Source organism: Lepidochelys kempii, chromosome 9 (assembly GCF_965140285.1).
Source record: "Lepidochelys kempii isolate rLepKem1 chromosome 9, rLepKem1.hap1, whole genome shotgun sequence".
Classification (NCBI taxonomy): Eukaryota; Metazoa; Chordata; order Testudines; family Cheloniidae; genus Lepidochelys; species Lepidochelys kempii.
In genome coordinates, this window is record NC_136388.1 from 98,965,879 (window position 1) to 99,241,981 (window position 276,103).

Genomic DNA, 276,103 nt, shown 5'->3' on the forward strand with positions numbered 1-276,103 from the left:
ACGTGGCAGTGGGGCTCACTGCCACCCACCCCATCCCCCCCGGCCCCTGCTGCCTCCCCCATCCAGGGTTTAATTTGTCCTGGGCTTGCTGAGAAAAGTGATATTAACAAACGTGCAAGTATGATTTCTCATCACAGCCTCCCAACTAGCTAGTAAGTCTGCTGTGAAAAGTGATATTAAACATACAAATATCACTTTTCACAGCATTGTTTTTGTTATTGAGTCTGCAAAAAACCAACCCTACATAAATAAATTACAGTAACTCGTCACTTAAAGTTGTCCTGGTCAATGTTGTTACGTTGCTGATCAATTGGAGAACGTGCTCGTTTAAAGTTGCGCAATGCTCCCTTGTTTGGCAGCCGCCTGCTTTGTCCACTGCTTGCAGGAAGAGCAGCCCGTTGGAGCTAGCTGGAGGGGGCTTGGAACCAGGGTGGGCCAGCAGCCCCCCTATCAGCTCCCCTAAGTTCCCTGTGCGGCAGCCCCCCAGCAGGCTATCAATTGCTGGCAGTTCAGTTAACATCCTTTTGCTTAAAGTAGCATTTTTCAGGAACATAACTACAATGTTAAATGAGGAGTTACTGTACAATGACTTGGACACGTGTGTGTGCCGATGTATTTGTTTTTTCTAAAGTTAATTAAGTATTTTAGAGACGTGTCAGTGTGACCACCAGCAGGAGTTGGTGGCTGCACTCTAAGGCCACCAAATTTGTAGTGAGAACCCCTGGCCTAGAGCAGCTGTGTCCTACAAAACTCTGGGAGGGGAGCCTTACAGAGTGTCCTGCTCCTGGGCTGTGTCTCAGAGTTGCCTACATTTTATAATAGAGACTGGGAGTGGCTAAGTCATTATGCAAGGTAACCTATTTCCCCTCGTTTTTTCCTACTCCCTCCCCCCCACTGTTCCTCAGATGTTCTTGTTAAACCCTGGATTTGTGCTGGAAATGGCCCACCTTGATTATCATACACGTTGTAAGGAGAGTGATCACTTTAGATAAGCTATTACCAGCAGGAGAGTGGGGTAGGGGGAGAGAAAACCTTTTGAAGTGATAAACACCCATTTTTTCATGGTCTGTGTGTATAAAACATCCTCACTGCATTTTCCACTTTATGCATCCGATGAAGTGAGCTGTAGCTCACGAAAGCTCATGCTCAAATAAATTGGTTCGTCTCTAAGGTGCCACAAGTCCTCCTGTTCTTTTTGTGAAGACAGAATAACACGGCTGCTACTCTGAAACTTATCTACAATGTTTTTTATGCAGCAGATGTAGCTACGCGGGGGCAACCTCCTCCGCGTAGACTGTGACGCAGGAATCTTAGTGCCAACTAGCAAGGGGCACAGAGAAAGGGCACAGGAATCTTCTGACTCAGCTATTTACATTTTAGCTCCCCCAAAGAGTGTCACATGAAGTCTTGAATTAGCACCTGTGCTGCTCTGATCATCAATAGTGTTGTGAAATTTCTGTACAGATACGGTGTAAGGAATGAATGTCGGCATATACTGATACTTCTTCAAGTCTGGGTCTAGGTCACTAGCAAAGGTGAAAAGCAGGTTTCCTGTCTGTCAAGAGATGTGCCTCTGTTTACATGTAAACTGAGTATTGTCCCATTCACAGTGGGTCTCCCATGCCCAGTCTGAACTGAAGACAAATGAAGGGTTGTGGGACTTCAGAAAGAAACTAACAGGAAAGACGAAAAGTGTGTGGGTGCGCACGCACGCTCAAGTGTCCCCTGGCACCCTTCCCTGAGGCAGTAATAGGACCGCAGTTTTGCTTCATGAAAGCAAGGTTCTCAGCCAGGCTTGGCTGAAAACATTGGAGAGATCTTTGGGTGAGAGACTTCTTCACGCCAAAGGTTAACCTGCTAGTTATTTTTAGTCTCGAGAAAATGAGTTATGATTTTGTTTTACATGTGGCCGTTTGTTTCCAATATCGTTATTCGCTATCAGTTGCATCTCTGTTGTTTAAGAATAAACTTATTCTGGTTTTCACTATAAATGTATCTCAGTGCTGTGGTGCTACGCCAAATGCTGGTCTGGAGGTGACTCTTACAAGCGGGTGCATCCTGCTCCTTTGGGAACAGCAGGGCTGGTCGTTCTGAGTGCGATCAGTAGAAAAGGAGGGCTGGACACTGCAGGGAATGCTCCGAGGGCTAGGGGGGTGCCCGTCCAGGGAGAGTGAGGCCTGCGGGGGCCTGGAAGGCAGGGCTAGTGCAGCCTGGCGCTGGTAGTTTGAGAGCTGATCCTCAGCAGGCACAGGCAAGGCTCCTTCATGCTGAGGGCAGGTAGTGGTAAGGGAGTGTCACCTACTTGTGCTGCACTGGTGTAAAACATGACTTTCTCGCAGGCAGCTTGAACGTGAGGTGAGATGGATCAGTGCCAGGCCAGAGCACCGGTGCTTTGTGTTGGTGCAGGGTGCAACAAACCTCAGTGTACACAAGGGCTTAGCTAAGTTAAACACTCTCTGTGTTCCACACCTTTCAGGGCTGCTCTGGACAGCTGGTGACAGCATCTGCCTCCTGCAGCCTTTCTGAGAGATCCCTGCACACCCAGAGTATCATGGCTTCAGGCTGGATCTAACTCTTAAAATATTCCAAATGAGGTCACAGGAGAGGAGAGAATAGGGCAAAAATCACAAAAAGGACCATACTTGTGCTTTCTCTGAGCTCTTTCCACAAACCCAAGCAGCCTGAGGTGACTCTCAATAGATGCATGGCATTGAAAATATCTGATGCTTAAAATGGTCACCATTTAATGTGAATTTTTTCTGACAGCTTTCCTGGCACTAGGATTTTTCACTTGATGGTTACAAATTCCTTTGAAATAACCTTTTAAACCAATCAGTCCAAGGATATTGTCTGAAAGAATCATCATGTCAACTGTGAGGGAAGTGCTGAGCAGACTATTCATGCTTAAGAGATTTTTCAAATGTAATACACAGGACTAGATACCAGTAACTGCTGTATTCTCTGCCAGGAACTCCCTCTGTGACCTTGACTAAGTTGTTTAGCCTCCTGCCTCAGTTTCCCTAACTATAATACAGGGTTAATGCTTACATACTACCTTAAAGGTGTTATAGGGATTCATAAATCATGCTCTGATCCTGCAGAGAGAACCTCAAGGCAGTTCTATGCACCCACAAGTTCCAGGGGTCCATATACGATGTTCTTATTGCTGCATAGGGGACTGAGATTGTAAAACGCTTTCACGGGAGATTATATAAGCATCTGATGTAACTAGAGTCTCAGTACTTTTCATTTTACTGATTTTTTTTCAGGTCTTAAACAAACTTCTACGTCTCTTCTGAACGTCACTCCTTAGCTCCATTGCTGGGCAAGGAAAACTGAAATCAATTTCAAACTGTTTCAGCTGGTGTGGATAATAAATCAAAATGGCAGCTTTACAAACTGTGTCCACCCCTTTAGAATTCGCATGTTCCAGCAAGAAGGAAGAAACGTGCCATTGAAATGTGCCAACGGGGTGACTGCATCAATCTGGGTAAGAGACACAACCTCCCGGTCATCAAAGAGACCCCTGATTTCCCCAGCTGCTTTTCTGAGATTGGCATTCTAGCAACTGCTGGCTGCGTCTGCAGAGCCACAATCTTCCTACCTTATTCCCAGCCTCTGCAGAGAGGTTTTCTACATTATGGCATGGGGGAGCTCCGTGGTCTTATCTTACCTAATCCATTTTGCTATCACCATACATATCTATTTAATCTATCTCTCGTCATGCATACTAATTTATCTAATCTATCTATCCACCTCAGTAGTTTCTTATCTACCGTTCATCACTGTCGTATGGAATTTTTCACTTCTAAGTCATACGTTCATATACAGCCTAGCTCAGTCGTGATCAAAAGTCATTATGGTTTAGTTTTTGGGGTTCACTTGAACTATATAGTCTGAATCCTGTTGGACATCCATACCTGCATCACCAAAAAGGAACCCTCTCCCACCAAGCTTCTCCCGCTTTGGAGAAGTTTCTCTGACGTCCTCTTCTGTATTCCATCCCCTGGGCTGCATACATCCCCGTCATCCGTTCTTTCTTCTTTCAGGCTGAGTTGGGGCCCTGCTAGCAGTAGAGAAGCATGCTGCTTGCCTGACACGCTCACAAGTGAACGATGACTAGCCTCACTCAGCTTTTGTAGAAGAAACTAAGAAAATGTGGTGCTTTGTTTGCCCTCTTATTGGGATAGTCACAGTCATGGTAAGGGCTGGCCTTCTGCATGGTTGATGCTCCTCACCCATAGCAAGATGAGCTAACAGAGCTGTATACCAGCTCTTCTCTGTAGTTTGCATTTGCATGGATTCCTCTGACAGGGGTTTGGCTTTTATTTCTTTATTTTTAGTGCTCTTCTCCAGGCTTCTGTTTATTCTGCATGCCTTAATTTATGGGGTGGTTTTCTTATTTATAATATTTTAACAGCTGGTACTAAGCTGGCATTTGTAGCCCAGAGTCCAAAGCCGGCATGCACCATGGAGACCAAACTGCCTTTTACCCAGCACAAAGGTCCTTCCAAACGGCAGGTGGTGGCATGAGGGGAAACTTGCCCCGCTACCCCCACACACCTTGTGCTCTTCTGTGAATTTGGATGGAGAATCAACATTCCCAGCTGTAATTCCTCTAGAGAAGGCCCTGGGCGGGCTTTTCAGGGCAAATGCAGCTACGCAGCAGTATCCCAGATGGCCACCTGGCCTCCTGTGCATCAGCTAGATGTGTCAGGAAGATCATACAGCCAAGAGACACAAGGCCACCCAGAACGGGGAGGAGACCTAGAGCAGCTGCCGTGAGTGGCATAGTCCCCCGCTAAAATGGTGCGGCAAATGGCCATGGAGATTCCTGCTGACTGAGTCAGCATTATTTCCCCTCTGCACGTTCTCTGAACCCCATCAGAGGGGGGCACAGCCTCTTAGAACTGCTGCTAACCCTGGGGCGGAGCACTCTGGGGAACAGGGATCCATGGGGGTTTCATCTGTTGTTTTTGCCAGCCGCCCTCACAAAGCTGGCTGTAGAGGGGAGCAGGGGGCGACCGATTGTGAAGTGGCAATGGTTGACATTAGCTGGCAGAGGATCTGTTCAATCAGCTTCCTGCCTGCTGGGTGTAAACACAACGCATGTCAGAGCCATCTGCCACCATCGTTTCGTGAGAGCTGGTGAGCACAGGAATGGAAATCTGGGAAAGTGAATACATTTTTGTACCTGCCAAAGAAGTGCATTCCTGGGTCTCCGCAGCAGTGGGTCTGCAGATTAGCTGGAAATGCGACTTCATTACAACGCTTAGTGGGGAGACGAGCCAGAGCATTTCATAAAATGGACAGACGGAGCCTGCATCCATGGCAGCAAACCAAGTTACCCTCATTCATTAATTTAAAATAAAAGATAATTTGGGACCAGCAAACTGGGTGTAACCAACGTAACCATGTAATCTTATTATTACAAACCTCACCCAGCCTTGCCCTCTCCTGCTCTGGTTCGTCATGCTCACTTGTTGCATCTTGTCTCAATTTAGACTGCAAAACTTTTTGGGAAAGGGGCTCTGCCTTCCTATGTGTTTGTACAGCACCTAGCGCAATGGGGCGTCAATCCTGAGCAAGTGTGTGTTTAAAGCAAATAATAAATAAGGGCCAGATAGTACACCCCTTTTCCAACTGGGGAGTAGTTACTTGCATGACGCTTCTGCTCACCGTGGGGCTAAAGGATTCGCAATCTAACGCTACTGCAATAGAAATTAATTAGTTCACCTCCAGACCTTCTCATCCCCAGACGCTGGGGCCTAGTGACGGAACCTACAAATCCCACACTGGTTAACCATGGATTAAGCAGGATCCTGAGCAAATTAGACCCCTGACTGGCACCTGGAAGGGTGTTAGGCCTAGTTGATGATGAAACCCAGCTGGGGAGGAGCTGGATCTTTCACAAGGTCCAAGTGTGTCTTGGTCTGGGGTATCATCCTCTAATCATATGACTGGAAGGGACCTCAAGAGGTCATCTAGTCCAGTTCCTTGCACTCATGGCAGGACCATTCGTAATCATGCTAATTAGTTGAGCAAGACTTAGAGCCTGATGTGTGTGGTGTTGGGGTTTTTTTTTTGATGTGCAGAGCATCTGCAACTAACGGAAATCACTGGGAGCTGCAGGTACTCAGAACCTCTGAAACTCAAGCCCTCCATGTCCAGGATATGTTTCATAGAGCTGGTTGAGAAGTTGGAAAGTCGGGCGTGTGGACAAATGTTGCGGGGCTTTCCTCAGGTTAAAATCAGAAAATTTCAAGCTGAAAAACACAACAATTATTCAGTTTTCAAAACTCAGACCGCAATTTTTGTGTCCCCCCCACCCTTTGACACTTCAGGAAACAAGGAAACCCCATAATAGAGAGGCTGGACGTTTTGGGAGTTTGGGGAGTGTTTTCTTCAAGAAATCAGATGGCGGGGGCAGGGGTGGGGGGGAGGACAAATTTCAGGAAAAAAAACAGTTTTGAATGAAAATTTTTGACCAGCTTTAGTGATTTGCTTCCATCCTTGACATAGGAACTTGCTTAACTCTCCAACAAACCCTTTGGTGTTTTTCAGGTGGTTTCTCATAATGCCATGCCCCTCTCTCCTGGATTTAGGAAGCAACAAATGGCAAGCTGTTTCGGACCCTGCAGACTTTCTCACCCTCATTTTCCCTCTCACTTTGGGATAAAAAGTACATAGCTCCCTGCTGAGTTCTCTTTAAAATTTCCATTGTCTCTCCAAAGAAAGGGTGGAATGGTGAGAAGGTAGTGCTATGAAAAACAGAACTTGTTCATGCTTTGCAAGGAGCAGATTCTAGAGGATTTTACTCTTATGACATTAACTTTAGGAGAATTTGTGGCCCCGTTTGTCAGCCCACACACGAGAGAGCAACTTCCCCTCAAATAAGGGTGAGATGCCTATCCACCTGCAATGTAAATTTCAATTGATTTAAAGAAAAGGAGTACTTGTGGCACCTTGGAGACTAACAAATTTATTTGAGCATAAGCTTTCGTGAGCTACAGCTCACTTCATCGGATGCATTGATTTAAAGGGAAGCCTGAGCTGAGTGAGGACTTGGGCCCTGGGCCTCCAATGAGTTCCCTTGACCCCCTGCACTGCTCATGGCAGCCTCAAGGCTTGGGTGACTCTGTGACAATTGGAGGATTTGCCCCAAATGTTTGGAGAAACTTCATCCGCACTAAAAATAAAACATGGCTTTACTGGATGGGTGGGGAGGAGTTGCTTAGGCCATTATCACTGCCAGCCAGCTGAAGAAGCTTTGTTCTTTACAATGCGAACAGTGCAGCAGGTTGAGGGCAGCCCAGCTTACCTTGTCCTTTCCAACCAGAACACCCTGCCATGCGATAACAAAAGATGGGGTCTCCTGACTCCTGTTATCCCAGTAGAAGCTGGTGGGAGCAGAATGGCTTTCTGCTGCTTTCGCTTTAATTCCTAGTTTACAGTAGTCCCTGTTACACAAAGTGCCCCACACAAGATGTGCACTCTTTGCCCATGAAAAGCTTGGAACTGAACAAGCATCTTGCTCCCTTAGGGGGTCACGGATAGGGCAAAATGGCAATGCCTTTACCGTACTCGTGGCCCAAGGCAGGGGAATGAATAGAGGACTTCATCTTCCAATGCCGACAATCTCTTAATCTTTCACAGGCATTACATTTCACCTAACAAAAGAGAACTTTTTTTTTTTTGCTGCTGTTTTTCAGCCTGTGCGTGGTTTCCAGTGTAAAAAGATGTTAGAGAGAGAAGGACAGAGAAGTAGGGATCGGGGGTGGGGAGGAAATCCATGATGTATGTGAGTTAGAGCCATACTGTTACGTACGTTGTACAAAACACTACGTTTGTTTAAAAAAATGATGCCTGTGAGCCATTGCATCTTAATGGGGCAGGAAACTCATTCCTGGTCATACTGAAATATGCAGTTTCCAACTGTACCTTGGGGTGAAGAAAGGTGTTACTTGCCTGTACGGCAATCTATTATTATGTAATACAGTAGCAATAAGGGTATATTTACACAGCTTGCGGAAACGAGCCTCCTAGCCTGGGTCAATAGGTTCAATGAGCAAAGCCTGGATGTACTAGGCATTGTACAGACTTCTAGTAAGGAACAGGCACTGCCCTGAAGTGCCTGCTATCTAGTTAAGACAAATAAAGGGTGGAGGGAGGAAGGAAGGAGCCTTACTGACATTTTACAGAAGAGACACTGAGGAGTTCAAAGACTAAGTGACTTGCCCAAGGTCACACAGAAGGACCCTGGCAGAGCTGTGAACTGGACCCAGCACCAGCCTATGGCCTTGTACACCATTGTCTGTAACAAGGGCATTGTCATAAATATCATATTGATGGAAATGCTTTGCATGTATTGTACCTTTCACCAGAGGAGCTCAAAATGTTCTATGATGCTGGGTATTATTGTAAAAGAATTGGGGGTTTTTTGGTCCTTTTAGGAATTCTCTTTATTAATAGAATATATTAGCCTTTGCTGTAACTAGAGTGTTACCCTTTGAACACCACCAGCGTGTAAATGCTTTTTTAAGTTGAGACCCTTATATGTCACATGATCTTTGCAGTAGCATGAAACATTTTAGGTTTCTTTTAGTAAATAAAAGCAAGCAGCAACTACATGGATATAAACTGCCCGTGGAGTGTCCAAGCAGTGGGTGTCAATGTTCAGAGCCCAGTTCCACCTCCCCAACAGAGGAGGGTCCCTGCTAATAAAGCCAGTTTTAATTAATCTTGAGAAAATTTTCACAAGGCAAGCATGCAACTGGGCGTGCTGAGGTTTTCCAACCTGGCAGTGCTCCTGGTCCAGCCTTCCAGCAGGGCTGAGCCAATTTAGGGTTCGAGGTAGAAAACCAGCATTTTCCACCTCAAACCTTGCAACTTGGCTTTAGGTGTTGGGGTCTGTTAGAGTGAGAGCTGGGCCTGAGCCCGGGTGCAAACCTCCCCCAGGCTTGAGAGAGTTTGGATCCAGGAGGCTGGGCCAGCTCCACCTTGCCTAGAGCCAGGCCAGAGCTGAGACCTCCTGGTCCAGATCCAAAGCTGGCGGGGCCCCCGGCCTGGTGTCCCGGCTGGATCCACGGGATGGGGCGGGGCCCCAGCTCCAGGCCCCCCCTGGGGCTCTGACCCTCCTCCAGCAATCAGGGGTTTTTGCTTTGGGGCTGCGGTTCTGGTTCTGCCCTCCCCTCAAGCCGGAGCCTGAAACTCGGCCCGGGGGAGCAGCCGCAGGGCCAGCTGCCCCAGTCCCAGGGGGCGCACACACACCCACCCACCCCCTTAGCTGCCCCCCCCGGCTACTCCGGAGTCACGCCGCGGGCAGGCTCCTCTCCCGGGGGACGGGCCAGGTAGGGAGCAGCCTTCCCCAAGCAGTGGGAGGGGACAGCCCTGGGCCGGCTCCGGCTCCGGCTCCGCCCTGCCAGGCGGGCGATCCCGGCTCCTGATTTTCCTGGGGGCCGGTCCCAGCCCTGCGCGCCCTCCCCTCTCCCCACCTCCCGCCCGGCCCCCGCTTCGCCCAGCGCCGCCGCCGCCGCACGCCGGGCCGGTCAGTGAGCCAGCGAGCGCCGGGCCCGGAGCGCGCCCCGCTGCTGCCCCCGCCCCGCTCGCCTCTTGCTCCCGGGCCGGCTCCCGCTCCACCATGCCCCGGCGGAGCGCCTGCCTGCTGCCCCCGCTCCTGTGCACGGTCGCCGCCTGCAGCCTGCCGCTGCTGCTGCTGGCCGCCGAGCTCAAGTCCAAAAACTGCTCCGAAGTCCGGCGGCTCTACGTCGCCCAGGGCTTCAGCCAGAGCGATGCGCCCAGCCACGAGATCCACGGTGAGGCGGGGGGGGGGGCGCAGGGGAGGGGTTGCATGGGGTGCGGGGGGGTTGCATGGGGTGGGGGGGGGTTTGCAGGGGAGGTTTTCGGGGGAGGGGTTGCATGGGGTGCGGGGGGGCGCAGGGGAGGTTTTCGGGGGAGGGGTTGCATGGGGTGCGGGGGGGCGCAGGGGAGGTTTGCGGGGGAGGGGTTGCATGGGGTGTGGGGGGGCGCAGGGGAGATTTTCGGGGGAGGGGTTGCTTGGGGTGCGGGGGGGCGCAGGGGAGGTTTGCGGGGGAAAGGTTGCATGGGGTGCGGGGGGGTTGCATGGGGTGCGGCGGGGGCGCAGGGGCGCAGGGGAGGTTTGCGGGGGAGGGGTTGCATGGGGTGTGGGGGGGCGCAGGGGAGATTTTCGGGGGAAAGGTTGCATGGGGTGCGGGGGGGGCGCAGGGGCGCAGGGGAGGTTTGCGGGGGAGGGGTTGCATGGGGTGCGGGGGGGCGCTGGGGGGTTGCATGGGGTGCGGGGGGGCGCAGGGGAGGTTTGCGGGGGAGGGGGTGCGGGGGGGGCGCTGGGGAGATTTTCGGGGGGGGTTGCATGGGGTGCGGGGGGGTTGCATGGGGAGGTTTTCGGGGGAGGGGTTGCATGGGGTGCGGGGGGGGCGCAGGGGAGGTTTTCGGGGGATGGGGTTCGGGGGGGGTTGCAGCGATGCGCGTCGGGGGACACCCGCAGCCGGGGTCCGGGGGGGGGGGTCCGTTCCCATGGTGGCTCCGGGCTCCTTCCCTTTGTCAGCCCGGGCTTTGCTCCTCGGCTCCGGGATTCCTCTGCCCTCGCTCAGGAGCGTTCCCAGCGAGCCGCCGAGCGGCGCGGGGAGGCTCCCGGGCAGGCTTCGCCTCCCCCCCGCAGGAGAGCCGTGCAGGAAGAAAGTTGCTTAGGAGTGTGCAGGGTCTCCCCGCCTCCCCTTCATGTTCTTAAATCGCTGAGGGGAGGGTGGGGGGTGGTGTTGTTTTTTGTCTAAGGGGCATAATCAGGCCCCAGCTCTTTGCATTCAGGAAATACTCGGCGGTGGCAAATGAGTTGGTAGCTCTAAACTGTGTGGTTATAATTCCACCCTGCAAAGGTAGGGAAACCCACGCCAGGAAAGAGAGAAAAAGCGGGGGGGGCGCTTCTCTGCCTGCAGAGTGGTTTGAAAGCTGAGTCAAAACCAGCCAGTGGAAAAAGCTTGAAGAATGTGGACAGAATTCAGGAAGGTATTTTGAAAGATTTTTCTCCTGACCTTCGGGTTAATTGCACACGCAATTACGGGCATTTGAAAAGACGGATTGCAGGAAATCTTAATCTTTGTTTGGAGATAGTCATGCAAATGAGGAAAGTCTAGTCCTGCTCAGGTTTTTGCACTTGAGGTGTTTAGAGAGAGCCCTTTTGCTGGGGGAGGGGGGGTATTTACGAAGACTTTTTTGCGCCGGGATATTTTGTGAGGAATTCCCAAATCTCTTTCACCCCCCACCCCTTACTACATGATTTAAAGCAAATTGTGAGGATGAATTTATGGATGAAATCTGTAATAATTGATGCCATGAAACCATGTCCAGTCCACACTGGGTTTGGGTTCTTGACTCCAAAGTGCTTCAGAAAATCCTTAATCTTGGTTCTGACAGCAACAGATTTAAGAAATGTTCCAGGAGTTTTGAGAACTACACTTCCTTGCAGTTAGTAAGAGCCTTTCCCAGTTTAACCGTGGTGAGGATGGAGGAGAGAAAAGAAATGAAGACTTCAGTGATTTCAGAGTCCCTGGAGTGGTTTCAGAAGGAAATAACGGAGTAGGATTTTGTGCCCACAGAATGCTAAATCCCACCATTTTTACTTAGTAGTCACAGTTTCCTCTAGTTAATGAAGTTCTTTGGGGACTTGGACTAGCAAAGAGAGCAGCTGTTTATTAGACAGCAAGATGACTTTTTCAAATGTGACTGATCAGTCCTCTTTTCCCACATTATGTCACTTTGCTCTACCTTCGCAGTTACCAAATGATTTGTACACAACCGATTAGGTGCTGTTTGCCCTTAAGCTGTCTTTCTTTTAGCAAACTCAGATAGGTGTTGGTGTTGCAACAATTTAGTAATTACTTAGTCCTGAAGGCCCTTTTCAGCCCCTCCCCCAGCAAAAGTGGAGATAGCCAAGATTCACCCTGGAAAGCAGCGAATGCATTTTTTACCCTAGATGCATTTATAAACAGTGTTGGCTTTAAGTTTGTGTCTCATTCTCACACTTCAAAGAGGCAATTCTGTTCGAGTTGCATGATGGCAACAGGGTGGATTTTGAATCCTTGACTCCTCTTCATGAGAAAAACATTAATTGTTGCTCAACTGCTGGCGGTGAATGTACCTGTGTTGTTTTGTCTAGGCAGAAGTCCTTAAAACAAATCAATATGCACAAAATGTCTCTCTGCACTCTATAGACTAAGGTTTCAGTGACCGCATATGAAGTCAGACTGTCCTTTTTTGAAAAATGACATCTCGAGAAACAGTTTTGCACATTGGTCCCCAAATACTTGCCTGTCCAAGGGACAGGAGTGTTATTAGTAGCCAGCAGTAGGAAATGGTAGTTAATGTGCTCACACCCAAAACATTTTATTCTTTTTGTTTCATCCTTCATCTCCCTCCCAGGGCTGCTGCTTTTATTTCCCCTTTTGAATGACCTACTGGACTGCATTCTCCTGAGGAACAAAGGAAGTGCTTTTTTAGCTGGAATCCTTGGGAGACCACCAAAGACTCCAGCTCATGAGCTGCAATTTCGCACTACTTTCAACAATAACAAAAATGCATGACTGAATGGCTCAAAAATGTGGAGAGTTAGAGGCATTCATTTGAGTCTAGGACACTGTCACAACACAGACAGACCCAAGTAAATACCTTTAGACGGCTAATATAGAAACAGGGGTAATCTTTACCATCTCTGTGCCCTTCAAATATGCGTATATTATCCTCTTCGCTGACACAAACTCAAATGATTTCAGTCAGTTGCACTTTTCTGTTGTCAGTGTCGTGAGATGCATTTAGCATACAGCTGTTGGAATCAAATCAGGGGTCTTTTTGCTTCTTCAAGAAATGTTTTAATGAGAAACACCCTCATGCTTTGAGTTAAACTACACTGCTACCGCCCCAGCCCCCTGTGCTTTTCAAAAGGGCTTGCACAAAATAAGGTTGTGTTGATTTAAGATCAGTACTTGGGTCAGTGTAACACTAAGTGTTTGTGCAGGCTTCCCAGAAGCCACTGTATCTTGAGGATTTGACCTCGCCTTCATTTCTATATCATAATTAAGATGATTTGATGTGCTTTGAAGGGTGTCAGGAGTACATCATGCAGACAGGACTTCCATTTGAGGTCCTAACTGGGCTGTCAGCTTGACCCTGTGCTTTTGAAACAAGACGTCAGAGAAACGGGATAATCACACGAGATTATTCAACAAAAAGAGGGTGACCTTGTTCAACTTACTCATCAAAAGTGTTAATTAGGTTATGTCCCGTCTCCCTAAAGATAAATGAAATCACGGCATCAGATCTTATTCGCAAAGCGACAATCCTTGGAAACTTAAACCATAGATGTCATCTTAATGCTAAGCCTATTTAGAGGAGGCAACCAAGAATCTTTTAAAAAATTTTTTTAATGAGTTTTCTGTGAATATTGTAGTGCCTTAAAGGGACAGTACACGTTAAAATCCAGTTAGTTTTAAAGTTAAAACTAGTTTTAGATACTACACCTGCCTAATCTTTGTATTAACCTCCCCCCTCCCCCCCGTTGCTGTTTCAACGTCCCACACAAACAGGGTATACTGAGGTCCCAACCTTGCAGTCGGAGCCACACAAACATATCTTTATATGACCCCTTGGAGCTCCATCCACTGTCATCTTCACTGGGTCTCCCTGCTGGTTAAGGATCTGTCTGCATGGATCTGATGTAGGATTGGGCCCAGGTGATAATTACATGGAAAATCGTGAATGTGACGCGGAGCGCTCTCGTATGAACACAGTGGGTAAAAATAGAGGTTGCAGTCATCTTAGAGACTACTTGTTACGTTTTCAGATAGGGGCAAGTTGTTTTAATTTTTTGTAACTCTTTAAGAGTAAGTTACTTTGGCAAGCTCCTGATATTAATTTGCTTGCTTTAGAATGTACAAGGTGCATATTTTCATCACTCATAAGTGTAGTGAAGAAAGGGAATTGAAAATGCCGTATGCAAAATCTTGGCTACATGGCAAGAACCAAGTTTCAGCAACACAGTAATTTTTATATATAAATCTTTTACCCTGTATCCCATTGGGGTATTTATGAAGACTACTCAGAGTGTTGTCTGCCAGAATGTAACAACTCACTAAAACATGTACGTGGAGGAAGGGATTTAAAAAGGTGTGCTTCGGGGGGGGCAAAATTTTGGGGCTGTGATGTTGGGGTGGTGGTTTACAAAGCACAGAAATAGAGCAGTTTAGTGCCATGCTGAATTTTTATTATTGCAATCAGTTAGGTTATTTTTACCAGTCACTTGCAAACTTCTTGCCGTAGTAGCATAGACAAAGCTTCTGAAATGTTTTCTGAAAGTTGTGGCGTGTGTGGTGTGTGTTTGTTTATTTTTTTTTGTCCTGCCATCTCTACAGTCAAAACAATGGGAGCTTAAACCAGAAGACTCTTAGGCCCTGAATCTTAAAAACACCACACCCAACAACAACCACCCAACTATGTGGCTGCACAGCCCCTGGGGGCTCAGGGACTCAGTCAGCTGCAGGACTGGGGCCTTAAAGAACTGCTGTGTTGAGTTTCTGCTGGAGTCAATTCTGCACCCAGTTTCAGGATGCCTTAGGTCAGTGATGGGCAGCCTGATGGCGGGCCATGAGTCATTTTGCTGACATTGACTGTCCGCAGGCACGGCCCCCCGCAGCTCCCAGAGACGGGAAGTGGTGCGGGCTGCAGGGACGTGCTGGCTGCTGCATCCTGGAGCTCCCGTTGACCGGGAATGGGGAACCTCAGCCACTGGGAGCTGCGGGGGGCCGTGCCTGCGGACGGTCAACGTCAGCAAAATGTCTCGTGGCCCACAATCAGATTATCCTGATGGGCTGCATGTGGCCCGCGGGCCGCAGATTGCCCACCACTGATGGGTGCCTTGGAGGAGTGAAACAGAGATTGGGTTGTGAAGTTTGTCTAGGTTTATTTTGGTGGTTTGATATTGTTCTCAGCTCATCTGGCTGAGCGCCTAATTGGCACTTTCAGCAATTGTTAAAATTAAGGATGATCAGTTAGCAGTTATTAAATTAGTATAATTCTGTCAAATAAAGCACATGAAACTCACATTCTTAATAGACGTGCATATAAAATGGTTCTCTAACTTAGTAGTGTGTCATGCCTGATGTATATATTCTCACCGTATTTATGTCCCATGGGAGAACTAGGCAAGCTTGCTTAATTGCTCTTTTTCTCCATGTCTTCTAACTAAAACAGTCAAATTCTACCAAACAATTTTTCCCCTTTTTTTAATCTGCAACATTTTATTCTACATGATATTAATATTCACTGGGTATTGCTTGTTCATATTTACCTAGGAGTTGGATCTAAACTTGGTTTAGACCAAGTTTAGAACCTAATTACAGTATCCATAAATGACAGATTATTATCTATGAACATAGTGTAATCTTTCTTGCTAATGTAAACGGTCATTTCCTTTCAGCAGGTAATATGAAGTAATACTTGTAAGAATTTTGCTGCTGACCAATTCATATTTGCTTAATGCTCGGTAAAAGCTGTAGAGTGGAATATATGGAACTTGCTTTTTATGTTAACTACCTCCTTTAGATGTAACAAAATGTGACATAAAAATATTTATGGAGGCATTCCATGATTCCCTCTGTAGATGGCTCTGCTCTGTGGAATTGTATCAATGAGATTTTTAACACCCTATTCCAGATCCCACCTGTCGCCCCAACAGTGCTGTTGCTGTCTTGAAACTTACGGTAGGAGTAATATGTAAAACATCTATTCTGTTACTGGACACCCCAGTAATTGTGGGATTAGGACTCTCCCTTTGATACTGACAGAAATGCCAGTTTATGAAACTTGTTCTTTACATTTAAAATAAAAGGTGGCTCAGAGAGAACACAGACTGTAATTCACTCGTGGCTTTACCGATGACACACATCACAAGAGTGCAGTTTGAGTATAGTGGGAATGGATGGGAAGCCCTGAGAGCGAATGCAGTCCTGTACTCAGCCTGCGGCCATGTGTTTATAATATATACCTTTCATATATTTAAAAAAAAAAACAACCTAAAATTTCCATGTCTATCCTTAGTTTTGCCTTTTCCTTTTTATAGTAATACTAATGGCCACCACTGTATTTTCCGGTTCACAGAGAAACTGGTAAAGGTGGTTCACTGTGTAATGTTCAATGTGAGAAATAAGAATGATGGATGGATGAATGTTCTGAGGCTCATGGTGATGTCAGATCTAGGTACACTCTGCACAAATCAATTCTGGCGTGTATTTTGTTGGTGCAGTCCGACAGTGATCCATTTCTGAAAATGTAAAGCCGTGGCCTGAAGGTTGTCAGGGATAGAATTCTTGTAACATGTCCCTTGGACGGGTTCTGTGTCTCGTGCTCTAGAGACCTTCTCCAGTGATTATTTCTAAACCGTCTCTGGCAGGGATGCCAACTTTCCTGTACGTGGCTCATAAAGATGCTGTTGAAGTACAAATGCCTTTTTTTTTTTTTTTTAAATTAAATTTGACCAAATGATACAGATTTTTTTTCCTTTCCTGAGGAAAGGATACTTTATGTTACGATTCTGTTCCTACAGCACGTTGCAAATCTCTTAAGTTCAGACGCTGAAAGTATCGTTCAGTATTGAATTCGTGTGGTTCTAGATGATTGCTATTGGTTAGTATGGCATCGCATTAGAGTAAGGAGGGGTTCTTGCTCCCAGAGTGAGTCACTGCTCGTGGTCGGGGTGGGGGTGATCAGGCTTGTCCCAAGAAGCGTATCAGTGGCTGTGATGGAAAATTGTTTTTTTTGTTTTTTGTTTTTTAATAAGATGTTCTCTTCTCCCTGACCCCTGTTATCAGGTGTGGATGTAAAACTCTTCTGCTCTTCACCTTTTTAATTTTAGGAAGTCATTGGTATAACATGACTAATTTCTCTGTCGTTCGCATTGAACTGTACTTTCTCCACTTCAAGTTTTTGGAGTAGTGTTTTGTTAGACTGCAGCAGTGTGTGCCTTCGCAAACTGCAATGTTAAGCATGTGGTTCACAGGGACTGCTTGCAATGGTCCAGTCTGAGTGGGAGTATCATTTTCCTTGGCAGGCACTTTGTAGAAAGTACTGTTTCTTGTGCCAGAATAAGCAGTCATTATATTCCATGCAATTTATAGTCAAATTATTATTTATTGTTAAAATTGCCTGAAATGATTAGATGTGTCCTTAGATATGTAGCTTTGGTTAAGACTGAATGACAGTGTGCATGAGGCCTCATCTACACAAACAGTGTTTTTTAATATTGTCTTGTAATTTCAAGGAGACTTTCTGTGGCTTTCATATGTCGAGAGGCTTTTTTATCCTCCACTAAAAGTGAACTAGAACAAGGCCAGGACAGTGGCTAAGCACCCGGCATATTACGGCAGAAGCAGGTTTGCAGGCAGCCTTGGGATTCCGCTTGTGTGCACCAGTGGAAGGAAGGGGTGCTTCTTGGACGGTTGAGGACAGTAGTGGTGCTTTGCATTGCAATTTCAGACTCACAGTGGCTGCACGTGAAACAGCATTGCATTTTTGGTGGCTTATTCTTTATAACTGAAGAGGGGAAATGAAGTCAACACAAGACTGTCATTGAATGAGCAGCAGCGGATGGCAATGCTGGAAATACCCTTGAGAGAAGCACCCCCTCTTTCTCACTCATAAAGGCTGTGGGGGGCACGGGTTGAACAATAGCAGAGACCTCCATCCCACACAGCAACCGGCAGGCTGGTGTTCGAGTTGTGGGAGACCCACTTCCCTCTACTGTACCAGTCATAGCAGCTAGTAGGTTTTAGGGTTCAGAATGGCAGGTGAGAGGTTCTCCTCCCTTCCTGCAGCTAGATCGGGGAAGGGGCTTCAAGGTTATCAGTTACATCAGAGCAAGAGGCTAATACAAAAGATAGGGTCCCATAGCAGAGCCCAAGGGCTCAGCCTGATAAGAATCCCAAGGCCTTTCTCCTTCCCAGCAACTTTGGCATTGCCCTAATAGACCTCTGGTTAGATATGCATCTCCACCTGTGGCTAGTAGGTGTTTGGTAAATTTTCTGGAGTACAGCTCATATAAAATGAGTTGTTGGTTTCTGTAGCACACTGGAGTTTACATGGAGGAAAAAACGGCCTTTACAGTTGATACCTTGGTCAGCAGTAGGATGGGTAGAGAAGCCAAGGTTTGAAGGGATGTGGGACTAAGCTGCCTTCTCATTCCTTGAGGGCAGAGTAACTTCGGGATGCCTGTTCCCAATACAGTGCAAGTGGAAACTAAGTACACCCTTTGCACAGTCAGGTAACTGACCATTGGAACGGATTATGGAGGGATGCGTTAAATTCTCCTTCACTTGGTGTCTTCAAATAGAGCTTGGATGGCTTTCTAAAAGAGAGAGACTAGTTCAGTTGCAAGTTGTTGGGTTAGAGGCAGGAGTCTCAGGGTGGTGTTCTCTGACTTGCGTGATGCAGGAAGTCCATCTAGATGATCACAGTGGCTCTGAACCTTAACATCGTAACAACTGTGATTTTAATACATAACTTCTCTAACGTTTGTTAACCCAGCACCTTTCACAAGCAATGACATTTGCTTGAGCAAAAGGGATGGCAGCTATGTTAATAGGCCCCACTTCCTTGGGTACAGAGAAAAGAACTCAACTAGGTACAGTTGGGTAGAGAACTTCTTTTATGAGGACTTCAATGATTTTGTTAATGTTAGTCAGTAGGGGTAATGATCTCTCAACATTTTTCACATTCTTTGTGCTTTTCTCTTGGGATTATGAAGGTAACTCCCCTCTGTTTTTTTTTTTTTTTTCTTTTTCTTACCCAAATCCCTAAAATATCCATTGTACTTTGCCAGGTTCCCTTGCGGCATTCAGCCCATTGCCTGGGAGACGACGCAGTTCGCTGTAATCGGTGCATTTAGGTCTGTATTGTGAGCAGCCTTTGCACAGCTGGGTGGGATGGGGGTTTTGTGCCTGCATGGCACCATAAGCACTAGCCACAAAAGGCCCCAAGCAGGATGGAGTATAACAAGGAGGGAGGGGTGAAATTAGGCTAAATAGCGAGTCTTCACAGTGAGATCTATGTAATTGGAGTCCCCCAAGAGAAATAGGAAAATCCCAATGCCTGAGAATCTTAAAGCTAGACTGGAAAAAGCAGAGTATGAGAGTAAATTAGGGAACTATCCTGCACTGGCTGGAGAATGGACCAGATGCCCTCAAAGGACTTCTCTATCTTTACATTTAAAAGAAGCGAGAGGGAACGCACTGTCTGAGTATTGTGTAATTGTGGAGATGGCAGCATGCTTGCATCTCTTTAAATAGATATTGTGAGCGTGTATATGATGTATTTTTTAGGGTTCCCCAATACTGATTTTACTATAAAAACAATATTTTGGTGCCTAACTTTTCAAAGTGAAACAGATTTTTCTGGACTCGAGAAGGGTGTAGGAAACGAAATACTTCAGCCTTTTTTTTTTTTTTTTTTTTTAGGTGAGCAAAATACGTCTCTTCAACCTTGGCAATGCACCTTTTTATAGAAATTTTATCTACTGTTGAATTTGCAAACCAGAAAGAATAAATCGTATTTGTGTTCATAGTAACTGACTTTGACTTTCTTGAATGTGCCCTTTATCGCTTTAGATAAGGGAATGCCTTCAGACAAAAGCAGTTGCTCCAGAATGAAACATTTTGAGGAAGTATTTCTCTTCACGTTGACCAATTGAGAAAATGAGAATTGTCTGGTTTTTTAAGCAAATGCAGATGGGTGCAAACAATGACAAAACGTGTAAAATATTTTCTAGCAGTTTGTGGGACTAAGGATTCTTTTTATAGAGAATACCCTGAAGTGTTCAGAAAGTGAAAAGTCTGTGAGACTTCCACATTGTCAACATTGCGTGTTCATTTTAATGCTGCTGGTTTTTCGTGTATTCATAGGAAATTGGCTTTGGTAATTGAATTTCTAAAGAACCACAGTAACCAATAGCTGTTTTCTTCTAAAGGTCACTGTTGGGTTAGTGAATATAGTAAGTACTGTATTTAACTCCTCATGGTGTACTGCTCCTCCAGAAATGTTGACCTAAATTTTCAAAAGCGATGAATGATTTTGAGTGCCCAACTTGACACACCTGAAAGGGACCTGATGTTGCAGAAAGCACTGAGTCACACGTTATAAAAATCTGTCTGTGCCCTCAAAAATTGATGCACCCCTACTAATGAAAATTTGGTCCATAAAGACTTTACCAATTCTTTTGAATGGAGGTGAAATCAAATGTCTGCTTGTTCCACTACGCTGACTTATCCCATCACAACACCTTTGTGCCCCGCCAGTATTGTCTTCACACAGTTCTGTAACGTCTCTGTGTGTCCGATTCTGTAGGAACAGTGGCACATCTGGTTTTCTTTAAGCCTACAAAACATGATGTGTGTATGTTTTGTGTGGAATTAGTGGTGTCCCACTGAATACACCTTAATGACCTGATGTGCACTGGAGCTGTTCTGAAGGTAGGCAGGTCCGAGGGTGGGTTATTGCTCCACTAGTGAAAGAACAAGAACAGAGTGAGTGCTAATTAAATGTGTACAGTAGAGAAGAGGAGTGCTGCTTGTCCTCCATGTAATGGGCACCCCAGATACTTTGCCTGTGGGTTATTGCACGTGGGAGAGCTCACTGTAGCAAGTATTCAAGCTTCTTCCCTTCCAGAATGGTATGGGAATAGCCGCTATTGAACATAGTGGACAAACAGCTGAGCATGGGTGAGAACTTGGATTGATGGCAGTGTTTTGCAAGGGGGATAAGAAGACAGGATTTTTTATGGAGCCAAAAATAAAAAGGCATCTAAAACAAAGGTCCAAAGACAGCTAAAGGCACCACTCTACTTTCCGTAGTTTCAAATGGCAATTATTTGTTGTGTGTGTGTTTAAATGCAATGGATTTAATGTTCTCCTAACAGTTCCACGTACCGTAGGAGTTTAAGGGATTTGCTAGCCAAGGAATCTAATTTTACGAAAGTATAAGTTGGAATCTTCACTTGGTGGTTTCAACAAATTGGTATCGAAAATTCCACATTCCGGGTCTCAATGGGAGGTTGCAAATCATGCTCAGCTGATGCTGCGGGTTCTAATAATGGCATTTTAAAAGATTACATGGATTTCAGTATGAATGTTTCACTCCTTTATACTGTCCTTTGTGGGCTTGCTTTTTTTTTTTTTTTAATGGTTGAACCTGGTTCGATTCAGCATTCTTGGAACATATAGACCACATCAGGATTTACCGGCTGGAATGAAGTTACTAGTCCTCCTAAAAACATGAGACTCTTGTTTGAATGTCTTTATAACCAATTGGCCAGAAATAGTCTTTTTACTAGGAATACTTTTTTTTTTTTTTAAAGGAGGCTTTATCCATAGAAGATTAAAGAGTAAGTAGATGCACTCTACTCAAAATGAGCATTGTTAAAAGGAGCTAAATTTGGCTATAGATTTGGCCATTTGGTAAATTAAAGATACAGCTGTTTCCTCTCCTGCAGTTATAAATGCAAACTCTTGGGCCATTCCAATACAACAAAGAAGGTGAGAAGTTATTTAGTCAGGGAGACTGGAGCAGTTGTGAACTTGTTACAAAATAATTCTGCATAAACTGCAAACACACACTAAAATGTACAGTAAAGTGGTCATGACAACAGTGCCTGTTGTCTTAGTGTGCTTGTACAGTATATATTTTGGCTACCGCAGAGATTTGCTCTCTCCCCTTCCTCCCCCCCCCCCCCAAAAAAAAGTCGGTCTGAGGTTAAGCCTAAACTTCATACAAGAAGAACACTGAATTTATTTTGAGCCAATTGTTCCAGTCTACAAACGCAGGCCATCTTTAGGGGAATTGTCACTGTGCAAGACAGCTATGGGAAGCTCATTCCAGGGAAGGGACTGTGAGATCAGAAAAAAACTCTGTAAAGGGGTTCACTCGCTGCGGGAACGTCTCATTGTGGCCAGGTCTCTCTTCCGTAACTCAGCCCTCCAGCCAGGTTGCAATATTTATGTCCTTCCCTGTTGGGGTAACAAAGTTTGACATAATAGTCTAATGCCTTTACAACAGGTCTTTCGCATCAACTCTGGGACCCATGATCTAGGCATCCTCTTGGCATGTCCTTGTGCCCTTTGGTCATGGGGCTTTATGCCACTTTCCCAGTGGCTGGTAGGGGAACCCCAGACACTCCCTCTACACTGGATTCCAGCCCAGGGATCCTGTAACCAGCTGCCAAGGTCTCCACAGTCCTACTCTGGGCTTCTTCCTACTCAGCCTTTCTCAGGATTTCTTCCCCACATCTTCTCTGGGTTGACCCTTCTTTCAGGGCTAGGATCCCAGGCCTTACTCTCCCCTCTCCACCGTCCTGGGTTTAGTGCTCATCACCTCTCTGTTCCCAGAAAGTGACTGCAGATTCCTTCCCTGTGTCCCTCTTCTGCTACAAACTTCCTCTCTGTATAATAGGTCGTTTGCAATGGTGCTGCAGCCGTGTTGGTCCCAGGATATTAGCGAGACAAGGTGGGTGAGGTGAGCTTTTGAGCTCCCCAGAGCTCAGAGGTCACCTGAAGACGATGTCTGTGTAGCTCGCAAGCTTGTCTCTTTCACCAGCAGAAGTTGGTCTAAAAAAAAAGGATATTCCCTCCCGCACGTTGTCTCTCTTTATGTTAACCAGCCTGCTGCTGCTCAGCTGGGCTTCGTGTTCAGTTAAACCTGGCACTCCCTCCAGGTGCAGCCAGGTACCACAATTGATGCCTCAGGCCCACATTAACCCCGTCAGGGCCTGTGTAGGGCACACACCCCGTCATACTTTGTCATTCATTGTCCTGACTGAGAGAAATAAAGTATTCTGTGTTCTCTCATAGGGCCCTTTCCTTGTGGGGAACCATGATGGTTGCATTGAGAGCCTTTTGAGCAAGATGTAACAAATGCGGAGATGCTAGTCTCTGCACAGTTCCCACATGGACATGAGCTTCCCCTTATAAATCCAACCTTGAGCCCCACCTGTCTTCACCTAAACCACACCAATCCATTGGAAATGTTTTAGTTTGATCACGAGTTATTGGCCTTGATGCAGGAATTGGTGGGTTAAGCGCAATGGCCTGTTCTGAGGAGGAGATGATGATCAGAATAGTCCCTTAAGATCGCAGCCTGGAGTAGGTTTGTTTTGGCAAATTTGAGGCCTGTCAGAGAAGATGTTGGGAGCTATAGTGGGTTTAATATAGATCTTCAGTTTTTGTTTTTAAGTTTTTCATCTCCTCAGTGGCTTGACCATTCACCTCAGACTGGCCTAGTCTCTTCCTTGGATTTCAGTGTGTGGTGTTTTGTTTTAGACTTAAGTGTGTTTTTGTGAACTTCATAAAGTCCATATGCCCCAATGGGTGCTCAAATAAATTGGTTAGTCTCTAAGGTGCCACAAGTACTCCTTTTCTTTTTGCGAATACAGACTAACACGGCTGTTACTCAGAAAGTCTGTGTGAGTAGTGCGGGTTTCCGGGAGCTCTTCCTGGCCCGAATGCAGACTGCCACAAAGGTGGGGACAGTAGACAAGGAGGGGAGCATGTTTGTATGTGGAAGGTAGGAATAAGGATAAAAGCAGCCAATGAGCAAAGAAAAGCAACTTAATCCAGGGGTTTGGGTAAATGGAGCCACCATTTCAGATTTCCAAGGGTTTTCCTCCTTTGGGTTTATTTTGTGGGAGATGGCTGTCCTTAATTTGTTACTTTTTTCATAGCCGTTTGCCTCAAAGAAGGTAATGATTGAATGGAGCAGGGCTGGAGCAGCCAAGGACCTGTCCTCACTAGGGTGAAAGGTGTGATTTTTAAAATGTGGTAGCTATTAGGTTTTAAAATTCTACTGTAGATTGGGCAAATTGTAGGGTTACTTGGCACCACTGGGCACCACTCCACTTCAAGTTAATCTCAACCAGCTAACACCTGTTAAACTATAGCGGGGAGGATCCGTGTTAGGAAGGGAAGAGAGAAGAAACTCATGGTGTATGAAATGGGCAGAAACCAGCATACAGGTGAGGAGTAAGCACTGTATGCCATTGATTTTTATTTATTTTTCCTTAATCTGAACTCCCCATTGATTAGAGTGTGTGGTTCTGATATAAAATTGTTGGCACCATAAGACCCTACATTTTTCTTCTTTTTTGCCCAGTGGAAAAATAAATGTTCCAGCAGCATTTCCAGTCATGATTCAGTTCTATTTACATAACAATTCTGGTTTGCTTACAGTCGCTCTCATAATGAGATCACTTTCCTTTAGTGCAATCATTTGTTGATTGAGTTCTGCATACTCCCATCTCCTCTCTCTGCTCTCGAACTTTCGTGTCTCAAGTGAAAGGATGTTACTTTTTGCTTGCTGGTCAGACAATCTGTAAGTGCTTTTGAGTCTTAACCTAACTCCCAAAAAACCCTGGCTAAAAGCTCAAAACTTTTAACTGGGGGAGAGGAAATAAGTTTGATATTGTTTTAAGCCAGTGGTTCTCGACCAGTGATATGCGAACCCCTAGGGGTACACAGAGGTCTTCCAGGGGATACATCAACTCATATAGGTTAGTGTTTCTCAACCTGGGGGTCATGAGATGGGGTGTTGCAAGAGCAGGGCCGGCATTAAGGGGTGGTAAGCAGGGTGCCCTGTGAAGCTAAATGACATGCTTCAGCCCTGGACGGCAGGGCTTGGGCTTTAGACTCCTGAAAGGGGTACAGTAGTCTGGAAAGGTAGCGAAGCACTACTTCAAGCAATTTCTGCAAGACCCAGGTATAATTGCAGAGAATAATAGTGAATTATATGGAGTTTAGTGTTAAATCCACTTCACGTAATTTTTCAGTGCAGTTCTAATCCCTTTATAATAAATTCGGTTTTAGCTCCTGTCAATCAAGAGGAAATCCACTGACAAATTTCATCAGCATGTAGGAGGACAGTCTGGTAACATTATTGCTGAGATCCACAGTTTCAGAAACACTAATCTTTGACAGTTAGCGTACATCGTGACTGCTGGACTAGCTTTTACAGCTTGGCCTTGATATAGTACTTGTGTGCTCGCCGTATCTGAAGAATTTTGAATGGTGGTGTTATGCTATGGGTTACGATTTGTAACCTGCAGCCAGAAAGTGTAAACAGAAACGGCGCTTAGTTTAGACAGAGATAGGGTAAAAATCTAAAATAGCTCATTTATTATTTTATCTAGTAACTCACTCACTTTACGGTATCTGGAGTGAGACTGTGGAAAGATAGGTTTCTTCATAACTAATGTTTAGAGGCTAAGAATGGCAACAAATGATGGTAAGTGAAAACCCTTTAAACACTGGCTTTTCCCCCCTACCCCCTGGTTTAAATCCTAAAAGGCCTTTATGATTTGAAGCTAAGAGAAGTGCAGAGTTGCAGGGGGTTGGGAAAATGAGATTTTTAACTCCAGTTTTATTTCTTTCTCTTGCAAGGTTTTCAAAATGCCAGTAAACGGGTATCAATGAGTGGGAGTCTTATCAAGGTGCTCTGTACTGTGCCGAGGGGTGGGATGAATCACTTCTGGTGTGGTGGTGGCAGCTGACATAATGTATGTTGTTGGAAAAGCAGATGCAACACTGGAAGTACTTAACTGTCAGTTTTTAAATGACTGCTGGCCTGAATCACAGCAGCCATGCATCTTCCTTCCTTTGGCATCAAATGATCTTTTATAAATATATTTGGAACAACTTGCTGCCTGTGGTAGATTAACAGCTCAACTATTAAAGGGAACGGGTTTTTTTTTTTTCTTTTGAACACTCTGTCTATCTATAATGTACCTCATCTGTTGCTTCAACTCTACTCTCTTGTCTTGTCTGCCACAGTCTCTCTCCTTTCTTATGTAAGAAACTTACTGTCTGCAGTTCTGTTAATGTTTAATAAAAAGTTAGTAACCCGGGTCCCAAGCCTGCAATGAGCTCCGCCTCGACAGAGCACAGTACGAGTTCGGGGCCTCCCAGACGTGTTCCATTTTTCTCTCTGGGTTGATTGCTTTAAGCAGAGTCCCATTTGGTTCCGAACAATCTAATAATGACAGGGTTGAATGCAGAGTTGAAATCTGAGAAGCACAGAGATCCTATGGAGTATTAGTGTGGTATCTTGTTCTGTTGCTGACTCTGGCCATCTGCCCATTCCTGAGAATGCTGATCAATTAAGGAAAGGAACTGCAAACATAAGGGACGGCAGAAATCCATTGGCGGGGAAGGAGAATTGAACAATTATATAGACTCTTTGGCCCCAAATCTGCTTTTTTGCCCCAGGGGAAATTGTGAGCCTCTACACTGGGCATCCGGAGTCACTCCGGTCCAGTGACCCTGTATCTAAACAGGGTAATGGAGAGCACTAATTGTCTCTTTGGTCACTCATAACCTGAGCCTAAAACAAGCTTATTGGTGAATATTAGAAGTGATTTGTGAAATCCTTCATGGGGTGGTGCGTGGTGAGAACCCTGCACAGGATGTGAAGCTGCCAAACAAGGAGAATATTCTTTCCTAATACAGGCCCTGATCCTGCAGGCTGTTTCCCATGGGGGAGCCCCAACGAAAGTCCTAATACTTTGTCAAAGAGTCCGACTGAATGGATACATGTAGTGACCTTGCAGGGATATAGCTAATAAAATTAGTTGAACTCATTCCTCTACTTCTTTAAAGGCTCCTTTTCCATTATAAAGCAGGTGTCATCACACACACATCCTGACTTACCAGAACAGCCAGCCTTTTCAGAGATCTGAAACTCAAGGTAGCTACCAGGAGAGCTGCCGATAATACCTGAGTGGAGGTGGGACTGCTTTTATACTTTACGTCTTATCTGTTGCCGTATCAGTTCCTATAATGCTGTATGTAAGTAGCTCAGTCTGTCTCATGTGTCTGGAAACAGAGTATCCAGTGTTCAAAGCATTTTATACATGAGAGTATGATCATTAATTTCTTGTCTTTATAGCTTTTCTGCAAGAGTGAAAACCTAACAGGAAACTGAAAAAAACAGTTCTGGCGAGTAAAGGTTAATTTCTGAAGAGCAAAATATGCACTAAAGGATAAATGAGATTTCCTCCTTGTTAGTGAATTATAGCTTTAAAATATTCACATTCTTTCCTGAAAGATTTAGGAATAATTATACAGCACTTAAAGGCCAGGCATTGTCAGATAAACTTAACAACACTATAATTTGTACTCGAGGCAGAGTTTCCTGTGAATGATAGCTTTGTTTAATTTGATAATGCCACTTCAAAATGTGTGCTGGTGAGGAGCTGTCAGGTAAATTGAACCTGTGAATTTGAGACGACATTTTGTATATACACTAAAAACTCCTGTTCGGCTAACCCTTCGCACTGGGCAGCCTTTTGTTGACTGCTCCAGGTTATCCTTTCCTGTACTTTACCACGAACCGTTAACTACCTGAGTGAAATGCATTGGGCTGGCTTCTCCCGTGTATTGTATAAGCTCCCTTGTGCTACCCTGGGATATTTTTCGACTGTGGTTTTTGAGTTTGAGGACAGGAACGCTGAATAGGCTCAGCACACATACTTTATTTCCATTACCCAAAGTAGGAGTCATGCTTAGTTACAGCCAGAGACACTTCAGCAGCTCTGGGGATAACAAGATAGCTGACGGACTGGAATGCAGATTTATCAGGGGCAAAAACGGACAAAATTCCTCATTCTGATTCTTTTTATATAGGCCCTTCATTCTCTAGCACGCAACAAGCGTTAACCCTTTGTGCTGTCCGCCAGTACTATTGGTAGGCATGTACAGCAGAGCTTAATGTGTGTTTTCTGTGATTAAGCTGTTCTGCCTCAGACAGTGGTTTGGCTCACATTTCTCTGTGTGTGTGTGTGTCCCTTCCAGAACCATTTTAAGGGTTTTTATTTTAAAGAGCAGGTCTTTGCTCCAGATGTCTGGGTGTACAGCCACACAATGTAAATTTTGCTGCATGTTGCCTTTGGACTGGTGGTTAGGGAGGCTACTGGGCAGTTTAAAATAAGAGTTTTGTGGTATGAAATCAACTTCCTTGGGATTTGATTCACGTTTGTTTTGTTTTTTTTCCTTCTGAGCAGAATGGTTTATTGATTTCAGTTACATTTTGACATAGGCTTGTTTTTTGGCCTTTCGTAATACCTGGAAACAACCGGATTTCTTTTGAATAATTGGAGCAGCTTACGCTGTCTGAGACAGAACAGTTTAATCACAGAAAACACATGTTAAGCTCTGCTATACTTTTTTTTTAATTGAGATTCTGTTCTGATATCGTGAGCAATTCACATATAGAAAAACAGATGAAACATGAGAACCCTTCTTTTAAAGTTAAATAGATAGATAAATGACATGGATCAGTGAATCAAAGGAGATAGGTCTGGTAGACTCAAATCAAGCTAAGTATAACTTACCCCCAAGCTGGGAATGTTCAGGTGTGAACTTTAGCTTCAGTGAATTTACAAAATTCTCATTGAGCAACTGCTAGTGGACATGCAAATTCTGCTATGTATTAATCCAGAACTTGAGGCGATAGAGAGGTTCTGGTCTCTCTTCTCTTCATGAGAACATAAATAGCTGTGTGTAAGTGAATGTGTTGTCTTGTGCTCATAGTTATGTTGGTGGTTATGCTTCATGACTGAACGAGGAACAAGGAGAATTGCACCTTTTTCTTTTTTTAAATTATGTCTGTTTAGGAATTGGATGATGCTTTGTGTGCTGGAAAATACTGAGGTGTGAAAACAGCGTGGAACAACATAGGGTCTCCGGTTATGTACTAGTAGCAGGAACAAGAGCTTAAATTGTTTGCTTACCTGAAGGGCATGGGTCAGTTCTTATCTGTGCTTCAAGACTTTTTTTTTTATTCTTAATGCAAATATCTATGCTTCTTGTCATCAAGTGCCAAGGCCAAGAAATCATACTCTTCCCCCTGCTGGGTAAGGGAATGGAGAAACTGATAACAATGAAATTGTTGTGAGTAGTGGATAGAAAATTCATGTTTTACCCCCCCTCCCAAAATGTACTAGTGGTCAGCATTTGGATTCACGTGAAATGAAATTGAAAGCTCTTTGCCCCCCTCCCATTTGGTTGGCTTGCCCCAGTAGCACCCTAAGATAATTTAAGAAGAAGTAACTGTTTCAGGCTTTTGACTGCAACAGCAAACGGCAAGACCAACTTCTGTCATTGAGACAAAAGAAGGAAGAGTTGTTGCAGTGACTGGCAGCAGAATTTCCATTATAAGCCTCTGGTGTCCAGGGTTTATAACTCGGCTATAAAAACCCACTGGGCTGAAACTTGGCATTGGCTTTGCTTAATAAGTGGAAAAAATTGATTTTAGCAGGTGTATAACTATTTCACAGGACCCGTATAACTGGACTATCCTACTCTCTGCTTCATTTAGGTAAACACACTCCTATTAACGATCAATATTTAGCATGGTTAGACCCAGCGCTGCCCAAATAGGGAGCTCACTCTTGTGTGGCGGTAATCTGTGTCTCCCCAAGTGCTACGTGGGTAGAGGCAGTGTAGGGAGAGTAAAGTGATTTGGAGAGACCATATTGTGTATAAACCTTTTTTTTTAATCTCTTTCCAAATGGAAATGTGTTTTAAAGTGGAAAATATGGTGGTTGCGATCAGTCATTCAAGTTGGTGAATCCTGCAGATCTCCTCCCACCCTGCGTGCAATGAGCCGGTGCTGTATGGAAACCCCACCAGTACCATGAAACTGATTAGAGTCACCCTCCTCAGTGGCGGCTGGAATGGTAGCACTGGCTACATTACAAAAACACCACTGTGTAGGAGCACAGATACTAGCATGCTGGGTGGTCCTCCTCTGCCTGTTGGCTAGGACTAGCGATAAATACAGTACTGTAAGTGCTACCAGCAAATGACCTTTTAGACAGCCTCTCCTTCACAGTGGTGTGTGAAAGGAGCAGACTCCTCTTCCCCCCCCGCCCCCCCCTCACATTTTTTGCCTCCTTCCTGAGTTTCCAACTCCAGCTGAGTATCAAGGCCTTGGAAACTGAAATTCAGGGCTGATCCTGAAACAGACTGTACGTTGAGCAGGTCACGGATGGTAGGAAGAGGAGAAGGGCTTGCGTTTTGGGGGCAGAAGTGGGGTGAGGTTCAACTCGCAGTTTAAAAAAAAACCCCAAAAAACGGAAGAAGATCAGTGACTTCCTCTTTTGGGTGTCCTGTTTCTCTGTGCGGTAAGGTGCCTTTCAGCATTGTTTGCGATCAGTTTGTATTATGGCAGTTCCCATGTGCTCAGATCAGGATGACGGACAGTTGACTAGGTGCGGTATAGATGTACAGGAAGATGTGACCCCGTCTGAAGCATTTTACTGTTAGGCCAGCTTGGAGCCCCATTGAGCCATGTCCTGGTGCGATGGGAGGCCTGGGAGTGCAGAGGCCTCTTGTGTAACTGATCTTTGAGCGTTTGTGTCCTGAAAGATGTAGAGATGAGCTCATTCTTACGGCGTTTCCTTTAAAAAAACCCAAACGGATTTTCTGTACTACAATCTTGCTGTAGGCATTTGGGTCTACTCCTTGTGGCAGCTCAATGGATCCATGTGTGATTCAGGACTAGGGCGAGATTAACTTAATAAGTGGTAAAGGTTTGATTCATAATAAACTAATATACTGTCCCAGCAGTGCCATGTAAACAGGCAGGTTAAGAATCCTAGTCCCTTTTCTTGCTGGGAGGGAAGCATTGTCCGATTATGGTTCCACCTTTTCTGGGGTAGAAATAGTCATACTGGAACTGTTCAGACTCTGGCAAAGGCTGTTTCTTGGGAATGTCTTGCTGATCCTGGCCTAAGCTCTGCTAGTGGCCATATACTTGACCTTTCAAATGCACTACCTTCAGAAAGAAAACCCCAAACTTACGGGAATGACAACTCTCCTCATTCTTTATCATGAGTTTGACCATCCATTGCATGACTTCAGCTCTGTTGGCATCTCTTTGGGTATGTCTACACAGCAAAGAAAAACCCGCCAGTTGACTCGGGCTCTTGGGGCTTGGGCTGTGGGGCTGTTTCATTGTTGTGTATTCTTCTGGGCTGAGGCTGGAACCTGAGCTCTAGGATCCTCCCGCCTTACAGGGTCCTAAAGCCTGGGCGCCCGCCCGAGCCCAGATGTCTACACAGTAGTAAAATAGCCCCGTGAGCCTGAGTTGACTGGCACTGGGCCAGCCATGGGTGTCTAGTAGCTGTGTAGACGTACGCTTTGTCTTGTGTCATGTGGATCAGTACATAATTCCCTGCTGGGGTGCTGCTCCCTTCTCTCCTTTTTCTTTTTTAGTTAAAAACTTTTTTTTGGAAGGTCATCTTAAAAATAAATAAAAAAGACAAGTCAACGTGAAAACAAAAGTGGGGCTTTAAACTAGGTTCACCAGGGAAAGGAGACCAAAACCCTGAGGTAAGTGGGGAAGTGGGATACCGGGAGAAAGCACGAGCAGGAGAGCGCAAGAGGGGAGGGCTCCTACCTCATACTGAGAAAGCGGGAGGATCAGCAAGTTATCTAAAGTGCCTATACAGAAATGCAAGAAGCCTGCAAAACAAGCAGGGAGAACTGGAAGTCCTGGCACAGTCAAGGAATTATGATGTGATTGGAATAACAGAGACTTGGTGGGATAACTCACATGACTGGAGTACTGTCATGGATGGATATAAACTGGTCAGGAAGGACAGGCAGGACAGAAAAGGTGGGGGAGTTGCATTGTATGTAAGAGAGCAGTATGACTGCTCACAGCTCCAATATGAAACTGCAGTAAAACCTGAGAGTCTCTGGATTAAATTTAGAAGTGTGAGCAACGAGGGTGATGTCGTGGTGGGAGTTTGCTATAGACCACCAGACCAGGGGGATGAGGTGGACGAGGCTTTCTTCCGGCAACTAATGGAAGTTACTAGATTGCAGGCCCTGGTTCTCATGGGAGACTTCAGTCACCCTGATATATGCTGGGAGAGCAATACAGCCGTGCACAGACAATCCAAGAAGTTTTTGGGAAGTGTAGGGGACAATTTCCTGGTGCAAGTGCTGGAGGAACCAATTAGGGGCAGAGCTTTTTTTGACCTGCTGCTCACAAACTGGGGAGAATTAGTAGGGGAAGCAAAAGTGGAGGAGAACCTGGGAGGCAGTCATCATGGGATGGTCGAGTTCAAGATCTTGACACAGGGAAGAAAGGAGAGCAGCAGAATACGGACCCTGGACTTCAGAAAAGCAGACTTTGACTCCCTCAGGGAACTGACGGGCAGGATCCCCTGGCAGAATAACGTGAGGGGGAAAGGAGTCCAGGAGAGCTGGCTGTATTTTAAAGGATCCTTATTGAGGTTACAGGACCAAACCATCCTGATGTGTAGAAAGGATAGTAAATATGGCAGGCGACCAGCTTGGCTTCACAGTGAAATCCTTGCTGATCTTAAACACAAAAAAGAAGCTTGCAAGAAATGGAAGATTGGACAAATGACCAGGGAGGAGTATAAAAATGTTGCTTGGGAATGCAGGAATGAAATCAGGAAGGCCAAATCACACCTGGAGTTGCAGCTAGCAAGAGATGTTCAGAGTAACAAGAAGGGTTTCTTCAGGTATGTTAGCAACAAGAAGAAAGTCAAAGAAAGTGTGGGCCCCTTACTGAATGAGGGAGGCAACCTAGTGGCAGAGGATGTGGAAAAAGCGAATGTACTCAATGCTTTTTTCACCTCTGTCTTCACGAACAAGGTCAGCTCCCAGACTACTGCACTGGGCAGCACAGCATGGGGAGGAGGTGACCAGCCCTCTGCGGAGAAAGAAGTGGTTCAGGACTATTTAGAAAAGCTGGACGAGCACAAGTCCATGGGGCTGGATGCGCTGCATCCGAGAGTGCTAAGAGAGTTGGTGGATGTGATTGCAGAACCATTGGCCATTATCTTTGAAAACCCATGGCGATCGGGGGAGGTCCCGGACGACTGGAAAAAGGCAAATGTAGTGCCCATCTTTAAAAAAAGGAAGAAGGAGGATCTTGGGAACTACAGGCCAGTCAGCCTCACCTCAGTCCCTAGAAAAATCATGGAGCAGGTCCTCAATGAATCAATTCTGAAGCACTTAGAATAGAGGAAAGTGATCAGGAACAGTCAGCATGGATTCACCAAGGGTAAGTCAGCAGTTCTGCAGGGGGTAGGACTAGATGACCTCCTGAGGTCCCTTCCAACCCTGATATTCCATGATTCTATGTTCTGAAGATGCCAGCCCTGTACTTACAAAAGAATAGCATGACTAATGCAAGGAATATATCCTTTAGAATTGACCTGAAAAGGGCTTAGGGTAGGAATATAGCAGTGAGGAGGGAAATCTATTGGCCTATTTTGAGGGCAGGCTAGTTGTTTACAGGCTGGCTTCCGTAGCTTCCCTAAAGGGTAATGGTGAAACCAAGGTAATGCTAGAGTTCAGCAGGGCTTATGTGCCCAAGCGTGCCTGCTGGCCGGGGGGGGGGGGGTGTGCTTTTCTCTCCCCGTTGGCCTGGGAGGGGTGCTGAGCACAGAGAGAAGATTAATTAAATAGTCTAAAAATCCAGTTTTCCCCCGATATAGCCCCATTTCTTGAAGAAATTCAAAGTACCAAGAAATGCCATTATTACTAGGTTTGCTGTGTGTATTCCAGAACATAAGAATGGCCCTACTGGGTCAGACCAAAGATCCATCTAGCCCGGTATCCTGTCTTCCGACAGTGGCCAATGTCAGGTGCTCCCGAGGGAATGAACAGAACAGGGAATCATCAAGTGATCCATCCCTGGTCACCCATTCCCAGCTTCAGGCAAACAGAGGCTAGGGACACCATCCCTGTCCACCCTGCCTAATAGCCATTGAACTTATCTAGTTCTTTTTTGAACCCTGTTATAGTCTTGGCATTCACAACATCCTCTGGCGAGAAGTTCCACAGGTTGGCTGTGCGTTGTGTGAAAAAATACTTCCTTTTGTTTGTTTTAAATGTGCTGCCTGTTAATTACATTTGGTGACCCCTAGTTGTTGTGTTATGAGAAGGAGTAAATAACACTTTCTTATTTATTTTCTCCACACCAGTCATGATTTTATAGACCTCTGACATATCCCCCTTTTCCAAAAGTCGTCTCTTTTCCAAGCTGAACAGTCCCAGTCTTATTAATTTCTCCTCATATGGCAGCCATTCCATACCCCTAATAATTTTTGTTGCCCTTTTCTGAACCTTTTCCGTTTCCAATCCATCTTTTTTGAGATGGGGCGACCACATCTGCACGCAGAATACGTCCCTGTGACTCCTCGCAAACACCACGGGCTGCAGTGCAGCAAAGGCTGTTAACCTTTGTGTTGAACATTTAGTGCTCTTTGGAAGAGGGGTGGCAAAGGCCTGGTCTACACTTAAAAAGTTTTACTAGTATAACCGTGCTGATTAGTGCTATGTTGTTTTTTTGTTTTTGTTTTTAAACTGACATAGCGGTGCTAGTAAAAGCCTTGGTGTAGATAGTTATAGCTCTTACCGTTAGAAGGCGCTTTATGCTGCTCTAGGTTATTTTGCTTCTCTGAACTGGAATAAGCATGGTGTATTGGTGGTGTACACTTACGCTCATGTAGTTTTACTGCTTTAACTATGCTGGCATACTTAAAGAGCCACCCTTTTAAGTGTAGACGAGGCCAAAGTCTAGGTTTGCAGATGTTAGGAAGCTATCGTGAAAACTGCTCCATCTCTGGGCTCGCTTTTTGAAAGCTACCTTCTTGTATTCGGCTCTCCCAAGTTGACTCTTTCCAAGGTTGCCAAGAAGATAGCGTGCTCATTCTGATTTCAGTGGAAAAGTGCAGTTCCTTGAGTAGCGAGACTTGTGCAAGGACTACAGGGTTTGTTGTTCTTCTGTGGATGGAAGGCAGATGTAATCTTTGACTCGGTTCCTCCTAGTAAGGGGAAGAGTTTTCATGCTGTCCTGGAACTGTATGGGCCCTGTGAGGGTTGGGTTTTGTTGCATGATCCACTTAGCGTGTGAACTCCATAAAGCCACCTTGGACTGTGGGGTGCCCAAAAGAAATATTTCCTCTTTTGTGTACTCGCAGAGCAGCAGCTGTGACTTTCTCTACTCTCCCCCCTGAAAATAAACCTTAGGCTTTTCATTCGGTAAGTGTGCAATGACACACATTTGGTGGGGGGTGGGGGCCTGTCAGTGGCCCTCCCAAATCAGATGAGTGGGGTGATGCAAAAATGACTTCCATTCTGGTTCTGAAGAGCACCAGTGCCTACAAGCTTTGGAGTGAGGACTGAACCTTAGACTCTCACTCTTAGACTGTCCTTCCCCTCTATAGGGCTGGTCAGTTTCAGTTTATGTGAAGGGAAGAACTATCAATAGACAGCCGAATGCTTTGCTTGAACACTGCGGTGTCTGTCCTTGGGAAAACTTTTTTAAACACATTTTGAGGCTGAGAAATGACTTCTTAATTGTTGTAAAGATGTTGAGATTTCTCTGCCACAATTTGTGTGCTAATATGACGAGGAATATTCATGGTGCATGCTAACCTAATAGACAGCTCCAGCTTGGAGCAAGAGAATGTCTAGTTGTAGAATGCCTGATAGAGCTCTTGAGCATAAGGCATAAATTGCTTAGATCAGGGGTTCTCAAACTGGGCGTTGGGACCCCTCGTGTAATCACGAGGTTACATGGGGAGTTGCGAGCTGTCAGCCTCCCCCCCCCTCCCCCAAATCCCGCTTTGCCTCCAGCATTTATAATGGTGTTAAATATATAAAAAAGTGTTTTTAATTTATAAGGGGGCGTCGCACACAGAGGCTTGCTATGTGAAAGGGGTCACCAGTACAAACGTTTGAGAACTACTGGCTTAGATCCAGCAGAGAGGTTAATTTTGCAATATTTTACTGAGTCAATTTTTTCTTTTTTCTCTTCCCTAATTTAGATTAAGCAACACGGCCTTATGTTTGCCTAGAAATACTGTAATCCTTTTAGATTAGGACCAGAGAGTATGACAGGCCTGTCCCAAAGGAAAGTTGGTTTTTCTGACATTGGTTACATTATCCTGGTAAGTACAGTAAACTACTTGTGTAAAAGTTGGATTGCTTATATAACTGATGCCCCGGCAGTGAGAGAAACAGTGCCTGCTGGGAGTAACTGGCAGGAATTTGAGCACATTTCCCAGGTAAAAAAAACTTAAAACTGTAGCTGCACTTGTAAACACCAGGCTATGACTTACAAGGAAAAGGCCTTAAGAGGACATTGTCGTTCTCTAGAAACGAACGAGCGAAACAACCGGCAAATATTCCCTTTCCCCCAGTAGGTTGTTGAGATTTAGCTATGGTGCAGTTTGTGTGCTGGTGTGCTGAGGACACTTGGTGGCAGACATGCCAAACCTGGGGGAAAAAAACCACAGAAATTAGGCTTGTTTTTGGCTTAATTGGCTTGTGAGCTGCTTGTCGGCTAGTTTTTTGGCTTGTTTGGCTTGTAGCTTATTGCTTGTACTGTAGCTTGTTGCTTCTTTTTTTTGATCAGCTCCTGGCAAAGGGGGCCAAGGGGGGTAGAAAGTCGGGGTGCACAGCGGGCCCACCACAGTCCCAGACTGCACGTCGGGGGATCTAGTCACATAGAGTGTTGTGGTTCTTAGGGATTGGTTTGTTTTGGCCTTGTTTTGAAATGGGATTAGCTTGATGGATGTTTGGCTTATTGTGAAAGTCGGGGTGCTTATTTACCACGTGAAAGTTGGCAACTGTGCTTGGTGGTGGTGCGTGTGAACTGGAGTTGGAGTTGGGTGTCTCTTGCTTAGCATGGGTGAGGACAATGTGCTGGAGTGCTTCACAGAGCTGCCGAGCATGTAGTTACAAGTGTCTTAGTCCATTCCTTACTAAATGAAGTTTAAGACAGGTTTAAATAGATGTAAGAGTGTCCATGCAAGGGCTTGCACTCCTTTGACTAAATTGGTCTTTAAAATGGCTTTAAGTGGTGCAACTCTGTGTGTAGACAAAGCTAGAATGTTTCACACAGATGTTTAAACCCCCTAATTAGGGGTAGGCCGTGTGTGTGTGTGTGTGTGTGTGTATCTTGATCCAGGTCAGAGAATATAGCGGGGAATCTGCTGCCTCCCGAGCCTATTCCTATAGATTTTATGGACGGATCTGGGCTCAAGGGAGGTCTTGAAATTACAGCTAGACCTACATTTTAGTCAGTTCTGAGTGCTGGCCTTGGTAAGGAAGTTATGCAGCAGGGGACCTCAACAGCAGATTGTAAGAGTTCAAGTGTGGTCTTGGATGCTAACTGCCCTTTAAAAAAAACCGTGAGGAACCCGGAGGTCATCGGGGCAGACGCTAACAGCAAGAAAAAGACGACACAAAACAGCAGAGGCCTATTTGTGGAGACATCTGCCGTCTGGTTCCATGCTGGACACTTGGGAAGGAGCCAGCTCGCTGAGCAGCACAGTGTGATCCTCAAAAGAAATAGGCAGTGGGCAGAGGTGAATGCTCCCTCGAGACTTGTTTGGTTAATTTGTTGCCAGCCGGAATTTAAGGCTCCTTTTAAGAAATGAGAGGAAAATAAAGACGACAGTGTGTTACTTTGGACTCCTCAAGCTACTGCTGTTCTGGGTGCTCTGTACATCTTGACGTGGTGGTATACAGGATGCTCAAATGGCTCTTAACGAATGAGACTGATCTGAGATACAATAGATATAGTCACATCTTTAGAGTCAAGCCCATGCTTTTAATGCTTTGCTGGAACAGGACCGTAATATCTCTGTGCCTTAGGTCTCCATCTGTACAATGGGAAAATTCTTCCTTTGTCTTGTCTGTTAAGACTGTCAGGGCAGGGATTGTATCTTGCTCTGCATTTGTCCAGGGTGTTACATCACAAGGCCTTGACTTCAGCTGGGGTCTCTATGCATTTTTGCAGTATTAATAAATAATTCTTATAAGATATGCTCATTGCAAGTCTACTCTGTAAAGCACTAAATTGGACTTAAGAATCAAACTGCAGTTTGTGATGCCTTCTCAGTGGTTCTTTGGTTGTTCCCTTTCTCAGTAACATGCAAAAAGCTCTGTAGTTTGCAAGGGGGTCTCACAGGTACTAGTGTGAATGAAGAAGTTGTACTGTGGTTCGTTACTCTGGCTGGGCATAGTTTTGTTTGTTGTGACCAAGGATGAAGCTGGAAATTCCTTTCCTCCCACCCCTACTTATGCATAATAACCCAATTTCAGGCCAGTGTTTCAAAGGTCCTGGCAGTAGAGCAGCTTAATTTTTGGTCCCCTCTTTCCCATGTCTCTTCTTCCACTGCTTATTTGCCTTTCCCTGTATGAAATTTCAAGTTCAGACATGTGCCTTCTCAAAGGTTTGTCATATTTACACTAACAGTCTCAGAAAGTTCAGCTTAAAAGAACACTTTTTCCTCCAGAAAAATTAGTAACCATTAACCTGCAAGCTTTGTGTATAAAGTTGCCTGCCTTTCTTTATAAACAGTGGCTTTGGGGCAAATATATGATGACCGTGGTTAGATTTAAATCTTATGCATTTCAACATTTTTTGGTGCTGATCTTTGCAAAAGGAAAACAATCCCCCTCCCCCGTCTTGCAGTAATAATTTTCATGAGTTCTTAGCTTTGAAATTGGAAAGTGATTTTAAATTATGGTGTTACGATTTGAAAAGAGGCATATGTGTTTCCTCAGAACATTACAGAACACAAATTGCTTATTGGCTCCCCCATCCCATTTCTCCCAATGGTTGTGGCAAACTGTGTTTGTAAAGGGGCAATGTAATTGTGGTTCTGAGGCTAGACGTTGAGGGAACTCATATAAAGAATTCTGCTGGTGGTTTAGATTGTTTTTCAGGAAAGCTAGGAAGTCAAAAGGTCAGTTTGCTGATTTATTCCATCATTCCTAGATGGACAGGAAGAAAATTGCATGTGATCTTCTGTTGCCTTCTGAAGTTATTAACAGTATATGGGAGACTTCCTAGCAGCTAGTTGTTTGTCACTGAATTAATATGGGCTGTGGGTCCTCCCAACGTAGCAGAGCCGGTGTATGTAATGGGGCTGCTGGTTGATCACAGAACCCATATACTCTTTTGGACTAATATCCTCATTCGAGTAGATTTGGACATTCACTGTCTTGCTAGGTTTCAGAGCAGCAGCCGTGTTAGTCTGTATCCACAAAAAGAAAAGGGGGGCTGTGGCACCTCAGAGACTAACCAGTTTATTTGAGCATAAGCTTTCGTGAGCTACAGCTCACTTCATCGGATGTAGCTGTAACTGTAGCTCACGGAAGCTCATGCTCAAATAAATTGGTTAGTCTCTGAGGTGCCACAGGTCCCCCTTTTCTTTCTACTGTCTTGCTAGTCACTTCCCACTGTGTAAGGTTTGCCAAATTTTAGGAGCAAACGTTAGCGGCTTGACATTTTTTAAGGTTGGCAAAAACAGATGCAGCAGCAAATCCCAGCGGTGTGGGAACTAGGGGAGTGGAAGGTGCTGAAGCATCTCCAGGGTTTTGTGTGGGGTCGTGGCCTCCGACCCCATGCCCAGGGTCCCGGTACTGCCGTCCCTGCTCCCGGGGCTCCTCTCCGGCCGCCGGCCCTAGTTCTGGAGCTCTGCTCCTGGTCCCGCACCCAGGGTCCCAGCTGCGGCTGGCTCATGCCCGGGGTCCCGACTGCCACAGGACCTATGCCCGGAGCTTTGCAACCAGCCCCGGACATGCTCTGCTCCTGGCCCCAGTTGTGGTCTCAGCCCTCTTACTCCTGTCCCTGTCCCCCCAGCCTCCTGGAGCCACAGCCCAGTCCTGGCCCCAGCTCTGGGGAGTAGGGGCGCAGAGAGGGGTAAGGGGAAGGGTGCAAAGTAAAAAGTTGGGGGACCACTGGCTATCAGCACCCCCTACTGTAAAAAGTGTTCCGGCCCCACTGGCAACACTTTCAGTTAGTCAGTGAGCTCTGAGCACTCTGCCTTGCACCATAGAGCCCACAAGTTCTGCTGGAAGAATTCTGGAAGAAATGGCATCATCTGTGGATGCAAAGTGATACCAAGTAATTTCTCAGGTTAATAAGTCAGCAAACCAGGTGGGCTCTGTGGAGAGTCAGTTACTGCTAATGGACTCTTATTTTAAACAAAAATAACAAATTTTTTATGTTACTTTATTCAGCCCATAAAGCCTGCGAGTACAGCATGGAAAATCAAGCATGCCACTAACTTAAGGCTTGCTGACTTAATGTGCAGGCAAACCAGGAAAGAACTTAAGGATATGAAAAGTCTCTTTGAATGGCGCCACTCATGCTCAGTTACTCCTGTGCTTAAAACTTTTGCTGAATTGGGGCATTAGGTGGTGAAGAGGATCAGATATGCATTGAAGAAGACAACAAAATACCCTCTAGAAGCTCCGATGGCAGACCCTAGAAGTGCAGGGGTTGTAATTCTGGGTCTGTCTAGGGTAAATGCTAGTGACAAAATCATAGTCTAAAGAAAGGGACCTAGGTAGAATTTTCAGAAGTGCCTGAGTCCCATTTTCAAAAACAACTTAAGTCTGAATGGCTAAGACGCTTTTGAAAATGGATTCCTATGTCACTTGTGGTAATCAGGCCTACAAATTTACTCTAATTGTGAGCTCAGTTGGAAAAACTACATGAAAGTTCAGAAGATGTTGCAGTAATCTGTAATAACAAATGTTAATAGGGAAAGGTGCTAAAAGGAGACAGACTGCATTAGTCTAACGAAAGGCCTCCAGATATAACTCAAATGCTTATGCTTGGTAAATAAGAAAATGGGGGTCTGGAAATCAGTGAACTGAAATTGATGTGTTGGAAATGAGGCCTAATTGAGTCACAAAATAACGAGGGGAAAGGCTGTTCCACCCATCACTCCCTTTTTGGGTCCTTAAAGAGAGAGACTTTGGGGTGGAAATGTGGAAGAACAGATGGAGGCTACTGGAGTGAGCTTCACAATCATGGCTCCCCATCTCCTGCAGTCTCAGGCCTTCTTTGTACTAGTCCTGGGAGCTGTCGTGACCAAATGGACACAGGGAAAGGCACCCAGACGCCATCGCCAACTCTATTAGCTCTAGCTGAATTCCAAATGCCGTCAGATGAAGTGGGATCAGGCTTCAGCATCAGTAGCTGCAGCCCATTTCAACTAACTTCTTCTCTTTTACCAAAAAGGAAAATGATCATCTTTGATACCATCTCAGAGACTGAGAGACGGGTTTTTTTCCTTCTAAAAACACGCTCCAGCCAACAAGGGATGTGGTTAAAATGAAATCCTCACTTAATATGTTAATGCTTTAACTGGTTTTCCTTTTTTTCTTTAATAAAAGGATTAATAGTGTCTTTGCCATAATGCTAAGTAGGCTCAGGTCTCTGTATGCCAAATGCCTTGTTTAACACTGTTTAATGTTGGATGTTGACTGGATGACGTTAACACCTTTGGCCCATTTATTCCGTCTAAATTAATACACCACCAGTTAGGTACTTTTGAAAACATTACCCCTAGTCTGCAACAGAAAACATCGCATTATCACCCTGGCCACAGACACCAAGTCTAAATTCAGACTAAAAAGAGGGTCTTGCTTCCTTTTGGGAGGGCTTTTGCCAATCTCAAGGTTGAAACGGCTCTTCTTTTGAGCTAAACTTAGCCTGCTACATTGGTGAAACAACTGGGGAGCTACAGCTTACGTTGTTTATCTTATTGCTATAAAAATGTCTTGTAGAAAGTTATCCACTTTCTTGTAATCCTGTGTCTGTTTCTTACCCTCCCCTGCTTTAGGACAGAACTCTTAATTAGACTGTAATTTGTTTTACAAGCAAACAACTACTCAGCGTCCTTGTAGATGGTTAACTCTCTGTTCTGGAGTTGTGTTGGATTCTTTGGAGGTCGCTACATTGCAACGAGGCAAGGCATGTAGGGAAGGGTTTTTTCAATGGGAACTTTAGTGTGGTGAGCACTTTTGAAAATTAGGTCACTTTATCTAGGTACCCAACGGGAGCAAGCCTTTTTGAAAATCTGTCCCCCAGTTGTACGTGCTGAATACTTCTGAAAATCTGGCACTTTGTATGTGCTTGTTGTTGGTATTTCTTGACTTGCAATTGATTCAAAAAAAGTACATACGTAAGGCTGCTGCACCTATGAGAAGCTTCCTCCATCACGAGCTGTAAAGGCAGCTCATGGTTAAATTTTTTTCTCCTAGACACATACAGGAGACAAATACAGGACAAATTAGTGTATACTAACAATGTTATCTGTTTCAGAGTAGCAGCCGTGTTAGCCTGTATTCGCAAAAAGAACAGGAGTACTTGTGGCACCTTAGAGACTAACAAATTTATTTGAGCATAAGCTTTCGTGAGCTTCAGCTAACTTCATTGGATGTATTATCTGTGGATGTTGGTAAAACATCAAGCGGTAACTGAACGTAAATTCAGTTATTCCTGGTTCTTGTATAAAAGACAAAATGTGAGGGGGTTTTGTGTAAATTTGTTGATACTTATAGAGACTTCTTTACTAAAACCAAGTGGAGTACAGTGTTTTGTGCAAAGGGGAAATATTTCGTTGCCGGGGGAAAAAATCCTACAACAGGATTTTTGCACACAGGAAACAAAAGGATCAGCATGCATGTCATAGCTAATAAAGTTTGCTTGGATCGTAATTGTTCTGCTTCAGTTCGCAAAGTAATTGAAACTTCCTTTTTGCTGCATTTTTTCCCCCCCCAAATGAACTATTCTTAAAAGAATATCTTTTGGTCAATGAGTTTGAGGAACTCGGTTCAAAATGCAGAGAAAGTTCCGAAATGAGTTTACCAGGCGAGTGGTCAGTCAGAGCTTTACAGGGAAAATTACTTACATATGCAAGTTGTTTCTCTAAGTTAAAAAACATTTAGACCAAAGAAGCCCTGAAAGCGAGGTTTTATAGAGACACTTGGGCATGTAAGTGAAGCTCTTGTAATCACTGGGATCTGATAACCTTTTTTTAAAAATAGGGTTCCTATAAAATAAAGAGTAGTTCAAGTTGAGGTGATAAAACCACATCTGGTAAACTTTGCATGGTGCATCCTGGTGTCCTGTGAAATCGACAAATAATTCCCTTTCTGAAGAGCGATGGTGCCAGATTCTGAATTTACTTAAATCCGATGCACCTCCACTGAGTTCAGTGTGGGTTAGCCAGTACATTATTCGATCAAGGGCATACAGAAATCAAGCACTCTGCCCACAAATTAGCATCTAATGTGCATTGAAGACTAAGATGGCTATTTCTGCTTAGTGGACAAAACCGGTCATTGTTGCGTTGGAACGTACACAAACAAGCCTGCAGTCATAGGCTATGTCTACACTACACAGCTTTTAGTGACATGGCTGTGTTGCTACAGATGTGCTGCTAAAAGTCGTGCAATGTCGCTGCTGTTTCTTGGCTCTCCTGCTGACAAAAAACGTCCACTCCCAATGAGCGGCGTTTGCATTATTGGCAGGAGAGCGCTCCTGCCGACAAAGCGCTGTTCACACTGTGCTTGTCCCCGGCAAAACTTTTGTCTGTCGGGGGTGGTGGGGGGTGTTAACAGCTCTCAAAGACAAAAGTTTTGTCATTCAGTTGCCAGTGTAGACATAGCCTTAGTTAAAAGGCTGAACACTGGGAAAGGCATTTGACTTTTGTGTTTACCACAGGCAGTCTTTAGAATTTAATCTGCTAATAGTGTGAAACTCACGCATCGTTAAGTAATTGTTTTCCTGTTAAACATGGCATCTTGGATTTAGAGGTGACAGAGTGAGGAGGGGCTAGAAAATTGAAAGCAAACATAAAAGCAGCAACAATGGCAAATCCCCAAACATGGATCAGATTTTCCAGATCGATTAGCTCAATTTTGTTTGCTTAAAATATGGTACCAAAAACCAACAGAACCACGTTGTTTGGTGTTTCCCAGTTTTGGTAATGTGTTAATTGCTTGTGTTTTGAGACCATTCTAGATAATCGGTAACCAAAAGAATTATTGTAAGAGTATTTGGTTTCTGTTTTTCGGGTTCCTCCCTGCCCCTGTCCCTCCAGCTCAAAAGAGCATGGTAAAGGATGCCCTGCAAGGACAGATTTGAATTCTCCGATTGCATGTACTGATCTCCGAAAGACTACACACTAAGTGATATTACTGCTTTTGCTGAATTTTAACAGGAATAGAGTGCTCCAAGAAAGCCATTGAGTTTTGCTGCTGTTGAAATGTTTCTTCCATGTCCTCTGTTGGACATAGACTTGAAATATGTCAATTTTTTTGCGGAGGGGCTCCATTAAGTACACCCAGGTGCTTATAACAAAATCTTTTTTTATATTGAGGTCTGAGGATGTCTTGAAGGTATTGCAAACTGAGAGATGATTTTACATGGAATTTCCCCCCTCCCAGTAAAACATCAATATTTTCCCCAAGATTGGGTGAAATACTAACCCTGTAGAGTCAATGCCAAAACCTGCCTAGATTTTAATGGGGCCAGAGTTTCACCCGTAGCTGGCAACTGTCTATCTTCCTCTAATTTATTTGGGCTTTAACATGCTGATTGTATTCTGGAATGTCTAATCCAAATATTTTGTGTAACATTCACATGTTGCAAGAACATCTCTTAAGGGAAAACATGAATTCCTCAAGGTTTTTCCTCTCCCGTTTTGGAATAAACAGTGCATACTGTGCATGTTGCTGATATTATCTAGCAAGTTATTGACATCAAAGGCCTGTGGGAGTTTCCAACTGCTCAAGCGTCCCGGTTTGGATGTTCATATTGCGTTCAAAAGTGATTGTTTATCTCCAGCCAAAGGCTTGGGTAAACTTCCAAAATAAATGAATGCATCAGTTCAACTCAGTTTTTTTAAAAAGATTTTCAAATATTATAAATATTCAAGTAGCTCAATTTGAAACATTCTGTGCTCTGGACAAAATGTTCATAGATATTTCCTAAAGCAGTAGAGGGTAATATTTGATTTGATTTTTTTCCCCCTTCATTTTTCCCATGTGTTGGGACGGGCTTTGAGTTCACGTCTGACTTTCGGATGAATTAATAATCAGCTGAAATAGATTAGTTTGTGAGAGCTGTAACTTTACAGAATGATACAGCACAGACAGGAACTAGAGGTCAGGAGCCTGGGGGGCAAAGAGAGGTCATGACCTTTCTTGGAAGAGGCAGACTTAACCGATACTGGTTTTTTAAAAGGCAGTTGATTGCATGAAGGAATGTGGTAACAGGATTTAAAGGAAACATACAGCACTAACAAGGATTAAGGCTAATTGTTTGCCCTGATTTGAGGAGAAATGTCAGGGTGTGGATAGGTATGGAATTATTCCACTTTATAAAAGGGCGAATACAGTATTGAAGTCTTTTCACATTGGATAATGTAGTTTGGGACTGATTTTTGTTATGTGGAATGTAGCATTTCATTGCCAAATAACCATACTTTAAGAAGAGTTATTTTATCTAAAAATTTGAAACTTGTTAAGCAAAATTTCCGTTTGGCAGCAAATTTTATTTAAACGATGAAGATTCTGAATCAAATTATGAGTGTGCACTGTGGGTGAGCTGTTTTTTCTCTCTCAAAAAATCCAATATTTTATTTTCCTTCAAAAAATTTAACTAGAAATCAGTTTAGGAATGTATTAGACTAATCCATCTGAGACCCACTTCCCAAATCAGGGTGGGAAAACAAAGCCCCTCTCTAAGTCAGCATCTTTGAGAAAGTAGGGGGAGAATTACAAAGACAAGTTAGGTGCCTAACTGCCCTTCGTTCCTTTTGAAAATCTCGTCCTTACAGTCTAAAGTGATTTCTGTAGACTTGCAACGCTTATACAGCAAGCTTCGCTAAAACGGAAGAGATGATCCACTGCACAAAAATCAGTGAAATAGCCTTGTTTTCTGTTGCCCCAAAGACAAAAAGATTTGAGCTATGACATCCTTCCAAGCGCTTCCAGAAAGGGCTGACCAATCACCTGCTGAAAATGGGGTCCCTTTGTAAAGAGCCTCAAATTGGGCAAAACTGAGGTTCCTAGAATCACTAGTTACTTGTAAACATTTACGCTTTATTGTGTAGAGCTTACTGTAGACAAGTCTTCAGGATGCAGGCAGAAAATGGTGCAGCTGGCAAAGGATGAATGGAACTATACCTATGAAATGAGTTTACAAGGTGGTGTTGAAGGCAATGAACCATTACGTTAGTGAATAAAACGAGATTCTGGGAATGACAGTAAAGCAAAATGTCAAGATAAATGGAATACTTCTTGTTTAAGTCACTTTGCTTGACACCACAAGACTGTAAGTTCCAGTTATACAACTAGTGAAAACTGAGTAAGACATGCTAAGATGCCACAATCCAATTTACTATTCTATTTGAGGGCTCTTTCGAGGCTTGTTTGCAGTGTTGTAGCCACTTTGGTCCCAGGATATTAGAGAGAGAAGGTGGGTGAAGTAATATCTTCTGTTGGACCAACTTCTGTTGGTGACAGAGACAAGCTTTTGAGCTTACATAGAAGTCTTCTTCCCCTGACCTGGAGAAGAGTTGTGTGTAAGCTCGAAAGCTCTTTCACCACCAGAAATTGGTCAAACAGAAGGTATTCCCTCACCCACTTTGTCTTTCAAGACTTGCCTCCTATGGAAGGGAGGGACATTAAGTGAACTGAACTGAGGGAATGTGGATTTTCATTGCATTTCTTTAGTGCAAAGAGGCAAGACGCCTTTCAAAAATGGGATGGGAGGCAGCTCAGAATTTTGTGAATGACTGTCCGAAGGCAGAGTGGAAATGGATCTTTTTCCAAATCAGGGCTCAAAAAGAACGCTGTATGACTGTCCAGTTAAAGGTCAGCACATTCCAGTAGCTGGGGCTAAGTTATCTGCAGCTATGGAAGTGGAGCAATATCCTAAGGGGACAAAGGCAGCGTCTTCTGTACTCGAGTTTCGGCCTGTGGTGCTAGGGAATCTTTGGATGACAACCAGCATGTTGAGGTTCATGTTCCTTCTGGCTGGTGGAGCCCAATGGGGAGGTGCAGGTCTGGTATAGGTGGAGATGGTCATTGTATCTGCTGGAGAGGGTTAGATGCTATGGGTCCTGATAGAGATTTGCATCCACCCTTTGCTCAAAAAATCGCCTCTTTAAATTGACAGCCTGGCCAATTAATAGTTGGTTTCTAATCTCTTGTGTTTTATTTCTTTGGAGGGGGGAGGGAGTTGCCATGGTTGTGGTTAGATAATTTCTAGGTGCCTCAGTTCTCCTTGACCCTTATCAGTCTGGTTGCAGGCCTGGTTATGTTGCAGAAACTCCCCTTATTACTTTGTTCAGTGAGCCTCTAGCAATGGACATGATTCAGTGACGAGATCTGCCTGCTGTCTTCAGTCCTGGAGATTAGAAGGTGTTGCTGACTAACCCGTGGCTATTTATGGGAGTAGTGAATCAATTCTTTCCTGGCCTCTAGATTTCACCAAAGTAGCCCAAATCTTGTCACCTTCTCTGTGTCCCGTCATGTGCTACAAGGTCTGTCTTGTTTATCTGGAGTCCTTGGAGAGTGGGTGGGAGCTTGGAGAGGCAGGGTTCGAGGTAGAGAGGGGTATTAGTCCGACGGGATGATTGGATTGTTTAGATTATCGCTGGATTTTTGTTAAGGGTGAAGCTCTGGGCTTTGCATTAATATGTATGTGCTCTTAAATATGGCAGAGCTTCTTTTCCTTATTAAACAAACCTGAATAAAATGAACAGTTTGCGCTGATCAGAAGTATTTCATCTCTCCAGTTTGTCAGGTTGGCACTTTGTTTTAAAATACCAAAACCCTACGTGCTCTAGGAATGCATTGATCTTGGTGATGAAGTGCAGTTGGATCCCAGACGTTGTGTGGCTCACTCAGAGTTGTGTGGAACGGCGTGTCGGGGAGGAGCAGCACGCTTCAGAAAGGTGCACTGTTCTCAAGCCTAAATGTTTCCTGAATTAACTGCCCATGAGGTGCAGAACAATGGACAGAGTGGAAAATATGTTTTGCTTGCCTTATGGGAAGATGTATTGAACGCTCACTTCTGAATGTGCTGAGAGTTGATCTGTGTGCCCCCTGAGGATGGCAGGATATGAGCCACAGCTGCTGGATCAGGAGAAATCAACAAAGATCTACACTCTGTGCCTTCTGGACCTAAAGATGGTTATGTAGGAACATGCTGCTAATTGTGATTATCTGCTGTCCATGGAGCTGGGCTTACAAATCTGTTCAGAGATGGAAAGGCTCAGACAGAAAACTCTTGGATGCTTAGGATTTGTAAAGTGCTTCCATACAGTGGCAAGTGCCATTCTGTCTCCTCAGTTTGCATGGTCTCCATTCCAAAATGAAAACTGTCAGGGAAGGAATGCCTGAGAGCTTGTTCCTTGGGACTAAGTTAATGTTAAGCACAGGCAATCTACCTTTCTCTCTGGGACCCTCTCGCCTCCCACACCCAAATAAATAATAAAAAGCCCCACATGGAAATTAAATGCAAAAATCTTGTTTTAATCTAATATGAAAATGTAAACACCTGAAGTCAAGGAAAAAGTAAAGATTCTCAGTAATGCTAACTTGCATGCTTTTCACCACCTGTATGTGTCCATATTTACAAGTCCATTTTAAGTCTAATAAAAACGTACGTTCAGCATGGGTGAATTAATATTCACCTTTTAAATGTCCTGATTCCTGTGTGCTTATAAGTTTTAGTATAGCTCTTTGCATGTATTTTTTTTTTCAGTGAATAAATTTCCTTAGTTTTGCAGCATGCTCCATGCTTGCCATCTATATGTGGTTTATGAAATAGAGAATTAATCTCTGTGAAAGTTAATTAACCTTTTTCATTTCTTTTGCATTCCAGTTTACAGATTAGATTTGGTTCTTGTATAAAGTCCAGATTATCTTTTATTATTATTGTTGTTGTTGTTGTTGTTGTTATTATTATTATTATTATTATTATTATTATTATTTTAAGTTAAAACAGGAAATTGTGGCTAAATTTTGTGTGCTTTGTTTCCTATTTAAGGAATTCAAAACATCTTTGGCTTTTTTTGTTCTCGTTTGGGTCATCACTCCCAATTTAAACGTTGCCATATTTTTGTGGGTTTAACACAAAGAAATGTTTGCTTCATTAAGTGAAATAGCTTGTGCCAGCTTTGCTTTTACAAATGGAAAAACTCCAGTTTAACTTGACTTCCATGCTGTACATCCAGAAAGTAGGCAGAGTAGCATATGGTGGCACTTGATTCGTATGTATTTTTCAATTCTTCAGTTCTTTTACTGACGTTTACTGGTTACTTCATTCTGAGTGCTTGAAATTAGTGGAGCTGTGTAGATTTCAACTAGAAAAATATTCACCAGAAAGAGTGCCTTTATAAAAGCAGTGACTGCAAAAGCAAACTTGTATCCATGCAAACATCTGCATGAAATCTATGGATTCTGTCAGCATGAAGCAGATCTCCAAGACTGTGGTAGGTTGGAATCAGATTTTGGCAATGGCCATGAATCTTTGACGTTCTCTTTCACTGCAGGAGTGTTTAGGTTTAGTTTAATCAATAGCTTTTAGTCTCTTCTGACACAGGCCAGTGAATTCAGTGGACTCAGTTGAATGGGAGAAGTGTTTCAGAAGAAACTCAGCCCTGTAATAGAAAACCAGGTAGCTATGCACCAAAAATTATTTGGGGAACAGAGCGTGTTTTCCTAAACTGACCAACGTGTGAATATTGAAATCTATGTTGACCCTTCAGCCTGAGCTCATGTGGGTCTCTGTAGGGTGCACCACAGCTAGGGTGTTGTTTTTTAAGAATGAAACACAGGATTCTATGACTGTGTTCCTCTACTTGGATCTCCTCTGCCCATGTCTACTCCATATTTCTCCCAGGTTCCACCACGGTGTTTTCTGTCCCTCTTACCCTTGCAGGCTTGGCCCTGCTTATTTGTTCCTCTGTTCAGTCCTGCCTTCTTCCTTTGCTCCTTTACCGCCTTTATGGTCACCGTTGTCCTCTTCCTGGAATGTCAAGATATTAGGGTGCATTAGGTCAAGAGCTGAACTGCTTGAGGAAAGAGAGGAGTAGGTCAGATGAACTGCGGGTGTGTTTACACGGCCGCTGGGATGATGCTCCCCAGTCCAGGTGAATGCACCGGCCCTAACTCCGCTAGAAATAGTGCTAAAAATAGCCCATGGCTGTGGTGGCACAAGCAATGGCTCGGGCTAGTCACAAAGGTACAATCCTCCCAAACCACCGGGTTACGTACGCAAGTGGCTAGCCTGGCTGACTGCAGCTAGACTGCCATTTTTAGCACACTAGTTCTGCTCGAGCTAGTGTGTATCGGTCTACTCCGGTGGTTCTCAACCCACAGCCCGCGGGCCACTTGCGGCCCAGTCAGCACACAGCTGCGGCCCATGTGACGGCCTGAGGGCCATACAGGCAGTATAAATATTGTGTGGATGCGGCCCACGTAATTCCGAGAGAGCCGCATATGCGGCCCACAATAGTAAATAGGTTGAGAACCACTGGTCTATTTGCACTGGAAAGTACACTCCTAGCTATTGTAGATACACCCTCTACGCCATCCTTTGACATCAATTATTCTTATTTTCAATATGAAATAAAGATCTTGGCTACTAGCCACACAATCTAGAAACAAACCAACAGCAAGGACCCAGGTACTTCAGAATCAGCCATGTTTAAAAAAAAAAAAAAAAAAAAAGTGGACAAGCTATTTCCTGTTTTTTCTGCCCACATTTGTGTGGTGTGTTTTTCTGACCTGTCACCTTATCTCAGAAAATTACAGGTGTGTTCATTGTAGATGATTCTAAAGATGACAAAAATAAGGAGACTGAAATAGTGTTCCTGGGAAATAGAGTTGGTCAACGCTTTTTTTTTTTTTTTAATTGAAAAATGGGTTTTTGATCAAAATGAAAATGCTCATGCCAAGCTTTCATTTGTAGTTCAATTTTTCTGTTTTTTTGGACAAAAAGAACATTTGTAATTAAATTTCAGGTTTTGGTTTCATTATTTTGTGGGGAATTTTGGAAAAATGAGGTATTTTTGGACCAGCTCTAGTTTCCTAACTGTCCTCAGATAGTGACTCTAATTATTCTGTGTTCTCTCTCCCCATCAACATCTACTGACTCTGCTACTTGCATGCTGTCTTGGGCTCCCTTTAAAATACTTTGGGGCAAACACTGTCTTTTTCAAACCGTAATGCCCGGTCACTGAAAGACCCTTTACAGCTCTTTACTATCTTTATCTGATTTACAGCTTGTCTACACTTTGAAAATTAATTCAGATCAAATTAAAGTGTGATAGCTATTCCTGAATAACTCCTTGTGTGGACACTCTCTTGTTATGGAATGAGCCCTTTGTTTCTGTTTAGCTTACTCCACTTTCAAAGCAAGTTAAGCCAAACAGGAACAAGGCACACTTATTCTGGAATAAGTGTGTCCATAGATGGAGACCGGTTTCAGAGGGGTAGCTGTGTTAGTTTGTATCAGCAAAAACACCGAGGAGTACTTGTGGCACCTTAGAGACGAACACATTTATTTGGGCCTAAGCTTAGCCCACGAAAGCTTAGGCCCAAATAAATGTGTCGGGACTTGTCTACACTTACATTTTATAGCGCTCTAACTTGCTGGCTCATGGGGTACGAAAAATCACCCCCCCTGAGCTCAGCAGGTCTGAGCGCTTTAAAGCGCTAGTGTGGACAGGCTCAGAGTGCTGGGCGCCATGCTCCCAGCGCTTGGAGCTAATCCCCTCATGGAGGTGGATTACCAGGAGCGCTGGGAGACCTCTCTCCCAGCGCTCGCGCGACCAGACTCGCACTTCAAAGCGCTGTGCCGGGAGAACTCCCACAGCAGCGCTTTGAAGTTTCTAGTGTAGCCATGCCCTTAGTCTCTAAGGTGCCACAAGGACTCCTTGTTGGTTTTCCATATCTGGAGTTACTCAGGAACAGCTCTTCTGGAATAGTGGTCTGTAATAACTCCATGTGTGGACAGGCCATTATATATGCTCTTGGGCATTTTGGAGACATTTTTTCATATGTTGCCAGATTTACTGACCAACAGTTTGTCTTCGATTTTCACACTAAACTTCTGCCAGCAAGGGGCTGATGGGAGAAGAACAGAAACACTCCTGCCTCCCAAAATAATCCTGGGTACGTAACTTTTGTTGTGAGCTCTGTCTGTCTCCATCCAACATAGTTTTTTATGTGAATTATCCATTCCGTAGCACATCCCAGGTTAGATTTGTATTCATAGGTACATTGTGAAAGCTCTTTGATGTCTTTCAAATTCAGCAGTGATAGGGACAGAACCTTCATTCTGTGTTTTCACTTGACAGTGCAGATTTTACTTCGTAGGTTTCAGTGGCAGTTAACAATATTCTGATCTCGCCATAACTGGGATAAGGAAGACACTTTTAGTTACACAATGCGGAAGTTGTTTTAGTATTGCAGCTACCATAACAGATGGAGAACGTTCAGGATTTCTGATCACCTAGAATTCACTCTTCTATTGTTCTATTTGTATGTTCAGGTCTTTGTGTCCTCTTTATCTCTTTTGATGTTATCAGGAATAAACGACTTTACTCTCATCTCTGGTTTACATTTGGTGTTCCACCAACTGAGTCAATATCATCTGTCTTGAAATGAAAGAGCACCTTATTGTAACATATTTATCAAGGGTGTAAGATCTTACAGTATTTTGCCCCTTTAGCAAAGGAAATGATTGTTGTACTGAGAAAATACAAAACTGACAGTATATTTTCCAGGAATGTAACTTTTAACTATGCAAGATCATTTAAAAGCTTGCAAAAGCTAATGAGAGCTCTCTGTCCCTTCTTCATTTATAGTTTCATATGAGGAGCAGAATAATAAGTATAAAAATACAATGCAAGATACAGATATATATAAACTTGAATTTGGAATCACTTATGGCTTTTGAAAATAGGTTTCTGTTTTTGCTAATACTCTAACAGTCTTTTGAGATGCAAGTTCTTACTGAGTTGCAGAATAAAGTGCATGGCATATTGAGCCTTTGATTTCAAACTGTCAAACCAAATAGCGAGTCGTAGCTATTCTCACAGGGCAATGGGAAGCTAACTCATTTTGACCCTGATGGATGGTGAGTTCTGCAAAGCCAGGGTAGTACTAGCGTGTAATTTTCTCAGTCCAAGCACTTTGGTGAAATGTGTTGGATTGCGGTCACCGTTTTACTTGAATTCTCCTTTAGCTTTGCTTAAACAGACCTTTAAGTACCGGCTTTCAGTATTTTTTTCGCACTTTTCTCCGTCATTAGTAATGTGTTAACCTAAACCTAAACACTTCCCAGAAGTCACCTACTACAGGACAGGCCTAACAAAGAAAATAACAGAACGCCACTAGCCGTCACCTTCAGCCCCCAACTAAAACCCCTCCAACGCGTCATCAAGGATCTACAACCTACCCTGAAGGATGACCCAACACTCTCACAAATCTTGGGAGACAGGCCAGTCCTTGCCTACAGACAGCCCCGCAACCTGAAGCAAATACTCACCAACAACCACATACCACACAACAGAACCACTAACCCAGGAACCTATCCTTGCAACAAAGCCCGTTGCCAACTGTGCCCACATATCTATTCAGGGGACACCATCACAGGGCCTAATAACATCAGCCACACTATCAGAGGCTCATTCACCTGCACATCCACCAATGTGATAGATGCCATCATGTGCCAGCAACGCCCCTCTGCCATGTACATTGGTCAAACTGGACAGTCTCTACGCAAAAGAATAAATGGACACAAATCAGATGTCAAGAATTATAACATTCATAAACCAGTCGGAGAACACTTCAATCTCTCTGGTCACGCAATTACAGACATGAAGGTTGCTATCTTACAACAAAAAAACTTCAAATCCAGACTCCAGCGAGAAACTGCTGAATTGGAATTCATTTGCAAATTGGATACTATTAATTTAGGCTTAAATAGAGACTGGGAGTGGCTAAGTCATTATGCAAGGTAGCCTATTTCCCCTTGTTCCCCCCCCCCCCCCGACGTTCTGGTTAAACTTGGATTTATGCTGGAAATGGCCCACCTTGATTATCATACACATTGTAAGGAGATTGGTTAGTCTCTAAGGTGCCACAAATCCTCCTTTTCTTTTTGCGAATACAGACTAACACGGCTGTTACTCTGAAACCTGTCATTGTAAGGAGAGTGATCACTTTAGATAAGCTATTACCAGCAGGAGAGTGGGGTGGGAGATGGTATTTTTTCATGCTTTGTGTGTATATAAAAAGATCTTCTACACTTTCCACAGTAGGCATCCGATGAAGTGAGCTGTAGCTTATGCTCAAATAAATTGGTTAGTCTCTAAGGTGCCACAAGTACTCCTTTTCTTTTTGCGAATACAGACTAACACGGCTGTTACTCTGAAACCTAAACACGTGTGTTTTTCCTACCCAACGCTAATTTGGTAGTGTCAGGAATGGAACCCAAATTAACCACGATATTATATGTCTTATTTCTGGTTGTATCTCTTCTGTGGAAGGCTCCCTAAGTCAGTGGTAAAATTCATTCAGCTGCAATTTTACTGAAAAGATCATCTCAAGGGGGAGGGTGCAGTGGAATATAATGGTCAGTCTGGTAGTGAACAATCAATAGTTTGGATTTGTAAGAACAAACAAAAAAAGGCACTTATCTTAATCTCTGATTGCAAAACCATTTCGATTCTCCGTTTCCTGGCTTCACAGTTGGAACTTTCCAAAATCTTTCCTTGCTTGCGGTGAAATCCTGGCCCCACTGAAGTCAATGGGACCCTTGGTCTCTGCCTGTTGCTTTTTGGTGTTTGGTGGAATACTTGCCTGACATCTTAGGTTAAGAAAAATAAATTGACAAAACCTGTAACAAACAAAATGCCCCCTGGAAGCTTTACCCCAAAACGTGAGGATGGCCAGAGACTGCATGAAATCCACTAGACCCTTTGCTATTGCTATTTTACCTGGAAGGTCTCAGAGACGGGCAGCAGGATAACACCCACCCTCATGCCCTGGAAGTGAGGAAAGGTAGAGGAGATTGTTGTTTCCAGCTGAAAGTGCAGGGGGGATGGATGTAATTTCTTTAATTTGAGTTTCCCCCAAACACAGGCATTAATACTGTTAATGAATGTAAGTTTAGGACATAAGAATGGCCATACTGGGTCAGACTGATGATTCATTTAGCTTTTGACGGTGGCCATTGCCAGATGCCTGGGAATGAGCAGAGCACGGCAGTTTATTGAATGATCCAGCCTCAGTCTCCAGTTTCAGCATCAGGCAGCTGGAGGTTTAGGGACACACAGAGCATGGGGTTGCATCCCTGACCATTTGAGCTAATAGCCATTGATGGACCTAGGCTCACCCGAACTTATCTAGTTCTCTTGTGCACACACTTACACTTTTGGCCATCACAACATCCCCTGGCAACATAGGTTACTGTGTGTTGTGTAAAGAAGTATTTCCCTATGTTAATTTAAAACCTACTGCTTGTTCATTTCATTGCGTGACCCCTGGTTCTTGTGGTATGTGAAGGGGTAAGTAACACTTTCTTATCCGCTTTCTACACAACATTCATGATTATATGGACCTCTGTCATATCCCCCCTTAGCTGTCTCTTTTCTAATCTGAACAGTCCCGGTCTTTTTTAATCTCTCCTCATATGGAACCGGTCCCTGCCCTGATAATTTTTGTTGCCCTTCTCTATACTTTTCCCAATTCTAATATATCATTTTTGCGATGAGGTGATCAGAACTGCATGCAGTATTCAAGGTGTGAGTGTACCATGGATTTATATAGTGGCATTAGGATATTTTCTGTCCCTTTCCTAATGGTTCCTAACATTGTTAGCTTTTTTGACTGTGCTGGACATTGAGCAGATGTTTTCAGAAAACTGTCCACGATGGCTCCAAGATCTCTTTCTTGAGTGGTAACAGCTAATTTGGACCGCCATCCAAATTAGGATGTTTTCCAATGTGCATTACTTTGCATTTATCAGCTTTGAATTTCATCTGCCATTTTCAAAAAAGAAAAGGAGTACTTGTGGCACCTTAGAGACTAGCAAATTTATTTGAGCATAAGCTTTCATGAGCTACAGCTCACTTCATTGGATGCCATTTTGTTGCCCAGCCACCCAGTTTTGAGAGATCTGTTTTGTAACTCTTCGCAGTCAGCTTTGGACTTAACGATCTTGAGTAATTTTGTTTCATCTGCACATTTTGCCACCTCACTACTTACCCCTTTCTCCAGATCGTTTATGAATATGTTGAACAGCACTGATCCCAGTACCGATCTTTTGGGGTACCCCACTCTTTACCTCTCTCCGTTGATGAAAACTGACCATTTATTCCTACCCTTTTGTTTCCTATCTTTTAACCAGTTACTGATCCATGAGAGGAACTTCCCTCTTCTCCCACGATTGCCTACTGTTGTAAGGGACTTTGTCAAAGGCTTTCTGAAACGACAAGTGCACTGTATCCCCTGGATCAGCTTCGTCCATATGCTTGTTGACCCCCTCAAAGAATTACAATAGATTTGGTGAGGCGTGAGTTCCCTTTACAAAAGACGTGTTTACTCTCCCCCAGTAAAATCATGTTCTTCTGTGTGTGTCAGATAATTCTATTATTTACTATAGTTTCAACCAATTTGCTTGGCACTGAAGTTAGGTTTGCTGGCCTGTAATTGCCAGGACTGCCTCTGGAGCCTTTTTTAAAAGTCAGTGTTACATTAGCTAGCCGCCAATTCACACTCCTAGCTTAGCTGGGGCTTTAAACTGTGCATCGTGCCTTGTGCGCTTTGCCTTGGGCAGCTTTCACCGTAAGTCTCGAAGTGAGACTGAGAACCCGTAGTTATAGTGAGATTTAGAATAGTTCCTGCTTTGGAACATTTGTAACCGAGAATGCAGGTGGCAGGAGAGGAAGCCAGTCCAGTGTTAATTGTTGATGCTAATGAAAGCTGAGGTGATGCAGGGGCCAAAGTTTCCTTGGTTGCTTGTGAACTGGAGAGCTGGGCTGCAGACTAGGGTAAATTCCCTGCTGGTTTGTCTCTGACCGAGGGCCTGATCTGTAGACATAACTTCACCCTGCTCAAGTGGTTTGCATTGACTTTAGTGGGCTCTGCTGGCATCGGTACAGGTACTCACATGCACGTGCATTGGCAGGGCTAAAGGGCTGTAAAATTAACTTTGCAATGGGAATTTGGCCTTCAGTGAGTGGACAGGAAGGATTTTCTCTTCATCCTAAATTGCTTTTTCCAGACAGAATTTAGGTTCCTAATGTGCATTTGGCTTAACATACTCATGCATATAAATCTCTCTTGTTCTCTAACCCTCTTGGCAGTAAATTTCTGGACCCAAAGCTGTCAACAAAACAAAATGGAAAAATAAAAGCCAGACAGACCTTGGTTGTGTAGGGTATTTTTAGTAGCTGTAGGTACACACTATGGAAATAATTAGGATTGCTTGTTGTGTTGAAGGGAGGTATGTCTTTGGAGCATTGTATACACTGCAGTTCTCCAGGACTGCAAGGTAAATTAGCAGCTGCGTTAACAGTTGCAGTAAAGCATGACTGAAAATAGTTCGCCATTGTTAAGCAAGGGTGAAAGGCCTTTGGTTTTAGCATCAAAGGGTATGGTTTAACTGCTTGGCATGTCTGCAGAAAGTCATTTCAATATTACTGGCTTTAATGTGTCTGGGGAATTGTCATGTGCCGTCTGGGTAATCGGCGAAAAGACATGAAAAGTATTTTGATTAATAACTGAAATAAAAAACAAATCAGCAGCTTACACATTAATAAAGCAAACAAACAAATACACAGAAGGATGCTAATTGAATGGGACATTATGGGCTGCACTTGTTTGTTGTTGTTTTTAAACAAAGAAGAGGGGGGGAAAGTCCCAGTAAACCAATGATTTGATGAACAACCCTAATGGTAAACTCCCTGCACAAATTGCACGGGATGCATTCGGTCTTAAAAACTACCGATTAGCTAGGAAAGGGGGAAGAGAAGAGTTAGGGAGCCCACAGTAAAATCATATAACCGTAGATCATCAGCTGGTGTGAACTGACCCTGATTGGAGCTCATTCATAGCAGCAGAGGATCTGGCTCTGAGACAGGTGAACCATGTTGTGCAATGTAGACCCATTCGCTGTGTGTTCAGCATAGCTCTCCGTTGAATGTGCTTGTGTAGTGTCTTGTGTAATGATGCATTGAAAGAGATCAGGTAGGGAAGAAATGGCAGTGAGCTGCCACTGACATGCAAGTTGTCTTTGGCCATTCGCAAGTGGCCACAAAGTGTTCTGAAGAGAGGGAAGAAAGCATGTTGGTGTTGAACTGAAATACCAGCAATGCTGTTAGCAGTGCACCTCCGCAAGGGGTGGCAGAAGAGGAATTTGATGACGTGGTGATCATTTGATGCACAAAAGGGTGACTCTTCTTTTAAAGGACAGCATGGAATTCAGCTCAGAGAAAGAGTGGAGGGGTGGGGGAGGGAACAAAGGGGATGCTCACAGAGAGGAAGAACAAGAAGGGGCTAGGAATATAATCAGAGCAGTGTGTTTCTTTGTTAGCTCGCTAATTTATCTCCCAAAGAGGGGACAATCTGATTGCCCTCTTAAGCTTGTGGGAGCCCTTCTGTCAGTGAGCTTATTAGCATATCATGCAAACGTAATTAGATCTCAGCATGTGTGGACTGCTTGGGAATTGCTTCTGCAGAGTTCCTGAGAGAAGGGAGGATTGCATCTCTTTTTGCAAAAGGAAAAGGAGTACTTGTGGCACCTTAGAGACTAACCAATTTATTTGAGCATAAGCTTTCGTGAGCTACAGCTCGCTTCATCGGATGTAGCTCATGAAAGCTTATGCTCAAATAAATTGGTTAGTCTCTAAGGTGCCACAAGTCCTCCTTTTCTTATTTGCGGATACAGACTAACACGGCTGCTACTCTGAAACCTGTCATCTCGTTTTCAAAACTGATCTAATAACAAGTCTGTTTTAGTTTTGCAAACTGACTGTTTGTGTGTACTTACTAAGCCAGTTGGCATGTGCAAATAACTGAACAAGAGCGCAGTCATCAGGAGAGCAGAGATCTGTGCCCTGATGCAGCAAGGTTTTTAAACAGAGGCCTAATTTTAATCATGGAAATTAGTCCCATTAAAGTCAATAGCTTAAGGTTCCGTACATGCATAAATAATTTGCTGACTTGGGGCCTCACAGAGCAGAAAAGCTAAGGATGAGCAGCGTAGGTATCTGCTGAGGTGTATCTTTTGGCACCTTTGTGTTTGGATTTATATGTACTATTAAAAATTAAATATTTTTTTTATAAAGAAAGGGAGAATGGTGTATCTGTGTTCAAGAAATGTACATTAGTCATTCAATGGATATAAATCAGTGGCTTGGTAAAGGTGTCCTTTAACTGCAGATGGAACAGCTTCTACTGGAAGCTTTGGGGTCAATCCGAAATGTGGCCACTCAGGAAAAGGGAAGATGCTTGGCACTTCAAAGACCCGAAATCCTTCAAGGTCGGTCCCCCAAAATTGGCATTGATAAAATTCAGGGGACACTAAAATATCTGGCTTTAGTGATGTGTCCAAAGTCTCACAGCTGATCAGTGCCAGAGCAAGCATTATAGGATCCCAGGTTTTCTTGATTCCTCTCATTCCTGTCGTTCTAGGGTGAGAGAGAGACAGAGAAGAAGGATGTTGCTTTTCTAATTTGTTTTGCCCTGTTCAGATTTGTAATATGTCAGTTATCGATGATGAGCGGAAGCCTAATATTTGGTGATAATTAGAACACAAGTTTAGTGTGAAATTGGATTAGAGTCCAGCATGACAGTCCTGTATCTTTTGATGGTTGATTTTAGAGGAAGTGATAAAACTCTTAACAGTGATACAAGCTGATACGTGTAGAGCAGTGGTTTTCAAACTGGGGTACGGGTACCCATGGGGTACCTCAACTCTCTGCAAGGGGGTCTGGGGGAAAAATCCTTTAATGACATATAGGCCAGGGTTGGCGGGGCGTGGAAAGATCCATGCTAGTGCAGGCTCTGTCAGGCAGGACAAGAGGATGCAGGGCTGGCCTTATGGGTGGACCATGTGGGCGACTGCCCAGGGCACCGTGGTCAAGAGGTAAGGAACAGGGCAGGCCCGGGGCGTGAGGACACGGAAGGGAGCTTGGGACAGTGGCGGGGGTTGAGGGGAGGCAGTGCTTAAATTTGTGTTCCGGGGTGGCTGGAGAGCAGCGGCTGCTGGCTGGGAACAGCACAGAGGTAAGGGTGGCCTGGTACCTCTTTCATTACAACTTAAGCACCGTGGGGAGGCAACAGGACCGGGAGGTGATGGCGGGCCCCGGGGGCGATGGAAGGAGCCCGTGGAAGCAGCGGGAGCCGGGGGGAGCGTCTGCCAATATCCCCCGCAGGGGAGCATAACTGTTGGTTGGTGGCTTCTGTAGCTGCAGCAATTGGGGAGCGAGGTGGGCAGGGAGCCTGATCCTGGCAGCCGAGACCACCTGCACAGAGCCCTGTCCGCTTTTCCTGCCATACGGAGGAGCCCCATCAGGTCTTCATGTCCCCCAGTAACCTCATTGCACCCCATAGTGTGGGAACCTCTGAGATAAACCCTGGCAGAGTTCTGGGGAGGGAAGGTGACCCTGTGTGACCCTCATGTGTCACCTCTGCTAATTGGGGGTATGCAGGAGACTACGTTATTTGGAAAGGGGTATGCAGCTTAAGATGTTTGAAAACCACTGTGTTAGAGGAGAGAGAGAGAGAGACAATATTACGGGTCTGACATACTGGCTGTCCTTGCCCGGTCCTGTAACAATATTGTCTCCTGAGTACTCAACTAACCTGTTACTGTGGAACAGCTGTTTCAAATGGGAATTGTGTCCAGTTGAAGAGCCTAATTAACCAGACCCTGAAAACTTAAATTGCCTGGCAGCTGTATAGCTTCTTTTGCTGAAAAGCGTGGTCTCAGTTGAGTGTGCCAAAGCTACCTTTCCACTAATCAGAAGCAAAAACCGGACTGGAAATAAAAAGCAGGATAGTCTGTATGGCAGGCTAGCATGTCAATCCAGATTTTGGTGAAGGGAGCTGTTTTTAGGATAAATGGGCCCTTTTTTGCCCTTCAGTAGCAAGTTAAATTGAAGGAACAAGTTTTCCAACACACTGCAAAAATCTGTGTCGTTTGTGGCACCATTATAGTATTACCTAAATGCAGCACTTTTGTAATTGTTTAAAACCTAAGTTTATTTGACTTTCATTTTCTGAGCTTTCTCTTGGGTGTAAGAATAGGCAATGTTCTAAACTCTGCCACTTGACTTTTTTAACTTGAGTAATATAAAAATACACGTTTTGAAGAGAGATGTTGCTAATTAGCCCTCAAGGAAGGCTTTGTTAATCATTCCAGTCCATCATGTTGACAGATATGCGAGATGCAAGCAATTCTATATGGAAAATATATATATAAAAAGTCCATGTGACAATAGCTATACTGCAAACATGTTGTAACTTTTCTTAAATTGATTTTGCAATACAATTAACCAAAGTGGTTACTGTAATGCATTTTGTTGTATTGCTTGGTACGTTTAACTTGAATGGAAGCCACTGCAGAACTGTGTGACTGCAGGGCAAGTATTATAGGATAGTAAAAATAAAATAATAATAATAAAAAGCGCAAAGAGGTTTAACTTAAAACTGCATACAACATGAACTGTTCTCTTACCTAGGTCTTGTTTGCTGAGTGTTAACTTAGAAAGGATTACTGCAGAATGTGCTTCAGCCATAGTGTATTAAATCACTACTCATCTTTATTTATTTGGGTCTAAACAGACAATGCACATATATTTGTCCATTTTTTCTAGCTATAAGTGCATTGAAAAGCTGGCATGGTTCATTAATTTTGCTTTCAAGAAGTAACCATTTTAATTTCCCACATCACAAGTGATTACTTAAATCTCCAGTACACAGCTCTGACTAGTCCACATTATGTATTCCCTCTGCCTATAGTTTTTCCAAGCTTTGTATTTTAATTATATTGCATGCAACAACAAGTTTAACACGGTTCCACGTGATACCTTTTGTTTACCAATACGTTGTTTTCAGCGTCCGATCTACAAAAGAGTTGTACACTAGTAAAAATGTGGCTTTTTAGTGCTGATTGGCGTGAGAAGTATAACTAGAAATTTTATGGACTCCCAGGAAAACCATATAGTGTTCCCACGGTTTGTATATGTGCACTTTGTCTCCACCCCCCTTGGTTTCTTTCCCCAGAAATTAATTTGTGTGAACATACATCACAGGTGAATGCCTAACAGAAACTGTATTTGAAACCCTTTGTTTCCAGAAGTAAGGCATGCCCTATGCTTTAATGGCTGATTTACTCAAAAAGCGTCAGAATGAAATTGCTCCCGAATGCTTTAGATCTGGATGCTCTTGTTAGGGCAGCAGGAAGCAAGAATGTGAAAATGTACTTGAATTTGGACCATGGAGATGCTAAACATAGGCTTTCAACATTACAACAGTGGCTCAAAATCTTTAATAATTCTCACTTCCCCTTTGACAGAATACTAATATTTGGAAAAACAGCACCGAATCTCAGAGTATTTTTCTATACCATGGGTAAGAGGCTGTATCCTCCCCTGCATTAACACTTAATTTGGGGATCTCCCAGGCTCCAGACAGACCTGATATCTGGTCATAAGCCAAGATTGCATAGTGCTGACATGGCTGAGAAATATCTTCCATAATTAGATTGCTGGTCGGTCATTTTTGAGTCTGAGTTTAGGTTGGGAGCGTGATTTGGTAATGATGAACCAGGTAATAAATCAAATCTCTATGAACCATAACAAAGTTGTTATTATTATTTAAATTTGCAAGTCTGAGACGAAAGTGATCACAGAAAAGTAGTTTCGTATTATACCTCATGCTGAAGAGAACAGTATTTCTGATTAAAGTATTCTGAAATGCAAAATAGAATAAGATAATGGAAAAGGACATTTTTAAAAGTAGCATTATAATACTCGTAATTTCATAAATGGATCCAAAACTGCTTCATTGAATGAATATTAGAACTGATCAGTATTTGCCAGTTTATTTGTAAAATGGCTTTTTTTAATGAAATTTTTTAAATGAAAAAATTGGTGCTCCTTCCCCCCCACCCCTTTAAAATTAAAAATATCTTGGAAATGTATCGAAATGTTTTGTTTACCGTAATTCACGAAGGAAAATGTTGATAGACTTTTTCAATACTGCTTCTGAATTGTTTTTAAATAATAAAAAATTAAAATAAATGAAAAATGGGACGATTTTGAACACTTTGAAATGACTCATTTAAATTGCAGAACTTCTCACAAAAATTGGTTTTCGTTTTTTAACTCGCTCTAAATGCCACAACAGCAGCGTCTGTTGCAAAACAAACAACCCCTAGCATGACTTTGTCTTATTAACACACAAAGAACAGATATTTAGAAGTTCGCAATCACATCTTGTAGTATTACGTTTGTTCTGTTCCATAACTCTATTGCTGTTTTAACCTGTTGTTCGTGACAATATATTGTATGGGTAGCCGGAGTTTAACACCTCAATACAGTGCAACGCTCAAGCTGATATTTATTTCTACAGCTCTACCAGCACTTTTCAAGACAGGTCTAATTGTGAAATGCTTCAGCAAATTAGACCTTGTTTGGAAATTAAGTATGTTCCTAAATTATGAAGGGGAATGGGGGGAAGAGCAGGGCTGGAGTCCACCATTTTTGGAAAATAATATTTACCCTGGAGGGTACCTTTGGCCCTGTCAAACCGGTGAAAGTTGTATATTGAAACAAGTAGAGGAAAGATTCCTGAATAAGGCTGGTGAAGTTTGTTTCCTGAAAACGGACTCTTAGCAACATAGCTTCCTGTACTAACAAGACCCCGGGCTTTCCATAACTCAGGCTTGGTTGGCAGTGTTGTTCAATAGATCATTTGCTGCAGAATTATGTGTTGGCCAAGGACTCCTATAATGCCAAAAAAAACAACCAACCAGTTTGTTTTTGCAGTGCAAAAGAAAAATAGATTTAGGAAAAGAGATTCCTAAGGATGATATTTATTTAAAAAGGCATTTTATAACTGTCTGAAAGGGAGACGTTAACACACTTAGGCAGGCAGGAAAGATGACCCAAATTGCCCACAGTTAGATAAATTACATATAAACATTGTCAGACGCTGGCAAAAGGAACATAAAATGAAGGAGCGTTTGTGTCAGGCAAGGAAGTGCCGGCTCCATTCTGCGTTGAGCATACGTAATTTATTTTTTAACGTTTTTTAACGCTTTAACAGATGAGCCGTTTTTCCCACCGTAAATGGCTATGACCACAGAAAACGCAGTGCTTAATCCAAGGCCCATTTTAGAGGCCATGTAGTCAGACAATCATGCAAACATGGCAGCCATGATTAACATAACTTTATGAACCTCTCTAATGATCCTTGACTTAAGGTTGCTGTCAGCCTGTGCCATGTTCCCACTTGCAGTCTGATGCTAGAAAATTGTCGTCTTTTCTTTTCCATCTGATGCCTTAAGCCAAAAATCAGGGGAGACTGACCCTAAAGCTGTGTCTACACTGCCCTGACGTTCGGACTAGTGGGGTGTGAATATGTCCACCAAAGTGCTGCGAACTATGTTAATGCAAACTAAAATTCCTTTAGTTCACCCCTGCAGCACCCAGACAGGAGAGTTACAGCACTGCTCGTCAGTGTGCAATCAGAACTCTGAAACGAAGAGAGAAGGTGACTTAATGAATTTCCTGTGACGACAGGTTGATCTGATCACCTCTACAACCTTTTATAGAGATTGCCACACTTCAGTATTCCTGGATGCCACATCCCAGGTTGCTTCAACCACATCATGTTACATGGTACATGATGTTATGGCAGCCCACTTTACATTGGTGTAAGGTGGAGTGGTAAAGCACAATATGAAGCTGGTATCTTGGTCCATGAAGCTACAGAAAAGAAGCAATTTACTAAAACCACTAAAATTTTATGAAATCTTACAAAGTGTCAGGATGTCATCTTTAACCACTAATTATACAGGGCCAAATTCTGTGTTCAGATACACTTGAGAATCTGGAGTCACTTGGCTGAAATTAACTGAGAACAACGTTTGGCTGTTAGTTGACATTTGAAGCACTCAACTTCCTGATCACATGGGAAAACATCTGGCCATCTTATTCTGTCCCTGAAGTTCTGAAGACCTTTTCAACGGCTTCCCTACTGCAAGCAATAATATTTTAAGTATTAAGTATCTTGTGCCTGTAATAATTGAAAAAAGTGTGAGCTGGCTATTTAAATTACTGGAAAAACACATGAGCCGGTCACAGGGGTGAATATCAAAGGTTGCAGTAGGCTTCAGAAACTGTTTTGCTGGAGAGAAGGGAGGTATCAATGGCCTTCTATTATTGAATTAGTTCTGAACAAACAAAATGAAACCAGAAAAAAGCTATTTAAATTTTAGAATGAGGTTAAGGGAGGTACAGGTTGCTGTATATGGCTCTGAAGACTGAGCAGACTTCTAGCTATGACTTCTGCCATGGGGTTGTCATGACCTTACCTACTAGCAAACTGTGTAAAATGAGAGGGGTGGGAAACTTAATGGGTTGGCCAAAGCATGTAATCAAACTACTCTGTATTTTAAAACCCTGGGCAGTCTTAATTCTGAGAGCTAAATCTCTTCATGGGGTTCCAATATACAAAAAAGACCTTTGTGGTCAGTGCTGCATCCATGCCTTTTTTAACAGAATGAACTGAAAGTAGCAATTGAAGAAATCAGTGTTTTGGGTGGGGGGGAGGGGGCACATCTATCTATCTATGTAGAGAGGCCATTTTGGTGTAAATTACTGTCTAAAATTAATTTCTGCTGATTAACTCAATATATGTGCTGAATAAATAGAAACTGAGGACAGGCAGGCTTTGTAGCATACTCAGCAATGGACAAAATTAGGGTCTTCTGCTGAGTTTCTCCGAAGTGTGTTTTCATGGGTAAGGACTTGATCCTGCATGCTTAATTGATTCAAAATCCCATTAGTTTTAAGTGGTATTGCCAGAATAAGGAGTTTAGGCTTGGTGCGTATGCGCGTGCATGCATTATAGCCTGTTACCTAGTAACTTTCTTGTCTCTTTTAAATATTCTTTATGTAACTTTAAATTATTTACTCTTAATTTTTCAGGTGACCATTTGAAAGTATGTCCACAAGGTTACACATGTTGTTCTCAAGAAATGGAAGAGAAGTACAGTCAGCAGAGTAAACATGACTTCAGAAATGCGGTAGTAGAACTTAGCCATCACTTACAGACAACGTTTAGTTCCCGTTATAAAAAGTTTGATGGTAAGTACTGGAGCTTGGAATTTGCTGTCACACTGATAAAACTTAAAATAATCTCCGTGTTCCTTTATATGCAGTCTACTTGCACTGTGTCTTTCACTGTTGACTTGGGAAGATCATAATTCATGACTGGCGGTGGTGAGGTTAGAACATTGCTTGTTTTGCAATCCAGTGCAATAGAAATATTTGCTGATTATGGCTGTTAGTTTCCCATAGCGATATATCTTTTGTTCCTGATTCATTTGTAGAAAATCCAGTGTGCTTTAAATGTAGACCACAGTTAGTTTTGTTTCTGTGTCTCTGCAAAATGTATAATCACAATATGCATGTCTCTCAGCATGGATCTACATGAATGCTGACACTCGCCCAGTGTGATGAGAGCTAAAAGGATTTGTATTCATTGAACTTAGTCATCAGGGCTAAGCAGAGCAGAGAGCAAAATACAGTACTCCTGCATATGGAGACCTGGGTTCAAGTATAAGGTGGGTCACAAGTGAAATGAATTCGGTCCTTATTTTATGCCCACTGATGTTTTAACCTTCAGGATAATTACGGATCTAAGAAGAATAATCACCCATCTTAACTATGTGAACTTGAGTCAATAAGGAAGCAGGGGAAGAACTGAAATTGCTGCCAAATTGACACTAAATGGCAGCTCTCATTAATAAGTGTTCCTGCGTGGGAGCTGTCATTTGTATTATAGTCCACCTGAAATGCGGTGTACTATCTCTTCAGACTGATCTATGTAGGGGCAGATAAAAGTCATAGGAAACAAAAGAGAGACGACGCTTCAGGTATAGTGTGTCAAATGGAGGAAATACCATCCAGAGCCAGAAAACTCTTGTACACCAAAGAAATCAGTGTACGCCTGTCCCAGTCCCACTTCACCAAGGCTCACCAATAGAATTCCTGGGTACGTCACCATTCTGTTGTCTTCTGTCGATCAAACAATCCACAAAAGAGGTCCAAATAGTCTCAAAGGTGTGGAATTTGCTGCTCTTTCAAAAGCTTCCATGCCAGTTAATTTACTGGATCAGTTTTGTAACATAAGAGCTTTCTACTCTGTGAATATCTTGTTTGTCTGCTCAGAACTTGGAATGGGTACAATTTTTATTTTACTTACATATCTTTACTTATTAAACACACAAGGGAGTTACTGTGTGTACTTCTAAAACACTTGCGAGGTAGGAGCACCTTGCTTTCAAAATACACCAGAACTTGGATGATTTTAAAAAGTTAAGAGGTGTTAAAATTGTCAGAAAGTCGAAGTGAAATTGCACGAACGGGCTCCAGCTAAACATTGCCCTCATATAACTTCATTTGAGATTTCCCCTGTCTTCTCCCTCTACCTGCTGCTGCACAGAGGGGGTGATAAACACATCACCAAAGTGTCTAGACTTGCAGACTTATTAAATGCAGGACCAGACACGAAATGGAATCCAGTCCATAGATAAGCCCCTAAAAGGGGACCAGATGAATAGCACCAGCTTCACCTCAGGGGACTGATGAGACTTCGTAAAACACTGTTGTAGCTGAAAACATACGTGCATATGCAATTTATCATGTAACCCGGTGCGGTCACACCTATTGTCAGGAGCGCACTTAAGTGTGTCTGCCTGTTTTTATGATGTGAGGTGCTGCAGTGCTCTTTGGAAAAAATTAATATAGTTGGAATCTTCAAAGTACGAACTTTAGTACAAGACAACGTGCTTCAACACGAGTCCTTATTTTATGCCTGCTGAAGTTTTATAATTAAGGGTCTAAGAAGAAGAATCATCCTTCTTAACTATGTGAATTTGAGCTGATAACAAAGCAGGGGAAGAACTGTTGTAGGAGACGGATCATCCTTAACTCTTTCAGTGATGGATGAAGAAACATTTGCTGTACAGTAAATTATGGGAAACTGTGCTAAAATCTAAGGCCAAGTCTCTCAAACCTGCCTAACTAAAGATGAGCCCCTAAGTCCATACTTAAGGACCTAACTGAATGGCTTGATTTTTCAAAATTTGCTGAGCAGCCAGCAGCTTGCAGCCACTTACCCGCCTGAATTATGACCTTGTAATGCTTAACTTTAGGTGCCCTTTTTAAAATATGTTGGCCTAAATAAGTAAATTCAGTGAAGTCCATTTGAAAAGGAAAATTGAATGTTTCTTGTAATTCAAACTTGGTTGGAATTCCAGTGTCCTCAGATTTGACGTAATTGGTCCAGAACCCAAAATGAAAAAATCCTGGCCCAGAGATATGTACTGTCTGTGTAGAGTAAGATTTGAAAAGCCCTTGCCGAAGTTTGGTGTTCTTGCCATGGGTCCTTGCCCTTATTTTGATTATGTAGGAATTCCTGTAGGCTCCCTCATGGAAATTGCTAGAGGTCAACTAATTCAAATGAAAATAAGGTTGATAGAAAACAAACCTTGCATCTTCCTGTGCCTAACGTAAAGTCATCCGGTTAACAGCAGTTCTATTGACAGAGAAGGCAAGTGGGTTACTGCAAAGAACCTAAATTCCCATAACAAAACTAGATCCCAGGTCACATCTGTGGAACAAGCATTTCCAGTCAGCCATGCCAAAGGCTTGTCCTGTGTACTGTCACATCAGTGGTGCTCCGGGAGTGAGACCTAGTAGTGAGCAGCAACTTTCTTGTTTTGAACGGCTATCTGTGTCCTTGACTCCAGACCCTTTTGGGTCTTTGGAAAAACCATTTTGGGTCGAGCTGCTAATCTGTTAGCCTTGACATTCAAGTTTGAAAAGAGAGACCAACGAATGTAAAGTACTGCTGTGTTTTTGACCTTTGTAACAGTTGCCATAAATAAATGTAAGTAGCAAGAAGCAGCAGTGTCCCTGATATGGAGGATGAAATGTAAGGTGGCTGTTGGAATTTTTCTGTTAAACTGCCCCCCCCCCCCCCCCCCCCGATACTGGACATGGTTGGAATGACAATCTGGTCATCAGAATTGCATTGATCTGGCACCAAGTGACACATGTCAGGGAGTGGGTTCATAAACTTTCTGTATCTTTCTTAGGCAGGAAAACAAAACAAACTTCTGATGTCCAGGATCTCTAAAAGACCAACCAGAAGTAACTTCAGCTCCTTGTAATCTACATTATAAATTGGGATCGAGCTGTGTATGTTCTGAGTTTTCAGGGGGGGAGAGCATGGAGATCTTATAACCGAATATCTTTATCTCCTATTTAAACATGCTTGTATAACATGACAGCATGACTGTCTGTTCCCCACAGGCCTTTTCTTTTGTAATATAAATCACTTTAACCACACTTCTGCATGTAATAAAACATAGAAATAAGGTACATATTTTGAAAAGTGGGAATAATTAACCACCGGAACAACTTAATCTAGTGAGGCGATGGATTCCCTGTCTCTGGAATTCTGTACAGTCAAGACTGGATGTCTTGCTAAAATATATACTGTAGCTCAGGCAAGCTTTACCAGCTTGATGCAGAAATTATTGGGTGAGATTCTGTTATGCTGGAAGTCAGACTAGATGATTAGTGGTCCCTTCTGACCTTAAAGTCTATGAATCACAGCAGCAACACTGTGATTGGAGGTTGCATAAGCATTTAACCTTGCTTTCAGTTGCTTGCAGCTTTCGTAAGTTTCCATCTTTCAGGATGAAATTTTCCATGCTTTTGTCACTTCTCAAAGATAAATATTTGAGGGGGATGAAGGCAGGACTGGAGCAAAAATGGTCCAGTCTTTTGTGAGAATGAGGATGGGGTGGGAAATATTTATATGGGATGGTGGCCTCACTTAGATTATTCTTCCTCCGCTGTTGTGTTGCTCCTTAGATGAGGCTTGTTTTACTACATACATTTCTTGGAGGAGAGACAAGCCTTTAAAAATCGTCACTGTCTGTGGCAGAAGCTATGCTGATTTTGTTGCATGATAGTTCAAATGGCAGAGTTGTCTAATTTCCCTCTGTTCTACCAAGTGTGGTATCACTAAATAATAAAATGTCATGAAACACTCTCAGAACATAAGTTATAAAGAGAGTACAATATGTCTCTTAGAATCCCAGAACGAGAGGAATGTAGAGCTGGAACGGACCTCGAGAGGTCATCTTAGTCCAGCCCCCTGCCAGACTAAGTAAACTTAGACCAGCCCTGCCAAATGTTTGTCCAACCTGTTCTTAAAAACCTCCCCCTGATGGGGATTCCACAACCTCCCTTGGAAGCCTGTTCTAGTTCTGAATCGTCCTGACAGAAAGATTTCTTGGTATATTTGTCATTTGTAAGATGCTCAGGGCAGGGACCTAGCTGAGCACAATGGGGCCCTGATCATGATTGGGTCATCTGGGTGCTGCAACAATACAAGTAAGTAATATTAATGATGCAGTGAGTTCAATAGGCAGCTAATGATTTCCCTTACAAGTGTTTTTAGTGCAGTTAAATGATTGCCTCTTGACTTTTCCTATTATATATCATGGCAAAGACTATGAAGACTCAAATCTCTGCGGATCTTCAGATGCTGTATTCAGGGCATCAGGGCAAACATGAAACGATCAGTTCACAGGCGGGATTGGCAGTAGATTGGGCAAGTCCAATGCCCAAGTGACAAAATAATTCCTATAAAACCGCCCAGTACAAGCCGGCATCTGGAAAGCTATTAAATGTTGAGAAGATCTCCTTCTGTATGCCCCCACCCCAAGTTTTCCATTAACATTTAAGATGAAACAAATATGAAGAGAGTAAAACGAAACCCTTTGGGGACTGAAACCAAACAAATTGACTCCTCCCAGTGGTCACTGTAACTCTAACTCTAACTCTGAAGTGCAAGTCCAGATCTCGGCTTGTGGCTGAGAATTCTCAGGTGCCTCACGCCCCGTTCACGTTCGAAGACTTGGCGGGGAGCGCGCCAGCTGGGAGCCAGGGGGATCCAGCAATCTAACAGTCATTACAGCTTTATTTTTCAAGTCTCTTAGCTAGATAGATTTCTTTTACTGAAGATTATTTCTTTTCTTCTTGCTAAAGGTCATTCAAGCTATTTAGTGACTTGGAGGCATATTTTTCTGTCATGAAGCCCCCCTGGAAAAATGGCAGACTGCGTTTTCTGGTGGCCGAACTGGCCATAGGGGAGGAAACCCCACTCCCGAGAGCAGAGTTTCAGTAACTGAGGAGTCGGTTGTGGATTTCTGCAGAAGAGGGGAGTTTCTCTGGTGGTGCACAATTATTTCAGCTACTTTGGTAATTTCAAGAGTCTGTCACTTACTGTGGGTATTGGTACAGAACATAGCTCATTATCCATTGGGAGATAAGAGTAGGCCATGTTGGTTGTGCATTCCCTATGAGGCCAAATAATGCTGAGGGTTATTCCTGACCCTCAGGCTACTCCAGGAAGAACAGGGGGAAATAAAGAAACAAGCCAAACAGGGGCCTTCTGATCATGCACCATTGGACATTTAGGCCATGGTTCCATGGTAGTTCTCCTTGGTAAACTGAAAACAGTGACCCAAAGGAAGGGGGAGCATACACCTCTGCTGTCAGAGATTCTCAAATTGCAAATTTTCTGTGAGAAAATCTCTGCAAAATGGAGAGTTTCAGGAGCGAACTGTTAAGCTCCTGCTTTCAGGCTGGAGACCTACAACCCATTAATCATTAGCCAGAGTTTATAGCACCTCTTCCGTGAGCAGAATCTGAACCAAGAAGTAAAAATTCCTTCTGGGGACTGAAGCCCCTAATTATTAACTCTCCGTCCACCTAAAGTAAAATGGGGTAGATTCCTTTGCCACTATTCCAACTATGTTCCAGCCTCCCTTCCTAGGAGTAATCAGAGAGCATGCATACCAATCAGGCCTCTTTCCCTTGCCAAAGTAGTTCTCCTTTTGGGACATGAATGTCGTATCAGACAATTGAACTTTGATTGACAGCTCTGGCTGCAGTATCAGAGATCCAAGGCTGAATCCTGCAAATCCATACTTGTGTGTGTGGCCCCCATAAGTGTCAGTGGGTCTAATGGCACAAGCAAGAGGTGCAGGATCTGCTAAACTAGCAGTATGCTGGCTTTAGTTCCAGTCTTCCAGTGTCTCTCAACTGGCTTTTTAACTAATGCCAATTAAGAAGGTTTCCAAAACAGTCGGCTCCTAGAAATCCTATGGCTGTCGCTGTGCATCGTTGTATGAGACACTGTTCTTAGTTAGGAGGAGATAGGGCAAAAGAAGTGGTTCCACAGGGCCCCCCCCCCCCCCGTGCAAATTGTTGTGTGCGCGGTGTTTCGCGGTGTGCGCAGGGTTTAGGATCTGTGTGCGTGTGCACACGGGCACAGCTTAGCGGGAGCAAGTATGTGGCTTGTTTTTCTTCAGACCATGAACACGTGTAGCCCTCCCTTCTATTTTGTCCTGATGAAGGCAGGTTTCCATCTTCTCTTTCAAAAAGAAGGTGGCATCTCATGCCCTAGCAACCAGTATAGAAAAAGGCCTAGATCCCTCAGACTTTCATTAACCTAGGCAGACGTCTCCTCCTGTGGAATTGTCTTTAGGACTTCAGTTTGGACCTGTGCGTATTTAGGGTGGGATTTTCAAAGGGACATAGGAGTTCAAGGACTTGGGAGACCCAGAATCACTTAGGCTGAGTGGAATTTTTCAAAAGCGTCTTTTAGCTGAGGTTCCTACATACCTGGGAGATGTAAATGTAGGAGAAAAGCACATCTTTCATGAATGAAAGAATTGCTTTCCTTCTTTGTTTTCCCTGTTTCTATGTCTAGCTTATATTTATTCTCAATACATTTCCCACTATCTTCTTCCCATCTGAGGTTATTTAAAAAGAACCAAAACGAGAACATTTGTGCTTTAGAGGCACATTGGGCTTTTCAGAATTTGTTTGGTACCAAATCATTCCCTGCGCTGAGCGAATCCTTTCTGAGAGTGAAGGGGATCTTGGTTTTGTGGTGTTAGAGACTGAGACAGTTGCTACACAGTATCCTCTCCAAGGGCAAAATGAATGTCCTGTCCACAGGGCGAAAAATATGGTTGTGAATTTCATAATTGTGCTGGGGATTTAGCCACAGCTAACTTCTGTGTAGGGCTTTGAACAATCTCACACTGTCTTTATTTTCCTCCAAGTAATAGAATTACCTGCTCTTCACATCACATAGTTTTTACCTGTTTTTGTTGTTTGAAACATGTGCACAGCAGTCTTACACACAGGGGGAAATGTGAGGTTCTTTAGTTACTAATTGATACAAGCTAGTCAATGAGTCATTGTTTGTCTGTTTAAAATTAACTTTCCTTTCCCCCCTCCCTCTCCTTTTCTCAGAAGAAACAAGGCTGGAATTTGGTAATATTTATGCACACAAGTATGTTGCTTATACGTTCTTCTGGACTCAGCATCTCTGCATGTTGGTTGAACAAATGCCATTGTGAGGGATCCCACAGAGAGTTTGTGAATTCAGTGCCTTAATAATCCATCCCTTATTAATTCCTAGAAGCCCCAGGCAGGAACCAGGACCCTATTGTGCTAGGCGCTGTGTAAATACAACTCAACGAAGGTCCCTGCCCAAATTGCTATCCCTGCCCAAATTTCTAACAATCTAAGTATAACGCAAGATGGCTAGGCTGACAGTTGGCAGGGGAGTATAAGGAAACCATATTGGTCAGCGTGACTGGCAGCATGGTGTCTGCACACCAGGTGCCTAACTGTCGTCTAATTTTTTGTAGGAGTCCTAGCAAAGGACAGTTTTGAGGAGGATTTGAAGGTGGATAATGAGTTCGCTTTGTGGATGTGTACGAGGAGTTCCTGCCAAGTGTGGAGCGTCCAGGGAGAAAGTGCAAAGGGGCTTGCTTGAAAATTTATCAACTGGGTGATGGAAGCTGGCCTCACGGGCAAATTGGAGGCCAGAGTAATGAGAGATGATTGGTAGGGTGAGGGATAGGCTGTGAAGGGTGGCGAAAGTGCAGACATGGAGCTTATGTTTGAGGTGATAGAGAGCCAGTGGAGGGAGGCAAAGAGGGTGATGGGGTCAAACGATGGGCCAGGAGAAGGATCCTTGCATCAGCATTCTGAATGGCTGAGAGTGGGATAGGATGGCATTTGTCAAGGCCGGAGAAGAGGATGTGGCAGTGATGGAGATGCAAGATGAGAGCCTGGGTGGGTGTTAGCTGTGTGACTGGATAGGAAAGGCTGTGTCCAGAGATGTTGCGTGGAAAGAATCTGAAAGATGTAGCTACAGCGTGGATGGGAGGAGCTAGAGAAGAGAGGTTGGAGTTGAAGAGGAGGCCCGGGATACTGGCCTGAGCAAGAAGCTCAGTGTTGGTGTTACCCAGAGTGATTGAGAGAGGATAGTGGGTCGTGGGAAGTGGGTGTTTCAGCTGTGTTGCCCTGGAGCTGACTGGAGAGGCAGGTTGAGATTGTCGTTTGGACAGAAGACAACAGGTCTGGAGAGGAGATGACCCCCCGCTGCAGCACTTTCGCTGGTACTCATCTCATAACTTTAAGGCCAATGTTTAATCCCGTCATACTCTCCCCACAGCAACTGCTGCGCACAATTGCTCCTCAAATCAGAACGTAACTCGGCTCTGTGCTTTCTCTTCCCTTTCCACTAAACTGTCAACGAGCTGGGTCTTGCTTGACCCTTGTCGTTGTGAACTGCTGTTCAGCTCTTCTGTGCTCGCTAGGGTTTCAGCTGGAGGCAGATGTACCCAAACACTGGACCCACCAGAAACAGGAAGTGCCAGAAATCTCATGAGGGCCTTTCCTTAGGAGGTTTCTAGCACAATTTTTGTTGCCCTGCGACCTTTCAATAATTAAGTGAACTTCTGGTTGCTTTTCTGAACTCCGCCTCCCTGTTCTTTGAGGTTTGCCCATTACAAGGGCTCTTGCTGTGATACTGGTATGATTTAAGCCTAAATTTCTTCGAACTGTGTGGAAGAGCTCTTCCCATGTCGGTAAGTGCTAACACATGTCTGAAAACAGGACAGAGAAACGGCTCTCTGCCTTGCCCTCCCTTCCCGACTTCATATTCAATAAATGTGTTAACACTATGTATTCATCACATTCTCAACACGTTTGGCAAAAGGTCATTAAACTACAGTTTTGTTTTTTCCCTGGTGGAAATTACAAATGTGGTAAATGCAATAAAGGAAGTGAATGCATATTAGAAGTAATGAGGCACTTTTTTGGGGGGGTGGGAGGAGGGAAGGTTAGAATGTGGCATAGCTCTGGATTGTTTGCTTTAGAGATGAAACCAGAGTTGTGGAGCGTTTGTGTCTTTTCTCCAAATTCCTTTTATCTGTCTGGCTCAAACTCTGCATCGTTATTTCATATTGTAGAGCCAGCTGCAGGGTGGAGCCTGATCCCCAAATGCACCTTTGAGAACAGCACAAAGACAGTGTGTGGTTAAAAAATAAAAAAACCCTTAGCAGTAAAATAGAACATAAGGGTGACTTCCGTGGGAGCAGAGTTAGGCTAAGAGAGTGCATTTGAAAATTCATGCTTCATCTTAGAGAGTGAGAGAGAGAGAGAGAAACACGCACACGCACACACACACACACACACACACACACACAAAATGGGAGCACAGGTTGTCTGTATATATTAAAAAACATGTGGCAATGCTATTCTGTACACAGAAAGTATAATCACCCATAAAAGCCAGAAAATTAAGGGTTTAGAGATGACATTACATCCTTAATTCAAGGTACTTGGTACAGCATGTTAAAAATACACCCTAAGCACTGGGTGTCCAATTGTCTAAAGTGTTCATTAATTGTGCCTATAAAAATAGAGTGTATCCACTTTGCATGCTCAAGCCCTATGTTTTAATGTGCATTGGTTAATTATATGTCTTGCTTGTATTTCTTTACACAATTAACTTGAACATGCAAAGAAGGCCAGTTGAAAACATAAAACACACCGTCCTTAGTATCTGGTGTATATAAAACTTAACATGTTCTTTGGAAATGTAAAAATGCAGTGTGTTGGCTTTTTGTCCTTCTCTGGAGTAACACAAATTGAACAAAGCACACATCCAGTGAATGAACTTGCCCACACCCTCCTCGCAAAATGTTTATCAGTCCCTTTGTGACCTTGGGCAAGACACTTCACTTTTGGTGCCTCAATTTCCCTCACATAAAATGGGGGTAAGACTTTCCTCAGGTGTGGTGAAACCTAATTCATTAATGGATTTTAAAGTGCTTTGAAATCCTTTACTGGAAAGTGTGGTTCAAACGCAAGAACTATGTGCCAAGCAGAGGTAGGCTCCTGTAACTTAAATAAAAGATGGTTTCTGTAACATTTATTCCTGACGATTAGAACATTGGGGGCAAAACAATTGCATCTGTATTACACTCTTAAATTTCTAGGCTATAAATGGGGCTTTTTAGGAAGAAGAAAATCCTTTTTTGGGGAACTGGATCTGTCCCATTTAAACTCTCTTACTGGAAGGATGTCAATTCTTCTGTTTTTCTTCTACTGTTGTGTCATATGCCATTTGAGTGGGCCCTTCTGAGCACTATTTATCTTTCCTTTGGGTCAGTCCTGCAAATCCGTACCTGCTTGAGTTAGTTCCCATGAAGTCAGTGGGATTACTCGCATGAGGAAGTTGTGTAGAACTGGATGGCTTGTGTTTTTGGTGCTTGGATTCAGCAATTGGCTTTAACAGGCCTTCGGAAAGGAAAGGAATAGCTAAAAGGATGTTTAAAAGTTAGCAGTAGCTGAAACTGACAGTGATCAACCTCTTTTGCTTCTGGCAACAAGAAACACAGGGCCCTGCAGTTCCTCTCTGTGTCTGGACCCAGGATGCAAGGTGGTGAATGACCTCTTGCAAAGCTCGGAGAAAACCCTGCTATATGTCATCCCACCTTCTCCACTGCTCCCCAGCACCGTATGCAAGATAGGAAGAGGGGAGCAGCGATGATCCTGTTTGTGCCTTTCTGGCTGAAGAGGCTATGGCTCTCAGGCTCGATTAACCTCACATTGGATTGCTGGATGTTTCTCTCTCCCAGAGGAGGAGCTCTGTAATTGCAAGACCAAAATCCCCACATGGGACCAGACAGATTTAAAGTGAATATTGGGGTGTGGCAGGGTGCTGAGTGAGAAGCACTTAATCAGCCTCTGCCACTCCAGCCCCAATCAAGGGGAATGGATTGGGGCTGGTTGGATAGCCCTATGTCTGCCTGTTAATGGGCAGCACCTGCCAGCCTCATTAGCCAGGGCTATAAAGGCTGGGAGGAGGCCAGAGGAAAGGGGGAAGAGAGAGGCCAGGCACAGAGGGAGGTGGAAGCTTTCTGGTCTGTTGCTGGCCAGGCCTGCACTTTGCAAAGTTGGCTGCCAAACCCGTACATAGGTGGAAAGTGGCGTTGGGAAAACAATTGTAGATAAAGAACACTGGTGTTGCATCAAGCTGACGCGTTCCTGTCTGATGGGAGAGGGCAACAGGGACCGAAACCAGAGGGGCCCAGCCCAGCGTGCGCCTTGCTACATGAGGTGAAGTCATTGTTGCTTCCATGGACCCCAAAAGACAGCTCAATAAATAGAACTTATTCTACTGGAATATTCCTCCTTTGGACTAATGAGCGCAGGGAAGAGAAAGCTTGTTTCCTGTATTGAGGATCTGCTCAATGGCCTTTAGTTCACCAGATTCTGCATCCTGGTCATCCAGTTTTAGCCAATGCCACTTTCTTTGTCTTGGCAGAAGTCTTCTCTATGTCTTAATGCCCAGAGGAAGATGGAAGTAATATTTATATATAATCTACCTTGTTCTGGACGTCCCTATTTAATGGATAATCCTGTTTCTCATCCTGGAGGCACATCACAATGAAAATCCCATCCCATTGTAACTGATCTGTGAATCTTTGCAGGAAGAAGAATGTGTATCCATACTTACCTGAAAACTTCCTTTCTTTCAGTAATGATAGCCACACATATGGCCCATCCTGGAGACAAATGGGTCATCCAAAAATAGATGTGGAAATTGATGACATCAAAGGAGTTGAGTTTGTTGCTGTGCTTAAGTGGAATTTACCATGCTCTGCAGTGGAAGATACTGTTTTCTCCATGTCTGTGTCGTCTCTTCCCCCCCCCCCCCCACCCAAAAGTAGATTTGAATTATCCGGGCTGTGAAAATTCTCATTTGGAGGGAGATGGGGGCATTTCCTTCTGCTGGGTCTGGTTCTGCCCTCAAGGTGTAAGTGGGCTGCCATACCCATTGTAATGGATCTGTAGACCTTATTCATTGAAGAAAGACATTTTCAAGTAAATGGATACATTTTCCTGTTCTTCCTTACAGTGTATAAAGGCAGATTTGAAAGGCTGGTTTAAAAACATAATTTATTTTTTACTTCAGAAATGTCAAGTCTGGTCTTCCCTGCTGCTTCAGGATGTCTCGGAGAACTTTCCCCAAACGTTAGTCACTGAAATTTAAATAGATGCTAACAAAAACAAACAGAAGCTGGAGTTCTAAACAATCTGTAAATCCAATCTCTTTCTAAACTTTTAATCTATTGACTTTTGAGATGTCACCATTTCTCTAGTTATCCAGGGTTGATATGTCTGAGTTTTCTTTACTTAAAAGCAAAAGCATTTATTTATTTATTATGTATGTATATATAGACTGCCTTTTTGGGCCCTTGCCCATCACAAACAAGTCCCTCCAGCACAGCTGCAGTATGTCTGACAATGATTCTAGTAGCGCTGTATCAGTGTGTGATTGGCAGTGATGCTGCAGTTCCATCAAACCAAATACCCTTTCGCTTCACTATGCCATCTTATCTTCTTCAATTTTTAAAGCAGCATTTAGGAGGCAACAGCTAGGTTGATTTGTTAAGTAAATGGTGCAACTAGAAGAATTTAGCCTGAAATAGATCTATAGGTGAGTGTTTTAAAGGCCTGGAAAGCACCACTTTGATTGATGGTGTGCATTGCAGTTAAGCTCTATTGACAGTGCAGTCACATGCTTTCCCATAGGTTACATCAGTCAGTAAATCCGGGGCCGTCATGCATAGTGAACACATGTGTCGTGATCAGGACTGCTGTTCATTCATATTTTAGTTGGTTTGCAATAGTGGCCGCTCATGACCTTTTTGACAGGCGAGGCACAAATTGCAAAATAGTTATTTCCACCCCTGCCCAATGTATAATTAAAAAGCTGTCACCTTCTTGATAATGAAGCCGCAGCAGGGGGACTTGGGAACTAGAGAACCCACTGCCAGTGTTGCTGCCCAGGCCAGCACGGGAGTAGAGCATGAACTGGGCCCGGGCCTCCTCAGTGGCTACTGACGCACACTCAAGGGCACCGCCAAGCGAGGGAGGGGGCTGGGAAGGCACAGGGCACGGGCCCCATTCCTACCCCCTGCAGCTTGGGCTTAACTCCTGCAATCCTGCCGTGGCCTCACTGAGCCGTGGTTCCCTCAGCAACACCCTCAGAGACTCTTGTGCGTGGTCAATTGCCATGGTAACAAGGCAGCTTCTTGAGGCGCTATTCGCTATGCCAGGATTTGAGCCTCACGCAGCGCTACATTCTGCAAACTTTCTGGCGCTGTGTTTCGCTGCCGGAGAGAGTGAGTTGTGACATTTAAATCAAATCACCACGTGTCCTGAGCTCTGTAGACATTTATCAGTTAAATCAAAGAGAACATGCGCAATGTCTTTTGTAGCTTTTGGGAATTCGGGGTTGGAATGGACCTCGCTTGCCCGGGCTAACTAGCCACCGCGGTTTGTAGTGAGATTGTGTCTAAAGAACTGTTTCAAAGTAATGTCTTGTCTCCATTAGGGCTGTAGCCACTGATACAGCTGCACTGGTGCTAAGCCCTAGTGTAGATGCGTTGCACTGATGTAACTTGTTTTCACAAGAGCAGCTCACCTCTGTTCCGAGCTGCACACGTGCAAATCACAGTTCACACTAGTGCAGTGGTAACTCCCTTCACTGAAAACAGAGTTAAATCCAGTCATCTGTCAAAGCATTGCACGTACCTGAGAGCACAAGGAGATGGCAAACTAGCTCCTGGATTGCAGAGACAGGATGTGGGCTTATTCCTTAAAAAGACTGTCAGAGTAATGTAAGCGTTTGCAATGTAAAATTCTGCTCTTCCTCTCCCCTTGAAGCAGTTAGCTTGGGTAGAAAATGGGACATTGCCTCTTCACTTTTAAAATTCCCACCAATATTGCACTTTTTTTTTTTTTTTGCCAGTTTATAGGTGGAGAGGGATAAACTCTTATTTAATTTACAGGGGGGAAAAAAAGAGAGAGAGCCCGAGATCTCACTGAATAGCAGACTTTCTGAGAGAGCAGCAAAGAATGATTTGTTCTCCATGAAAAATGTTTGCATTTGACAGCGTTTCACAGGAAGTCTGTCAATGTGATAATTTAATGAGTACGGATTGCTTGCACCACAGCTGTAAAACATGCGTTTACAATGCTGTAAAATGAGAGAGTAATCCTTTGTATTTAGGTTTTGTTTGAGAACAAGTCAATTTCTAACCCAAACGAAAGGTGGTAATTTATTTTCCCAAGCAAACAGTCAAGATTGAAGAGTGGAACCTGCCATTTCTTTTCTCAAGGTTGCAAGGTTAACTCTAGGTTATGTTGTAGTTTGTTAATCAGTGAATAGCTTGTTTCTACAAGAGGCAGGATTAATATCTAACTAGTCCAGTGTCATCAAAGCTGCTCGTATGAGCCCCAATGCCTTTAAACCAGCTTATGCTGCCCAAATTTCTAATGTGCAACCAGCACTCTAAATATATATGTAATCAGATACTACGGCATGCCTGGGATTTATTATTTTTGGCTGCAGAGCCCTTTGTTTTGCAGGACTAGCCACTTAATCAGGGATTCACATATCTTAATATATGACATGTGTTGCTTTGATCTTTTTTCTTGTTAATGCCTTTTAATTGTGAGGGAGTCCATTAACTTTACATGGGCAACTTAGCATCCCAAGTATCTGTTGAAATTTCAATAGGTCCCTCAAGGCCATTTTTTTCCAGAGCTGTCATCTTGTTTTGAGGTCACTGAGTGTATCCCAAGATGATGATCGTGAGGACTTTTTAGGGAGGTGAAATGACATGGCCATGGTCTTATGCTACCTATAGACTATGGTACCTGTGTTATCTGCTAGAGATTCAGGCAGTCATTGAGCAATGGGACTGGTTGGTATTTGGAAATTTACTACTTTTAGTGTTGGGATGCTCTCATTTCCCTTCTTCGCCTTTTTCTTGGCCAAGGGAAGGTTACTATTTGGAAGGTTGCAAATATGCAGACGTTTGCTGCTAACTGTGATTACGTTTCTCATACTAATGGATATAGCTGGAAACAAAATCTCCCAGATTCTCCCCCAAGTGGAAATCAATGCATGTTTCTAGGGAGCTGAACTGCCACATGCCGTGACAAAACAAGACTTGAAAAAATTCTAAAGAAACCCGGTATCAATTTGGAGTGTGAGGAATAAAATGAGTTTGAGCAGGAGAATAAATAGGCTAAGTTGGTATGAATTCATCACTTAAGATTTTTTTTTTCTGGTTCGGAACAATCCTCTACATGCTCATTTGATTGACAGTTGGAAACATTTAATGGTTTTTAACAAAAGTGTCATTTCAGAATCAAATCCTTTCTGAAGTATTTCTTGATAAATGTTAGCTCTGTGCCCAGTTCAAGAGCATTTGAATATACAACCTATCTGATGGTTTTAAAGGCTCTGAAAAAAATCTGAAGGAAAGGAGGAAGTAAGCTTTCAGAATGATTAAGTGAATTAGAAATTAATATACACCACCAAGCTAATCTCTATAGTATAAACTCAACTGAAAAATCTTCCTAGACAGGAAATGCCAGTCATGGGAACTAAAGTAGAGAGTCCTGCTGATATTGGACAGAGGACATGTCGGGTTTTTGAAATCAATCTCCTCTTCACTGGATCGTTTCTCTTGTACTCCTAAGAGGCTACATTATATACAGCTATGTCAACCACCAAGCCCCATGACTTTGCTAATAAGGAACTCAAAGAATGTTTCAGTTTTCCCAGAAAATGTTCTCTGTGTGTTAGTCTTTGTTTGTACTGGAGCACTTTGAAGACTAAAATTTAAACTTCAGCATACTTGATACATTTTAACAGCGTTTAAATTCAAACCGGGCCAAAGATTTTTTTTTTTTTCTCCTTCTAACAACTTCTGGCTCTAAACATGACTCCTTTGGGGATTAAAACGCAGAGGCGTGTTTTATTAAAAATTATTTATCGAATGTGAGTCACCCAAAAGCATAGGTCAGTATTACAAATATCCAGTGGCGTGTGTTAAAGAATAAGGTTCCTTTTGCTTTTTACATGTAGTATTAAGGGAAATTGGTTGAACCACACCCAAGAGTTCCAAAGGTATCTAAGGCCTTGTCCACGCTGCAGCTTTCTGGCTCGGGTGTGAAGAAACACCCCTCTGAGCACTTCAAGTTTCAGCGCTGTAAAGTGGCAGTGTAGACAGTGCACCAGGGCTGGTAGCTATCGAGCTGTCGAGGTGTGTGGTGTTTTTTTTTTATAGCGCTTGGAGAGTACTCTCCCAGCAGTCACGAGCGACTACACAGCGAGGTTAAAGTGCTGCCGTGGCTAGTGAAGACGTGCCCTTTGATATGGTTTGAGTTTAGGGCAAAAGTCAGTGCAGCCAGAGTCCATCTTGAAGTTAGGATTCAAACTCATGTCCCATAGTTAGCTATTTTTAGTAGAGATTTGAGGGTTTCTTCGTCAACTTTGCAAACTCCTTTGCCCATTTGCTTGGGGCGAGTAAAATTATTTTTGGCAGGTGAGTAAAATATCACCGAGTCTTCATTTTACTCAGTTCTCATAGTAAGGAGAGGAAAAGTAGATTTTGGACCCCTATCAAATTATCATAGACTCCATGTAAAATGCAATATTGTCCCATAATGGCTAAAAACAAATAGATTTTCACCCCTCACTCCCCCCAACATATCCTGTTCAGACTTTGGAGGCAAACAACGATGTAACTCTTTGATCAGACCTAATAAATGCCATATTTTCCTTTTCTTAGAACTGTCTCGCCACTTATGCAGGAACAGATTTGCTTTTGGTTGGTCGCAATAGTTGTATGTTGTAATTAGTCCATATGCCATATATACAAATTTTATAGCGTGGAATATTTTTATGTAACTCTTCATCTGAAGTGAAATGGAGGCATCTCCATGCATTCTGAGGTTCGTGTCACTAAGTGTGAGGGGCACCCCTCCACTCAATCCAAGTTAGAATTGGGAAAGAGAACACACGCTGTAAGGCTTACAGCAAATTCTACGTTCTCGGATACCATGGTGCGGAGTTTGGTATATTAAAAAAAAGAGGAGAATTGAAGCTCTCCGAAGGTTAAATAATGGGTTCAGCAGTACAGGCATCCTGGTATGTCTCACATGCTAAGCCATATCGGGCCTGAACAGGACTTGAATGAGAGGCCCGTACGGAACACTTAGGAAGTGATTATGGTGATTCAGTGGATGATGCACTCTCTTTTGAGTCAGTAGATCTATATGCTGCCTAGAGACGCTGAACTGCGGGAGAGGCTGGCTTTTGGATGAGATGAAACAAAAGGTCCTATCCATTTGCTGTGGTTAAAAATCCCCTGGCACTCTTTGTAAGCGTAGAGGGTGTGGCCTTTAACTCTTATGCCAATTCCAACTTGTGTAAATGCATTATTTTTTGCATTACGGTAGCATGTAAAAGCCACAATCAAAATCTGGGCCTTAAAGAGCTCACAACCTCAGAATCAGCAGGCAATGAAAGAGCCCCAAATGAATTTAGTTTAAGAAAACCTTACTTAAAGAATCTCATTATTTTTGCAGCCTGACTTGTGATTTATTTATTTTTTAAAAATTTGGGGTTAGCAATACTGAAATGTAAGAACCAGTTATTATGGACATCCATTTTATGTGTGTGTGTGTACACGCTTCATGATGATCCATGTTTCAAAACAACTTTTTAAAGGAAACTTTTTCCAGTTTGCTGGCTTTTTCTCTTGCTATTCAGTTATGCATAGAAAGGGATTTCAGTCATCCATGTCTTGGGATCTGTCCTTTTCATTTATCAGATATGAACAAAAAATAAGAGTACCTCTAAAGGAGAACTTCCAGCACTTAAGTGATGTTCCAGTGAGAGCTCTTAGCTTTCAATTTAATTTGTGTTACTGTCATTGTTGAATTATTGAAGGAAATATTTGAAAAGCTTGTATAACTGTGAAAACGATTAACCTGAAATTGTTTACTATGTTTTCATTTATCTTTTTTCCAGAGTTCTTCAAAGAATTGCTTGAAAATGCAGAGAAATCCTTGAATGACATGTTTTTGCGGACATACGGTCGTTTATACATGCAAAACTCTGAACTTTTTAAGGATCTCTTCATAGAGCTGAAGCGCTACTATGTGGGTGGAAATGTAAACCTGGAAGAGATGCTCAATGACTTCTGGGCGCGTCTCCTGGAACGTATGTTTCGATTAGTGAACCCACAGTACCATTTCACCGACGAATACCTCGAATGCGTGAGCAAGTACACAGAGCAGTTGAAGCCATTTGGAGACGTACCGCGGAAACTAAAACTACAAGTGACACGAGCGTTTGTGGCTGCCCGCACTTTTGCCCAAGGCCTGGCAGTGGCAAGAGATGTCGTTACCAAAGTGACTGCGGTAAGCTAAGTTTGATACTTACTCTCCTACCAGCTGGAGCCTGGTTGGCAGGTGTTGGAGTGACATTGCTCACAATGGTCCCAGTTCGGCAAAGCACTTGGGCATGAACTTGAAGTTAAGCCCATGCTTAACTACTTTGCTAGCTCAGGTCCTACATGTCTGGAAATGGAAGGCAGAGGCTGAATGAGTCTGAGTTGAATGGTGTCATTTTATAGGGATATTGGCTGCATGGCAGTAGAGTGTCTGTTGCCTGGTAATTCAAATTCAAATATCTGATGTTATCCAGTCAGCTTCTTGTATTCCCTTTGAACCCCTGACTTCGATTCCATTTAACAGGCACAAGTGGCAATTAAAATGACTGCTTGAAACAAAATTATTTGTATAATAAGATTTCCGAAATACCACTCCTTGCATTACTCTGAAGCCTAAAATGTCTGTTGAGTTAGTATGAAGTGATCAAAACTGCTACCAGCATGGCTGAGAACTCTCTTTTTTTGTTTAAATTATCCTCAGGTTTAGTTGTTACTGGGTTTTGCGGTCTGTTCCAGTTCAACTTTTAAGATTTCAGCCGTTTTAAGCATTTTTACACACATGACTTCACTGTGTGAAAGTCGGGCTTTCGCTACTAGCAATTTATATTGTGATAGCACCTAAGAGTCCTGGTGATGGGCCAGGACCCAACTATGGTAGATGCTGTGCAAACAACGTATATGTTACTTTGAACTCCTCGAGTACAATCTCTGAAGGAATTCAACAAATCTCTTATTTGAATATCTTGTATAAGAATTTTAAAATTAGATTTGTGCATTACTTTCAAACATTAAATGAAAACAGTTCAATGATTGGTTTCAGAGTAACAGCCATGTTAGTCTGTATTTGCAAAAAGAAAAGGAGTACTTGTGGCACCTTAGAGACTAACCAATTTATTTGAGCATAAGCTTTCGTGAGCTACAGCTCACTTCATCGGATGCATACTGTGGAAAGCGTAGAAGATCTTTTTATACACACAAAGCATGAAAAAATACCTCCCCTCACCCCACTCTCCTGCTGGTAATAGCTTATCTAAAGTGATCACTCTCCTTACGATGTGTATGATAATCAAGTTGGGTGATTACTTCCATCGCCTTACATAAAACACTTTGGAGTGCTTTTTTATTGAATCTGACTTGTTAGAGGAACCTCGTAAGGCGAGCGTGTATTTCAAATGAAATGTAAATTTTTTCCCAGAGACTGGAAAATCTAATATCAACTCTTAATCACACAGTGGAATTCTCTTCCCATCTACTTTTTTACAGAGTGCCTGCTAAACTAAACTGAAAGCTATTTGAGATACAAATCAAGGTAGACAAGTTTGAATCACGCTACAAGTGACAGAAATTTTTAAAAGCCTCTTGAAATATCCTGTAGACTTGCTTAAAAGTGCAAATATTATATTGGCTGCAATACAAATCATATTCTGTAAGGGAAGTGATCATTCAAATTGCTTTTACTTAGAAGGACAATATTAAGATATAGCAATCCTAGAATTTGCTTCTATACTCCTTTTTCTTAAGCAAAAACCAAACAACGGAAACTCCCTTAAATATATTCCACCCTTTGATAAACCTGTGTGTGTGAGAGAGAGAGAGAAAGGAAAAAATGCTAGTAAGGGAACATCTTGTTTTCCAAGTTTCAGAGGGCGGTTATAAATAAATTACACAGTTTTACTTATTTGGACAGCTTGAAAGTGTCTGTTTTTACAACAAGGTTGATGCTATATATAAATTTCCCCAGGGCATACTCCTTTTCTTTCATGGACTTGGTACTTTGCTGTACATAACTACAATATGGAGACACTTCTCAGTTGATGATAAATTACATTCGTTCATTTATTTGAGTCCATGTAGGAAAGTACTATTCAAGGCCTCCCATAACTTCAAATGGAAAGTCCAAGGATTGAATGGGAGCGGGAGACTGAGGTTCTTTCTCTACTCCAGATCAAGGGTAAGGGATGTTGACCAGGTAGGACGGGGGAAGCTTACAAGTCTGCTGAGTGTGCTGTGTTGGCCAAGGGCTTAAGTTTCAATTGCTTTCATTCTGGCATCTTTCAGTGTCACTAAATTTACTGGTTTCAGAGGAACAGCCGTGTTAGTCTGTATTCGCAAAAAGAAAAGGAGTACTTGTGGCACCTTAGAGACTAACCAATTTATTTGAGCATGAGCTTTCGTGAGCTACAGCTCACTTCAAAGCTCACGAAAGCTCATGCTCAAATAAATTGGTTAGTCTCTAAGGTGCCACAAGTACTCCTTTTCTTTTTACTAAATTTACTGTGAATATTATTTAGGTATGGGGGAAATGATGGAGAGCAATTTCCATGTTGTATAGTGAAGACTATTGGCATTATAGTCTATGAGCTAACCAGTGTGGTATATATGGGTAAGGAGTTCAGGATCACACCCTGACTTGATAGACAGTGAATGTGTCTGAGTGAGAGATGTTGTTTACCTTTTATATTCTATCTGATCAGAATTGATTGGAATGTCTTGTGACTCAACACCGTGTAACCACGGCTACAGTTTCTGCATCTGTTGTGAATCAAACTCATGAACTCAAGGTGGCAGCATGAATTTTTGCCTTTGAAGCTCCTTGAGTATAGAATTGCACTGAATTCTAGAATTAATTGCTTGAGTTTACAAGGTTAAGCAGGAAAATATTCAGCTGCAAAAATAGTTCTCTCCAGAGAATCACCGTTGGGTTACATTTTAGAATTTCCCATTGTAAATTTTACAGCAGATTTCCTTTCATAACCAATGATAGCAGCCCATGCTGATGAATGCCTTACAGTTGAATTCCAAAGTTGTATAGTTACTTGTAGCGATTCAAGGTGTAATACCTTTCTATACTATTTTGGTTTTTTTCAGCGGAAACATAACTTGTTTCTGCAATATGTGGTAGAAAACTATGAAATAAAATATTTTTGAGAAATGTTTTCACAACACTTGGTGGGTTTTTGTTTTTGTTTTCCACATTATTTATAGATTAATTCGACATTACTGGGCTCTATATAATTGCTCCATTAACTTTTGTTGTTTGCCTCGTGTTTTACTAACTCAAGAGAAGATGGGGCATTTGTTCATAATGTAAATTAACTTGATACCTGAGGGTTAAATCTCTTCTATTTTTGCTGAACAAAAACGGCCAGAGTAGTGAAAATTAATACAGTCTTTATGCTCTTTTTGTGTAACCAATACATTGGAAAAATGTTTTGCTGAGAATTCTCCAAATGAGAGAAAATCACCGTTGTGAAGTCCAGCTGTTTTCGCTGCCACATAGTGCTGTAGATGAGAGCAAAGAGACCTTTACTGGACTGTGGACTGGATTACTTTTTAAATACTCTATATATTTTCACATCTTTTCTAAGGAAGAAACATGAATTTGGAATGTGATTGTCTTGGGTGGGGAGGGAAAAAGAGGTAACATTGGAAGGGGCCAAATACATTAATTTTTGAAGCCAAAATGCTACAAATAAAGAAAATTAGTGAAAACTTTTTTTCCTGAACCGAATGCCTTGAAAAGCCATGTACTGCTGTTCTAATATAGCTATGATAGTGACGATGTCCATTTTCACAGGAGCATGTTTCATTCCTCTATGTTACATGTGCAATTTAAAGAGAGAAACTATAAAATCTCCAAACCGTATGTAGGAAATTCAGCTGATACTTCCCCTAGAGTCAGAGGGCGTCGCTGCTGAGGATTTCATCCTTTGGGCCTAAAGTACAAAATTCCCTAAAGAGGCTCTGAATAATAGCAAGACAGAATATTAGCTGAGGAAAAAAGCCATCTGTAGGCGTAGGCAGCTGTTTTACTCTGCGGTTGATTTTTACCAGTTTAGCTATTAACAATTATAAAATTAGGCTTCTGATCTTTTGATCATCTCTTGAAGACTGGAATGTTCCTCTCTATCCTCATTCCCCTTTAGCAGCTGAGGGAGGAAAATCTGGCCATCGTGCAATTACTTGGCTATTATTGAGCCGGCTATTATTGAGCCTTTGACAAGCATTGAAATCAACAGGGTTAAATTGCTGCCAAACACTGACATTTCCTGCCCTAACCATGACAGCTTTTCTGTTTTTTTTTTGTTTTTTTTAAGGGGAGAGCGGGAAAAATATAAGCCAGAGCAGTGGGTGACTAAGGAGGACTAGAACTTGATATTTTGCAATTCATAAACTTAAGAAATGTTCCCTTAATTAATAACACATGGTACATACACACTGAGTGTCGCACTAAACGTCTTTCTATTATCCCACTCTTCTTGGCATGGTGCGTGATAGTTTGCTTATTTACCAGTTTGCTTGTGCAACGTTACCTTCAAAGGCAAAGTGCACTGAGGGATTTTAACACTTCACCAGTGGTTACATGCGCTGTGCAAATGAACAGATAGATAGTTAGCCAGAGAGAATTCAGTGGCTGTGGTTTGAGTTCACGCTGGCATGATGAGGGATCAGTTTAACCCACAGACTGAAAAACAAAAAAATGGTTTTAGAGCCTGAGAGTCAGAAATGAGGGTGTATTAGAGACCCGAGGATAAAACTGAATGAGCTGTTGGTACCAAATCATCGTTTGCAGAGCGTTGAAGAGCTGAATTCCCCATGGAGCTACACCGTGAGGTTTTAAAGTTGCTCTGTTGTCTCACAAATAGGGACACTACAGCTGTGTGGCGTTCAGAAATATAATGTAAACTTTAAACAAAACTGAAGAGTTTAAAAGAACTGATGTGTTGGATATGTCGTAATTCCTTTTAAAGGATACTTGAGTGATACCCTTGCATACGTTTCATCCAAGCTATCCGATAAACTTATCATCCTCTGCATTACTTTTTTAACAATGAATTCAAAATGAGTTAGGAAGTTGCTTCAATAAAGACATGGTATCCTGAGGCAGGTTTGTGAATTATAGTATCTCTTCTTTATATTGTACCTGTGGAAAAAATGTTTTTCTCCTTACTTGGTAATCACAGAAGCAATTTAGCAATTTGCTAGTTTGGCTTCTCAGTATTTGTTTTACAAGAGAAATGGCTGATCAAATGTTGTTCCTTAGTGTCTTTTATCTGAATGTTCAGACGCAGTAAACTGTATTTTTCTGAGTGGTGCGACTGCAGCCCTCTGAAAATTTTCATTGATATATCAGTTTTTCAGCATTTGCCTGCCACCATGGTATTCGACCTTTCCAATGTTTGTGGTGAATTATGAAAACAGAATACGTGCTCATATAACGTTTCAGCTGCAAATGTACGTGCTCTTGGAGCAGCAAGAGTTATATGTCAATAAAAGCAATTTTGTTGCTTGAAACTGGCTTATTCAGCCCTTAGGAAATCCTGTCCGTTTTATTTTAAAAACATAGCCATTTGAATTTGTAGGTGGAGAACTTTAGGTCAAAATTTTACACCAGAAATTGCATTAGAATTTGAAGTCCAGATGCGATATATGGAAGGGGCGCAGTGTTTCTTTAAATGACATGCCTACCTTGTGACATCAGCTGATACGTTCAAGGAAATATAAGTGAAGAAGAAACTCCCATAATGCTTTGTTGGCGGAATGGCTTTGTAACTTGCAACAATAACATTAATGAAGTGTATAGGAGGAGGGTGGAGTAAATTTTCTTTAAAACATCTATCTAAAATAGTTGTTAAAGTGCTAGCCGTTTGCACTGTAGACAGCCTGCTGGATTCTTTCTCCAAATTCCTCTGTCACAATCTGCATGGTCGACAATGAGGTATCCGTTAACTAGGAGGTTCTTGCTACACTTGGAGAGACAGCTGCTCCTTTGACCTCCCTAGACGCAGAGTTTGGAACGAATATGGCGCCAAAGAGCCATTTTGCTGGCGGTACTTTCCCCCTCTCCCTCCTAACAGCTGAAGGTGGGCCAGGTATTGACACATGAAAGGAGGATGGGAAAAGGCAGAAATAAAAGTGCTGCTAAAGGCGACCGTATTTCCCACTTTGTGAGGCTGAGTGTGCTCAAAAGGTGCTGAGTAAATAGGAACTGAAAGCTCAGTTACTGAACGGTCGTATCTTCCTCTGTGCAGCTCTCCCAGTAACTTTGGTTGGGATTCTGCTGTGGATTATGGGGAGTATGTCCAAAGCTTATTCTCCCCAGATGAGTCTGACAGATGACTTGACAGACAGAATCATACACTGGCCATTGAGATCTCTGAGCAAACTTTCATCGTTAAATCACAATGGAAATTAAATGGTCTGGCCTTGTCACTTGGCTGCTTAGAGGAGACTAGCAAAAGCTGATACTTCGTGGGCAACTGAGCTCCAGAAAACCCAGCTGAAGGGACTGGAAGAAATCTGCCAATGTTGTGAAGGGCAGGGTCTCAATGCAAGGTCATTGTCATGTCATCCATGGAGCAAGTTGCAAGCAACAAAGCGAAATGGAGGGCAGCCGTGCACGAGGCATTGTATCTTGTGTGCCAAGGGCAAACATCAATGTAGAAAACAATACCAAGCAGGACTCCACATCAAAGACGACCCTGACTGGTCCTGCCAAGAATGTGGTCGCATCTGTGCCTCTTGTACCAGCCCTATTGACCATCTGAGGGACCATGCAAGGCATAACTTTCAAAGTATGTTGTAGCAGTAGTCATTGCGGATTTAATAGGCTACACGTGAGTCTGCGTGTACGTGGCTTGCTTTAGTTTGCGCTTTTATGTTTGTACTGAGGATATTTTGCAGACCAGGTTTTCTCTCTCCAATGGGCAAACGGGAGGCAAATGTTAAGCTTTGTCTCTAAAGCAGAATTATATTTGAAAGCACTAATTGCTCATGATGAAATTAAAAGGGAAGATTGTCTAGTCATTGTAATTAGAAGCGGGGAAGTATTTATTTAAAAGAATGCTTTGCTGTTGTCGAAGAAAACATCATTCAGAACAGCGACGTTCTATTTTAGTGGTGCAGGAAGTAGGGGTTGGCTTTCCTTATAGGTTTGCAAAAGCATTAATGGAATAACTTCATCTCGGTAGAGAGATTCCCTTTTCTAGCCGTTCAGAAGCATTTGCTGAAATGGCATCTGCTTCGTATTCTGAATCTGAGTTATGAGCTCTGATCTGCTTTCACATGGATTCTCGGGTTCCATCAGGAGTTGCCAGAAATCAAAGCGGGGAGTGGAGGGGATGGATGCACACTATCAAATTTTCTAGCCTCACTTGCTCACATCACATGATTACCATTAAACACAAAATACCTTGGCTTGACTTTATAGTTTTATGTGAGGCAGGCTAAGACGATGGAGGCATATCAAGCTAACTGTCTATTAAGGTAGCGTGTTACTTTACATAGGATGAAATAATACTAAACTAGGTGGGTAGAACAAATAATGTGTTGAATCTCAGGGGTTCTGCTATTTCTCTCTGTCAGTTTGACATCTGCCTGCATAGAAAATAGAAACCTATAGGTAGGGAATTGAGCCTGATGTGCAGTATTGAACTGTCATGTACATGTTGGTGAGTGTAACTTAAAAAAAGAAAAAGGATGAAGTGAGCTGTAGCTCACGAAAGCTCATGCGCAGATAAATTTATTAGTCTCTAAGGTGCCACAAGTCCTCCTTTTCTTTTTGTACTAACAGGGGCAGTAGTGTTAGTTAAATATTGCAAAGGAAGGTTCAATTCCAAAATACTTTTACTGGAATGTGTTTTTTGTTTTTTTTTAAATGAAAACTTCTCAATCTTCTCTTTCGTAATGTATTTAACTTTGGGACCGACTTTTGACAGGACAGTGGCACTATATGCTACACACTGGGATAAGGAAAAATTGTAAAAGTGAAACACATTCCTGTCTACAAAATGAAGAACATCTTATTTTTTGCCTGCTTGCATAAGTAATGGCTGTTGGATTCTACTTTAGACAACATGGGTTTGGAGTTTGTATAACTTAATTTCATGATTTTATTTTTTTAAAAACAAAACAGCTATTCATTTTGTAGAGAAAGGTGTTTCACTTTCCCAACCCTTGTCTCCGAGTAGTTCGTAATTTAATGGGAGACCAAATTTAGTTTTTGTAAAAGAGCTGGTTGAAGAACCCTGAAGATTAAGTGAAATGTTTTCATTGGATTTATTTTAAAATGTTTGATTTTAAATGTTCTCCTGCAGTATCTGCCCCCAGAATGGCAGCTCTGTGAGAAGCAATCGAAGGCTAAACTGACAAATCTATTCTTCCTGCACAGGTTTAAATGAAATCCAAAAAGAAAACAATCCTCATTATTGTGGAAAGGTTTTTAACATCCTGTCATTTTTATAAAATGAGGTGTTAATAACAGATAAGAGAATTTGTTAAAAACCTGCTTCATATTACACTGTCTTTTTAAACTTTCTTACAGATTTGTATAGGGTCAGATTCTTCCACTCTTACTCGCTATTGAATAGTATCTTACTCTGCAAGTAGTTGCATTGTGACTACTTGCTGAGTAAGGTGCGGTTCAGTGTGACTAACAGAGTGGAGTGATTTAAATTGTTGACTTAAATCAGACTGAAGTTGTCTAAATCCAATATGAAAATTTGTGCAATTAAAATTTTAGATTAGAATTTATAATGAACTGAATTATAAATGTGGTTTGGTTTTTTAAAATGCTACAATGGGTAGGGTGTCTTATGAATTTTACAAAACTGTTATCGGTAAAAAACAAAATATTGAAAAATAGGGTCTGAATCCTGCAAACACTTAATCAGATTATGTGAGTAAAGTGACCTACTTGATTGACTCTAGGGGGATTACTTGTGTTAAAGTGACGCCTATGCATAAGTGTTTGCAACATCAGGACTAGAACTGTACCTTTATTGTGACGAAGGTCAATACAAAAGTGATGACGGTCAGTACAAAAGAAAATTGTTTCTGTGTAAAGAAGGCAAAGTGATGTAGATTGGGACCCTTTTTTTAAAACACAGGCCATAAAGTTAGGTTGCTAACCCCATATTTAGCTATCAAAGGGTGAGATTTTTCAAAAGCATCAAAGTGATTTAGGGTCACAAGTCTCAAAGACTTCAGACTGCAAGCCCTGGTGGAGTGGTATAGCCTAGTTGAAGAATTTTAGCTTTCTTGACTTGTGGAAGCTCAATCTATCAGAAGATGGTGTTGGTTACACATATAGCATGGGCTGTTTGCCTATTCGCTTTGTGTTTGAGTTGTGGTGTTCTCACAATAAGGGTGTTAATGCTTGTGTCTTTTCCGCCTAGGTGAGCATTTTAATGTGAAGCTTCTTAGCAGAAGAAATCTTCATGTAAAATCAGAACTTTCACTAATAATTAGGCAATAAATTAAAGAAGCAAATACAAAATACCTGCTTTAGCAATTTAAGACTATAAAGTGGAAAGAAACTAGCAATCTATAAATAACAAAAGTTAAACACTTTTTTTTAGTGGTCTTAAAAAGAAATCAATTTAACCCCCCCTCTCCCCGCGCAAAACAAACATTAATTTATCCACTCTAGTGCTGATACAGAGAATAGATTAAATGTTTTTGAGTAGTTGAAGAATTGTTTACTTGTGAAGTGTGTGTGTGAGTGAGAGAGAATCAGTTTGCAAGAAGCAAGCTTGTGGCCAATGTTAAGATTGGTGACAAGACACATCTGGTGTTAACTTTAAATCCTCACGTTTGATAAAGTGTAGAGGCATGGACAAATTGTAATTTACATGCTGAAACCACAGTGCGACAGGTTGCTGTTGTGGCATGAAACACCACAGAGAGTAAATAAATTTCCTGGGATAAAGGAAAGGGCCGGAGTGGATTGACTCCTATTGTCAGCTTTTACAAAGTGTATGCAGCACAATGTACCACCTGAGCTCCGATCAACTAAAGGAAATCCTCTTCAGCAAATAAAGCTTTCTTTGGGACTCAGTTTTATCAGAAAGGGGATTATTGGTTTTGAGGGTCACTCTGGAGCAGAGTTTGAATGAACTGAAGTTTCTTTCCAAGGTAAACACAGACCCGGCACAGAATATCTGGGTTTACTGTTACATACAGTCGTGTTTTAGGGGCTTGCACCTGGCCTTGCAGAGTGAGCAGTAAAAGCTTGTGAAGAATTGCCACAACGGCATTTGGCACATCCTATTGACAGATCCATAGGCTGGACGGTTGGGCTGGACTTGGTTCTGGCCTTTTGCCAGCAGTTTGATAAGCTTTTCATTGCAGCAATACCCAGCAGTTAAGCATTTGTTGTTGTGGCAATGAGGTGTAATTATTTAAAATCTCCATCCTAACAGTCTCTTATAAATTATCCCTACTTGTTTCTTTACCTTTTGAAAGTGTAAAATGCCAGAATTTGGATAGACAGATTCTACCCTTTTCCCCCTTGCCCCCGCCCCACCCCACCGTGGCAACTCTAAAAACAATCTCTCATCTGATAGTTCTGTAATATCTTAGTCATGACTTCCATAGAGTTCACTACGGGTTGGGGTTTAAATATTGCACTGTTTTTGTGCTGGTTTTCACAAGTTAAATAGATCTCCTCCATTCTATATTAGTCAGGCCTACTGTTTGTGAAGATATGGAAGGAAGGATGCACAAGTGTGTTGACTTCTATCCTACTGAGTCTTCTGCTCAAAAGTGGAAAGTTGTGTGCAAATCTCCACCAAATACCAAACAGATGAAACATCAAGAGAAATATGAGATCAAGTGAAGTGTGTGAGAGAGAGGCTGTCAAATTCATATCGCAGCCACATGTCGCTCGAGTGGTGAATTGGGAAGTACAAGAACTCTCAGGCGTGGGTACTGAAACAGATAAAATGCATCTTGAAGGTGGTTTGAGGCTTAATGATATCTAGTGACTGATCTTTGACAGGCAGTGAGATGGCACTGGTGCTTACCCCTGAATGGAATGAAACAAGGAATTTTTTGCCAAACAAAAAACTGAACTTGGTGGTGATTAAGTTCCCCATCTCTGGGTTTAGGAAGTTGGGTTCCCCCCAGAATAACTTTTTTTTTTTTTAATGGAAGTAGAAACCATCTGGCTAGCAGATTACCCCTTTACTGTTGTCTGTTCTTAGTTTTCCTACCATAAATCATCTGATCTGGTTCTTCCCTATTGCTCTAGCACTTCCCAGTGTATAAATTGGCTCTTCTTTGAGGCACTGCTGCTTGCCTAAGAGAGAGCTTTCTTGTGGAATATAGTCTTCTCATGCTAAATCTTTAAGTCTAGATATTTTGAAGCATCAAAAACAAGTTGTTGTTTTTCTGCCAACCTCTCTTTGCATTCTGCTCTGCCAGATTAGACTAAGGGCTGGATTTTATAAGGTATTTGGGGTTTCTGCATTAACACTACAGTGTCTAAGTCTTATTTTCAGAAGGGATTTAGGCACTTGGAAGCCAAAATCATATTGACAGTCAATGGGATTTTGACTTCGAAGTGCCTAAATTCTTTTTGAAAATGACTTAGGCCCCTGAATCAGTTAGGCCTTGCACCGCTTAGTGCGGAACCCTCCCAAATACCTTGTGAAATCTGGGCCTTCATCAAAGTTTCAGAAGGGTGGAAGGAGGAAGTCTTCTGGGTGGGGACAAGTCAGTCCCCCTGCAGGCCACCAGTCGTCCATAAGTGCAGAAGAGGTGTCTGAAGAACCCTGTTTGTGCTGCGCATCCAACACCTGGCAATATTGTGTCATGCTCTCTGAAGATCCTTACTTTTTGTCTTCTGAAGAGTCTGATTCAGGAGATTCCTCTGAGAAGCATGAAAGATAAAATCTGTTTAGTTCGAGACATATGCATCTGTGGAGTGCAGGTAACCCTCAGGGCCTGGTTCCTCTGCTCATCTTCATGGAGTGCAGCCTGGGGGATAATCATCAGCGCTGAGTTCCCCTGTTCACTTGCCAGGATTGCAGCATGGACGACATAGCTATAGACCCGCGCGGATTCCTGTAGGTGTGCATACACCACCTCCCACTCCTACCCTACAAAGGAAATATTTCCTCCTTGCGGAGGGAGGTTAGTGCTCAGAGACTAAAATATACTAAAAGACCTACCCAGAAAATAGACTCTTTCAGGCAAGAGTATTTTAAACTATGCTTATGGGTTATGAGAACTACAAATGCTCTAGACAAGCTATATATGCATGCATGAGGATGTATATCCCTCCTCATGCACCCTGGGAAGGTGTAAGCAGTGGGATAGACATTTTCCACCATGCTGAAAAGATGAGGAAAGTATGGGGCTCTCACTGTCGGTCACCATGTCCTAATGTCCAGGTTATTGCTCGTCTGTCTGTGTAGGTTCCCATTACCACCTTGTCTCCACCTATTCCCCCCCCCCCATCCCCCCAGCAGATGGCTATGGCGTGCGGAGTGGGACAGCAGCCCCGGTATGGAAGAGGCGGCCTTGTGGCGCACCATTTCTTTCTTTCTACCCCAGCCTCCATTTTGTAAGGCCAGAAGGGTCCTCAGTATGCCCCATTTATCACGGCCAAGGATAAATCTGGCAACTTTTCCAGGTGGTCAGGGACTTGGCATTTCTAACCAGGGGAGATGTTTATCACATACAGGGCCTACAGACAGCCAAGTCCTGATCAGCATCATCTCAGTCTTCTCCTTCTGACATGAAAACTATTAAGAATCATGTATCAGAATCCCGTCTTTCTGAGCCTTGCTCTGGAACGGAGCATCTGAATCCAAAGAGAGTGTTCAGAAGAGGGGATATCCATGCTTTTAGCTTCCAGAAAGAAATCTACTAAGAGTATATTCAAAGGCCCATTGGTATCGGGACAAGGGTCTCACCCTATGTCTACATCAGTACCAATGGATTCTCGAATTTCTTCAAGATGGAGTCAGGCTGGGCCTGGCAATTTAGACACTTCGAGGTCAAGTTGCTGCTGTGTCCAGCATCCATAATGCAGTGAGAAAGTAGTGTGTTTCCTCTTGCACAGATGGCCAGCATTTTTTGCCGGCAGCATCTCTGCTACATCCTCCTGAAGTGCACAGAGTTTCTTCCTAGGATCTTAACCTGGTTCCCAGTCCCATTGCAGGCTCTCCATTGGAACCACTCCTGAAGGTGTTTCATTACTTTCTAACCATTAAAATGGCCCTTTCAATAGCAGTTGCGTCAGCACACACGGTGTCTGACCTGAAGCTGTTTTTCCTGGAATTTCAATCAATATTGCACCTTTCTTAAAGATAAAGTGGGTACTCGGAACAGACACCCTGTTCATAGCAAAGATTAATCCCAGGCTTCATAGAGCGCAGGAAATGACTTGGAAATTGTCATTCCATCATTCTGCCCAGTTCTGTCACTCCCCATATAGAAACCGTGGTGTACTTTGGACATCCACAGAGCTCTCAAAAGAAAATCCACTGCACCAACCACTCAGTTCAGAGAGGTGCGTGCGTTATTCATGTTTTCTATTCTAGTGTCACAGGGAAAGAAAGCTTCAGCGTTTTCCAGGTGGCTAAGCTATTGTACCTCAAAGCATAGAAGTCAGAAAGTGTAACTCCATCTTCCAAAATGAGGGTGCTCTCTGAGCTGTGGCAACTTCATGGGTAGAAAGATCATATGCTTCATATGAGTAATTGTGTAAAGCTGCCACTTGGTCATCTGTTCGTATGTTCTCCAAATTCTCCCAGCTGGATGTCCAGTCATTTGCTTCTGCTTTCTGGAAAGGGGTGCTCCTCACTGTAGGATCCCAGTAACTATTAGGAAAGGATAACCCCCTTTTGCATCGGTATGCAACTGTGGGTGGTTCCCCTGTTCCTCCCCACAGCAGGCACTGCTATGTAAATCCCAATGTCATGGCTCTGTAGACCTTATGAATAAGAATAGGAAAATTTTATCTGTGCCTTACCTGAAAATTTTTTTTTGGAGTTCTGAGATCCACAGATCCAACCTACCCTGAGTGGGCTGCTAAATGGGAAGAGCTATAGGATTATTAATTGGCACTGACAGTTTGGTTGGTCATCAAATTCCTTGCTCAGCAGGAGATTTGCTCAGTTTAGTCTTAAGGCTTAATTTTCCTTACCGATATGGAGTGTTTAGAGATCTCCTTGGCTATTATCAGACATGGAGCCAAAACTCTCCTCCTGCTGATTGACTGTCTGATCTGCATCCAGTGCTTCATAGAGCAGAAATCCAGTGTCATCAATCTGTGCACCTCATAACTCCAAAAAGGAAAAATTTCAGGAAAGGCACAGATAAATTTTCCTATTCCTACATACTATAGTATCTATTTCAGGCATAGACATTTAGACTGGTCACTTCCAATGGTGCCAGGGTTTAAATAAACAACAATAAACAATTTATTCTTTGTTTTGTTTTCTGAGACCCCCTTTCTTCCCCCAGTCGTCCAGTAGCTGATACTGGTTATGCCACTTCTAACCACTACATTTATCTTCCAGTGTATGTAATGTTCATTCCTGGGCGAAAATAATAATAATCCAATTTTTTCCTGGATAATACTCAATGTTGTTTGTACAGGCAGGGAAGGGTCCTTTAATGCAAATGTATTAAGGGTCCTTTAATGCAAATGTATTAATCTGATCTTGCTTCGTTTTTCCATCTGCATAATTCACCTGGTTAATCAATGCTTATTTATTCTTAGAGCTATATTCTCGGTTTGGTGTGTAGCACTTAACCATACAATTCCATTGGCATTAATGCATCATGGTAATGTACCTCTTGGTCACAGCTTTTAAGACTTGCTTTATATGTGAAAATTGTGTCATGCAATGATGTGAAACTTTGCCAAGGAGGAGTGACTAAAATGTGAATGATCATGAGTCATTTTTGAAAACAGAACTGTAAAGGATATCTGGGATTACTGTCGCCTGCTTCAGAGAGCTCTTTTTGGATGAACATAAGTGGAAACCCTGGGATGACTCAGTTTGAAGATTCATCCCCTCTTATCTCTGCCATATGCTATTGAAAAACTTGTAGTGGCCCACCTCATTCAAATGGGGGATGGCTCCAGGAGAGAGTAGGCCTGTTATCTAACCTAGATAGGTACTAGATCTAAACTAACCCGAGGTATCTCTCGTAGAGCTGTTGTGTTCTAGGGTTGGAATTTGAGGTAAGAGAGCGAGGCTACCAGAGAGAGCCCTGCCCCATGGTACTCAAGGAAGAGTAGAAATGAAAATAGCACCAGCTGGAGGGAGGGAGCAGCATTTGCCATCTGCCTGTGTTAATGGTGTTCCTTGCTGGTTGATTATAGGTAAGGCTACGCTTTAGTCACAAGTATTTTTAGTGAAAGTCATGGACGGGTCATGGGCAGTAAACAAAAATTCACGGCCCCGTGACCTGTCCATGACTTTTACTCAAAATACCCCTGACTAAAACTTGGAGGGGAGGGGAGGGGACACAGGGGGGCGCCGCAGGTGCTGGGGAGAGGGGCGACTCGGGGGGGCGCCGCAGGTGCTGAGGCAGGCTCCTTACCCAGCTCCTGGGAAGCAGCAGCCCCAGCTCCCTAGCTCCATGTGCTGTCTCCGCTCCATCCCAAGCCCCGGTTCTGTAGCTGCCATTGGCTGGGAACCGCAGCCAATGGGAGCTGCTGTGCACACCCAACTCTGTGTGTGTGTGTGTGAGAGAGAGAAAGAGAGAGTAAATATATTGTCTGTCATCATGCGGTGTTTCAGGTAGAACTACCGAACAGCAGAATTGCAGCGGTATTTCTGGCTGGTATTTCTGCTCCTCTCCATCCGTGTTCTTTCCCGCGCTGTTGTAGGTGTGGTGTTTTTTCTTTTGTGACTGACCTGTAACTTTCTTCTCCTTTCCCCTTTTTCTTTTCAAAGGTAAACCCAACGCCTCAGGGTGAGCGAGCGCTGCTGAAGATGATGTACTGTCCATACTGTCGAGGCCTAGTTACCGTGAGGCCCTGTTACAACTACTGCTTTAATGTCATGAGAGGCTGCTTGGCCAATCAAGGGGATCTGGACACAGAGTGGAATAACTTTATAGGTGAGACCGTGTGGATTGTGACGGTGCGTGTAAGCATCTGCCTGGCGTGGCGTGTTCCCGTTTGCACTGCATTTTTGTGTGGTACCGAAGATGCTTCTTATCTAAGTGCAGAAATCTTTATCTTCCTTTCAGCGGCTCTACTAGGTGGCAACACGGATCTTTTACCTTGTGACCCTCCACGTGTCTGTATCAAAACCATTCTCCAGTCCAATGATTTTCAGAATAAAATTGACCTACAGCATACAAGTCACCTCCTGGAAGCAAACCTGTGTTTTATTTTGCCATTTGTGTCTCCTGAAGGTTACTAAAATAGGCCAACCTTTTTAATAATGGAAGGTAAAAAAGAGGGTGCACATATGGTATAACTGTGTGCCATATGGCTCGCACTTCATCTGGCTCGCACTTCATCTCTGGACCATCACAATTCAACTCATTTCTACACATGCTTCTCTCTGCTTTGCAGGTGGGTAGCCTGAACCCAGCACAGTATCCAGGAAAGCGAAAGTCAAGTGTCTAATGGCCTCAGAGAATTCTCCACTGAAGTAATGGGGATAGTCTGTGATAGCGGTTTGCTATCTCTTAAGACTCTCTGCCCCAAGACACATACCTCTTAGGTATCTCACACTGCTCCGCTATTGCCGCGGGGAAGCTTTTTCATCTGTTTAACATAAGAACAGCCACAGTGGTCCATCGAGCCCACTGTATCCTTCAGAGGGAAAGAACAGAACAGGGCACTTTTAAGTAATCCATCCACTGTTGTCAAGTCCCAGCATCTGGCAGTTAGAGGTTTAGGGACACCTGGAGCATGGGGTTGCATCCCAGTTATACTTTTAGCCTTCACAATGTCCCCTGTCAATGAGTTCCACAGATTTGCTGTGTGTTGAGTGAAGAAATACTTCCTTTTATTTGTTTTAAACCTGCTGCCTGTTAATTTCATTGGGGGACCGTTGGTTCTTGTGTTATGTGGAGGGGTAAGTAACACTTCCTTCTTGACTTCTCCACACCAGTCATGATTTTATAGACCTCGGTCATATCCCCCCTTAGTCGTCTCTCTTTCTAAGATGAACAGTCCCAGCCTTCTTAATCTCTCATCATCTCTTAATCTCATCTCTCTATCATCATGTTCCAGACCCCTAATCATTTTTGTTACTCTTCTCTGTATTTTTCTTAATTCTAATACACCTCTACCCCGATATAACGCGACCCGATATAACACGAATTTGGATATAATGTGGTAAAGCAGCGTTCTGGGGGGGCGAGGCTGTGCGCTCCGGCAGACCAGCGCATCTGGCTCCGACACGCTGCTCTGAGCGGCGTGTTAAGGGTGCTGGGCCGGGGCCGAGGGGTTGGATAAGGGGCAGAGGGTCTCGGGGGGGCAGTCAGAGGACAGGGAGCCGGGGGGGGGGGGGGGGGTTGGATGGTTGGGAGGTTCTGGGGGCGGGGCGGTCAGGGAACGGGGGCGTTGGATAGGGCTTGGGAGTCCCTGGGGCGGAGTTGTGGATGGGGGTCGGGGCAGTCAGGGGACAGGGAGCAGGGGGGCTTAGATAGGGGGTGTGGTCTTGGGAGAGGTGGTTAGGGGCGGGGGGTCTCTGGAGGGGGTAGTCAAGGGACAAGGAGCGGGGGGAGTTGGATGGGTTGGGGGTTCCGAGGAGTCAGTCAGGGGGCGGGAAGTGACTATTAATAACAGAAATGCTTGAGGCTAAAGCAAGTTCAATATAATGCGATTTCACCTATAATGCGGTAAGATTTTTTGGCTCCCGAGGACCGCCTTATATCTGGGTAGAGAAGTATATCTTTTTTGGGATGGGGTGATCAGAACCACACGCAGTATTCAAGGTGTGGGCATCCCATGGATTTATATAGTGGCATTAGGATATTTTCTGTCTTATTTATCCCTTTCCTAATGGTTCTTAACGTTTAGTTTTTTTGACTGCTGCTGCACATTGAGCAGATGTTTTCAGAGAACCACCCACAGTGACTTCAAGTTCTCTTTCTTGAGTGGTAACAGCTAATTTGGACCCCATCATATTGGATGTATAGTTGGGATTATTTTTCCCAACGTGCATTACTTTGCACATATCAACCTTTAAATTTCATCTGCCATTTTATTGGTCAGTCATCCAGTTTGGTGAGATCCCTTTGTGACTCTTGTCAGTCAGCTTTGGATTTAACTATCTTGAGTAATTTTGTGTCATCTGCAAATTTTGCCACCTCACTGCTTAACTCCCTTTTCCAGATCATTTATGAATATGTAGAACAGCACTGGTCCCAGTAGAGATCCTTGGAGGACCCTGCTATTTACATCTCTCCTTTGTGAAAACTGACCATTTATTCCTCTCCTTTCCAGTGTCTCCTAAATTATCTCTGACACAAGAAAATGGTTTAATACTTGTGCTTTTATAACATGAAATTGCAGAGGTTGGGATAAATGAATGAACAGGTTAGACAAGAACCAGCATTAAACATCCTCTGTAATAGCTTGTTTTGCACCTGCTTTTCCTTTCTCTATCTACACAATAAATGCAACAATTTTTTTAAAAATACTATAAGGTCTGTAAAAATATACCAGACCTCTTTAATACTAGGAAGAAAAGCTCTAACAAGAGGACAAAGTTCGAAAGATAGCTTCTAACCATGGGAATCCCCACATTACAGCCAAATGCATTGCCAACAAGTCACAGATGCACACTAGTGGTTGTGGGTGTGATTGAGAGCATGGAAACAGTTCATATGTCTGAAGTGTAGAACCTTAGATTCGCTTTGGAAATGGTTAGGAATTGTAGGGTCTGTGCACAATGTAACTCCATGATCATCACTCTGAGTTCGCTCTCAGATCAATGGAGGGAGGTACCAATCCTGCAGTATCTCACAGCTTCTGAAGTCACTGTAGTTAATCTGCCCCCTCAAGAGATAGTAGCTGGATCAATGGAAGAAATCTTCTGCCAGCCTAGCAGCATCTGTGCTGGGGCTTAGGTTGGCCTGACTGTCTGTCTCTCTCTCCAGGGTGTGAGTTTTTCATTTCCCTGAGTGACATACTAGTTTTAGGCGTAGACCAGGCCTTAGACATTTTGTTAGTCGGGCATATACAAGATGCCTAAAACATGAGAAAATGAGACCACAGGGTGCCATTGAAACCTTGAGGCGATAAGGATTCAGACCCACTGCTGGATTCACACCAGACTGGCTTCCACCTCTCTGCTGCATGGAAACCATTCTTTACCAGTCTCAAGTGATCTTTTCCTTACTCAGGCTCGAGCAGTTGTTTCCATCCTCGTCTCCCTTGACCTTCTGCAGTTGGGGATACTGTCAATCACGCCTTCCTCCAGGAGCCACTGCCGTCCTTTTGGCCTACACAGTCCTGTCCACTCTTGGGGCCTGATTGAGCAGAATATTTCAGCACGTCCTTAACTTGAGCAGTGTGCTGAAATATTTCTGTGAATACAGATGGACTTAAGCACATTCTTAGTTAAACCTGGGCTTGCTTTGCTGAATCGGGGCCAGAGTTCTCCACTTCGTTCACTGTTGCTCCTTCAGCACCTCTTCCGCCTTTCTTCCCTGTTGGAGTCTCCCAGTCCTCTCTCTGTACTCTGTCCTATGGGTGATCTCAGTGCTCACCTGGACCGGGCTGAACTGTCACCTGAGATGCCCAAACACCTCTTCACACCCATTTTTGTCTCCTATGCCTCAGTCTCGTGTCTGGCTGACTGTCACACGTGCACGCAATCTGCTCTCGGGTGGCTCATCTCATGTTCAACATAAAGCCAAAGCAGGGCACGTAACCTTCCCTCCCAGAGATTCTTCCCTATCTTCAGTCTGTTGTGGTCAATAATACCTCCATACTCCCTTCTCATCCAGGCTCATAACTTATGGGGCATCTTTGCCTCCTGCCTCTCCCCTGCCCGTGTATATGATGTGCCCAAGCCCTGTCTCACTTCCTATCTATCCTTGCTGTTAAGTTAACCATCCACACACTGACTCAAGCCAGCTTCTGCAACCTCCCCATCTCTGATATGTTTGAGACTAACCTGCTTCCTCTCCATTTCATTCAGATTGCTGCTGATAGAAGAGTCTCTCTGGCTTGTTGTCACAGCATTGTTCCTCCTCCTTCCCGGATTTTGAGTCATTTTTCTGGCTGTCGGTCACATTGTGTGTCACAGTAAAACAACTTGGGGCAGATCCTCAGCTGGTGTAAATTGGCCTAACACTAGCCATGTCAATGGAGTGACACTGGTAAACTGTCCCTTTGTCTTTGCCTCCAAGGTCCTTTCCCATGCAGCCTCTCTCGTGTTTGGCCTGGTCTGTTTTCCCAGTACCCTCCGTGCCCCTTGATCTCCTTTGCTCTGCAATATGTGCATATGCTTTTCTCCACGCCGCCCCTTTAACTTGGGGTACCATCCTCAAACCTGTTCATCAAGCCATCATTCACCACGCTCTTCTCCCTCCTAAAGCTTTAGTTCTGCCATGAAGTCTATAGGAATAGTGGGGTGGTGAAGGTGAATTATTCGTTAGAGTCTTTGTTAATGACCGTGAGCTTCAGACTAGGCCCGTAGACCCCCATCGTCCACTAAAATGTGCACATGCCTTACTTGGTAACTCTGGAAAGTTATTACTGTTACCCAGTCCCTCCTGTTCCTTTCTCCTCCCTCTTTGTTATCGACCCTTGCTAGTAGTGATACCAAACTTGAGTTTGACAGTTTAATCTTCAGAAAATGTTTTAAAGGAGTCTTGATGTCTGTAAAAGGATCCTTCAGGAGCAGCCCTCTCTCTTCGTGCAGTGTGTGCTGAAGCACACAAATGGTGCATGAGCGCCACTCCCAAGACAATGGTGCATTTACATTCAGTAATAGCACATTTTAAAAAAGTATTTGGCTAGTAAAGGTTTTCTACTCTTTAAGTTGCACATGTTAAAAAAAGGAATTGCTGATAATTACCATATTTTAAGCTAGCGTTTGATACGCACACGTGTTGTCTACGTTAACAATGCGTGTGCATAATATTTTCTGATGAAAATTTTGCCTGCGCATTCCATTGAGGGAGCTAATTACCACTTTAACACTGTTTGAAAGTGCAGCACTAAATTAGGCTTTCAAGAGATCCTTTAGAATGCTGACTTTCACATGCGCTCACACAGATGTGAATATTAAGTGTTTCAGCCCCGCTAGTAGCTGAAATGGCTTAAAGAGTGGAAGACTTGCAAAGGTCTAGTCCAAGTAGAAAAGAGGAATCCCATGAAAGGGAAGGCATAATGCTGGAAAGCAGACAAAAGAATAAGCAGCTAATTGCTGCAGGTTGTATGCAACTGAAAATGAAACTTGGGGAAAGCCAGTGAATTATCTACACAGTGATGTTCAGTAATTGCGTACAAAAATTAAGATTATTAAACAAGGCAAAATAAGTAAATATTTCCCAGGAGGAAGTGTGACATAATTCTCTAAATGTTTTCTTCCCAGAATATCACCTGCCCACTCATTACTTAGGTGTTCAGTGCTACACTTGCAAATATATATTTGCTGGCAACGCTGTGTGTTAGTTACTTTTTTTACATTGTTTGCTTGTTTTTGCCTGGAATATAGGAAATGAAAACATTAAGATGTGCTTTCTGTAGAAGCATCTAAAACAAATTCCACATGCCTCACTTCAAGTGCATGAGGAGATGAAGTGACTTACGTGTAGCATGTGTGTAAATCTGTGCAGGATCAGGGCCTGAGATTTGTAAACTCTTCAAGGCAGAGAATTTTTCTCTTTTATGTCTGTAAAGCACCATGCAAAAGTTGTAACATGTTCAGTAACGTTTTGTCAGCCCCGCTCCGAATTAATTATAAATAATTTCCCCAGTTTTGAAATGTGTTCTTGACACAGTTATACAGGGCATACTTTGTTTCAAATGAGCTATTGGAAAAACCCCATATGAATGAACAATGTTAATCTCCAGTGCCTTTTCATGATTTTTTCACAGGGGTTTAATCTACTCTACAATTGTAGAATTCAGTCTCCAGATACATCTCTCTGCTAGTTTGTGTGAAAGGAATTTTTCCCTTTTTTAAATGATTGCTGTTAATGAACGGTCAAGGTTTCCCTGCCCTTAAATCAAATCTTGGGGTTAAGTCTGAAAACTGCCTTTTTGTTCTCCAAGTTAGATGCTGAAGATGTGGGTTTCTGATTATTGGTGGCACAATGCACAAGAATTGCTTTCCTTAGTGAGATTGAGTTGCTTTGTTGCTGAGGATCGTCTCAATGCCAGACGCGAGGACAAATGTATGCAGGAGGAAAATGGATGGAACTATATATTTTTCAAATCCACCTCTGCCTTCCCAAAACTCTTGCACTCAGTGTGTTCATAACAAATGAATAGATCTGGAGTAAATTTTGCATTATGCCAAAGTTTTGTGAGGCAGATCAGACTCTCTGAACCACCTTGCAGTCATTTGTACAAATATCAATTATTTTGAACCTGAACCTTTGGGGGAGAACTTTTTCAGGAGGTCTTTTGCAATAAAACTATAAATTATACGTAGGTGCAACTTGTTCCCCATCACATAGTGTAGCAGTGCTAACATTAGCTTGAATCATAGCCAACCTTATTAATGTCAAATGTTGCTGCCAGAGGGACTTTACTGTTAGTTATGATTGCTGGCGGGTACACCAGCCAATTCCTGGCAGGAGGTAGGAGCCAGTCGGATATCCCCCAAATAAAAACTGTGGCCTAGATGCACTTTTTTCTTGTTCTTTTTTTAATGAAAGTTTATTTTCATTTAGTGCTTCTTGTCAGCAGCCATCACGGCTGCTGAAGAGCTACAGTTGAATATATTCTCCAAGGCCAATTATTACTTTCCTTATCTTTTATAGCCAGCTTTGGCAGCTCTGCTGGAGGCCGAATGCATTTTCTATATCAGCAGTCAAAGCAGAGGCTGCATTCCTTAGCTGTGATACATGTAACGCCATGGCACCAGGAGTAACAAAGACCCCAATTCGCTCTACATTCCCATGCTCTTGTGTATGGCCTGCCCAGCTCAAAGTTTACAAAGACTCCAAACAGCCAGAAGAATTAGGGTTTATGTTTCCTTTCAGTCTTTCACAAACACTTTATTGATCTGGGGCCTTTCCTGGCCACTCGGGGTATTAAGTAGTTACAAAATGGAAGATTTTCTTGTTAAAAACTATACATTTTGTGTGTTTATTATCTGTCTATTCATAATATTTTTATTTGAAATGAGCGGCTTCCTCCAAACTATGATGGGATGTTCTTTATGTGCGTGAAAACCCCCAAAAGCTTTGACAATGATGAACACATTTAAGCTGTGCTCCACTTGTTTACAAAAGTCTCTATTTGCCAGCACATCAAAAGCATTTTTCTCTCCTCTAGCACAATGGTATATTCATGCTAGCAGTCATTACTCAGAGGTTTGAAGCATCACTTTATTGGGGGCCACCACAATACAGTCTAAGACTCTTTATTTCATTTGTTATTACTGTCTATATATGCATTTAGTGGAGACCTGTTTGTAGTCCCTGATGGCTAAATTCCAGCCACACCGGTGCATCAGCTCTCTCATTAATGCTGCTTCCGTTTGTGCTAGTGTGGTTCCTACAGATTGTAGCTTTCATCAGATTTTGGTTCTTAAATATTGGCATCTTGGCTTAATTGAGAGAGAGCATATACTCAATGATGCCATGATTCTCAAGGTTAACGTTAATTGTGGTCTAAATTAATTATGCACTCTGAAGTATTATAAACTTTTTTCGATAATTTTTGAGATGTGCTAGCTGACGCCTGATCAGTCAGCCAGCCCGCAGAAAATACTTTTAAATATTTTTTTGCATTTTTAATAAGTGGGTTTATCTGATCAGTATGCTGCTGCTGCATACGGTACACTGGTGTTTTTAAATGTACAGGTAGCTTAATTGTAGTTTGCATTTTTATTGGTATATTTTAATTTAGTTGAAAATTAATTGAGCATAAGGGCAAAGGCCAAAAATAAATCTGTGTTGAATGGAGTCTCTTTATAAGCATGCATCCACCAATATAAATCCACAGGAATTTTCTGCTTCTGATTGGGGAATGAGTATCACGCAAAATACTTGAATTGAGCAGATTTGAGTTCTTTGAATGAGAAACTCCCATTTCCACTTCCTGGAGTGGAACGGGCACGTCATCAGAATGAAGAGGGAACCCATTCACAGACTTTTACGGCCCAAATGGACCATTATGATTATCATGTAGTCTGACCTCCTGCATGGCCCACGCCGTAGGATTATGAGAATTAAAAAACAAAAACAATTGAAAAATTACAAGTTTGTAGCTGTATCCTGACAAAATAAGGCGGAAGTTAATGAGAGTTTAGTTTGGCTAGGAGATAACTGTTAGGTAACACATCGTCAAATATCTGAATGGAGTAAACACCAAGAAGGGAGATTAGTAATTAAGAATAGTATAAGGGACATTGGGCATACTTGAAAATTCAAACTGAACATTACAAAAAGTTTCTTGCTGCTAATAAATTCCCAAAGGAAGTGGAGGAAACCCCATAGCTTGGCACATTTAGTGCTACATTTGACTAGTAAATGTACAGCAGAGAGTGGTCCTGGAGTGGCAGGAAAACTAGGTTGATGGTTGCCATAGGTCTCTTCCATCCCCTCACTCATAAGTGAGATGTCAAAGGAAATTTTTAGTCTAAAGCCTTTAGTGATGGTCTCATGCAGTTTCACTGTTCAACTTGTGCTGTCTGCATAACGCTAGTGAGTATAACCTTTGATTTTTTTTCAGATGTGAAAAGTTCTCTTTAATATAAAAAAAATTACAAACTTCAGTGCTGTCGATTTTAATCACTATTTCCTTTGCTTTCTGCATTCATGGTAAATATAAAGAAGCTGGTATTTTTCTTTCTGTCTTAACTGTGGAGATACTTTAAAAAGATACAATGGAGCCCTGTTTAAAATAAAAGTACTTGTAATATCCTCTCTATAAGTAGAGATTAGTTCCAGTGGTTATTTGCTGATTGAATTGAAGGGAATTGTGATGATTATTCTCCCTCATTAAATATAGTTTTTGCTGTATACAGGTTTATTGTAACTGGTCCAACAAGCTTCCAGGTCCATCCCTTTACGAGCTGGAATAATTAAAACCCAGAAGTAGAACATCTTTTTTTAAAGATGCCTACCATGCAGCAGTGGAATTTTAATGGCTAATTTTTGCACTTGTGGAGTGGCCTGTTGTCCTTGCCTAGGCCTTCCGCTTTGTCAACAGGATGGGTCTCTAATCCTTGACAGCAGCTGACAAATTGAGTCCAGTGATACCTATTATAAAAGATTTTGTGACATAGAGCAAAATGTTCATTTGAAGTTTCAACATGCAACTAATGGTTGCTTTGCTAAGAGTTTGACACTAAAGATACGTGAGTAGCATATGTGAGATTTTTCCTTCACTTTGGAGTAGGATTTAAATGGGCTACTTAAAGCAGAGTAAACCTAATCTGCTCTATGCACTTGTGTGCTATATTTGAAGTCCCTCCGCTAATTAAAACACTTTTAAAATCTCTTTTTCTGTATTAGATTCTATGTTGATGGTGGCTGAGAGACTAGAGGGTCCTTTTAACATTGAGTCAGTCATGGACCCAATCGATGTGAAAATTTCTGATGCGATCATGAACATGCAGGAGAACAGCATGCAAGTGTCTCAAAAGGTATATCACCAGCACTTCAAAAAGAAAAAAGCTAAAAAGAAAATTCTGTTTTTATTCCTCCAGTATTTACATTTATCTATTCCCATTAAAAGAACTGTCTTAGGGCTAGTCTACACTACAAAATTAAATCAACCGAAGTTATGTCGACATACAGCCACTGCAGTCATTACATCGCTCTTGCACGTCCACGCTATGCTCCATGTGTTGGCGGTGAGTGGCCGCTTGCACCGAATTAACTGTCTGCACGGGGCATTGTGGGGCAGCTTCAGAAAGGCAGCAACAGTTGATGTCAGCAACCCGGTGTCTACACGGGCACCGCCTCGACCTAACTACGTTGACCTAAGCGCCACGCCTCTTGTGGAGGTGGCGTTGTTAAGTCAGTGTCGTGGGTGAATTACATCGGGGGGAGCTACATGTCAGTGTAGATGTTTACAGAGTTAGGTCAACATAAGCCTTACATCGACCTAACTGTAGTGTAGACCAGGCCTTAGCTGCAATTTGTGTGTATTTTAGTGCTGTTTTATCATCTCTGTCTGGGGAAGGAATATTTGGTAAACGGTGTTTGGATAGGAATACTGAGGGGTGGTAAATGTCTGGTGTGAAATCCTGTCCTCTGAAGCTCCTTAATCAAATCACCTAGGTTTTCCAAGGATGTGGACAGCCTAAAACGCTGACGCAGGGCCGGGCCTCTCGCTCAGTCTCTGAAAATGGCTTCAGTGCTCGCTTTAGACCCTACAACCCGGAGGAGCGGCCAACTACCGCTGCTGGCACGAGTTTGGATAGACTGGTGAGTGCCTATTGGCCTGTCTCACTGATACTGAACAAGGGCTGTTCATAATAAACACATGGTGCTTTGTCGCCTTCCCAGCTAGCTTTGGCAAGCTTAAAAGGCAGGTTGTGTAGGTGAGAGGCTCAAGTAAATTGGGGGCGTCTGTCCATGCCCCAGTCTGTATCTTTGCCAGTCCATAACCTGATGATCTTTTTAAAAGTAGTTGAGGAAACTTGCAACTTTCTTATACTCTTTAAAGGGTGTAATCTGCGTACAGCTCTAGACAGGAGCTAGCTCAGCGCTTGTATTTCAGGTACGTGCCTCTGTTAGTGGTTTCACATATAAATAATGTCGTGTTTGAAAATCTTGTTTTTAATTTTGCATTTAAAAACTCCCTAGAGGCCACTGATTCTGATGAAACGCCATTGATTTGCACCAGCTCGGGATCTGGCCCAAACACGTCTCTTGTTTTACAAATCTATTTTCAGCTTTACTTTTGAGAAATAAATTTGGTTCACATTGATGTTCTATATTGTGCTTCCTTTTTAAAATAGGTTACTGATGTGAAAGAAAAACTGAAGCAAGCCAAAAAGTTTTGGTCATCTCTCCCTGGCAACATTTGTAATGACGAGAAGATGGCTGCTGGGCGTGTCATTGAGGATGAGTGTTGGAATGGAAGTGCCAAGAGCAGGTCTGGATAAGCTTAACTGAGCTAACTTCCTTCATGTCTGACCTTGTAATTCAGACCTTCAGAACCTGTCTGGTTGTGGGTTGGCTGATTATCTAGCTCAGGGTCTTATATGGTGCCTGTCGCCATAGTACTTTTGAATGTATTTATCTTCACAACTGCCTGTGAGGTAAGGTGGTAAAATGGTAACTGAGGCAGAGAATCTCTAAGGATAACGCTTGCAAAATTGCCTTAGCAGCTTAGTCCCACTGAAAGTCAATAATAGTTAAGCACCCTAGTTGCTTTAAAAAAAAATGTGTAGCTAAGTGACTTGCCCAGACTCACAGAAAGTCTGTGGCAGAGGTGGCAGTTGAACCCAGGTTTCTCAAGTCTTAGGGTAATGCCCTCCTCACAGGACCACCCTGCTTCTCATCTGGCTGACCTCTAGATTCCTGCTGTTCATACAGGCTCAGGGATGTAGGGTCTGTTCCAAGGATCATGGAGCACTTCTGGCAGGTAGGCCAGGGTGGGATTGCTGCTGAGAATCAACCCTGCCAGAAACCTGTGATGATGGTCAGCATGTTTTTCTTAAGTGACATGTCTCCTCTAGGGTTGGGAACCTACATGAAGGTTATTGTCGGAACAGAAATCAGAGGGAAGGAAAGAGACAAGTGAATTTGGTTGGCGTTGTCCGTGTTTTAGGTCTTACCTTATACTCCTGAGGTTAGCAAAAGAACCCGTTGAAATTCTTCACACAGTTTTTTTTAAATGGCCTCTCTTTTTGAAAAAAGAACTTTTGGGGGCAAATTATTCATGTGGTAGAAATGTTCTGTCTTTCCCCAAAACTTTTCCCCGGTTTTTTTAATTGACTTTTTATTTTTAATCCTGTGTCAAAGTTTTTTGTTTACCGAAACCCCAAGCAAAAGAAGGAAGTTTTTTAAAAAAGTGACAGGTTTCAGAGTAACAGCCGTGTTAGTCTGTATTCGCAAAAAGAAAAGGAGTACTTGTGGCACCTTAGAGACTAACCAATTTATTTGAGCATAAGCTTTCGTGAGCTATAGCTCACTTGAAGTGAGCTATAGCTCACGAAAGCTTATGCTCAAATAAATTGGTTAGTCTCTAAGGTGCCACAAGTCCTCCTTTTTTTAAAAAGTGAGAAAAAGTTGCTTGAAGTTTTGTGGAAAATAGACCAATTTTGAACCTGTGAAATGAAAACCGCGTGAAAATTTTTGCAGAATGGTTATCGGGGTTTGTTTTGGTTTTTCCCCAACCAATGGGAGTTTTGCAATCAACTTCTATGAAAGCAGGAGCAGGCCCTTTCTGCAGAATTTAAATTTCATGAACCTCTATAAAACTCAGCTTCCCTGCGTTTTGGGTCGTCTTCTCAATAAATAGTGCCCGTATCTGCCTCTGCTGGTAGCTTATCCCAGGCATTAGATGCCATTGATCTTCTACTCACCAGGGAAACCTTCTAACTGGTCACTGGTGAGTAGGCCAATGTAGCAGCTGAAAGAGGTGGAGTTTTTGCTGCATCAGCTGAGGTGGAGGGGGCATGTTGGGGAAGCGCTGGTCGTCCCAGCTAGGGAAAGTAGAGGATCCCTCCCCACCCTTTGTACCTCCTGCACTCTATACCCTTAATATGTGGATGTTTCAAATCCTGTCACTATCCTCCTATACTGCACTGCTCTGAAAAGATGAACGATCAATAAACTGTCACACCTAAATCTCCCTCCAAATTTTCTACAGAACATCTAACCACAACAATGATGTTAAACACTGAACATTAAGGCCCAAATTCAGGACAGCGCTTAAGAATACACTTAAAATCCATTCCAATTTAGAACAGCATTTAAGTACAGCGCTTAATTTTAGGCATGTGCTTAAGTCACATTGACTGGCATCGCATGCTCACAGCCTAGGCAATGGAACATTTGCTTTAGTGGGAGTTAAGCAAGTGCCTAAAGTTAAGCACATATTGCTGTTCTTGAATAAGGATGCTTTCCTGAATCAGGGTCTAACTTCTGATACTTACAAACATGAATTTTAAAGAATAAATAATCTTTAACAAAATTAGGTTAAAAAAGTTACTTTTCTCAAATTCTTCACTTTCGTTTTGATCTAAAGTAACCAGGGTTTGTATCTTCGCTGTACATCGTCGTGCTCTCAACCAGCATGTTCCCTCTAACCTCTTGTCAGACTGATTCTGGCCACCCCAGTGCTTGGGAAAGACTAATATAAATTCTTCTCCAATCTCGCCCTTTAAAACAAATAAGTAATATTGTTTCACAACATCTGATCTTACAAATCTGATTACATGTGTCATCTTTCTGCTAGAGTTGAGCAAATTGGATGTTCAGTCCCTCAGTCACTACATCTTCTGTCGATCTCCCCTATAAATCACTAATACATCCTTTGTTTATTGAGGAAACCGAAGTCTTAGCTTTCATATCCTGAGAAATAACATTCATGCCAGCAAATTCTGATCTCAGTTATGCTGGTGCAAATGCAGAGTAACACTGTTGCCTTTGATCCAGACTGACACTGAGCTCAAACTACACTGTGCTGACGTGTCATATAGCCATAAAGATGAAGGATCATGGAGATTCTCTTTATTGTCCAAAATGATGGCGAATCCTTTTCTGTCCTCACAAGCCATTTTACTTCAGGGGGCCTGGTATTTTTCTCTTTTTATACAGAAAGGAAAATCCTGTTTCTCAAAAATCCTGAGTGAAAACAGGCCTATATTCAAAGGGTGTAAGAGAACTCTCAGAACCTCTTAACACACCTTATAACACAATGTGCGTCTTTATAATGGAAAAATTTCCTTTTTAGGTACGTCTTTGCAGTGACCGGAAATGGTTTAGCCAATCAGGTGAATAATCCTGAGGTAGAGGTTGACATTACAAAACCAGATATGGTGATTCGTCAGCAAATCATGGCCCTTCGGGTGATGACCAATAAAATGAAGAATGCTTACAATGGAAATGATGTTGACTTCCTTGATATAAGTAAGTGTGGGTCTTAACTGGGTTGGTTATTCGGAGGGAGCTGGTAAAAGTTCAGGTGCACTACCGAGCATCTAAGTGTACAGGGGCTGGAAATGAAGCCCACGTAATACCGTTTGGATCTGAACTTTCCTTGTGCTTAGAATTCACCCTTATCCGGGACAGCACTTAAGCACAGGCTTAACTTTTGGGGCGTGTTTAAGTTTCAGTGGCTGGAGTCCTGTGCTTAGATTCCACGGGGCACTGGAGCATTTTTACAGTTTAAGCAAATGCCTAAAATTAAACACCTGGGGGAAGGAGTCACTGGACTTGGGTTTTGTGCTCTTTGGGTTTGGTGTTCTGGTTCAGGGCCTTTGAAAGGAATACAAGCAAAATTTGTTGGTTTCTTGTAGGTGATGAAAGCAGCGGGGAAGGAAGTGGAAGTGGCTGTGAATTTCAGCAGTGTTCTCCCGAGTTTGAGTTCAATGTAACCGAAGTTACTGGGAAAACTAACAAGATTGATAAAAACACGAACACTTCTGCTGCTGCCAGTGTTGGTCTATCACAAGCAGCTTTGTTCTTTAGCATCTTATTCTTGGCCATGCAAAGACAATGGAGATAATTGTGCAACTTAGGCGGAAAAGACTTTATCATCAGAATTAAAAGGCACCTGTTTTCACTTTTATACCATCTAGTGACTTTGCTTTTTAAGTTAATGGACAACAGTGTACAGTTTTTACTATGTGGCCACTGGGTTTAAAGTATTGATCTTTCTTTTTTTCACTTGCTATTCTGGAAATAACGCTGACGTGGACTGTTAGTCTGTCCTGTTCACCAAGAATCCATGTTAACGGTGGCTAACAAAGTGTATATACAGACCTGTAGTTAGCTATGCATTTGTGTTATTATCACTTGCCTTTTTAAAAAATTTTATTTTACCACATTTCTTACAAGAAAAACAGGGTCCTATCTCGGCATGTAACAAGTATGTGTTTCTGAAATATGAAATATCTGTACAGAAGCAAGTTTTATTTATCATGTTATGTTACGGGGGAAAAAATAATAACCCAACAAGCAAAAGAGATGTTTCATGTAATTAACTTCCCATTTATTCATGTTACGTTAGTTGCCTTATCTGGAGAGAAGTGGAGGTAATTTGTCTTTATTCAGTAGAACAGAATGTGAAGGCATAATTGGTCTATAAGCCATATGCCCCATTTGCATAAAGCATTAATACCAGGAGCAGGTTATACTTCCTTTACAGGAAGTTTGGTTAAATTAGAAGAGACTACAGAGAATTCCAGTTTCACATAAGATAAGAAGAGCTGTCAGTTGTTCCTCAAGACCCTGGTGATTAGCTATAAACCCCGTACACCAATTCTACACCTACACACACCCACACACACTCTTCAGCAGGTAGTGTTCAGTCGGATGCAACTCACATTGTTGCTGATGCCAATGCCAACCTGTGTTCTGTCTGCAAATTTGTTTAGTTGAATGTTGATGATGTTTAGGGATCTTTTTTATATAAGATGCTTTTATATGAGAGTTTGTTTCCCTCTGATCAGACAGACGGTCAAGGGTTAAGACTGGCCAAGTAGCATGGCAGCAGCACATTGCATCCGACAGACCTGAGTTTAAGAATGGGCTTGGGTGGGTGGGCTTGACCGATTCCACCTGATAGGAGAGTCCCATGCAGTCACTTCAGAGGATTGGTAGAGACCACACAGTTCTACTGGCCAAGGCACCAAGTGACCATAGTGTTGGCTATGCAGGAAGTCCCGCCTTTCCACGTTCCCAGCTGGAACGGTTTTGTGGTAAGTGACAAGTCATAAATAAAAGAAATATATATTTTTAAAAGGAATGAAATCACTTTAAAAGAGTTACTAAAAGTCTGCAGAAAGACTAAAAATTATTCTGCAAATCTCTTCCTGCTTTTGGACAGCCATTAGAATCTGGCTGGATGCTTCCAGCCATGAGAACAATCTACAGAGAGAGGGTTTTGTTATATTCCAGCCTTGTGTTGCAAGGATAATTTTCTATTTTTATATTGAAACATTAACTACTTGTTAGCTCAGGGTCAGCATTTTATTCAACTTTATTTTCACACCAAATTTCTGCAATACTATAAAGATCGAATATTCGTGGCTGATATGAACAATCCTGGAGGCTTAATTTTACTAGAAGTAGCCAGTTATTTATTAAAACATGATGTTAGTAGAATATTCATATTCTGGCTATATTTTTTCTTTAGAAAACAAATCACGGAAGCATAAAATTGAAAAGGTTATAAATTTATGTGTGGGAAAAAATGAATTGTAAATAGCTAAGTTGCCTTGTGAGGAATTGGAAAATGTGCTGATACTTAGAAACTACCTCAGTTCTGAGGAATTTCCTTCCTAGCTTTGAGTGCTATTACATTTACTTGGTAGAAATGAATCTGGTCTCCACTATGTAGCTAAAAGAGTTATCCCCATAGACCTCGTTAGATTGTTTTTAATTTAGAGCATTGAACGAAGGCCAGCTGTTTTCTTTCAGCTAAGTTCCCGAACAAAGAGAATTTCTGAATTAAATATTGCTGATGGTTTCCATGACTTTTACTGATTTGTTTGGTTTCATGGCATTTTTTCTGTTGCCCTTTAATTATTTAAACGGTCATATTCATTTGAATTTTAATTCTGAAATAAACAAACCTTAGATACACTACCATTGTAAATCTATCACAGTAAGGTCTGACTGGATAACCCTTCTGGCTTATACCCAGTTGGCAGATCAGAAAATTAAACTAAGAAAAAAATTAAATTATTTCAGAGAATGAGATGGAACAAAAGCCCTTGTATTCAGAACAGCTGACTTTTCCAAGATCTCCGTTTTTGGCATATAAGTGTTCAGATGTAAGAAAGTTACTTGTAAATTCTCCTGCTTTTGAACAGTCTGCCCACTATGTACCTAACCAAAAAAAAAATGTTTCTGAATTGATATTTATCATTTTACAACTAATTGCTTACTAATTATTATTCATTAGTTTTGTAAAAGCGAACAATGCAAAGAACTGACACGAGTTTTAAACTTGTCTAGTGATAGATTTTGTTAATAACAAACCTCCACTATATAAAAGGACAAATTGTCATCTGGAGCCTCGGAAACCAGAGTAAACGTAAATGTAGAACGATAGAAAGTTGTGTTTCTGCTTTGATTTTGTGTTGCGTGTGGAATCGGTTTACAGCCCTAGGTACAAATTCAGTAGGCCTCTTAATGGGTGGATGTACTGATTGAGACACGGCTAGCCGCTGAAGACACTTGTTTTACATTTGACCCAATTATTTTTATGTAAACATTAGGGCCTTTACTACATAACTTGAGTTTTTAAAAATAAATTCTTACCTCCACAATCATCAACTTCAAATTTTAACCATTGGAACAACTTACCTAGATATGTGGTAGATTCTCAATCACTTGAAGTGTTTGAATCACGATTATATAATTCTGTAAAAGGTCTGCTCTAGCTCAAACCGAAATTAGGGCTTGATGCTGAAATTGGTGGGTGAGGTTCTGTGACGTGTTATGCAGGAGGTTAGACGAGATGATTGTAATAATCCCTTCTGGCCTTAAGATGTTTGAGAAATGAAAAAGTGACACCGTGTAATGGCATTTTCTTTTGAATGAAACATCCATTCAGAACCCTCTTTGTTTCTCCTGGCTTTTAAGGTGGCTTCCATCTATACATTTATTAAAGTAATATGGAAAAAGACAAAATCACTGGCTAATCTGAGAACAATCAGTTTATCATTTTGTCATACCTCTCATATCATTTATCATACCTCTCTTCTTTGATAAAGTGGCCACAAGGTTTGTTGCAGTTTATACCTCTTCTGGTGCTCCAGAATCAAAGCTCCCTTCTGGTGCTCCAGAATCAAAGCTCCCTTCTGGTGCTCCAGAATCAAAGCTCCCTTCTGGTGCTCCAGAATCAAAGCTCCCTTCTGGTGCTCCAGAATCAAAGCTCTCTTCTGGTGCTCCAGAATCAAAGCTCCCTTCTGGTGCTCCAGAATCAAAGCTCCCTTCTGGTGCTCCAGAATCAAAGCTCTCTTTTAAAAACTAAACATTCTAGCTTTCATGGTTGCAAAGAAAACCTGAAAATTGTAAACGTGAGTGCAAACTAATACAATGTGTGCCCTTCTGAGTTTGCAGATGACCTGGAACAATACCTCTTAGAGGTGTGAACTGCCCCTAGTTGTCTTGATAGCTTGTTAACTCTGAAACCTGACCATGCCATATTTAATGTCAGCATTTTCTGAAATGATTGTTTTAGCAGGAACATGGGAATTCCTATATCGGATAAGACCAGTGATTAATGGACTCAGATACCCTGACAGTGGCCACTACCCGAAGTTTGCAGAACAAGGTGCAAAAAAACCTTGCAATTTAGTTGAATATTTATAACCTGTCCCAAACTGCCTCATGTGTCCACTACCCAGCTACCAAAGCTGTCAGCTTTCTGCTTGACCACTTCTACGGCCATGCGTTGTCGATTAAAAAAAGATCTCTGGGACATGGAAAATTCCGTGTGTTGGCAATGTAAATAAACTAAATGTTGGCCAAATAAATAACACAGGAGCTATTGTCCTGGTGTATTATTCATATTCAGAGTTCAGGAAAATCCTGGATTTTTAAATCTAAAGGAAATGGTCATGGAGTTCTGGTCTGGTGCAGTGGCTGTTACCGAAAGTCCTAGCAGCTGTCATTTGAGTCCAGGTGCTGCAGAGAGCGCTGACCTCTAAGGGAATGTGAGTAGCAGGCTGTTTCATTACCTATGTGAATTTGTCATCTTTAGCTTTTACTAGGCTGTCTCCATCACGCGGCTTTTAACGACACAGCTGTGACAGTGCAGCCGTGCTGCTAACCGGGGCACCGCGTAGCTGCTGCTAGTCGTCCGGAGAGAGCTCTCCCGCCAGCAAACAACGTCCACCCCCAACGAGCGGCGTTTGCGTTATTGACAGGAGAGCGCTCCTGCCGACAAAGCGCTGTTCACACCGGCGCTTGTCATCGGCAACGCTTCCGTCTTTTGGGCGGGTCGCATGTGTGTGTTTTTAACGCCTCTGAAAGAGAACAGTTTTGTCAGTTGCCAACGTAGATAAAGCCTTATGCTGTCCTCCTTGGGTGAGATCCAGTCCGGATGGAAGGTAAAGATGTAATGAGTTAAAGGTGACTGCAGTGGCATGTCCTGCAGTTGGTAGTTGCAGCCCTGAAGCCTAATAAACAGAGGCCTACCAAATCCACGGCCGTGAAGAACACATCAGGGGCCATGATATTTTGTTTCCCCATAAAATCCGGTCTTTTGTGTACTTTTCCCTGGCAGCTGCTGGTCAGGCGCCCAGCCCTGAAGCCGGCAGCAGCGCAGAAGTCAAAGCCAGACCATGACCCCCTTATTTCTGCACCGCTGCTGGCCAGCAGCCCCGGCGCTTCCTGCAGGGGGGGAGGTTTCTGGAGGTGGGTCTGACCCAGCGCTGGGAGCAGCCCCTGCAGGGGAAGAGGAAGTCCCATCTCTCCCCAGCCTGGCCAGGAGCCCAACCTATGGTAGGAGCCCCCAGCCCTGCCCCTCCCCAACTCCGGGCCCAGCGTCAAAGGGGCCTTGGGCTGTGGGAGGAAATGACCACAGAAATCTCTTTCCCCCTCCCCCCCCCGCCCCCAAACCATGGCACCCTGGACAGTCATCCACGTTGCCTACGCCGCAAAAGTAAGGCCCCCCCCGTATACCATGCCACCCTCAGCTCTGCGTCGCTGGGGGGCGTTACGACCTTCAGAGCTGGCTGCCTGGTCAGCAGCAGCTGCTCTGGTCCACCCAGCTCTGAGGTTCGCACTGTTGCCAGCAGCGCAGAAGTGAGGTTGGCAATAATGCAAGGCCCCTACAATAGCCTTGCGACACCCCTTACCCTTCCCCCTGTGGGTTGGGCCCCACACAGCTACAACACCCTGAAATTTCATGTTTATCTGAAACTGTGAAATTTACGATTTTTAAAATCCTGTGACCATGAAATTGACCATGAATTTGGTAGGGCCCTACTAATAAAACTACTGCATTTTCCATTATTTTAAGGCTACCCGTTAGCCACTTAAATGCCACGTTTGTGTGCTTTTTTGTTACATACTTACATGTGCAGCTGCCTTTGGAAATTCATGTTCTGTAGAATCTGAGCATTCACATATCCACCTCCAGGGGTGGGCAAAAGTCACTTGTATCCAGTTGCAATTTGTTTTATGGTGTTTTATTTTATACATGGCAGGATCACATTAAGCTGTCCCAGCGGATAGTCAGAGTATTACAAAGCATGCCCAAAGTCTAACTTTCAGGTGTGAGCTAACATGTTCTGACTGCTTGTCCGTCTGCATGTAATTGTATAGGCTGCTATACTGTGCTCATTTCATGGTCTAACCAAGGAACACAGCAGACAAGAGGGCCTACCCATGGTGATCTCCTCCGCCCCAGGTGTCTCTGAGAGATGTCCAAACATTTTCTAGGAGGAAAGCTGTGTCAAAAAGGTGAGTCTTGCAATGTGTGCTAATGTTGGTGCCTTTTCGCAGGGCAGTTTTAAAGTCCTGGATCAGTCACCAAGAATTCTATTCTGTGTGGGTTCTTATACCTCCCTCATTCTATACAGATTCTTATACCCTAATCAGCACCCTAATATTGAAGTGCTTGAGATGTGATTTGCTTTCCCAAGGATACAGAAGCAATCACCCAGAAATAGAGGATTAGGATTCAGAACCTGCAGATTCCTAAGCCTGGGTTCAGTCCTCCGGATCTCAGCCACCCTAGGAAAGGGAGAGAGAGACAATTTTGTCATTTCCATCAGCTGTCAAGCGGGTGAGAGACTTGTGGTTATTAACGAGCCACAGTGTTCTTTGTAAGCATGGCTCCATGAAAAACAGGGAATTTTGCAAAAATGTCCATTTCCCCCCATCAAAATGTTGGCAACTTTGACCAGCTGTATCCATAAATCTCCCCGAGTCCTGCCCAAACTCAAGTAATTCTCCTCACTCCAAAAACCGTTTTTACTGTTTCAGGGTAGTGTGGTATTTTTCACTTCCTGCCCTAAACTGTTGTGTTAGTGTTGCCCTGCACTGTTGAATCTCTGCCATGTCCTACCCCCGCAGTGATTGCACTTCAGTGGCTTGAAGCGATCCTTGTATATGATTTGTGAATCATTTTGAGATAACATCAGTGGGGGCTACATAAATATAAGGCAATGGTAGCAATGATTTTCATGTCATGTCTTTATTTGATTTGGGTGATGCTCTGCATCACTGTTGTTCAGGGAACAGTTCTGTTTCCAAGCTGCAATTTCAATGCAGCATATTTAACACATTTCTTTGGCATAGATGGTTGAAAGATGTGTAACTTGCAGAGGCAAATGTAACTCTTTATGGGCATGCTTTAATGTTTGGTCACCTGTGCTTAAACCACTGAAAAGGATTAAATCGATCAAGACTCCTTTTTATATTTACTGATGCAAAAGCAGAGCAAGAGCCATTTAAAGGAAGAGAGGTCTGGCCACTGGCCTGTTTCCCTGCTCACCATTCTCTTAAGAGATGGGATGGAGCATAGAATTCCTGCCCAGCAGTCCCCCTTGAAGACGGGGAGCAACCAGATGATGAGCTCCAAAGGCCAAGGAAGGGTGCAACTGAGGCCAGAATGTAGCAGGAGTTGGGGATACCACGGCTCTCATGAAATTAAAAACAAACCTGGAGGTTGTGTGGGCTGGTTGAGAGCAGGGTATTCAGTAACTTCCTGCTTGTTTCAAATTCCTCCCTGTCAGGTTGTCTAAAGGTATTGGACATCAAGTCCTGATTCAGTGCAGGTGGATTGAAAGCAGGGTCCAAATGGTTCCCGCAGTGCAAGCAGGCATGCTCCTGTTCAGAGGAGACAGCAGTCAACTCTAGACTCTCCTAAATCCAGCTCTTTTCCTTTCCCCAACCCCCTCCTCCCTAAAAAGGGCAAAGACACCCTGCCCTGAGTGGTGAGGAATTGATTCCCATAAGGAGTTCTTTCTTCCCTCTTTCTGCTTTGCACCCCAGCCTGCTCTTCCTTTAGAGCTCTCTCCCGCATAGCAGGTCAGTCACTGCACTGTCATTCCTTTTGTGTTTGGTTGCTGCTCTTTTCAGTCTCTTCATCCCCCAGACTGTTCTTTGCAATGGGTCCTCAGTTAAAGACCTTCATGTTTTCATTCCCTGTGTCTCCAACTTCAACTGTTTGGGATGAAATTTTCCATGCAAAGTGTCTGCTTCAGGTTGATTTTTTTTTTTCCAGCCAAAATGATTTAGCCATTTCTGAGAATGAGATTAGGGAGAAAATACCTTGTTTAACCCATGTTAAAAAAAATAAAATAAAAAATCTTACAATCATTTCTTTGAGACACTCCAGTACCTCCTTACTTTGGAACAGGGGCTTGAAATTTGGCTGAAGGGTTGCCTTTGTGTTCCGGAATGAGCCTTTTGTGTTCCTGTGATAAAATGCCCAAATTTGGCCAAGTTGTCCACCTCTGGGGGAAATACTTCAGAATGGGATATGGACGAAATAACATCTTGAGGTCCCTTCCGGGCCTACATTTTGTGATATCAAAACATGTTCTGTTACAGTGTTTGTTGTGGCACGTTGGCAGACTTCAAAAACATTAAACTAAACTACGGTGCTTACTGAGAATATAGTTCATAATGGGGTGATAGAACACTGAATTGCATGTGATTCTGAACGATTGTGGATTATATTCTCTTGATATGCAAGCGTAACCTCGATAGGGTTAGTCAGTATGTGGAGTGTTGTATTCAGGCCAGAGGCCAAGGAGATAAGGAAGTATTAAAAACATGCATTGTCTTGGGATAGACCTTTCGTATTCTAGTTCAGTGATACTCGGACCTCAGTGGTTTAGGAGCCAAATTAGAAATCAGCATTACCCCAAAGTAGTGTGAATTCATTGTTGAATTTTCTCTCTCTCTCTCTCTCTCTCTCTCTCTCATTCTCACAGCAAAATGACTGCTCAAGTATTGTTTTATCAATTACAATTTGTTAATAGAGTAAAAGCATCCGGATTGCTTAATAACTTAGGCTGGTTAATAAAATCACAGCGTTTTAATACCATGTGCTGCAAAGAGCTGCAGGAGACGCATTAAAGAGCTGCTTGCGGCTTGAGAGCCTCAATCTAAGTATCACTCCTCTTGTTAGCTAAAAGCTTTACTATTAAAAAAAATTTGATGCATTAAATGCCCTGGGCTTTACATACAGCAAAACTCTGATGCTAGACATCCTGTTGAAAGCGATAATGTTGACACACAAGCTATATACCTTTTCTTTAAATGCCAAGATATAATAAACTCCCCATGGGCAGACCGATTTAATGTTTCCAGCAGATGGAAGGATCCAAGTGCTCCAGCGTGTACAGAGCAGATAAACAGGAGTTTTCCTTCAGCAGAACCGGGAAGACATTATGTATACAAACAGGAAAAGATGACAGCTATGTAAGAATTAGGGAGTACTATGCTTGCTCCCTACACAGGTTAGGCAGCAGAAGCTATCTGGTCAGAAGAGTACAATTAGTCCTGTGCTGACATGCTGGATCATACTGTTTGGGGAACAAAGACCTTGCAGTAAGTCCATAAGACAGTGGATGGTGGCCAAGCCAGGCTAAGTACATAGCTGGTATCATTCGTTTTTGCTGCTCTATGCTCATGGGTAGACAGAGGCTCATTCAGCCTTTCTGACTACTTTGAGGCAAAAGTGAAAATGTGTTTGTGCAAGGAGGGCAGACATTACTGGAAACAAGTGGCCATTTTCTTCACTACCTTAGGTCCGCACTACCTCAGAACTGTGGTATGTTGCCTCAGGTGAATGTTGACTTGCTGGAGTTTGGGACTGAAAGCTGGGACTCCTGGGTTCTGCCGCTGTTTTCCTGTGTGAGACCTTGGGAAAGTGATTCCACTGCTCTGTGCCTCAGTTTACACTTTTGTAAAATAAGACCAATACTGACATCAGCGGTGCATTGAGACTTGGGAAGAAATCCTGGCTCCATTGAAGTCAATGGGAGCTTTGCCATTGACTTAATTGGGGCTAGGATTATTTCACCCGTTAGTGTTTTTTAAAGTGCTTGGAGTTCTTCAGATAAGTGTTCACTGAAGTGTAAAATATTCTCATGGTACAAACTTGGGGGTATTTTCCTCACAGTTTGTATAGATTGTAAGCATTTTGCAAGCATTAAGAATATAATCAGGTTTGTATCAACAACTAAAGGGGCTGAATCCGGAACTGTGGTTCACTTAACTGTGTGCATGGCAATATAAAAGGTCTCTTTCATTAAGAATAGGACTGGTGACTTCCTGGCCTAACCGGTGCTGCTTTCATTTCATACAGATATGAGAGAGAAAGACGCTTCAGCATAAGTTTGCCCCTCACCCTAAAATCCAGTGCAAAAAGGTAACCTTGGATGATGGGTGTTACTAGCTGTAGGAATCTGTTAGGTAGATAAACAATGCATCCACTGTTTTCCTCACCTTCCTAACTCCTGTGCTCCTCTTGCATCTTCTAGTAGCTTGTCTTCAATGGGGCAAGTGGTTGGGTGTAAAGCTATGCACATGGGTAAGTGGCCTGCAGCACCTCGAGGTCCCAGTCGAGACTGGAGAGCTCATTTAGTAAAGTACTGTGCAAACACCTGGTAAGAGACCGTTCCTGCCTGGAACAGCTTTCTGTCTAAACAGACAGGAGAGAGACAGGTTGGAAGTGACTTGTCCAAGGACACATTTGTTCTGTGCACTACAGCACACTGCCTTTCACTACCACCACCTTCTTCTCAGTCCATTCAGTGGAAATGTAACTTGAAAGAAATATGCAAGTATTTATTTGCTGTGAGTAACTCCTCTGCTGAGACGGGCTGGCTTGACCTCCTTTCGGAGCCCATAAAGGCTTCGTCTTGCTTTGCCACAGAAGCCTGATGTGACTGAACAGTCCGCGGAGTGATCAGCTGCTGTTGGCTAAGAGTCCAGCTGACCGACCTGCAGTCTATACATTAAAAAATGTAATATTCTTTTCAGCTAAATACTGTTGCTCTTAGGTCAACTTTCTAAAAGGCTCAATAGGTTATACTCTTAGATGGGCTAAGTGAAGTTGATACAATTGCATGCTGTAGTTTTCATACATTGAGAGTTGAAGTAAAGAAACCAAAAAATAAGGACCAGGAAGGGAAAAGACACAGAGAATCCTGTTCTTTGTCCAGTCTTTAATCTCACTGTGTGACCATCCTCGCTCGCTGTGCTCCACCCATGGCATGGATCCAAAGACAATGTCATTTTAAACCAACCAAAACTGAAATCCTGACTGGTATCTCCTGACTTCCCAGCATGAGAGAAAGCTGAGAGAGATGCAAGGAAGCAGAAAGCAAAGGCTGCGTGGGCGGTTCTCTCTAGCCCACTTATGCATGCTGTGTTGGAGGCACATGGCTTTAAAGGACCAAAGCCTCCCTGTTCTGTGACTGGATGTTGGCAAATTTTGCTGAGCTCGTTTATTTTCCATTGCAGCAGCAGGCTTTCTTTGATCGTTGCCAATCTACTAGTGAGTTTTGCAGTAATGCCCCATGGAAGCATCATCCATTTTATTTCATGTTCCCGTAACTGGGTGCTGACCTTGTAAATAAAACAAATGTTATCGCTACAATCCTTTTTGGGCGATGCTTTTTGTTTCAAGGGCATTTGCTCTTGGCATGTTTCCCAAAAACACATTACTGACACGTGCCCATTCCGAGCAGGTCTGACAATCATCATCCAAAGTGGGAGAGCCATTGAATCGCAATTTGGATTTTAAGAATAAACAGGGGGGTCTGCGCCATGGGGGTATAAACCTGGGTGTCCATGAAAGGTTTCTGGCTGCATCAGATGACTATGCAAGGAACTGAAGTGGATTTGAGGCAGCCTGTCATAACAAATATTCACGCAAATGTCACCACCAAGATTAACTTTGCTAACAGATTTTGAATGCTATTTCCCCCCCTTTAAATCATTAACAAACATTAAGCAATAGAAGCTAAAAAGCTATGCTTTGGTCTGGCACAGGAATCACTGGTGGAGAATCTATGGCCTGTGTTTTGCAGGAAGTAAGACCGATGACCATAATGATCCTTTCTTGCCTTAAACATTGTGAAGATTTAAGTACCTTCAAACCCAGCTGTCCAAAGAACGAATTAAACATGACATGGTGGGATTAATTTCCGGTGCTCCTAAGAAGATGGGTATTTCATTATCCATAAGCCAACAAACCCCATTGCCACGGCTAGGGTTGTGTTCCGTGGGCATTCTGGCTGAGTAAGCCTGAAACCTGCACGCGGGCCTTGTTAATTTTTTCCTTTCCTACTGATTTCTCCAAAAACTTTTATTTTCCTAGGGATGAATGAGAGTGACAGCACTTGATTCTTTGGGGCCCAGAGCAGATAGGTGATGATAGGGAATCTCCTGCTTACTAACCACAAGAAAGCTAATCGTTCAAAGACAGACATTCTTCTCTGTATTATTGATGTGCTCATCTTAATATTTCTGCCGGTCCTTGTTCTTTTATCTTGGGTTAGAGATTTTGGAGTCTGTAAAACATGCTGCAAAAGTCAGACTACAGAACATCAGCAGAACTCTTTGGGCCAAGCACTATCTTCAGCTACCCTGGCTGGCTACACTTGGCTTCAGTTAGATGCCCTCTTGACTCACCCGTTCTCTTCCTCGTCCTTTCCCTGCCTGGGTTTCTTTCTTTTTTTTTTTTCTTTTTTTTTTTTGGGTGGTGGTGGGGAATATTGACACTAAATAAATTTCCATCTATTTTCAAAGTCATGACAAACCAAATGAACTGACCCCAACTCCCTGCTCTAACTGAATCCAGGCCGTGTTAACTGAATTGCACCTTCGTGGACTCTCTTCCCCTTTAGTCAGTTTAATGTCACTTTTGCTGCTGCAATAAAGGAAGTCTGGAGGCTTTGGGAGCAGTCTTGCAAGCCTGAGAAATCCTACTAAAGACACAAGCTGTTGGGTAACACCATGGACTTCAGTGAGAAGGCACTGATGCGGGGGGGAACATGACTAGGCCTTTTTCCTGCAGAGTTGGCCTCATGTGGACATGGGTGTTAAGTGAATGCAGTTAAGACCAATAGGATGTGTCTTGGGATCTCCATAATGAGAGTAAAAAGTGATGCTCCTGCTGAGAGTGTAGGTGAGTGTAGACAAGAAGAGCGGAAACCTCTTGTAAATAGCTCCCCAAGCAAATAACTGCAACAGTTGCTCTCCTGTTAAAATATAACCTTGATGGTGCACTCATCTGTTGAGTGAGGACAACGTTCTAGTTAAGCCTCTAATTTGCGGCAGTAGTTTCATTTCTGTCCTCTTCCAAGCCAGGCAATATTTGCATAACACGTCTGAGTGTTTTTATGAGAACACATCAGTTTAAATAGGTTTTCTTCTTTCAAAATTAGTGGCAGACTTTGGCCATCCAGGTTGCGGTTTAACTGCACCAGATGTCAAGTGCTGCTCAGCCAAGATCAGTGAGTAATCCAAAGGAAATATGATTAATTTCAAAGGAATGTGGTCAATATTTTAGTGTTTTTGGAACTTTTAATGTACAGAATATGTCGTGCTCCAGCTTGGCTTATTAACTTTAGCTTTTGAAGCAGTGATTTCATTAGTCTATTAAAATTATTAGTTTTAATTTATTTTAAAGTACAGGCCCTGAAACAATATTAGTTGTTTAAATGTTCTAAAACACTGCACCATGGCAGGAGCTGTTAGTTTAGGGCCTGATCCTGCCAACTTAGGTTCATCCAATTCCTACTTAGGGACTGATCCAACTCCAATTAAAGTAAATGGAATGACTCTTACTGATTTCAATTGAGCCTTTATCATGGCCCGTTTCATGTAGCTTCAGTACAGGGCTTAAATGAAGCACTTGTGTAATTCCTTCATGCTGGGGTGAATTTAACCCTTAATGAGCACATTGGTAGCCAAAGTAAAATATCTGCTCTGTTCCATCCCCAAATTAATAAATCATGCTACAATGACCGTACCCAAATTTCAACCCTAATACTCCCGGTCTGTTACGCTTGTTGATTTCAGCAGAGTCACGGCAGGGAAAGGTGTAACACAGTTCAGATTCAGGCCCATTCATTAAAACCCATTTCTGTAGGAAAGTGAGACTAATGTCTAGATACATTAAAAATTGCATCAGCTTCCTATAGTTATGAAATAGCTAAAAAGTGCTGGTAACCATTTGAGCCATACTGGAGAACTGGACACGGTTTGTGGAAATGTTTTTTTATGATGATGATAATGTCATTTGAAAACAACCAACAAAAAAATAATTATTTTTAAAGTGAGTCAAAAAATGACTTATCAAAATATTTCAAAGCTGGGTCCATCCTGCAGAGGTCAAAAATGAACCCATTTTCTGTTTTTTGCACAACAAAATAAAACACTAATATTTTTATCAAGATATTTAAATCAAAATGTCCATTTACATTTAAGTTGCTATTGAAATAGTTTGATTGCAAAACCCACACTTACTAAAAACTGAGATATTTGGTAAAAGAGAGTAATTTGTATTTGTTTATTTTGCAAAATTTAGTTTTGTAAGGACTTTTCCAGTTTTGGTAGAAGAAAAGCCATTTTTTTTTGTGAAAATTACCATTTTGTTGAAAATAAATTCTGTTGGAAAAATATTTAGAAGGGAAAATTTTTACCCTCTCTAGTCACACTGCAGGGACTGATGCCAAGGTGTTCAGAGCAGAGGAAGGCTAGCAGCCAATCAAATTGAACCTTAGAAAAGGCCTACATTTCAGAAGATTCATTTGGGAAAGCCAGGCATTCCCCTTCCTCCCAAGAAATCCAGGATTTTCCTGGTAAGCCAGGATGTACTTTCTCTAGGAGTAGAGTTAAGGCCGGGCTGTGTGTGGAAAAAGGCTTCTGTTAAGGTAAAAAACCATCCAATCGATGTAACATTTATTGCATATTTAATAGAAGGGGTGTCCTTTCAAATAAATCTAGCATCTGTCTTCATGCAACAGGCTTATTCACCAAATCCTCCAGCTGATCAGCGATGGCCCAGATAGGGTCGACATTTTACATGGCACCTTTCAAAACTGTTGTTTGTTCAGCTGCAGACTCAGAATCGGGGCACACCCAGAAAGATATTTCTACTGGCAGAAGAGCTAGGAACATAATTTCTTGTGAAAATGAACAATTCTGCAGGAATCTGAGGCGAGGTCTTGAACATGTGTTAGGTGCAGGAGCTCTATGCAGGTTGGTTTGTTTGCCACTGGCAAACAACCATCAGTGAGAGCAGGTGCCCTCCCCCCCATGGAGTTGTGAACACCCTGGGGTTCCCCATTTGATTTCTTATGGGCTTGTCACTCCTTTAATAATTTGCTGTTTCCCCAGATGTGCACTAGGTGGCATTGCCAACTTAGTTAAAGAGAAAACAAGATTGTGTCAGATCAGACCTTGACCAGAAGCTGAAAACTGCTGCTGTCTCAAAAGGCCTTTCCAAACCAGGAGGTAGAAGCACAAGCAATTAGGGGCTTTGTGACAGGCTGAATGCTGGAGCCTTTAAACTCTCTGAAATCCTCTCGTGGAATATCTTCCTGAATAACCTTTCACAAGCATAAAAAAAGGATAATTACTCAGGGCCAAAGTTTTAAACGCTAAATGCTCCATCTCTGATAGTGTTTCTGGGGTTTTTTAAAACCTCCTTTCACTGGAGAGAATTCTAAGACAGGTGATGTATTAAACACAGCAAGCACCATGCCTTGCAATGATGCAGGTTTGCTGGCAGAGCACAGATGTGCGTGAATTCCCAAGCTGCTACTTCGGTAGACTAAATAAATAAATTAAGCAATAGTTACAAATAAGTAAGTACAAACACGTAGCAGGAGACAGTCCGTGCCCAGAAGAGCTTACACTTGCAGAGACAAGCCAGACAAAGGACGTGGGGAGGCAGAGTAAGTATTATCTCCATTTTAAGAGATGGGAACTGAGGCACAGAGGGGAAGTGCCTCAGCCAAAGTCACACAAGCAGTCCGTGAGACCCAGAACAAACCATTTTCTTTCTCTCTCTCTTCTCTTCTCGCTCCACCGCCGCCCTCCTGTGAGAGAGATTTATACCAACCTCTACTTTCTCATAGTGTCCACATATGTCATGGCTACAATGTGTGCGCACCCCAGCAGTCAATGACCAGACACCAGGGGATGGTGGAAAGTGGTGGGGGGAGGAGGGTCTATTTGGGTTCACCAAGCAAGTTTTAAAAACAAGGTTAGGAAAAACATGGGCTGGACATACAAAGTGATTGCAACGCCGGAGAAATGAGGAAACATGGTTGTCATAACCCTCAGCTACTGTGGTGGATGGCTGAATGTCCGTGAGTACATTTTTATCAATATAGAAATCAGGAAAGCGGGGCTCTTCTTGAGCCTTGGCTCACCATTCGGATTCTGAGCCTCTTGGTAACTTCAGAATCAACGTTCTCTCATGCTCCCAGATCCATTTGTGTAGTGGGAAACAAGGGGCTAAAATCCTGGAAGGAAAAGCTTTCCTTGGGTAGGATTTGTCATTCAATAGTGCAGAACCCCTGGTGAAATTCCCCCTGAGGGTCTGTTCTCCTGAGCGTCAGCCCAATTTCAGAGATCCAAGAGGCTGAATAACATCTAAATGTTTGGGTGTTTATCAGAAACCCAAACCTCTGTCATGAATAGAGGTTGGTTGGTTAGAAGCTTAAATACAGATGTGTGGTTCTATGAATTTCGGCACTTGACACTGGAATCTAAGCAAGAATTCAGCTCTTGAGATCTCCAGGCCCTTTTTTGGAAAAATCAGGAAGCTTCAGTCTGACCAATGTGTTGTAATTTCTACCATTGCTTAGAGCGTTCCTCTCAGAAACTAAATTTGGTTTAAAGCTGAACGATATAATGGAGCTCATGCTTTTCCAGAGGCCAGCAGCAAGTGCTAGACATTCCACCACAAATATTTGCTTGTTTTGAGAAGGACAAACTTTTATGTCGTTTTAATGAATCTTGGCTTCCGTTTTTCCTGGATTGCATTCGTAAGAAGTAATGAAACAAACTGCAGTGTCATTCCTAATAGACGTCTTCCATGCTAGAATAATAGGATTGTGATTTGTGACAGACACAAATTTGAAAGCCAGGAATATACAGTCATGAGTCTGGTGCTCCTGTACTGGCTACACAAGCTAAGACCAGCAGTTGAATGAAGCTGTCTGATGGATGAATGCTCAAATCCTGCTCACTTTACTCCAGTGAGTCAGCACGACTGATTGCGTGAGTACGGCAAGCAGAATTTGGGGCATGGTCCACATGTCATTAAAAACAAACCCACACTGGTTTCAGCCTTTATTAGAAATAGCCCCACAGTTAATTGTGGCCAGTTGACCCCACCTGAAGTAATTTAAATTCACTGATGTTAATGGGAGTCATCCCATGAACTAGTCTGTTCCAATGGGCTTTGGATTAGGCCCCGGAGCCTCTAGTGAAAAAAGTTTCACTACAAGTAACTGCTCTCAGGAGGAAAGTAACTTATGCGGGGGAGTTGTTGTTGGTCACTGGCCTAGCGTGTGAAAAATCTTCCAACAGCACGAAGGAGAAGTCGTGCAAAGGCAAACTGCAAGGGAATAAAAATAAGCTAGATGGCACAGTTTACTTAGGTGTTCAGTAATGGCTTTTTGAGGAAAACTAATGGAAAGTTTGAAACTGATGTTTCATGTGAAGACAGACATACAACAAACTTGCATGTCTTGTTGTTCGCATCTTGTGCTGACCAGCATATCTGGCACTGATTTCTTTCCTCCCTCCATGAATCACCACTGAGACTCGTGTGACATGACGCTCCATTGCTTTCTCTCACAGTTGCTGTCCACGCGTCGGGTGGGGGCAGAGAATAACGTTATCTCTCATGTGCGGTATGCATTCATTTCTACTAGATGAAGCAGAGCAACAAATGATCCGTATTTTGAGGTCCCCGTATTTCACCTATTTTCAGTTTTACCCCCATTGCTTATGGTTTGGATATTGTTCTAGGCAAATAACAGCATGTAGGCGGCGCCGGTATCCCTAATACTGAGAGACTCCGTTCAGCAAGAGGCATGTACAATATACACCTGCACAATTTTATTTTGGAGAAGGTTTTGATAGCTTTTACACTCATGCCAGGTCTATGAAAAACATCCCTGCCCCATCCATTTATGGCCTTTGGGATTTTTTTTTTTTTTTTTACTTCGGAAGCATTTACTCTATTCTATACTTTACATAGATCAGAGAAAGGAACGCCCTGCTCCATGCACATGTTGTACATTCATGGGCAAATTTATATAAATCCATAGCTATGGCCCATACTGATGCAATCCTCATAAACTTGCAAACTTCCAATAATCTGTTAAAAAAAAAATTGTAGCAGTTGTCACCAGGTTGAGCTGTTACACAGTGTCCTTTTCTTAATGTGTGAGCAAGTGTTCAGTCTTGGGAAGATATAATGTGTTGTTAATTTTGTTCAGCAAGGTTTCTGGAGAGGGAGTTATGCGACCAACAGGAAAATTTGTTCTCTGCCTTTGTGATTACATTCAATTTATGAAGCAGAATTGCAGTTTGGAAATTGGGCATTGGTGCTGGTCTGAGATTCCCAGAAGAAGTGATTGCTGCACATGCTGTTTGGCTACCTTTCTTCCAGGACTTGTGTTCCTGTAAATAAAATAACTTACAATATACCCGGACTCTGCATCACTGATTTCTCCTCCTCCAGGGAGCCAATCTGCAAGGCCCTGGGCAGTGTCAGAAGAAAGGGAAACAATATAATACAGCTAAGCCATGCTTTGATAGGAAAACTAAAACATTTCTACAGGGGGGAGATGGAAGACCAAGACTGACCTCAGGGCTCCTGTTCCCTGAAAACATACACTGTATGTGCAGGTTTCAGAGTAGCAGCTGTGTTAGTCTGTATTCGCAAAAAGAAAAGGAGTACTTGTGGCACCTTAGAGACGAACCAATTTATTTGAGCATGAGCTTTCGTGAACTACAGCTCACTTCATCGGATGAATTCAGTGGAAAATACAGTGGGGAGATTTATATACACACAGACAATGAAAAAATGGGTGTTTATCATACACATTGTAAGGAGACTGATCATTTAAGATGAGCTATTACCAGCAGGAGAGTGGGGCGGTGGGGAGAGAAAACCTTTTGAAGTGATAATCAAGGTGAGCCATTTCCAGCACATTTCCAGGAGTTAACAAGAACGTCTGAGGAACAGTGGGGGGAGGAATAGTTTTACTTTGTATAATGACTCAACCGCTCCCAGTCTCTATTACTGTATGTGCAGTGGCAGTCAAAAAAAGCTAACAGAATGTTGGGACCCATTTGGAAAGGGATAGATAATAAGACAAAAATACAACACCACTATATAAATCCCACACCTTGAACACAGTGTGCAGTTCTGGTCACCCCATCTTAATAAAGATCTATTAGAATTGGGGAAAGTGCAGAGAAGGGGAGCAAAAATGATTAAAGGTTTCAAAAATGAACAAACAAACAAAAATAAAAAACCTGAGGGAAGATTGAAAAAACTTCCTAACTGCCAGAATAGTACTGGAATAAAGTGCCTGGGGAGGAGATTTTTAAGAGCAGCTTAGACAAACCCCTGTCAGGGATGGTCTAGATAATACTTAGTCCTGCCATGAGTGCGGGGGACTGGACTAGATGACCTCTTGAGGTCCCTTCCAGTCCTATGATTCTATGAAGGGAAAGGTTACTGAGCCAGTCCCTTATGCTTACGAAAGGGACCTATGGGATCTTTAATGTCCAAGCAAAATAGACAGGACCTCAGTTTTTAAGGACTCCTCCAAAAGACTCCTCCCAGACGACAGTGCATTTATCCATGTCAGATGATGAAGGGCCAGAATATAATAGGTTAATGGACGATGCATGCATTGCAAGTCAGGGATTCTTTATTTTGGTCCTTATTTTGCTACTGAGTGGCTGTGAAGCCTTCAGTAAACCTCTTACAATTTCCTGCCTCTATTACCCCATCTGTATAATGGGGCTAATAGAAACTTACCCTTTTTGCAAAGTGCTCTGATAGCTACAAGCAAAATGTGCGATTACAAAAACAGTCTCCAACAGGGTGGCCTGCCTGGCAGGAGCCAGCCAATCCAGCTTTGAGAATGAGAGGCCCGGGTCATAGCCTTATGAAGAATAGCAGGAGCCTGCAATGCAAAGGTGGAAGTGCAAGGAATGGGGAAGAGAGACTGAACAGAGGGTGAAAGGCTCCTTCAGGGAAGACCCTGAAACCCAGGAAGCTGTGACAGAGAGGAGCTGCAGTGAGCAGGAGATCCTGAATGAGAGGAGGGTTTGGCCCCGGAAGCCAGAACCAGAGGGCTGAAGCAGCTGGAACTCCAACTAGGTGAAGCCCGAGAGACTTTGAACTGGGACCTCGCTCTGAGAAGAAGGGCTGAGAACTACCTATATAAAGGGAGAAAGTGACTGGCCTGGGGTTGTGGCTAGTATGAGAAGACTCAGTAAATGGAACTCCAGGGGGGGAATGTTGCCATTATCTGTGGATGGGGAGTTATTAAGGGGCCCTGAAGAGGGGAAAAACTGATAGCAGGGCCCCATAGGTGACCTCTGGCCCCAAAGGGTCATTGAGGAGGCGACTGGCCTGGTTACATCTCAAACCCTGCTACCCTGTGGTTTCAGCCCTTGCTAATCTCAGGCTAACGTTGCAATTTACAATAGTGCCATTGCAACTGATAGGGTCTTTGCTGTGATAAATTACCGTAACACTCTCTTTTAATAATGGCGGGAGCTGAGAGAGATGCCAAGCCTAATGCTCCGACTACTAAGCCATTGTGGTGAGATGGCATGGTTCTTCCTTGTTTTAGCACTTCGATGAGTAGTCGTGGTACGGGTTATTTTTTTCCCTGGTACTCCAAACGAATTCATCCATGGTCTTAGGCACTGAAAAATCTGCTTTCATAGAACTCTTACACGAAAAGCAGCAAATTAATGTATGACTGTTTGACCTGGGATTCAGAACTAAAATACAATTGGCTCCTTTAGTGTTAGGCAGGTCTGGGCAATCTGACATATTCAGGGAACCAGAACATCTGAAGCCCGGGCTGTGATGAGGACAGGAAATGTGCATTTTTCCAGCGTGCTATTGAGGGACAAAATCTCCTTAGATTCATGTGATCTCGAACCAATTATATTCCCCGCGCAAAACCAAGTCATCAAATGCTGCGGTAGCTGTCTTTAAGGCAATGAAAATAAAACAGTGTAATCCATAACGTCCTCCTTAATGGGATGAATTAGGAAGGGTATATATGTGCGTAATTACATATAATACAGTAAGTATAAGTGATGACCGTATGGGGTGAAAGGACATATCAAAAGTCTTTAGCTCTCCGGTACAGGGAAGAGAGATTGTTATTCATCTGTATAAAATTCAAAGGACATGGTCAATATATTATTATTATTATTATAACTGAGCATTCCAACCATTGTTTACATGATGGGTAAATACAGTGTGTTTTTTCTCTAGGAATTATGTCACTTGTTGCATATTTGGCTGCCATCTGACCAGGTTGTTCAAAAATCAGTTGTTGTCAAGGCTGTGAGTACTGGTCATTTATGTTTCCCCCTGTGCTTCTCATTCGTGTCTCTCCAGAAACTCAGAGACTTGAGGTTGACTATCTTGTTTGGAGAAACAGGTTGAAGCCCCCCAATAAGGGCCTGATCCAAATTCTACTGAGCTCCATTTGAGTCTTTCCATGAACCTTATAGGTAACCTGATTCACCAGGTCTGGAATCCTTGCATTAACAATGCAATCCCCTCGTTGTTGTTATTATCAATAGCAGTTATGCCTATCCAGCCAGGGTGGGACTTTCAAAGCACATAGTGTTGGCCCAGATCTGTTCCTGTTGAAATCAATGGGAGTTTTACTACTGACTTCACTGGGAGCAGCGCTAGGCTGAAGATGAGAATTTGCCTTTAGAGTAGAGCAGACCCAAATGCAGGGTGTCTTTATTCATCCACAAGCTACTGATCAGAATTTGAATAATTAACCAATAGTGCGCACTGTGATTATAAATTCTGAAATGCACTTTAATTATACTTTTTTAAATCTCTTGCTAAGCAATTTGTAAATGTGGCGCATGCAATTCTGATTACTTTACAGTGCTGTCAGTGTCTTAATGCAGCATCAGCATATAACGCCTTTGAACAATCTGAATTTATCACATGTTCCATTTTCAGTTCTCCAGGTCTGGATGCAATTACTTTGGCAAACACGTTTTGTGACATTTGTGAAATTTAACAGATAGCATATACTAGCTATGGTGACAGTCAAGAGGCAACTACGATCACACAAGGATTAATATTTATTCAGCAGTCAGAGGTGAGTCTCATAGCCAGAGGTGGAGACTTGCATGTCTGTGCAATACACTAGCTCTAGGGTTATCTCAGGGCTGAATTGCCCGTGGCTGTGTGAAAAAGGAAAAGAGCAAATGTATTTTTTATAGCCTCATTTTACATGAATCATTAGTTATGAAGAGACTCTAAACTGAGAGTATGGAGAGGTTCTTTGAAACTATAGCAAAACACATTTGCCTTGATGTTTTGTAGACAGATGGATGTAGACACAATTTTTCCCCCCAGATTAAAATTGAGTTGAGTGTCCATGTTAGTAATGTAGGGAAAAAATATGTACCGGAATGTTGTTGTAAATTTAAACTTGTTAAGGTCTGGAAATGCATAGGGTACCCAAACAACATTAGCTCTGCCCTGTGGCGACACCATGTGATAACCAAGATTATGATTTAAGTATTCCAGCATTTGTGGTCCCAAATTAAACAAATTTTTCAAGACACACTAGATTTTTTTTGTCTTCTCATAGTGTTGGGATATACTGTGGCAGCCATTTTGAAAGAGGGCAGTTCTCTATGGCAGCGGGTCTCAAACTTTAGCAAACCGAGGACCCCATTTTGATTTTAAACTTTTCACGAACTCCCAAGCCAGCTTCTAATTTTCTCTGGGGTGCTCAATCCCCACTCAGCCTCAGGCCTTGCCCCGACTTCACCCCTTCCCACAGGGCCCCACCCCTGCCCCACCTCTTCCCACCCCTGCTCCATTCCTGACCCTCCTCTTCCCTGCCTCTTTCCACCCTCTCCCCTGAGTACGGCCCATCACCACTCCTCCTGCTCCTTCCCAGTGCCTCCTGCACGCTGCTGAACAGCTGTTCCGTGGCATGCAGGAGGCACTGGGAAGGAGGGGGAGGAGTTGAGCAGTGGGGCCAGTGGCCCTGGACTTGACTCACGGACCCTCTGGAGTACCCTCGTGGACCCCAATTTGAGAACCGCTGCTATGGAATTCTCCTTCAGCAGAGGTTGAAGAATAAACTTTCTATTATGAAGAATGATGTGGGGAGAGGAATGGGAGAAGAGAGAGACAATTAATCTTAAAAAAGAACATTCTCCAAATGTAGCCTATGAACAAAACGTCTGGGTTGTAACTGTATAGGAAGCTTGAAGCTTGTCTATGCTATTCCTTTACTGATAACATTCAGGTCAAAAAATAGTCCGACACTGGATGCTAAACTTCTTAAAGGATTCTTTTCTTTAAAAATCAATATTAAACTAACTGAACTGCTTGTAAATTTTCAGGGACTGAGTTCAGTCCTCAAGAAGTGAGTGTGGTAATAATGAGGATATATACTGTATTCTTCACTTGTAAACAAAAGGGTTGAATCCCTGCTTTAAGTGCAAAATTCATCTGAGCCTTAACTAGGGAATTGTGAATAGTGCTTCCCGAACGTATTTAATACACGCGTAGTTTTAGTATGTGCTTGAGAGAATACATCTGTATGTGTGAAATCTATTTAATGTATCTTGTACTGTTAAATTATAGCTGACTCCCCACATTGTGATGTTGGGGGTTGGAGAAGGGGATGTTTTGGGATGAAAATTTCAAATAAAGCACATAGGGGAGAGCGCTTTAGAACTGAATATAAAATAATATTCAAGTTGCAGTGGGGGAGGTTTAGATTGGATATTAGGAAAAACTTTTTCACTATGAGGGTGGTGAAACACTGGAATGCATTACCTAGGGAGGTGGTAGAATCTCCTTCCTTAGAGGTTTTTAAGGTCAGGCTTGACAAAGCCCTGGCTGGGATGATTTAACTGGGAATTGGTCCTGCTTCGAGCAAGGGGTTGGACTAGTTGACCTTCTGGGGTCCCTTCCAACCCTGATATTCTATGATTCTATGATTCTAATAAGCTTTCTATTGTTTTTTTTAATTGTAGCCTTTCTTTAAAATTTAATAGAGAATTAGATCCCTACTACAGAATTCTTAAGGACAGGTTTTTAAAAAAAGATCTGTTGAAATATCTTATTTTCTATTGAATTCTGTTTGTTTTAGAGTAATTTCTATAGAATGCTGTTATTTCATCCTTATTAAATTCCTTAAGACTTTTCCATAAGGAACATTTCCCATTTTGGCTTTTTTCTAATACAGAGAGACGTGGAAACATCTCGAATACATTTTGATGTGGAAAACCTCATCTGGTGGTTTGGCCCCAGTTTCCAATGATCTGAGTCTCCCCAAGTTCAGGAGGGTTGGAGAGTAGCGACTGGTCCACCACTAAATTTTCTCTGTGTGTATATAAAATACACCCCTCCCAGTGACAGAGAACAGTTTACATTCTGTAGAAGCTTTAGTGGTGGACATCCAATGCTGAGCTCACCAGGAGATAGACCACCACACCCAAAATGACTTGAGGCAGAAAAAAAGAAACAAAGTTAAACTTATTTCCCCTTATTATTTTTAATCATTTGTTTTGGTTACTCTTTTCTTCCCAGCCTAAGAAGCAATCCCCAGCTACGTTTATATGGCTCAGCTGTGACTGATGAGTAAATATTAATTCTTGCATGACTGGAGTTGCTTCTTGTTTCTTGTAGATGTTAGAAATGTGTACACATTAGCTGTAATAAATATAACCAACTCTATCTATTGTTAATAACAGCTGGAGTCCTGCCTCTTTCCACAAACACCCACACCCATCTGAGAGTAGGAGCTTTTTCCTGTGAAAAGTTATCCTTTTTGGCTGAACTTTTGCATGTTCAGTCTCATTTTAAAAAGATTTAATGAGACTCTAACCCTGTGGGTGATGTAAAGGAGAAAGAAAAATGCCGTTTCTGCTGTAAAAAACATAATTAAGGCTTCAGTTTTTAAAGGAGACTAAGTGAATTAGGCACCCATCTCCCACTACATTTCAATGTTGTTTGAGCACCTAATTCCTCTGAGCACCCCAGCCTATGACATTTCCGCTCAGGGAGAGCTCAACCTCCCCTGGAATTTACATGCTCAAGTTTTCCATGGAAGGGTCTTTCTCTTTCAACCCATCTGGAGGCTAACCTGTTTACAACTCCTCCCCAAAGCACCAAACGGTAACTGACAAGTTGGTTTTGCATAGTCACAATACAACATTTACACTGAGTAGTGAGTTACCGCACAGGGCTGTGGAATAATGTAAATGCATAGCAGTGCTGTTTATTTCCTAGCTGAAAGGACGTGTTTCACAGTGCTCTTCCATAGCTGCATGAGATGTTGACTGTGTAACTAAAATGGAAAATGTCTTGTGATGTATTTTTTCCGAAAAGTAGTGAAAAGGCTTTTGTTGAGAGCTTTGGGTGATGGAGGCCAGATTTTTTTGAGGGGTTACTGACTAGGAAAAATGATGGCTGAATCCCTTCGTGAGCTCAGCATTGGGTTTCCACCACAATTGCTTGTCATGGAGGGATTGCTTTATTCTCTGAACACAGGGTGGGGTCTCTTCATGCAATTATATCTTTCACAGCCTGAAATGACTACAAACTGTCATTTATCCGTCTTCACCATAATTAACGCCCACACAACCACGTTATCACTCCCCTTTTTAGAAGCTGTAAAAGAAAAATCAGTGCTAAATATTATTGGCCTTTTGTTTTTCCTCTTGCACAAAACTAAAGGGCTAGGAACTGAAATCCAGAGAATGGCCTACAGTTACACCTGCTGCTGCAGAAGGAGGGGGCATAACCTGCAACAATGTATCGGGGGCAATTACATTTTACCTGCTCACTGATGGAGAGGGGTCGAGGTCCTGCTGGGGGCGGGTCGAGGTCCTGCTGGGGGCTCGTCGAGGTCCTGCTGGGGGCTCGTCGAGGTCCTGCTGGGGGCTCGTCGAGGTAGTAACTCTCAACACAGTAAAGCTCTCTGTGGAGTAGTCGTGCCAGAGAGCAACTAGTACTGGCTCGTTTTCTGGGCCAACAATCTGGTGCCTCAGAACTCTGGCTGCTGCTGACGCAGCTGGTGCTTGCAAATACAAAAACCACACGCCTCAGAGATACGTACAGTTGCACGGATGCCAGAGTCTGTTGCCTCTGAAGTGCATGCTGCCTTCTTTCAGGTCAACGGGAAGGGGAATCCATGACCTTAGAGATGGCCCATGCTGCAACCAGCCTTTTTAGTATCCTACTGGTGTAGGCCCTGCCCCTGTCTGTTAGCACTCTGGAGCCAGATGAATGTGTCCATACCATGAAATCTTCCTAATCTGTGTCCCTCTGTTGACATGGCAACACCCAGGAAAACGGAGCTAGTCAATAGGTGCCTCTGGAGGGCTTCTTTATTACCATTTATGCAGCTGGCTTATGACTACATCTACATAGTCAGAGCATATTTTCTTCTCAACATCCTTCTCATCATTACTCTCCTGGTTTGTTTCAGCTTCTCTTTCAGCCTGTGGCTGGGATCCTGAAAGCTATGGATAAAATCAGTGCTAACTGTGGTGGCGGGCGAGGACCAACCGCATCGGAACCAACATCCCATCCTTACTGACGTGGGCTGGCTAGGAGTCCATTACCGATTGCTTAAGCCATTCAGTTCCCCCAAATAAAACAGCATTTTTAAATAGAATTGAGGTATTCTGCTGCCCTCTGGAATGTGTGGTACCGCGCTATTCATTCGTACAGCTGAATCAGTTAGGAATTTTTTCCTAAAATTCCCCTCTATAGACAAGGTACAGACACACTTTCCTTTCCTACTCTGCTTCTTCATAACGCCACACCAAAACCAAGTGCGTTCTCGCTTAGGTCCCCCCAATCCTGCAATATGACTCCAAACAGAAATCAAGGGGGGGTCCATGATAGAGTGGGGTCTGCCTGAAAGGAGTCAAATATGGAGGACTGCTAGATCATTATGGGTCTCTATAGAGCCCTCTTCTAGCTCTGGCATAAAGGCGTATTTAGGAACTGAATGGCTTCTGAGCTATTTGAGTGCCATGTAAATTGGCACAGAAAGACTCTTAACAATGAATCTTCTAATCTTGAGTCACTGTGGTCAAAACATTTATCTCCTAAATAGCTGCTTAGAAACCTGACTCCAAGCACCGCGGTTTCGTGCTGGTGAATAACTGGGGACTCTCTCGATGGGTTTGGGGTTTTTTTGGCTTGTGTTGACCACATTCCGTAAAACCTTTTCCTAAATCATGTAAAAGAAAAAGTATCCCCATTTGACTCATTTAAAATCAATTTTAATGACAATTGACATTTTTATGGGCCCTATTATTCAAATAGCTCTGAAGTATTTTCTAAATTGATTTTACAAACGGTGGCTTTTATCCTTCAGTGAGCTCCCTGCAGGTACAAGCCACCTGTGTAGATCTGATTGCAGGACTGGGGCCTATAAAATGGTAGCAATCACTTCCTCCACCACTGAAATGCAGCTGCCTGTTGGCCCTTGTCTAACAGAGCACAGCAGCACAACGACATGTCTCAGATTTTCCCAAAGACTTTTGGATTTTGTAATTTAAAGAGAGCCACAGAGCCTCCAACAGAGCCGTAAATGAAAAGGGCATTTTCACCCCAGAAGTTTAAAAATGGCCGAATGAATTTCTTTTTATAAACCATCTTCTCTTGCTCTGTGTCTTCATCTGGCAAGTCATTGAGTGGATAATTCATCTTTGGATTTGGTGGCTGAATTAAAAAATCAGCAAGAAAAAAAAATTGTTTCAAACCAAACCCGAGGGGTTTTTTGTTTTTCTTGCCAGGTTTGGGGTTGAATGAAATGCTTTGACTGTTGATTTGAATCAATGATTCGAAACAAAATGTTTGGAAATGTCAAAACGCTTTCTTTCTTTCTTTTCTTAAAGGGGGCTGAAACTCTGTGCTGAGTTTGACCTGGATTTGCAAATAGTTTTGGTGCCCTGAACAACGCCCAGCCCACAGTGGAACGAAGTTGAGTGAGAACTCCCTGAAAACAAAGGGTTGATGATACGAAATAGTGTTAAGGCCTGAAATATAACAGTGCTTGCTGCGTCTCCAAAGGCAATTAATGGCAAAACTCCTATTGACCCCAATGAGAGCAGGGTCAGACCTGAACAGTGAAAATCAGACCTAGAAAGGAATTCAAAGTCAACTGCAACCAGGGGGCTTGAACTTAACATATCCTCACACTTCCCTGCTAGGGGCAGCTTGGACCATTAAAGTGTCCCTTTTTGATTTCCCATTGGAAATGTGCTTGGGGGTACAATAAGATTAACCAGACTCCCTCAAGGAATGTCAGAGAGGCCCTGGGGGTGGGGAAAAGGCAGCAATTGTTCTGCCATTGGCCCTTTCTGCCTTTTTCTCAAGCATTCCACAAAAGCTTGCAGTCCCAGCTCCAAGTGTGAGCCTGACGCCTGGATCATGGAGACATTTTCCCAGCACAGCGGAACTGTGATGTGAAACAAGTTGATTTTCTCATGAGAGGGAAATAAACCACTGGAAGTGTTGTTATCGAATGTTTTATTTGAAAAGCCCTGGCGGGACTTTTGCTTGATGTTGCAGTCTCTTTTTCTTAAAGAAATACACACACACACACACACACTCTGCAGGATTGTGATTAGCAAGATAATGAACACCATCTGCTTTTAATCAATTCCTTCCTTTTCTCCCAAGCCCTCCTAACTTCTAATATTAATGGAAACAGATTTGAAAACTGGAAAGGGCTATTCTGGAAAATGATTGGATATTTACTAGGTGAAAAGTGAAATTGCACAGGCATTTCATAGGGTATAGTATTTGACAGGTGCAATTTTTCTTCTGAATGTGTTGCATGCCTGTTTTATAAAATGGATATTGGCACATGAGATCAGAATTTTGCATACGGAAATTTTAAGAGTCGGATGTAAACTTGGACGTGAACTTGAGACGCTGAGAAAGTCCACTCAAGAGCGAGCGATTGTTTATTGCGACAATGGAACTCCAAAGTTGTAAACATAGTTTATGCATTGTAAGCAAATGTAGCTTTTCAGTAGGAAAGCTTTGTTTCCTTGCCCAGGCCAATCTATGACAATAACTCCTTGTTCTGTTTCACCAAACATAGAAAGGGAGATTACTTGGGCAGTTCTTAATACCGCCCATGCATTCTGTTTTCCACTTAAAAGAGTGTTTTATCTTGGAAGCTGAACATTTTGAATTCCTCTCTCCTCTCAAGACCACTTGTGAGACTGGAGACTAATTTCTACCCAGCCAGAAATCAGTATGATTTGAAACTTTTCTCTCAAGTAGGAATCAATCACCTCTCATTGATTTTAATGAACAATTTATCCGGTCAGAGATAAGCATTTACTGGCGTTCTTAAGATATTTTCCTGCTTTGGGCTCAAAGCATTGCGTGCTCCAATCTATCTTGATTGCTTGAAAAACAGCTGTGTGTAGTTAAAGCTGATTGGGAACCTTTTCTCGGGCTTTCAAGAACCAGGCCAAACTTGCTTTTATTAGTTTTGCACACAAAAGAAATCAAACTCTCTCCTTTTTATGGTAAAATATTTTGGTAACTGTAAGCCAATGAGCCACAATAATGTTTGTCTATATGTCTCTGTTGTTGTTGATAATTCTTATTTTGTTTGTCTGTCCTAGGGCAGTGCTTAAAGCTAACCAACAATGATTGGAAGTCCATTGTGCTAGGGGCTGTACAAACAAATAGTGAGCCTCAAAGAGCTTCTAATCTCAACAGCCAAGATAGATGCAGAGTAGAAGAGTGGCTTCCAAGTAAGGTTTTTTATTTCAGTACTAATTTTAAGGTATATCTGAATATGTCAGCAGCAGACAGTATCAGAGGACAGAAAAATATTCAGGCAGAAATCTTTGTTTTCAAAGCAGGAGGACTGCCACTCTGGTAGAAACCTATATTCCATTATTGTTGTTATGCCAAATATAAAATTAGACAAGTAAAAACAAAGTAAAAACTCTTCTAAGCGCAGCTTTATTTAAGCGTGAGTTCCTCAGGTTGAAGGTGACCAGAATAAAAAGGTACCAAATGTTGCTGATTTTGTTTAAAATTCTTATAAGAAATAATAATCTGTTGGGGGGATATATATAAATAATTCAGTAAGACTCCTATTTTAAATATATATAATATGGGAATCTCACACAGGTTGCTTAGAGAGATCTAGGATTCATACCTGAGGGGAAGGCTGATCTTGTAAATAATGCACAAGATTGGGAGTCATGGGAACTGGGTTCTAGTCTCAGTTCTACCACAGACTCCAGTGCAGCGTTGGCCAACTTACTTAACTTCTCTTTTCCCCTTTCATGAAAGAGGGACCATTTGTTCCCTTCCATACTGGAAGTTTCCAAGGCTTGGTTTACACTAGAGAATTAGTTTGGTTGAACTACATCAGTCAGGAGTGTGAAGAATCCACCCCCCCCCATACACACACACACCCCCTGAGCAGCATAGTTAAGCTGTCCTAGTGTAGACAATAGTCGGTCGATGGCAGAATTTTTCCGTTGGCCTGGCTACCACCTCTGGGGGAAGATGGATTACCTACACGGACAGAAGAATCCCTCCCTTCGGTGTAGGTAGCGTCTACGCTGAAGCGCTAGAGCGGCGTAGCTGTGCCGCTGTAGTGTTTTAAGTGTGGACAAGCCCTGAAAATTAGTTCAGTGTGTTGAGATGGCGCAACAGACAAGCAAAGTATGACTGTTACCCCATACAGCCATTTTAGTTTGTTACATGTAAATCTCCATGGCACAGACCAACTGTCATTTTTAGGTTAGTTAACAGATGCAGCATAATATATAAACTTCTGACTGGAGCACTGATATGTCTCCACAATAAATGAACTGAACGTCTCTAGGCGAATCAGCTGCAATGCTAGGGCAACGTATTGTCCCTCTCCTACTGAGCAAGAGCACATATTGGGGCCTTGCAGGTTGGATTTCCACAGGAGCAGACAAAGAGTTCGGATATCTTCTTAGTGTAACTTGTATATCGTGTAAATAAAACACATGTCCTTGGACAGAGATGGTCGCAAACAGCACACAGGGCATTCCCTCTTTCAGGGATGCCAGCCAAAAAAACAAACAATACCAGGTTCTCAGGGAGCAATTCTGCTCCAAGAATGGACTCCAAGTGGAGAGAGAGAGGCAGAAAGCAGTCTCTTGCTGTTTGTCACAGCTCCCGCCGAAGAAGCCACATCACAAAACTAACAACAATACAGCACTTCTTCAGAGACTGTACTACTTGCAAGCTAAGATAAAGAACTTGTAAGGCCATGTGTAACTGTGCCATCTAGTGGCTCCTGCCATAGCAGTATGCTGCTCACTATAGCCCAGGGTAGTCAATTATTTTTTGTCACGGTCCAAATTTTTTTGGTCAAGGTATAGTCAAGATCTAAACTCCGGAGAAAACAATTTTTCTAAAAAAAGAACAATAATAATCATAATACGTAAATAAGAAGATTTTGGGGTCTGGTCAAAAGTGTCTGGCAGTCCACGGTCCACCTATTGACTACCCCTGCTATAGCACTTCACATCTAAGAGTTACCTAGAATTCAGATTGTAGCGAGAGGCAAATTCTGTTTTATAAAGTGGAAGAAAGAACTCTGTGGGTATTCCTCTCCATGTGATGTATCACAAATAACATTATTTAAAAGCCAGACGGATACCTTTTAAGATATGTGAAATATATTGTAAACACATATTGCTTTAGCTAGGTAGATAAAAGGTAAGTGTCTTATTTGGCTAAGATGCCATATCAATTTATAAAGGAGATGTTGTATCCCACTTCAGTGACATGCATTGCCTAGATTTATGATATTCTCTCCATTTTAGCTATTCTGAGCTGGCAGTTTGTCTGTGGGTGCTTTGAATATATCACGGATTCAAAGTCTTTTGGCTGAACACTGTTCTTGGGAAAGGTGCTGGATTTTCTGCTTTGGAGACTGAAGTTCTCACTCCGAAGAACAGGCATAGCATGGGCAGCGACAGGACAGGTGAAACTAGCACGGGTGCCACTCTGGGCCTTTGTCATTGATCGAGGTCTCTAGACTGCTTCTGCCTCCCGGTTGGACCTAGTCCTTTAGTTCAAGCAGTAGAGATTCATGCCTTTAGACCCAGCAGTTCTGGGGTCTCTCCCCCACGTGACCCACATGAGGGATTGTTCCATAAGCTTCCACACATCAGCCCTCGCGTGTCCCTCAACCCTGGCAAGGAAGTGGGGAGGTCTAACACCCTGTATTTATTATTCAGCCCTGAGCCTCCCTGGAGGCAGAGTTGTCAAATGTGACATGGACACGAGGGATTGGACTTGCTCCCACCCACTCGTTTAACCAAGGCCATTGAACATTTATTGTATAAAAAACGATTTGCCACCAGCCTGACCTGCACTGAAACTGGTGAAGAGCAGGAGATGTGATTCTCCTCTCACCCAGGGGTCTTTACTAGGAGTCACTGGTGTGCTCCGGCCCATAGTAGCCACTTGGGTTCCACTGTTGCTGGGGGAACTTTCATATCATATGTTTAACTCGAATGCCTGTGAAATTGCTTGAATTAAACCATGAGTGTGCCACAGAGATTTCATGTGAAGAAGATGAGCTGAACAGGAGAGATCACCATCCTGGTGATCATTTTTCTCTTCGCAGGTGCTTCCGAGGACCAGGGAGCAGCAGCCACAACGTATGGTTGAAGTGGTGGGCATGCTGCCGTTTGACTGTGCCCCCTATACATTTGCATGGCCTTCAGCAGACCACAAGAGGCACCAGGAGGGTAAGAAGCCACATTAAAAATACCAATAAAAATCAAACCAAACTCCTCCTAAATGGAAGTTCTGTTCTAAAGGTTTGGGACTGAGTTGAAGTTTTCAGAATTGGGAGTTGTGATGTGCGAAGCCCACCCCCCCAGCTTCTTTCCTAATCCCTTGTTGTAATGGCTTTCAAGGTGAATCAGTGCCTTGGGCTGTCTCTGAAGTCAGATGAGAGACACCCAGGTACTGCTGCTGATTTGTTTGTTCCATTGTACTGGGTCTACACCCTGATGCTATCAGACAATGCCCTGTTGTTCTCGCTTTCTCTCTAAAGAGCAACATTGGTGTAACATCTGACGCTGCCCAGCGGAAAGTACAGCCTGAAGTTTGCAAGCCCGGGCTGCAGTGTAGCCAGAACGCTTCCTGAGGACAGGCAAACCCTGAGGTTTTGCAGCGCAATCCATAATTGTGTTTTTCCGGTGGGGGGGGCTTGTTTTACAACATGCATAAAACTAGGCGCAGCATCTGCCCCGTGCGGCCTTCCCCTGGGCACAGTTGTGAATGGGGCTACTGTATAGACAAATAAGCGCAATACAGAAATTCAAGGACCGAATAAGAGTGAGAATGACAGAAGTAGACCCCCCCCTTTCACAAGTTTTGAGGGGGGTATTGTCCGTTGTCGTCGTCCTCTCAGAACTCTAGTTGCCTAGACAGGCACGTGGCAGGAACAGCACTCTCAGCCCCCCAGGAGCAGGGTGCTGTGTACCCTGCCTTTTCTGTTGGCAGACATCTGCTGCTGACTGCTGTCAGTGCCAGCCTTGCAAAAGAGACTCCCTCTCGCCTTCCCTAAACAGAAAGAACGGAGTGGGGGAAGAGGAGGAAAGGAGGAAGGAAAAGAGCATCTGGGTGGGGGGGCGAGTAATGGCTGGGTGTAAAGCTTGCATCTTGGGTGTAAAGATTGTTTCCTGACCAGTAGAGGCTGCAGTAGAAGCAGAGCAGGGAAGCAATAGCCAGAGAAAGTCCTCTGTCACTGGCAGCCTTTGGCTGGGTCCACATAAAAGGCATTCTTCATGGCCCAGACCCACTGCAGCAGCCGTCCTGGTAGAAGTGGAGCTGAATCATTTTTCAACTTCTGTTTCTTCATTTCTAGGTCCAGTTGATTGGTCCCTTGGATCACTTCCATGTCACTTCCCTGGAATGCACCTCCCCTGCAATTTGGACACCAGATATGCTTCCTTCCTGTCTTCTCCCAGGCTGGCTATTATTACTTTTGGCTTCTGCTGGGTTTGAATGGAATCCAAGCAGTTCAGCTCTTGTGAGATCAGAGCGCAGGCGAGAAGCAAATGTCTCCAGCCTCACCTGGTTGTGGTTAGTACCCTCCCATCTCAATCTGACACAATGCATTTACAAAGATGTGAAAGCAAAGCAACCGGGGGAGCTTTCTCTCAATCCCTCAGCGCCAAGCCCTGAATGAAATCCAGATTAACGTGGCCTGTTGCACGTAATGTGATCTGAGACGGCATCTGGGCAAATGTCAACTTCAACACAAATGGGTTTAAATGACTCACCCCAGATTATTCCTCTTTGTATCTGCTTCCCAGCATAGTTTGTACTACAGAGGAGGACAATTTTCAATTCCCTAGGAAGATTTTGAAGCCAAAAAAGATACTCTATAGTGATATAAGTAACATTGGGTCATGAGAATAGATGTTTGGAATAATGTCACAATTCATTATAGGCGAACTAAAATGAGGAGAGTGTCTTGAGAAACACATGGGAAGGAAATTACCATTAAAGCCTTGATAAGTATAGTTTTTATTTCTCGTTACACTAGACCCTCACGTAGCCCTACATGAAATAGGAGAGGGATCAGTCTTGGAGCAATTGTGAGAATCAATTGCCTTCTTGTTGGCCAAGGAGAGCAAGCCATTATTTATAGTTTCCTTTGGAGCCTTGGGAGAAGTAACATCATTGTGGTCCAAACGCAATGGTATTAAAATACACCCTCTGGCAATGGCAAATAAGCAAAGTCAGGAAGCACAATGTTCTAATCAGTATTTTAGCTGGGGACCCTTTACCCATAATATAGCAGCAAAACAAACTGATGTTTGCATTCTGTCTATTTGCCCAGACCTAACCACTCACCTGAAGAATCATCTTCCCAATGTCTGCAATTGGTAAGATAGGCTTGACCTATTCTGGAAGTGAGGGGGGTTATAAACTGCTCCAGTCTCATAGCGCCCTCTTCTGGGCAAACTTGGGACTCACCTATGGCTTCCTGGCAGGCTGTTCTTCCCTTTCAATGTGAGGTGAGATTTCTCCGTCTGACAATGGATAGAGGAGATGAATCAGGCAGGAAAAGCATCCGAGTAGGCCAGTGTAGCTCAAACCCAGCTCTGTGGACTAATCAGAGATCAAAGTCAAAGGGTTATTCTTACTGAAACCTCCATCTTCCATGAAACAAAATATTAGAGGTGTCAAGAGATTTAAAAAATTAATCGTGCTGTTAAACAATAACAGAATACCATTTATTTAAATATTTTTGGATGTTTTCTACATTTTCAAATATATTGATTTCAATTACAACACAGAATACACAGTGTACAGTGCTCACTTTATATTTATTTTTTATTACAAGTATTTGCACTGTAAAAAACAAAATATTTTTCAGTTCACCTACTATAAGTACTGTAGTGCAATCTCTTTATCATGGAAGCTGAACTTACAAATGTAGAATTATGTACAAAAAATGACTGCATTCAAAAATAAAACAGTGTAAAACTTTAGAGCCTACAAGTCCACTCAGTCCTACTTCTTGTTCAGCCAGTCGCTCAGACAAACAAGTTTGTTTACATTTGCAGGAGATAATGCTGCCCAACTCTTGTTTACAATGTCACCTGAAAGTGAGAACAGGGGTTCGCATGGCACTGTTGTAGCCGGCGTCGCAGGATATTTACATGCCAGATGCACTAAAGATTCATATGTCCCTTCATGCTTCAACCACCATTCCAGTGGACATGCGTCCACGCTGATGACGGGTTCTGCTCAATAACAATCCAAAGCAGTTCGGACTGATGCATGTTCACTTTCATCACCTGAGTCAGATGCCACCAGCAGAAGGTTGATTTTATTTTTTGGTGGTTTGGGTTCTGCATTGTAGTTTCTGCATTGGAGTGTGTCTCTTTTAAGACTTCTGAAAGCATGCTCCACACCTCATCCCAGATTTTGGAAGGCACTTCAGATTCACGTGCTGTAGTTATCTTTAGAAATCTCATATTGGTACCTTCTTTGTGTTTTGTCAAATCTGCAGTGAAAGTGTTCTTAAAAAGAACAACATGTGCTGGGTCATCACCCAAGACTGCTAGAACATGAAATATATGGCAGAATGTGGGAGACATACGCAGAAGAGGAGACATACAATTCTCGCCCAAGGAATTGAGTCATAAATTCAATTAACACATTTTTTTAATGAGAGTCATCAGCATGTCCTCTGGAATGGTGGCTCAGTCATGAAGGGGCATACGAATGTTTAGCATATCTGGCAAGAAAATACCTTCCAATGTCCGCTACAAAAGTGCCATGTGAACGCCTGTTCTCGCTTTCAGTTGACATTGTCAATAAGAAGTGGGCAGCAGTATCTCCCATAAACGTAAACAAACTTGTTTCTCTTAACAATTGACTGAACAAGAAGTAGAACTGGGTGGACTTCTAGGCTCTAAAGTTTTACATTCTTTTGTTTTTTAGCACAGTTATGTAACAAAAAAAAATCTGTAAATTGCACTTTCACGATAGAGAGATTGCGCTACAGTACTTGTATGAGGTGAATTGAAAAATACTATTACTTTCATTTCATTTTTTCAGTACAAAATTTGTAATAAAAATAGGATACAGTGAGCACAGTACACTTTATATTCTGTTGTAATTGAAATCAATATATTTGAAAATGTAGTAAAATATCCAAAAAATTTAATAAATTTCAATAGGTATTCTATTGTTTAACAGCGGCCTTCTCTGTTTAGTTGGGGCTTGGTTGTAGGGTTTCTTCATTTCAGTACTGGGTTTACAATGGGGCCGGGGCCAGGCCCAGGCTCTGAGGGGGTCCCAGCCCTGCCCGGCCCACTTGAGCTGTGACCCAAGGCCCCAACAGCCTGCTGACTGCTCTCCGCCCCCTGGCCTCTTCCCCCGACCCGCCACTCGCTCCTTTTGGCCCACAGGCCAGCTGAGGGCTCCTCTCCCCTCCCCAGCCCCACCTGCCGGCTTCTTCTCTCACTCTGGCTCCGGGTGGTCTCTGCTGCCCCCCACCTGTGGGGGCCCCGCCTGCCTCCCCAGAGCCACACTGCCTGGGACTGGTGGAGATGTCAGGCCAGCCTGGGGCAGTGTGGTGGGCTTGGCTGGGCCCCTCCAGGAAGGGTGACCGTACTTCCTAATGGGATGGCCAGGGGCTTGCCCAAGCCGCTCCCCTGCCCACAGGGCTTGCCAGAGCGACTGTCACCTGGGGCTGACCCCCAGCTCCATTCTCTGTGCTGCCGGCAGCTGGGGCTGGGAGTTGGAGCTCTGCGCTGTCCAGCTGGGGCTGCTGCCCCCATCCAGCTCCGTGCCAGGGCTGTCCCCACCCCGAGCGCTGTATGCCACTGCCCCTTCCTCCCTCCCCCCTGTTCAAACCCACTAGACGCTACTCCCCTCCCAGAGCTGGTGAGAGGACCCAAGTGTCCTGACTCCGAGTCTCTCCTGTCTGCTACAACTAGATTGCACTGACTCCCAAGAGCTGCAAGTGCCGGGCATGCTCCTAAATCACAGAAAATAAGTTTGTGAGGAGAAGGAGCAATGGCAGCAATGCAGGGATTCATTAATTCAGTCCATCACATGTACAGAGCAGGTCTGATTCTCTCGAGCAGGGGCCAGACACACACACCGATTCACAACAAAATATCCACCCTACTCCAAGCCAGAGCAACTGAATGTAGGGGTCATACTGGACAAACAACTGAACACAAGGTCTGTAGCCCATAAATTTGCCCCCATTATATTTACTGGCTTGCCTTTTATTATATTCAGCTGTAATGCAAGAAACCTACAGGTCTGTATCCTGTAAGATATTAGTTGGAGCATAAGTGTGGTTAAGTAGGCCGTAACCCTAGGCACACATCAATGGTTACCTTTAGATTTTGGGAACTAAGAAGAGCTTGCTCTGTGGTAGGAATTAGAACGTTCCAGTAAGTACTACCGCAAAAGAACATGGAAGTAAGAACCACAAATCCGCTTAAGCAAGGGGTGATGGTATGATTGTATGCTGAAATGGTAGTTACACATAGCAATATGTGAACCTACAGAATTAGTACACGTCAGTATTACGTTGGTGAAAAGGCTAAATATGGGCAGGGAGGACTGGGCATGAGCAAATGATGCTCAGGCCCTATAACAGGACAGTCACCATGTGGATGGCGGCTGTTCTTTCCTGGGTCTCGTCCATTGGTGTCTGCTTCTTTTCTACTTGACCCTTCAACTCGCTGGGGCACTTGGACCATCGGACACTGTGGCATGCCAGAGACAGGGCTGGTCCTTTTGTCTCTCACCACCAGGTCCTCAACTAAGGGTGTGAGTATGCAATTCTAAAAGCTTATGCATAGAATGAGACCACAGAATTACCATGATCCTGTATTATCTTTATCTTATGTGGTTTGGGTGTTTTCTAGCTCTATCCATTATTGGCATAAAAGTAGCTAAGGTTTTGCTTTGTCCTCAGTGTGAGTGTCCTTTTCATCAACCCCGAGATGCCCCACAAGTTACTGAAGGCCGTGGTGTGAATTCTGTGCAGTCTGAGTCTGGGGGAAGAGCCGTCTCACAGTGAGATCAATTGGCCACTAATCAAATCATTATTAACCTTAAAAAAGGGTCCGGCAACAGCTCCCAGTGGGATGCGATGGCTAGAAGGGCTAATGTGATCCTTGGGAGTACTGAGGTACAGGAACAGGGCGGTGATTTACCTCTGTATACAGTGCTGGTAAAACTGATCCTTGAATACTTCTACAGCTCTGCTGTCCATGTTTTAAAAAGGAAGTTGAAAAAAACGGAGGAGGTGTCAAAGAGAACCACAAAAGTGAGGCTGGGGAAAATGTCCCATAGCGAGAAAGCCGAAGAGCTTGTTTTGTTTAGCTGATCAAATAAGAAGACTGAGTGGTGAGTTGGTCACAGCGTACAGGCACCTTCGCAGGGAGAAACCACCAGGTGCCGCAGGCTCTTTATTCTAGCAGAGACAGGCAGAAGAAGAACCGCTGACGGGCTCGTGCTGCCCAGATTCACAGTAGAAATAAGGCACACATTTTTAACAGTGAAGGTGCTTCACCATTGGAACCAGTTACACAGGGAAATGGTGGATTCTACATCTCTTGATGTCTTCTGATCCAGACTGGAGGTCTTTCTCGAAGACATGCTTTCGTCAAACACAAATTATTGGGTTCAATACATGGGTAACTGGGTAAAATTTAATGACCCGTGTTATATAGGAGGTCAGAGTAGATGATCCAATGGTCCCTTCTGGATTTAAACTCTATGGACCTCTGAGCCACGTGGGGGCTGGTTCTCAATGTGAGATTGGGGCTGAGGCTTTTTCCCCCTTGGAGCTACAGGTTGTGTAAGATTTAATTTATTTAGTGCTGGGTTTTTTTTAATAGCACCTGGGTGACTCAATATTTGTTGAAACTAGAAATGGGCCCTAGCCTGGGGAATTAGAGAGGTGTTGCAAACTTTGTCTCCCTTCTACGAAGCCCTCCAAAGTTTGAGAGTTTTTCGATTTGGCCCATTTATATCCAAAAAACAAATAGAGAATTAATATTTGACTGGAAGAGCCACCAATTCTCCCTGGGAGAGGCTTGAACATTGAGTGTTGTGTTTTTAACTCTGCAGTGTTGCCAGTTAAACTGCAATACCAGACGTGGCTACACCTTTCGGAGCAGGATGTTGTTGTTCAGGGTGTATAGCTTGTGTATGTGAACTTATGAATCGAACCTTGGGTTTTCTTTCCATGATTGAGGATTTGCTGTTTCAGACCGTTCTGATTTCAGAGTGGAGAAGGAGGTGGACAGTTAGGCTCAGGGCAGCTGGTGGAGACAATAAAAAGGGCATGAAAACCATGCTAGCTGGTGTGTCTCCTTTGAAGTGTCACACATAGGTTGTACTCTCATTCAGTAGTGAAAGAGTTAAGACGCTTCTCAGTACCCGTTGAAATGAGAGCTGTTATGGTCTATTTAGTCAATGATCTGTTACAATATCAATGGTGGTCTCAATGGCCATGTCTCCTTTTCTTCTATTGAGATCACAAGAGCTTTGAAAGTTCCCTGCCACATCAGCCTCAGCCACAGAGTAACTGTTCATTTTTCTTTGTTGTGAAGATTTTTTTTTTAAAGTAAATTAACTCACACAAATGGGAAAGAAGCTTTGGGAGTGTGACCTCTAGACAAAAGCACACAGATTCAGATTTGTCATTCACTCTCCTTAACTTTTGCCTCCACGTCCTAGAAAGGCAGCCAACACAATACATACCATACTGCGCATGGACTGCTGGGATACCTGGGCACAGTTATCGGTGCTAAGGCAGAGGGACAACAGTTAATTCTGTATTTCTATGCTATTGTTGACTTCCAATGCTTTGGGACAGCGTTAGACATGGGAGAGGTTTTAGCTGCCTGCCGTCAACACATTCAGATGCAATGGAAGCCACATGGCTGAGCCCCTCAATGCTTCTTTAGAAACCCAGGAGCTAAGACTGTCAGGACAGTTTACTCACCCAGCCTTCACTTTGATGATTGATGACAGTGGAAAAACTAATGATATTTTATTCACCTGCCAAAAGAATTACTTGCCCGGGCAAAACTGGGCTAATGCTCTGTTATTTTAACACTGCTTTTTGTGGAGTCATCCCTTTGCCCTGAAAATAGTATTTAAAAAAATTTAAAGATTTGTTCTTCTGTTGAGTCCCGCTGGGCTGATGAGATGGGGGGAGAGGATAAAAGAGAGTGGGGACAATTGTTTCCCTTCCCCACCCCAAAGTGCCTGTAACGTCTGTGCAAATGAAGTGAAATGGCAGGGAATGGGGCCCCAGTGACCATGATGTACCAGGGCCCCAAATGTCTCCTGGCTGGCTTGCCTGCACCCGAGGAGGCTGGCCACTTGAAGATCATCCATCTAAAATGTTCCCTTTCGGCCTGTGTAATTTGGAGGTGAGACATGTATCTGCAAGGATTTCCACTACTCTTTCTCCTCACAAACCACACACTCCAGCAGTCCCCAGATCCTACCAAAACAGGCAACAGTGTCACCAAGCAGAGTAAGGCATCCTTTGGCCAAAAAAATCCCACGTCACCTGTGGTGCCTTGAGCCAATGTTTAGTTTCAATCTAGTAATGTCTCCATCAAAGAAAACAGGTTTAATCTCTTTAACACAGATGAAGGGCATGTGTATTTGATCTGACGTATTTGAGCTTGTTTATTTCACATTATTATTGTTGCTCTCTATCACCTCAATAAGTAATCAGATGCTACCTTCATCTGCAGCAGTCTGGCAGGGTTATCCGTAGGCATATGCGGCTGCGTAGGGCACCCGGCATAGGGGCACCAGTTTAATAATACTGCATAGGGCCCCATAAATCCTAAGGATGGTCCTGCGGCCTGGCTTAGGAGATGTTTCCTGTTGGACTTGACTCTTTCACATATAGTATTGAGTGAGAAAATCAGAGTATTTGGAACTGTCCTGTTTTCTCTGTCCTTTAGCTATTACAGCCTGTGGGGCTTCGCTGATTTATACCTGTCGAGACGTCTGCAGTTTGCCCCAGTTTACTTTTCCCCATAGCACCATGTACAAAAGTGTTTGTTGGAAAAGGGTCAAGTGAAGTCGCAGTTCAGGAGGTGTTGAAAATACTTCTCTTGCCAACTTTATTAGCAGAAAGCTAGGTGCTTTATTGGAGAGTTTCCTCGACTTGGGATGCTGGGGGGGGGGGGGGGGGAGGAAAGCTCACCAGAAGCCAAAATATACTCTGGAGTCCACCTCTACCTCTGTTTGAACTCCATTGCAACCAGATTCTGGCTTGAGCAGATGCAACTCTATTGACTCCATGTCACTGCTGACTGAGGATGGGATCTGAAATTTTTATTAAACCTCTGAAAGATGTTGCATGAATCACTGGGCTATACCAAAGTCCAGGTGGACGGTACTGTAGCTGTGTGCTTGCGAAATTGACTTTGACCCCAATTCTGCTCCTCTAAAAGTAACAAATGTTTTGTCATTAATTCAAAGGAAGCAAGATTGAGCCTTTAAAATGGGCCCTGTATTGCTCCCTTCACCTAAAATCTGAAGTTCTCTTTAGTCCCTATTGACTGACGCAGGTAGAATGCCTCTCTCTCTCTTACTCACGGTAATAATCTAAAGACTGCAGCTCTGTAAGGACCACATCTATGCTGTATCCAGGAATCCCTGGCTGGCCCACAATAACAGTACAGCTATTTCAGTGTCTTCATTGTTATTTACGGAGGTAGTGTCTAGAAGTCAACCAGGTGAGAGCCCCCGACCCTCAAATCCCTGTTGCTTTAAGCCCAGGGCTAAGTAACGTTGAGACCTCTTCCATCCAGGAGTGCCTTAGAATAAACACTTCTCATGCCTTTAAAAACCTGCAAACTTGGCAATGGTTCCAATTCCTTGCAAAACGTTTCCTAAAGGAGACAAGTGATGCTACAGGGACTGAAATGGAACCTAAATTCTTAGGTTCAGCTTTGAATAGCAGGGTTCTCGTAGCAGGCTTAAAGTGCAGACGTATGAAAAGTAAACATTTTGTCTTAATACTAGAACAGGTAGAGCTGTTCAGGTAGAATGCAAAGCACACTCAGCAGCTGAGCTAATCTAAAGTGCCATTAAAATTCATATATAGAAAACCACAGCATAAGGAATTGCTTCTTCGGGCCTGTTTCTGAGTTTGCTGCGTCACAGTGCCACCTTCCTTCTTGTAGTCAAGACCATCGGCTTCAGATTCCACCGTGTGCCTGGATAAAACTCAGCCTCACACAGGTTTTGAATGCATCTGCATTTTTTAATGTTAACAGGCATGCCATTTTGAACCCCTTGATGCGAAGATCATTTGTCTAGGAACAGCTATCAGCAGTCCCTGCTTTGTGAATGAGTTCGTGCACTTGACAGCAAGTGTCGTCCTGGGGTACCTATTCCTCAAATATTAAAGCAAAAAGAAAATTAACTTCAAGGTTCCCAGTACAATTTTGGGAATCCCCTTGAGCTGTGATTGTTTTCAGATGTCCAAGGGTTAGTGTGCAAGGGAAATCAGCAAGCATTATTAGATGGCTGTCTGCCTTTTGAGAGGGTGGATGTGCAATGTGTTAAAGGCCTCTGTGCTTTGGGAGGAGTTGTTGTTGGGATGAGAGAAAAAAATTGAGGACTTTCGTGAGGATTCAAGTTACTTTTTTTTTTTTTACATTATTGCGACATGAAGGTTAATTTTGGTTTAGGGTCTGGTTACAGGGACTTAGTTTTGTTTATTTCATCCCACTACAGAAAAATTCTTCTTGACATTTATCAAACACCCGTTAATCAGAAGAAACTCTTAAAACATTGAAAATTCAAAGACTCCAATAAACCTTCATGTTAACACTTTCCTGCTCTCTTTCTGGCTGTACAGAGTCTTTCAGGGGGTACTGTTAATCTCTGGCATCGCTCAGATAGTATTAAGGTAGGGGGAGGGGTAAGAGGAGTTTGGCTGAAGTGCATCATGGGAAACCTAGCCCAGCAGGGGAGCTGGTCCATAAAGGGAAATAGGGGCATAAAGGAACCGAACTACAACTCCCATGAGTCACCCAGTAGGCTATGCAAGTTACAATATTTTGGGTTTGGAGAGTTTGGTTTTTCAACAAAAAATAGAAGTTTCCCACCAAAAGCAGACACTTTGTAAAACACGAATTGTGCTGTTGAAAACCAAATTTTCCCTTAAACCAGTTTTGATGGAAAATTTTCAAGCAGCCCTAGTCCTGACCTTTTATGGTCCTTAAAGAGTCAACAGTTGGTTTCTCTCCTGTGCCCAGTTAACTCTATTGGATGTAGGGTCCTGGCAAGATTGCCATCTGGGAATTTATATTCTGCCTGCCTTTGCTTTCCCTGCAGTTTCAAGTAGCTACAGCTCCACTTCCCGGCTTAAACAATTCTGTCATGTTTTATCCCCATGGCAGGTGAAAGCGACTTACTTGTGTACAGTTGTAAAAAACACAGGCCTTGTTTTGCTTTAAAGGCACTCTAGCAGTGTGAATTATGTTGGTAAATGGGTTTGAAGTTCACAAGACTTTTATCCAAGTGAGTTATTCTGAAGAAATAAACACCAGAATTAACTGGTGATTATACAGGGTCAGTAGAGTTCCTTATGAATCTACACAAGTGCTTAAATGATGGCTGTCAGTCATGCCTGGAGTGCCTCACTGTCTCACACCTGTGAATGGATTTTATCTTGGCCGTACTGTTGGAAGGGAGGAATTTATTATCATCCCCATTTTACAGATGGGGAAACTGAGGCACGGAGGGGTGAAGTGACTTGCACCCCACGCCACAAGGAATTCTGTAGCAGAGTTGGAAACTGAACCCAGATCTTCTGGGATACCATCCGGTGCCTTAAATCACAAGACCATCCTACCTGGCTGGCTCTCAGGCTTCTAAACAAACATGAGACAGAATTTCACAATCTTCAGGTGATGCATTTTCTTAAAATAATTGTGCAAAAACATTTAACAGGCCCTCCCGCCCCCCCCCCCCAGCTCTAAGTGGCATTGAAGTATCAGCTTGCTTTTGACTGATAGTGAATTACTCCAGGCTATTGCTCTCAGTAGCCACTAAGTGGCAGTCAAGTAAAAATTATCCTAAAATGAAACGTTCCTTGAATAAGTGTTTACTTAATAATGTCAACACGAAGTTAAGCATCAAAACAAAGTTTCTGTGCCCAGATCTTAAGTGCTGCAAACCTGCTAGTTTACCTACTGAAAACTTTAAGGGGGTAGGGGAGAGGTCACGATAAATCAGGTTCCTTTAATAAAGCCATGAAAATCTCGTACTGTCTTTATTGTGGGTGCAGATCACATGAGCGATGCAGCTAAATCACATTCTACCATCTTCTTAGCCTAACCTGATCAATGTGTTATAGATTTAGACTTATGTGATAAGTGAGGGGGACAAACCGACTAATTTGGTGACATTCTAAAGTTACTTCCCAGTTCCCATTGCAACTCTGGAGCATGTGCTGTCCACAAACAAAGCTTTACCGAGAAAGGATACTGGTAGCATTTGGTTCTGATGATTTTATTAATCTTTATTTTTTTTCCTTTTTGTTTTAAATGGTTCAGTGCAACTCTGGGGAAAAAAGTCTCCTGAAACCCAAGAAAGATCTAGGTCAGACATAGAGTCTGTCGGCTTTAATTAGCAACTGTGCACATTTTTAACCTTTTGTGGGAATTCCAGGACTTCACGCTTCAGGTAACTATCCTGCTGTATTATTGAGCTGAATTGGAGCTGACCTCTTTAGGGAGAAATTATAATTGGAAGCGTCATTTATCCTAAACTTTTATCCTAAAATTCATGACCCTAGGCATGCAGCCAAGATCCTCATATTTAGAATATTTTAAAATATTTGAACAAGGTGACATAAATTTTAATGGTTAGGAGACTCTTGAGACAACACTTTTTGAAAGATAAGGCAAACAGTAGACAATAAAGATGATTTTCAAGGGACCTTTTGCAAAATGCAGTGGAAAGTGTTTTCAGCAACGAGTAGAAGAGCCAGCAAAAAATCTGGCACCTTTAGAAAGGATTTTAATGGAAGGTCACACAAAAATTGTACTGGGCACCTTGCAGTGAAGGGGTTATCTACTGCGGAGGGTTCTAATTGCAAGCTTCACTTCTTTTCTTCAGATGCCCCTGCCTACACTAGGTTATCTTACGAGCCATAATTTAATCATACTTTTGAACACAGTGCCCAGTCTTTTGTGGGGCTTTCCCTTGCAGTAATTTGAGCCTTCCACTGCTAAGGCTAGACCTATGGTCTTGTGCTTTGAACAAGGGGCTAGGAGTCTGCAGGATTTTAGACATGGACAGGTTGCTCAAGGGAACTCCAGCATTTAGAGGTTCTCAGTAAAAAAGAGATGACACTTTCCCTCCTTCATAAAGTGCTTTAAGATCCTTGGATGAGTAGCATGCATCTGATGAAGTGAGCTGTAGCTCACGAAAGCTTATGCTCAAATAAATTTGTTAGTCTCTAAGGTGCTACAGGTACTCCTTTTCTTTTTATGATATACTATAGTTAATATAAATGTGAAGTTCTTATTAATGTCACATCCACTATCACAATAGCCATCTCCCACCCCAGAGCTAGGTCTTTGGATAATTTCAACAGGTACCAAACAAAAGCTGCCAGGGGGTGAAACTAAATAATGCCCTTGTCTGCATTCAGCTCACAGCCATAGCATGAAGAAGAAAATATGAGACCCACTCCTTAGCACGGTGCCTTTTGCAAATTTCCTAGGCAAGGTAAAAGCAGCCAAAACTCTATAGACCTCTTCCTTGATATGGCTCTCCCTTTCCATGGGGGGGGGGGGAACGGGGGTGTCCTCAGGACAGGGGAAGTCCCTTGAAGTGCAGATCTTCTCTGAGGTTTTTCTCCTCCCAAGGTGTCTAAGGCCCAACCTTCTGCTCTGCCTCGTCGCCCTCTCAGAGATTGTATCTGCTAACCTTGCTCCTTGGGGCTGGTAGTGAAAGATAAATGCAAGGTCTGCACTTACCAACTCATCTTAATCACTCGTCATTGAATCAATATTCATTCATTTCCCTCCCTGCCCCCCATTCTTCATGCTGTGTCTCGTTTCATGTATGTAAATCATACAGACATCATTATAATTCCGCAAGGGCACTTTTCCTATATTAAATAAGATCTATAAACAGGCAAAATGAGGATCGGCATTTCAAATTATCCCTAGTCTGCTATTTCTTGTGATGGCTTTTATAAAGGTCACACCTTTTCAGCTCTAAGACTGTTCATTGCCACCACAGTAATTACTTAAACTTTGATATTTATTTATTTTTTAGCTCCCTTCTGAATATTATAGTCTTGGAGAGGTTAAATAATGCACTAGAAAAGCTCTGTGGAATGCAAAAGATGCGTTCAGCTGTATGAGCAGAATTATGTCTGTGTGCCATTAAAAGGGACTGTCAGAACTCCAGATGATTTAAAGCACCGTTTTCTCCTTGGACTGGATATTTCCAGTGAACATATTTGTGTCTTCTAGTTACCCAGGGGTGTTGCAATGGATTGCAGTGGCCAGGGCTTGGCTAGCGTCTGCTGCAGGTCACACATGCTCCAGGTTCTGCTCTGTTTGCTATGGTGTTATTCATTGTTTGGATTACAGTAGGGAGGTAGTGGCCCTGGCCAAGACCAGGATCCTGTTGTGCTAGGGTTTTGTAGTAGCCCAAAGCAAGAGACTGGCCCTGCCCCAAAGAGCCTCCAGTTTAAATAGACAGGCTGGACAAAGGACATATCCCCATTTTACAGATGGGGACTGAGTCTCCGAGACGGCGAGTGATTTGCCCAAGCTCTGCTAATGAATCTGTGGTCGAGCCAAGCACTGAGCTTGGGTCTCAGGAGGCCTAATTCAGAACCTTTACACACGGCCATCCTTTGGTAGGCGCTCATAATACCTGAGTGAGATGCTATAGCGTGTCTTCCCCTGCTGCTTTCCATTGAAATGTGAGATGTTTTGTTTTTATTTACTGAGATACCAAGCTCCTCCTAGGTTGCATTCTGGAATCTCTTTGCTTTCATCCAGATTACTTCTGTACTACGTCCCAGAATAGCTATATTCACAGCAGCCATTCCTGGTTTTGAGCAGAAACACTGTATTAGAAAGGAAGCTATTTGTTTTTTATTGCTTCTTTTCATGCTCAGATTTAGACATAAGTTTTCCCTTGTAGTTTATCGTCATCTTCCATCTGGATTCAGTTGAATGCTGGGTACTATTCGTCTTCAGTATGACATCCTGTAAAACAGCAATGGCCTTCGAAACGACATTTGCTGTGTGTTTGGGACCTGCAGACACGCAGGGAAAATATCAAGACACATGGTGAAATCCATGACTAAGCATATATGGACTGACAGAAATGTTACAGAGCTGCAGAATAGACGTTGCCTGGAATAACCCTTTGAAATCAACTGAATACCCACACTGCAAGTGTTTCTCTAATTTACTAAGCATTTAGGCATGTATAGCGGAAAGGCTGAGCTGTTTCATAGCAGTCTTTTTCCCCTCTATTGATTACATTTAGGAAGAACTATAATAGCCCCCACCGAAAAGGTGTAATCATTACTGACTTGGGCTACTAAAGTGGCCGGTAAATTTAGATTTTCTGGACCTGTTCTCATTGGAAATCAAACATTTGGCAAAGTGCAGATAAGTGTTTACTTAAATTTATTCTGCTTTCCTACCTGGTCACTGTTCTGCTATAAATTGTACTTTCAGGTCATTCCAAACAGTTTTTCGGGGGGGCGGGGGTTAAACCCTAATAGAAAGAGGTTTGTATTGTAAATAAGTATAAGGTAAAATATATATTCCAAATTGCAGTACAACAGAGTATATTTCTGACTATTTTTACCTTTTCTATAAAGAACCACAATGACTTGGCTGTTCAGAAGAGCTCCTTCTTGTTTTGTTGCAGAACATAGAATTGTACAGAGGAAGAAAAACCCCTCTAAATCTGTAACTTCTACATCCTGGGTGATGATAAAGAGAAATATGACTTTATCGGACTGTAAAGTAGGACAGATTAAGGCCCTGATTCAGCAAAATAGTGAGGCATGTGTCTAATGTTAAATATGCAAGTGTGTGTGTGTGTAAATGTGTGTGTATGTATATATATGTATATATGTGTATATATATATAATATGAGTATATGACCCAGTTGTCTTCAATGGGAGAAATCAGAAGTTAGGCACCTGCTTTGGGAAACTAAATTTTGTAATCACCTAATCTTGAAGCTGTGCTTTAAACAGCCTCTTTAGTGGTTAGAGCAGGAGATTTGGAGACATGCCTTCCGGGGTCTTGTCCTGACTCTCTTATCTGTAAAATAGGGACAGTGATTACTAGCAGTGATGAAGGTTAAGGAATTAGTGCCAGATCCTAGCTGGTGTAATTTGGAATAGCTGTGCTGACATCAATCGGACTGCACCAGTTCATACCAGCTGAGGAGCTGATCCTGGGATGCCAGGTGATATAGAAATATCATTGTTAGGGAGCTTATTCCTTCACCCTCTCACTTCCCTGGTCCTTCTTGCGTGATCAGAGAGCAACAATACCCAAAGTCCAAAGGTGCAAACAATTCGATGTTTATTGGAGTGAACTTCCAGCAAGCTTAAATCCAAGTTCCTTTTTCCTTATTTTCAAATCCCAATTTACTTCCTGTTTGCTCCTAATTTATATAGTAGTAATCTTAGCTATACCTTAACCGATCATTCTACTGAAATTTACCCTAACCAATCCTAACATATTGTAACATGATTAGCTAACCAATTATATCCCACCACCTTAATTAGTTTACACCCAGCAAAATTAATTATACAGCAGACAGAAACAATCACAGAACCAGAGACCATGCAAATAATAACAAAGTAGGAACTATAATAACAAAACACTACAGAAGTGAGGATTTTACAACTACATCTATAAAGATATAAGGGTTACATCTTCTAGGTTCTTCCCTTTCTCTGGAGGTGATAGATCGGATCACCTTTCTAACAGCCCCAGATTGCCTTATTTCAATATGACTAGTTTGGAATGTGAGGATGTGACCATATGTTTCCCAGCTTATGGCTGCTTCAACTGCTTAGCCAAAGGCCTTAGCTTAGGAACAGGGCCTCAGACTTTCTTCAGTGAAAGAAGGCCCTTACACAGGAAAACAGTAATTTTAAGTCTTTCTTTTATATCTCTATAACCAGCTAAATGACAGATATACATCTACGTTCTTAAAGTACAGGCCTTTACAGACAGGCCTGAATATCTATATCCTAACAGTCATCGAGTGATATTATTTAACTATCGCCAAAGAGCTGCAAGTGAACATGTGCATGGATGTTCTGTACACAGCTACTTTCTTCTTTGTTACACCGTGCACTCGGATTCACTTGGGTGGAGTTGTACCAGTGTCACCGAGAGCAAAATTCGGTCCATTGTTTATAGTCGATGCGGCGCGTGTGTGCATGCGTAGAGAGAAAATAATGAACAAATATTGATAGGAACAGTGAATTATACAAATAAAAATACATCAGTGGATTCTGGAAAACCATATCAAATGGGCAAGAAATATCTAATCAATCATATTAAAATAATGTAATTCTCGGTTCTGGATATACCACCGTGTCTCCAGCAACACAATCCCTCGTACACTACACGCATGCGAAGTTTACTGCTGCAGTAAGATACAGCAGGGTTGTGAATTGTGGATTATGCATGTCTTCTAATTGCATTGAAAGCACAAGGCCAAGTCACTCATGTCTAACAAACTAAATATAAACATATATACCATAATGCATGCCCATGCTTCAGCTGATTTCTTGCTCCCATCGGCATAAATAAATGTGAGTAGTTTGTGATATCACTCAAACCCAAGACCAATATTTATCCATCGTAATGGTCAGCACACTCAGATGTCCCCATGGCTTTGACCAAGCTGCTTTTCTACCCAGAACTCCTTTTTAATCTATTAGGAGTTGCCAAAGTGGCATCCTCGGGTGTGTCTATGCCAGGGCACAAAAGTTATCCCCTGTGATTGTGGCATGGCACGGCATGTCTATCAGGAGCAAGACCCAGAGAATAGAGCGTGACTCCTCTCCCTCGTGTGTTCTCTCTGGCAGTCTGGGCCAGACTGGAGCTTCCTCTCCTGGCTGGGGTTCCACTCTGCTCTGCCCAAGTGTCTCAGGGAGAAGGCAGGCTGGTGCATTGCTGGCGGTGGGAAGCAGCAGGAGGAGTGCTTTCACACAGAAGCAGGAGGGATAGGGGCCCAGACAAAGAGATGCAGGCGCTGAAAAGCACAAAGAGAGCATGGAGGATTGTGAGGAGACAGGGCATGTGGAGAAATGGATGTCCTGTGATGTTACGTCATACATTTTGTTGTCTACAGCCCATGTTCCAAAGCAGAGAAGTGCTTTATAATTCACAGTGTTAGCACTTGAAGTTTTGCAACTGGAGTCACCTCCTAATGATTTTAATCTGAGTGATGCTGTTTTATTAGGTTTCAGAGTAACAGCCGTGTTAGTCTGTATTCGCAAAAAGAAAAGGAGTACTTGTGGCACCTTAGAGACTAACCAATTTATTTGAGCATAAGCTTTCGTGAGCTACAGCTCACTTCATCAGATGCATATCGTGGAAACTGTTTTATTACTATCACAGTTCCCATGTTGCCTTTATTTTTGGTTTTGGAATCACAGATTTCCTTTCCCATTAAAAATGGTGGCAATATCAAAACCTTCAGCCACAGCTCTCTGGTGGACTTCCCATTGAATATTGGGGATATTTTTTTAATGCTAGTTGATTGTAAACAAAGGAGGAAAACCATTAAATGTGCATCATAAATATTCCGTGCCAAAAAATTTTAGTGTCATATTAAGGAAGAGAAATCAGGAATGCCTAATGCTGAAAACTCATCCCAAACTTTGCCCCCTTGTTCATTAATAATTGCCAAATAATAAAATGTTACTCAAACTGGAATTTCTTATACAGCCTTAAATGTAGTGCAGAGTATTTGTAGGTTTGGCTTGTTTTTTAAGTCGCCCGTGAGGTCTCTGCAACAAGCCAGGTTTGAATGCAATCTGTTCATAAATTTTTAAGTATTGGGGACAAAGTTATTACTGATGTAAGCAGGAGCAATTCTCAAGTCTTCAATGAAGCTTTCCCCACTTTACAACAACAGTGAATTTGCAATATGCTGGTTGAAATCCCATTTATAAATGAATCCAAAATGGGATTTCATATTTTGTAACTACCTGGAGTCCCACGATAGGGCGTGACATGGTATTGCAAAGCCGGTTACTTCAGAAGCCACAAAGTCTGCCCTGTGTATTTCTATTGACACCATTGCTGGGTGTGCAAACGTATGAAGGGTTTATTGAAAATCATTCAGATGCTTCTGGCTCAGAGTAGTTAAAATAAATACGAAATGACAATGTAGTGTGCTCAGAACAAATGAAAGGAAATGCAATTTGTCTCCAATCTGTAGAATCTATTGCTGGGTACTGGTGATAGAGACAAAGCCTGTGGTTGGATTGTAATAAGACCTGGCATATCATGAGCATTTATCATCTGTGGAGCAATGCAAAAGGAGTCAAGAGCAGGGTCTTTTAAATGAAAACAAAACAAATCCCCTGAGCTCCTAACTCTCTCCCTGCAGTGATGCATGTTTCTGCAGTGAATCGGAGTAAGGTGCCCTGGCATGTTAGCAATACACACGCCCCTGATCAATGCATGCAGTTCCCCTTGTCTTTGCATAAAAGCTGCAGTTCATGCGCTGTGCCGTGCATTGACTCCTCTGGACTTTGCTAGGTAACATATCGTGCAGGGGGTTTCAAACTCTTTCATAGCATGGGGTCACGTCTCAATGAAGAGGTGGATACATGGGCCACCTGGCTGTCATTCACGATCACGCCCTCCACTTCCCCTTCCTGTTCACAGTAGCATAATGTTGTGTTGCAGCAATTGCCTACTATTAGGAAAGCAATTGAAGTGTCCGTAGCGGCCCCTAATAGGATGTAATAACTGGAAACAAGGAGGCCAGCGAGCACTGTGTGACCTGTCGGCTCTCTGCACACTGAAGAAGTCCACCAGGGGCCGCAATTAGGTGAGCATCGGTACAGCGGGGCTGGGATCTGATAAGCTCAGTAAGAAATGTTCCTCCAGGCACAACACTGGACAACTGGCTAGAGGTCTGGAGGTTTTTATCGCCTTCCTCTGAAGTAGCAGGTACAAGCCCCACTGGAGACAGCATCCTGCACTAGATGGACCAATCACCAAGGTGGGAAGGTGACGCCTCTCTATCCGTCACACACACTTCTCCAGAATTCCTGGCACGATGCCTCTCTTGTCGCAGGCTGGGAGATTGAATTTTAATTTTTATGGAACAGAATCAACAACTTAATGGAGAGAAATAAAAATTTATGTCCTTAATTATCACCTAGGTTGGGTTTGAGCTCTGCTGAATTCTGTGGCATGCATGAGATGAGCTTGTCTATGTCCATGCCGTAGCTTTGCTCCAGGCTGTATACGGCGGCAGCAGGATGATGCAATTCAGCTCCTAGATGCAGGTCTATTCACGTAGGTGGTACCCAACGTAATGGGAACCAGTCCCTGTGTCAACTAACCTGTCGGAAGGGCAGCACCTACAGAGAGGGGGAAATGAGGCAGATAGATTTGGGGTTTAACCCAAGCAGGTGGCAAGATTTACTCTCTAGCAGACTGGATTCTGGTTTCCTGAATCTAGCAGACCTGGAATATAGAAGCTTCAGTTTACGCTTTTTTCAGTATTTGCTGTAATTCACTTTGACTTTGTGATTAGCCCCTGCAGTACTTTGCATTATGGGATGAAATTTCCATGGTTCTGAATTGCCAGGAAGGCAAATCCATCTGTAAGCAGAGACAGGGTGGGCTCCACCCTGACATCTGGTGGTGAGGTGTGGCAAGTTGTGGAAAAGAACTTCAGGGGCTGATCTCATTTGCATAGGCACACCCACCCCGCCTAGAATGAGGCCATAACTGCCCAAATGGTCACTTTGGCTGCTGTGGGATCCCCAGTGTCTCTGTTATTGGGACGGGAAGAATAAATTGTTAGTACCCTGATTATGGGAACTGTGCTTGGAACTGTACTTGGCCTTTTTGTTATTATGGAGGACTCACCATCAACTGAGTAGCACTCACTAGGCAAGGGACATGGGTTCCAAAACTCTGTGAATTGAGAGAGACTTGAGACAGGTATTAGTGCCTGGTGGTGTAGGCCCCTTTGTGAGGGCCTGAAGCACCAATTGCACCTCTGTCTCTCTCCACTGTGGAATGTCAGAGCTAATTTTGGGTCTATTAAGAGTTTTGTTACAGGTACTGTGCTGAATTCACTTCAGCCTTATGGTGCACCAGCACTAAGGCTCCCACTACTATGAGCTGAAATCACTGAGAGCTGAAATCACTGAGCACTGTGTCAAGTAGTGGGGAGCCGGAAGATCTAGTGTGCAGCAGAGCCGGTCGTGAGACGGCGGGGTGAGCGGAGCCGGTCGTGAGACAGCGGTGTGTTCGTGAGACGGCGAGCTGAGCGGAGCCGGTCGTGAGACGGCGAGCTGAGCGGAGCCGGTCGTGAGACGGCGAGCTGAGCGGAGCCGGTCGTGAGACGGCGAGCTGAGCGGAGCCGGTCGTGAGACGGCGAGCTGAGCGGAGCCGGTCGTGAGACGGCGGTGTGTTCGTGAGACGGCGAGCTGTGCAGAGTGGAGCCGGTCGTCGTGGAGCGGAGCAGAGCCCTGTGGGGCAGTCAGCTTCAGGACACGTAAGGTGCCCCTTACCTCTTTCCCCCACACCCAGGCACATTTTAGCCAGACTGGGGAGTAACACTCTGCAGATGAACTTTTGAACTCCAGGGCTGGACTTTTTTTGAACTTTGGGTGATTTGTGGATTGCTGGACTCAAGAGACGTTTGGGTTCTGGGACTCAAGAGCCTGAGGGAAAGGATGTGGCCCAATTTTTCTGGGGTGGGTCGGTGTTCATGGTTTGGTTAATGAACACTAGTTGTGGTGTTTCCCCAATTTAATGCTGATGTTGTTTACCTCATGTTATTAAAGATTCTCTACTACACCAAGACTCTGTGCTTGCGAGAGGGGAAGTATTGCCTCCTTGTGGCGCCCAGGGGGTGTGTAAGATTTTCCCAGGTCACTGGGTGGGGGCTCGAGCCAGTTTTGCATTTGCTTTAATGAGAGGGAACCCCTGTGTACTGAACCCGGCCCTTGCTGCTATCAACTTGGCCTGGCAGAAGGGTTACACATCTACTCTGCACTGTCATGCAAAGGATCCCTACATGCACAGCTGAAGGAAACAGGAGACCCACTGAGAGTGAGTGAGTCCTGGTTTGATCAAAGATCTCTGGACAACAGGACAGTACACCCAGTTATTCAACAGCAAGTTTGGCTTAGGACCTTATCCCAAATCACACTGACACTGACTACCTGAAGCTACCTCATGGATTTTGTATTCCCATCTAAAATATTAGTGCCGGCTCTGTTAAGTTGTTAGCTCCTTGGGGTAGGGATCATGTGTTTGTACAGCACCTTGCACAGTGTTTCTCTGCTGCATGACTAGGTGTGATGAGTCATCCCTGAGCCTAACTGTTCTAAGTGCTCTGAGCCTGATGAGTTATTTGCGATAATTACCTGGGAGTCCTATGGGCCCAGTCAGTCCAGAGCCAAGGGTCTAAGCACGTGGCCGCAAGGCAGGGCTGTAGGTTCCTAATGAAAGCAGCCACTCCAGTCTGCTCAATGTTGCTACCTTGTTGGGCATGCTCCCGGCTACTTGGTAGTTCTGACAGACGGCTCCTGCTCCAACCTGTGCCCGCTCCTGATCGAGCCATGGCCAGTGGCCCAGCTGTGCTGACATTAGAGCTCCTAGGTGCTACGGTAATGCAAATAATACATCACAATAATAATTAACGCTTTTTTGCCCTTCAGGATTAGTCATGCTGACTGATGTGTCTGCTGAAGTCTAACCCACCCTGCCATCTATTGTTATGAAATTGCCTGGAAAGGACTGGAGGAATAACTGGTGGGAGAAGGAAACGCCACACAAAATCTCCATGTTTACAGTCCCAGTACCCTGCCGTCATGAAGGTCCCAGCCTATATGCTTTCATCCCATAGTATCACAATTGCTATATATTATGGCAAATATCGAGTTGTCGATGGCAACCACCGTATAAAATATTTTCAGTTTGGCTTTCAAAATAAAGGCAGTGACTAGCTATGCATTAGAACCGGCCTTTTGAATGCGTTTCATATTATTGGAATGACCTCCTGATACAGCTTTGCTGGAACGATGAAGGCCGCATGTTATCCTCCTAGGTAGAAGACCTATGATCTGAGAGAACCTAGGAAGCCTGGCTGAAGGCCAGAACTCTCCTGCCGACATAACGCTGTCCACACCAGCGCTTAGATCGGCGTAAGTTATGTTGCTCGGGAGGGTGGCTAATTCACACCCTTGAGTGAGGTGACTTTTATATTGACTTGCGCTACAGTGTAGCTATAGCGCTAGTCTGTCCTTTTAACTCTGTCCTCTGTCTCTGGGTGTTCAGTAGCTGCCCAGTCTGGGAATGTGTTTTACCCTCCCGCTATGGATGTTCCTTGGCCTGCACTATCATTTACCGATTTTATCACCGTGGGCCTGTCTGTGGCTTCAGAATCTTTGTGTGCATCCCACCCTTCTGCTGGAGGAATTTCACCAACAGGCGGTTGAAGGAGTTCTCCTAATTGTTCCTGCTGGCAGTCAGGACCTGCCCGTGACATGGCGAGGAGATTTGCCCTTTGGTTATGTAGACTATCATTATTTTCCTTTGAAGGCCACAAAATACAGTAAGTGCTGCAGCTTTTTGTTGTGTGAATCTGCTCCTGACAGGCCACCATAGTGGCATATTGATCTTTTCTGGCATTTACACGGAAAGCGGCTCAAGGTAACGTTGACCTTGGAAGAAAGATACACTCTGAATGGAGAATGTATGTATTGGGCAGAAACAGGCAGGCCTTCAATATACTGTATAGCAGAGATGCCTTCTTTTTCATTTACTTTTTCTCCAGCAAACATTTACTGTGGTTTGCAGGGCAAAAAAATTTCCATCCTCTCCTATGTTTCACTTCCCCTCCCTCAATCCATGGCTATTGATGGAGTTCAGGATCACTGTATTCCCTACTTTTGTTTTGTTTTTAAAAGAGCCCAGTCAATATTTCAAGGCTACTGAGCAACTGAAAATGAAAAATCACCTTTTTATTCACCATGACTTTGAGCACCAAAATAGATCATAGAATATCAGAGTTGGAAGGGACCTCAGGAGGTCATCTAGTCCAACCCCCTGCTCAAAGCAGGACCAATCCCCAATTTTTGCCCCAGATCCCTAAATGGCCCCCCTCAAGGATTGAACTCACAACCCTGGGTTTAGCAGGCCAATGCTCAAACCACTGAGCTATTCCTCCCCCCTAATGTTCTTCATCTTGGCGTGTAACACTCTAGAAGTTCTCTCTTGCTTTTGTTGCCCGCCTGGTATCGTGCTAAGGCCCTGACCGTGAGCAACAGAAGCGGCGGACTCAGACCATCAATTGAACCAGCTCTGTTAAAATCACTCTTCCACCCCTCTCAGTGAAACCAGCTGGTTTCCATGTGCTTACTTCAGAAGGAGACTGATTCCTTAATGTGTAAAGAATCTGCACGAAAGGTGGAATTCTGTACTACAGGCCAGACGTCCTTTGCTCACGTTTGAAATGTAGGCTTCAATGCTGAACGAAGCAAACCCTTATCCATCCACATACTAGTCCCCAGCTACGAAGTTTTGATGGATTTCACACAGCAAATGTGACATAAATATCCTTCAGTTCTTTGTTTGAGAATAGGGCTCGAAATCTAGACTCTCTTTCTCTCGCTCTATGGAAAAACCAACGGAGGAGAGAATCCAGCTACCACAGAAGTAAGGCTAAAAAAAGGCAAATAAGAAACCCCATGTATATTGCTATTTCAGTGGTGCCTAGAATGCTATTATAATTTTGCCTGTCCAGGGAAAATAAAAGGTGTAATCAGATGTGATACATTCAAATTTTTCTTTTTTAAAAAAAATTGAATAGTGTGAGAAAAGCAAGTTTGAGAGAGTCAATGCAAAGGGCAAATGTTCTTGCTGACTTGGCAGAGTTTAAGCTGCATATTTATACTAGGTCATTTGGTGGATTAGAAGAACAAAAGTAAAAGTGTGTTACGGTGCTAATTTATTAAGAGCAAGCCAGTAGGCCGTACTCTTCTTAAGTCTGCCTGTCTCTCTGACCCAGTTAGTTTCCTTTCTTTTAAAGGACATTTTCTCCAAATGACAGTGTTCAACTAATGCAGAATTCCTGTGTCCAAAGGACAGTCTGTGATCCAGTCCATTGACTCCTGATTTCATTTAAACTGCAATTCATTATTTTCTTCCTGTGCTCATTCAAGAACCCATTGTTCATTACTCTCCCATCACTGTATGATTGGAACAATTTGTATCTGTCGCTCGTACATTGGCCAGATAATGAAATAATCATTTGTGCATCTACACCGTATTTTACATTTATTTTGCACAGCGTAATTCACTTCATAGGGTCATTTTCTCATTCTGGAACAAATTGTGATCTTGTTTAAGCATTTAGTACTTGGTAACAGTTTGCAGCTGCCAATGTCAGGACACGTCTGAATACTGCCATTCACAGACAGACAAGACGGCATGGGAATCATTGCTGTTCCTTCAGTAAACAAAAGCAGAAAAGATTCTGTAGACCAAGGGTCTGATCCAAAGTCCATTGAAAGCAGTGAAAAAACTCCCATTGATTTTAATGGGCTTTGGATCAGGCCTTCAAAGAGAGGAGCAATGAGAAGGGTTAAGACTATCTCGTAAAAATGAAAGCAGAAGATAAGGCACAGAGTCTGAAGACTACAGCCAGAAGAGCTTCTGTTCTCAAGTAGACCAGCAAGGTTATGACTTCTAGAGAACTCAAGGGTCTAGGAGAATAAACTAGTTATTATGACATCAGATAGATAGAAAGGTGATTGGTTAATTCATCTTTCTTCTGCAAATCTATTTCTGCTCAATTAATTAAAATGACACATACGTTCTGCTCTCTAAATATCACACACATTATTATGGAAAGGTTGAATTAGTCATTATGTTGGAAAAGGTCAGGGCTTGAATTTAATGCCGAAAGGAGATAGTGCCTTCCGTTGATACTTCATAACTGCCATCCACTCCCAGTTCCAGGCATTAACTGGATCTTAGCTCAAAGAATTTGCTTGCATACTTTACAAAGGACATGTCACAGAAATTGACGGGAGGGGTCTAGGGTGCTACTTTGAGGTTCAGAGTGCCCCAACTCTACAGTACCTTTTCCAGTGAAAATGGGATGAAAGAAAATGATAGTCATTGGAACAACTGCATTATACTGACCGGGTTTTTTGGGTCTAACTACTGAATGACACTTGCAGCATTATTCATAATTGTTCTGTCTATTTCCTGTGTCATGGTAGCACCTGGAGGCTCCTGAAGAGATCAAGACTCCATGGTGCTAGGCATACAAACATCCAGTGAACTAATCATAGAATCATAGAATATCAGGGTTGGAAGGGACCCCAGAAGGTCATCTAGTCCAACCCCCTGCTCAAAGCAGGACCAATTCCCAGTTAAATCATCCCAGCCAGGGCTTTGTCAAGCCTGACCTTAAAAACCTCTAAGGAAGGAGATTCTACCACCTCCCTAGGTAACGCATTCCAGTGTTTCACCACCCTCTTAGTGAAAAAGTTTTTCCTAATATCCAATCTAAACCTCCCCCACTGCAACTTGAGACCATTACTCCTCGTTCTGTCATCTGCTACCATTGAGAACAGTCTAGAGCCATCCTCTTTGGAACCCCCTTTCAGGTAGTTGAAAGCAGCTATCAAATCCCCCCTCATTCTTCTCTTCTGCAGGCTAAACAATCCCAGCTCCCTCAGCCTCTCCTCATAACTCATGTGTTCCAGTCCCCTAATCATTTTTGTTGCCCTTCGCTGGACTCTCTCCAATTTATCCACATCCTTCTTGAAGTGTGGGGCCCAAAACTGGACACAGTACTCCAGATGAGGCCTCACCAATGTTGAATAGAGGGGAACGATCACGTCCCTCGATCTGCTCGCTATGCCCCTACTTATACATCCCAAAATGCCATTGGCCTTCTTGGCAACAAGGGCACACTGCTGACTCATATCCAGCTTCTCGTCCACTGTCACCCCTAGGTCCTTTTCCGCAGAACTGCTGCCTAGCCATTCGGTCCCTAGTCTGTAGCTGTGCATTGGGTTCTTCCGTCCTAAGTGCAGGACCCTGCACTTATCCTTATTGAACCTCATCAGATTCCTTTTGGCCCAATCTTCCAATTGGTCTAGGTCCTTCTGTATCCTATCCCTCCCCTCCAGCGTATCTACCACTCCTCCCAGTTTAGTATCATCCGCAAATTTGCTGAGAGTGCAATCCACACCATCCTCCAGATCATTTATGAAGATATTGAATAAAACCGGCCCCAGGACCGACCCTTGGGGCACTCCACTTGATACCGGCTGCCAACTAGACATGGAGCCATTGATCACTACCCGTTGAGCCCGACAATCTAGCCAGCTTTCTACCCACCTTATAGTGCATTCATCCAGCCCATACTTCCTTAACTTGCTGACAAGAATACTATGGGAGACCGTGTCAAAAGCTTTGCTAAAGTCAAGAAACAATACATCCACTGCTTTCCCTTCATCCACAGAACCAGTAATCTCATCATAAAAGGCGATTAGATTAGTCAGGCATGACCTTCCCTTGGTGAATCCATGCTGGCTGTTCCTGATCACTTTCCTCTCATGCAAGTGCTTCAGGATTGATTCTTTGAGGACCTGCTCCATGATTTTTCCAGGGACTGAGGTGAGGCTGACTGGCCTGTAGTTCCCAGGACCTTCCTTCTTCCCTTTTTTAAAGATTGGCACTACATTAGCCTTTTTCCAGTCATCCGGGACTTCCCCGGTTCGCCACGAGTTTTCAAAGATAATGGCCAGTGGCTCTGCAATCACAGCCGCCAATTCCTTCAGCACTCTCGGATGCAACTCGTCCGGCCCCATGGACTTGTGCACGTCCAGCTTTTCTAAATAGTCCCTAACCACCTCTATCTCCACAGAGGGCTGGCCATCTCTTCTGCATTTTGTGATGCCCAGCGCAGCAGTCTGGGAGCTGACCTTGTTAGTGAAAACAGAGGCAAAAAAAGCATTGAGTACATTAGCTTTTTCCACATCCTCTGTCACTAGGTTGCCTCCTTCATTCAGTAAGGGGCCCACACTTTCCTTGGCTTTCTTCTTGTTGGCAACATACCTGAAGAAACCCTTCTTGTTACTCTTGACATCTCTCGCTAGCTGCAGCGCCAGGTGCGATTTGGCCCTCCTGATTTCATTCCTACATGCCCGAGCAATATTTTTATACTCTTCCCTGGTCATATGTCCAACCTTCCACTTCTTGTAAGCTTCTTTTTTATGTTTAAGATCCGCTAGGATTTCACCATTAAGCCAAGCTGGTCGCCTGCCATATTTACTATTCTTTCGACTCATTGGGATGGTTTGTCCCTGTAACCTCAACAGGGATTCCTTGAAATACAGCCAGCTCTCCTGGACTCCTTTCCCCTTCAAGTTAGTCCCCCAGGGGATCCTGGCCATCCGTTCCCTGAGGGAGTCGAAGTCTGCTTTCCTGAAGTCCAGGGTCCTTATCCTGCTGCTTACCTTTCTTCCCTGCGTCAGGATCCTGAACTCAACCAACTCATGGTCACTGCCTCCCAGATTCCCATCCACTTTTGCTTCCCCCACTAATTCTACCCGGTTTGTGAGCAGCAGGTCAAGAAAAGCGCCCCCTCTAGTTGGCTCCTCTAGCACTTGCGCCAGGAAATTGTCCCCTACGCTTTCCAAAAACTTCCTGGATTGTCTATGCACCGCTGTATTGCTCTCCCAGCAGATATCAGGAAAATTAAAGTCACCCATGAGAATCAGGGCATGCGATCTAGTAGCTTCCGTGAGCTGCCGGAAGAAAGCCTCATCCACCTCATCCCCCTGGTCCGGTGGTCTATAGCAGACTCCCACCACTACATCACTCTTGTTGCTCACACTTCTAAACTTAATCCAGAGACACTCAGGTTTTTCTGCAGTTTCGTACCGGAGCTCTGAGCAGTCATACTGCTCCCTTACATACAGTGCTACTCCCCCACCTTTTCTGCCCTGCCTGTCCTTCCTGAACAGTTTATAACCATCCATGACAGTACTCCAGTCATGTGAGTTATCCCACCAAGTCTCTGTTATTCCGATCACGTCATAGTTCCTTGACATCACCAGGACCTCCAGTTCTCCCTGCTTGTTTCCAAGGCTTTGTGCATTTGTATATAAGCACTTGAGATAACCTGTTGATCGCCCCTCATTGCCAGTATGAGGCAGGAGCCCTCCCCTCACAGACATTCCTGCCTGTGCTTCCTCCCGGTATCCCGCTTTCCCACTTACCTCAGGGCTTTGGTCTCCTTCCCCCGGTGAACCTAGTTTAAAGCCCTCCTCACTAGGTTAGCCAGCCTGCTGGCAAAGATGCTCTTCCCTCTCTTCGTAAGATGGAGCCCGTCTCTGCTCTGAAGAGCTAACAAGCTAAATAGACAAGGCAGACAATGGATGGGCAGGAAAACAGAGGCAAAGGGATGGGAGGTGACTTGACCAAGGTCACAGATTCCCCAATCTGTTGACTCCCCTGTCCATCACCCTATTGACTGCACCACAGAGGGTTAATCAGAGCAGTGCAGTGCTCACGTGCAGGTATATCCACCACAAAAACGTAGAGAAGCTTGTCAATGTCAGGGTTTATGAACACCATAGAAGCCCTTTGTCAACCATTTAAGTTCAACAGCACAGTTCAAGACTGGAGCTTTTAGTTTGATACTTTTCACCATATGATGAGCGTCAGCGTTAGTGAGCCTTAAAAGGGTTGGATCCCAACTACACGAGCCCTTGTCAGCTACAAATCTTGCAAGCCCAGGCTTCCATGTGAGTGTTCGTGGTTTGACTGGAAGTACCTAGAAACGGCTTCAGTGGTGATATTTTGGCATGTCCTGTCTCAGCTGGAGCTTGGAGGTGTGGAGATGCTTGCAAAAGGAAAGATAATCCTCCAGAGAAGTGAAGTAATTGTACTCTTATGAGTCCCGGTACAGGTCTGACTTGGGTGAAGTTTCAAGGGGTATGCCCGTGCCAATTTGTGGCCACCAAAGTACATGGGTTTTGATGGAGAGGTAAGGTCAGGGAGTTGTGAGGACCCATTTCTCTAAATGGGAAAAGGATATTTTCCTCTTAATCATTCTGTTTGCTAATCTAAAGGGCATTGGTTATGCCACATTTCCGAGGCTGGGGAAGGTTATGCAACAGAGCAATCAGCCCTGAAGCCGATTTTCTTGGACCAACGGGCTAGACATTCCCCACACAACTCCAAGCTCACCTAGATGTTCCTGCTCAGTCGATGAGCATGGAAGGAGCTGGTAACGTTGACCTTTAAATTGCCACTTTCTAGCGTCCGAGTCAACCAGGCGTTCAGATGGATGGGGCAGTTCACAGCGCTCCAATGGACAAATGCTGCCCCCTTGCCCCGCCCCCCCCCATTCACAGCCCAAGAGCACTGGCTTTGCACACAGGATCACAGGTTATAGGTAGCTGGGACCTCCGTGCCTCTTACCTGCAGGCTTAAGCCCTGAGCAGCGGTGTTCAGGACTGTCCAGGCCCAGGAGGGTGTGTAGTGGGGCAGTATTTGGCCCTTAGTTATTATCTCTGTCTTTCGGCAGACTCCGCACTGCACTGGTTCACCTCTGGGATGGTATCCTGGCTCTAATTCAACCACAAGTTACTGGGCTCCATAGTGCCACTTACACAGTGGAGACGAATAACGCTGCCCACTGCAGGAATCACTGGGTGAGATTCTCTGGCCTGTGCTATGCAGGAGCTCAGACTAGACGACCATAATGGTCACTTCTGGACTTAAACATCTGTGACCCAGAAGGGTGAGAACTTTCTTTTTTTAAATGAAAAGGAATGCAGAAGCTGATGCCACAAGAGAGATGTGCCAGCTGGCCCGGCCACGAACTTGGTCCCCTCTCATCCCAGATTAGCACTAAATGCACCATCGCAGCAGAGAGCTCAAGGACTCCATGAGCTGACTGATCATCCTGCTTGCCCCGTCGTGTGACCGCTCCAAATAAGGCCCGCTGTCAGGACGATGCTGGTGGGCTGCCTGTTCTGTAGATAAATAGACTTCAGTCTCCAGGGTTGTTGATCTAGCACATTCAAAGTGAGTTGTATCCGCACACCATTCCCTTGCCCCCAAATCATGAAGTGATTAAAAATACCAGAATGGTTCATGCCGGCCTTGTAAAAAGGCAGACAAATGCTCCAGACTGGTGTTGAGTGATGGGAGTTTGACCATTCAGCCACACTGTTTAATTGGAACAATGAGAGAGAGAGAGAGCATCCACATACTGCTGGGAGGTTCGCTACAATCTATAGCGGGGTGTCTGAAATCACACTGGTAAATTTGATGTATTATGTGAGATGTTTTACATTGATCATAATGGCCTAGAAAGAATTTTTTGGTGACTATGTTCATTCTTCTTAGTTACGCTCCATTCAGTGGTGTTTGGTTAGCATGTGTGTGTGTTGACTATATCAAGCATGTTACTAAAACGAGAAATAAAAAAAAATCTATAAGACAGTAGATAACAGCAGATATATATATATATATATAGAGAGAGAGAGAGAGAGAGCGCAAAATATCAGCAGGAACAAACTGTGGCTGGAAACATGAACATTTCAGATGGCAGATCTGCTATTCATATGTATGGCCAACTGTCAGAGTGCTGGCATCCCGCACTCCCCCCCACCAGAAGAATTGCTCTTTGCGAAACAGTAATGAGCGGGTTATGGGTGACTCGAGAAAAAGTATGGAACTCTGAGAAATTGTACTGCATCATATTAGCGTCTCTCTGAAGTTAGCGATTTCCCATCATGCTGTATTACTCATCACCGTCACTAATATACCATGAAATTCACTTGTATAAGGCAGTGAGCAACTCAGCCTCCTGTTTCAAAGGTTTGTTACCCATAATCCTGTGAGAGTCGTTAACGATGTCACTGAATAGAGGAAAACTCATTCACTTCTTACAGCGTTTCCGCCTCTGGCAAATAACTGACACGTTGCACATGGGCACAATGCTTAATTCTCCAGGGATTCCTGATTACCACATTGTGAACTGCATGCCTCTTTAATGGGCAATCCAGTCACCCCAGATCTCCACCAGCTCCATCTGTTGTGTTGTGTGGCACCTATCCCCCATGCTAGCATTCCCCGCCCATGGTTGAACAGCTGGATGCTCTGGCAAAGTAACTGTATTCTAGTCTTTGTTATTTACTCTTTAAAATGTTGCTAGAACAATATTTTTAAGACAAGGTTGCCCAAAAAAAACCCCACAAAAAACCATACGAATATACCCACAAATTGAATTACATTAACAAGTTCTAGGGTAACATTTTCAAAATCACCAAAGTTCTGTTTGTAATAGTGACTTAGGCCCCAAATCCTCAAAGTTAGTTAGGCACCTAACTGCCATGGAAATGGCACCTCAATACCTTTGATGTAGGCCACAGGCTCCTAAGTCTCATTGAAAGCCAGCGGGACATAGGCTCCTAAGTCACTTTTGTGAATAGGACTGAGATGTTTCTGCAAATGTTATCCCTAGTTTATCTTTTTTAAGAAAATTTCTCAAAAGAGAGTAAACAGATGATGGCACAAGAAGAGGCTGATTCAAAAAGCAAGTGTCCATTTTCTAAAGTTCTAGAGAGAGAATGCTTTTGGGGCATACAATCCTGTTGTCTCAGTGGGATTTGCAGAACCCCCAAAGTGACTTAAGACACATTTATGATGGGACTTGTGTGCCTAGCTCACATTGGGATGATTGAAAATCATTCGGGGCAGCCCGTGGGAGTATTCGGCACAAGACTGTGTGAACCCAGAGTGACATCACTGAGTGTTACTTCGTGTTTCCCACTGCTACTGATTGCTTTTCCAAACACGCTTTGATGTGCTCTCAGCTCTTCCTGTCATATCTGTATTGTGCACCATAAGCCCCATAGGTGCCGGCCCAGAAGCATGAATCTCCACTAAGGTTTGCATGTTTTCTCTGTCAAAACATTAGCTAAGCAATAAGTAATCCTGACTTCTTCCCTGACAGAACTGGGCAAATAATCCACGTTCCTAAACCGTGATTCCTTACCAGTATCCATTCCAAACGGCTAGAACGAGCTGCTTGCTCCATAGCACAGCCTTAGCCCCCAGCACGAGGAGCATTTTTGGGTAATGAATACCACGCTCCTCTGCCAAAGGCCTGCTCTCCATAAATGTGCAGCAATATTGGCTCTGCCCTTTAAACTGATGCTTTCTCCACAGCAGGATTCCTTAGCATATATGATTTATATATCCATGAAATACTGCCCATATGGCCTCCCCAGTTGGATCTGAAGAGCAGGCCAGGGATTTTGATGTTGTATCTGTGCCTAGTTCATCTTTTAATTATCAAGCAGCCTTAATTCACGTGTAAATAGCTTGTTGTGCATCGTTGTAGAAACACAAGGTAGCACTAGGAGAGGTCCAGTTTCAAGGCTTGGGTAGTGCTGTCTCTCAAAAAAAAAATCACATCTCTCTTTCTGGGCAAGAATCTGTGCTCCACTGGCTAACTTGCCATGTATACAACATGGGCCGTTGACCTGTGTGTAATTTAATGATTGCATTTGCTATCCCATCCTTTAGCACAGTGTGGCGTGAAATGCTACTTTTGCCTAAAACTCAGCAAACTATTTTTAACTAAAGGAAAGAGAGAGACCAATAGTGTTGTATAAAACTGTTGCCACAGGATCACCTATGGACAAACACCTTCATGACAAGACCAGAGATTAGAAAGAAACCTGCTCTGAAAGCCTTGGACGACAGATTGTCAGATCAGTGGTATATATAGTTGAGCTTTCACTGCTGTCGCTCATCGCCCTAGTGAATATAAGGAATGTGACTTGCCTTTTGTTGGTTTACTTGAGAACTGAGCAGTTAAGTAGCAAAGATCACAGGAATGGTGATGGTGGTGTATAATAATATCAGACCTGTCTCTGCATCAGTAGCTTCTGGAGAACTTCATTTTTGGCCCTGTTCTGTCTTAATTACACTATAATGGTTTCCTTCAAGTTTACACCTGTGTAAATGTTTAAATATACTGGCTGGAAGTGCCACTATCTTAGTGATTCTAGACAATGACATTAATAAGCTACCTATTTATTCAGTTCCTCTTTTAAATTAAGTCTTAACCGTGACTTTTCAAACTCCAAAGTTTTTTTTGTCTTTATGAGCCATTTTCGTCCTTCTTTCATCAAGTCCGAGAGCAGGTCAAGACCTCTCTGGCTTCTGGCGCATTTTTCTCAAGAAGGCTCTCTACCAGGTTGACACTGCAAAGTACTTTGAAGCATTTATTAAGACAAACATTTAGAAAGCAGGTGAAGTGCCAGACAGGAAACGTAGCCGTGATGCTGACTGGGCTAGGATATATGAGATTGTCTGGAACAGTAAGACGGAGTTTTAGCTCATTAATTCTGCCTCACCTGGCCTATAATGTACCGATGCTGTCAGCTCCATGTTCCCAGCTTCTAGACATGACAAGGCTGGAGTCATTAAAGCTGAAGGGAACCAGACTCATTGTGTGGCGATCGCAATAGTGTGTCAGCTGAAAGACACTCCTATGGCTCCCATGATGTCAGTTCAAGTACCTTCACCACCATTCCCAATTTATTTCACCAAGTATCTGCAGCCACCACATTTGCTAACGTCAAAATAGTGATGTATCTATTCTTGTCCCTGAAAGTATTGTGGGGGTATGAGGGGGGAGGGGAGAAATCCACTCCAGAGCAATCCCTCTAACAATCTTGTTGTCCTGATATATCACAAACTCAATCTGGATTCAGAGTAACAGCCGTGTTAGTCTGTATTCGCAAAAAGAAAAGGAGGACTTGTGGCACCTTAGAGACTAACCAATTTATTTGAGCATGAGCTTTCGTGAGCTACAGCTCACTTCATCGGATGCATGCCGTGGAAACTGCAGCAGACTTTATTTATACACAGAGAATATGAAAAAATACCTCCTCCCACCCCACTGTCCTGCTGGTAATAGCTTATCTAAAGTGATCATCAGGTGGGCCATTTCCAGCACAAATCCAGGTTTTCTCACCCTCCACCCCCCACACAAATTCACTCTCCTGCTGGTGATAGCCCATCCAAAGTGACAACTCTTTACATAATGTGCATGATAATAAAGTTGGGCCATTTCCTGCACAAATCCAGGTTCTCTCACCCCCTCACCCCCCTCCCAAAAACCACACACACAAACTCACTATCCTGCTGGTAATAGCTCATCCAAAGTGACCATTCTCCCTACAATGTGCATAATTAAGGTGGGCCATTTCCAGCACAAATCCAGGTTTTCTCACATCCCCCCCACCCCCATACACACACAAACTCACTCTCCTGCTGGTAATAGCTCATCCAAACTGACCACTCTCCAAGTTTAAATCCAAGTTAAACCAGAACATCTGGGGGGGGGGGTAGGAAAAAACAAGAGGAAACAGGCTACCTTGCATAATGACTTAGCCACTCCCAGTCTCTATTTAAGCTTAAATTAATAGTATCCAATTTGCAAATAAATTCCAATTCAGCAGTTTCTCGCTGGAGTCTGGATTTGAAGTTTTTTTGTTTTAAGATAGCGACCTTCATGTCTGTGATTGCGTGACCAGAGAGATTGAAGTGTTCTCCGACTGGTTTATGAATGTTATAATTCTTGACATCTGATTTGTGTCCATTTATTCTTTTACGTAGAGACTGTCCAGTTTGACCGATGTACATGGCAGAGGGGCATTGCTGGCACATGATGGCATATATCACATTGGTGGATGTGCAGGTATACGAGCCTCTGATAGTGTGGCTGATGTTATTAGGCCCTGTGATAGTGTCCCCTGAATAGATATGTGGGCACAATTGGCAACGGGCTTTGTTGCAAGGATAAGTTCCTGGGTTAGTGGTTCTGTTGTGTGGGATGTGGTTGTTGGTGAGTATTTGCTTCAGGTTGCGGGGCTGTCTGTAGGCAAGGACTGGCCTGTCTCCCAAGATTTGTGAGAGTGTTGGGTCATCCTTCAGGATAGGTTGTAGATCCTTAATAATGCGTTGGAGGGGTTTTAGTTGGGGGCTGAAGGTGACGGCTAGTGGCGTTCTGTTATTTTCTTTGTTAGGCCTGTCCTGTAGTAGGTAACTTCTGGGAACTCTTCTGGCTCTATCAATCTGTTTCTTTACTTCAGCAGGTGGGTATTGTAGTTGTAAGAAAGCTTGACAGAGATCTTGTAGGTGTTTGTCTCTGTCTGAGGGGTTGGAGCAAATGCGGTTGTATCGCAGAGCTTGGCTGTAGACGATGGATCGTGTGGTGTGGTCAGGGTGAAAGCTGGAGGCATGCAGGTAGGAATAGCGGTCAGTAGGTTTCCGGTATAGGGTGGTGTTTATGTGACCATTGTTTATTAGCACTGTAGTGTCCAGGAAGTGGATCTCTTGTGTGGACTGGACCAGGCTGAGGTTGGTGGTGGGATGGAAATTGTTGAAATCATGGTGGAATTCCTCAAGGGCTTCTTTTCCATGGGTCCAGATGATGAAGATGTCATCAATATAGTGCAAGTAGAGTAGGGGCTTTAGGGGACGAGAGCTGAGGAAGCGTTGTTCTAAATCAGCCATAAAAATGTTGGCATACTGTGGGGCCATGCAGGTACCCATAGCAGTGCCACTGATCTGAAGGTATACATTGTCCCCAAATGTGAAATAGTTATGGGTAAGCACAAAGTCACAAAGTTCAGCCACCAGGTTAGCCATGACATTATCGGGGATAGTGTTCCTGACGGCTTGTAGTCCATCTTTGTGTGGAATGTTGGTGTAGAGGGCTTCTACATCCATAGTGGCCAGGATGGTGTTATCAGGAAGATCACCGATGGATTGAAGTTTCCTTAGGAAGTCAGTGGTGTCTCGAAGGTAGCTGGGAGTGCTGGTAGCATAGGGCCTGAGGAGGGAGTCTACATAGCCAGACAATCCTGCTGTCAGGGTGCCAAGGCCTGAGATGATGGGGCGCCCAGGATTTCCAGGTTTATGGATCTTGGGTAGTAGATAGAATATCTCAGGTCGGGGTTCCAGGGGTGTGTCTGTGCGGATTTGATCTTGTGCTTTTTCAGGAAGTTTCTTGAGCAAATGCTGTAGTTGCTTTTGGTAACTCTCAGTGGGATCATAGGGTAATGGCTTGTAGAAATTCATGTTGGAGAGCTGCCGAGCAGCCTCTTGTTCATATTCCGACCTATTCATGATGACAACAGCACCTCCTTTGTCAGCCTTTTTGATTATGATGTCAGAGTTGTTTCTGAGGCTGTGGATGGCATTGTGTTCTGCACGGCTGAGGTTATGGGGCAAGTGATGCTGCTTTTCCACAATTTCAGCCCGTGCACGTCGGCGGAAGCACTCTATGTAGAAGTCCAGTCTGCTGTTTCGACCTTCAGGAGGAGTCCACCTAGAATCCCTCTTTCTGTAGTGTTGGTAGGGAGGTCTCTGTGGATTAGTATGTTGTTCAGAGGTATTTTGGAAATATTCCTTGAGTCGGAGACGTCGAAAATAGGATTCTAGGTCACCACAGAACTGTATCATGTTCGTGGGGGTGTAGGGGCAGAAGGAAAGGCCCCGAGATAGAACAGCTGCTTCTGCTGGGCTGAGAGTATAGTTGGATAGGTTAACAATATTGCTAGGTGGGTTGAGGGAACCATTGCTGTGGCCCCTTGTAGCATGTAGTAGTTTAGAAAGTTTAGTGTCCTTTTTCTTTTGTAGAGAAGCAAAGTGTGCGTTGTAAATGGCTTGTCTAGTTTTAGTAAAATCCAGCCACGAGGAAGTTTGTGTGGAAGGTTGGTTTTTTATGAAGGTTGTGTGGAAGGTTGGTTTTTTTACTTACTAAAATTATATTTCACTGAATACATGGTTATTAAACAATGAGTTTGTGATGGTTCTGGATGCAGTGTTTTATCTGGTTCTCTGTACCGAGTGCCAGATCAATATTTTTGTCCATATAAATACCAGACAGCTATTCTCAAACTACAAATAAGAAAAGATCCAATCTGTCACCAATTCAAAACCTGATTGCTAAAGACATTCCAAGCCAGGATTGATAAAGCACCAATGACACTATCATCAACTTACAGTCAATCCATTTTTCTGTACCAGCATGCTATATGATCGAGAGAGAGCTGCCGTTGAGAAGTGTCATACATTAGCAGGCTATAATTTTGCTACTAATGCAGTACGGCTTCTGGGCTTCGGATGGGATACTCACCGGGTGTTGCTTAAATTGCAACCATCACTCAAAAGTCCAACCCAACCCCAAACTTTCTTTCATTTAAAAATTCTCCTAAACATGTGTCCCTCCACTGCAGTTTCTAAATGGGGCTGTGTGAGGAAACAGAAATAACAAAATATAAGGAGAGACGCTATTTGTATTTCTGATCTAAATACTGGGCGGCACTACAGATCTAGGGAAACCCAGGGAGGATTCAGACAAACCTCCAAACATTTAGAGACCTATCCAAAGCAAGCAGGTGAGGATTTTGAGGTCAGGCCATCATAAGCTGAAATACCAACAGAGCCTAATTATAAGTAACATTTGTTGTTATTCCTCACATTCAGACACATGAGTGTTCCAGCAGCATCCCAGCACAATACTGCCCAAGGGTCAGAGGCTGGAAGTGAGATTGGCTGCTCATGCAATGGGACCAACGGGAACTGGAAAGTTACTGTAGAGGCAAAGTCGCTGGACATCCTGGAGCCCCTTCTCAGGACACAGGAGTGACCTTGAGAACACAAAAAAGGGTCCCTCCTGTATCCTGCCATGCTTCCAGTGAGGGATGCCTGGAGCAGGGATGGGGGAGGGCTCTTGGTTTTATGCTGCTCTCTAGTGACCCCTTCTTTCCAAAGCAAGGAATAGTATTGAAGTTGATAGACCAGTGAGATCAACACTCCTTGTTTTATTGCAACTTGCAGTCTTCAAGGGCTAGAAAACGTGGGATAGGTAAATGTGGTGACCCATGAAACTTCTGAGAACCCACATAATGTTTAACAAGGAAGATTGGGTGGACAAAGAGAACATGAAACCAAGGGCCAAACTCCGGTGTAGTTTAGGGAAGAGCAACCTCCCATGGACGCCAGGGCTGAGTTTGGGCCCATTAGTCGAAAACCCCTCGCGATGAGTATTTGTTTTCAAATATAGTACGCAGTTTTAGTTACGTTTCGAAAATGTAATGTCTGCAGCATGTATCATGTTAGGGCTTTGGACCCTCTAGAATCACAGAGTGGTATTTCTTCTTTATAGCATTGCAGTTCACGTTTAGGAGGCAGTCTCAGGGAGACTTGCAGTCTCAGAGCCTTCCAGGACGGCACGTGGCTTGGTTTGGTTTAAATTTCAAAAATAAGATGAGAAAGTGACTCAGCATTTCTAACCCCAGCCCGAAGCTGATTCCGCTACCAGATCATAACAACTGAGAGCAGAGAAAATGCAAGAGCCTTCAGTTAGAACTGAGTAAAAGCTAGATATCTGGCAACTGGGAATGCAGGGTGACGTTCGTCAGCATAATTTAAAGATGCAGTTCATCTCTGAAAAGTGACCAGAGAAATGGCTCCTTCTTATCCATCAGGTGTCCCCTGGTGCATATTTAATCTGACATTAGTTAATACCCAGGCCATGACCCTACCATGGGATCTGTGTGTGGTGGGTGTTTCTGCCCTCACCAACTCGGACTGATTTCAATGGGGCTCCACTGCAGAACCAAGGCACCGAACAGGAGTAGAGATGGCTCCTATCCCTACTTCTGCGTTGTAACAATTGCTCACTAATTTCTAATTATACAGCCAATGACTTACACCTGTGTAACCCTATTCAAACTAATGGGGACAGAGTTTGCCAAGATGGCGCTGAAGGCACAATTTGGCCTACAAAACCCTTTTCTACAGGTGGAGATGCATGGAAAGGTAGGTACCCAGCTTGACTGCTAAGTTCTTTTCAAAGTCCCCCTTTTTCCAGGACACAGTCCCCCATCCTGAGTGACCCACATTCTTTGTTCCGAGGCATGCGACCGTGCATGTGGCTGTATTAAAATGCATGTTTGATTGTGCCCAGTTTGTTCTGTAGAAGTGACTTGATATCATTCCTGATTGCTCCACCAATCTTTGGGTCAGCAGCAAACTTTATCAGCCATAATTTTGTTTCCTTCCAGATTTTTGATGAAAATATTGAACAGACTTGGGCTGAAAACCTGTCCCTGCGGAACCTCAGCAGAAACACCCCCATTCAGTTATGATGCTGCATTTTGAGATCTATCCCTGAGCCAACCCTAGTATATCAACTTTCTCCTTCTTATTGCCTCTAAGATCAGCAGTAGCACGAAAGGTCTCTGTCCCTGGGTGGACAGAAAATTGGCAACAGCGGTATCCAGATCATATGCCTTTAATAGTAAGAAGGTTCCTTATTTCCATCATTCTGTGTTTTCACAGATCACCATCTGTTATTTACCTCCAAACCCTTTGGAAATTTGACATTCAATTTCATTTCTAATTTACTGTCCTCCTGAATTCTGGCAAGGGTTTATGGCCAAATGAGGCCTCAAGCTCTCTTTGATGAATGGTGGTAAATTTATGCATTTCTGATTGTCTAAATTTAGCAAAAATGGACAGGGCCAAATTCACCCCGATGGATTCCAGTGACATTGATGGAGCAACACTAGCGTGAATTTAGCCCATGATTATCATATCCAAATTTGTACTCATCTCGAGATGGATCACAGCACTGAGGCTTCTAAACCATTTGAAACATAGGAACTATCAGGGAATAATGATGTTATTTCAGGGTAGCGAATGTGCTCTCTAGGCCACCGCCCCCACCACCACTGTCATGCCTTTGATCACCACAGCTTATGGGGCACTAACAATAGTGTTGTTCACACTTGCTAAGAGGTTGCGATGCTTGCTTGTACATTGCCTTTCTCAGTGTAATTACTTATTTGAAAAGCACTTTGAGACGTCTGACAATTTGGAAAAGCAAATGGTGCTTGAGTGTCTGTCTATCAGAGAGAGAGTTTGCAGCCTGACTAGAAAGACATCCTTTCCTTCCCTAAGCTAATGTTTCTCATCTGTGTATATACACACCAGCATTATCCAAGTGTGCAGATCATTTAAACTTGCTTTTGCTACAGGAAGTAGGAATGGCATGTCTATATTCTCGGCTTAACATCTAAAATGCTTTTTTCTTTTTCTTTTTCTTTTCTTTTCTGTAGCTATTGCTTTAATATCTTCTTCCTCTAACTGTCACTGTGTTAAACATCTATGTTCGATATTGAACCTTCCGAATATTAGTATTAACAGGCAACATGTAAAGGTTCTATCTGCAATACATCATTGATTCCAATTACTGAAATGGAATTGTACATTATAGAATTTCATAGGTATATTTTTTATAAGAGAGTATTTATGCCCCGATTAACTTCTTTCTGTTGCTTTTTCGAAATGGCTTAAAGTTGAACTGTTAACTAATGTTAAAAATTCAGCATGATGGGAGCATTTTTTGTTCTGCTGATCACCAATTATAACGATCAGTGGGCACACAGATCATATTGGACTTCCCAGAACTCAGATTTCACTAGTGCCTGTACATTTTGCCCTCCCATGAAATGATTAGTCCTAAGGATCACAGAGGAAGTGGCTTTTACTTGGATGTTTTGCAAGAAGGGAAAAATTTTGCCCCTTTTGGGTGAAACCATGCGGCAGATAAAAAGTTCAATGGGAACTCTAGGGGTGTTAATTAGAGCTAATTATAATGTAATTGACCTGGCTGATTTAAAATGCCTGGCAGAAATTGCTATGTCCTCATAGGTTGCTGGAATGAACAAGACTAGGGAACCCTAAACCCTAGAACTGCCATGTGGTTGAAATCAGTTAAACATTGGTCTACGTGACTATTATAGGTCTTTGTTGCACTGTTGGTCTTTGTAGTTCCTGAAGGTAAAGTCAAAAGAACACTTCAGTCGCTGTTATAGTGCTAGGGGTTTTCAGCATCAAGCTGAGAGGACCCGTTGAGAGAGCCTGGTCCCTAGGAATAGCTTTTTCTCCATTGGTTTCAGCCGGCGTGCTCCTTCAGACCTGGCCAAGCTGCTGCATCTGTGCTTGTTCCCCACCGGACATGGTTCCAAAAGCCATCTAAACGAGTGGCACGCTAGTGAGCTGGCGGAGGAGGAGCTCGGCAGGAGCCACCCTCAATATATTTGGCCATTACTAGCTCAGCGGGACTCTGAGCTGAAGCCAGGTTTTTCCGTGTAGTAGGTATATTTCCATGAGGTTGGGTTTGTTTGTTTTTTTACCTTACAGTCTCCTTCATACAAAGATTAAAATGCAGGCTTTCACCTCCTCCTTTAGCTAGCTAGTAATCCAACCTATTTGGATAAGCTTTTTCTTTTGTGATGTCCAGTAACCTCTTCCCCTTTCTCCTGACTTCTTCCAGGCTGGACAGGGACACAGTTCTACTGGTCTGAACCCAAACCATGGTTGAATATGTTCTGCCAGCAAGATGCTGGGGGTAGTCAAGGGCATCCGGGGGTGCCTCTTCACCCCCTGTCTGTGCCAGCCCAGAGACGTCCATGCCACCAGATCTGGCTCCAATGTGAAGCTACCTGATCCAGTGCTATTGTGCCAGATCTTCCACTGCTGGTCTTCTTGGTTCTTCTGCCAGGTTAGTTCTGCCCTACCCTCTGCCTTCTCTTGTTAAACTTGAATCCCATTCCAAACTGCCTGTGAACTCAGGGTGACCCGCTTGTCTTGCCCGATGCCTATGCACTTTCTTTGAGTACAGTCACAGCTAGTGATCAGTTATACAATCAGAATACAGGCAAATTCCAGCTACAGCAACATAACCCAGCGTGTGGAACTAAGGGAAACCAGCATTATAAGTCACGCAAATGAGGCTGGCCCAACCTGGCTTTTCTAGCTCTGGGGTTTACACTTCAACTGGAATCAGACAGCTATACTGGCCTATAGAGCTGTGCTCCAATATCCTGTCTACTCCGTGTGCTGTTTCACTTTGGTTTTGTGTATTGTTACATTTATTGAACTTTACACCAAGATTAAATCTTCCAGCAGTTTGGCTTCACTCATGCCATGGGCCCTGTTCTACATACATGGCATGTAGCCCTGTAACCAGAACAGGGAGGAGTCTTTGGGTCCCTTTGCATGTGTTTCTCCTATGCTTTGTCTTCATTAGCTGTTGACTGTTTCTGAGACTGGATAAATGATCAGGCCTGTTCATAAGCGCCGGAGCCATATGAATCATCAGGAAGCTCTGGTTTCATACAGGCTGCATTAATATTCTAAGAGTCTTGTTGCCTCTTCTACAGGTGCAATTTCTTATTTAGCTTTCAGTGCTATTTTGATTAATAAAACTTAGCAATTTATAACAAGTCAAAAATGGAGTCCTAGCTCTGAAGGGAGGTAACGCAGGGCAATGATTCTTTGCAAAATATAGGATAGCAGATTTCAAGGCTCTCCAGTTTACAGAAAATTTTAAGGGATTGCAAATTTGATGTCATGCACCAGGTTAAGCATGGTAATGATGGGTCAGGAAAGCAATCATCTTAGCTGGAAAATGTTTAGACAATATACTGCATCAACTGTGTCTCTGAAGCCATGACATGGTCTGAATTTCAAAATAAAACTGGAAAGCAAGGAGACTTTCTTGCTATGATTCTGGAGTCTGTGACACCTTGTGAGAAGAATAGGGGATAAACAGGACAACATTCTTGTTGGTTAATTAAAGTTATTTAACCAGTTGTCCGTACTATAATTCCTATGATATTGATGACGTTTGGGTTGCTTCGCCAGTGTAGAGAGTCCAGACTGTATGCACTGAGATGTTGATTAATAAATCAACATAGAATCTATTTGCTTTCTATAATTTCTTATTTAACTTAGAAAATGATACGGTTTGGGGGTCTGTTTGTTTTACAAAGTTTAAAAACAAGTTTAATGTAGAATGTTCAAAGTTACCACAAAGTGATCAGGTGGACCAATCAGAACACCAGTCATAGGGATTGGAGTTACCTTCTTGGCACAGGATGCCTATGAAAGAAAGACCTTGGTTTTTACAGATTCTCTTTCCTTCTCTTGTAGCAGATTAGGGTCAGAGCCCTTGGAAATAACCTCAGTGCAACCTGCAGATAACATCAGTGCAATCAAAGTGCTACATAATGACAGAATTTCCGCATCGTGTTGTTATACTGTATATTATCAATTCGTAATGATTTTGCTGGTATAGTAATTCCATGTTTCATTGCTTTGTTTGTTATACAAAAATTTTATTATATCCAGTAATATTCCGAGAGCATTTCAGTGATTCTGCTGATTTTATCATGAAGCTAATGATCAACTGTAGTTTCCTTGTTGAGAAAATGTAAATTTGTAGGAGCATATTTACAGCATATTTTTACAATATGCTGTAAAGTTTTCTCTTTAGCTGGTCCCATAAGTTCCAGTAATGGAAACTGAAACTTAAAAATGACAGTGCTTTAAATACAATGAAATCATCTTAATTGTCTTGTTTTAATGGGCTCTTCAGTCTAGCAGAGAAAGGTCTACACAATCTAATGGCTGGAAGTTGAAGCTAGACAAACTCAGACTGGAAATAAGGTGTAAATTTTTAACAGTGAGGGTAATTAACCACTGGAACAACTTACTAAGAGTCGTGGTGAATTCGCCATCGCTGGCAATTTTTAAATCAAGACTGGATGTTTTTCTAAAAGAGCTGCTCTAGGAATCGTTTTGGGGCAGTTCTCTGGCCTGTGCTATATAGGAGACTAGCTTAGCTGATCACAATGGTCCTTCTGGCTTGGAATCTGTGTAGTCTTTATGAAGTATGCTGGGGCAAAAAAAAAAAATGACTGCTCTCCACTTGAAAACCACACAAATGTGCATATTCTGGCCTGACAATTAGTGTTAAGCCACAAGTATTTAGATGAAGAATTGGAATGTCTCTCTTGCGTTTTTTATTAATTTATTAACATTTTTACTACTCTGCAGTAAAACACTGCCCATCCAACGATCTGGGCATCCTTGGCCATCTTTTAAAAACACACTAATTGACAAACAGTCCTGTCAGTTACCCTAAGATCAAATCAACTAACTCCATGACAATAGAAACAGAACAACGATTAGTAACCCTGCCTATACAATCACCACCAGAATTCTCCTCTAATGCCACCCAGCCTTACCAATAACCCATCTCCAGATGGGCAAGGAAGAAATGGAAATCTCTTTTTGGCAGCAGTACAAGCCTTGTTTGCAATGGGCCTAATCCTGACTTTTTGCACCTTCCTCTGAAACATCTTTGGTTTGGTTTGGTTGGTGTTTCCAGCTGGGTATTATTTGGTTTTTTGGGCAGTTTCCACAAGCTTTTTTTCATGTTTTATTTTTAAAATGTTGCCAAAGGTACTTAAGACCCAGGTTTGTTTGTTTGTTTGTTTGTTTGTTTGTTTGTTTGTTTGTTTGTTTGTTTGTTTGTTTGTTTGTTTGTTTGTTTGTTTGTTTGTTTGTTTGTTTGTTTCTTTCTTTCTTTCTTTCTTTCTTTCTTTCTTTCTTTCTTTCTTTCTTTCTTTCTTTCTTTCTTTCTTTCTTTCTTTCTTTCTTTCTTTCTTTCTTTCTTTCTTTCGTTATAAATCTAATTGAATGTTGAAAAAAATCTTCTTTCCATCAGGGTGATGAACTAGATGGACAATTGCTGTGGTCTTGTCTGGCAATCTTCCAAACTCGTGTTCTGAAGTTTGTAAGCTCCTTGGGGCAGAGATTCTCTTGTTGTTCTGTGTTTGTGCAGCGCCTAGCACAATGGGATCTTGGCCCAGGACTGTGGCTCCTAGGCACTACCGCAGCCCAAGCAATTAATAATAATAAATGGGCTGAATCCTGTGTTGGCGTCAATTGCAGCACCTCTGCTGAAGTCAATGGAAATGTGCCAGTTCACTCCAGCAGAGAGTATGGCCCATTGGGGTTTTAGATACTGAAGCAATGCAGGATTTGAGGCCCAGCAACTATAGGCTAAGGCGGATGGTTCTCAGCCATCCTAACTGGGGTTCCTAATGGGGTGTGTGATGGGGTATACAAACCTGACCCAGTCAACACAGGGTTAATAAGCTGTTGTGGGCCCAATCAGCCCCACCCCATCTCAGCTGCGAGAGATGTCAGACTTGGAGGGAGGCGCTTAAAAGGGCAGAACTCCATGGACAAAGGCTGGGTGAGTGCAAAGAGCCCATCCCACCCCAAGGGGGCACCCTGGTAAAAGAACACAGTGACAGGGTAACATACAGCAATCTTGTGTGTATGAGTTTACCAGTTACATAATTACCTCTTATTCAGGTATGGTCCAGGAGATGAGCAATAACAGCAATAACAGAGTCAGCAATAACAGAGTTTTGATTTGTGTAGTGGGTATAGCGTGATTTGAACTTTCTGTAGGTATATCTCAGAGGATCTCAGAATGTGGAAGCATTCATTTATACAGGGGGAGAATTGAACCTGGTCTTCCACATCCCAGGTGAGTGCCCTAATTCCGGGGCTAAACATTATAATGAGGGAACCATTCATTTGCAGCTCTAAATCCTCCTTTATTTCCTGCTTATCAATCAGCTGCCTCTTCAAATAACAGAGACCAGGTTAGTTAATCATGGGCTGTCAGAGATATGTGTTTGCATAACCAACCAGGCAATTCGCACAAGCAAATATAATATAGAGGAAAGATTATTTGTAAAATAGAGACTACAGTACAGCAAAAAAATCTGATCACAAGAGCACTACAGTAATTCTAAAGCTAATTACCAAACAAGCAACTCGCACATGCACAAAATCAATATAGTAGGTGACTCCCCTTTTAATCTATCAGACAAGGACAGTTCCTTCTTTATGATCCTCAATGCTTATGGTGAGAGTGCACATAAAATAAATGAAAGCCCAGTAACAGCACCAAGTACGTGGGTACACAGACACACACAACATCTACTTCTTATGATTGTACCTTTTCACTTTGAAAACTTGGCCAATCCAAATAGAAAAATGGAAACCATCCTCAATACAAATTACAGTTACAAGATTCAGTGTTCAGTAACAGAAAGGAATGTTTTCTGTATTAGTAACAGCTTCTGACAACATCTATTTTCATAATAGTGTTTTGTCGAAAGAGCAGTTTGGGTGAGAGTACTGCTAAATCACTTCAAGTGAGGCTGCCTGATGCTCTAATTGCTGCTAATGTTAGGTAACTCCTTGCATTTCTTTTCTTTTCTTTTCTTTTCTTTTCTTTTCTTTTCTTTTCTTTTCTTTTCTTTTCTTTTCTTTTCTTTTCATACCATCTGTCAGAGTCCATTCTGCTCTTGGACATTGCTTTGCATAAAAGGATATCAGAGTAGCCAGGCACTAACAAAAGATCTGACTGGATGTGAATATTTCTGGAAGCTTTATGTGACACGTAAAACAAAGGAAAGTTATGCTTTATATAAAGATTCCATTTATAAATGGTTCATGAATGGTTCATGTATTATAGATGGTTATACACCTGGGAAGAGAAAGTTAATTCTGCTTTTGGAAGATGGTGGTATTTCTAATTTTGGTTTCTTTCCAATTCAGAAGGAAAACCAAACACTTTGAAATTCTCCTTGAAAGGGAGTGGAGCCCCAGCTCTGGGGCAGTTCACTTAGGGGCTGCCCCAGAGTTGTGGGCCCTGGAAACTCTGGGAACCAGGGCTTCCAGGCTCTTGACTCCCCGTCAGCCCACTAGGTGGGCTGACAAGGAGTTGGGCAGGTGAGTTGGCAGGACACCAGACATGTTTCGAAAACTGTCTGGCAGGCAGGGCTCCTGTGGACCTCTGACTTGGGAGTGCGGTGAAATCAAAGCACTTCCATGGATGTTTCGATTTTCACAAACTGGCAAATTTTGACCCCAAAAAAAGTTTCATCAGAATTTTTCCAACTATCTCGAGTTATAAGCAGCCTGTTGGACTTTCAGACTATTGATTAATCATTTATTACAAGATTTATTAGTTTATTAACCCTTTATAAATGGAAACTTCGTGTACGGTGTGGCCAAAGAGAAAGTTAAGGGAACAAACAAATAACGGATAATTTTGAGGGAACCTAAGGAAAAGGATCTTCAAGAAAAGCAAAAAAACAGTTAAAAATGTGAGATTCCATGGTATGTGTGAAGTTCACCCCCATGCACAGGATCCTCTTGAGCCTTCAGAATAGGGCCTAAGATTAATACCAAAGGTGTTAGGTGACTTTCCTTTTATGAGAATGGAGCTGTTGGTTGACACTCCATCATTAACCATACAAGACCCCTTCCATTTAAAGTCCTATTTTTGCCCCTCTCTGAAAAGAAGAGTCCTCCTAGAGTTGCAACTCACTCTCATGTAATAGTAAGTGTCTTTGGGCTCTATTGCACTAATACAGTTTGCCTTTTTCAAGAGTTACTATAGCAACTCCTCCGGATGTATTCTTCTGAAGTTTGGTGGAAGTGACCTGGAAACAAGGGAGAATGCTGCGGTTGGAGAAGGCTGGGTGTTGCCTTTGACACAGAGCATGATCTCTAAAGAAGAGACATTGTCCTCTAGAGCTCCAGTTGGAGTGGAAATGCCCTGCGAGGTATCTGTCTTTGAGGGCTGCTGACGGAGTACATCATTGCCTTCAGGCAGACGATGTGGTAGTTGCCAGAGACCCTCACCACATCATTTTCAGACTGAGTATAGTTGTGACTGAGCCATTGCTGCTCTTAATCATGTCATGATATGTTAGGTGTCACCCAAAGCAATCGTAGGATAGCCATCGAAGAGCAGGAGAGACATCAGCTGCTGTGCTAATAATAAAAAGCAGAGAGCTAAAATCGCCCAACTCTGGAGATGCCAGCTGGGCAATAGGATTATTTCCACACACAGTTTGAAAAGATCAATATTCACTGTTTGAGCTGAATTATAATAAACTTGATGTCATGTCTCATTAACAGACCTTTCCCTGCATGGATTTCATACCCTGTCTGGGGAGGAAATAGAGCAGCTACAAAATTGTATCAATTTGTCATTTCATTTGCAGGTGCTAGCCTGCCAGAGGGAAGGGATGATTTGCAGCTGCTTTGGCCCACCGTGCGGTAGGTTCTAGCCAGTATGAACCTCTGTCCAGCTGGAGAGGGTGTGACACTGGGGAGCAAAGGCCATGTACACACCGATCTTCCCACTGCCTCTTAAACACATTCATTCAGAGTAATCTTCCTCAAGCCAGTGAGAGGTCCTGTAGTATCTCAGGTAAGGAGGCAGAGACAAAAGACTTAGCGATATAGCCTAAGATATTCAAAGACACCTGAGGGAGCAATGGAAGAGATTTTCAAAAGCTCCTAAATGGCTTTAGGAGCACACATTACCCAGAAAGTCACTGGGATGTGTGCCCCTAAATGACATAAGGGCGTTTGAAAAGCCCATCCTTGGTGCCCAGTCCTATTGGAAATCAATAGGGATTGGACAACTAACTCCTTTGGGTTCCTCTAAGGCAGTGACTAGCAGGTAAAAACCAGGGGAGCAGATCTTCAGCTGGTCTGAGCTGTCATAACTCCACTTTAGTCAATAGAGCAGCCCTCTGGTGTAGACAGGCGAGTTGTCGTTTTAACACTTTGACTGATGGAAGTAAACCTTGGGCTCCACCCAAGGGTTAACTCTTGCCTTGTCCACTGTAGGGTTTTAATATGTGTTAACCAACGTGTTAAAAATACACGTTTTTTTTCCAACCCATAAATTCCTTCAGAAACAGAAGAAACCAGAGGTTTGGGTTAAAACGCCCAGCAGAATTGAACATCTAAACTGAAAATGTTTTAAGCAGTATGTTGCTGTGATTTTGAGGCAACTACAACAAAAATACACTGTGGAAAGGAAAATGTATTCTCTTTATTTTTTGTACACATTTGGTACACACCTGTTTACTTACCAGGCTGCTTTCTATTTCAGATGTCTCTTTACAACACTGAAAATCTACAAAATGCTGACCATAATTAATACAAAGCTAATAACCTAAAACCCCGCCACATCGGACAACAGTTAACAAGTGAAAGAAAAATGATAAACCAACCCTAAATACTTGGGGGAATGGGGAAAAGATGGGCCTGTCAGTGTGTGTAGGAGAAGATCAAATCTGGGCTCTGTCTGGCCAAGTGGAGAGTGCGCTCCACAGTCAAGGACCCTTCACAGAAAATCCCTCCTCAGCAGCCCCCTCAGTGGAGCTCAGATGCTGCCAAGGAAGCTTATCTCCTAATAAATTAGTTTACTTGGAGTAAAGCTTAAAGGATTTGGGGCCTGATCCAAAGCCCAATGAAGGCAATGGAAGACTCCTATTGACCTGGGGGGCTTTCGAGCCAGACCCCTGTTGCTTGGTTTTAAAACTTGTGATACAGCAGGGCCAGAGGGCAGCAGGAGAGTGATTTTTTTTTTAACGTGTTAAAATAAATTATTTTTAATGAGGGAAATTCACCAAAATTTGCTAGAGCCAGCGGTTTCCTTTAAAAACAAACAAAAGCAACACACTTCTCTCTGAATTCTATTTACCTGCTGCTGTTAAAGTCACCCCTTGCCCCATAACAGAGATCACAGGGGAGATATTTCTATTTTAGATTTTACTTGCTGGGTTTAACATGGACTGTGCAATCAAGCCAGCTTCCCTTGCCCTGTGGGTAGTCAATACAGTGCAGTAAATCATTTGTTAATCGCACTGCTGATGACACAGTAGGTACCTGGGTGGTTGTTGAGGGTACACACATCCACAGACTCCCCACAGCTGCGTGTTGAGGGGAGAAGTCCCCAGGCTTAGTCTTGGCTACCAACCTCCACGGGCAGGTTCCCTTTGAGCAGGATGGAGTGAAAGTGTCAACCAGATCAGCCGAAAACAGTCAGCTCTGCTCCAGCCCAGAGAGGGAGGAAGGCTGGTTTCCAATCCCATGGCTCCGCTAGTGTCTCTAGCCTGGGGCTGGTTCTACGTAGGAGCAGGTTCCTGCAGATGGTGGAAATCTTCCTCTCTCAGGGGATCTTCTAGCCATTAAAAAAGGACTCCTTGTCTTTGAGGATCTCATGGGTGAACTCATAGCAAGCCAGGCCTCTGAGGATGTACAGCCAACGGCCCGGCAGCAACAGGTCCATCCAGTCGCTGACCAGCTGCCTCACACCGGAGGACAGCCGGGACAGCCCCGCAACCCTGCAGACACAAAACCCGTCCCAATGGTCGAACTGGTAGCCATGGCGCCCAGCTGCAGCTCCAGCTTTTGGCCCAGCGCAAGCCCCAGAATGATCAGAGCCTTATTCCCTGTAGACTAAGGAGAGGTACTAGGCCCCACCCCAGACCTAATAAAAACCCCTGCTTCAGTCACACAGGAAGCGGAGAAAGGGAGAGCTGACTGTAGTTTGGAGGTGACTGGTGTTGACCAGAGGATCAGAGTACCAAGGGAAGGGAGACCAGGCTGTGACCTCCTTGTGCTGTCACCCACAGGAATGGAAAACTTTCCTCCCTTTGCAGCACAAACTGCAGATGCCTGGCAGCTCCTTTACTGGCTTTTTGGACACCAGCCATTGGTTGCTTATCATCGATTCTGATCTGACAGTGATCCCTACAGCTAAGGTGCTGATTCTAATCCACTGCTTCAGCTGGGTTTAAATCTTTATCTGCAATCGGTGAGTCTGAGCGCTGAGTGTGCAGAGACATTATTAGATTATTAAATCAATGACACTCCGGTTATTAGTCACACTTATCTGCATTACCTGACACTATAATGATGTTCTATTTTTACTTCCATCCTGCTAATGTCCCAGAGGTACTGGAATTATGACCAGAAAATTAATTTTTTTACATTTGGACAAGAAATAGAAGTAAGGGGAATAATCCTGTATCGACACTATAAATCCTAACAGGGTTGTTCAGAAAAGCTATGGGTATAAAAAAGAAAAAGAAAAAAGAGGGTTGAGAACTACATTTCATGTACCCAGTTATCCCTGTGGTGTGGGGCAAAAGAACCGGCCTGTGGATATGTCTGGTGTTCATATCTGGGCCAGACTATTTTAGCTGGTAACTCATTCTAAGTGATTAGGATCCCTGAGCTAGCATTAATGATTTTACTAGAACTGCCAATATTTTCTCACAGAATCCTGCCATCAGAGATGTTGGAAAGGGAGCATTTCAGGAGTGAGATCAAATCTCGTAACCAGAAAAAGGACAGCTCACAGTAAGATGATGATTATGTTGAGTGTGTGGCGGGTTCTCCCCACGGTGCCCCCTGCATCTGCCATTAGAGTTGAGCCCATCTGACCCACCAGCCTGGGCTCCCTTTCCTGCTGTGACAGGCCCTCAAGTCCCCTCCAGCACACATACACTTAGGGACACACCTAGCCGCAGAAATATACAGATGCTGTGATCAGCTCTGCATGGGAAGGCTTCAGCTAAGGAACTTTCCAGCCATTTAGGCATGCACCCTCCTCTGGAGGATAAATGCAAAATTATACCATCTTGTGCTGCATAGAGAACTGTACAGCATAAACTCATGAAATTCACCCCCTCCCCCAAAGTGGAGAAAGATATGCAACAGCTTTCTGCCCCAAGTTATGATTTCCACACACTGGTTTTAGACAAAACAAAAACAAGTTTTTAACTACAAATGATAGATTGTAAGTGATTATAAGGAAGAGTAAACAGATCAAAGCAGATTACCTAGCAAACAAACAAAAACGCAATCTGCACTTGATATACTAAAGAGATATGAGTAGCAAATTCTCACCCTAAATGATTAGGGCCCTACCAAATTCATGGTCCATTTTCGATTTCATGGTCATAGGATTCGATTTCATGGTCCATAGGATTTTAAAAATTGTAAATTTCATGATTTTCAGCTATTTAAATCTGAAATTTCATGGTGTTGTAATTGTAGGGATCCTGACCCAAAAAGGAGTTGTGGGGGGGTTGCAAGGTTATTGTGGGGGCGGGTTGCAGTGTTGCTACCCTTACTTCTGTGCTGCTGGCCGGGAGCCCAGCTCTGAAGGCAGAGCCATAGCCAGCAGCAGTGCAGAAGTAAGGGTGCCATGGCATGGCATTGCCACCCTTACTTCTGTGCTGCTGCCTACAGAGCTGGGCACCCAGCCAACAGCTGCCACTCTCCAGCCACCCAGCTCTGAAGGCACTGCAGAAGTAAGGGTGGCAATACCGCAATCTCCCTCCCCGCCAATGACCTTGCAATCCCCTTGAAACTCCCTCTTGGGTCAGGACCACCAATTTGAGAATTGCTGGTCTCCCCTGTGGAATCTGTATAGTACAGGGTAAAAGACCACAAAAGACCAGTTTTCACCGGGGAGACCAGATTTCATGGCTGTGAATTTGGTAGGGCCCTATAAATGATTATTTAAGGAAGTTGCAGAGATTCTTAAGGGGCCAGCTGCCCTTGCTTGCAGTTTTAAAACCCCAGGTATTCCTCTCTCAGGCTAGAAACCCCTCTAGCCTGGGTCCAGCATTTCCCCCAGTTCAGTCCTTGTTCCTCAGGTGTTTCCAAGAATCTTCTTTTGGCGGGGAGTCTGTGAAGAACCATGATGATGTCACTCTCCTGCCTTAAATAGCTTTTGCATATGACAGGAAGACTTTGTCTCCAAGCTTGGTTCCCACACCAGACAGTGGAAAACCACTGGTATTCCGAGATAGAGTCCGGTACCAGGTGATCCAGTCACATGGCCCTGTAGGGTCATAGCAGCCATGACTCAGAGGCTGTTTGTAGAATCCTCAGGAAGGCTCACCGGTGGGAGATAAACTTTTTCTAAGGCCTATTGTTTTCTCTAATGACCCCTCCAAGCCAGCCATCTAGACTCACTGCATTCTGCCCAGTGGGCATTCCCCAGGTGTAACTGTATTTGTAATATAGATATATAATCAATATTCCTAATTTCAGACACAAAAATGAAACAGGCATACAAATAGGATAATCCCATTCAGTAAATTATAACCTTTCCAACGATATCTTACGTGACCATCTGGTATAGTTGTGCCATAATCATATCATCATATGAAGAATAGGGGGTGCAGTGTCACAGAGTGTTCAAGAGCTACTGTGTTGAATGCAAACAAAGGAACATCTCAGCCCACAGTGCACCAAGCCAAAACAGATTTCCTAAAAAAAAGTGGTATATAGGGCCTGATTTGATGATGAGTGAAGGTTTAAGAACATCTGTGCTTTTGCTCCCCTGCAGGTAGAGTAACCATCTTTCAGTTAGGAGGAATATGAAAAAATAAACAGTAAAAGATAGTTAAGGGCCATATTCTCTGTCGACTAAACTCCATTGAAATCAAGGAGGAAGAGCAGAGAGTTCATCTTGGCCTCTGCTTCGACCAGTGGCACCTCAGGAATGGTCCCAGCACGCAGGACTCAAAGCAGTTCCCATAAGGAATCATGGGAGTTTGACCTCTTCCCTCACAATCCCTCTGGACCTCCCAGAAGCTTTGTGAAATCTCCCAGTAGCCACTGCTTCTGGGGTCTCAAACGGGAACTGCAGAGTAGGCATACAGAGTGCTGTACAATAGTGTGGGGGCAAAAGCTTAAATCCCAACAGCCTGGCTGGAGTAGGTTCTGTTTATTTTGCTAAAAGAGCTGCTCTGGGAATTATCTGGGGGGAGTTCTGTGGCTTCTGTTGTACAGGAGGGCTGAGTAGATGAGCACAGGTCCTTTCTGGCCTTGGAGTCTATCAATCCTCTAGTGCAAACACAGCTTCTAGGGCAGAGAATGGGAAGAAGCAGATGATAAATGCTTCGCCATAGAGAGAGAGAGAGAGTCTCAGCTTTTTCTCCCTCCCATTATTTGTAAGATCTCTGAGTTTACCAATTGCCTGCCAGAGCCGTATATTACCTAGTGCAAGAGCATAATTTGTTTTTAATGTATGTTTTAACAGCATGATTTGTTTCATGTTTGCAGTTAATTTCAAAGTAGGAACAAGCGCTGGTGCTCAGTGTGCCAGAAATTCAGCCGGAAGACTTTATAGAGCCCTTCGACTGGAAAATTTCCACTTAAACTAAAATATGACACTAACGGAGAAAGAGAGAGCATGTGTGCCATTGGTACCGGAGAGCTGCATAGGGTGGAATGTGCCAGCAACTACAATTTGCAGTGGAATTATAATGGAACAAGTTCTTTAGGTGTAATTAAAATATGGAGGAGTGAGCTCTCATGGAAATCCTTTACTCCAAGCTTTTGGACTCCTGTGAACAAGAAGCAAACGTTAGCAGGTCAGCTGGAGTACAGTATTTTGTGTGTTCTTTGGTTAAACATTAAAGTGGTATTGTCAAGTGGCTATAACTAATTGCCTAGGCTCAAAATTAAATCTAATCAATTTTGAGCACTTAGGTTCAGAGTTAAAGCTGTTTTCACCTGGTAGGAAATGTCTTTCCAATTCTAAACATCTCTAAAATAATTTAAAATTAAAAATGTCTTTTAAAACGGTTCCCTTTCCTGGGTACTATGAAAATGATCAGCATTCTGACTGGCTTATATTTCTCTGCAGCACTGGAATTCCTGTAGCAGGGTGTCTGAATTACGGGATTTTGTCCGTCTGTGTTTATGCGTGTTAAAAAGTTAGTATTTACACAAGATCTTCCAGACTGAAAACACACAGCCAACAAAAGATGAACTTTTATTTACACAATTTCCTGTATGTTTTTTCAGACAATGTCTTGTTACAGTTCCTGATTACAAAACTTAACATTTACACATTCCCACTCCCTTCTGTATTGAAACAAGAAGGGTTGGGCATAGGACCATGTATTCAAGTGTTGTCAGTGCCCTTGCTGAATGGTAATATGCTGCTAAACACTGAATGGTCCTACTCAAATTCTTAGGTGAAAGTCTGCCCTTTTGAAGGCAATGGAGTTTTTGCTGTTGATTTCAATGGGACCAGGATTTCACCCCTTATGTTTGCCCATCTGACAAATATTGCACCTTGTTCCAAGGGATATCTCATAAATATAATAAAGATGAAGCTTCGGGTCAAAATTTAGCTATGTAGGCAAGTGTTAAAACACACCTTGTGTTGCAAACTGTTCTACCAGTCTTTTGCTGGTAAATTGTTTATTTTGACTGTAAGCAACTCAGGGGAGGGACATGTCTTAAATTCTTTAAGTGCTGACCTCAAAGCTGTGTGCTCTGCACTCTGTATTTAGGGATGGGAGCCATGTTGCTCTAGTTTTGGTTAGAGATGGGGTCAGGCTGGGGAGTTCATAGCCAGAACTCAGTTCACTGATACGGAACTGTGCACCCTCAGCTTCCGCTGAACAAATATTTGTGTGTGGGCCGGGGGGAATACACACACTTTCTTTTTCTCCAGTCACGCTGGACACTAGCTTTTGTATAGCAGCTGGTAAAAATGTATAAGTAAAAATAATAACCTGAAATGGAACCTGAAGGAATTGACAAGAGGCAGTACTGGATTTGCTTTACCCACCATTAAAATCCAGCTCACTCGGGGATAAACAGCCTTCAGGTAGCTTGAGAGTGCACCACCAAGCTACTCAGCGTTTGACAAATAGCTGGGCGTGAAGAAAGAATATGCTTTGCAAGTGGAAGTTCAAGGACAAATTGGGCCCCAGTCCAGCAAACAACCTAAACCCGTGCATACGTTCAAGCACACAAGTAGACCCATTGAAGTAAAGCTACTAATTTTGATTTATGCAATGACGTTGTCCAAGTTGCCAGACTCTGGACTTGTCTGCATGGGGCATTATTCTGGAGTAGCTATTTCTGATTAACTATTTCTACTTAACTTCAGGTGTGGACACTCTTATTCCAGAATAAGGGTGCCTTGTTTTGAAGTCACATCCTCCCTTATTCCAGATTAATTTTCACATGTAGGCAAGCCTTAGAATGTATACAGTAGTGGCCAAAGGATTTGGAGAGTTGATTAACTATCTGTTGATAAATTGTAAATATTCCAGATATTGACATTTTATAAAGCAAATATTGCCCAAGATGAGGATTTTTGCACCCCGCTTTATGACACGGACACAGAGTAGTCCATTCTTGTGCGTGCTGTAGTTCGAGAGAAAAAAACACCAACTGCCTCTGTCACTTTGGACCATAACTGCTTGAAGCCATTATGGTCCATTATATGGAGCTGTTACAGTCTATTGAGTAAATCAACAGATTAAAGCTCCCTACATACAGAGTAACTTGATAGGTCTGTTATGTCAATAATAGCAGGATTAAAGGGCCCTAATCGTGTGGACAGTGACGGAGTGTGTCCGCCCGGGCCAGGTGTTAAAAGCAATTGCCTTTTAAAAAGCTGCCTTGGTGAAGGGCTATGGGACTAAGAACAGAGGGATTCGGGGTGAGGCAGTGGCTTCCACTTTAACTTGGTGCAACTTTGCACGTTGAGGGATTGCTGCATGACTGGGGACTGGAGCAAGTCCCCAGTATCTGCAGGCTTGTCAGTCCCTCACAGCTGGAGAAGCCGGCTGCTGAGCAAGCGGATTGTTTCTGGAGACCTATGAGCCTGCTACAGAGGAGAGAGACGGGCATGCGCCTTTTCCCACCCTCTGATTGTGGGAGAGGGCTGGTGGCGTGGCTTCTGATCCTCTTCATGGAAGGGGGAGAGCCATTCCCTTCAAGACTGCATTGCTATTGCATGAGTGCTCCCATGCAGACTCCCTGGGCGTTGTTCAGTCTGGGGTCGATGAGAGAGAATTGGCAACATGATGGGACTCGGAGCCAGGCACAGCTCTGGAATGGATGTCCCTGGCTCCTTGAAAATTCAACCCTAGCTGACAAAAATAGACAGCTCCAGAAAAGCCCTATCCTTCAGTTGGACTTATGGGGAACATGCTCGTTAGTGTGTCCCCTAGCATCACTCCAGATCCTTATTGCTATATATATATAGCGCAAAAGAAAATTGATAGATGGCAGTGGGGTAGGGTGGAGTGCTTTCGTGGATAGAGCACTGAATGCGGATTCAGGAATCTTGGGTTCTGTTCCCAACTCTGCCACTGACCTGAGGTCCCTTGGTCACTTCATTCTCAGTTCCTTTGTCTCCAATCCCACCCTCTTCCATACGTAGATTGTAAGCAATTTGGGGCAGGGACTGTCTCTGACTGTGTATATGTGCAGCACCTGGCACACTAGTGTTCTGATCTCAGTTGTGGCCTGTAGGTGTCGCTGTCATACAAACAAAAAATAAAATACTTCCATGCCAAGGGGGCAGGCTTGGGTGGCTGCATAATAACTCAACCAAGCTGTGACGGGGTCCCCCTGGGGTACCACTTGGAACTGGGGTTCCACTGAGCCAACAGCATTAGTTCCTCTCACTCTGTGCTGCTGTGACAGGCTCTCAAACCCCCTTCCAGCACCACACACAGGTAGGGATACACCCAGCTGCAGCATCTTCACACAGATGCTGAGATCAGCTCTGCCAGGGAGAGCTCAGCTAAGGAATTACCCAGCACTCAAGTGCACACACTCATAGAATCATAGAAGATCAGGGTTGGAAGAGACCTCAGGAGGTATCTAGTCCAACTCCCTGATCAGAGCAGGACCAATCCCCAATTAAATCATCCCAGCCAGGGCTTTGTCAAGCCTGACCTTAAAAACCTCAAAGGAAGGAGATTCCACCACCTCCCTCGGTAACCTATTTCAGTGCTTCACCACCCTCCTAGTGAAAAAGATTTTCCTAATATCCAACCTAGACTGCCTCCACTGCAACTTGAGATCATTACTCCTCGTTCTGTCATCTAGTACCACTGAGAACAGTCTAGAGCCATCCTCTTTGGAACCCCCTTTCAGGTAGTTGAAAGCAGCTATCAAATCCCCCTCGTTCTTCTCTTCCGAAGACTAAACAATCCCAGTTCCCTCAGCCTCTCCTCATAAGTCATGTGCTCCAGTCCCCTAATCATTTTTGTTGCCCTCCGCTGAATGCTTTCCAATTTTTCCACATCCTTCTTGTAGTGTGGGGCCCAAAACTGGACACAGTACTCCAGATGAGGCCTTACCAATGTCGAATAGAGGGGAACGATCACGTCCCTCCATCTGCTGGCAATGCCCCTACTTATACAGCCCAAAATGCTGTTAGCCTTCTTGGCAACAAGGGCACACTGTTGACTCATATTCAGCTTCTCGTCCACTGTAACCCCTAGGTCCTTTTCTGCAGAACTGCTGCCTAGCCATTCGGTCCCTAGTCTGTAGCAGTGCATGAGATTCTTCTGTCCTAAGTGGAGGACTCTGCACTTGTCTTTGTTGAACCTCATCAGATTTCTTTTGGCCCAATCCTCTAATTTGTCTAGGTCCCTCTGTATCCTATCCCTACCCTCCAGCATATCTACCACTCCTCCCAGCTTAGTGTCATCTGCAAACTTGCTGAGGGTGCAGTCCACGCCATCCTCCAGAACATTAATGAGCGTAAACCCAAAATTGTATTTTCTTGCACTGCACAGAGAACTGTACAGTGTAAGCTAACTGGAATTCACCCTCTCCCTCAATGTGGAGAGTGATATGCACAGCTTTTTGCCCTCCTCCCCCACTTATGAATTACACAAACTGGGTTTAAAACAAAAACAAGTTTATTAAGTACAAGAGGTCGATTTTAAGTGATTATAAGGGATAGCCAACAGATCAAAGCAAATTACCTTTGTAAATAAACAAAAACTGCAATCTGAGTTTAACATACTAGATAGGCAGGATATAAATTAGCAAATTCTCACCCTGAGTTATAAACAGGCTGGCAGATTTTTAAGGCACAAGATGCCTTGGCTTTCCTGGGTTTTCATAGGCTAAAGATCCTTCTTTGTTCAATCTTTGTTCCTCAGGTGCGTTGTTGTAGGGAGAGTGAGGTCTCCCCATAATGTCATTTTTTCCCTTTATACCTTCTCCCCCACTGCTAGAAAGCTCTTTTGCAGTGACTTTGGTCCAAGAGTTCCCATTGTGCAGTGCTATCTCTGAGAGGTTTCTATTGTACCCGGTTCCTGGGGTAATCCTGGTGCCTGTGTGCATTTCCTCAATAAGCCACTAACGTTGTTTGGCCTTTTTACTGTCGTACCTAAAAGGCTGTTTGCGGGTGTTTTCAACCTCAGGACATGTTTCAGCAACACAGACATAGCCAAACTTTATAACTTCACATACAACAATAGCACAGACAATCCAACGAGATAGTACTGTCTAGCAGATCAAGACTTTTAGAATGACACCTCACAAGGCATACTTTGTATAAGGAATATCCTAATGACATGACAGTGGTGAATACTGGGGTGTCAGGGTGTCACACAAGCATTGCGTGGCCACTGCACAGGGCATGGTACTCCTGGGAACAAGACGCAGTCTCAACAGGTGTCTTCTTATGGAGGCCAATGGAGCATCTATGGACCAGTTGAGGCCCCTTTCTGTGAGCTTGTTGGTGTTTAAGGCCCCCTGTCACTCGGATACCCTGGCAACAGTGAGCTGAGGATGGCATGCCAGTAATGCTCCCAATTACTTCTCTTGCTTTTACCCATATAACTCGAAGCCTTCCATGTTTGTTTTGATGTAGCTTCTGATACTGAATGTTATCAAGTGTCTCAAACTCTCCGCTCATGTTGGATGTTAATGTGTCGCTGGCTTCCCTGCTAGTTGCTCTCTTGGTTGCAGGGAATCAAGGCTAAGGGGTGTTTCAGACAGAGGAGAGGAGGAGTAGAGAGAATGCTGCTGGCTAAGAACATGAGAGTGAAGGAAAGTCCAACCAATGCCCTTTCCCACCTAGCCAACAACTTCAATCACTGCCCAGAGGTGATCAGAGCCCCTTGGTTCAGAGAGTTGTGCATGCATTCATCGTCAAATGCCTAGGTTTTGTCTCCCACAAAGGTGATCTTCCAGTAGAATTCTTTCTTTATAACATTTAAACACTTTCCATTTCCAGTTGATCTGCTGTGTCTAATGTGAGTTATGTAAATTTTCCCCATGAATGACAGGATTTTGACAGTCTGACTTACCTTCCAGGCATACTCAAACCAGCTCATTTTCTCTTCCCTGGAAATTTTCAGTGTTTGGGTGGCATTTGATTATTATTAGCTGACATATTTGAGCTCCGGGGTTGAGCGTAAAGATATTTTAAATTTAATTGGTTTAAGATGTCATCATTTCCATGCTGATGAATTTGTAACCAGAGAAACTTACAGCATTTAATGAACTTATTTAGATATCATGCTGCAAGCTTTAAGCCCAATCTCAAGTATGAAATTAGATCATGTGGGATAAAACTAACACCCAGAAGCGAAAACTGAACTGGGAAAAAGAATGAATTTCCAAAGACCGAGTAAATACAGATATAAGGCACCTAGGGGACATATTTACTAAGAGTTTTTGCACTGTTTTCAATGGAGCTTGTAATAGCATAAAAGTATTAAATCTGATTTACTAGAAAAGATTTGTGCAGTACTCCATCACCTGGCTTCCCAGCTTGGCGAGGCCCCCCTCCCGCACCACTTCCAACCCCAGAACAATAATTCAGAGCACAGTTGAATATATGGCTGAGAAGGCTGCAGCTTTACTGAAGAGTTTACAAGCAACCAAGCAATAAAAACAACCATGCAGCCATCCAAAAGGATTAACAACATGAAAATCAATTATAATTCTAAACAGGTCAATATAGTGCAGTCTATCAGCCTGGGATGGAAGGAGACAGGTGCTGCACACCCATTCCAATGAAATGTTCCTTCTCTGCCCCTCCACGTTTTATGCAGGGGATGAGGGGCTTTCATTTTGCCACTGTTACAAGCTCCTTTGAAAACAGTGCAAAAGTACCATAGTCTAAATACCTCAGCCCAGTTTGTATTGTTCCAACACTCTTCTGAATATATGAAAACACCCCAAAATGTGCGTAGTGATTTACGCTAACCCACTAGCGTTATTATTTATTTGTCTTGCAGTAGTGCCCAGGGTCCCCTCGGCAGTGCACAGAGCTATACCCAGAGGCGGCCTCTGCCCCGCAAGAGCTTTCAGTCTAAATAGAAATGACAAAAACTCTTAGCACAATTGTTCAAATGAGGCACCAAGAGATTGTGACTTGCCAAAGGTGTGACAGAGCTGGGCACCAAGTCCCAGTGCAGGGCCTTAGCCACAAGACTATCCATGGCTTTGCCAGTTAACACTCCAATAAGAAGAGTTCAAAAAGAATGGGCAGTTCTCTGCTGTACCTCCCAGTAACGTGCTGCCCATTAGCAGGGGTCAAAATGTTCCCGGCAGAATGGTTTTCCATCGAAAAGTGCTGATTCGATGGAACTGCCGTGTTCCATCAGTTCAGTGGAAACCAGGCTGGCCAGATGCCTGGCTGACCTGCCTGCCTGTTCCCCAGTTGGCTGGCTTCATGGCGGCATGGTCAGCTGACCGGCTCGCCATGGCCTGACTCCCCAGCCAGCTTGCCAGTTGTGGGTTTTTTTAATTTTATACATTTGTATATTTAATTACAGATTTTATTTGTTTTTATATTTTTTTTCTTTTTTATATTCTACCAATTGCAGTAGGAGGCAATTACCAATTCGAACATCAATTACCAATCACCAATAATTATATAATTTTTATCACTGAAAAGTATTAAATGTTAATTTGAATATAATCAAAAATTAAAACTGTAAACATATAAAATAAAATTGAAAACAATAAAAAATATAATAGAAAAGAAGTTATCTATTGTATAGAGTTTATAACGTAATATACTGAAAGTTGAAACATTTTGACTACTATATTATGACATGACATGACATGACTTGACTATATCATAATATAACATTGACTTTTATATTATTTACTATAAATTGATTGATAAAGTTGAAATGATACTTGCCGACCTTACTGAAATGAAATTATTTTTACCTTACTGGTCAAAACCAAATTTCATTTACATTTTTCCAAAACAAAATTTCAGAATGTCATTCTTTGGAGAATCTCTTTTGTTCCCAGTTGGGCATGTTCTCGCAGATAAGAGGGATAAGGCACTGGGGTATCTTTCCATTAAATGAAAATGTTTGCTCCTAATCCTAATCCAGGGAAGAGGCAATGTGCCTCATGTAGACAGGGTGAACTTCATCAGAGGCAGCAGTAGGGTTGCCAGGCATCCAGTTTTCAAGCAGAACGTCCAGTTGAAAACGGATCCTGGTGGCTCCCGTCAACACCATTGACCAGACCGTTAAAAGTCCAGTCGGTGGTGCAGCGGGGTTAAGGCAGGCTCCGTGTGGCTCCCGGAAGCAGCCAACATGTCTCTGTGGCTCCTAGGCAGAGGTGCGGCCATGGGGGCTACATCCGCTGGCCCTGCCCTGAGTGCCAACTCTGCAGCTCCCACTGGCTGGGAACCATGGCCAATGAGAACGGTTGGGGCAGCACCTGCAAATGGGAGCAGCATGGAGAGTCGCCTGGCTGCACGTCTGCCTAGGAGCCGGACATGCCGGCACCTTCCAGGAGCCGCCTGAGGTAAGCGCCACCTGGCGCCCACACCCTGAATCATCTCCTGTACCCCAACCCCCTGCCCTAGCCCTGAGCCCCCTACCACACGCAAATTCCCTTCCAGACCCCACACCCCCTCCCACACTCTGAACCCCTCAGCCCCAGCCCCACACCAGAGCCTGCACCCCCTAGCTGGAGCCCTCCCTGCCCACACCCCCAGCCCAGAGCCCTCACCTCCTCCCACACCCCAATCCCCTGCACATCCCGGTGAAAATGAGTGAGGGTGGGGGAGAGTGAGCGACAGAGGGAGTGAGGATGGAGTGAGCGGGGGTGGGGTCTCGGAGAAGGGGCAGGGCAGGGAGCGGGGCAGGGATGTTTGGTTTTCTGCAGTTGGAAAGCTGGCAACCCTAGGTGGCAGGGAAATCTTCCTGGTTTGTTAACCAAGAATTCTCCCCAAGCACATCACTGGTCACTCTGTCAATTGTTCTCACATGATCCACTCACTCAAGAAGGAATTGAAGTAAGTAGCTAGGCCTGTGACCCACTAGGAGCAGAGTTTAGGCATCTTTGATTTGCCTGAGGCAGTCTGAGATCACGAAAGCTCATGCTCAAATAAATTGGTTAGTCTCTAAGGTGCCACAAGTCCTCCTTTTCTTTTTGCGAATACAGACTAACACGGCTGTTACTCTGAAATCTGAGATCACTGACACCTAAAAGGTTGGAGGAATCAGCATCTGGACTGCTGTAGTTAGTGAGGTCAGTAGTGGCTGCAGGAGACCCCCTAAAAACCCTGAACCTGGGTCTCGGGAGATAAGTAAAGGAGGCATTTATGTCATTACAACTATTTTTTACTTGCAATTTATTTGTGAAGTTTAAACTTGATCCGTATTTTTATGTTAATGATTTGAAATAATAAGAAATTTTTCTGTGGTCAGATTCAGACTTTTGGTGACACTGGGGTAAATCTGGAATAACGCGTTGAGTTAATGCAATTATTCTTCTCACTGAAGCAAAAATATGGACCTCCTGCTTTCCAAATGAGAAATAATCCACCACCTCCCGACCCAACTCACTCACAATTTATTTTATTTCCTTGATTTAAAAAGGCAAAGGTTTGTCACTGCTAGCCACTTCTTACATTGATGTGCTCTCTGCCCTTAGCTAAACTTCATCCTGAGAGTCGTTGCCTTGGAGCCTCAGTACAAAGCTGTAATATCTTGGACAATTACAATGATTTCCATCTCTAGTCTAGGTGTAGATACATACAGTACTTTCTTTAGCGATGTCTCCAGCTTTGCACATGTTGGGTGACACAGTAATGAGAGCGTGTGCAGGTCTTCGGACTATTGCACTGATCAAAGTGCCATTTGTCAGGGGAAGAACTGAAGGGAGATGGGTTTTGAAAGCATGTGTGTTTAAAAAGCCCCCAAACCCCAACATACATCAGACGCAAATCCTTCGTCGATTGCTGGCAACCCCCAGCCCCTTTTTTCTACTGCAGTTACTTTAGACTTCCTGGAGCAATTATTTTCAGTAACGTTGCAATTCGACAGATAACTTTAGCACAGGGAGCTGCAACACCACAGGCATCCATTAGCAATTAAAATGAGATAAACAATTAGCCTGTGAACCTAGCCCCTGGATCTCGGCTGCTTCTGGCAGGCACTGCAGGAAGCTTCTGAAAGGACTGTAAAAAGAAAAGGAGTCCTTGTGGCACTTTAGAGACAAACAATGTGTCAGTTTCTCAGGTGCCACAAGTCCTCCTGTTCTTTTTGCGGATACAGACTAGCAGCACAGCTGCTTTTCTGAGACTTGACAGGGCTGGGTAGCTGCTTCTCGGTGCAGGCTGGTTCGGCATGCCGTGGTTGTCAGGCAAAGGTGCACTGAGGTCCACGAGGATGTAAGGAAACCTAGAGGAAATGTCAATATGAAAAAGGAACACGGGGAGGGGATCGCTAGTTTTATTCACTATGCCTTCAGCTTCTTCCCTCCCTGCCCGCCGGGCACTGGAAGGCAGATGCACAGGTTGGCATTATCTAATTTCCTCATTTTCTTGTCCGCTTGCTGGCTCTAAAAATGATTGCCCCATCGTTTGATGAAATGATGATGCGGGAAGGAAACTTATACCATTGTAAATCTCGAAAATGGATGGAGAAACACAGTCGTCAAATAGGAGTAAATACCTGCCAGGAGAGAGTTATTCTAGTTTTTCCCTCAATAGACCCATGCAGCAGGACTGGAATTAGGCAGAAAATGGCAGTTAGCGGAGAAGAGAGGGAAACAGGTAAAATATTTAAAACTATATTGTAAGGGCAAGTGCTGCCAGTAAATCATAGCTGGGAATGTTGCTAAGTTAGGGACTCAGGCATGGCTGCCATTACACCAAAACAGGCTCTCTCCGGTTTTAACAAATCACAGTCCGCCATATTGCACTTAGGCAAATTCAGCTGTTCTCCCAGGGGCTCCTGCCAAAAGCGACCTGCTCACAGGTTCTCCTCCAGCTCTCAGAAACAGACAGGCCAATGTCTTGCTATTAATAAGCCATGTTAGGAATGCAGGCCGCCTTTTCAGCCGATTTTAATAGGACCTCCCGTTGTAATAAACAATGTTAATAATTCATTCCTAACGGGACTCTGAGAAACGGAGCAGTGCTAATAATGTGCCCCTTAGCAATGACCGTATATCTCCTGTCATGTTCACTGCTGCCCCAGTTAGCACAGAAACGATCACAGGCCATAGAAACCAGGAGATGTGCCGGTGTAGTCAGACAATACAGCAAAGGGGTGAGAGAGGGACAAACAGTGTTTGCTGAACGGGGTGAGGTGGGAGAAATATGTCCCCATTCCGTGTTCTCAAGGGGGGAGGGACAGGACCACCAGCTTCCTGCATCGCCTCACCATCCCCACAGCCGGTCCCCATTATGCTCTCTGTCCACATTCCGGGTGTTCGCGGGGGCGGGAACCTGGCAATGGGATCAAGTTGAAGTGGGGAGGACGCCACCTACCGTATGTGGGGCACCAGTCACCATGTAGCCATGGGAGTTTCTCTAGAATCAAATATTATACCGAGCCATCATGCACAATCAGGAGACTATGTAGCACTGTGGGATGAAGTCCTGTATCTAAGCCCAGCACCTCAGCTGTCTTCGGATTTAAACTCCAAGCCAGCTCACCCAGCTGCAATACCCTGTACAGCGGGGAGGCTGTTCTATTTTGATAGCTCTCCGGGAAGTACTGCACAAGGTCCTACTTCTAAGAGTGAGATCGCAGCATCTGGCTCCTCTTGTCAGCCCCTGCGGTGATTTAACTCCTCAGCACAGCTCTGCGGACAGTGATAGTGCTACGTGCCACTCCATGTGTAAGTCAGCCAGTTGAAATATCCAACCTGTGTCCCAGCCGCCACAAACACACCCATGTTCTGAGTCTGGAAATGCTTGCTCCAGGCCAGCTTTCCTCTCCAGCGTTCACAGCCTAAACCTCAGAACTGACCGATCGCATGAGGTTTGTTTTTCAAGGTCACCATCTTTCGTGACATTGGGGGCCTTTCCTGTGGCAGAGCTGACGGTATCGATTTCCCCACAACAGTTCCTACTGTCCTGTCCTTGCTCTCCATTCTCAGCACTCTTGTATGAATGTAAGCCTGAAAGTGTTGGGAAATGATTATTCTGATTACAGGTCTCCCAGGCCCCTGCGGTACTAGTTATGTTGGCCACATGTTTGTGGGAATGCCACCGTCACATCTCTCATTGGAAAATATGGGTGGCAGGAAGAGGATTGTATTATGTCTCATTTTACCCCTAGCTAAAGAGCTGCTCTGCCAGACTGCCAAGTGAGCCAAGATACAGTCGGCAACGCTTTCTCCCTCCTAGTGGGGAGACCTTTCACTTCTTTGTTGCCGAAGTTGTGTTGATTGTTTTTCTGGTGCTGGAATGGTGCTTCATTTAGCCGTTTGCAGCAGGACTAGGCATTTCATGTTGTCAGCAGTGAACACACTGAAATTGACATTGGCGAGGGCTTCACAGCTCTCTCCCCCAGCAAAGTTGGGTGCATACAAATTTCACCAGCAACAAACGGACTGTAGAAGAAGTATCCACTTTGTATCTATCACCCTCACGTTAGTGGCACAGTGTAAATATTTTTTCAGAAGGTGAAAGATCCAGTGAAGCTACCTTATTCTTTTTCATTGTCAGGGCCAATTTCTTCTTTCAGTTACACAAACAACTTCCAACAACTACTGCAATCACAATTCACAAAGCACAGTTTGGCCTATTTGTAATTTTCATTTCCTGCCCTTTTATGTGGTATTTCTAAAGGGAGATTAGAGGGAGTCACAGTAGCAAATGATGGAACAAAGCAACTCCAATCATTGGACGATCTCTTGTGACTGTTCAGCCAATCAGTCTGTACTATTCCGAAATATTGGTTGTGGTTTTCCAGTGCTGTCTAGATTTAGACACAGTTCCATTCACTTCAGTGAAGCAGTGTCCAAATTCCCTAAATAGCTTTGAAAACTCAACCATTGTCTCTTGCTTTTCTTTTTAATAAAGCTAAGGTTACTAACTAGTTAAGACAGAAATCTAGTCTGAAAGGTCTAAAAACCTCATTTCAATCTGCCATTGATCTTTACATTATTGGTATAAAACAATGTCCTTTAAGCATTTTCCAACTGAATATTTAAAAAGTAAACTAGATATTTTTATTTACATTCAACATGGAGAAATTGGGCCTGTTTGTAATTTCCAGTGCTTTTCAATGTTGTCATAATTATCTGTGTTGTAAGCACTCAGCCGCTGTGTCTGGAGGCAAATGGGAGGGAAAGCTACTTCTCCACAATAGCCAAACCCCAGGACATACTCACCTACTCTGTAACAGGGATGAACTGGGCCCCAAAGAAGCAAATGAAAGGAACATCACAGTATTCTTACACTGCAACATTTCCTAAGCAAAGGAAAGTACCATGAGTAGGGACCAGTTTACTTCAACGATACATGGGTAAACTGGTGCTAGTAACAGGTGAATGGCTTTCTGTCTAGCCAAATATTTGGAAGGTTGTAATTGTGTTACTTTTTTTTTTTTTTATCTCCTGGCTGGTGGTTAGCCCCTCCTTGAGCATGCTTCTATTTCTGCCAAACCACTTGGTGCATCTCTTAAGAAAAAATTGCTTGTCAAGTAGCAGTAGTAATTTCTGTTCTGTCTGCGCATACAGGACTATAACAAATGACTCGCGTGAAGTAATTACACTCTATTTTGACTTATCTCACATTGATTATTCAGATGTAAGAAGAATAGCTCTCTCCTGAATAAAAGAAAATATCTAAAGACCCAAATATTGGATCATCGCCTTTCTTTCTTTCTTTCTTTCTTTCTTTCTTTCTTTCTTTCTTTCTTTCTTTCTTTCTTTCTTTCTTTCTTTCTTTCTTTCTTTCTTTCTTTCTTTCTTTCTTTCTTTCTACTTTGCAAGTTGAGTTTACAGCTAGTATATTGCAGATATGAAACATTTATAAACAAAACCTCCCTGTCTGCATGCTTTTAGTTTATGTTTGTTTAAAGGACAATTTTGTGTCATCTCTTTGTATTCTAATAGTTGAAATAAATTTTGCATAATAATTCAACTCCACTCTGCTGCCTTTAATGACTCTGTGCATTTTTCTGATGGATGTGTGTATTTGTTTCCTGTGATTTACATGACCTGACATCTCATATAATGAGCTTCCTGGCAGAAACGCCATTCGTGATATTCTATGCAGCGCTAATCTATCATTTGATGACCTTACCAGTGCTGGGGTCATGGATTCAATCAGTAAAATGTTTCAGGGTGTAATTAATTACATTTTTCCCCCACTGCTCTACAACTGTTCTCTTAAAACTTGATGAAAGCAATATTTTTTCATAACACTTCTTCAATAACTACAGCGTTTGTTTATATAATCAATCATGCTAAGCTTGGGAGTTTTTAGTATTCATGAGTTTCTCTTCCTTGAAACTTCCAAATGTTTATTTTCTAGAATAATTTAATAGTATAATTAGTTGAGCAACTAACTACAACACATTTTAAAGTACAGTCAGGTTACGATTTAGTAATACAGTGGCAGCTATAGTTTCACCATCTTCGATAAAAATGCAACAAACTTCATTAGCTGATCAATAGCCTCTCATCTGTTGACTGTTGCTAGCTACATTTTACTTCTAAAGCAATATCCAAAATCAGGTGCTGTGCCAACCTGCCACAAGGTTGAAGTGCAACACCCCCCCCCCCCAACATGGGCTACTGTGAGCGCATCTCACCTGTCCTGAACTCTCTGTACTGGCTTCCCATCGAATATAGTCACAGGCTAGGTTTCAGACCTTATGGTCAAGGCACTCAGCGTCTAAAGCTCCAGGATGAGGACCAGGGTTGACGACGGCGCTCCTCAGGCATGGTGGAACGCCGCCATCAGGGTAAAGCTCATCTGCGCAGTGAAAGAACTGTCTTGGGGTATGTCCACGCAGCAGCAGGATCCTGGGAAAGCAAGTCTCAGAGTCCAGGTCTACAGACATGGGGATAGGACCAGAGAGAGAACAAACCACATGTGACAGAGGTTAGTCACATTGCTTGAGACATGACTGGGGGGTGTTCAGACACTACAGTGAAGAGGGCAGTATAAGAAGCTATTTTTGCATAGCATAGAACTGATGCACACAAGTACAGTAATGGCACTGTAAAGGGCACCTAATTTGATCTTTGTCTCCATATACTTTATAGCTTAAATACAGTCGTCCCAGTCATGAACAAGAGTATTTTGGGCACATGCAGGCATTGTTGCACCAAATAATTTGGATCTTTAATTTATCGGTGACTCTGGTACCAGACTACAGGATTGTATTAGGAGAATGAAGCACATTGTCAGAAGATTAAGGGCTAAAATATAAAGGAAACTTGGAAAGGAACAGAAGCCCATAAATAGCCTTGCATAAATATGCATTATAATGAATTCTTAAGATACTATTATTATGTTAACAAGTTCTCTGTTATCCTGTAAAGGTCTCTGGCAGGCTTTCTCTTGGCCATTACGGCAAAGCAAGACAAAACATGCTGAAATTGTGAATTGAATGTTCACTGATGGAAAACCTATAATGTTAAGTGAATCAGTTTCACTTCAGGTAAGGAAGATGATTGCTTCTCCAGTCCTGCTGCTTGTATCATTAAAATCCAGAAAGAGACGCTGTGAGTAAAGGAGAGGGCGCTGGTTCGTTTTTGTTTTTTTTTAATAAAAGTTGTGAGAACATTGAAAACCCACCTGGTGAGCTGGGTTTAGAAAGAGACACAGAGGCCAGGCTCTGTGGGGCCAGCCGAGCCGTGAGATAGCAGCACTGTGGCAGAGGTGATCAGAATTTGGGAATAATATCAGGTGTCATCTACTCTACACCACTAGTTTGTGTATAAATCAAGATACTTACCATGGGCCCAGCACAGTAGTAGCGAGTTGTTGCTATGTAGATGGTAAAGTTGGTGTGAGGAAGGTGCTACATGAAACAGTTTGCTAGACTGGCACCTCTTGCTGGCCAGTTCATGGAGTGGCCTTAGTGGTAGGACCCAGGATGGCAGCTAGTCTTCTCTCTAGCCAGGAGTATGGGCAGCGTTCAGGCTGTGGTAGAAAAGGCTGTAAAAAGGCGGTCAGAATTTAAGGGCCACTAGGATCCAGTTATCAACATCTCACAGAGCTTCTTGGAAATCCAACCATTTCCATCTTCATGATTTTGACCAACTGTGTCCTTGCGGGATCACAGCGGACCAGCATGCTCAGCAACACGGCCGTCGTCAGGAGTTCTGTCACAGCCGGCTGAAGCTATCGGACAAACTCCATTCAGTCCTAAGGAGCAAAGTCAGGCAGACTCTTCAATGGGGATGTGCAGTGAGTGGAAGATCTTGTAAGAGGTTATTTGACAGAGTTTGGATCTCGTCTGTAGAGCTCACTGCAGCTGTTAAAGAATATTCCTCTAATTTATCTCTTCTTCCCAGCCTCTTAAAGGAATCATTAGTGGTAAACCACAACAACACTTGCCTTGCAACTGTCTAGTGATTTAAGATGGTCTAACTATGCATTTTGCTAACCTGTAATGCAGCCATTTACATTGATGGGGAGGAAAATCTGCTGAATCTTGGCTCTGATAATCAGCTCTCCCACGAGCCTGATCCAAAGCCCATTGAACTCAGTGTGCTACTCACATGTGTAAAGTTAAACACATACATGTTTACAGACTCAGGGCATGTAACGTGTAGTTCCCATGTTGTTTGCTGGGAATAACATGCATGCGAGCAGAGTGGTATCCTAGAGATTAGAGACGCCATGAGCATCTGAGACTAGAATGTGTGGCCATTAATTTGCCTATTTAAAAAGATGTTATAGTGGGGGGGAATTATTGCCTCGACCCCTAAGGAATTTGTGAAATGTTAGTTTGGAGAGAGAGGATTTCTGTTTCTTTTTGAAATATTAAAGGTCAGTGACGACTAGCCCCCATTAGAGACTAATTGCCTGCAACATAACTTTTCTATAGAGCGAGTATAGAAGTAACGTCTGAGCCCACAAAAAGTCACTGTGGTTTTCACTCAATCAACAGACGTTAATGAAATTTTAAAGGGGGGAAAAATCTTGACTAAAAGCAAGAATTGTGTTCTAAATCCCTGCAAAGGGGGTTTATAATTGAAACACTGACAGACCTGTAACTACCATGCTTCAAATGACAACGTAACAGTACTTGGTATAAGGATATACAAAGCCACAAAATGCTACGTCACACTCGCTAAGATTTTGATTGAAAGCAACTTGAGAATTAAGACTGGCCCTCCAAGTTAAAACCTGTTCCTATGTGTCTGTCTTTATTTCGCCCCACTGCATGTAGTTCCCGTGCTGTATTACCGAGGTCTCAAACTGGGCGCTGCCATGGGTATGTTATTGTTACAGATGACATGAGGGAAACAGAGAGGAAATCAGTTAGTGTTAAAAATAGTATTCCCCATGCAATGCTGCAGTATATGTTTTCCAAAGAAACTAAAGTTAAAATCAGCTTCCATATCTCTTGCTGAAGAGAAGCCGATAGTATGGTGTGTCTGGAACCAGTCACTAAACAGACACTAAAATCTAAGCAATTAAATCCCACATCTAGGGCTGGTTTTGCTGTGTCCCCCTACCCAGAGTCTCAAATGAAAACGCTGGTGGTCTGAAGATGGTAGCTTTGCCAGGCTGGCTGAAGGGCCCCGTGGCCACCTCAGAAGAAGGGGTGCTTCGCTTTTCTCAGCTAGAAATCAGTTTGTGTATCTGGTTTTTGCTCTAGTATCTTGGATCGGCTCACCCGTATAAAGTTATGACCCCCCAGAATGCTGTCAAGCCCAGGGAGGCCTGCACAGCTCTGCTCTCACCTAATAGTAACCTCTACTAAGACTCTGTCTATGCTGCCCGCAGTTTGGACTACGTGGGTGTGAGTAGCCATGCACACCCGTGTGCTGCACTGGAACGTCCCTGTGTGGATGCTGCAGGCATGAACTGAAAAGTTCCTGGTTCGCATTAATGTTGCCCTGTTGGAAGAGGACGAACTAGGAACCTTTTAGATCGCACCTGTGATGGCCACACAGGGGAGTTGCCTTGCGGCTCTCTGGTGTGCACTCCAATTCACACCCCTGTAGTGCAAACTGTGGGGCAGTGGAGACAAGCCCTTAGGCTTCCCGGTTACCTACAACTGTGAAGGCATAAATAGCTGTAAATGGTTGGTTGGAGCCAGTGCCTTCCTTTTTCTCTTGTTGACAATTAATACACCACTAACACACGCTCGTTACCACCACGGTTTTGGTACCTACTTTTCTGATACAAGCACACCGAGAAGGAATAACACCGAAAATTGACTCTACTTGGTCTTGTTTATCTTGAGAGTAGGTGAAAATTCAAGCTAGATACAACCATACAGTTCGAGAAGAACAACTGCTTCTGAAACCCCCCTCCTCACAAGCTGACAAGAAATGTGATGCCTTTTTTCTTTTTTTTTTACTTCCAGCCATTTGGGGAAATGTAACAAGGAAGAAGAGCATTCGGTAAGTGGGAGCCCATCTTGAAAGAGAGAAGGGGAGGGGGGAATAGGATTCTGTTCTTTTGCGAAAAGGCAACAGAGCAGCCAGGCAGCCTGGCCTGCCGTACAGCAGCTTGGAAACACAGCCATTGAAAAAGGATGGCAGTCTTGACGGAGTAGGCGTGAGTGGTTCTTTAAATAGAGCAAAAAGTTAAACTTCTAAACATGTACTTCGAATTCTGAATATATTAACGACTTTTAAATGGCCCAAAGGTGGGAGCAACACGTTGCGGCCCTGATCCTGCCTGCTTATGCGCACATTTCACTTTACGTTGAATTATAGCAAACTACTCTTATGTGCAGTTAGGCACAAGTCTGAGGCTCAGTCTATGCTACTAAGTTATACGGGCCTAAACTTTGGTGTAGACAGCGCTATGTCAACGGGGGGGCTTCTACTGTCGACACAGCCCTGCCTCGTGGCGGGGGGTACCTACACCGACGGAGAAGCTCTCCCATTGGCATAGGTAATGTCTTCACTAAGTACTACAGCTGTGCAGACAAGGCCTAAGTCTGGGCCGGCTTGTGGCCCAAGTCCCTGAGGTCGCTCAGCTCAGTGCCTTGCTCAATTCATTCAAGAAAACGTGAAGAGTGAAAATGAAATCTCTCAGGAAGGTTGTCCTCTGCCTGACACCCAGCAACTCGACAGCTGCAGTGAGGTGTTTTACCGTGCTTGTAGGGTGCATGCCAGTCACATCTCTTGCCGATCTCCACTGTCCTGTCCCCTCACCTTAATGTCTCCCTCGTGATGAGTTCCTGTTCCAAACTTTCTTGCCTTGCCCGGAGACGTGTCTTTGAGGCTACTGCATAGCTTCCATTTCTGCACAGAGGTGTAGACAGAGCTTCCGTCTCCTCAGTCACAGCACCAGCGCACTTTTGAAATACTGTGCCCAGGATGTCTTTAGTTTTTTAAGCATCTCTTCATCGTGTTTACAGCACACATGGTTCTTTGTGTCCTTGCAAAATGTTGCATTGAAATACAGAGTGGAAACAGCTTTCCAGGGCTGCAGCTTCTTTCCAGATCTTCAAAAAGAAATACTTGTGGCACCTTAGTGACTAACATATTTATTTGAGCAGAAGCTTTCGCGAGCTACAGCTCACAATGAAGTGAGCTGTAGCTCATGATAGCTTATGCTCAAATAAATATGTTAGTCACTAAGGTGCCACAAGTCCTCCTGTTCTTTTTGCGGATACAGACTAACACGGCTGCTACTCTGAAACCTTTCCAGATCTTGTCTCCCATAGTAAAGAATTGGCAAAACTCTCAGGGAGGCTCTTGAATTATAGCTCTTCCTCTTCCTTGTGATGCACTGAGAAAATGAATGCATTATTACCCTGCCCACTGTCATAGATCCATGTTCGTCCTCTCTGTCTAGTCACATAGAGACGGATTGACAGGCACAGCGGGCACATGCAGAATTACCCAGCACTCATTCAGGCTAGTGACTCACCGAAGACCTGGGGTGTTTAGATGCACTGCTTGCACCATTGTTCCAAACAGTCGGTACTGCACAGTTCTAATTAACTTAGCAGCAGCCCACAGATGGCCAGATGCTGCAGAGCTCCAATGGGAGCTCTGCCTGAGGCCGGTCAGGAGGGTTCCACCCACCATGTCTTGCTGTTTCTCACTGTCCATTCAAAGACTTGCCGACAACTTGTTAAAACAGCTGCTTCTCTTTCTGGGTGCAGCCCTTTTGGGGCACCCAGCTGCAGACACCAAGTTGTGCCAGATTTTAAGAGGAGCTTCCCACTTCACTTGGAGTTTCAGGCGCTCAGTATCAGGCCCGAGATATCCTCTCTGTACGAACAGTCGGACAATGGAACAATACTGCCTGGGGAAGCTGTGAAAGCTCTTTCAAAGGAGGTTTTCAAAAAGAAGCATCTGTCTTGGATATAGGGTTGCCAGGTGTCCGGTTTTCAACTGGAATGCCTGGTTGAAAAAGGGACCTCCGTGGCTCCAGTCAGCACCACTGACCGGGCCGTTAAAAGTCCAGTTGGCTGCTCGCAGCAAGGTAGGCAGACTGTCTGCCCGGCTCCGTGCAGCTCCCGGAAGCAGTCAGCATGTCCTTCTGGCTCCTAGGCTCAGGGGCGGCCATGGGGGCGCTGCACGCTGCCTCCACCCCGAGCACCAGCTCCACACAGCTCCCATGGGCCGGGCACCACAGCCAATGGGAGGTGCGGGGACAGCGCCTGCAGGCAGGGGCAGTGTGCGGAGCCACCTGGCTGCCCCTGTGCCTAGGAGTTGGCTGTTTCCAGGAGCCGCCTGAGGTAAGCACTGCCCGGAGCCCGCACCCTGCACCTGCTCCCATACTCCAATCCCTTGCCCTAGGTTTGAGCCCCCTCCCACACCCAAACTCCCACCCAGAGCCTGCACCCCCTCCTGCACCCCAACCCTGCTCTCCAGCCCTGAGCCCAACCCCCCTCCAGGAGCCCACACCCCTTCCCACCCCTGAACCTCCTGCCCCAGCCTGGAGCCGCCTCCTGCACCCCAAACCCCTCATACCTGGCCCCACCCCAGAGCCTGCATCCCCAGTCGAAGCCTTCATTCCCTCCTGCCCCCCAACCCCCTGCCCCAGCCCAGTGAAAATGAGCAAGTTAATGAATGCGGGGGAGAGTGAGCGGCACAGCGACAGGGGATGGAGTGAATGGGGATGGGGCCTCTGAGAAGGGATGGGGCAAGGGTGTGGTCTCATGAAAGGGTCAGGGGGCAAGGGTGTTCGGTTTTCTGCAAATAGAAAAGTTGGCAACCCTACTTCAATGGTTTAGTCACAACATCCTGCATCTTGGCAGGGGTCTTCTAATTCTATGGTTCTATGAGTCTGTGATTGTTGGAGGTGTTGCATTATAGATCAAGAATACATGAACTTGTTCTGAGATTCAGAAGGCAGTGAGATGCAGACCAGTTGAAAGTCTCTGGGTGAAAATAAAAAGGGAAAAAAGACCAGGGCAATGTCATGGTAGGCATCTACTATAGACCACCAAGTCAGGAGGAGAAGCATTTCTAGAACAAATAACAAAAATATCTAAAACATGAGAGCTGATAGTAATGGAGGACCTTAAGTATCCAGGCATCTGTTGGCAAAGTAATACAGCAAAACACAAAATGACCAATAAGTTCTTGGAATATGCTGGGGACAACTTCTTGTTTCAGATGGTGGAGGAAGTAGCCGGAGGATAGCCATTTTAGACTTGACTCTAACAGGGAGGAATTGGTTGTGAATCCAAAAGTGGAAGGAAATGTGGGTGAAAGTGATCATGAAATGATGTATTTTGTGATCCTAAGGACAGGAAGGAACCAGAGCTGCAGAATCAGACAAAGGACTTCAGAAAGGCAGGCTTTAACAAACTCAGAGAACTGGCAGGTAGGGTCCCCTGGGAAGAAAATTGAAGGAATAAAGGGATTTATGAGAGTGGTGGTTTCTGAAGGAGACAATATTAAATGCACAATTATCCTGTTGCAAATGAACAATAAAAAGAATTATAAGAGGCCAATATGGTTCCAACAGAAGCTCTTTAATTACCCAAAAACCAAAAAGAAATCCTACAAAAAGCAGAAACATGAACAAATTGCTAAGGAGGAGTACAAAAGAACAACACGAGCATGTAGGGACAAAATCAGAAAGACTAAGGCACAAAATGAGTTACACCTGGCAAGGGACATAAAAGGGAATAAAAAGAGGTTCTTTAAATACATTAGGAGCAAGAGAAAGATGAGGGAAAGTCTAGGTCCTCTACTTAGCAGGGAAGGAGATCTAATAATGGATGACATCAAGAAGGATGAGGTGTTTAATGCATATTTTGTTTCATTCTTCAGTAAAAACGGTTAACGGTGGCCAGATACTCAACACAATTAATATTAACATGAAGGGAGAAGGAACGCAAGCCTGAGTAGGGAAAGAACAGGTTAAAGGATATTTAGATAAGTTAGATATGTTCAAGTCATCAGGGACTGAGGAGTCATGCTCAGGTATTAAGGAACTAGCTGAAGCAATCTTGGGTCTTGTCTACACACAGCACTGTAGCGCTTAGTGAAGGTGCTTGCTACCTGTACCGACAGGAGAGCTTCTCCCATTGGCGTAGGTACTCCACCTCCCTGAGAGGCAGTAGCTATATTGACGGGAGAAGCCATTCGGTCAACAGAGCCCTGTCGACCCTGGGGGTTAGGTCAGTATAACTACATCACTCAGGGGATTTTCCACACCCGTGAGTGACATAATTATACTGACATAAATGTGTTGCGTAGACCAGGGCTTGGAAGCACTGGGGATTAGCTCAGAGAATTCATGGAGGATGGGTGAGGTCCCAAACAACTGGAAAAGGGCAAACATAGTCCCTACCTTTAAAAGAGGAAACAAACAGTGGCTGAGAAATTATTGACCAGTTAGCCTAACTTTGATACCTGGAAAGGTAGTGGAGCAAATGATTAAACAATCAGTTTGTAAGCACCAACCAAAATGTTTCCCCCTCCATGGAAAAAAAAATCATTTTTATAAAATTCTGCTATAGGTTTCCTACCCAAATGTTAAAACATTATGCCAGAGCACGAGACACAGGAAATGAAATTGACTGCAAGCTGGCAAGTCTGAATCTGAGTGCCTAGAAACCCCAGGGAGATCAGGGCCCCTTTGGCCTGCATGCTGTATATACACCTGGTAAAAGGCAGGTCCTGCCTTGAAGAGCTTCCATGAGAAATAGATAAGGCAGACAAAGGTGGGAGAAAGGAAGGATTATAAACATGGCCCAAATCTGAGCTGGCAATGTCTCTTTATTGCGTGGTTTTGAATTTTTTGTGGGGATTTTCATCTACTTGGCCCTACGTCAATGCAATCTAGTGTCTAGCCGGATTTCTCTCTTCCACAGCTTATATGAGAAAATGAATATCTATTGTCTTTCAGCTGTTCTTATTTCTGTGCTTTCCCAAAGAGGAAGGCTGATTAGGTCAGGTCCAGTTCTCTTTTCGTGAACACTACAGGGATTTACGAGAGATGGTCATTTTACTTTGTCTGAGCACGCAAATAAAACACGGACCCGTATCAATACTAATTGATTGTCTATCTCTTTTACATCTTCAAATGATGCTGCTCTAAATATCAATACAATGCCAGTGAAAAATGTGGCTGCAATTTGATTGCTGCTGCTATGTCTTTAAAGGGCAAGAACCAATGTCAGCTGCTGTTTATCTCACTTCAAATCATCACAGGCACTCTCTCCTCCCTCAGGTCCAACACTACGTGCGGGTCAGACCATTATGATTGTAAAAAGAACAGGAGGACTTGTGGCACCTTAGGGACTAACAAATTTATTACAGCATAAGCTTTCATGGGCTACAGCTCACCTCATCGGATGCATAGAATGGAACATATACTAAGAAGATATAGATAGATAGATATCGATATACATGCAGATAAGTTGGAAGTTATCATACAAACTGTGAGAGGCTAATTAGTTAAGATGAGCTATTATCAGCAGGAGGAAAAAACTTCTGTCGTGATCATCAAGTTGACAAGAAGGTGGGAGGATACTAACTGAGGGAAATAGATTCAACATGTGTAATGACCCAGCCACTCCCAAATATTGAATCTATTTCCCCATGTTAAGTATCCTCACACCTTCTTGTCAACTGTCTAATCTGGCCATCTTAATTAACATGACAACAGTTTTTTTCTCCTGTTGATAATAGCTCATCTTAACTAATTAGCCTCTCACAGTTTGTATGGCAACTTCCAACTTATCTGTATGTATATATACATATCTTCTTACTATATATTCCAGTCTATGCATCCGATGAAGAGGGTGCCACAAGTCCTCCTGTTCTTTTTGTGGATATAGACTAACACGGCTGCTACTCTGAAACCTGTCATTATGATTGTGTTTTTCTCCCCCGCTGCCAGTGGGGAAAGACCCCCCTACCCCTTATCTGCAAGCTGTGAACGCTTAAGGATAAAGGAAATGACTATCTACAAGTGTCAGATTGTGCCACTCTGCTAGATCCCAGGAGAGTTGCCCTAGGTAAGAGCCCTAGGGTTGAGGATGAGTGAGCCACTAAAATAGCCATACCCAGTGTGAAGGAACGAGTCAGATACAGGAGACAGGTCAGTTCCATGGGAAAGAGGAGCTCTGAATTTTAGAGGGCAAGGTCCAGCCTCACGTATCAAAATGATGAAAGGAACCACATGTCATATCAGAACACATGTTACTGACGGAAGGTGGACTACGCAAAGTTATTCACCTGCTGGTATACCTCATGAATGTAACTTGAAGTAAGTCACCTGGAAACATTACTCCATACCTGGACAAGTTTAATAAATTCCTGGATTTTACGTTCAGGTAGCACCATGATGGTCATTTAGTCTGACCTCCTGTGTAATACAGACATAACCCAATGAATCTTGCATCAAGCCAAATTACTTGTGGTTGAACTAGAGCATAGCTTTTAACTGATATCTGGTCTTGATGTACAGACTCCAAGTGATGGTGAATTCACCACAAGCCCACAGGCAAGCTGTTCTAATGGTTTATTACCTACCCTGTTAAAAATGTGGCTACTTTGTTTCTCTGTGTATTCTAGATAATAAGCTATCCTTGCTGGTTTTGGAAATTTCCAGAACATCATGTAGAGTAGGGAGATACCTAGTTTCATTATAATATCATTGTGAGGGACATTATCATCATTCTGCAGACTGGAGACAGATTTGTTGTTAGCAGAATCATTTGCTGACTCTAATTATCTGATTAATGCTCAGTAACTACAGTCCTGGGCCCCCTAGAAATAATAGATGGATAATAAGATAATTGGGGACTTCTAAGAAGACTGGAAGGAACATTTGGCAAGGGACAGGTGGACAACTGGATGATGTGCTATCTCCTGGAGCCAAGATACAAGCTGTGGCTGCAATATTGTGTAGGTGTCTGAAGGGGCGAGCCAGGCTTCATTGGGGCTGGTGATGTCTCACTGATTATAGCTGACTTCAGAGGACTTGAAAGGGGGCTGAAGGAGAGAAGTGCCCAAGGGATCTTCCCGGAGGTCCTTCCTGTCCTCCCAGAATCTTCTGTCTTCCTTCACTTGAAGTGAATGACTGGCTAGGTAAGTGGTGTTGGGTAGAGGGTTTGGGTTTTGTGTAATATTTGTGCACCCTTGGTAGGGAGAGAGAGCTCTATAGTTGGGATGGCTTCCATCTCAGTAGAGGAGGAATCAATCTCCTTGGGGACAGACTGGCTAGGGTAGTCAGGAGGGCATTTAATAATGAAACAACTGATAAGTAAATAAATAAATAAAATAATTAAAGGAGGGTAATATAATTAATGCCTATCAATGTGGGTTTATGGAAATGAGATCTTGTCAAACTAACTTGATATTCTTTTTTGATGAGATTACAAGGCTGGTTGATACAGGTCATAGTATTGCTGTGTAGACTTAGACTATGGTAAAGCGTTGGCTTTGGTGTGGCATAACATTTGAATTCAGAAAACTAGAACAATGCAAAATAACATGGTGCCCAGTGCTGATTTGGGGAGTCTGTCTGGACAATTTCTGAATTCTGAACGAGGTGATGAACTCCGTGTATGTATCTTTACCGAGCTGCAAAGTCTGTTTTGAATGTGCGGCCCCCCTTCGCTTTCTCTGTTGTCTGTTTGCTTCCATGTTGGACTGAAATTCTAAAGGCTGGTGGCAAAGACATAACCAAAGAGGGTCATTCACTTTAACTTCTCTCCCACTGAAATGGACTCACTCTAAACAACTCTAAACCCAGCCAGAAGAATTGGCTTATCAGGGGAGAGGTCACTTAGCAACAAAGTCACCTGGTAGGGGTCTCTGGTCACCCAAGGAGGCTGATCCAGAGCTCACCCGACAGACAGGCTGGAAGATTATAAAGGCCAGAAGCTGCTTTATTTACTCTGGTGGGCTACTGGCAGGTGGAGTCTGACCAGACCTGTGGCACATCTATTAAATGGATTAAAAACGAGCTATGATCTCAAAATGGTCTGAAGGGGTCTCAAAATGTAATTGAACAGGGGGGTGTTTCTAATAGGGTGTCACAAGGACTGCTTCTTGGCCAGATGTAAGGTCATAGATCTAGGAACAAAGAATGCAGGCCATCCTTACAGGAGACTCTGTCCCGGGGAGCAGTGACTCTGAAAAAGCCTTGGGGGTTCCAGTAGATAATCAGCTGAACACAAAGCTCCTGGGATGATGCTGAGGCGAAAATGTTTGATATTTTTCTAAAAGATGTGCTCTGGGTCAAGCCCAGCTATTGAGCGTGAAGCAGGAATTAATTCAAGGAAGTCCTATGGCCAGCGTTATGCAGTAGGTCAGACTAAGTGATCGCAGCGCTCCCTTTTAGCCTTAAAAATCTATGAATCTATGGCTACAGGAAATACAGATTTTCAAATACTCTCATCACTGCTGTCATGTGGCCACACACACTAGGGGTGACAACAGGCTAATGCAATCCAGGAAAGGACAGCAGGTAAATTAGTCCAGCTTCTATTGAAGGTAATGGGTGATGCCTCATATCTCCATGAAGTTTAAAGGCAAGTGTGTTTGGCTTTGTACCCAGGAAGGTTTTGTGTTCACCCCTTTGATGACTGTGCACTGGTTGTGTGGTCTGCAATATAGCAGATCTAGTCGACTGTAGTTTCAGTGCTTACTTTCTGTACATTTATTTAGCTGCCTGTCTGCATGTCCTGCTTTGAATATTGGGGTATGCTTGATAGAATGAGTTGTATTTCACCTTCTGATTTGACTGTTGTACCTTTTGATGTCACTGATATTCAGACATGAATAAATGAATTTACTTACTGATGCTTTGTCTGTTAAAACATCTGTTTGCATGAAATTTGCTTTGCCTTATCACCTTATCCCCAGCCCACACTTCTCCTTTTGTGGACCACCTAAAGTTATTTACATAAAGCACTTTGTTTTCCTATAGGTCACCTTCTGCCCTTTCTCTAATAATGTTGTAATCTAATTCCCTCTGCTCAGCTAACTCATCTGGCCCTTCTGTGTTAGCCTTACATATGCGGATATGTTTTTTAGAAGTCTGAAGCCATAAGATATCAAGCTGGAACTGTTGCACCCATTTCAGAGGATCAAATATTAAAATAAATGATCACGGCAAAATGCTTTGACCAAGAAGGTGTTTCTGATGCTACCCTTTCTGCTACTGGTTTTAAGGAGACTCAATTATCAGATCAGATTTTTTCAGTGTCGTGGTTTGGTTTTTTTGTGTGTGTTTCTGTTTTGCTTCCCCATCATGGATGGCTTCGTGCATAGGTTTTTGCACTATGAGCATGTAAATAGCATTGCCCATAATAAATAACCCAAGATGTTTAACACAGTGTTATCCCAAGGGTTAGGTTAGCTCCTTGATAGCTTGACATTCAAGGATCACAAAGCTTCACCATAACAACAACACATGAACAATCTAATTATATTTTGACAGGTCATCCTGCAAAACAATTAGGCAGGATTAGATGTATTTTGTCATGCTGCTCTGTGTGCTGCATGGGAGATATAGGCAGGAATACTTTAAAATTAATACTGCCTTCAAGACCAGATTTTCAGGTGGTGTAAACTGGCTTCGCTCCGTTGGCTGCAGTAGGTCTAGGCTGATTTACATCTACTGAGGATCTGACCCTTCACATTTTGTTTGGCTTCTTTTTGCCACTGAAAAATGCATTAGAAAAGTCCACTTAGTTTCAGCAGCAATGATTGTACCAAATGCACATGACATTTAGAGCTGGGAGAATTCAGCAAATGGTTTTCCTGAAACAGTCAGCTGAATTTGTGACGGAATTTGCCTCGAACTTGCTCACACTCTTTTGATATTTTTGCTTTTCCTGAATATTAATTCAGGCATTGGCCTGATTCTCCACTGTCGTGCCCCTCGTGTGGACCTTTACACCTGTGCCCAGTGAAGATAAAATGTTGCCTATCTGCCTTGGTAGCAACCTTTTACCCACACTTTGCAGTGGTATAAAAGATGAAGCGCTGCAAGGCACTGGACAAGCCTGGATGCAGGAGCAACAGATACTCTCATGATATGGGATGTATATGGATCTGGATAGATGGAAACAGATGTGTCGGGTCTCCTCCTCGCACCAGCCAGTTCTTTTGGGGAGAATAAAGCTAAAAAGGTCATGTTCCTAATGCTGACAATGGTCACTTTTAGAGCGGGAGGTTGTTAAAGGCATTAATTAGGTTCAAAGAGGCTGTCCCCACAGTGAGGGTACTTAACCATTGGAACAACTTACCAAGGGTTGTGGTGGATTCGCCATCACTGGTTATTTTTAAATCAAGGTTTGATGTCTTTTATAAGAGATCTCCTCTAGTTCAAACAGGAAGATAATTCAGGGAGGTTCCATGGTCTGGGTTATACAGGAGGTCACACTAGATTATCACAGCGGTCTCTTTGTGGCCTTGTAACCTATGAATCTGTCTTTATTTAATATCTGGATGAATTGTTGACCCCACAACACTCCAGCTTGTATCCTTACATAGAGGTCTAATTTTGTTTCTGAAATAGTCAAACATATACACTAGTTCCAGGATAGAATGCTTCATGAGAAAATCACAAACATATCCATATAGACAGTGTTCCCATGATCTAGCTCATCAGATCTTTGCTGGATTGATGTGTATAATTTAAAATAAAATGTTCTTTGCAATCACTATATGTATACTATTACAAGGGCTTTGTTGATTAAGAAGGCAGAATGCATTATTTAAAATGGCCCAAATAATTTTCCATTAAGATAAAGAGATCATTTAGCATAATGATACTTAGCACTTATGTAGCAGTTTTCCTCTTCTAAGCACTTTAGAAATGTTAATTAATCTAGGAGAACCCTTCTATTAAAAAAACACCCAACTTTAAAAGAACGTTAAGGTCACAAAGTAAAACACATAGAATGTAAAGTTTTCATTGCCTTTCCCTGAGGCTCTGGAGCAGTTCAAAAAACGATTGCAACAAAAGTTGCTTCGGAGAAAACCTGCATTTTCCCCTATGTTTTCTGTGCTTAAAAATGGTCCAACTATTTGTAATGACATTTTCAGCAGAAAATTTCCCTGTGACTTGGAAAAACTGTGCTAAATTTCAGCCACAGAGGGTCAAACTTTGAGAAAGATAGGAGCATCTGAAAATGAGCCTTTATAATGGAAATGATTAGCCATCCTTTACTACAGGGGGCAACATGCCTACCAGCTCTTAAAAAAAACCCCAAAATCAGGTGACACAGTGAGAGGATTCAGAGCAATACCTTTAATTGCTTCCTAAATGGATATCCTCTTCTACTTGGTAAATGCCAGGTGAGAAGGCATCTTGTTCAAGTTATCTTGCTCTTTAAAATAAAGGTTAGTTTAAGCTTAGCAAGAAAATTAATTGCCATTTCAGCTGTAACATGGAAAAAATGCTCTCACTCTACCCTGAAGACAGCTGTGTAGCTATAACTCCCTGTCTGGATACAAGAACAGCTTCTTTGCCAGGATAATAATTATCTCTGCATCTGTCTTGTTTCTTCTTTCTACTCGGAGAGAATCTAAAGCCCTGACAAAGTTTACAAATCAGAAAGCACAAGAGACTTTCCCCCTAAGTGTGGACATTTATGTTCTTAACCTCAGAGTATTCAATCTCCTTTTAGCCTCAGAAATCGAGTCCAACGTTGATATGGTTTTAGTGTTTTGGCCAGACACGTTTCCCCCCTCCCCCTCCCGCTTTTATCTTTACAAATTGTCAACATCACATTTTTCAGAGCCCCCTTCCCACCTCTGAACCATGTGGCCCTAATTGTACCATGCTGTGTGCTCCAGCTGGAGACAGCGAGCTCATTGCAGTCCTTGCCATGATCCTTTCTTCAATTCCCCGGTGATCTGGAGACCATTCCTCTCTGCATATGGCTCCCGGTGAAACCAACAAAAGCGCAAGTGTGCAAATGAGAAGAGAACGTGTCTTGTAGAAACATTCCCAAACTTCTTGGGAAACTGACTTACCCTACATGAGGGGGACTCCTCAGCAGAAGAGCTTTCTTAGGTCTTGTCTACACACAGACTTGCTCCAGTTCAATTAAACCAGTGCTAACACTGGACCCTCTAATTTTGGTTCAAACCAGTTCCCAATTGATTTAAGATTGAAGCACGAAATTGTGCGGACAGAAGGAAGGGAAAGCAACCCATTTATGTCTGTTCTCTCTTCTGAGTTAGCAGATGGGCCTAGCAATAATTTTCCCTTCAATCATTTACCTAAGTTCTTAAAATGGCTTATCTTGGGTAGGCCTTTGCTAGCCTCCTACGGTATTCCACATGATCTCTGTTCCAGGTGACACATCCCCCCTATATCCTTCACCTCTCTTTTGCCTTCACTGCTTCCATCATGCCCTTTTTTGTATAGGGTGCCTAGGACCACACAATATTTGCTGGCTCCCTATATGGAACCCTAACCATTTCCCCACTATCAGCTGATGGATTTTCCTGTCTCCCAGATTCGCCTGTTTTTCTCATTGCTGTTGATGCTGTGCTGAAGGTCTGCATTCAACTCATTACGAATCTCTGCGTTTTATTGCCTGGGACCACTGGGATTGGGGCGCCTGGTTTTATGCTCTGCCCCATCCTCATTATTTCATATTCCTCTCCTCTAAATTGCGTACACTCCTTATACCCCCATATTCCTCATCTAGCCAAGGCCATGTCGAATACTATTACACTCCGTGTTGACAGTCCCCTGCATTTGTTTGCCCCATCAGCAAATAGCATCACTTGGCTGTACCTTCCTTCCTCTGGGTTACTGATCATACAAATTAATTAATCTGATTCCAATACTGATCTGTATGGCGGTCTACACTTGGCAACCCAAACGGCTTTTACAGAAAACTACACTTTTCTCATCAATATCCCAGCCAGAGCTTTATCAATTCCAGCAGCGCCCGCCATCCGTACACTAGCCAATATGAACTTAATGGCCCTACAAAACAGACCTGGTCAGTTCTTGTTCTTGTCCAAAAACTTCTCTAAGGTTTTAGAAGGTGTGATTGCTTTTCCTCTATAATGTCTTGCTGGTTGACTGAAATGAGAAATGATGCAGACCTTACAATGTGTTGAAATATGGAGGCAGTCACCCTTGAGAAAGAATTACGTAATTATAAACATGTACAGTGGCTAACATTTAAAGACTCAGTGGCTACCAAAAATGGCCACAGCGATTTCCCTGTACTTAGCAAAGGAAGTAAACGTGCTATGGCACTTGAGATTCTGAAGTCACTTCCTTTGCTGAGTATAAGGTAGCCACTGGTATTTCAGATCCTACTGACTATGGCTATCATTGTTGTCATGTTCAATGCAAGTGTTCTGTTTTCACGCTTCTAAGCCCCATAAGTCTGATGCGTGTCTCTTCCCCTGTCTGTAGCTTAAAGCCTCTGCGTGGCCATTTCCAGTTTATCATGATCATCTGCCTTGGGACTGAGACTGGATGATCTATTAATTTCTCATTATTTATTTTTAAAATGAAGACCCGCATGTAACCCACTCTGTAACCTTCATGGGAGAATGGCTCGCCCTTGCCAATTATCTTAGGGATAGCTATATAAACTCGTTCCCTCCAAATATATTTTACAGCAGGAGTAACTCATATGAAAAAAGACTCCCCTTCCTTTCAGCAATGTCACGAAAGTCACAGCAGCTTCAGAAAAAGCTGAAATATTAAAAGAAGTCTCGTAAAATCAGACACCTCTCCTTGTTTTCATTGTAAAGTTGCTTTCAGTTGTCTGAGCTCTCTGCCATATCTTTAACAAAGGAATCTACATTTCTACGTTGTTGTACCCTTTGACACATACAATTGGCCCAGGTATCCCTTGGGACCAAAAATAAATGGGACACTACTTTATTATCTTCCCAATGAGACGTAAAACCAAGGTCCTGGCCACTTGTGATCGTTAAAAATCCTGTGGCACTTTTTCCAAGGGCACGGCCATTAGCCCTGATGTCCTGGCACAATTCCAACTTGGGTCATTACAATTACATTCTGCCTACCTTTTAGTTTCAAATGGGCAACGTATTCTGCTTCACTTCCTGTCCTAGACTGTTATGGAGTGTAGTGGTGTGCTATTAATCAGCTTTTATGCGCCTTCCCAGGGATGGCTGCCTCTCAGGGGCATAAGAAGTGCTTCTTCTGTGGCCATGTGTGTATATACATTTTTAGAGTGCTTTGAGTTTAGACTTAGAAAAGGAACTAACTTCAGGATCTCAGATACCACAGTGTGGTAACTGTTGGAAAGGGTTGACCACTGTACACTAACATATACATGGTGCCTAGACCTTCTGCACAGGGTCAATTTTACCCTAGCTGAATGCAACCTCTCTCCCTGGACTGTGCACTCTAGGTGTATGAAACACACACTGGGTAAATTATTTGTATCAACCCATTGTTTATTGCTCTTGGATACAGCCAGCATTGTAAAAACCTTCTGATCTACAGTCTGTGTAGCTCATCCATCCCACATTAGTATTTTGATTATAGAGATATTATACAATGAGCCCTATTGCCTTGGCAACTTAGTGCTTTGGGTTTTTTGTAATAGTTTAATAGATCTAAATTACATGTCTCACCTGCAACAGGAACACTGCCATTTATTTATCAGACTCGCAGCCTTTTCCAAACCCTTTGTAGCTAGATTCTGCAAGCCCAGCTGCCAGGCTTTCAATAACCCCAGCAACCTCTAAGGCTACGGCTGCACTACGAGGCTTTTAGCGACGCTGTTTGTCAGCATGAGAACACTGCTGCCGACAAAGCCCTGTTCACACCACTGCTTTTCATGGGTAGAACTTTTATGGTTCGTGGGGATGTTTCTTTAACACCCCGGAATGCCAAAACCTTTGCTGATGAAGTCCCAGTGTAGACAACGCCTAAGTGAGGAAGCAATGTTCAGGTTCTAGGAGCACAGTGTTTTGTGCTTCTACGTACAAGCCATCGACCTGATCTGACGCTCACGGAAGTCAGTGGAAAGACTCCCATTGAGTTCAATGGTTATTGAATCAAGCCCTATGTCTATAATTAGCCTGGCCTGAATTTAAAGCATACAGAGTGAAAAATAAGAGCTTGGGTTGAGTTTTTTCTCAAAGACACCTTAATGGGAACGGGGTGTCCACATTCCTCAGGGCACACCTTGAAAGGCAAAAAGGGGGAGCTTTTCAATCAAAAGCTTCAATGAGTTAGCTTAACGTCACTAAAAAGATCACTAGCACATCTGTAGCCATCTTTGCAGGCTGTATTGTAGCTCAAGCGGGAGGTCAGACAGTTTTGAAAATCTTAGCCTTAATATTTACAGATCCATACACAAAAACTGTCAAGTGAGGCTCAGAACGGTCTCTAACCACTTGCATTTAACATAAAGTCTCTGTGATGAGGAGTTCTCCCCACCCAAGGCAGAGCAGGTCCAGTCAGGTTAATTCATCTGACAGACTGCACCTGGGGACAAGCCAGGGATTGAAAGGCCGATTGAAGATAGAGCCCAGATGAGAAGGAACAGGTGGGGCTGGTAATAGGGTGACCGGATAGCAAGTGTGAAAAATCAGGATGGGGGTGGGGGGTAATAGGAGCCCATATTTTAAAAAAGCCTCAAATATCAGGACAGTAAAATCAGGACATCTGGTCACTCCAGGCTGCTATAAAGCCAGGAAATGGGCAACAGAAAGGAGCTTCAGGGGAAGTAGTCTGCAATCACTCCCTGGGAGAAGTGCGTGGGCTGAGAAGTTAAGTAGCCTGCTGCTACCCCCTGGGAGGAGGCACTTTGGGCTGGTAAACCCCAGTGAGCGGGGAGCCAGAAGATGTAGGAAGGAGTCAAGAGAAAGCGCAACAGGGCCTAGCAAAAGCAGAGCACGGTTGCTGGACACAGGGGCCCTGGACTGGAACCCCAGGTTCCCCTGCCAGCCACAGGGGAGGTGGCACAGACTGGACAGTGGAGCAGAAGGCTGCCTGGGACAGCGGTCAGATAGGAAGGGAAGGGCTACAGTGACCTGGCTGGAGGACCAAGCCATGAAGAGAGAAGACCCCGAGTCGCAGAGAGAGAGAGGTAGCAGGTGCGTGAAGGAGCAGCAGGAGGGGGTGTTGAACCTGGAAGGAGCTAATCCCCAGAGCAGCCAGGAGGAGGTGCCCCAGCAGTGAGTGGACCCCAGGACACTCAGTTACATTACATTAGCTAAAACTAGAGCTGGTTGAAAATTGGGGGGTTTCCCCGCACTGAACATTTCTACAAAAATCAAAGAGGGTTGTCAAAATTTTCCATGGAAAATTTGGACTTTTCAGCAAAAAAAAAAAAAAATTAAAAAACCCAAATAACTGAAAATGTTTGGTTGAAAACCGAAAATGTTTGATTGAGAAATGCTACAGCAATGCTTCATGGGAGTCGGGTCCAGGTCACTTGCTGCAAATCCCCATCCACCCCGAGACAGACTTCCTGGCATGGTGGGTGAGCGTTGTGCAGGAGGTCGGACTAGATGATCATAATGGTCCCTTCTGACCTAAATATCTATGACTCTGTGAATCTACATCTCCCATAATGCACCACAGTTGCCTCTCTCGCTGAGCGGCTGCAGTGAGAGTCCCATGGCTGCAGTGCGGTATGTCAGCCGTAGTCCATCTGGGGAGACTGGCTCATAGATGAGAATGGGGGCATGAGGCACTGCCCTTGCATTTCCAAACTGACAATATTTAGTTTTCAACCTAAAGCTTTTTGGTCTTCAGCTGTTCAGGTTGACAACAATTTCTGTGGAAAGCAGATACTTTTTGTAAAACTCCCCAGTTAATTTAGTCAAAACCTCAGTTTTTCTCTGAAACTTTTGATCAGCCCTACCTAAAACATAGCTCAGCTGAGGTACAATATACCATACTCAGCCTTCATCACCCACTGAGCGGAGATATGTCCCCGTGGGGGCGCTCATGCCCCTGTCTCAGGTGGCATTGCCTCTTCTACCGTTCTGAGCCACAGATCTGCCTCTCTCCACTGCCAGGCAAAGCCCTTCCAAGAGAGATCTCTGCTGCTTATATCCATTTGTTTAGACCCAGCTAGTCAACTTGATCAGCCCCTCTCACTTTTGCCTGTTTTTTGACTGTTTGGCCTGCTCCATGTGTTTAATTTCCCCATTGTGTTTCTTTGAAGCCTGATTAGAGTAAATATGCAAATCACCTTTCCTAGAAACAAATAAACCTCCACCCCCTCACAAGATCTGCTCCCTGTAAATTTGTTTGTCTTGCGGGGGGGTGCAGCAACTGAGGAAGGAAGGTCAGGGCTTGTCATTACTGGGTGCAAAGGAAAGAATTAGGTTAGATTTGTTTGAACGGAGAGAGGCGAGTTGAGGCTTCTGGAGGGAGAACTGGGTCACCGTTCAAAGGGCGCATGGGGAGTGGAGAGAGAAGACGGGGATGAGTGCTGAGGAGGGTGGCCAAGGTGCCTGGTCTGGCTCCCATGAGAGACAATGGAGAGATTCCCGTTGGCTTGAATAGGAAATCCGAATTGCACAAGTCTCTGTGCCACCGCCCCCGAAGACCAGGCTAGTCCAGCGTGAGTGCATTTGCCCCAGCAGCGGAGAATGCCGACGGAGCAGTGACGGGAGCGGTACACTGCAGAGGGGTTTCTCCCGCTCTGCACTGGCGAACCATGGTACTTGTGCACTGTGGCCCTGATCCCCGCGTCACTGAAGTGAATGGAAAGATTCCTCTTGACATCAGTGAGCTTTGGATCGAGTATCTGGTCACCAAACCAACGGCCTCCCGGTGGCTCAGCTGTGAGAGGGAGGACGGACAGTGGCAGGCTGGGTGTGCGGGGGACTTTGCAAATCCTGCACATGGCAGAGTTGGCCTCTGTGCCAGCTCCCCACAGTTCAATGCAGGGGAGGGGATCATTGCATCCGCGCTCTGCTTTGTATAGGAGAAGGAGAGTCACAATGAAGCATCTCCTCACCTTGGGAGTCTTCACCAGGGGCACCCACCACCCCAGTCCTTGAGCTGCCTGCATGTTCAACTTGTGGCATCCCAGGTGTGGGTGCCTGAGGCTACGGCCATGCAGCGGTTGGCACAGTGCAGCTGGCGTAGGAGGAAGTGCGACAGCTCCAAAGAGAGGTGTGAGGGCCTCCCCCCAGCACACTCCAGGCAGTGTTCTGCCCCCGAATGCCTCTGGGGTCTAGTGCCCTATGTCCACTTCCCCCCACGCTGTGGCTGGGCATTATGCAGCCATAAAGAGGGACAAGGTGAAAAAGGCACAATGCATCCTTGGTCTAGGTTTGAAATCTGCTTTCAAGCACAGCTTTGCTCAGTGGCTGGTGGCACAAAGACTCATTTGCTGATATTCCTGTTGCTGGATCCTGGAGCGGCGAAGGCACCCAGCCTCTGACATAAAAGCACCGTGTAACAACAGAGTCACTTCTCTCTGAGTCGAGCATTGCTGGAAAGGGCTTGTGATGTGATAAGCTTTACTCCCGATCTATATTTGTAATTAAGCCCTGCATTAATATCAGACGAGATTGATGTTCAAAGCTTTTGCTTGCTGAAGGGGAAGGTGGTGTCTGTGGCTCACGTGTGTGTAAAGAGGAATTGTGCCTGTTGATCTTGATGAATGGCTCATTTGTGCTCTAAGTTTTCTTTGAAAATTAGGAGGTGAGTACACAGCCCTGGTACTGATAAGGAATGCTGTTGTTTTGTGTTCTGGAGCCATTTCTCTCGGAAGCCGACACTACATTTGCATTGCTGTTTTAACCTTATATGCTCAGTGGGCCCAGCCAGACTCCTCGCTGCTTGAATTAAATGTAATCAGGCTGAGCAGTGAGGAAGAAATGATGAATGGGGACATCGCTTCGGAAAACACATCTCTCATGACTGCTTATCTCAATGACATAAGAGGACTTGAATACAGTATGGGAAATAAAGGCAGACAGGGCCTCAGCATATCGTGTTAGGGTATAATAGCTCAGGGGGCTAGACCTGGCCAAAAATTATGTATTAATTAGGCCATTGCTGTTATTTGTAAAGGCTAATGGGGAAGATTAAAATTCTCTGAGAGGGAAGATAGCGGGAGAAGTCCAGTATTAGCAGTAAGAACGTATTGTAGGAAATAATGCACTGCTCGGAAACGGTCTAATGTGCACATCTGGCCGGATCCCAGTCTCTGGGTTGTGATAGCTGGACTCCAGTGACCATAAGTCCTCCTGGAGGGGAGTCACCCTGGCACCAGCCACCCATAAACCCCATTCTGCTGTGGCCCCACATCCTCTTCTGTTCCAGAAGCGACCAGGGAGCCGTTGTCCTGGGGTCACAGCAGCGCTTTAGAAAGTGGGGTGGGAGCTGGGACACAGATGCAAAGAAAACACCAAGGCCATGCATGGTACAAGCAGAAGGGCAACTCTACTGCCTGAACTGGGGGTTCCCAAGTACAACCAAAGAGCAATTGTCCTTGTGCATTCGTGACAATAACTCGTGACTTGGGTGCCCAAGCACCACCATGAATAATAGAAGCAAATAGTTTGCAAACAACCCATAGGCTGAAATGCTGTACCTTTGTGTTTATTAATAAATAAATGTGTAGCAATCAATGACTCCGCAGCGGTGGGGTAGGGCCCTTGTACTTCCCCCATAGCTGGAGTGGGTAAGTAATTGCATGGGTGGTGGACCAGGCACACTTCAGAGCAGAAGGGCCCCTCTCTGAACTGTCGTTCTGGGCTGTCTCAGACTCTAGCAGGCATCACTGGAACAGCCCTGAATGGTGAGGGCTATAAACTCCCAAAGAGAGCTGAGATTGTGATGTAATCACATGACTCCAGGAGCTGGAGTCCTAGCCACATGCTCGCAGTGACTGTGCCTTAATTGGCCCCGATCTTCACAAAAGAAGGTGGTGGAAAAGTCAGTGCTTGGGAAACAAAATAGCCCTATGGATGAGCCCCACTGAAACCCTGGGTTCAGTTACGAACAACCCCAGGCCTTCAAAATCTGGATCCAGATCCCCATGCAAATGTTGTGGCGGGAGCCCATCTCAAAGGAAAACTAACAAAACCATGAAATAAGATAATCAAACACAGAACCGGTCCTGGAGTGAAGTAATGGCTCCCATTAGCAATCAGGGAAGGCTTTAGTGCTAATTGAAAAATGATTATGTCTTGCAGGTTACCTGACCCCTCTCTCAGGCCTGCTTCATGATGTAAGAGGCCGACAGGGTAGGAAAAATCTTGGCCCACCCACCAACGAAGATACAGTGAATTGGTTTGCATTACAACATCGTGTCCAGGGAACAGCTGATCTCCTCACGCACCCGTGGGAAATGTTTCAGCTTAGCTCTGTCTGGTGAAGGTTTGCAACATGCTGCTGTAGGACACGACACAGGTTAGCAAAGTGGGGCTTAAATGAACTGAAACTGTGGGTGGACGTGAATTCACATCCACATGTATTACCATTGCTTTCAGGTTTGTCATTAATTAATGAATGGGTTGTTAGTTTGCTGTGCTTACTGAGGACTTGTAGCAAGCTTTAGGCCCAATCCTACACCCTCACTCAGGAGAAGCTCTCAGATCACTGACTATACAAATGCAGCCAAATGCTTTGCACTAGGCACAGAAATAGGGGCAGCAGGGGAGAAGCTAGCTTCTCATCACCTTTGTGGCCGCTGTTCCTGGGGTAAATTAGAGTAGCCCAAAGGCTGCCCTAACTTACCGTTAGCTGTCCATGACCCATAAAAAGCTGTGACAGCCTCCAGGGATCATCAGACCATAGAAGTACCCTAGCTACACCCTTTCTCCCCTGGAATGTACCCAGAAGAGAGAGTGGCCTGGAACCGCTACATCAGTCCTACTCTACCTAGAGATTCCCCTGACATCCCCGAAGGGGAAACCCTAGGTAGCCGGGTCAGCTGAATTCCCAGCAACTTTTCATCACCAAAGTGGTACAAACCAGCTGGAGCAGGGCCCAGAGACTGCCCCGTGCGCAGATAGTGCTGTATGTTTGTGATAGGTGTGACCGTGTAGTGCAAGTATCCAGGATCCGATCGAGAAAGGAAGCAACAAGGTGGTTCCAAGGACCGTGACTCTGAATTGCCTGTCTTTCCTACGATAAACATTTCAACCTGGGTGTTGTTTTCATGTATTTTCTTGCCTATCCCAGGGCCATACATTACCCAGCCTTGCTCTGAGTTTGGAATCATTAGCACCGAGAGTCTGCTCAGGGGAATGGCTGGGCAAAACAGTTTTGTGAGCAAGCTCTGCGTTTTAGGAGCCATATCCTGGCCAGTGCAGGGCCAGTGGTGTAAGCTCCTGCCAAATGGGCACATGTAATGCAGTGAGCTTAGTATTGGGGCTCAGCAACCTGGCAGGTAGCAGGAATAACGGTACAGGGCAGGGGGAGGACGGCTGTGCAGGGCCGCGGCTGAGTGCTGGGCAGGAGACCTGTAAGGATGCTCTGTAGGCGCCACCTGGTAACGCCCTTCCACAGCTCCTGTCATGGAAGCTCTGCAGTGCATATGCCCTGTGGGCGCCCTGTGGGCCAACGAAGTCAGTCGGTGGCTGCAGATGTTCTGCTCAGCGCCTTCGACCAGTCTCTGCCAGAGTTCGGCCCTAGCATTCCATAAACCACCCGTTCCTCTCCTGGATGAGGCTCCACTCCCTTGTGCTCCGGAGGAGACGGGGCAGCTCTGAGGCCAAACAAGACTCTGGTGGGAACGGGAGCTGCGGTTTTCTTTCACGTAAACATTGAGTGAAACAAGTTCAGAGGGTGGCCACAAACCAGGCGAGCGAAACAGCGGGTGATGGGGAGCGAAGGCAGGGAGGCCGAGAAGGGCAGCAGCATTTTTGGCTCCCAGGACACCTTTCTCTGGTGCTGTTGTGTAAACAACGCAACGTTGCTCCGCTCCTGGGGCTGCTTCTCTGCGCCGCTGCAAGAGTTGTGCATGTGTGTGCCTCCGTTCCGCTCAGTGGCATGACACTGGCTTATAAGTGGTGTAATAACACAGAGTCAAGCCCCCAGCTTGTCCAATCCGCCATTAGGCCTGACAGCCTCATCCCACAGGGATCAATGGAACTTTTGCTGTTGGTTTCAGTGGGGCCAGGATTTCACCCGCAGTGTGAAACCCCCCCCCCCCTCCCCGCCCGGAAATGCTCAACACCGTCTCTTGACGCCTGTCGAAATCATCGGGAGCTGTAGATGTCCAGCACCTCCTAGGAGGCACTCAGCACCACATGGGATCATAGGCTGAGAGGAAGGTACCAGTAGAATTTTATTAGGAAATTTTTCTGGTCCCTGAAGGATTCAAACTTGAAACAATTCTGAGCTGCTGAGTTAAGTTTTATCAGACCAAACTGGGAATCTGGAACATGTTTTTATAAAATCATTTAATGGCCCCTTCCCTGAAAATGACAATTTTGTACTTCATTTGCTCATGTTTCATTTTTAAAAGTGTCTGGTTTTAGGATTTTCTTGGGTTCCCTGCCCCTCCTTTCTGATTTACTTTAGCAATTATCCCCAAGTCTGACTGTAGTGCCAGGAATCTGAGCTGTTATTCTGTATGCTGAAAAGCTGCTAAATCTAGGAAACTAGCCATGAAATCTAATAACAGAACTTTGGACTTAGCTGAGCCAGAGATGTCAGTTGTAGCAACTCTAGTCCAAAGAGAAAAAGAATTGCTTTTGGCTTTGAAATAATGACATACCCATTAACTTTGCTTCAGGATGGTCTTGCGGTAAAACTACAGAACTAGGTGTTGGAAATTCTGGTTTCTGGACTCAGGTCTGCCCCAGACTTGCTAAGTGAAGTGAAGTAGATGACATTAACCTTCCTCAGCAGAGTAGGAGATGTCATCCTCTGTGCCCTACTTCTGCCATCTGTAAAATGGGCATGATGACAGTTCATATAAGAAGTCCAGTGGGTTTGTGAAGCTTTATTTATTACTGTTAGATCCCACTTTGTGATCATCTAATGGAAAGAGCTATACAATTGCCAAGTATTATTAATATGATCAATTGAATCTTTGCCTTGTAAAACAACCCATTTAGAAATACAATCTAAACTTGTCCAGTGACTGCTATTTTGCAGGCCAGCGGCTTCTTTCTTGTATGTGATGCAAAAATAAATGTCTGCTAACAGTGAAACTGTGCAGGGGAGATATTCTCCCCACCCCCGTCCACATTTGCACACTGATCTTTCGATTGCATACTATAAATCAACTCTGCCAACCGAAGGTGGAGTGTTCTAAAAGATCATATTTGCTTTGGATCAGTTCACAACCAGATTGCTTTTATTTTGCTTCATAAGAAGTTGAGGTTGGAGATGTATGGACATGTTATGCCTTATGTTTGTATCTGCCTCACTGGCAGGAGAGAAATGGTTTCTCGGGGTTTGCAGACCTTCTCCAATTATTTTCTTAAAAGGGTTTGGATGAAATACGGCCGGGTGAAATAATTAGCAGAAATAATAAACTGGCAAGAGTTTGCTTTTGTTTCCTTTCGAGAGCAAAAATGCTGCAATGAGCTTGACATCCTATAGTATAACTTGTCACTGGATAGAATGCTGCCTGGATTGCAAATGTTTGCTGCTGATTACGGGCAGGATCCCAGCCCAGGAGGAGACCCAGAAAGAAGTGTCAGGCGGGGAGTCCCATTTCCTCCTCTTGTGCCAGAGGACAGTAATTTACTGCAGCTCTGGAAACTCCTTGCCCCTAGCCAGCTCCAACAGTCCAGGCAGGGCGAGGAGGGAGTCATGGCTCCACCCACTTGTTCCCAACAGGAGGGAGCAGCGTAGCCTTTGCCAAGATCCCAAGATCCAGCTCGCGCTCAGGTGGCTGTGTGAGGACAGGGAGGATCCAGACCCCATGCACCTGCGCTATGGCTAGGGGTGGTCCAGCTCTGTGGTAATCGGATGCGTCACACCTATTTAAAAAGTGGTAAAAGGAAAGGAATGGGGTGAGTTGGGAACAGGGCTCCCAGTTCTCTGCTCTAACCGCTGGACCACACTCCCTCACAAGAGCTCAGCTTCCCTCCTGTTGCTGCAGGGGAGAGGCTTTCAGACTGTCACCCCGCCCTAATCACTCTGCGGCATAGCACCACTTGTATGAAGTGTGTTTTCTTTGTGGAAAGGGGCTGATGTTGTTCCCACTGAATTCAAGGGGAGCTACTGAACAACAACAGAATATGGACCGTCCTGGTTTTTCAACGGAGCCCTCCGTGTCTCCCCTGAACCTCATTAATCTCTCTACTCACGACTGCTTTTACTCCCCACGTGTCTCCTGCGCAATGCCTGTCCCTTTGTAGGAGGAGGGGTGTCTGCAGCTCTCTCTGGAGTCTCTTGTTCTAGGTACTAAAGAACAAAAACGAGAGGCTCCCTCACTTTCAAAAAGAGCGTGCAATTTGCACATGAAAATACTGCCAGGTAGGCCACTGTCAGGTAGCTTAGGTATAAAATCCTGGTTTTGCAATGTGTGGGTGGAGTTTCCTTTTAAAACCTGGGTTTAGTCATTTAAAACACTTATAAGATGCAAATGGGTGTTGGTTGTTCCCCTGCAGCCTTTGCAACCCCTGTCTTGCAGCATTTGCCATCAGGTGAGAGGGACAGTGAGATTGACTAGAAACACACCTGAAACTGACCTGTTTTCATTGTCACAGCTAAGTGACCTGGAAAAGGCAAGCAAACAGCATAAGTGGCGAGTACTTTTAGACGAGTTACATTATTTAACTTTGAATCCACTATGGAGTAATGGGTAATATGAGAAAGTCAAAGTTCCCCTCCTGCCCATGGTCCATTGGGTTGACACAGTTGAGGCATGTCCATTTCATAGCCAATGGTACAGAGGGAAGTGAGGGGACCATCACACCTGACCTGATGGATCAGATACCCATTTTGCCACTGGTTGAATGGAGGTGGCCCTTCTTTGTGAGATCAGGCAAGACTCAAACCTGTGTTGTAGTCGAGCTCTTTAACCACTCAGCCAAAAGAAGGTGGTTGTTAAAAAAACAATTTTGAATCTGGTAGCCTCACTTTTTTCCTCTGAACTCTGCAACATAGATTCATAGATACTAAGGTCAGAAGGGAGCATTATGATCATCTAGTCTGACCTCCTGCACAACACTGGCCACCGAATTTCACCCACCCACTCCTGCGAAAAACCTCTCACCTGCCTTCCTTCCAAATTCTCAGTCCATTGTTCCTTCAACCTCCATGAGTTGCATACACTTGAATGGTGGATCAGTCACCGTAATAGCTGTTGTCTTTAAGGGTTATTGAGGCTTTCCAATTCGATTTCTCTTTTCCTGCGAATAACCCTGCCACTGGAGCACTTTTTTGGGCACTGTGATAATTCATGTGGCAAACTGACCATCTGAATGTTGGTGGACAATTAATAAACTTCATACTCAACTAGAAGCAAGTCATTCTTAATTTCTGTGACCGCTCTGAAATTCCCGTTATTTCACTGTGGGCACATCTTTACTCCAAACAAAATATGAGAAAAGCAAAATAACTGTACACTTTGGAGAGACTGAAACAGCTGGCAGAGGTTATCCAGCGAGATTCAGTCTTCCCTGCCCCACAGTCTGTGCTCGAGGGTTTGTTTCTGCAACCTCATTTTCAGAGCTAAAACCGGAGAGACAGGCCTATCTGAAATCAGGCTGGAGGAGTGAAAGGGTCAAGGACTTAATGCCTGCTCCAGCACCCCCTGAACTCCATGGGAGTCTTGTCACTGGGAGCTTCAGTGGGAGCTGGCTCAGGCCTTTAGAGAAAGGTACCGGAGGGTGGGAAAATAGGTGGCTAGAAAGAGGATGATCAGCTGACAGAAGTAGAATAACAGGGGCTTTGAAGACACGTGTGTGACACAAGATGACAAGGATGTGGATGTGGCATGAACTCATGTTGTTTCTGTGTTTTAACCACTGGGGCGTAGGAGTTAGGTACAAGTGGCCGATATTAGAAAGAGCCCAGCGGCTTGGCCACAACCTATAGAGTCCAGCTAAGGAGCCATCTATGCTTAGTTTATCTTTGGCATAACTCCCTTGACTTCAGACTCCCGTGGCGATGGAGAATAGCCATGGCCCATGATTATACTTCTCACCACCACCGTGATGAGAGAGAGCTGCCGCTCGCAGAACCGAACAGCAAGGAGCAGGGTGTGGACCAGTTTGTTTATTTTTGCTCCTTGTCATGGTCTCCACGCAGGGTCTGGTTGGGAAGCGTGGCCCAGTGGTCACAGCCACAACCCCAGACTGCCAAGGGGGTTGTGGGGAGGGGAGCCTGGGCCCTCCCACTCCACCGGGTTCCGACCTGTGGCCCCTTGGGCTACCAGTAACCTGACAACCAAGATTACTTAAGGCTGCCCTCCCTGGGCCTCTTCCTCTCGTCTACCCTGCTGGGGTCACCTCCGTCCAAGACCTTTGCTTGGTGGGAAAATCCAAATCACAAGGAAGCAAGAGGGAGTCGCCATTGTCCAGGGCCACAGGATACTTCCCTCTCTGCTTGTCTCTGCAGAGGGTCCTCCCTTTCCTCATGGAGGGCCCCTTTGGGCGGCTGCATCAGAGCCTTTAGGTTTCCCTCTGCTCTGCTGGAGCTGTGGGCTGCAGGTCTGCTCACCTTCAGCACCACTCCCAACTGAGCTAATTCGCTGCCTTTTAATTCCTCCAGCAGATGGAGCATTTGCTGCAGGTGTGGCAGGGCGGGGCTGGCTGAGCCCAGAATGAGCCCTCGTTGCTCAGTGTGGGGTTTGTACACCCCATCACGCTCCTGGTTGTTTAAATTAAGCTACAGGAATCTCTTCACTAGCTAATAGAGAGAACTGTTATGGGCAGGACATTACACAGTATTCTTGTCAGCAAGTTAAGGAAGTATGGGCTGGATGAATGCACTATAAGGTGGGTAGAGTGTTGGCTAGATTGTCGGGCTCAACGGGTAGTGATCAATGGCTCCATGTCTAGTTGGCAGCCGGTGTCAAGTGGAGTGCCCCAAGGGTCGGTCCTGGGGCCGGTTTTGTTCAATATCTTCATAAATGATCTGGAGGATGGTGTGGATTGCACTCTCAGCAAATTTGCGGATGATACTAAACTGGGAGGAGTGGTAGATACGCTGGAGGGCAGGGATAGAATCATAGAATCATAGAATATCAGGGTTGGAAGGGACCCCAGAAGGTCATCTAGTCCAACCCCCTGCTCAAAGCAGGACCAATTCCCAGTTAAATCATCCCAGCCAGGGCTTTGTCAAGCCTGACCTTAAAAACCTCTAAGGAAGGAGATTCTACCACCTCCCTAGGTAACGCATTCCAGTGTTTCACCACCCTCTTAGTGAAAAAGTTTTTCCTAATATCCAATCTAAACCTCCCCCACTGCAACTTGAGACCATTACTCCTCGTTCTGTCATCTGCTACCATTGAGAACAGTCTAGAGCCATCCTCTTTGGAACCCCCTTTCAGGTAGTTGAAAGCAGCTATCAAATCCCCCCTCATTCTTCTCTTCTGCAGGCTAAACAATCCCAGCTCCCTCAGCCTCTCCTCATAACTCATGTGTTCCAGTCCCCTAATCATTTTTGTTGCCCTTCGCTGGACTCTCTCCAATTTATCCACATCCTTCTTGAAGTGTGGGGCCCAAAACTGGACACAGTACTCCAGATGAGGCCTCACCAATGTCGAATAGAGGGGAACGATCACGTCCCTCGATCTGCTCGCTATGCCCCTACTTATACATCCCAAAATGCCATTGGCCTTCTTGGCAACAAGGGCACACTGCTGACTCATATCCAGCTTCTCGTCCACTGTCACCCCTAGGTCCTAGGTCCTTAGATAGGATACAGAGGGACCTAGACAAATTGGAGGATTGGGCCAAAAGAAATCTGATGAGGTTCAATAAGGATAAGTGCAGGGTCCTGCACTTAGGATGGAAGAATCCAATGCACAGCTACAGACTAGGGACCGAATGGCTAGGCAGCAGTTCTGCGGAAAAGGACCTAGGGGTGACAGTGGACGAGAAGCTGGATATGAGTCAGCAGTGTGCCCTTGTTGCCAAGAAGGCCAATGGCATTTTGGGATGTATAAGTAGGGGCATAGCGAGCAGATCGAGGGACGTGATCGTTCCCCTCTATTCGACATTGGTGAGGCCTCATCTGGAGTACTGTGACCAGTTTTGGGCCCCACACTACAAGAAGGATGTGGATAAATTGGAGAGAGTCCAGCGAAGGGCAACAAAAATGATTAGGGATCTGGAACACATGACTTATGAGGAGAGGCTGAGGGAGCTGGGATTGTTTAGCCTGCAGAAGAGAAGAATGAGGGGGGATTTGATAGCTGCTTTCAACTACCTGAGAGGTGGTTCCAGAGAGGATGGTTCTAGACTATTCTCAGTGGTAGAAGAGGACAGGACAAGGAGTAATGGTCTCAAGTTGCAGTGGGGGAGGTTTAGGTTGGATATTAGGAAAAACTTTTTCACTAGGAGGGTGGTGAAACACTGGAATGCGTTACCTAGGGAGGTGGTAGAATCTCCTTCCTTAGAAGTTTTTAAGGTCAGGCTTGACAAAGCCCTGGCTGGGATGATTTAATTGGGGATTGGTCCTGCTTTGAGCAGGGGGTTGGACTAGATGACCTCCTGAGGTCCCTTCCAACCCTGATATTCTATGATTCTATGATTCTACGATTCATATTCCTGAAGGGGGGCAGTGCTTCGTTATCACATATAGTCCTTGGGTGTAGCTCCCATTCACATCCGTGGCAGATGTGCGTACGACTGCATGTGGGATGAGAGTAACCGGACCCGGTAGCCTCATCAGTGTTCAGGAATCACTCTTGTGCCCACAATTCTCGAGAGACTCTTTATTCAGCCCTCTCAGACTACATTTCTCCAAAGCTGAGCCACCTAACGGTACAATTCCCAGTATCAAAGTCTCCACCACCATGGCATAAGGTAAATTAGGCAGTCCAAATAGCTGGCCTGGCCTATGTGCTGGGAACAGCTCTCATCTCCGGAACACCCGCACCTGACGCTTCTGTCTGAGACAAGGTTGGGGAGGGAATATCTGTTCTTAGATCAACTTCCGTAGGTGAGAGAGACAAGCTTTCGAGCTACACAGAGTTCTTCTTCAGGTCAACACAGCTACATACGAACTCTATTGGACTCATCTCTAATATTTTGGGAGCAGTTTAAAATGACAGAGGTTTAAAAAAACAAAAAACAAAAAGTTCAGTGGCACGAAGTATAGGTTTAATCAGTCTTGTTGTCTTTTCTTAAGCATTCCTTAGTGGCACTAGGCACAATACTGGATACTATTTTTACAGGGACCATGAAAATATCTTAGACCTATTTGCTCTCTGAGTCAGAGCCTGTTTCAAAGTGGGAGTAACTGAGAACCCACAATATCCCTGTTTGTTGTATGAATATCGAAATGGATGCAGCTAAACCCAGAAATCTGTCAATCATCTCTAGGCAACTGTCAGTGTCTGGAAGGGTGGATGCAAAGGTCAAATGAAGTCATGTGCACTCACGCATTCACGTGTCCTCTTATGCTCGTCTGTAGGATGCTGTGTTTGTTCCTAGGCAGGGTAAGTTGCACCCTCCTCTCCAGAAAGCCTTGTAATTGATTGTGGCTTTGCGATATACTCTAGGTGCCTCCTCCCATAAGACTGGATCAGATCAGCTGGTTGATCATAAAGAGAAAATGGAGATGAGCCGGGGTTATGGACGTATCCAAAGCCCACTGAAGTCAACAGGAGTCTTTGATCTAGGATCTGGCCCTATGCTTGTCACCAGAAGGAGCACGGTTATGCAACACTGAGGGCAATGCCCCCTTCCACATGCAAAGCTCCCATTGATTCCGGGGCGGTGGTGCACTGGAAGGACTCTAAGAGGGTCTGATCTGATCCTTAGCTGGTAGTTTGAGGCTTATAGATCTTGCTCTCTGAGAACAGGAACACTGTGAGAGCAAAGAGCTGGTGTGAATTACTTTATGCCCTCAGAGGGATAAAATTCTAGCCCTGCAGAAGCCAATGGCCAAAGCTGCCACCGATTTCAGTGGAACAAGGATTTTGCTACAGGACTTTCTGCTTTTCTAAAAAGCATTTCAGTTACAATGCTTTTATTATATTTTTTCTGTCACTTATCATTGGTCAGCCACTCTGTGTTTGTTAACTGATTCCCATCCCAGTGGTCGTGGCTATAAACTCAGTAGGCCAAAATCATCTCCAGAGTTTGAAACCCATGGAGTTGCAACTGGTCAAAATTTGACCCAGTATCTTTAATTGGAGGCATTCCTTTTCATAGGTATTGCATTGTAGAGGTGTGTGTCAAGATTTTCTAATTCGCTGTGTAGCTTTAGAGTTTGTATAGAATTTAAATTATTCACAACTGCATTTCAACCTATTTAATCACACTTAAGTTATTAATTTGTAATGTAGTTCCACAGAGAGTTAGTAAGAGGTTAGCAGTGCAGCCTCTGTCCACAAAGCTGAGTTCTGTGTGAATTAAGTGGGAAGATATTGCTGGCAGCAAAAGATACCTGGATAATTGGGGAAACAGATAGCGACTCAGCGAAAGCTATTACCAGTAACGTGCTGGGGGATACCATTAAGATATTGCTGGCACATTCACCCTGTATAATCAGTATGGACGTGGCTGAATAATTGAGAAAATTAAGTAGCACTAAGCATTTATTGGGAGTACAAGTGGCATTGGAAGCAATTTGAAGCATATTCTTGTGTATCCCATTCAATACATTTATTTAAGGTTTTAGGGATCCTGAGGAGTAATAGTCCGTAGTGGAGCCACATCTGAAATAGCCCAGAGTTTGGGGCTGTTTGGATACAGGGTTTTGGCTTGGCTCGGTGTCAAGGTAAAGGCTACTTGTGAGCTTCATCTCTTGACCTGTGTTTCTGAACAGACACAGTTCAAGGTTGTGTCGTCCCCAAGTCTCGGTTCATTTTTCTCTAGGGGACCTTGGAGAAAAATGCAGACTAATTTTCTCTCCTTTCTCCGCTGCTGCAGTGATGTTATACACACTGGGTTTTCTTGCTTCCACAACTATCACTCCTGACATGTATCCTAAGAAACTTCTCCCATGCTATCAGCCCAGGCCTTGGTCCTTTTCTTGACTTAGACCTTTGCTCAGGTTCTTCAATAGGCCAGTAAGTTTGTTTGTATTTTTTGTCCCACTTTTGGCTCCAGGCAGGACATGCACTAGAAATGATGAAATGCTACAGGGAAGTCTGTTCTTGCTTCATTTCCTGCCTTCCTGAAGTGAAATGGGGCTCTGGGCTTATCTGACCACCCTTCAAATCAGAGCAAGGGGTGCAAGGGACCTGCTGGCTGTGTCATTAAGGCCTCATCTTCAGAGCTGAAAAAGGTCAGTTTTTCCTTGGGATACCTACCGTGTGTGAGTGTGACGTTATCTGATTAAAATATGACTATATAGATCATTGTTGCAACCACTATTATATATTTGCACCGAATTTTGTACAAAATGTGGCATGTAAGATAGCTATGAAAAGGTTATGATTTGCTGGTTATGATTACGCTATTTGTATGCATGTATCATTTTGTATTTGAAGTTATGAATATTGGCTCTATACCTGGATTTCAAATCTTTAGTCCTGGGGTACCACCCACGAAGTAGTTACCCAGCACACCTTGAAGGGACTATGCAAATTAAGTGGCCCATCCAAAGGATACTTAACTTACATTGGACCATGGGAGATGCCCATCTACATTGAGTGGACTGTGCTGTATATGTGCTGTCTGGAATATAGGTAATGTCTTCCTGCAATGACTGAGCGAAATTGCTCATGAACATGTGACTTGCCCATGTGACTCCAAACACTATCTGGTCACCTGTAATTGTCCACTAGCTGGGCTGAGGTTTTTGTTTGAAACAATGGGTTTCCCTTCACATGGCAGAGGATATAAATGGCCCTGGAAACCCCGCCATTTTGCTCAAATCTCTGGACTTTGGACTTATACTAATGGGAGCATTCTAACCAAGGGACTGAGGTCCTTCCAATGATTTGGAAGCAACCAGAGACTTGACTTAAGCCAGCAGTTTATTCCATCACTGCTACAAGCCTGAAGCAAGAACTTTGCAATTACGATATGTATTTGATTCCTTTAACCAATTTTAACTCTTTCTTTCTTTCTTTCTTTCTTTTTCTTTCTTTTTCTTTCTTTCTTTCTTTCTTTCTTTCTTTCTTTCTTTCTTTCTTTCTTTCTTTCTTTCTTTCTTTCTTTCTTTCTTTTTATGAATAAACCTTTAGATTTTAGATACTAAATGATTGGCATCAGTGTGATTTTGGGTAAGATCTAAGTTATATATTGACTTGGCTGTGTGGCTGGTCCTTTGGGATCACAAGAACCTTTCATTTGATGAGACTGGTTGTAACGAACCACTCATCTCTGAATCCAGTGTTTTTGGTGGTGATATAAGAACTGGAATGCCCCGGAAACTGCTTTTATGACTTCTTGTTAGGCAGTGTGGTGAAACAGGAGTTTATTCTTGTTGCTGGTTTGGTATATCCTATGGGGGGTTAGCCACCAGTCTTGAGGTATATCTGCCCTGTTTCTCAGCGGTTCATCCTGAATCTGGCAACCTCAGTTGTGACCCACTGAGGCACAGTTACAGTGAGCTATCACGAGGTAAAACCACAATGAAGGCCAGATAGTTTGGTTTTACCACAGAGTAGCTAGGTGAGGTCAGCGCTATCCTTCAACCCATGGTTGACCTTGCCTAGTTTACCTCATGGTAAAACTGAAGTGCCCTGTCTTCACGTACGTCAGCTATCCCAAGTTAAAAACCTACCTTTTCTTAACAGTGAGGACAAGGCCAAAGAGGCAGGGATGAAGACAACCGCCTGCTCCTGAAGAAGAGCTCCTTGTAGCTCAAAAGCTTGTCTCTTTCCTCAACAGAAGTTGGCCGAATAAAGATCTTACCTCACCCGCCTTGTCTCTCTACCTCCTAAAGGGGGACAGAGAGACTAGCTCCATGTCTCACTCTCAGGAATCTGACTGGAAAAATAGGCTCCTCCACAGACTGAACAAGGGATAATGCAGACTTATCTAGTTGTTCTCTGAAGATGCTGGGGCAGGGAGGGAGATACATTCGTCCTCGAAGTCCAGGAGTCTCGGATTATGTGAAAGTTTTTGAAAATGTCCCTGGGATTAACTTCGCATTGGCCAAACACTGTGAAATCTCTTACATATTGCCTGACAATTTTTGTCCTTGAAGGCAGGAACCTCTGTTTAAGTCAGGCAGCTGATGGGCTACCTCTGTCAAATGCCAATTAATGGGGAGCTCTACACTCAGATGATATCAAAAGAGGGGGGCTGAGTCTCTCTAGATTGCCAACACTCATTGCACCCGATGTGAATAGATGCTGTGAGAAGGGCCCGGAACACCCTCAATGTTCCAAATATCTTTAAAGACCTATTTTGGGTTAAAACTTCCCCTGACCCCTCACTCCATTGCAGAAGGGTCCAGGAAAATACAAGTCCAGCCCCACTTAACTGCTGCATAACCCAACTCTAAATCTGGCTCTTTTCACGCACTGATCCCCCCAAAGCCCCAAATCTGACAACCCTCAGGGTAAGAGGAGCTAGATAAGTGGAAGCTGCTTGGGTCCAGCATCTTTGCAGCCTATGGCGAAAGTTCCATGTGCAGCATGCTGTAAGTTGTCACAGCCATGAAGTGCAGTGGTTCCTTTAGTCCGGCTGATAGTCTAGTGATGGAAAACGGGGTTTGATTCTGCAAGGCGCTGAGCATCCTCAATGCTCATTGACCTCAATGGGACCTGAAGGCACTCAGCACCCTGCGCAGGATCAAACCTTCAGTCATCGTCTTGTTTATACATTACTGTAGCATTATGGAGAAGTCCCGCAGAACATTAAATTACTTATCTCACAATTATAATCATATTTATATACTTGTAAGTAGGTCACCAGTCTCTTAGGTTAATCAATTCTAATGGCCCTCACGCTGGCTTCTTTTATAAATCACTAGCATTTAGTGTATCCACTGAGATAATGGAGGAGAAACATCTAATTTTGATCTAACTAGAATGAAATGTGAACGTGCATAATTTGCTTTTACAAAGTGTATCTAATGTTCTCTACATCTGTATTTATTTGTGCTGTTTTATGCTGCATAGCATGCAAGTGGCAAAGAATACAGAAGCTGTTGCACTTAAAAGTAAATGGCCCAATGTAATACATTTTATCTGCATTTATTTTAGATTGTTCATCAGGGCAGTTATTTTAATGCTTGCTTCTGATGGCTGACACCCTAATCACAATCAAACTGAGAGATGATATCTGATAGCAGGATTGTTTGACGCTCCCTCAAAATATTTTGTAGGAAAGTCTGACTCTGCGTGCGTCTGACTGATCCAGGCAGCAAGAGAAGGACTGCGAATGCACTCAAAAGGAGACTTGGCTCTGCAAACACTTTCACAAATAGTTTGGATGCCTCCGAATGTTAAACATCTGCAGAGTCACAGATAATATGGTTGCTTTCATTCCTATTCAAGCGACAGATTTCAGGCAAGAAAGTGAACTGGATAAATCATAGCCTATTGGTTTCTCTTTTCTGTACGCTTAACTCGGACATCTCAGAGCTGTTGTCAGAGAGCAAGACATGCAGAAGCAGGATTTTATAAATGAACGAGTCTAGCCACATCCTCTAGTGCTAGAGATGGAACCAAACTGAATCCCTGACTCCAGACATGCCCTGAGCTTTAGCAGGCTGCTTTCCCCTTCACTATGGAATTTGCCTTTCTTACTGGGAGCAGCATTAACAAGCCTCACAGGAGTTTTTCTTAAAACCTCAGCTCCTGGAAGCAGGGGGTTAGATTAGATTCTCAGCTTTCATGTGAAAAAGTAACTTTGTACCTCTCATGGTTGCAAATAAAAGCTTGAAAATAAGGCCTGAGTGTGTCCTAGAGGCTGAAACATGGAAGGAAATGAAAAGAACCCCAAATGTATTATTTGTATGTCTCCCTTTTGGCTGTTCCCTGCCTGTCTGGTTCCGAAGCAGGTGAAAGATGCCTGTTTCCCCTTAGGCTATGATTGGTCATGTGATTCAGGTGTGAATCCCACTCTTCTGAAATGCTTCCCAAACAAATGTAACTTACTTGTTTAAATCTAGGAAAGTGTAAGGATTCATCGGGACATAGCTCTGCACAAGGTGAGTCCCAGCTGCCCTCTCTCTGTTTAATTTGCATGCTCATTCAGGATTCAGTCCCCGCCGTGCCATGTACAGAATACTGGTGCAGGGTTGACAGCCCTCCAAGATTGTCCTGGAGTCTCCAGGAACAGAAGATGGATCTTTCATTAAAGATTATGTCATGTGATGAAACCTCCAGGAATACGTCCAATCAAATTGGCAACCCTCGGTACTACAGTATTACAAATAATAATAGTAAGCAGCATTCTCGGGTTTATGAAAAGTGTTAATGGAAATAAAACACCCACACAGACGATACCAAAAGGAAATTCTAGGTTCTACCGTCCACCTGGGCCCACTCGCTGTCGTGCATACACACAGAGACACTGTTCACCATCAGAGTTCAAGCAGTCAGTGTATGAGTGATGGGGTGGCACAGAATCCTTGTCTAGACACAAACCACAACTCCTCAACCAGCCCCTCTTGTACAAAATGTAACGCACACCAGATTTAGCTCTCTGTCTGCATAAATGTCTGCCTAAGCACTCGTTTGGCTGGCAGCCTGGAAAATGCCAGTATTCTATACGTGGCACTGCAGGGACTGAATCCTGAACAAACGAGTGTGTAGATTAAATGGAGGGAGAGCTGCTGGGACTCACCTTGTGCAGAGCTATTGACTGTTCTGAAAACGAAATATGGGTCATGAAGTTGATTTTAGTAAGTGTTGTTTGTTTTGTTGTTTTGTTGTTTTCCTGGGAAGAGGTTCCTTTTGGACACAAAGTTTTTTCCCATTCAAATTACTTCTCAAGGAAAAAAATTCCAGCCAGTTCTGCTTGGCAAACTGGAGAGTGCAGACCATTATGGAAATGATTATTTGCTTTGTGGCAACAGTCAAAGATCCCGGCCTGGTTCCATTTCCATAGGTGCTGGTGTACAAACTCATGGGAAGACATGTTCACTGCCCCAAATTGTTGGAGGAAGAGATTTCCCAAGGCACAAAGGGCAGGTACCTAGCTCCCACTAATGGACGTTGGAAAATCACCTGCCCTGCAAAGTGAAGGAGACAGGGTTACTGTGGTAGCTTTCCAGGGAATACTTCATTCTGCTCTGTGCAGGAGAAGTATTCGGTGAGAACGTACGTGCTCCTTGTGCATGCTAAGATCCCATTTTTGGAGGGGAATCTGTCAGCAGACTCAGAAACTTGCTGAGTGATTTATGTTCTGAAGTGTAGACATCTTAGCCAAATAAGTAGATAAATTGTGATTTAATGTTTTATTTAAGCTTTAAGGGAATGTAGTGCTTTTGAAAGGTGCCAGGTTGATAGGCTGGGAGAAGAACCAATACGCTCTGGGTAACTGCTTTGTGCGCTCCCCAAAATTGTTCTGTCAGGGGTGAATGTCCCCTTGCACCAGAGCTCTGCTCAGTGCAGGAGAGGGGCAGGGCTGTCAGGGAGCTGCAGTCATGTACCACCGGGCACCTGTGTAAATTAACTCGTGCAAGGTCCTTAACTGACCTTGTGTCATTGATGAATGTGGATAGCACAGCTATGCTCCACCACACCCCCTGTCCTGTCCCTGGAATACCCTGACATCTCACTCCTTCTCCTGATGCCAGGCTGGAGATGGGTAATGGTGCAGGCATGCCCTCTCCACCAGCTTCATGCCAGAGGAGGCTCCTTTAGACAGAGAGGATTCTCTGCTGGCCATGTCCAGCCAGAATACATGGCCCAAGTGGTGCAAATGGACCGGAGAACCCTGTCCTCAGTGAAGAGCCCTTAGCTCTGTTCAGGACTCATGTCCACTTGCAGTCACAGGGTAAGAGTAAGTAATGCTTTGTTTTTATATAGCCACACCTCTCCTCCAGGCACCTCAAAGCATTTTACAATGGCCTGCACTTTACAAAGCATTTTACAGATTGGGAAACTGAGGCAAGGTGACTTACCCAAGGTCAGCCAGTGAGACAGGCAGGAACTGAATTCAGAACTCCAGGCTCCCAGTCCCTTGCTCTAACCACTAGACTTCCATGCCTCTCAATCCTGGGAGATTTTGCTGGAGTAGCCAGAAAGGGGATTTCATTAGTGCCTGTTGTGATGATAGCTTTTGCTGTTCAGAGACTTGTCCGCTAGCCTGCAGGAATGTACTGTGACCACCAGCTCGCTGGTGAACAGATACTGGATGGCAATGCCTGTCAGCCTCAGCTGGAGTCAAACAAATGGATTTGGGAGCAAGACTTCAGAGATCATATTATAGGTCATTACAAATCCCCTGAGCTATCTAGTTCCTCTGGGACCAAAGAATATGACCATACTAAACACCCCTGGAGCAAAGAGACAGCAAAAGAGGTTGAGAGGAGAAGGCAGCCTTGAAGTAGAATCAGTATGGTATAGTTAGAAAAGGTATAACTTAAAAAAAAAAAAACCACCTTAAATATTGGGACTAGCAGATAATTCTTCCTATTTAAACATCTGATATACTCCAGCCTCATAATGCGGGTCATGGGAAGTTTTAAAAAAAATCTAATTTTTTAAATATTTTATTTCTCGGTAGATAGCTTTAATCTGTTTCTATTTATATGGCAGTTTGAAAGCCTTGCATGTCTGAAGCTACAGCAGATCGCACAATAGAAGGTTTAGCTGAATGTTGTGTATGCAGACAAGTTAAATTAATTAACAGTAATCTCTTTAAAATGTATGCCAGAGTAATACCAGCCTAGTCTATCGAAGATTCTGCAGGACTTAATAATGCACCATGAGTAATTAATTATGCAATAACACATGGCTCAGAAGACATTATCAGCCAATCAGAGGATAGGATTTGTACTTGCTGGTTTTCAAAGATGTACGCACAGTATTTAATCCTTTTGTAGCTCTTTCACAGTGTTAGATTTGTACAAGCATAGGCAAGGGGTGTATCTACCCTTTGCATGTAACACGTTGACCACATATTTAACTGTATATACGTCACTCGATTAAAAATATTAGAATTTGAGTTAGCAAGGGCCACAAGGGAACCACATGATTGCTACTGAAAGTCGAGTGTTTCGCGATTAACGATAATTATTTTATTTATTACATTGTATTATAAGTGCCTATGGAAGTTCTGTCTACACCATTATTAAAAACATAATACAAAGGAATCTACCCACTTCACATTGCACCTTCCATAAAAACCCAATAAGCCCATATAGCTGCCAAATTAAATGGTTAATTAGCTGGATTTAGAGATTACAATTGATTTCGTCAACCAGAAAAATACATATTTAGATTTATATTATTTGGTATTTCTAAAATGACTCCTAGAACCTGTCAAATATCGGCCCTGATTCAGCAAAGCGCTTGAACACATCCTTAAGTCCCATTGACTTCAGTAAGACTTAAGCACCTGCTTAACTGCTTTGCTGAATGGAATAAATTTAAGCACATGCTTACAATGAAGCAGCTGCTTAAGGGTTTTGCTGAATTGCTCAGCCACTCATGTTCTTACAGCGTGGCATGTATTTAAATACTTTGCTGAATTAAGCTCCGCGGGCTGATCTTGCAAGCAAGCTGCACGCTTCAGTGACTTTGCTTTTGTGACTTCCCGTTAAGTTCAACGGTACTGCTCACCTGAGCGAAGTGATACCCGTGAGTCATTGTGTGCGGGACTGGGCATGCCCACTGTTCAGCTATTCCCGAGTGTAGCAGAACCTGTCTGATCTTGCCGTGGGAGGAGGAAAGGCAGGGTGGCAGAACCACATCCAGGGGTCACCACCACAGAGCTATACTCCACAGGATGTCTCTGTCCCTGCCTGCAGCAGGGTTTTTGGCAGGCCAGCCAGGGTGGGGAAGAGTGTGGGTGGGACCATAATTGTGTGGTTCCACCAACCATTACCCACATAGTGAGAGCAGGGCAGGGGTTATGGGAGCTATTTTGTGCCCCTTGAGATTTCCTTTCCCTGTGCCCCAAGTGAACGTGCCAGCTCACAGCCCAGTTACTGAGGCTGCGAGTCAGAAATGCTCCATAATTAGAAACATTTATAGGACCCTGAATGAAGCTGTCAATGGTGGATCCTTGCTCTGTATAGAAGAAACAAAGCTGAAAGGTGCTGGTTGGATTTAAATGCACAAAAAGAAGGAGTTCCTGACCCTCGGCAGCACTGGTAGTTAGACAGTCTGGGTAGTTACGATATGTGGTAAAGACTAAAAAGAAATTGATCATCATTTTAAAATGTGGTGTACATGGAAATCCTGCACTTTGGAATTTACCTGGGGAGCTACTGGTGGTTTTGAAGAGGATTCCTTTTGTCAAAAACTATATTAGCCTGGATTTTTAATAGCACTGCTGCTGACAGCTGCTCAAAAAACTTACTTAATGCACCAACATTTAGAATAAAAGTTTCTACTCCACCTTTAACTAGTCCAACTGAGCCAAACTTATACTTGATGTAACCCAAAAGAAATCAGTGGAGTTTATGCTGGGGATGAATTTGACCATTTTGCCTAAAGGTGTGAGCTCAATGGGCTGCTGTTAGTGAGTTTGTGTGTGTGGTTTTTGGAGCGGGATGAGGGGGTGAGAGAACCTGGATTTGTGCAGGAAATGGCCCACCTTGATTATCATACACATTGTGAAGAGAGTGGTCACTTTGGATGGGCTATTACCAGCAGGAGAGTGAATTTGTGTGTGTGTGTGGGGGGGGGGGGCGGAGGGTGAGAAAACCTGGATTTGTGCTGGAAATGGCCCAACTTGATGATCACTTTAGATAAGCTATTACCAGCAGGACAGTGGGGTGGGAGGAGGTATTGTTTCATGGGCTGTGTGTATATAATGTCTTCTGCAGTTTCCACGGTATGCATCTGATGAAGTGAGCTGTAGCTCACGAAAGCTCATGCTCAAATAAATTAGTCTCTAAGGTGCCACAAGTACTCCTTTTCTTTTTGCGAATACAGACTAACACGGCTGTTACTCTGAAACCTATTGACTTCAGTAGAGCTACAAGGATTTACACCACTTGAGGAGCTAGTTAGATGGGCAACTTTCAGAATAAGGAACCAGCCTTACAAACACTTCTGCACATGTCGAACTTTACTCAGGCAAGTAAAGTCTGTGCTTAAGGGAAATATTCATGTATTTGTAGGATCCGGGCCAAAGCCTGGACTGGATGCCTTAACTCTAAATGTATGTACTTTTGTGGGTTTACATGGCACGTGTAATGTTTCCTAAGCTGTGGAACTGTTATGTCCTTGTTTTCTGTGTAGTGGATTTAGAGGCAACTGCCACTGTTATGAGTTTCAGCCTGTTTCAGAAGAGACAAGCATGCTCCAAAGGTGACTTTTGTTCCTCTTGTTTTTCTGTTGCCCTTCCTCTAGTCATAGATTCCAAAGCCAGAAGGCACCATTATGATCATCTAGTCTGGCCTCCTGTACAACACAGGCCATCAAATCTCACCCCAGGATACCTACAATAGCACAATAACATGCATATTGAACTAGGGCATATACTTATTGTTTGTGGTGTCAGAACCCCAAGCTTGGATGAGGAGGACCCCATGGACGCTGTCCAGTCTTGATTTAAAAAATTGAAGTAGTGGAGAATTCATCACACCCCTCGGTAAACTGTTCTAATGGTTAATTACACTCGCTCACTGTTAAAATTGTGAAATATGTCCTTCAGGCTGAAAATATGAGACTTCTTTTTGTGTAAAGGAAAGCTGACATGGAGCGTGCAGAGTATATACTCGTGTTTGGTTATGAGCTAAAGAAGCCAACAAATCTCTTGTATGTCTTTTCAGGAAAGGAGCGGAGAAATTTGGACCATTTGCACAACATAGAAATTTTATAGCACAAAAGGGCTAGACATACGTCTAAAGGGCTAGACATTTGCTTGAGAGATCTTTAAGACAGTGAGTAATAAAAGGAGGTGTTATGAATGAAGGACATATGGGAGACTCTTTTTTATAGGAGAGGACTTGGTCAGTTCGATAATCCCCAGGGGGGAAAGATTAGGAGGGAATTAAATTTAATGTGTTTCTTTTTGGAAGGTCAAAGCAATTCCACACAATCGCAAAGCAGCATAAGACAAATTCTCTTACTCGTCTGTCACAGCGGTCCAAGAAACCCAAACACCACTCATCCAGAAGCCGGAAGGTGGTAACGATATTCTGGCTAGAAATTTATCTTAATGAGCAAAATTCAGCCAGTGGAACAGGGTGCAGATGAAAGTGACAGATGGGATCATTTACAGCTTGTTTCTTTGCATGCCAGAAAATATTTTTGATACGTTATTTTTCTTCCGTTTGTTACATTCTACTGCTTAGTGTCACACATTCACATCTACCAGCCCTGCTGCTTTGGAGGAATCATTTATCCTGGGCTGACGCTCAAAGGAGTCAATGGAGACCCACCTTCTGAGAATCTGGCCCCCTGGGTCTAACCGATATTGGGGAATGGAGATGGGCTAACTGGCTGACACTCAGCTCAGATAAGGCTGAGAGAGGCTTATAGGATGGGGGAAACAATCAGAATGAATGGCAGAGATTATAACATGGGCCTGAATCAGCAAAGTTCTTAAGCACATGTCTAACTTCAGGTGTATGAGTAGTCCTAGACGAGTCAATGGAAGAGTTGCCATTGACTTCAGTGGGTGCAGGATCAAATCTTTTAGCAGCCAGAAATAAGGAGGGAATTGCACCCTGTGCGTTCAGATGGTGCTCTGTAGATCTCTAACAGGTGCTCTGTTCCCCTTGTGGTTTATAGGTCTGAAAAGGTGGACTCCCTATGCTAGGGTATGGCAAGGGGTTGGCTATGGGGCTGGAGTGGTCTTTTCTGGGTTCTTTGCAAGAGCTTTTGACATTTGATCACTGATTGGGGCGTTTAAGTGTTGTAACCGTGTCACAAGTTGCTGATGGCCGTGGTGCCATTGTTTAAATTGCGCTGGCTCAGGGGTTCTCAAACATTTTTGCTGGGACCCGCTTTGAAAATATTTCAGGCTGTGATAACCCACCTAAAAAAGTGACAACTTGCTCCCCTCCCCCACCATCCACCCTTCCTTCTGTGCTGCTGCTGGTCAGCAGCTGCTGCTCTCGCCACCCCCCTATAATAGTCCGGTGACCCCCTTTTGGGTTGGAACCACCAATTTGAGAAACCTTGCAGCTGCTAGAAGCCACACCTGAGATCAGAGCCCCATTGTGCACTTCTACGTAGTGAGAGACAGTCCCTGCCTCACCGTTTACAGTCTCAAGAGATACCTTACTGACCCCTTTCAGGCACTGCTGCAGCATCTTCTCCTGCTGTGAAACTGAAGCATGGATGGATGTGCCCTAGTGTCTGTTAGTTACAGCCCCAGGCTGCTACGCAGGCTGCCGCTGGCAATGGGAAGGTTCTCAAGGTGCTGATGCTGGAAGTGGTCAGTTGCCTTTCCCCAGGAGGGCTGGGTCCCATGTCTGCTTAAAGGGCAGCACCATGACCCTAAAAAGAACAAAACTTCTCTCCATTTGCTGGAGAACTTCCCCGTGGTCTCTCACCTGCCCTCCTTGGGACAGGGTATTCCTGGACAACTCTACTTTCTTCTGAATCAGATCAGATTCTCAGAGGTATCCGCTTTCAGACAGTGTCATAGTAGGATTAAGGTTCTCACTGGGGTGGCCTTCTCCTGGTGTTGGACAGAGAGGACATGTCCTTGTAGACAGTATTAGACCGGTGAGAATCCTCTGATGCAGTTAATCACTGGATGCTGGTGACCAAGGTATGGTCTTAGTGTGCAGTGATCAACTTCATATCCTGAAGTCCATCTTTTGAAGGGTGGGAGGAGTTTTTGAAGGAGTTTGCAGAACGCCGCATCCTTGCAAATACTTGCTGATTATGCTAGCACTAAGGTTCATGGGGGAAATGTTCACACCACCATTTTAAAATCCCCACCCTCCTTCAGTCCAGGAGCAGAAACAATATCACGTGACCATAGGTAACCCGTCCCACCCCTTGACCAGCCAGTAGCTGAAGGGAAGAGTTTGTGAACAAATCCCCTTGAGTTCATTTGTTTATTTTGCTTTACAGCAGACAAAAGCTGTCGGGACCCCTCCAAAGCTCGAGGCACCCTTGACAATTGCACAATTAGGTGTTCCAGCAAAAGAAAAAAATGGGAGAACATGGCCCCACCCTCCTCAGTCGTTGGAACAAAAGGCTCAATCTTGTATCCCATGGAAGTGGTTGGAACTGGGAGGTGTGCGCTGACTACTGACCAGTGGTGCAGACCACAGCCACACTGCAATAGAAAGTCCCTATGCTCCAGGTAGCGTTACAGTACTGGCGTCCCATTCCCCAGGGATGCGCCTACGAGGGGTGTGCCTTGCGGCAGTGGGCACTGGGTGTTCCTCTCCAGGCTAGCAACGGAGTGCTTGACAGCCATGGAGCAGGACGACCACTGCTTTTCTTAGGAGCAGACGCATAGCTGGCTCCATGCTGCTAACCCACTGACCTTTGAGGCTGCTGATTCCTGCAGCCCCGAGCTGAGTGGCTCCCTCCGCTGCATCTCTCCCGTGGCTTTCCGACGGCAACCCCGCCGTACAATGTGAGCTCAAGACCTAATTTTCTGGGCCAAATGTGCATGCTTTTTCTGAAGAGCATTTTGTGCAAGCTATAAAAGCCAATGCAGTGTATGAGAGGGTATGCGTACACCGCAATAAAAACCCACAGCAGTGAGTCGCCAAGCCCAGGTCAGCTGACTCGGGCTCCTGCTGTGAAGCTGCAGTGTAGACATTCCCACTCAGGCTGAAGCCCAGGCTCTGAGACCCGAGGGGGAAAGGCCTCGGAGCCTGGACTCCAGCACCCACGTCTACACTGCAATTTTATAACCCTGTAGCTTGAGCCCAAGTCAGCTGGTCCAGGCCAGCCCTGTGAGTCTCTTATTGTAGTGCAGACACCCCTCCCCCCCCATCATTATCCTGGGACCACCCCGGCTACAGGAACACTGCAAACCCTGAATTGTGGGGCATTTCTACAACCTTATTGATGGATTAAAATTAAGCGTCTCACCTACGGAATTGACAGCAAATGGCTCCAACACAAAGGAGTGGATTCAAAAAGCAGGATGGTGCTTTGATAATGCAAATGCAGTCCTGTTGCCAAAAGATCAGCCCTGTTAAAATGTTGCCCCAGGGCATTTGACCTGACCTGATAGAATTTAAGATCAGAAGAGGCAAACTCCCCCCTGCCCTCTTTTTCTTTTTCTTGCTGCTGAGGGTTTAAACAATAACGTGAGTCCTAAACGTTCCTTGGAAACAGCAAGAAATTCTCCTCTCAGCATTCCGTTATTTAGCAATAGACAGCCTAATGGGAGTGTTGCTGCTTACTTCAGTGGGAGCAGGATCTGGAATTTACCGATTGATTAAATTATTTTGTTTTCATATTTCTGAGCCTATAAGACCAACCGACATGCATATTCGGCTTTCCAACAGAAGCACACGTGAGCGAGCTATAAAGGAAGCTGGTTTGGGAAATGCCTCATATTTGTTTAATGATTAAATCTGAAGAGTAGAAATCCGGTACTGCTTTTTTGGTTTTATTACAGAGGGAATCTTGCCGCAGGCGTTGCAGCACCTTGCAGGCTCAGGGGCTTCATAAAGAGGGAAAGATCATTTAGTTTTGCCTCTGTCTCATGGGCAGTTATTTTTGTTATCCCTGGAAAATCAGCTTTGGGGAAATGTTGCTGTGAACCAAACTGTGTATGTGTTTCATTAGACAACCAGATTGCTGTGTGAAGATTGGCTGCCATTTGAACCACCCATTCACCACGGCTGAGCTTTTGTGCAGGAAGCTAACCTCCACGCTCCCTTTGCTGGAATAGTCTGGTATATTTTTTTTTCTTTGCCAGCGTTTATTTTTATCCAGAGCAGGTAACTGCTGGACCTGCTTTGTGCACATGTACCGCCTGGTCCTGCAATAAGTCCTTACTCCCACAAGCAATCCTGTGAGACAGACTCTGAATCGGTGTTCCCAGGGTCAGATGACCGATTCAATAAACAAATGTTTCTACAATGTCCGAGGCACTGTCTGCCCACAGAAAGGGCATCAAATTCAGCTAAATCAATATTTATGACTCTTCAATTGATAAGAGTCTCCACTAAAAAGGGGTTTCACGGATTTAACTAAATCGATTTAGAGCTTGTCTACACTTGAAATACGACAATAGCACACTTCAGGTAATCCACCTTCCTGAGCTGCAGGAGCTAGATTGACAGAAGAATTCTTCCCTCTACCTAGTGCAGGACCATCCCTATGGGGGTGCTGGGCCCGGGAAAAAACAGCCCCCCTCGGTGGCACGCACCCCCTGCACCCACACCTATGTCTTCTGGGACCGACCGCGCCAGCCAATCACACTGGCCTGAGGGGCCCCCCAAAGCGTGGGGCCCAGAGCGGTCACCCCAATTCGCCCTAGCCAAGGGACGGCTCTGACCTAGCGCTATGTACACTTAACTACGCCGCCCACTGGTGTGGATTTTTCATAATCCTGAATGACGTAGCTGGGTTGACCTAAATTTTTTAGTGTAGGCCAGGCCTTGGAAACACATTTAGTGGAGAGAAGGCTTCTCACAAGTGCCCCGGAGGCCAAATCCCACCAATCTGACTTCAGACAAGACACAAGGACTGAATTACATACTGGTAATTTTATGCTGGCTCCTTGTTCCTTAACTCATGCCCTCATCAAATTGTTTTCCCCATGGCTTTGGAAAGATGCAACTTAAATGGAAGCAATGGATACTTTTATGGATGTTTTATAGCTTGCTTCTCTGATGAGAAATTACTGCTGAACACAGTTCTAAGTTACATAAGGTAGGCTCTTATCTACTGTAACTTTGCTAATACTGCAGTTTTATTTCAAAGTAGGTCAAATGGAGTTGTGCTCACATTATAGAGCAGGTAACAAGAAACTGGAGGGTTGTGTGTGTGACTCCCAGCTCAAGCCCTTAAAACAGTGCAGGGAACACGGGAGTACATAGAGTGTAAGAGGAAGAGAGAAAGATTCGGAAGGACAACAAGTAAATATGATACGCCGTAAGATAGAAAAATAACTATGTATTAATTGATACTAGGCATGGAAATGCCACTCAGATCACATGGCCGACACCCATGTGCCATGTAATTCCTACTAATCGGCTCAGGAGTACCTCCAACGAGGGGGCCTCATGCACATCCCTTGATAATCTCTTTCAGTGCCCACTGGCCCTCATGACAGGGGGGTATTAATGTACACATCATTGTAATTACTCAGGCAAGTGAACAGCTGCAGGAGCAGTTGAAGCAGTCCTAACTTCCCACTTTTCCCAGTGAATAAAATGCATACTTGAAAAGCCCCTTTCAGCCACATGGATTCTGTTTCCTGGAGTTGTCTCAGGCTGTCCCCAGCAAAAGGGAATGTGGTGTTTCAGCAGTTTCTCAGCCAAGTTCTCGCGGGTATAAGAATGGCTGGTGATGAGATAGTATCATGTATTCAGTATTTGACTGTTGTCCAGAAGCTTGGTAAACATCCAAACGCCGGCTCCTCATCAGGCCTTCCTATAAAACCTTTCCCAGTTTGGAGAGCTATGAGTGAAATATAAATATAGCTAATATCAGATCACTTGAAATTAGCATGGGTGTTCGGCTGGCTCAAAGTACATGAGAGTGACCAAATGTTCATTCTGATGAAAGGCCTGTTGATGGATGATTATTGACGTAGTGTGTTATGTTGCAGGTATTACTGACAGGCTCCAGCAAATCCTGCGCCATGAATCAAACCCATTTTTTATGTTTGATTTCTGCAATGTGTCTGTGAATGTTATTCAGCTGTAGATTCACACCGGAAAGGATTACCGTTGCCTCAGCAGCACCCCACTGACAGTTTCATGATGACTCCTTCCAGCTCCTTTTGCTGGTGTAATTCCTAAGACAGTCAAGTTGTCCGTGTTCATGAAGAGCCTTGACCCGTGTTTCTGTTTGGGAAGCCATTCTTAAGACCACCAAACCAAGAGACCATCCTCAATTAAATACAGTCTCTGGCTGGTCTTAGGAATGTGCATCAGCAGTGCCATAATAAAAAGAAGTAGAGAGAGAACGTGTCTACACAGCCACCCCTCCACCACCGCTGCGACAAGAAGTCTCAGAGCCTGGGTCTACAGACTTAGGCTAGTGGGGCTCATGCTAAGGTGCTAAAAATAGCCATGTAGCCATCCCCCCAACCCAGGCTGCAGAGACCAAGCTCCAGCCCAAGCCAGAATGGGTGCATGCAGAGATGACCCCTGCCTGCAGACAGTGGGCAGGGAAGTGAGGGCAGCTGGCTTCAGCAATGTTACTGAGCATGCTCAGTCCATGTGCGCATGCTCTGTACAAGCCAAACAGCAAATGGGGAGGGGGGAGAGAGGGGGGCACGTGACCCCTCCCCCCATCGCTTCTGTGTATATGGCAATTTTAAGTGCCACAGAGTGAGCCTGAGTCTGGAGTCCTGGACTCTGAAAGTCGCTGCTGTGGGGTTTTTTTTGCAGCATAGACATCCCATATAGAAGGGTGTGAGTTTGTAGGTTTAAGGTCTTTGCTGTCCATGTGATGAAGAGTATGCTAACTTACATCATTCCCTCGGCTAGCTCCTCTCTGCTATAACAAGTACATGAATAATCTAATTAGTTTTATTCATCATCCTACTGATCCGGGCCTTTGCATATTGACATTTATGATTTCAATATCATATGATGCCAGGGTAAACCCTGCCCCAGGGATGGCACAATCTCTGCAAGGGGCACTTGGAGAAACCTTTTCCTCTCCCTTCCATGGGGTTTTTGTAGGAAAGGGTGAACTAGTCCTAAGAGCGAGATTCTTGGCTACTAATTTACCATCCAATTTAATGTCTGCAATTAAGCTATTCCGAATCATGGGGTATTGTGGGGATGGAAGGTGTGAGCTGTTAGATGTGACATCAAATCAGTGTATTTACTGTTTCTTATTTGTGTTATTGAATCACCTAGGACATGGACAGAGACCCCACTGCACTAACCCCAAACCAATGTCCTGACCACTTGCAGCCATTACATTATTGTTTTGTAAGAGTTGGGGGAGAGGGGTGAACTCTGCTGCCCTAGCCAAATTACAGTGTGTGTAACAACAACCTCCCTGTCTCAAATTCAACCTGTACTTTCAATGGGCTTTGTTGTGTTCTGTCAAACGGTTGCCACTTCCCACCCCAGAAGTGGTTGCAATTCAGTGTGGGAGGGGTGATTTTTCAGAACAGTTGATAAAGAATCGTGAATCTTCGGGAGGAAAGATGCTGTGCTGATAAGTTATTAGTTGCCGCAGTAATAAAATCCTGGCCCTGGTCTTCAAGAATTTGCACAACCTTTTGCCTGTCAATCTTCCTACTGCTGTCTCCTTTTCGCACTTTCCCTCCTAACATCCATCTCTCCATTCACTCTCCCTTTATGCCTCCCCCTCGTATCTTTTTCCATGCAGCGCTCACACCCAACCTTGCTTCCTTTCTCTTCTGAGTCTGTCCTTAAAATTCCCTTCTTCCCAGGGGTCTAGTCGTCCCCAAAGAGAAAAATAAGTAACTGAAATACATGGAAGAAAAAAGTCCAAATACAAGTTCAGGGACTAATGCAATAGGTGCCCCACTTCCCTGGTCAGTCACATTGGTTTTTGCTACACCCCAACCTTTGCGGGGTGGTTAGCAGTTTGGATTTTGAGCTTCCTGGGCAGAGGCCTTGTAGTTTAGCTGTATATGCCAGTAAAGCTCCCAGCCCAGTGTCGACAGTAAGTAAATAGCTGATCATGCTTCTCACTGCCTTTGTGGGCTACAAGAGCACAGGAATTGCCAGACTGGATCAGACCGATAGCCATCCAGTCCAGCCCCGAATGAGTCAGGGGAATTTGCAAGAAACCCCATAACAGGCTGATGTGGGATAATCTGCCCCATGTGATGGTCTCAGCATATTCCCTAGTAGTTACTGAGATCAGTTTAAGGCTTGAAGCATGCGGTTTTATATTGATCTATCTCAGGGCACAAAAGCAAAGAAGGCTGACTGGCAAAATCCCACTCTCCTAGGGCATAATGACCTACTCCACGATTAGATTACTTAGGGGAATGGGGAGCTGATAGGGGGGCTGCCGGTCCACCCTGGTTCCAAGCCCCCACCAGCTAGCTGCAATGGGCTGCTCTTCCTGCAAGCAGTGGACAAAGCAGGCTGCTGCCAAACGACATTATAAGGGAGCATTGCACAACTTTAAACGAGCATGTTCCCTAATTGATCTGCAACGTAACAAGGATATTGGATATTAGGAAAAACTTTTTCACTAGGAGGGTGGTGAAGCACTGGAATGGGTTACCTAGGGAGGTGGTGGAATCTCCTTCCTTAGAGGTTTTTAAGGTCAGGCTTGACAAAGCCCTGGCTGGGACGATTTAGTTGGGGATTGGTCCTGCTTTGAGCAGGGGGTTGGACTAAATGACCTCCTGAGGTCCCTTCCAACCCTGATATTCTATGAAACAATCTAAGATTGCTTTCTCTTTTTCAAGAGTGTGGAGCCCTGTACTTCTCTAAAAGAGGACCCAAGCGTAACCAGCAAGGCAGATGGCAGGCTGTGAGAGCAGCCACTTCTGTGATACCACTGGGCCTTTGCAGGGAGCTCCACTTTCCCTGAGTTCAGCCCTTGAGCGAGCTCTTCAACAGACCCTGCTGAATCCTCCAGCCTTGCCCCACCACTCTGGGCCCAAGGGAAGGAGGGTGAAGGTCAATCTGTCCCTCCACTGCACTGGGCCTATTCTCCCTGCATCCCCTGGCGCTCCTGCTCTGACAACCTGACACCGGCCCATCTGCCTTCATCTGCTCAGCTCCAGCAGTCCCTTCCCCAGCCTTTGGAGGGAACAGAACATCCCCTGCCAGGGAGGGCCACTGACTCCAGCAGCTCTGGTGGCCAAGGGATGGGGCAGAGCAGAACCTCCGGTCCATCTGGGGACTGGCGGAGGAGCTGAGAGTTGAAGGGGGTAGTAGGCAGCAACAGCTGCATGGGAGAGTGAGCTCTCACCAGCTGTGAAGAGATGCTGCTAAAAGGGAATGAATGCAGTGTGGATGAGTGTCAAAGGAAGACAGAAGGCGTGTAGGTGCTTAGAAGGGTGTGCATGGGGGACATGCATTATAGGGTGGTGTTCAGCATGCATGGAGGGGCTGCTCAATTTTTACTCCGGGTGTCAAGTTTTCTTGACTGTTTTGTAAGGCTGAACTCAGCCTCCAACACCACCACCACATTACGGTATAACCCAAGAGTCCGATTCTATTTCCCTTTTATCCAATCAGGGGTGGATTTAACTTCTTCAGCTCCGAGGCCTGATGCCTAAATGAGCCTAGTGTCTCCCCTGGTTGTCGCCTGGGAAGCAGTGCCTTTCTTGACACGTCTCTCCACTGTGGGTGAGAAGGCAGCGAAATGGAGACTCTCTGTCATCAGTGAAAGGATGATCATTGTTTGTTTAGCCCATTCCAAAATAATGGCTCTGTTGGGAACATCAACCCAGTATGCATCATGTCTTTTATAGTATATATTAATTTAGTGCAGACATTAGGCCTACATTATTCCCGCCTTTTAATTCTCCTGTATTAGCATTCAGGATCAGTTTTAACCCAGACCACATCTTTGTTCTTTCATGAAGCCAAATAAATAAAGCTGGAGAGCAAATGGGGTTTTTTTTTTGTATAGACTCCTGTGTGAGAGTGATGAATATAAAGCGCAGCGAAGTCTTTATAATTTTAAAGCTTGAATTTCCGAACACAGTGTTTTCATTGCATGGTGCAATTCATTCATTTTGGAGAAAGAGAGAGATAAACAGAAACAAATTAACTCAATAGAGTCATGCCTAGAATCTTCGTGACAAAATTGCCTATTCTTGTGAGTGTAAATGTTTTCAAAATATTAGAGACAACTGGAGAGTCAGGAAAGACGGGGTAGGGCACTCAAGGATAAAAAACCAGATATCTCTGCAGAATGCTGCCTGTAAATAGTGAAATTACTTAAAGGTGAATAGCAGGTAAAGGATTTGTACCCTTTTCCCCACCTTCTTTGTGGTGGATAAAAGTCTGGTAGATTTTTTAAAAGTTGTTTTTTCCTGCTTGTTTATATTAGAAATTCAACTCTAAGCTGATTAGCCAGCTAGTGCAATTAAGACATCACAAGCACCAAGAGAGTGAAAACTGAGCGGGAACAGGAGTTTGTCAGATGGTTTAAACCTGGCAGCTATTGGCCATTTGTTTTTATTATTTATTTACCTTGAATGAGTGAAGGAAGAAGCCTTTTTTTGAGAGTCATCACCTCTGTCCTTTCCATTCAATTGTGAGAGCAAAGAATACACAGGCTTGAATACTGCAGCAAGACCAAAGGCGGCCAGAATCGATGAGGTCCTAATGATTCTCAGGTTAAAACAAAACAAACAAACAATTCTATGGGAAACAAAAAACCTTCCAAGCACAGGCCTAAGTTTAAAGTTCTGTCATAGGTCACTTATGAGGCCCAGGTTCCCTGGTAATTAAGTGTGACTACAGCAGTCACTCCTGAGAGACAAAAACTCAGTATTTGGTATGCCAAGGCATTAGACTTGATCCTGGGCCTTCCTACTCTCAGGATAAAGATGGTTTTGCAAACAGCATGGTAAATGGTGATTTTTTTTCCTTGTGACTCCCGCATGCCCTCCGAGCAGTGGAACACAACCATACCATCATGTAAGCCTCATTGGCACCACGCCGAGAGCCTGAGGGCTGAACATAATTTGCATAAAATATACAAAAGATTTTAATCAGCGATAAATCCACAGAGTCCCTATTATTATTATTTTTGTTTATAGAATACTTTAATTGTACACAGTGCTTTCAAAACATGCTGAAAGACAAAATACACATTACCGGGTTCTAAATTAACTGGAACCACTTGGGGGGAAAACCGAATGGGATGTTATTGTGCACAATTCAGTGAAAGCCTCTGCTCATTGCACAGCAGGGTTCAAAAAAGGAAACAAAATGCTAGCACATGGGATGAACAGAATGGACAGTGATAGTGAAAATATACGCATGCCATTATATAAACCAGTGGTACTCGATGAATTGGTCAGGCAATTCCCGCACCTTGAATAGAGCAATCAGTCCTGGGCATCCTATTGCAAAAAAGGATAATGCAGAAAAAGAGATGAGAATTCAGAGATGGGAACCAACAAGGATTAAAGGCAGATAAAGACTACAAAGATTGAGACTCTTCTGTTTAGAGAAAGGGGGACATGACCGAGGTATATGAAATAGTGGATGATATAGTGAAAGCAGATCAGGCTTTGAAGTAGGGAGTCTCTGGTTATGGGAAGGCTCACTGATTCAAAGCATCGAGACACCATTGTGACGTACACAGGTAGGAGCTCCATTCCTTATATATTGCAGACCTACCTCACAGCTTGCCCCAGCATGCACTGAGGTCTGCTTAATTAAAACCTGGACTTGGATCCCCCAGGGTAAATCTCTTCTTCGGTTTGTCCCAGAGCGCTGGTGACGGGATATCTCAGGGGCATTACAAGGAACAGGTAAAGTGGCCCTCTGCCACAGGAAGGAGGTTGGATGGCATCTTTGGGGAGGTAGAGAAGAAGCAGTCGGGGGGATGATTTTGGTGGAGCAGCTAGGGTAGGCAGGACATGAGGGATAAGACAGTATTTGTGGAGCAATGAAAATGGGAATAGCAGCGGGAGGAAAATGGAAAGGGATAGCAGAAGAAGTGGAAGGGGCAGCAGGAGATTCTTTCTGGTAAGGGGAAGAGAGTGTCTCTCTCAGGGAGACGAGGCTGAGGGCAAGGTAGGAGAAAGACATCAAGAGGTAGTTGGAGTCCTGGGTGTTTTTCCTGGGGATGTGAGGAGAGAAGAGGTAGTAGAAAGCCAAGAACGTGATGAGCATCTAAGCCGGTGCTTGCACACTCATGTTACAATGGATGCCCGTGCTTCACAACCATGTTGGCACATCCATTCTGCACTATGCAGACCCAAGTCAGAACTTCAGCTTCTGTGGGTGCCGTTCCGTGGGAGTTGACCAGAAGTGAGCCACACCCGCTGAACCAGTTTTGTGTCCATACCCTCCCAGCAGCCAGGGCCTGCACGGATCCTGCTCTGGTGAAAGAACTTCCCTACCTCATGCTCTCAGTCCTACTTTGGGACACAGGTGGATCATTTGTGAAATGCTGGTGGACATTTCAGGAGCAGTTTTTGAACAACTGAAGGCATCTCGTGGTGGGGAATACTGGCATGCCAGCTCTGACCCAGGCTGTTCAGCACTTCTGGAGCAGGGCCCCAAGCACAGACGGAGGAGATCACATTGTCATGTGGCCCTGGGATGGCAGATGTTTCGCATGAGGAATCATACATTCCTGGAGCTTTGTGATCAGATTGTCCCTGCCCTCCAGTGCCACAACACCCCCAGGAGGGAGGCCACATGGGTCCAGAAGCAGGTAGCTACACCCATCTGGAAGCTGGCTATCCCAGAATGCTGCAGGTCAGTAGCTAACCAGTTTGGAGTTGGCAAATCAGTTATGGCAGAGGTTTGTGAGATGATCAGGACTGTGATGTATGCAAAGATGGCAGGCATGACAAATGCCCCTGAAATCACTGTTGGCTTTCCAAACTGTGCTGGGGCCATTGATGGGACTTATATGCCAACAGCTTGCTCACTGCAAAGAGCATATGGTTGACCACAGGGACAGATTTATGGACACTATAGTTGGATGCACTGGCAGGGTGCATGATACCAGAGTATGCTGGAGATCGGGACTTTACTTTCAGGGACAAGCTAGGACATTATTCCCAGTGAATGACACTGTTCTAAAAGGAGTCACTGTTCCCCACTGCTTTCTAGGGGACCACGCCTAGCCCTTGTTGCCACGGCTTATGAAAGTGGAATCCGGCTGTGTTTCTCTGGCCACCCAGCAGCGTGCCTGATTCAGGACGTCATCTTACAGCATACGGGTTAACACTGGCTGTGTTTGTTGCTTGCAGATGAGCAGGCCACATGGTAATAAAGGGTTAATGCTGAGCAGCTGGTTTTAAACCAGGAGGTCTGGCAGGTGTTGGAAGGGAAGGGTTGGGAAGCACAGCCCCAGGGGAGTGTGGGATACCCTGGTGCCCCAGAGCTGGGCTGTGACCCACCCCCTACTAGGGTCTGCGGGCCTGACTCCAGAGGGGTTCCTGCGCCAGTCACACTAATTTCAGGGTGGGGGAGGCTTGGACTTAAAACCTGAATCAGAGCCCAGACTGAATGGGCCACGTAGACATACCTCACCTGGGCAGCAGGCCGGGAAGAGGCACGGGGTGCTAGGCGGGGAAGAGGAAAGCAGCAGGGGGTGGGAACCTCTTTGGTGGGAAGAAGGGGGCAGTT

At 43.8% G+C, this 276,103-nt stretch overlaps 1 protein-coding gene across 1 annotated transcript; it reads left to right on the plus strand.

Moving 5' to 3' along the window:
• The first annotated feature begins 9,394 nt into the window (after positions 1-9,394).
• On the plus strand, positions 9,395-118,619 carry GPC4 (glypican 4). Its single transcript, XM_073358517.2, has 9 exons — positions 9,395-9,815; positions 66,173-66,331; positions 84,543-84,934; positions 100,668-100,833; positions 110,383-110,513; positions 111,154-111,300; positions 111,837-111,973; positions 114,782-114,957; positions 115,347-118,619. The coding sequence occupies exons 1-9, from the start codon at positions 9,641-9,643 to the stop codon at positions 115,553-115,555; spliced, it is 1,692 nt and encodes a 563-aa protein (XP_073214618.1). The 5' UTR covers positions 9,395-9,640; the 3' UTR covers positions 115,556-118,619.
• Positions 118,620-276,103: the final 157,484 nt, after the last annotated feature.

What these genes read in the sequence shown, in the direction of transcription:
- GPC4 (XM_073358517.2), top strand. Translation starts at nt 9,641, where the DNA reads ATGCCCCGGCGGAGCGCCTGCCTGCTGCCCCCGCTCCTGTGCACGGTC. An exon ending in AGAGTGGAATAACTTTATAG is followed by an intron (nt 100,834 to 110,382) that starts GTGAGACCGTGT and finishes TTTCTGTATTAG; the next exon opens with ATTCTATGTTGATGGTGGCT. An exon ending in AATGGAAGTGCCAAGAGCAG is followed by an intron (nt 111,974 to 114,781) that starts GTCTGGATAAGC and finishes TTTCCTTTTTAG; the next exon opens with GTACGTCTTTGCAGTGACCG.